The following is a 288,358-nucleotide window of genomic DNA, read 5'->3' on the forward strand; positions in this document are numbered from 1 at the left end:
TATTTTCATTTTGATGAAAGAGTTTTATAATACGTCGAAATGTATTTTGTATTAAAATTAAAAATCAGTTTCAAAACATTTTTATTCAACTCAAGATTTTTCTAAAAAAAGAAATAGAGAAAGATGGAATATCTACTTTCTCCCCTTAAGATTAAAACTGATTTTTTTTAAAAGTTATTATAGAATCTTATCGTCAAAACAAAAATTTCGATCACACGTAGAAAAATTCCAAGTCCTCGAACTCACCCTTTGGCAGTTTTAAAAACTTCTACAGATTTTTTCAAACCTATGCACAGAGCCATGCATGAACGTCACCATCGCGCGGAGATCTTTTTAACTATTACTAAAAAAGAAATAAGTAATCCACCTCTTCAAAGGAAGTTTATCTGTTTTGGAATTTGCGAGGAGAAAAAAGAGTCGTTTTTAAGCTTTCTCCTACCAAATGCGATTTAAGATTACATTCCATGATTTAAAAGCACGCATCGCGATTTCTATTTGCACGATTTAAGAAAGTGCATAGAGTTTCGCACTTTCACGATTTTATATTAATAATAGCGTTTCGTGTTCACGAGATTTAAAAACCACTACTATGAATCGTGTTCAAGTGACTTAGAAGTTATACATCGAAATACGTATTCACGCGATTTTAAAATAAAACATCGAGATTCGTATTAACGTGATTTTGAAATTAAACATTGAGATTCGTATTTACGTGATTTTAAAACTGTATGTCGAGATTCGTATTTGCGTGATTTAAGAATCACGCATTGAGATTCCCTTTCACACAATTTAAATAAATAAAAAAAAAAAATCTTGCATCGATATTTTTATTAAAACGTTGATAACATACTTTGGATAATGTTTCCTACATACACTTTTTTATTGCTTAAATTTCAGGTATCTTTTCAATTATTTAAAATAAAATTTTTATATTTATATTTTCATCTTTTTTTTATCAAATTCATTCGTGTGATATGGAGTTCAATAAAATTTAAACATTTTAATAAAAAATAAGAATCCCTGATTTTCAAACAAATTTGCTAAAACTTTGGATCAATATGGAGTTCTATAAAATTTAAACATTTTAATAAAAAATAAGAATCCCTGATTTTCAAACAAATTTGCTAAAACTTTGGATCAATATGGAGTTCTATAAAATTTAAACATTTTAATAAAAAATAAGAATCCCTGATTTTCAAACAAATTTGCTAAAACTTTGGATCAATATGGAGTTCAATAAAATTTAAACATTTTAATAAAAAATAAGAATCCCTGATTTTCAAACAAATTTGCTAAAACTTTGGATCAATATGGAGTTCTATAAAATTTAAACATTTTAATAAAAAATAAGAATCCCTGATTTTCAAACAAATTTGCTAAAACTTTGGATCAATATGGAGTTCTATAAAATTTAAACATTTTAATAAAAAATAAGAATCCCTGATTTTCAAACAAATTTGCTAAAACTTTGTTGGCGACGAAAAGGTTGAAACTAGTTACGACAGTTATTAAATGAGTGCAGAAAGTTTTTTAATGGAGATTTTGTGTTCGCGCAGAAAGCTTTTCATTTTATCTACATCTGTTTTTACAGAGAGCTTTTTCAGCATTAAAATTACGCAGTCAGAATTTTGTCACGGTAATTTGATACTGTACATTTTTCTTTATTAAGTTCTTCGCAAATTCGATTTTTTTTCCACTTAAGATGATATAAAAATAGTTTCAGATATGATAAATAAATAGTGATATTTTAGATCTTTACAATTTAAATATTATTTGTATTTAAAAGAAAATTAAGATAGTGTTCTTGGAACTAATCTTTTTTTATTTTAAAATAATTTATTCTTGCATTATATAAAAAGAAATTTAAATATGGATTCGGATTTCTCTTTAAAATTTCTTTTTTTTCTAATTCACTTTTTTTACTTATAATAGTTACACTCCTCGTTTCAATGGAATCTAACGTGACATCTAAGAAGTTCGCCACGGCAAGATGGCAGTAGAAAATGGAAAAATTTTCTCCCGGGTTTCCTGTCGGAGTTTAACATTTTCCTGATTTACGGTAATTATTTTAGTTTTCTTGTTAGTCCTTACACAGAACTACTGTATAAACAATATTAAAGAATATTTTTATCCGTAATATATTACGAAGAAAATTTTTTTAAAAATTAATTTCAAAAATCTTGGAATGAAATCTATAAATTCTATTAAGGCAGTTCATATAGTTCTGATATGTAAAAATTCTCAAATTCTAAAAGTGCATAAATTTATTAAAATTTCTCCTTGCACTGTATGGTAACAGTATAGGTTATTATAAATTAACTTGGTAACACACAAATAACCATGTAGGGATAATAGCACGGAATCAACGATCTTACTCACAAAATGCTAGCCGTTTTACCGGATTTTTGGAACAATTTACAAAATTCCCTGAATCTTCCTGAACAGTAAAACTCCCAACTTTTTTCTGAAAGTCCCGTCGCTTAAAAATTTGAATGCCTCTGCACAAAAACATTTATTGTACTGAAAAAAAGTATTTCAGTTATATAATTTCGCTGAAAAGGCGGATTTAAATGAAATAGTTATTTGCTTTTTATCAGAATTGACTTTATTCTAGCTTTACTTTAAGGTGACCATTTTAAGACAATTCAATTCATTACAACTAGTTTCTAAGCTGTCATTTTATTTCTAAGTTGTAATAGGAAACACATTTTTAAATTTTGAGAAAACAATGCGTTATCAACAAAATTCCCTAAATTTTCCCGATCAATAAAACTCCACGACTTTTCCTGGAACTCCCGACACCAGCCTGCCCAGGAATCTAAATGCCCCTGCACGCCACTTTTTTTTTTGTTTTTTACTACAATTTATTAAACTGCAAATACTTTTATTGTACTACAAAATGCATTTTAGTTATGTCACTGAAAAGACGCATTTGAATAAAAACTGTGTTTTTTTAATCAGAGTTGATTTCATTATATTTTAAGATTAACATTTTAAAATAATGTTTGGCTAAATTTATTCCAACTAGTTTCCAAGCAGTCACTTTTTTCTAAACATTATTGGAAAACAGATTTTTTTAATTGAGTTTTAACATTTTGAGAAAACGCCTTAACACTAGATTGCCCAAGGAAGTCATTTTGACTGTTTTTCATTTGCAAAACATGTACAAATAATAATGCATAGATTATTTTTTCCAAGTGTAGTAAATTTTTTTACTGTTAATATTTACTAATAACTTGTTATATAACTGTAAATAATATAAAAAATCAATTAAACAAATTGCTTTACACATTAGTTATCCTTTCAAAATGTAGTCTTTTTGACTGCTTTTGGGCAATGTAGGTATATACTAAGTTTCAGCCTTTCTAGAGTTAAAGAACCACAAAAACACCAATAAAGTTCATAACTAACAGTGCAAACTTTATTAAAACAAAGGAGCAAGATTACAATATCACAATAGGCTCTTTTTAAAAGTCTTATCAATATATTACATTAACATTCAATTCAAAAAGATCTCGAGAGAATAGTCAGTCGATGGCTTTAACTTCACAAGTCCCGAGTGCAAATTTGGGTCAAGTGCAAGAATTTATTCTCTGATCAATAATCCTGATTTGTGGGCGCATTATTTAAAAAGAAATAAAACCATTGAGATCAAATATCAAAATTACTAATGCATTAGAGCAAATCTACAACAAACAAGAATGCAAAAATAAATCTCGTAACAATTTCGTATGTTCCTCGAAATTTGTTTAAAGATAAAAATCGTTTTGCTTAATGATTTGATAATCAGGCGTCGTTACTTTCAAAAATATGGTGATTAGACGTGCAACTTAAAAATTACGGTGATATGCACGATGAACAATCTGTAACTGACTACAGTTATCAATCACTCTGTAAACTAGATTATTTATAATCTAGATTAGACATAATCACAATTATTTGAAATCCTAGTTCATTATTAGTTGTGATAATGATTACAATTATCCTCTTAAATTATGAGTGTTTATAGCTGAGATCAAGATTCTAATTTTCAATTGGTGATTTCTTGCAATCACTATTACACGTGGTTATTTTTAATCAGTAATATTTTGTGCAACTCTGATTTGCGTTATGATTTGCATTGCATCGAAATTAATAAAATAATGTCGATTTTAAATGCGTTGTTAACCTGAAAATTATACGTAACTCAAGCAAATAAACTGTAAAATCGCGTTTTAACGAATCACGATACGGAGCAGAAAAAAGATACCTAAACGCATGATTCATAAATCATGTGATTTATGAATTAGGTTAAAATACTGCTGAAAAATAATTTAATGGAATGATATAGCAAGCAGTTATTACTTAAGTACATAATTTAATTTTTAATTATTTTCATAGACGTTTTCACTGCTTTCTTTACCTTTATTCATCAAATATTTTGTTAAATTTAACTAAAATTTATTCATTAAGTATTATGTTAAATAATTTCAAATTTATTCGCAAAGTATCTTGTAAATTCAATTCAAATTTATGTATAGAGTATTTTGTCAAATCAAATTCAATCTCTATTATAGTTCCTATGCTAAGTGCAAACACACTTATCTCCATGCCACAAAATTGCCCTCAGGACGCGTGCAATGTTATAGCCATCGATGCTTGGGTTAAGTAGATGCTATGTAAATGCACGATACATCACAATATTGCAAGCTATGGATTGTTAAAAAATAATTCCTTTTGAAAATTTTACACAGTAAATGCAATTGTATGGAGCAAAGATTAAAAAACTTTAGCTTCTTCCAATGCCTATATTCACAAAACCTTTTTTTTACAACCAAACATTATTTAATATTGGATTATTAAGATTCAACATACCATGTCATCGGAACCAATAGTAACCACCTCTCCATATACAATATTTCGTTTATAAAAACCTAAACGTTTCGAAATTAAGTTCTGGTTAGTGTCAGTTTGAGAATCTTAAGTGATGCACGCTAAAAACTGTCACTAAATTTAAAATTGAGGTAAAGAAACATTCTAGTAAAACAATTAGAGACTAGTAAATTAGGCTAGTAAAAACATTAGAAACTCGTGGTCAGTTTCGATTCTTATAGGCAAATGATACTGCATAACAAGTGTTTAAAAATTTTCGAAGAAGCATTTTCGGAACTCTTAATTATGTTGAAAAATATATTTCCTCTTTTAAAAAACGATTTTTAACAGTAGAAAAAAAAGTATTTTACTAAATATTACTTTATTTCGTCTCACGCATTTAAATTTGGCATTTTAAAAACGATTAAAACTGGGAAAACCCGAGGAAATTTTTTTACCCTTAAATGCATAACGATATAGATGTGCATTGTATGTTTAACCCTTTCAGCCCCATAGGGACATATATGTCTTGTAGACGAAAACCCCTTTGGGACATATGTGTCCAGTCTAAAAAACTTAGTGGGACACATGTTCCAGACTTTCCTCTCCAAATAGTTAATTTTTTATTTTATTTTGTCAGATTGTTATTTTTAACTTATTTGATCTATTAAAGTAGCAATTTGTTTTTGTTTTTTTAATTGGAAAACAAATGAAAGGTCTTGAAAGAGTTAGGAACTCATATCTCAGAGTTAAAATTCATTGTAGCAACTTTTGCACGGTGTTTCTTTTTTTTAAAATTTTAATTTTACCAAAGCTATTTTATTGTTTACGATTGCAACTAGAGTCATTTGACTGTTTATTTCTTTATCTATGGCAATTTTCATTGTTGGGCGGCAATCTGAGTACGAGTTCGTTTTTTGACATTCGTTTCGGCTGGGGATACGAATTACAATTAAAAAATATAAAATTTCATTATGCTTGAAAACAATTATTTATATAAAAAAAAGTTTTAAATATATTATTGTACCCAGTTAATTTATATAATTCAAGCAGTTACTGTGATACTTCTCTGTTAGCCGGGAGCTAAGAAATTCAACCATTTTTTTAAATTTTTTTATTTTATTTAATATTTATGTGTTTGAAAATAGAAGTAATCGTTGGTGGATGTTTATATTTTTAGCTATTTTTCGCTTGCGCCCGGATAATACCAAGATACTTCTTGATGATAAATAGTCAATTACAAAAATGCTTTTTTTTTTGTTTTAAATTAAAAAAAAAATCTTATGTTTGTTTTTGTATTTTTTCCATTAACTACACCTATTTTCCAGTTATTATCAAATTTTATTTAATAAAAATAAAAATTCATGCATTTAAGGGATAGAAATTATGAATCTGAAAAGAGATTTGTTTGACCCAAAAATAATTCAATATTAAAACAGATTGGTTGTAAACATCTGAAGCAAGATTAAAAAAACATTATTCTCGCTAAATTCTCCTATGCACATGCTTTTTTTTACAATCCAGCATTATTCAATATTTACAAGGTTTATATTAGATTAAAATAATTGTATCCAATTTGACTTAAAGTGGAAAATATTTCTAATTGATAATGATTCTTCTTCTAAACTTCTAATGTTTTAAATGTAAAAATAGACTATAGTAAATTCATAAAATTTTATATTTCTGTAAACTAGGAATTAAGTTACAATTCTAAAAAAATTTCGACTTTCTATATTTTTAAGTAAATCCAATTTCTAGTCAGCTATAATAGTAAGCAAACATATTATTTTTCGATTTGTATTTACTATATTAAAAGTTGATAGAATGAAGTAAAATAAAATTTCTGCATATAAAATGAAACGCAACACTAATACTTTACCATCAATACAAACTAAATCATGCTATTTAATACACAAATAGTTAGGCATCAAAACAATGCTAGTTTACAATAATTTATTAGTGCATGCAATAATGCATAATTAAGTATACTCAAAGCATTGTTTTAAGTTATAAGAGAAAATTCAATTCCTGATATTAATCTTTGAAAATCAGTAAATATTCAACCAGAAATTTATTTATAAAATTGCTTTTAATAAAATGTGAGAACTCCTATTCCAATAAGTATAAATTCAATGGAAATAAAATAACGATTCTCTAAGCCGTTTTATTTTTAAAGCTCCAAAAATCAAAACTTTGTACATTTCCTAGCACCTTTTGCGCGAAAAGTAGCACACTTTGAATAGCTCTATAGAATTATTTTTTTATTAAAACCTTAAATTGCACTTTTTTAAAACCTAGCTAGAAATTAATCAGTAATTACATTCGTGATAGTTTCAGACTAATAGAAATAATTGCTATGATTGAGCAGAACTAATGAAATTCATTTTTCTATTTACGAAATTAAGTACATCTCAATTTTCAGAATTCACAGAAACAAAATTAAACAGGATTCATGGAAACATCATAGTTTTGTCAAAATCATAAAAACATGAAATTTTATCTGAATTTATAGAAATTTTTTTAAAATATGAATTCAAGAATTCGTCGAAACAATGATTAGTTCAAAACACTTAGCAATATGATGATTCAGTTAAAATTCATAGTAGAAACATGTCTTTTTCAAAATTCACGTAAACATATTTTGTTTTTTGCAACATAAGTCTTTACTTCTTATGCGTGAAATAGTAAACAATTAAAAACTGTGAGAGTTAAATTCCAGCTTAGTTTGTCAGAATTCATGGAAACAAAATAATTTTTCATAACTTATCGAAACAATAGTTTTGTCAGAATTCAATGAAACAAAAATTTTATTTGAATTTATAGAAACGAATTTTATTTGAATTCATGGAAATATGATTTCAAGAATTCTTTGTAACAGTGATTATTTCAAAACATAGTAATTTGATGATTCAGTCAAAATTTACACAAACATAATAATTTTATTAAAATTTACAGAAACATATTGATTTTTTTTAAAATTCACAGAAACATATTGAATTTTGTTCAAAATTCACAGAAGCATATTGTCTTCTTCAAAATTCATTAAAACATAATATTGTTTTTGCAACAGTCTTTACTTCTTGCACATGAAATAGTAAACTATAAAAAATCATTACACCAGGAAAGTTAAATGATTAGATTCACACTTTAAATCCAAAAAATATGTTCAACATATTTTTCATGACTAGAGAAAAAAAAAACAGTTCAAAAACTGTGCTACATCTTAAGTTATGTAGCTTTTGCAAGTGAGATTTAACATACATAGTATCGTTGTGAAAAACATAAAATAAATGTTTGATTTCTTAACCTTAAATATGTTGAATCAAAACATTTTAAACACATGCACATGCTGCTCAACATGCAAAAAGCGACGAAGTAGCATTAAAATGTATCAGGAAAAAAAAACATAATTTCTGAATAGCTTTTTCACCTAATATTGCAAAACAGAGAGAGAACATTATAAGTTTTTTTTAAATATACAATGCTGCCTGTTAACAGATGGCGTTACTGGTCAAACAAATTACGTAAGCAGGTGAAAGATCTACAATAATCTACAATATTTACAAGTAATCAAAACTGCATTTCAGAGAACTTTCAGCAAAAATTACATAACGCATTAATCTAAGTACATTTTAAAATTAAATGTTTTTGAAAAGTATCAATGCAGTATTATATATATTTATATAACATAAGCATGAAATCATATAAAATATAATCGATATTATTAAAAAAATACATACATATAAGAACATTTTTTGTGAAAAACATTTCATCTGATTAAAAAATATAAAAATTAATTGTAATAAATAAAATAAGCAGAAAGTAATTTAATACTTACTTATACTATTAAAGTTGTGCAACTATATTCTGTATTAAAATTAGTTATAATGAAAAATAAAATCTTTAAATCTCCAATAGTTATATTGTATAAGATAAAGCAAATAAAAATAAGTTGATTAAAATTAAGTGCTTTAATTTTTAAATACGCAAAATTCACATAAATTAAATAGCAGCATTTTGTGTAGCAGTTTAGAAAAAAAGGCATTAAATGTTTATTAAAAAAATAATAAACAACTTATTTCCAGAAAATAAATGATTTAAGCAAATAAATTATTAATATAAAGTGCTTTAATTTTTAAAACGCAAAATTTAGCATGAATTAATTAGCAGCAATTAAAAAATTTATCAAAAATAACGAATAACTTAATAAACTGTTATTTCCAGAAATAGTTATAAAATAAAAAATACATTTTTAAAAATGGTTAAATACATTTTTATACATCTTACGTATTAGTTTTCTCTTCAAAAAAAAAAAAATTTTTTTTTAACAATATGAAGAGCAGAAACTTTTCATAAAGTTTTTTTTTGCTTATTTTTTTTAAACATGATACACTCTAAAGTTATTTACTTGCAATAGATTGCAATTTATAATTAATCACAAAATACGTTGGAAAAGTAATATTGCTGAACTGCCCTCTGAATAAAGCATTATAATACAGCCTACTTAAATAACCCGTGCTGCAGTACAATCACTGAAGTTTTAAAACAGTTTCTTTTTTTGTTGTTGGAATGTTTGAGAATGCAGGTGAAAAATAACTATATTCAGTGGACGTGGGGAGGCTTTTTTCGCCTCGGTGGGGTGGACCAGCCGCCGCTTGACCAACTGTCGCAACGCTTCAGTGTTGAGGGTATTCCATGAAATGTTGCGATACGGTTTTGCTGCAAAAATAGCACATTTCAATAAGTCTTTAAAGAACAATTTATGTATTTATTTGTATTTACAATTCTATATGGTAAAAAAAATATTTTTTCGTATCGGTACCTGTATCGTCATCTGAGATTCTAAATGCTTTTTTTCAATGTGGAAAAATTTTAAAACGAAATGTCGGAGAAATGATTCCACTAGACTTTGTAAACAAAATAAGGTTCTAAATGGTTTTTTAATTCGGAAAAATTTTAAAACGAAACGTCGGAGCAATGATTCCACTAGACTTCGAAAACTAAATAAGGTTCTAAATGGTTTTTTTCAATGTGGAAAAATTTTAAAACGAAATGTCGGAGAAATGATTCCACTAGACTTTGTAAACAAAATAAGGTTCTAAATGGTTTTTTCATTCGGAAAAATTTTAAAACGAAACGTCGGAGCAATGATTCCACTAGACTTCGAAAACTAAATAAGGTTCTAAATGGTTTTCTTCAATGTGGAAAAATTTTAAAACCAAATATCGGAGAAATGATTCCACTAGACTTTGAAAACAAAATAAGGTTCTAAACGGTTTATTTCAATTTGAAAATTTTTTAAAACGAAATGACGGAGCAATGTTTCCACAAGACTTTGAAAATTGAATGCTTTCATAATTTTGGGTTCCCTTTAAACCTTAGACGCAGAATTTTTATTAAAACATATTTTTCATTATTTTGTATTAAATTAGGTCAAAGTAAATGAAAAATATAATACTTAGCATTTTAATAATTAATGGATATGAAATACAGCACCAGTGTCTTTTTCTGCGTTAAAAGTAAAATCTTCCAAACTCGGCTTACTTCCAAACGATAATTTTTCAAACTTGCACTTATTTGCAGTGAGTTATATCTAAGCGGAACAGTTTTTTATCATTGAAATTTCTTTAATTAACAAAATCAATTATTGGTAATTTTTTGAATATAAATGGAAAAATATAACTTTTTTTGGATTTTATATTTTAGTACAAATATAATCTAACAGATTTTTTTAATAGCGGTTAAGACTTTTTTTAAATTAAAAATACCAAAAAATATTTTTACGTGTAATTAGAGCGTTGGAAAACAGTATATAAAATGGACACCGGTATCCCCATCGGCTTCAAATATGGGTCTCTATATAAAATATGAATTTTTAATCATTTTTATGCGTCTTATAATATTCATAAATATTCATAATAATTCCCAACCCTTATTTATTTTAAACTGCAGATATCAGGTAAGTTCCTTAAAGTTTAAGAAAACCCGCATAAGAATCCAAGCATTAGATCAGAAGTTATTTATCCGGTTAGCATCCAGTGTCATATTTATAGGGCAGAACACATATTTTGGTAAGATAAAAAATAAAACATCGCTCACAAAAATTTCTATTTTTGTAGAACAATTATTTCAACACCTTATTTGTCTAGGAAAATCAAAAGATTCGCATCCGCCATAATTTATGAATGATATAGATGTTATCCATCAATAGATCTAGAATTATAAGGAACGGAGACTTATTGAAATATAATGGTGGCTAACAACAGACAATAGCCTGTCGATTTAATATCATTACCACTTTTTCATTAATGGCATTTTTTGTAGAACAATTATTTCAATATCTCATTTGTCTAGGAAAATCAAAAGACTAATGGCATTTTTTGTAGAACAATTATTTCAATATCTCATTTGTCTAGGAAAATCAAAAGATTGACATTCCGCTATAATTTATGAATGATATAGATATTATCTATCAATAGATCTAGAATTATAAGGAACGGAGACTTATTGAAATATAATGGTGGTGAACAATAGACAAAGACCTTTAAATTTAATATCATTACCACTTTTTCATTAATGGCATTTTCTGTATCACATCAATATAAAAAAAATCTGGATAAAATGAGTTAAAGTGTAATGTTTTTCTATTATTTTAAAGCACGGGGCTCAGAATAATGACTTTTGATAACATATAAAGTTTGTTCTTTAGACTTATTTAAATACAATTGTGAAATTACTTTAGATAAAGTTCTATTTTAAAAAAAATTTAAAAGCAAATTTATGTAATATACAAACCTTAATCCATTATGTACGAAGACTGCAAGTAAAAGAACAAATATTATTGTATTTAAACGAAATACATAGAACATTAAATAAATTGCAATTTAAAACTAAAAGATACCATTGCAAAATACTTTTTCCCTTACTATAGGGATTTTTCTTTTTATCCATTTACCTTATGTTGGATTTAACACAACTCAATTAACTTAGAAAATCAGATAGGGGCACATTGTAGGGAGGAAAAAATTTAAACATTTTCTTTTAGTGATTCTCTTGTTCGTATATTTTAAAGGGATTTGATAGCTGTTTTAAATGTAAAAGAAAAACTTTCCTAATTTAGATACGGTCGCCGTTAGAAAGGGAGAAAAAACTATTTTTTTTTTGCGATAAAATAAAACGTGGAATGAAGCACTTAGGAAATATGAGGGAAAATTTAAGCAGGAAGTTTTTTTCTAAGCTTTTTTAAAGACTGTAGATATATTTCTTATGTATTTAGTAAGTACCGAGACATATACAGTAATAAAATTTTTCACTGTAGAAAAAGTACACTAGAATATAAAACTATTTTTAATTTTACGTTAGATTAACAATAGACTTTTTACTTGATTAAAAAATATCATTCACTTCAAAAATATATAAATAAGAAATAACAGCGCTCAAAAACAAGGGCCCGTTTTCAAGACTTGTCAGACGTTAATGAGAAGAAACAGAAGTTGCCAACGAAACATGGAAAATAAATGTTCGACGAAGAGGCGCTTTTGGGTCTAATTAGTTTACCAAGAGCTGAATCAACTATTGGATGGTTAAATCCACTGTTAGCAGCAAGCGAACGGAGGAAGTTAAGTTCGGAGTTCGAAGAAGAAGAGTCAGAGCAAAGGTAAAGAGAGGAATGCATAAAATGCAGAAATTTTCTGACAATTGGGATGATTAGATTTAACATGAGAGAGAGCAAAGAGAGGGTAATATGTTTACGATAAATAAAGAAGGGAAATGATTAGGGTATTTAAGTTACAAGAACATCTAAAAAAAAGTTAAGTAAAATTAATTTTCGCTTCTAAAGTATATTGAATCGAGTAAAGTAATCCAATAAAACTATACTTTCTCTTGATGTTGCTTTTCTTTTCATTTATCTCCTCATTTCTAGTGCTATTTGATTGTTTAAAACAATGGCTGCAAGAATTTTCCTACTTTTTTACTGAAATTGAAGATATTATCTTCCTTGTCAATTGAACTGCTTTTCAATTTAATGGAAATTTCTTTAAACAAATTAAGGGTTTAGTCATAAGCAACGCCCAGTCTTTGTAACATATTTATGCATTAATTGGAAGAAAAAGTTTTTAAACTGTTCGAATTCTCGTGGTAGAAAAATATATGATGGCGATACAGATTTGTCCTTGTAGACAGTGATACTGATTTTAATGAGTTACTTTCTGTTGTCAACTCGGTTGATCCAGACATTCAATTTACTTTAGACACAGAAATTAGTTTTACTTTACTAGATGTTCTTGGGACTAAATACCCAGATCATTTTTCCACCTCTATTTATCGTAAAAATTTTGCCTTCTCTTTGCCCTCTCAAGTTAATTCGAATAACCCCAATTATCAGGAAGTTTCTGCACTTCAGACTTTCGATTTCCACACACTTGACCTTCACTCTGAATCTTCTTTAAACTCCCAACTTAGCTTCCATCGCTCGCTTGCTTCTAACTGTGGATTTAACTCTTCTATCATTGATTTAAAATCATATTTAAGTCTCATAAAGATCCGATTAGATTTGATAAAAGTTGGGGCATTTACCATACTTTGACAGTGCGATCTTGGCTACATCAGACTCACTAGACAAGTTTTGAAATTTAGACTTAAGGAACACGATAGATATGTCCGTTATCAAGAATATGAGAAATCATTTGCTGCACTGTGTTGGAATCTTGTATATAAATTCTATTTCGACCCCAGTCACATCAGCTCATCTTGATGCCCTGGAATCTTGTTTTATTCATATGACTACTGATTTCTTTGTCAGCGACATTAGTTCCTTACCACCTCTCCATAGCACGTGGAAATGCATTTTACTCTGATTTGCCTCCTTCGACCACTGTGGTTTTTCTTGTTTTGCTTTTCATCTTTTTTCTCTCTCGGACACTGTGGTTTTCTTGTTTTGTTTCTCGCCTTCATTTTTTGTATGTAACTTTATGTTTTTTTTATTTCAAATCACTTCTGTTTCCTTACATTCACGTTTGGAAAGTCTTGAAAATGGGTGCCGATTTTTGAAACGCTTGAAACATGTCAACTGTATTTCCTGTTTAAAACATAATTCGACTCAAAAGTTATAAACAGTTTCTTAATTTATTCTCACAATGTTTTAATATTACTTATAGAGGTTTGATAACTCCGTTACCTTGTAATTATGAGCACAAACCAGACGACAAGGAAACTCCTGGATCAAGAATTTGGACAAATTTACCTTCATGGAGGTGTTACTGATAGAACTAACCCGCATTTACGTTACATGGATAGGAAAACCACATAAACCGTGGGTTTCATTTTGATAACGGTTACTTATTTTTTATTTACTAGTGGAAGTTGTTCTAAAACGTCACCAAAACCGACAAAAAAATAAATATTTGGCTGGATTTTTGCTAAGCTACTCGTAAAGGGCAAATTTTTTTTTTATTGGAGGCGGGTCCCTTTATCCTCGAAAAGTTTCTAAAAAAGAGCACTAACAACAAACTGAAATAATAAATGAAAGTTCACATACTTTTTTGTAGGTGTCGCCTCTGAGGTCTTCTGCCTCATATATAGTGTCAGCCGCCATATTTTCGTAGGCTGCTGTCATTTTACTTTCCCACTCTCCCGAAGATCTGTCCAGATCTTCTTCATTCAATTTGTTGCCATACCTTCGGCGCATATGGTGACGACCATACATCTAAATATAGAGAAAAAAATTAATTATTAAGCAAGCATATGAGCATAGAAATCAAAACCATTTTTCAGATATAATCTCAAAATACACCTGATACAAAAAATATGGACGGTAAAAAAGCCAGCAGCGCTCCCTAGTTTAGAAAACACCCATCCATTTAAAATTGTTATAATTCGACTTTTGAAATTGAAGCTAAATTCTAGAGATTATTATTACGGAATGAATCTTCAGTACTATTTTCATAAATCTAAATTTGTCTGTGCACTCAACACAGTCAGTTAGACAATTTTTGTAAAATTTATACATAAAAACCTAATGATTTTGAAATTTATGAATTTTGTACAATCATCCTAAGAAATGGAACAAATAAATATATATTGTTAAATCTGAATAATCAACTAAAAAAAATTTTGTACTTTTCGTTCTTAGCGATGTTCTTTCAGTTCAGCTTTTTAATATTCATTCGAAACAAGTTTAGAGATAGAAAAACTCATTTTCTCCTATTTGTTTGTTTGCTTTTTAAAAATAAAAAAAAACTTAGATGAAAAACAATTTGCAGACGTTATGATAATAATGCAGAGCTCGCAGCTGCTTTGGAAGGTTTCTGTTACTGGGGGAGAAAATTAACATTTAATAATGTAAGTTTTGATCAATATTATTCTTACTAAGCATATTAAATAATTACACTCTTTTTAAACATATTTTCATTTATGTCTTTTTTTTTTCAATTTTACTCGAGCAGCGTTTAGATAAATGTTTAGTATGCAGCATACTACGGCACATTTCGCCAAAATAAATTGTATGGAACAACTCGTTAGTTTTATAAAACACATCGGCGATGAGCTTTTTAATTAAGACACAGCTCAAATTGCGTGTTACAGAAACTAGACGCGGCTCTAAATGCTTCTGAAAGAAAATGATCACAGCTCAAAGTGCGCGTAAAAGAAAAAGGGCATAAAAAATTTATTTCGTTTGTAAACTAACTTTATGAAAATTCTTCTTTTTCTGAACATTTTACTAATGAATCCAAATAAATTCGTAATGCAATGTCGCGTATTTTCCTACATCCCTTACCCTTAGTATATTTTCTAGAATAAGTTCTATTTTTAAAGACTTGATATGCAAGCAGTTTTTTTATTAGCTTGTCATGGATCCTATCAATTTATAATAGTGACATTAAATTAAGAGTGTACGAATTTGGATTTTAAAAACTGTTTTATCATCTAGAGTTACTACGAAGAGATCGCCTGAATAGTTTTATATAGAATCTGTAATACACCCAGTCACCCCGATCCTGAAGACCAGGATTTAGACCCATAATGAGTATGCTTCCTGATAAAAAAGTAAAGAAAAGTAAATACGAATTTCCTTGTTTAGTTTTTTTTCAATTTGGCTTGCGCATTGAAAAGGCTGTGTTAATTTTATTAAACACGCATTTTGAGCTGCATCCATTTTATTAAGCGCGCATTTTGAGCTGCACCCATTTTATTAAACGCGCATTTTGAGCTGCACCCATTTTATTAAACGCACATTTTCAGCTGTTCTCCAGAATAAAAATCTCCCAGACAAACTGCAGTTAGCAAAAATAACTGTAACAGAGCCTTTTCAATTTCTGAAATTTTAAAAATTATTATTATGTCTAAAGAACTAACCGTAACCGCTGCGAATAGAACGATAAAGATGAGGGAAGCTGCGCAAATGACGATGACAGCAATTGCCCATTGGGGTACTGGAGGCTCATACTGGTCTTCTGGAGAAGGTGTTGGTTGTCGCAATGGCTCTTCTTGTAGCACTGCAAAAAAATAAAAAATAAATTGAGAATATTTAGTTATGGATTACAATTTTTGAAAACAAAATTCCCTATAATGATGAGTGCGAAAATTGCCAACGTTATTCTGTATTGTGATAAGTAATTCTGAACAATGCACACCATAAGAAGACAATTAAAGGTCAAATAATGGTATGTGTGTACTACGAGTTCAAGACTGATATGAGTTTCCTTCCTAGTTTTCCATACAAAATCAAACAACAACGGAGATGTCCAAGGACGAGATTGAACTATATTACCAAATGGAATAAATCAATCAGTTGCCGTTTGCACCATTTCTATTTTTACTTTATTTTATAACCGGCATTGGAAAACAGACCCAATTCTGAGGTTATGATTATTAGCCCCATTTCTATTGAACGATTCATATTCACACCCAAATAGAAACTTTTCCTATAGGTTGCTATCTGTAACTGATCATTGTTTGACCTCTATAACATCTCAAAACAGCAGTTTAACGAGACTCATAGGCAAGCCTCAGTTTGGTCCCAGATTTTTCTCCGCTTTACATTTTGGATGTTGGAACCATCATTGCTACGTCCTGCCAAAATTGAAGGATGGTATTCAGAAAAGGGTATACCTGGCCTTCTCGTAATCTTTCTTTTGTTAGATGACTATGTTAATCTCGGATATGGTAAAGCAAAACCATAATGCAATTCTTAGTTGGGAGCGCCTTGATCATCCAGTTCTGATCTCGTACCTAGTGACTTGTATCGGTTTTGCGGCTTAAAAGAAGAATTTCGCACCCAGTGACTTGTATCGATTTTGCGGCTTAGAAGAAGAATCTCGCACCTAGTGACTTGTATCTGTTTTGCGACTTAGACGAAAAATCTCTGATGCAAATACTTTGGAAGCAATGAATCAAACAAGTCGTTCGACCTTATTGCAGAGAGCTGATTTTTTTTCCCTGAAAGCCGATAAAGAGGCATGGTAATTGCCTCAACGTACTTCGTAATTATGTGAAAAAATAAAGTTACGTCTTGGTTTTAGTACCTCGTTTTAATTTTGGTCTTTCATGTACAAAATCCACAGATGGCAGGGAAAAATTGTTTTCTGAAGAACAGGTTTAAAGAAGTTTATCATAGAAAGAAGAACAATGACGCCACTGCAATCAAATAAATTTTTCAAAGAGCAATAGACATAGCTGGTTTAGCTCAAATATAGTTTCAAAAAGGTTAGTTTATCTATTTACAGTTATTGAAAAATCCAAAAAAATAACTTGTTTGCTTGAATTTGTTAGACATACTTACTTGGAGTACATACTTACTTGGGCAGAATTAAACCTGCAAATAATCTAGCAATCCTCTGTTGTTTAATTAGACTATATAAACAGATGTTTAAATAAAAAAAAATTAGATTTTCTGCGGATTTGAAACAAATTATTTCAAAAGATAATTTTCAATGATTTGCTTGGTGATTTAAAGAAACTATTATTTAAATTCCAATGAAATGAATAAAAACATTCGAACTCTTTAGCAAAACAACATTAGACTCATTGATTTGAACCATGAATGCAAATAAAGTGATATCCAAAATAACAAAATAGAGTAGCGCTTATTCATTTGAATTATTTGAGACCATTGATTTGCATCTGTTTCAAACTAAAAACTGATTCAAAATAGAAATAGATTCAAATCACTTTTCTTAATTACTGACTATAATAGATCATTTACTTTAATTGAGTTAAAGTAATAGTTTAGAATAGCCAATTCAAATCAATAATTTTAAATTACGACTCGGCATTATTTTCTACCAGACACAACATTATTAATCGAAAATGTCTTAAAATTTAAATTAAAAAATACAAAAGGTGCATTTTAATTTTTTGTCTATACTCTATTAAGAACAACCTATTAAATACAACCGTTTAAACTTAATACAATAAGTATATTTTAAACATCAGTATTATGTTAAAATATACAACAAGTATAGCAGAATACCAAGCTAAAGTATGCTGAAAACTTTATCCGAAAGTTTAAAGTTTAAAATTTTTTTTAAAAAACCGTTAAAGTATAAATTCTTTTTCAATTCAGTTTTCTTAGTTTTTCTGTATATATTTATATAGTTTTCCAATTTTCCGTTCGTGAAAGAACTTATGATGTATCAGAAAATTGGAAACTCGTAACTGTAAAATGTAGAAAAATCCAGTAAAGGATTGACGTAAATCTACACGGATTAATGTTACTTTCCGAGACATTTTAAGGAAAACTTTTATTTCTTCTTTTAAGAAGCATGTTTTTTTAAAGTATAGAATTTAAAAGTTAAAAAAAAAGGTAAGTATTGAAAAAATATTTACTGACATGATGTCAAAAGTTAAAAAAAAAAATGGATGAATTTTGATATTTAAAAATAGAATTCCAGAAAAATTTAAGTAAAAGTTGCTTTCTTGATTAAATTTAAAAGCAGAGTTTACTTTAAAAGTATTTTTCAAACTTAGATCCATTTTCTGAAGTTGGTGTCTTTTATTTAATTATAGCTTTTAACGAAATTAAGACAGTTAACTTTTTTCTGTTGATGCAATACAATATGTTACGCTAAAAAATATTCAGATCAAATTTACTTTTAAGTTGATATTTCAGAGATGTTAACTGCTCGAGATTCGCAAAATATTTTAAAAAGCGGTAGAGAACTGAAATTTGCAGATTTTCGGTCAATTATGCCAATTTCTTAAACGCTCGACTAAACTGTTACAAAGTGGCACATCACATTAGCCATGGAATTATTTAGAAGCAATGGTGAGTAAAAATCCTATAAATCGAATTTACTAAACCAAGAAACGTATATTAAAAGACTACCACTGGAAAGTATTTATCCACAAACCGGAGCAAGTTGGCATCTCTGATATTTATGTATCCGAAACTACTACAGATATTACAATAAGTAATAAACGAAAATTGATAAAAAATATACTAAGTTTTCTTTTTAAAAACACAGCTATACTTTTTGTATATAATAGGCGTCCGAGGACTACGATATTTCCCCTATCTCCTCACTTTTCCCTTCTCCGTAACCATGGTTTCAGCAAAACTTGCAGATTGATTAAAATGGAATAAGGGAAAGGGAAAGGGCGTGACTTTGAGATGCCTATTCTATTCTCAAGAGTTTAATCTGCGATTAAATTCTTTTCACTCATTTTGTAGTTTCACACTGTCTATGCTCTTTGTAAAGCAGGCTGTAACGTATGAGTGCGAGGCAAAATTCCTGGCCCTAGATGGCGCCACTGGAAAGCAAGAAGAGCACCCCTTGTCTTAAAAATAGGCTTGTCAGTATTAACAAGTGGCATAAGACAACAACACGGCCAATGATTTCTAATGTTGTATAAAAGGCGATAAATTCTTACAGAACTGTTGGTATTGGTGGTGCAGAAGCAGTGCCTCAAACATAACCTCATATAGTGTAAGGTTGGTAACTTTATATGGTGTAAACATATGATGTAAGGTTGGAGGATAATACTGACTATGTAATAAAGAATTTGTATAAGCACAAAAAGACCAAGTACAAAATATGTGGAAGCAAGTTAATTACAGATCACATATCGAATATTTATAACTGTAAAAAAACACTTGGTATATTTTTCTTTATATTCATGCATTACTTATGGTAATATGTGTAGTTTCCTAAAATAAATATTTAAAAACCCGTTATTCATTTGTGCCTTGTGATGAGATAGAATAGAGTGAAATAAAATTTGGTTTCGCGAATTTATTAGCATTGTAAATTTATACTGATAAAATATATATATACAAGACTTTATGATAACAAAACACTATTTCATCCATAATTAAATGTTAAGCAACTGTTTAAAATTATACGCTATGACCTAAAACCTGCTATCTTAGAAATGTCACACAAAGTGTTCCGCAATCACTTATTTCAATAATAAATAACTGAAATCACTTAATCCGAAATAAAAACATTTGATTTGAAAAATGCCCAACCCAAATTAATTTATTCATCTAAATTTAGTGAAATCAGTGTTCAATTCAAGAAAATATTCAATTCATATGAATATATATTTCATAATCATATTTCAAGAAAATAGTCAATTCATATAAATATATATTTCATTATCATATTTCAAGAAAATAGTCAATTCATATAAATCAAAAAATTAAAAGAATTATTTTGAATCACTGCTTTGAATTTCCTCAGACTAATATATTTATGTAAATTAAGTTAAATCATAGTAAAATTTTATAAAAAAATCCTTTCACTAAATTCGAATCAAAAGATTTAAATATGTGATTAGTATCACAACTTAAAGAATTCTCAATATTTAAGTAAATTTAATTAAATCAGAGTAAAAATTTCATAAAAATTCAGAATCACTTCACTAAATTCTAATCAAAACACTCAAATAACTGATTAGAATTAGGACCCGAAGAATCTTCAAACAAATATATTTAAGTAAATTTAGTGAATTAGTGTGAAGAATTATTCGAATCATCGATTCAGTACTGTTGAATTTGCGGATAAAAGTTATAAATCTCAAAATATTGCCAGCTCAGGTTATCTGAGTCAAACACATTTGCTTTTTATAACTGTGAAAAAAAAATTTTTTGACACCTTGTAAAAAATATAGCCGAATAAACAGAAAAATAAGAAATACTGCTGACTCTAGAGAAAAGTCTTGGAAATCAATGATAATCTAATTTCGACCTTATAAAGAAAAGAAATCCCTATCCAATGAAACTTTTTCCCTAAAGACTTTCTAGAGGGAAAATTCTTGTATTTGATTGTGTTCCTTTCCTTCAATTTTATCTCCTTGTAGAAAAGTGAATTAGTTTAAAAGTTACTTTAGCTGAGAGTGTAAAGTTAAAGAAAACTAGAAGCTTTATAATTTACGTCACCGTAAAGTACTTTCAATACTCAAAACCATTTATTTAGAATGTAAAGTGCTTAGCTATAATTTTTTTTAACACACAAACATTTGAAAAAGACATTTTTATGGTGTAACGAGATATTGAGAAAATATTTTACTGGATTTAAATATGCTAAAGGAAATGCATTGAAAAGGAGATGACATTTTTTGTCTCCGCGCATGAATATTCCAAGGTATTTTAGGTTAAAAAAATGGTTAATTTTTTTTTTTGCTTACCACCTACGAGATCTAGACGTTTCAACAAACCACTTTTACAAGGTAAAAGTACCGCTATTGACTTTACTTTCACCAAAACTCTACAGATACCAAAATCAAATTTATGTCAAGACATAAGTTTTTTAGACCTAAAAATGTTCGAAGAAATACACTAGAATAAAGGTTACCAACATATTGCATGTTCGAAAGCCATAGATATTTTAACGTACAATTTTAGCTAAAAAAAACAGGTTTGTGAGATTTGTCCACGTACTATCTACAAGCTCAGGACGTTTTCACGTACCAGTTTGAGCTAAAAATATCAACCTATTGTTTTACAATGTAAAAGACATAGTTATTAACTTTCTTAAGACCAAAACAATGGAGACACCAAAATCAAGTTTATATCAAAATAATGTAAGCTTTTTCCGACGCATTAGAAACATGCTAAAAGAACTGCATTCGAACAGTGATTCCAAACTTTTTTTTTCAGGGTACCACCTACAAGCTCAGGACGTTTTCACGTACCATTTTGAGCTAAAAATATCAAACTATTGTTTTACAATGTAAAAGACATAGTTATTAACTTTCTTAAGACCAAAACAATGGAGACACCAAAATCAAGTTTATATCAAAATAATGTAAGCTTTTTCCGACGCATTAGAAACATGCTAAAAGAACTGCATTCGAACAGTGATTCCAAACTTTTTTTTTCAGCGTACCACCTACAAGCTCAGGACGTTTTCACGTACCATTTTGAGCTAAAAATATCAAACTATTGTTTTACAATGTAAAAGACATAGTTATTAACTTTCTTAAGACCAAAACAATGGAGACACCAAAATCAAGTTTATATCAAAATAATGTAAGCTTTTTCCGACGCATTAGAAACATGCTAAAAGAACTGCATTCGAACAGTGATTCCAAACTTTTTTTTTCAGCGTACCACCTACAAGCTCAGGACGTTTTCACGTACCATTTTGAGCTAAAAATATCAAACTATTGTTTTACAATGTAAAAGACATAGTTATTAACTTTCTTAAGACCAAAACAATGGAGACACCAAAATCAAGTTTATATCAAAATAATGTAAGCTTTTTCCGACGCATTAGAAACATGCTAAAAGAACTGCATTCGAACAGTGATTCCAAACTTTTTTTTTCAGGGTACCACCTACAAGCTCAGGACGTTTTCACGTACCATTTTGAGCTAAAAATATCAAACTATTGTTTTACAATGTAAAAGACATAGTTATTAACTTTCTTAAGACCAAAACAATGGAGACACCAAAATCAAGTTTATATCAAAATAATGTAAGCTTTTTCCGACGCATTAGAAACATGCTAAAAGAACTGCATTCAAACAGTGATTCCAAACTTTTTTTTTTCAGGGTACCACCTACAAGCTCAGGACGTTTTCACGTACCATTTTGAGCTAAAAATATCAAACTATTGTTTTACAATGTAAAAGACATAGTTATTAACTTTCTTAAGACCAAAACAATGGAGACACCAAAATCAAGTTTATATCAAAATAATGTAAGCTTTTTCCGACGCATTAGAAACATGCTAAAAAACTGCATTCGAACAGTGATTCCAAACTTTTTTTTTCAGGGTACCACCTACAAGCTCAGGACGTTTTCACGTACCATTTTGAGCTAAAAATATCAAACTGTTGTTTTACAATGTAAAAGACATAGTTATTAACTTTCTTAAGACCAAAACAATGGAGACACCAAAATCAAGTTTATATCAAAATAATGTAAGCTTTTTCCGACGCATTAGAAACATGCTAAAAGAACTGCATTCGAACAGTGATTCCAAACTTTTTTTTTCAGGGTACCACCTACAAGCTCAGGACGTTTTCACGTACCATTTTGAGCTCAAAATATCACACTTTTGTTTTACAATGTAAAAGACATAGTTATTAACTTTCTTAAGACCAAAACAATGGAGACACCAAAATCAAGTTTATATCAAAATAATGTAAGCTTTTTCCGACGCATTAGAAACATGCTAAAAGAACTGCATTCGAACAGTGATTCCAAACTTTTTTTTTCAGCGTACCACCTACAAGCTCAGGACGTTTTCACGTACCATTTTGAGCTAAAAATATCAAACTATTGTTTTACAATGTAAAAGACATAGTTATTAACTTTCTTAAGACCAAAACAATGGAGACACCAAAATCAAGTTTATATCAAAATAATGTAAGCTTTTTCCGACGCATTAGAAACATGCTAAAAGAACTGCATTCGAACAGTGATTCCAAACTTTTTTTTTCAGCGTACCACCTACAAGCTCAGGACGTTTTCACGTACCATTTTGAGCTAAAAATATCAAACTATTGTTTTACAATGTAAAAGACATAGTTATTAACTTTCTTAAGACCAAAACAATGGAGACACCAAAATCAAGTTTATATCAAAATAATGTAAGCTTTTTCCGACGCATTAGAAACATGCTAAAAGAACTGCATTCGAACAGTGATTCCAAACTTTTTTTTTCAGCGTACCACCTACAAGCTCAGGACGTTTTCACGTACCATTTTGAGCTAAAAATATCAAACTATTGTTTTACAATGTAAAAGACATAGTTATTAACTTTCTTAAGACCAAAACAATGGAGACACCAAAATCAAGTTTATATCAAAATAATGTAAGCTTTTTCCGACGCATTAGAAACATGCTAAAAGAACTGCATTCGAACAGTGATTCCAAACTTTTTTTTTCCAGCGCGTACCACCTACAAGCTCAGGACGTTTTCACGTACCATTTTGAGCTAAAAATATCAAACTATTGTTTTACAATGTAAAAGACATAGTTATTAACTTTCTTAAGACCAAAACAATGGAGACACCAAAATCAAGTTTATATCAAAATAATGTAAGCTTTTTCCGACGCATTAGAAACATGCTAAAAGAACTGCATTCGAACAGTGATTCCAAACTTTTTTTTTCCAGCGCGTACCACCTACAAGCTCAGGACGTTTTCACGTACCAGTTTGAGCTAAAAATATCAAACTATTGTTTTACAATGTAAAAGACATAGTTATTAACTTTCTTAAGACCAAAACAATGGAGACACCAAAATCAAGTTTATATCAAAATAATGTAAGCTTTTTCCGACGCATTAGAAACATGCTAAAAGAACTGCATTCGAACAGTGATTCCAAACTTTTTTTTTCAGCGTACCACCTACAAGCTCAGGACGTTTTCACGTACCATTTTGAGCTAAAAATATCAAACTATTGTTTTACAATGTAAAAGACATAGTTATTAACTTTCTTAAGACCAAAACAATGGAGACACCAAAATCAAGTTTATATCAAAATAATGTAAGCTTTTTCCGACGCATTAGAAACATGCTAAAAGAACTGCATTCGAACAGTGATTCCAAACTTTTTTTTTTCAGGGTACCACTTACAAGCTCAGGACGTTTTCACGTACCATTTTGAGCTAAAAATATCAAACTATTGTTTTACAATGTAAAAGACATAGTTATTAACTTTCTTAAGACCAAAACAATGGAGACACCAAAATCAAGTTTATATCAAAATAATGTAAGCTTTTTCCGACGCATTAGAAACATGCTAAAAGAACTGCATTCGAACAGTGATTCCAAACTTTTTTTTTCAGGGTACCACCTACAAGCTCAGGACGTTTTCACGTACCATTTTGAGCTAAAAATATCAAACTATTGTTTTACAATGTAAAAGACATAGTTATTAACTTTCTTAAGACCAAAACAATGGAGACACCAAAATCAAGTTTATATCAAAATAATGTAAGCTTTTTCCGACGCATTAGAAACATGCTAAAAGAACTGCATTCGAACAGTGATTCCAAACTTTTTTTTTCAGGGTACCACCTACAAGCTCAGGACGTTTTCACGTACCATTTTGAGCTAAAAATATCAAACTATTGTTTTACAATGTAAAAGACATAGTTATTAACTTTCTTAAGACCAAAACAATGGAGACACCAAAATCAAGTTTATATCAAAATAATGTAAGCTTTTTCCGACGCATTAGAAACATGCTAAAAGAACTGCATTCGAACAGTGATTCCAAACTTTTTTTTTCAGCGTACCACCTACAAGCTCAGGACGTTTTCACGTACCATTTTGAGCTAAAAATATCAAACTATTGTTTTACAATGTAAAAGACATAGTTATTAACTTTCTTAAGACCAAAACAATGGAGACACCAAAATCAAGTTTATATCAAAATAATGTAAGCTTTTTCCGACGCATTAGAAACATGCTAAAAGAACTGCATTCGAACAGTGATTCCAAACTTTTTTTTTCAGCGTACCACCTACAAGCTCAGGACGTTTTCACGTACCATTTTGAGCTAAAAATATCAAACTATTGTTTTACAATGTAAAAGACATAGTTATTAACTTTCTTAAGACCAAAACAATGGAGACACCAAAATCAAGTTTATATCAAAATAATGTAAGCTTTTTCCGACGCATTAGAAACATGCTAAAAGAACTGCATTCGAACAGTGATTCCAAACTTTTTTTTTCCAGCGCGTACCACCTACAAGCTCAGGACGTTTTCACGTACCATTTTGAGCTAAAATTATCAAACTATTGTTTTACAATGTAAAAGACATAGTTATTAACTTTCTTAAGACCAAAACAATGGAGACACCAAAATCAAGTTTATATCAAAATAATGTAAGCTTTTTCCGACGCATTAGAAACATGCTAAAAGAACTGCATTCGAACAGTGATTCCAAACTTTTTTTTTCCAGCGCGTACCACCTACAAGCTCAGGACGTTTTCACGTACCAGTTTGAGCTAAAAATATCAAACTATTGTCTTACAATGTAAAAGACATAGTTATTAACTTTCTTAAGACCAAAACAATGGAGACACCAAAATCAAGTTTATATCAAAATAATGTAAGCTTTTTCCGACGCATTAGAAACATGCTAAAAGAACTGCATTCGAACAGTGATTCCAAGCTTTTTTTTTCAGGGTACCACCTACAAGCTCAGGACGTTTTCACGTACCATTTTGAGCTAAAAATATCAAGCTATTGTTTTACAATGTAAAAGACATAGTTATTAACTTTCTTAAGACCAAAACAATGGAGACACCAAAATCAAGTTTATATCAAAATAATGTAAGCTTTTTCCGACGCATTAGAAACATGCTAAAAGAACTGCATTCGAACAGTGATTCCAAACTTTTTTTTTCAGGGTACCACCTACAAGCTCAGGACGTTTTCACGTACCATTTTGAGCTAAAGATATCAAACTATTGTTTTACAATGTAAAAGACATAGTTATTAACTTTCTTAAGACCAAAACAATGGAGACACCAAAATCAAGTTTATATCAAAATAATGTAAGCTTTTTCCGACGCATTAGAAACATGCTAAAAGAACTGCATTCGAACAGTGATTCCAAACTTTTTTTTTCAGGGTACCACCTACAAGCTCAGGACGTTTTCACGTACCATTTTGAGCTAAAAATATCAAACTATTGTTTTACAATGTAAAAGACATAGTTATTAACTTTCTTAAGACCAAAACAATGGAGACACCAAAATCAAGTTTATATCAAAATAATGTAAGCTTTTTCCGACGCATTAGAAACATGCTAAAAGAACTGCATTCGAACAGTGATTCCAAACTTTTTTTTTCAGGGTACCACCTACAAGCTCAGGACGTTTTCACGTACCATTTTGAGCTAAAAATATCAAACTATTGTTTTACAATGTAAAAGACATAGTTATTAACTTTCTTAAGACCAAAACAATGGAGACACCAAAATCAAGTTTATATCAAAATAATGTAAGCTTTTTCCGACGCATTAGAAACATGCTAAAAGAACTGCATTCGAACAGTGATTCCAAACTTTTTTTTTCAGCGTACCACCTACAAGCTCAGGACGTTTTCACGTACCATTTTGAGCTAAAAATATCAAACTATTGTTTTACAATGTAAAAGACATAGTTATTAACTTTCTTAAGACCAAAACAATGGAGACACCAAAATCAAGTTTATATCAAAATAATGTAAGCTTTTTCCGACGCATTAGAAACATGCTAAAAGAACTGCATTCGAACAGTGATTCCAAACTTTTTTTTTCAGCGTACCACCTACAAGCTCAGGACGTTTTCACGTACCATTTTGAGCTAAAAATATCAAACTATTGTTTTACAATGTAAAAGACATAGTTATTAACTTTCTTAAGACCAAAACAATGGAGACACCAAAATCAAGTTTATATCAAAATAATGTAAGCTTTTTCCGACGCATTAGAAACATGCTAAAAGAACTGCATTCGAACAGTGATTCCAAACTTTTTTTTTCAGCGTACCACCTACAAGCTCAGGACGTTTTCACGTACCATTTTGAGCTAAAAATATCAAACTATTGTTTTACAATGTAAAAGACATAGTTATTAACTTTCTTAAGACCAAAACAATGGAGACACCAAAATCAAGTTTATATCAAAATAATGTAAGCTTTTTCCGACGCATTAGAAACATGCTAAAAGAACTGCATTCGAACAGTGATTCCAAACTTTTTTTTTCAGCGTACCACCTACAAGCTCAGGACGTTTTCACGTACCATTTTGAGCTAAAAATATCAAACTATTGTTTTACAATGTAAAAGACATAGTTATTAACTTTCTTAAGACCAAAACAATGGAGACACCAAAATCAAGTTTATATCAAAATAATGTAAGCTTTTTCCGACGCATTAGAAACATGCTAAAAGAACTGCATTCGAACAGTGATTCCAAATTTTTTTTTTCCAGCGCGTACCACCTACAAGCTCAGGACGTTTTCACGTACCAGTTTGAGCTAAAAATATCAAACTATTGTTTTACAATGTAAAAGACATAGTTATTAACTTTCTTAAGACCAAAACAATGGAGACACCAAAATCAAGTTTATATCAAAATAATGTAAGCTTTTTCCGACGCATTAGAAACATGCTAAAAGAACTGCATTCGAACAGTGATTCCAAACTTTTTTTTTCCAGCGCGTACCACCTACAAGCTCAGGACGTTTTCACGTACCATTTTGAGCTAAAAATATCAAACTATTGTTTTACAATGTAAAAGACATAGTTATTAACTTTCTTAAGACCAAAACAATGGAGACACCAAAATCAAGTTTATATCAAAATAATGTAAGCTTTTTCCGACGCATTAGAAACATGCTAAAAGAACTGCATTCGAACAGTGATTCCAAACTTTTTTTTTCCAGCGCGTACCACCTACAAGCTCAGGACGTTTTCACGTACCATTTTGAGCTAAAAATTTCAAACTATTGTTTTACGATGTAAAATATATAGCTATTAATTTTCTTCATACTAAAACAATGGAGATACCAAAATCAAGTTTACATCAGGATAATGTAAGCTTTTTCAGACGTATTAGAAATATAGGTTAAAAGAAGTGCTTTCGAACAGTGATTCCAAACTTTTTTTCCAGCCTGTACCACCTACAAGTTCAGGACGTTTTCACGTACCATTTTGAGCTAAAAATTTCAAAACGTGACAAACTATTGTTTCACAATGTAAAATACATAGCTATTAACTTTCTTTATGCTAAAACAATGGAGAAACCAATATCAAGTTTATATCAAGATAATGTAAACTTTTTAGTCAAATTAAAAATACAGTGTTTACTAAGGGTTTGCTAGCTAATAGGTCATAAATTTGCAGATATGTTTAATAATCAAGCACTATAGTGGAGCAAAATTAACACTCAAAATTTCACCAAAACCTTTTAGTTCGATAGTTTGGTTTTTCAATCATATGGAGAGTAAAAAAAATTTTTTTTGCTTTAATATTTTTTGCCATAAGAACGTTGCGAAATCGAATTGAAGCGGTCAATGTTAAAAGGGGGTATGTTACAAATCTGAACTTTCGAGAGAGAAAAAAAGAGTTAATTGTGGAAAGATTGTTTTAATTGCTTCCAAATTGTTGGATTCTCTTAATTAGGCAGTCTGCAGTCTCTGGCCAAATTAGACGCACTATTAAATTCTAAGTAAAATCTTAACTATCAGGTGATACTATACAGCTTTATTGTTCTTACGCGACTGAAACCGGTTTGCACTTGCTTACGTTTGTATATCAATCGGTTAACATTGTAATGCAATACGTTAAAAATAAATACAAATAGGAAGTTTATAAAAAATTTGCTATATAAAAAACCATTACATGTATGTTTAAATATAAAAGTATTGCCTATAAACTCGTGCGAAACATGTAATTATTAAGAAACTACAGTACGTCTAATAATTTGGTTTAATTATTATAATATAATATTATAATATCTGATATAATAAATATTCTATATTTATATGATATATCGTCTAATTTATCCAATCGTTGAATTTATATTATACATCGCCTAATTTAACCAATTGATACTTGAACAAAAACAAGTGAAACCGATTTCAGTAGCGTAAAAGCTATAAAGCTGTATAGTATCATCTGATAATTAAGATTTTACATCGAATCTTATAGTGCGACTAATAATTTGGCCAGGGACTGTAGAAATTTACTCGGTATTTGATAATCGGTGATTAATGTTCCAGAACCAATAAAAAACTTATTTTTGTAAAAACTTTACACAATAATTTTTAATATTTACAATTATTCAAAATATGGTCGATGGTTGCAGGTCCTTGTAGCAAACGATATAATTTTAGTGAGTTTTTTCCTAAAGAGCATGGAAATACATCATTTCAACATGAAAACTAAGTAAAGTGCCGGAATTTGCTAGAAAAGCAATTTTTGTGCTACTCTATTTAGTGTTTTTTATACGCCTAAATTTTCTTAAAAATTACGTAGAAAGTATTTAAAACCAAAATTAAACGCATTTTTGTTCTTACCACAAAAAACCGAAATGATAGACAGTTGTCTAAAACGATATTTGTTTGCTAAAATAACAGTTTTTCAACAAAAGTTGCCCGAACTATATAACTAAACATAATATAAGTAAACTTTCCTTTTCTTTCAACTAAAACACTCAACCAGTATATATTTCTTGTTGTTGTAGAAAAGAGGAAACTTCTACCATTAATTCTCCCACAATGTTTTCGACATGATAGCTTTAAACAAACTAAATTAGTCTACCAAATACTGTAGATGGGGGTAAACTAGGTTAAAACTCGTCTGGCGTCCAGGCTAATAATTCGATATATCCCGAGGAGAGTTGTCACTGGGTAATAGGATATTGTTTGTTTGAATGCCGAGTGAACGTTGATATTTAGTGACGGGCAGTAGTTATTCGTCTTAGTGCTTGATTGCATTTGCGAGCAGGATATTGTTTTATACATTTCATTTCCAGTTGCTGTTCACTGGGGATTACGAATGTCTTCTAATTCCGAACGCAGAATTAAACCAACGATGCAAATCATTGTAATGATTACATATGGTTGGAGATTAAATTTACTGCACTGTAAAATTGTACGACAAAATGGGAATGCGAGAATGATTAGAATTTTTGATTTTCATCAAGGTTGGAAAAGTTTAAATGAAGCAAAAAAGACTGGAATAAATTAAATTCTGTAATGAGTGGTTTTTTATGACACACAAAATTTAAAATAATTCGTCGGTGAGTTTTTTTATTATTTTATATTTTATTATTATTATTTTAATTCTGGATACAGCTCGAAATGTGTGTTTAAGAAATTGGGCGTAGCCCTGAATGCGTGATAAAAAAATGGTCATAACTAGAAATGAGAGTTTAACAAAACGGACATAGTTCGAAAAGAGTGTTTAGGAAAATGGACACAGTTCTAAATGATACCTTAAGAAAATGGACAGGATTCAAAAATGGTCAGATTTCGAAAGGAGTGTTTAAAAAAATGGCGAAGCCTGAAATATGCATTTAAAAAAGTGGGCAACGTCAGAAATGAGTGTTTAAAAAGTGGATACAGCTGTAAATAAATTTGTAATGTGATATTGCACATTAAAAATTTGCCGTTCACACTTGTTTTTTAAAAATTTAATCCATTTTGAACAGATATTACGAGTCAGCTGTTCTTTTTACAAGCCTGTTACGGATCGTATAAATTTTTAATGGCGGTATTAAATTGGCGCAGTACGATTTAAAATTAAAAAAAAAGGCTTTTATCGCTTAGTGTTCTGAAAACGAAGGGAATCTCTCATCGCGATCGCAACGCTCGAGTACGCCCTCTAGCGGGAGCCTGTAAATATCATACATTAATTTATCACGTTTTCATTTAGTTCCATCAAAATCATCGGCAGAGTCAGACGCCATTTTCTTAGCAGCAAATAAAAATCAAAATTTCCCTAAGGAAAAGCCGAAGAACTTGAAAGAAATCTCCAGAATATTGAGGTATCTTTCAGACCCAGAACACGCCGAACATTTGAAGAAAAATTTCTCAATAATTTTAAACTTCTATTATCAACAAACTTGCAATTGATAACTTCCGATGTCGCTATCGCATACTGTTACAGATGTGTGTATTAAGGTAAAATGCATTTCTTCTGTCTTCAATTCATTAGAAATTAAAGTGAAGTCAACATTGCTTTCGTCATTCCAATAAATAAATGTGAATTCAGAACGTACAGAACTGTAATAGTTATAAAATATTTTTCTTTCTTATAGAATAGTATATATTTCTGTATCCATATAATTCGGAAAACAACAATAAAAAAATTATCCAAATTACTTGAAATAGTGCCATTTGTGCTGATTCTTAATTTTTATCGTTTTCTTGGTAAGTATTTTTTAGTTTTGAAAGAATAATTTCAACTGGAATTCAGCTATTCTGTTTTTAGCTACATATTCAAATTCATATCAATTATAAAATTTTGCTGTGTAGTATGTTATCTAAAAGTAATGAAGGGATAAACTATGTATCTATTACTTGATAATAAAGTTTTCAAACAAAGAACATATCATTTTGGAATTCTCCGGAATTATAAATCAGGTAAGTGTTATGAATTTTATAAAAAAAAATTTGCTTGTAAATATTTTTTTTTCTTATTTGATGGATAGTTCTCTACAGAATGCTTTTTTACGTCTGATTAAGAACTATAAGAATAAAAAGAGAAACAATATGGAAGTTTTTTTATTTAAATATGAGGAATTTTTAAAATCGTTTTTTTATCCTAAGAATTCTTTATTTTAACGTTTCTTAGTTTATAATTTTTTGATAAAAATTGTTGTTAAAATAATTGTTTTGAAAAATTAAATGGTATAACATTATGTGCTAATGTATACTTCTTGCATATTCTAATGTTTGAAGTAATATGATTCAAAAAAGTATGGAATAAAAATTCGGTACTTACGTAATAACGCCACCACAACTACAGATTTGGCGGTTTTTAAGTGCCACCAATCTACACCAAAATATTTGAGACAAATCATAAAATAAAACACTTTATTTAAAATCAAATTAGTTTATCGGATTTCGGTGGACAATGGGCAAAATATTTCGCTCCTGAAAAAATAAAATTGCATCTTGTTCTATTTTTGGCAAATCTCAAAGACGCATTTTCGTAGCACTAAAAAATGGTAACAAAAATCGAAGAACAAATCATTTTGGAAATCTTCTGATTTATAAAGAAGGTAAGTGTTAATTTTTATAAAACAAAAAATTTTACTTTTAAGTAATTTTTTTCTTATTTGATGATAGTTTTTTACAGAATGGTTTTCTGCGTCCGATTATGAATCAAAAAAGAAAGAACATGAAAGTTGTTTATTTTAATGTAAGGAATTTTTAGAATTGGTTTTTTCTTTTTTGCTTTGTATCGTAGGCATTCTTTATTTTACTTTTTTTAGTTTCTAAATAATGATTTTTATAAAAACTTAAAATTTTTTGATAAAAATTGTTGTCAAAGAACTTTTTTTACAAAATTAAATTATATAAAATTATGAAGTTTATGTATACTTTTTGCTTATTTTAATGTTTGAAATAATATGATTCTTAAAACTATGGAATGTAAAGTTTAAATAGGCCTTTCAGGTTATATCATTAAATTTAGTTAAACTATTTCTCAGGCATTAGGTTTAACTCTAATGAGAAGATACATATTTTTTTCTGTTTATTTACAAATATTTTTCCAACGTGTTTTGGATGTTCTTTCTTTAAAAAAAAGAGATACCATCTTGTTTTTGGTTGCATAAGAAAGGATATCAAACATTTTTCTTTTTTAAATTTAATAAGCCACGATAAAGAAGGAACGTTACAATGTTACACGCTACATTAAAGACGTCTCCAGAGTAACTGAATGACTCTTCATGTAGAAATCGCAGGTATTAGTCTCATACAACAACGCCCCCTATAGTTCGTTGCGATTGCGAATTAGTTACAAAGTTTGCTAACAGATGGCGCAACAAAAACTCTTAGATGTTTTCAAAATATCCACATATTGTGGCAACAACGCATTAACGTAGTCAGAAAGGACATCTATGCAAAAATTTCAGTTGGATGGAATGTTCCAACAAATCAGAAAATAGTGTTTAATAGTTTCTCCAACCGTCATCTGTTGACGATTTTTGTAACTAATATTGATATTTTAGAAGAAAAAATATTTTCCTTAACAGATGAAGATGCATTTTCCTTTTTATTTCAGTGTTTCTTCAATGAATTTTTCAAATCTTAAATCATTTTTTAACACATATTATTTTTCAGATGGAAAAGATTCAATGCATGCTTGAAAAAAATATATTTAAATATTTTTTAAGTAAAACTGCGAATTTGTTTTCCCCCACGGACTCTTCGATGACTAAAATTTGAAAAAAAAAACATTTATATAGCGGTGCATGGACAAAGATAATTAATATAAAATAATACAAATTATATTTCGGAAGAAAAAAAAAGCGTTCGTAATGTAAGATTACTCCTTTTCCTAAAATACTTTTATTTCCTACTTCTGTGACTCATATTTTAGGATTTCGACACGTTACCTTGGCAACGAGTTTTGGTCTAAATTAACAAACCAGGAATTCTTCATTTCTGAAGAAGAAAATCAATATATCCAGGAAGAAATTACTCTAATTTTATTTTCCCCAGGAAGAATAAAATGCAGAAAATAATTTTACTAAACAAACATTTTATAAAATCCTTTTTAGAGTAAAAATAAATTAAAGTTTGCTGAAACTGCGAATATATAAAAACCATCTCCGAAGCAAAGAAGGCAGAATTACGACAGGAGAAACAGTTATAAAATTCTTATTTATTTTACTTTTTATTTCTATTTCAGAGAAGTTTTTTAATAATATTTCTCGTATAAAATATGCATCATGTTAGGTTAGAACCAAAAAAAAGTAAGAATTTTCAAATAGCTGAATTCAGAAATAATTAATATAAGGCTGAAAAATTGGTTACTTGCACTTGAAGAAGATATAGCCACACATGTGATTTATGGCATCAACGCCAGCTAATCTTTAATAGCAAAATGGCGTACTAAAGTTGAGCTAAGTTACTCTACATAAGTTAGAAAGTTAGTTAACGATAAGTTAATTAAATATAGAGCCGTATCGCACATCGAAATAGTTGAAATATAATTATTTTTCTTATCTTAGATTTATTATTTGTTTATCTTCCATATGGCTTCATGCCTGCCTTTGTGTTAAGTCTCTGTGCAAATATATAGTAAAAAAAAAATGAAATCTCTGAGAAAGAATCTTTGTGAAAGAATTTAGAATGTGTCACTTAAAAGAATTGATACTTGACGGGCTTTACTCGAAATGGAAAGAACAGCTGCTAACGCAAACAAATGCCACGTTTCAACAACCAATCAGGATCAAGATACCTATACTACGTCACTTGCAGGTATCCCATTGTTTAAAAAAAGTGGTTTAACTCCAATAAGGATATCTAAATTTTACTCTTCTATACTAGATGTCAGTTTACAGCGATTCTGCTAGACTTTTAAAGTAACAGGTCTTTGGGAACCAAAACTTCCGAATTTCTGAGTTCTTATTTTTACTAAAAGCAGGTCCCTCCTAGAAAAGATACAAATCTCTATTTTGGAGATATACATACAAATAAATATTTCATGAGCAGGAAAAAATTTAATTGAATAATTATTCAGTTATAGTAATTCAAAGTAATTAAAACAGAAATTTCTCGATCGATTTAACTCAAAATTGTTTTCCTTTTCTTCTTCTGAAAAAATTCAAGTTTAATTAGATGAATAAATTTAATAATAAGATCTAGCCTAGTTTAATTAATATCTAGTTAACTAATCTAGTTTAATAAGAAGAAATTTTTTTCTCTTGTGATAAAGGAATGTAATTCCTCCGACGCTATATATCGCTATATATATCGACGCTATATATCGCTATATAAATTACGCGTATCCCTGGGATGCGAATAAAAAAGAAATTTGGCCACCCCCACGAGATTTTCGGTGCATTTGCCCCCAGGGGTCTGTCCAGACATTCTGAGAAGTGTCCGTTTTTGTAAAATTGTGAAAAAAATGACTCGTAATTTGTGAATATAAAATAAACGTTAAGTCACATTCTTTCAACCAGGGTCCGCTTTTGTGAAAATAGGGTCCGTTACAGCAAAAAAAAACTTTTTCAGGAAGTTTTTAAATTGTAAAGACATACAAGATTATGCTCAACACTGTAAAATTATAATTAAAAAAATTTAATTTTAAAAAATAAACAGCAATTGCAGCTACTAAATTAGCGATGCAACATAAATAATTGGTATTTAGCCTATACTGCTGAACGCAGAATATTCATTTCGGACGAATAATGGAAGAATCGTCTCCCGAAGACAAAATTTAGTTTGTTTACATCTGTCTTTCTCCCCCCCCCCATTCATTTATTCGATTAACAAAACAATAATGAAGATAAACAAATTTGTGAAGGGTCCGATTAAAAGAAAAATTATTTTGTGAAGGGTCCGTTTTTAAGTAAAAATATTTTGTGAAGGGTCCGTTTTTATGAAAAGATATTTTGTGAAGGGTCCCTTAACGGACCCAAATTTCTTCTAAACAGACCCCTGGCCCCTATATATAACTTCAATCCTATATATAAGCAAATCCTAACCCTATACATAAGCATATTCTAACCCTGTATATAAGCATATCCTAACCCAACATATAAGATAAATCACTGCATTTAGCTGTTATTTTGTAATCACTAGGGGGGGGGGAGTGGAGCCTTAAATATTGCTATTTAGACAAGAGAGGAAGTGTTTTCTATGTATTATTCATTTAAGTTGAATAGAATGAAACCAAAACCAATCCAACAGAAAAAGTTTAAAAACTGTAAAACATCTAAAATATGTATACAGTTGTTAAAACTAGAAAGACTTATTAACAGCAATAAAGAAGATAAATTTTGCGTCATTTCGATAAAATATTCTGAATTGGGTTTTAAACAGAGAATTGAAGAAAAAACACAATTATCTAAAGTAGAATAAATTGCCCAAGTTTAAAGTAAAGCTTAAAAACTATAGGTACAATATAGTAAAATTAAAAAAAAACAGCAATTTCTTTAAACTATTATATAGATTCGAAATAAATATAAACAATTTAATATATAAATATTCAAAAAATGATATTTTTAATCTCTATACGTTTAAGATAAATCTTATAAACAAAATGCTTTGTTAAAATATAAAAAATTTAGAGATTGTATGAACTATTATAAGTTTAAAACTTTCTTATTCACTAAATTAATTTGTAGTATATCAGACTCAGTAAAACAGCAAAAAGTAATTCAATCTTCAAAATGAGAAACGCTGTTGCAACTTTAATATGCTTAAGAACAATTTTACTTAATAAACTTTTTAATATGTTTCCACATTTGACATTTTATAAGAAAGGAAAGCTTCAGCAACATCAATCACTTATAAATTGATCGTTCATATCATACGAACCTTAATGTTAAAAAATTTAAAAATAAAACAAGAATACAAGTATCATAGTTAGAATGATTATTTTAAGCTCTAAATACAGCATATAAACTAGAGCTACTAACACTGAAATATTATTACAGAACTTAATAACTTCATCTCAAAATTAAAACTATTAAACTAACATTTTTTAACATAATTTTTATTAAAATAAAAAAAAATTGTTTCAGACACAATGCGTTTATATATTGTTTTAATCCCAATATTGTTTTAATTTATATTGTTTTAATCTCAATAAACATATAAACGAAATGCTAACTGCAAAATTAGAAAGACTGTTAGGACATTTATGCTTACTGGCGAAATCTAAAATTTAAAATAGTAATAGAGTATTAACAACCAGAAAACTATTTTTAAACAAAAGAATAATTTAAACATACAGCAAAAATATACATAAAATTATCAACAAATTAAGAGAGATTGCATTAATTTTATATGTTTAAATAAAATCTTAGAAATTGAACAAAATGCTTACAATATTAGCAGCAATAAAACATAGAAACGAAATGTAATCCTTAAAATTAAAAAGTATGTTACAACATTAATGCATTAACGAGCAATCTTGCATGCTAAATCGATAGTTTTAATTTATTAATGGAATATAAACAATCAGAAAGTTATTTTAAAGCTAAAAATTTAAACTTTCGCCAGAAAAGATGTATAAAATTATCAACAAATTTAGAGCGATTGTATCAATTTTAATATATTTAAACAAAATCTTAGAAAATGAACTAAATTTTAACAGCAATAGAATACAGAAACGAAATCCAATCTTTAAAATTAAAATGTCTGCGACGATATTAACTAACAATCTTGCATACCAATAACGTAGTTTTAAGATAGTAATAAAATATTAACAATTAAAAAAATATTTTTAATCAAAAGAATAATTTAAACAATCACAAAAAAGTATAAAAAGTTATAAACAAATTTAGAGCGATTGTAACAATTTTATATGTTTAAATAAAATCTTAGAAACTGAACTAAATGCAAACAATGCAAGTAGCAATAAAACGCTGAAACGAAATGCAATCTTTAAAATTAAGAAATCTGTTACATCATTAATGCATTAAGGAACTCTTACATCTTTAGTTTTAAAATAGCATTAGAATATAAATAACCAGAAAATATTTTTAAACTAAAAAGTAATTTAAACAAAAAAGGTGCAAAAATTATAAATTTAGAGCCATCGTAGCAATTTTAATATGTTTAAATAAAATCTTAGAAACTGAACTAAATACTAACAGTACAAGCTGTATTAAAACACAGAAACGGAATGCAATTTTTAAAAATAAAAAGTTTGTTAGGACGTAAATGCATAAACGAACTATCTGACATACTTAAGATACAGTTTAAAGACAGCAATAGAATATAAACAATCAGAAAAATATTTTTAAACAAAATAATTTAAACTCTCACCAAAAACAATACATACAACGCTTGCTAGTCATCAAGAGTAGATAACTAAATATCAAAAGATTTGTTAGTTTTTTTAACTACTTTTTTGAATGCTTTTTACGTAATTTATTTAATCCAATGTAGTCTATTGTTTGGAACAGCCATTTTTGCACTTTGTTGACAAGAGATAAGAAATATTGGTTGTCAAGGGTTGCTTTAATTTAAATTTATTTTCCTTTCCAGGTTACCATAAGGAATAAATTAAAACTAGCTTCCGAATTCTGCGTAGCTTAGAATTTATCCTTGAAAAAGAATTTAAGCACGAAAAGTGCATTTAAATATTTAAATTTGATTTTATTAACTGAAATATATAAAAGTGTAAACATTCATTAGAAAAACGACTCTAGGCATATTTTTTTTAAAAAATAAGATTTTTTTCAAATTGTAATTTTAAATATTACATAAAATATCACAGAATTTCATCCATTTCAAATAATATTTAGCTTGCAATTTACATAATAAATTATGATTTTATTTAATAAAAATCTGCGAAAAAGCTCTTTTGTTTTCTTGAAGTAAATATTTTTCCTTGATAACTTGATTTTAAACATCTTTAAAAAAATCTTTGCATTTTTTTGTTTTGCATTTGGAGTAAACTAGATGACGATTTTAAATACTTTTCTTACAAAAAATACTCGATTAGAGAAATTAAATTTTTTATTTATTTCACTTTGAAGTAAAAGATGTTAATTAATAAGCTCTTAATTGATGATTAAAATCGCAGATATGACTAAAACTTCATTTTGACAGTGATTTCAATCCTTTTGTCTTTAATTTTCAGATCCAAAGATAATTCAAATGATAGTTTCAAAATAAAATGAGAACTTGATTTAAATAAGTTGATGTCAATCAATTAGTCAAAGGAACTTATTTAAAAAATATCCTAACGAACATTTCATATTAATCGAATTAGCGATTCGCTGTTTAAAATGAATTAGTTGATAACTTCAATTAAATAAGTTGATGTTACTCCATTTAGTCTAATTAAATCATTAAAAAAACCGAATTTATTTATTTGAAAAAGTTGTTTTAAGTTAAGTGAGTGCGTTTAAGTAAGTTGATGTCAATCAGTTAGTAAAATGAATTTATTTAAAAAAAAGTCGAATCTATTTCTTTGACTGAGCTGTTTCAAATGAATTTGAATATTTAGATTCTCACAAGATTGTTGAAATCGTCCGATTTGAAGATGATCAAAGTTGTATTACTTTTTCAAAGATTCATTTCACTCTGAATAATAAAAGGCTGATAATCAGCTTAATGATCAGTGCTTTCAAATAATTGATTGGGATCACTAATTAAAATCCTAGTTACTAGAATCACTAAAATGGATTCATATTTTTATTCGAATCACCTTTAGATCAGATTCATTCTAGAACATAGATTAGCTATTCTAGATAGATAACTATTGATATCTAGGTGGTTACTCTAGATCAGCCCTTAGGCAAATTTATAACTTAGAAGCTTAATAAAATCATATATTAAGTTAAATTTTAGTCAATTCTATTAAATCAGTTGAGAAACCTTTAAAAGCTAATTTTTTTAAGAAAAAATTGTATTTTTTTTAAACTTTGTAACATTGGTTGGCCAAAATTTTCCGCTTCCAACTAAAGGTGTTTATAACCAAAGAGTCTCACCGTTTACAAAATATCACTTAAATAAGTTTTTTAATTAAATGAGAAAGTGGTGTCTAGAAACACTAAAATTCACACTTTTCGTTGAAAAATGAGCTCTATCAAATTCTGGAAGGATATTTCTATATTTCATTTGAATAGAACATGCTCTCAAATTCAAAATATTATATGTTCCTAAAATATGACGAAACATGCATGTCAACTAAGTTCTTCAAATAAATGGGGAAAATAGTTTGTTTATCCTAAAATATTCTCTATTATATTAATTTAGTAAAACATTATTTAAAATTAACATAATTAGTGAAAACACAAAATTACTTATTAATAAAAATAAAATATAATTGTGTGTTTGAACACATTTATATTTTATAGTGTGCAAACACACTATTATTGTATATTGTGTGCAAACACACAATTATATTTTATTTTTATTCATTTTTATTAATAAGTAATTTTGTGTTTTCAATATTTATGAGAAATTTGATTATAGCTGCACTGTGCTGGCTGTTTGGTTATAGCTGCACTGTGCGCTTTTCCAATTTGAATTTATGAAGTAAAATGTTCAGTGTTATTTTACCGTCCATTTTTCAATATTTATTAGAAATTTGAATTTGTGTTTGGCATATATAGTATGAGTCAGTTGATTTGAATTGCTGATTTAATTGGTCATAGAAATCACCAATTCTTAATTTGAATCACTTTATGATCTGGCATATTGTATAATATTCCGTTGTTTAAAGTATCTAGTTGATTGTTTTAGACATCTCGGCCGATTATTTTTATATTTCTAGTTGAATTTACTAGATATCCAGCCGATAATTCTATATATCCAGCTGATTACTCTGGAGATGCGGTTTCTAAATGTGTTCCGAAGATTCCGGGGGATTCTGAGATTTAGGACTTTGTTTTTTGATCTAGTTATATTTTTTTTATACTTGATTGAAATCTGCTTTTGAAACCTAGTAATAATCCATTATTTGTTTAACATTTCGGTTATTTTTAAAAAAGTATGCAAGTAAAATACTAGTTCCGTGGAACAAAACTTGGGAACCCTCTAGAGAAGTTGGTTAAAAATGTATAACTAAAAAGTGTAATGAAAGTTAATGGCATGTTATTTGAAGAACATGTTAAATGAACTATTAACAATTCCAAAATGCGTACGAACATCAGAAAGTTATTTACAAGACAAATTTCTTTTTAAAAAAAATTTCCCCTCCGTAATAGTTTGGCTGAATATTCTATTCATAAAGCAGGCCATTACATGTCTTCAAACTCAACATTTTGAGTGTTCCCAAAGATCTCATAACATGTTCTTCAACTAAGCTCTTCAATTAAATTCGAAAGTGAAGTTTACAAACGCTAAAATACCGTCACTGAATATCAAAGAACTTTATTTAAGAAACGCATTTGGATACCGAATAGTGAAAAAGATAAATACTTTAATATTTTATGACCAAGTTTTTAGGGGCAGACCATTAAAGAGGCTCGGAAGATAAATATTTGATTCTCGCATCTACTATAAAAATGTGACATGGAACTGCTATTTCAAATAAAAACTTTTTTTATTTCTTTCATCGTTGTTTTTTCCTCTTATCATAAGCCATAAATTCACAACAAGGAAGGTTTTACTGACACTAAATTTATGTTCTAAAACAGCTGACACAATAGGGAATATATGAAGATGTCTCCATATTTACAGCAAAAAAATTTAATAAATTTGAATTAACAATAGGATAACAAGTTTTATTGATATTAATTTTTTTTAAAAAAATGTTTTCAAACAGCTTAATAGTTATGCATACACGATTGAAAGTTTTTTATTAAATGTTTCTATTCGATGTTAACACCAACATTTTCAAAGCATTTCAAGAGTGAAATGTGAAACCACAAAAAATTGGCTCAGTGTGAACCACAAAAAAGTACTGTAGTATTCTAAAAGAGATATTTGCGCAAAGGTTTTGCATTGATGGCATTTTATTCATTAAATATTTTAAATTCGATGTTTATACCAACATTTTAAAAGCATGCACACTAATTTGAATGGCTCAGAGTGAAATGTGAAACCACGAAAAATGGCTCAGTGTGAACGACAAAAAAGCATTGTACTATTCTAAAAGAGACATTTACGCAAGGGTTTTGGGTGACCACTTGGATCAGTCTGCGTAGGGACCGAGGGTGTGCGGTATTGGTCCTCGCTAAACTGTTCTACCGTAAAGTGCTCGACTTAACCTGCAGGTCGGTAGGCTACCGAAGCTGGGGGAGCCATTCCCTCCACAGAGGATCAAAATTGTGATGCCATGTCTTCGGATCATCCTCAGGGATGCTTCCTAGACCGTCGTCAATAGCCCATTGTGCAGCTTTAGTGCGATGTAAATGAACTACAACAACAACAGAACAAAGGTTCTGAATTGATTGAATTTTTTTATTAAATGTTTTAAATTTGATGCTTAAACCAACATTTTAAAAGCATGCAAGTTAATTTGAATGGCTCAGTGTGAAACCACAAAAAGTACTGTAATATTCCAAAAGAGACATTTGCGCAAAGGCTTTGCATTTCCTTCTAAGAAAAGAACTAAATTGTGGAAATGAGATAAGTTACGGTTGAGCACATTACAGTCCATATCGTGAAAGTTCAAAAGTTTGTTTCTATCCTTTCTTCACTAAATTCTTTTCCCCTATACCTCCATTTTTTGGTTTCGCCAACGTGTTATAGGTATGGTTGTTGCTTAAAACATCAAGTAATACTTAAATCATACCTCGTATGTAGTCTTATATCGCACTGGTATGATATAAGAACTTATTAACTACCACACAGGTAATTTTTCAAGCCTTTTAAATTGTAGTACACAAGTTACTGTTGTAAAATTATCGAGAACTATTTCTTTACCAACTTTCACCCAAAGCCAAATTTCCCGTCCCGTGAGTGTGGTTGTTTGTTTTATAATGAGACTGAAACAACTGATAACACTCATACACGTCCTCCTACCATGACCTATCATCTAACCCCATTTTTAGGAATTTATTTCTTAACGGCCACGATAAGATTGCTACGTAAGTTCGACCCTGGTCAGTAGACGTGGACAGTGTTGGAGCTGGTACCCTTCTCTCCAAACTTCCACACCCCAGATAACTACTGATTTAACATGCACTTTGCTGTGTACATACACTGGTTGTTTAGTCGATTGCCAGAATCGAACCCACTACCCTGAGCTCTTCAACAAGCGGTGTGAGCGACGCCTTAACCGACTGCACCACCAAAGCGCGGCAACTGAGAACAAGTTAATTAAACTGACCTTTTTGTTGCAGAAAACTACAATGTAAACTAATAATTCAAAGATTTCATACAACATTTCTCATTATAAACTATTTTTTTTAATGGCGGGCACTTGGGGGTTGTCCCATTGGCCACAGGAATGCCAGAACTGCTACTCTCTTCTCGTTACCCAGTGGGCACCTGTGGCGAAGCCACGGCGGTGGAGCAGCGTCGCCCACATCACACAACCACAACCCGTTTATAGGGCGGGTCACATTCACACACAAAGGAGAAAGGAACACAGAGAGAGAGAAAGAAACATCCATGCCCTGAGCAGGATTCGAACCCGCGACCAGCGGCTCCGTAGTCAGGCACGCTAACCACTCGGTCACCAGGTCGGCTCATTATAAAACTATTAAACAATTGTTTCGATCTACCTATTCAATTTACACCATAAACATTCAATACTAGCCGCCTAAGGCGGCCAGCTGTCCGCCACGCTGAAGGTTTTCACAAATAAAGTTTTTTAAAACATAGCAGGAAATCTGAAGATTAGTGGACAATTAAAGTGTTCCTGTCCTGCAATTTTGTCTTCATATCCAGTTCTGCTGCAGATGTGTTATAGCTCTTGAGGATGTTTGAAATTATATAGCTACAACGCTTAAGAAGAAAAAAAAACTAAAATGCTAAATACATGAAAAGAACACGAAAACGAATAAATCAATCAATTTCTATTTCTATATAATTTTTTATGGTATCAAATTCTATTTCTATATCTGTTACGTCAAGCACTCAGGTATTATAATTTGATCTAGTTGTGCTTGCATAATTTTGATCTAGTTGCGCTTTCTACGTCATTTTGTTAACATCGTTTGGTTTGTTATTTAACATCGTTTGGTTTGTTATTTCTAAGTTAACTTTCAAAAAATTGGCTGGCATCAGCATTTTTATTCTTTAAGTTGTTTATTTTTTCTTTTGGAATTCGTTCCTTTTTAGCAAAATGTTTTTCAACCTAATCGAATTCTTTGCCGACTGTTCTCTGTATATATAAAGAAAATAAAGTAAATATTTTTAAAGTGTTGTGAAAAGAATTTTTAGTAGTACAAAGTACTACAATATCGCTACAAAAATTATCGTCTTCGCTTAAGAAAAAAAATAGAGCGTGGAAAGAAGAAGAAAAACTTATTATAACAATTATGAACAGCGACAAATATATCAAAGCGAAGCGTTCTATTTACGTATCGAATATGTTGCCACATTTTTAATACAAAAGTTAAACTTTTCTCCACTTTAATAAATGTAAACTAATGCGAACTTTACAATTAAATTATTAATTCCTTCGTATATTATTGGTTTAAGTTGTCGAAAATTAATATTTCAATTGTAAGGTTCGCATTAGCATGCATTTATAAGAGTGGGGAAAAGTATATGCATTTTTTAATAGTTTTTTGAATATGGCTCTTTGAAGACGAAAAAGCAGACGAAAAGCATAGACTTACAAAATGACTGATAACTAAATAACTAATCCAAATTTTTGAAAAAGAAAAAAAATACTTCTTCATTATGTCAAAACACAATTATGTGCCGAGTTTCGTGCCTGGGCGAGGCTTCTGGGGCGATATATTGTGATTACAGACACACACACACAGCCGCTTTTATTATTATGTATAGATTTTTGAGATTTAGGAAGCAGGTGATACAAATTAGGTCATTTGAAGACCTTGCAAAAATAATTCATTTGCAGTATTTACTGAACAAATATTACCAGGAAAATAATTTACAATCACTCAAGTTTTTATAATAATTACATGAGAAGGCACGATTTAGACACCTTTTCCGATATTTTTAGTTAATTGGTGATTAATTGTATGAGATATTTAATTGATTGTTTGATATTATTAACTAGACTCTTTTATGTCGAAAAATAAATAAATTCTATTAAACTAATTTCCTTAACTGTGATAATAATTTAAGCTAATTGATTCCTTGTATCTTTCAACTAAAGTGATTTAATTGATAAATGATTAATTCAATCAAAGAATTTGCTGATTGTTTGAAGGAATTAACTTGATTCTTTAAATATCGGTAAATAAGTGAAGAACGTTTAGCTTTATTTTAAGTGTACAGTAACGTGCTGTTGATCCAACAACGACATTATTTCCAATTTAACGAGAACTAGTGGTAGAAGCAACACCTTCTAGAAGAGGGAAGACCCTCGCACTGATCGCTTCAGAAATCCGAAAGAACGAATGAGCACTTGGGAAAAAACAAAAAAGATGTCACATCCTTGGAACAACTAAACTGCGCAAAAGAGGGAAACGAATGAGCATTTGGGAGAAAGAAATGTCACATCCTTGGAACTGCTAAACTGCACAAAAAAGGGAAACGAAGGGGCATTTGGGAAAAAGAGATGTCACATCCTTGGAACTACTAAACAGCGCAAAAGAGGGGAACGAATGGGCATTTGGGAAAAAACAAGTGATGTCACATGCTTGGAACTACTAAACTGCGCAAAAGAGGGAAACAAATGGGCATTTGGGAAAAAGAGATGTCACATCCTTGGAACTGCTAAACTGCACAAAAGAGGGAAACGAATGGGCATTCTGGAAAAAACAAGAGACGTCACATCCTTGAAACTACTGAACTGCGCAAAAGAGAGAAACGAATGGGCACTTGGGAAGAAGAAATGTCACATCCTTGGAACTACTAAACTTCACAAAAGAGGGAAACGAATGGGCAATAGGGAGAAAACAAAAAAGATGTCACATCCTTGGAACTACTAAACTGCACGAAAGAGGGAAACGAATGGGTAATGGGGAAAAAACAAAAAAGATGTCACATCCTTGGAACTACTAAACTGCGCAAAAGAGGGGAAATCAGAAAGTTGTTTCAACTTCCGGACTATTAAAGGATGGGATTTTTCGTTTACGGGTATCTGTGCGATGATCTTGCCTCTTCTAAGAGGTGTCAAATGTGTTAGCTATCTAGGCAATTCGCAAATTTTCTGAACAATTTTTAAATAGATATAACTTTTGGTACTTTAACGGAAAATATAACGTGAACATTACCTAGATATTCAGAAAAATTGATTCCTGTACTTTAGCGGTAACATGCACATGCATCGACAGTTTAAGAAAAAAGAAATAAGTTAAGGCACTTTAACGGATCACTCTAGCTAATGTGCACATTACTTCGATCAGCAGAATAATTAATTCCTTTGTTTTAGTTGTAAAATGCATATTGTAATTCCTCGAGAAATTACACCTTAGACTGAAATTTAATAGTAAAAAATAAGACGAAAAAGCTCCAGGAATGAAACAACTGCAAGCCATCTCACTTCCTAAAAAAAAATACTTAAACTAAAATTTATTTTCATAGTCATATTGTTAGCAGTAGAAAAAAATAAATAGAACAACTTTTAAGTTCCAAAAATTCCTGTGCCACTAAATAAAAACTCTGAGTAGCTTACGAATCTTGATCTTCGAAATAAGATCATGGACTTTTTCCATATCCTCTCTTAAAAATCGAAAACTAAAAAAAAAAGTTGTATAAAAATAAATATAAAAGCATAAAAAGAACTTACTTTCGAATGCTGTTCTGTTAGGATCCACCCTGTATCTAGCGAATGTATTGTTAGTGCTCAACTTTTCATGGAATACTCTTGCCAGATGTTCGACGGCGATCTTTTCGGGAGATTTTATAAGATAAAGAATGAAATCTACTTCGACAGAGCGGGAATTCTTCGTTCCACTGGAAAAGAAATTCGAATGAAATTTTAGAATGGTTTTTATAGCATACACTCTTCCGTGGTTTTGGTTATTAACATTGACTTTAGAGAAAAGAAAGGCTATCATGCGGGCTTAAAGTGTTTTTTGAAAGTTGGAAAAAATAGTTCGGCAAACGGTTGTTTCAATGGTCAAATCACATTTTTTAATAATGTTTGGTTCATTGCATTCTTGGTTCAGACATTTTTCAGTAGATTTCGTGATATTTAATATTTTGTATTGATATCGCGTCGTAGTACGATATTTAATATTTTGTATTAAATATAGTGAAATCAACTGAAAAAAGTCTAAGAAAATGTGTCTGAAGCCAGCAGACTTACACACCCCGTTTTACTTTTCCCTTGGTCACTTGGGGTTTTTCTCACAAGTATAAACAAAGAGTAGGACTTCTCGGCTATTGCCCGAGTAAATTTTAAATTGTATTAATTTTAAGTTGATCGAATTTTCTTCAGAAAGTCTTCTTGGAAGTTTATGGAATTGGCTCAAAGAGTTAGACTACTTGGGTATTAGAAACAACAACAAAAACATCACACCTAGAACACATATAATAGTCAATAAAATCGATCATCCTCACTGCTGGCACTCACTTCAACTAGATATGGCCACCTTTCAAACATTGGTGCAAACTTTCCCCCAAACGTGCGTTGGCTGTCAACGAGGCAAAAGTTGGATCATCACATTAGTATATGGTTCAGAACATTACGAGTCCATAACACTGGGTCTCTGGATAATTTTGGTCAGATAGTGTAGATACTGGAGGAAACTTCAAGATCTCTAGACCATTTGATACGTTTTTACATTTTCAAGTGTGTCTGTGTGCTTGTTACACACTTGAGTGCACAGCAAGCGCACACTTTAATAATTGTTTTTTTATGTTCAAGTTTCAACAAATGGATATCAGTTAATCCCTATAAAAGGGATTCTAAAAGACACAGTTTCCCTGTTTGGTAAAGAATTCGCGAGTTATTTATTTTTTCAAGCAGTAACATTTGGATATACAATTCATTGCTTATCCATTAATTGACCATTCATATGTAAGGTATAAAAAAAATATAACTTTTTGAAGTTATACTTCTTATGCGACCTCCAATAAGGTTGCGTTAAACGTTTATAACGCTACATTTTTAATGGCCGGGAAATCACGTGGTAGGATCCAGTTTTCCCTCATTGATTTCCATATTGTTTTGGTTCTCACTAGCATAAAAATAATAAAAGTATTGTTTTTCTATAAATATTTTTTTAGTTTGTTTTGATACACATATAATTTAATAGGGTAGTATTTTTTATTTTCAAATTTAGTGGATAACAATTGTAAAAAATGAATGAAAACAATTCCATGGACAATGCGACGGATTTAAGGTTATGTCAAGGTACGTCTCTTGTGAATATCAATTGATTGTTAGGTTTTCTCTTCTGAAATTTCATTATGACGCATTCACATACATTATTAATGCAGATAGATTTTCCAGGGCGAGACGATGAGGCAACCACAAGCACTTCCACTGGTTCAAGAGGTCCACGAGGAAAAATTGCACAATATTACCGTTATTACAGAGCACGGAAGCGAGCGGAGCAGGAAAAAGAGTCGTTGAATAGAACTAGTGATCCTTCTACGACTGCTGATTCTTACTGAATGCAAGATAATGATCTACGACGTTAATTCAGCGATAATTATAGACAACGATAAACGTGGAATATGAAAATGCGTCAGGTATTAACGATTTTGACAGTAATCCATTACGATATTGATGATAAATTTAACTCTGATAATAAAAATATTGATCAATGAAAAAAAAATGTAAATCTATTTATCTGCGATTAGAAAATATCGCAATAAATCGAGAAATATCAATATTTCTAGACTATATATCGTGATATTATAATTATTATAATCATATTATAATTATAATTATATTATAATTATAATTATTATAATAATAACCGTCGTTAAACAGCCGACCCAATTTTATGGGTTTACGACTACTAATGTTCAACTCCGTAGCCTTGTAGTTTTGAATCCAATCCAGAAGACAAAGGAACTCATAGATCGAGTATTGGTAGAAATTTGCCTTTGTGGAGGACTTTTTGAGGGAGCTAACCCGCATTTGCGTTACATGGAGAGTAAGACCACGAGAACCTTCCACGGTTAGCCTGACGGCAAGGGGACTCTAACCCATGATCTGTCTACCACTGAGGATATTTAATGTCAGCACTGTGGTCGGTGCAAGCCGGATGCGTAATTCGTATCGACTGGGATTCGAACCCGGTTTGCCTCATTGGAAGGCGAACGCTCTATCCCCTGAGCCATCGCGGATCAATATATCGTGATAGTAAAATTTCAACAGAGTCAGTACTAAAAGTAACTAGAGATATCGAATATATTTAATTTGGTGATAAGAAAAATTTAAATGTTCGCTAACAACATCATGGAAGAGAGCAGAAGCAATAAATTCAATTAAATCCGCCTTTCTAGAACATTCTAGATTTAAAAAAAAACGCTAAAAAATAAAGTAAAATTTAATGTTCGAAGTTCTCTTAAAACTAAGAAAAGTATCTAAGTAAACCTTAAGTTGAGTTTTAGAGCCAGCTAAATACTTTTTATCAATAATTACTGAAGGTTATGTTTCAGGAATTACGTGATTGGCTTACTTTTATCGAATCTCGCCAAATTTAGCAACAGAGATATATTAATGCGGATCTTTTTGGTGGACTTAAGAGGCGGGATTACACGATAACGAAAACAACTTATCTGTTAGCTGGCTGACAGCACAGCAAGTCCACAAAACATCCGGTTTCATGGCTGAAGACTTTTACGACGCAATTCTCTTGGTTACGACCAATACTTTATTTTGATACTAGCTGTAAACATTTGATGCCGCCGTATGCAGAGAATAACGATTCATTGGCGATTGGAAATGATGCCAACACGTGTTATAATAAAAATGGTACTATTGACTCGGGTCAAATCGTTAGTGGCAATTACTTTTTTTTCTATATTAGTCAACTAGAACGAATGAAGGAATACGGATTAAAGAAAAAAGTAATGGAATAAAAAATTAGCTACGCTTCTTTTAAGTGCGGTAAAGAAGTTTAAGTTTAACTTTCAGTTACAACGTTTATTATGTTTTCCATTAGTGATGAAGTAAAGCTGATTTTTGGTAGAAGTAAATTAAAAGATAAATAAAATTTAATCAGATATTTAGTATACAAAAAAAAGAGCAGTAATAACATTTAATCAATCAATTGTGTAACTTTTGACATAATGATATGTCAAAACTTTTGAAGTTTAAACAATAAAAGTACGTGTTTTACATTTAAACAATTTTGTCTACGTGAAAAAAATAAAATGCAAAAGGTCGGAACTAACAGAAATGGTCGGTTGTTGTGTTCTACTTAGGAAACTAAGAATTTTTAAAACCAAATTATTTCTCAAACTTCTCAATAATCGGCGCTGTCTGATTGCAAAAACTCGAAAACAAGGTTTTTAAACTAGAAAACAAGTTTTTCCGGTGTGCGTTAGACCAATCTAGCTAAAGTATTTCCACAGACGTCTGTTAGAATTGTCCGCATACTGCACCACATATTAAAGTAGTCTCAGTTTGAAAACAATTAAGTAGCGCCATCTGTTTGTGAGTTTCGTGACTAATTTTCAAATTTGTTATTAGTAATTCTGGCATTACAAGTAGAAGACAGCAAATCAATGAGCTCTTTCGTTTTCCGTTATTCCTTAAATAATTTAATCTTTGGTCCTTTTTAAAACACCTGTTATACTGCTAGATCGAAAATTTTAAATGAAATGGCAACACAGTTTTTAAAATTAAATAAAAGTTTCTAAATATTTAAAAAAAAATTATAAGCTCGTTTAGAAAAAGACGTTATTCCCCATTTAAACTATGGGAGAAGTACAATTGTGGAAATAGTTGTTTTGTATAAATATAGCTAAAGTGAAATAAAGGATAGTTTTTAATAGTTAGTGAATAAAACTTTAATACTAGTATAATAAGCAGAGTTCATTTTAAAAAGTAAAATAAAACGAAAACTACTTATTGGCTCAACTAATAAGATGAAAGAATGCAATATTAATAATTCAATGTCCATACAATGTGCCCTATTGTAATTAAAGGTTCTGTAATGGTAATTCTATTTTAAGAAAACGATAATTTTAGATAGTGAATAATTCATTCTAAGTACTTTTTCCATTTCGAATACTCTAATCCTTTTTAATATTTATTTGGAATAAACATTGAAAGGTAAATTGCTCAGTTAAGCCAATTTTCGTTTGAACTTTAAGCTGATTATCGTTAATGCAAAATTTCTGAGTCCCAGGAATTGCTTTTTTTAATTCCTAAATAATGAAAGAACAGTGAGCGGAATTTTCTGGAAAAATATGTTTTTAGAAAAATCTAGCGCTAGTTTTAATCTTGAAAAGTTAATTATTTTTGCAGATTTTCATTTTAAACGAGACAACTAAGGTCTAAAAATAGCTGCTTTTATGCTTAAAAACATTTGTCAAATTAACTATGCATTACAAAACGAGTTTGCGTTTTGCATAAATTTGTTTTGAGCGAAATCATGTCAATAAAAAAATATTAGCTTAATTAAAAGTAGAAAATGTTTTAAGAAAATGTGACAAAAATAGACACTTGCTAGAAAATAAAGAAGTTTTAAGCTGTGTAAGCTATTTTTCTCCAATTGAAATTTATACTAGAATTTAATTATTATAATAATATAAATAACTTTGCTATAGAAAAAAAAAATCAGATACATAAACTCGCGTTATATGACTAAGTATATCTTTTTTTATTTTCGATTGATTATTTTCCAGTGCTGTTGTTTATTTATTGAAAATTTATGAACGTAGTTTCTAAGGCGGTGGCGCTAGTCACAGATAAAGAAAAATTATCGCATAATTTCCGAAGTGTCAGTGATTCTGCTCAGTTGACATTTATAATGGGAATTTATTATTATAATCATATAAATAACTTGAGATAAAAAAAGCAGATATATAAACTTACTTTATATGAATAAATGTACCTTTTAGTTTTCTATGGATTCTTTTCCAGTGCTGCTTTTTATATATAGAAAATTTAAAAAAGGTGCTTTTAGCACGTAATACGGCGGCTCTAGGCAGAGATAAAATAAAGATTATAACAGAAATTTTTTAAAATGTGAGCGATTCTGTTAAACTGATTGTGCTTCAATGATAGCGGGAAGGAATGAGTCATAGTGGTCCAGGGGAGTAGAGGGCTCACCTTTCAAAGTGGTAACCCGAGTTCGAATCATATCAATTACTGGACGATCCGCTGATTCTAAAATATCCTCAGTGGTAGATGGGTCAATGGTCCGGCAGCAGGGATTTAGAATATTCTTGCTGTTGTCGGAGCAACTATATGAGGATTTCGTGGTTTTTCTATCTATGTAACAGTAATGAGGTTTAGTTCCCTTAAAGGCTAGTTCATCCCAATGTTTTATTCAATTGTTCCCTAGTCTTCTGGAATGGATTCTAAATTACAGTTCAGTGGAGTTAGATATTGAAAGTGGTAAACTCAAAATTATGCCGGCTGTTCAACACCAGAAGGGAATATGGGAAGGAAAAAGAAAACAAAGAGCTTTGTTTGCTGTATCTTACTATTTTTATCTCTGTCTAGCTTCGCCACTACTCCTACTAAAATAAAGTTGTAATCACTCTGTAATTTTAACACTATTTTATTAATGCTTGATCCAAAAAACTGGTCATTTGATTGAATTAAATTTTTTGTTTTGTCTTCAGGTAATAAGAAGTTAATTATATACAAAAAAAAATAGTGCGTGGAGTCCCTCCGCGTGGAAGAAGTTAAACTTCGCAACCTGCGACGTTAATTGTAGAAGAATCAGCAGTCGTAGAAGGATCACTAGTTCTATTCATCGACACTTTTTCCTGCTCCACTCGCTTCCGTGCTCTGTAATCACGGTAATATTGTGCATTTTTCCCTCTTGGACCTCTTGAACCAGTGGAAGTGCTTGTGGTTGCCTAATCGTCTCACCCTGGAAAATCTATTTGTATTAATAACGTATGTGAATGCGTCATAATGTAATTTCAGAAGAGAAAACCTAACAATCAATTGATATTCACAAGAGACGTACCTTGACATAACCTTAAATCCGTCGCATTGTCCGTGGGATTGTTTTCACTCATTTTTTTACAATTGTTATCCACTAAATTTGAAAATAAAAAATACTACCCTATTAAATTATATGTGTATCAAAACAAACTAAAAAAATATTTATAGAAAAACAATACTTTTATTATTTTTATGCTAGTGAGAACCAAAACAATATGGAAATGAATGAGGGAAAACTGGATCCTACCATGTGATTTCCCGGCCAATAAAAATGTAGCGTTAAACGTTTAACGCAACCTTGTTGGAAGTCGCATAAGAAGTATAACTTCAAAAATAAATTTATTAAATTTAAAACTTATTCTTGCTTTTTAAGGCCCATTACGAGTTGTCTTTAACTTTGCAAATTAGTTAAAATCGATGTAAGAGATGCTTCACATATTATAGACGTTAAATAAGGAAGGAACTCCACACAAGGAAGCGGCTGTTCTCTTTCAATATTTTAATCACACAGAAACCTGCATCTTTTCACCAAAATTAAAAATGGCAGCTTTTCCATACGCTGTTTTAAAAATTCAAAAATGCGAATTTCATTTTAACGCTTCAATGGGATTAACTGTCATGAAAATTTCAGAAGAAGAGCCCTCGAACGAAGAAGAAGCATCCATTCACAGCTCGCTATCACCATGGGTTATTCATTTTCCCTAAAGACTTCCCTTCGTTGGGGGATTTTATAATCTCATTCCTCTTTTCGGTGGATGATTTCAAGTATTTTCCGTTTTGACTAGAGACTTAGATATTCTTTTGGCGTTCTTTAATAAACTTTTAACGCCACGTGGGGGAGAAATATGCATAATGAATAACATTACTCACTTAAATCCATCGATCTGAATGCGCCAAAGGCGAGGAGCTATTGGCGATGACCTAAACAGATTCTCCAACTGCAATAAAAGAAAGAAAACGCATTAAAATATGATTTGCATATATTATCCACAAAAAAAATGAAAAAGAATTTCTATAAACAAACTTAATACTTTGTTTAGAATAGAGAGGTAAAATCAATTTCTGATTTTCATTTTAAGGGTTTCGGTGAAGAAAATAAGAAAGCACCGTTTTAAATATCTTAAAATCGGACTGATTCTTTAATTTTAATTTATATAAACTATTGTTTTGTATAGATTGTCTAGACTTTGGCACAAATAATTAAAATACTTAAGAATTTTTAAAATCGCCAATCTGGCGAAGTTTTTTTACCCAACTTGATGGATCATAACTGTTTCTTTTGTCTAAATTCTCTTTTTTTATTCATTATAGAACCAGAAGTAATCGAGCCTATCATAATTAGAATGTTATCCCTTGTAAATGCGTGTTCATTGTTACTTGTTATCTTTCTGTTTCAAAATCCCTGACGATGCGATCGTTTTCAGTGTGATTTTGTTGTTTTCGTTCTTAACCATAATTCATTCTTAACCATAGTGCTGAAGCAAAATATCCTCAGTGGTAGACGGATCATGGGTTGGTGTCCCCTTGCAGTCAGGCTAACCCTGGGAGGTATTCCTGGTTTTCCTCTCCATGCAACGCAAATGCGGATTAGTTCCATCAAATAGTCCTCCACCAAGGCAAATTTCTCTCATTACTTGATCCAGGAGTTCCCTCGTCTTCTGGATTGGGTTCAAAATTACAAGGGTACGGAGTTGAACGTTAGCAGCCGTAAACTCAAAAAATTGGGTTGGCTGTTCAACGACAGCTATAAAAAAAGTAACAACAACAGCAAAAGCTATCACTTAAAGTGTCATTGATTCCTGCATTTCATTTCGACAATAAATGTCACCATTATGATCTGTGAATCACGTTATTGTGAATGACACTTCCGCCTAGTAGTTCACTACAGACCTTTGGAATTAGGGCGTTATTTTCACAACGGATACAATTCTATAACAGATAAAAAATAACTGTTACTTACGTGAAGGTGTATCTGAGTGGCCTTTTCTTTGAATTCGGGTGAGTGCCTGTTGCTGAGCTGGTCACTCCACCTGAGTCCTCTTTCCAGTGTGATGCCGCCGCCTACTTTGACTAGCATGACGTCATCCTCTCTGGACAAGGTTGGTACAAATGTTGTGTCTGTGAAGGGCACTTCGGATATGGGCTCTTCTGTTGTGGTAGTCGGTGGTACAGTTATGGGCTCTGGCAACAAGGATGTTATGTTATATAAAGTTATTTAATTTATGTTATACATTATGTTAAATAAAGAGTAACACAATACGAAAATTGACGAATCTCCGGTTCCGTTCAAATATTAAGCATGCTTTTGAAAATTCTGGTACCCTTCACTTAGTTAGCGAAAGTAAGCAAATCACGCGATTATCTACTATTAAATTATTAAAAGTAGCGGTTTAACCCTTTAATGCAGATGGGACATCAATGTGCCTTATACATATTTTTTTCTGACTCTCTAATTAACAAAAAAGAAAATAGATTCTGTTGTTGTTTTTTAATTATATAAAGCAGTCTATTACAGATACTAAAAAATCTGTTAGATCATTGGAATTATATTTCTACTAAAATATAAAACCCAAGAAAAGGAGTTTTAATTTTGTCTTTCATTCACGTACAAAAATTTATCAATAATTGATATTGTAAATCGACGAAATTTCAGTAATGAATAACCGTTTCTCTTAGATCTAAATTACTTCAAATTTGAAAAGCAATTACTTGGAAGATTTTGCTTTTAACGCAGAAAAATACATTGATATTTCATGCTGTATTTCATAACCGTAAATTACTAAAAGAGTAAATATAATATTTTTATCTTATTTTGGCCTAAATTAATACAAAATATTGAAAAAAAATATGAAAAATATGTATAATAAAAATTCTGCGTCAAAGGGTTAAATCATGAAATACAAATCATCAAAAACAATGATTATAAAATTATGTTACAGATTTTTAAATAATTTATAAACTTAATAAATCATTTTACTTTCAAGATTTCGCATTTTTGACGGAAGTTTACTTGAGTAGTGATAATTTTATTTATTTATTTCTTGAATTTTACTTATTTATTTATCTTTATAAATTGTTTTGAATAACTAAGACACTTCACTCAACAACTCCAATAATTTCTTCTCATTCATCATTATTTTTTCTTAAACGTCAGTCTTTTCACAATTGGGTATAATATGAAAAAAACACAACTACTTCGATTTAGTAGGAACAACATATGACGCAATGCTAAACGAATGGAATTTAGTTGTTGTTTATTTAGTTATTGTTATTAGTAGTTGTTGTTATTTGTTTTAGTTGTTGTTGTTTATTTGGTTGTATTTAGTTTCCATAACTTTTCTTTATAATGCAATAAAATCTGGCGAGCAGCTATTTAAACGATCGAACACTTCGTTTGTTTATTTGTGGCTTGAAGTTAGGCTCGCAGAAAATGCCGTTCATGGGTTAAATTTAGTAGGAACAACACAACCTGTGACGTAGGCTATATTATACCCAATAGCGCAGAGCACTTTGCTTTCAAAATATGCAATTATTGTAGCTGTGTGTAAGGATATTTTGAAAATATGTTAATCGTAACGTCAAAAAGCGATTATCTAGATTTAAATAATAATCATCTGAACTTTAAAAAAAAAGTTTAACTTAAAGAATACAGATGTGACTCAATAACAAGAAATGCACGAAAAACAACTCGTTGACAAGTAAGGATATTTAAAACGATTCAAACACGGATATTTAAAACAATTCCAATATGTCTCTTCTTCAAGTTTTTTTTTAGTTTTAAAAATATCGATATAAATATTAAGTTTCATATCTGGCAAGTCATCTTTCTCTCTCTTTTTCTACTCGAGCGTGAGCTCATAAAATAAAGAAATCAAGATCTCGCAAGAGATTTTTTCCTTTCTACAACAATAAATAAATAGTCAATATTTAAACCAAAAACACTGAAAAAATCTTGAAAAGCACTTAAATTTAAATTAGCTTTCGAATAAATTGGAATTTCGAAAGAAAGTTCGCAAATAAAAATGGCTCTTTCAGCGCGAAAACTTTTTACTCCGTAATTGCATTTCTGCTGGTTATAGATAGACAAGACATAATATTTCCCTCTAAAAGTTTAACAATTAATAATTCTCGAATTAATTGTCGGATGTTAATTATTCTTATTCCATCGTACTCTCTGTACAATTTTCTGTAGCCGATCGTGATTTCAAAATTTTAAATCTCATAGTTTTTGCACATCAAAATGAACTGTAATGTAATGAATAAAAAGAGAACAAATTCGTGAACAAAGCACTTAAAATAGCATCAGCTTTGAAACAAATTTTATAATCGTCGTTGAACAGCCGACCCAATTTTTTGGGTTTACGACTACTAATGTTCAACTTCGTAGCCTTGTAATTTTGAACCCAATCTAGAAGACAAGGAAACTCCTGGATTGAGAAATGGGAGAAATTTGCTTCGCGGAGGACTTTTCGATGGAACTAACCCATATTTGCGTTACATGGAGACGAAGACCACGAATTCCTCCCACTGTTAGCCTGACGGCAAGGGGACTCTAACCCATGATCCGAATATCACTGAAGATATTTTACTTCAGCACTGTTGTCGGTGCTAGCCGGATGCGGGATTCGTATCGACCAGTCATCTCTGGGATTCGAGCCCGGTTCACCTCCCTGAAAAGCGAAAGCTCTATCTCTTGAGCCACCACGGCTCTTTGAAACAAATTTAAAAAAAAAGCTAGTGTTAATTTTATAAACATATCTGATCTTTTCAGAACATAATATTTCAATGATATTCTTTGACTTCAAGTTATAGTTCTCCATAAATCACGGAAGTCACAGGTGTCCAAATGTTAAAGGGGAAGAAATTGAAACAAGCGGTCATTATTGGGTCTCTAAATTTTACACATAGGAAAAAAAAATATTTCTTATATATCCTAAATATCTTCAATAAGATAAGTTATTTTTATCTCTTTCTTGTTATTAACTTCGGTAAATTTGACGATTCATGAAATTGTTTTTTTTATTTTTCTAAAATATTGAGGGAGACTTTTAGAGATTTCTAATTACTGAGGGAGACATAAATGCCCTCCTCCCCGTCAACGACGCCATTGTCTCGAACTAATTATAGAATATTTGTTTCCACATTTTTCTACGATCCATCTTATTTTCAAGTTTCTAGGTCTTGTAGTTTTTACGCAGCAAAAAAAAAAAAAAAAAAATGCAACGTTAAGTTGAATTTTCAAATCAACGTTGGCGGTCCTCATGATTTTTTTACCACACAGAGCTTCATTAATTTCAATGACTGAAGTTAAAAAAATAATGATTTAAATCTTAATTTATATTTCTCAAGAGACTTGGTTTGAGTGGTTAACAAATTTTATTTCATTTCTTTTTAATTAACTCATTAATATGAATGACTGATATAAGAAAATAATAATTAAAATGATTTTTCACATTTCTAAAGAGAGTTATAGCAGTGAAAAAAAAGAAAACAGCAGAATCCCTCCAAATTAATTTAAAAAAAAACATTACAGTTTCCTTGAAAATTCGCACGTTCAATATTTTCACTTAATAAAAAAAATTAGCCGATTTTTATAAGGTTGTTAACCAACAGACTCCAAAAACTCTTCGGGTTTAATTCCTGAATATCTACCACCATAATATATTTTTAAATTTATCCAATCCCCTTAAAATTATTCGATTTTTATAGCCAGGTTGGGCACACATCTTTGCGATCGATTTACCAAAAGATACCAAAAATTCCTCGAATTTCTTTCCTGGATATCTACCAGTATAATGAATCCTGAAATTTATCCGATTTTTATGCACAAATAAAGGGGATTAACTTGTCAACAGGCATTAAGAATTCTTCTGGTTTCAGTCATGATTATCTGCAAGTATAATATACTTTTAACATGGTTTTTCGAAACTCTTTCGCCAAGGGAAAAAAAGCCACAGCTTAAGTGCCCCACACTTGAAGCAAAGATATAATTTTAAACTATACCATCTTGTTACGAAGAATTATCTGGTTTTTAGAAAGGACAAATTACTTATATATTTTAAAAGTTATTAAACTTTATTTTTAAAAAAAAATCGCCAATTTGGCTACATTTTTCAAACTTTAAAAAAAAATCGCCAAATTGGCGACATTTTCCCACCTAGATAAGAATTATCAAAATCAATGCATTATTTTTAGTTTTCGCAAATTTTTATGAGCCCATATGATACAGCAATAAATAATTGGAGTAAATATTAAAATATTAAAAATTTAAACCACAAAAGGTTTTCCTTTTGAAAAAACTGGTTTTTCTCCATTTTGAAGTTTTGCGCCATTTTCAGAATAGCATAGAGAGCGATGGCTATAGGATGAGTAACTGTGCAAATTCACAGCAGTTATGAAGATAGCATATTATTCGCAAAAAAAATCATCTTTTTATATGAGGATGGAGCCTTCGAAAAATAACCTTAAAATAATGCCATCTGGTTTTTATGTCAATATCACTGGCATCAACTTACCAACAGACACTGAAAATTCTTCAGGTTTCATTCCTGGATATCTACTAGCATAATGGACCCTTATAGTAGAAAATTGTGGGAATGGTGTGGATGTTGTAGAGGAGGTTATGGAATTGGAGCGCGTTCTTTCCTTCTTAAATATTGAAACTGGTGGTCCCACGGAGCTCGAAGATTGAGGTTTGGGTGCCATAAAAGGTTTGCGAGTTCTCAAAGCAGGTCCATCTGTTCTTCCAGGTACTCTAATGCTCGGTCTCCTGATTTTAACTGAAGTTGTGGATGTACTTGGAACCAGGGTTGTGGGAACAGAGGTGGATTCTGATGAAAATCTACCTGAAATAACATTATAACAGATAGAATTATAACAGTGTTAGCCTTAATTATTCATCCAGTTTCAAGGATCGGTTTAAGGCTTTGGATAAAAAAATTATAATTGTGTTTAATTTTTTATAAACTTGCCTAAATATTTTTGAGATAAGGTTAAATATGCGAAAAGTAAAATTACTATTAAGGGTTCCAAACTTTGGACCACTCTTCAGTGCCAACTATTGGGAGCAACTTTCATAGATTGTGACCACCCCCAATTTTTTGAGGATCAGAAATTCAAATCAGTCTAAAAAAGGTATGTCTGATATCGTAACTTATCGTTTATCTAATAATAGTTAATATCGTGTGCACTAATTAATTAGCATATTTGAGGTCACCTCCTTGAACCATTATGATTGAGTCCTAGAACGTAAAGATCCGATTATTAGATTAAAACTTATTAGATCATAACTCATTAAGTTATTCACACTGATTCGAAACAAATCATTTGTGATTAAATAACATAAACCGATGTAAAAACAAAACAAATTTTTTTTCAAGTTTTCAAATTAGATACTAACCAATCTTTTCTAGTTAACAGACACAAATCACTGATTTACTGATTCATTACGAATCGAACGATTTATATCATTGATATATTGGTTTGATTGCTAACGCCGCTTCACTAAATGACAACTGAATAATGGTCTATTATTTATTTTTAGTGATAATATAAAATAAACTTATAGAGTATGCGCGCATTGCAATAACGCAAATAAGATGCTAGTAGTCAACACCCAATTATGTCGCTGCAGTTTTCTCCTTAACCACCAACATTGCTCGTGTCCTTTACAGTCTACTAGACCCTCTCAACGGTCTATGCGTCGAGAACTATTGTCTAACCATTTAAACATGATCACATTGTAATTCGACCATAAATATAATTTATCACTGGGAATAGAATCTCAGCTCAAACTATGGAAGTCGAAGATGCTGTCTACCATGCCGACTGAGTGGTATGTTAAACAGATGCTTAGAATAATAGAATTACACCAGAATAAAAAATGAATAAAAGTAGTTGGTACTTTATTTACATTCCACTAGAGCTGCACAATGGGCATTGGCGATGGTCTAGGAAACATCCCTGAGGATGATCTGAAGATATGCCATCGCAATTTTGATTCTCAGCAGAGGGGATATCTCCCCTGCTTTGATAGCATAATGACCTGCGCGTGAAGTCTAGCCCTTTACGGTAGAACAGTATAACGAGAACCGATACCAGCACCCCTACGCATACTGATCAAAGGGGTCACCCATTCGCTTACTGACCGCAACCACTGATGCTTGACTTCAGTGTTCTACTGGGAACTGTGTCTTTACAATAAGTCCACTGTAGGACAAGTTCCAACTAGACTTACCACTTTAAATTGTCCTAAATTACAAGAAGTTGAAAAGAGAAGTTATTAAAAATATGAAAGACTACTTACTCTCATTAAAAAGTGAAGTAGCAGAGGAATCTCCAGTTTTCAGATTAAAATCTGCATCGCTATTACTTGCATCTAGGCTCGAATTTTGCTTGATTGAAATTGGTAATGTAACTGAAACTGAAGTCTTAATTGCAAGACCTGCAATAGTAGAATTATTATCAGAAGACAGTGTTCCATTTTCATTATTGTCCAGTGGATGCAAACTTTTATTAAATAAAGAGTCAACAAGCTCTGGTTGTACAACCGCAGTTGAGATTTCAAGATTTCCAACCAATTTTTCGGTTGTGCTTGGGGCAGGATTAGGCAGGATTATTGGGCTTGATAAGTTTGTAGTAGCACTCTGAATCTCTTTGCTGTCGGTAATGTTCAACGGATTATTACCGATAGTAAATTCGGTTGGATGAGTAGAAGATGTTAGTGTGGTAACTTGTGTTGAAGTCGGTTCTTCCGATGGGCTTTTGATTTTGATTGGACGGAGTACAGACTGTTCGGTATTGTGGGCAATGTCCTCATTCATTTCTCTAAGTTCATTTGAATGGGAAGATAGCGTGGTTCCTGGTTTAGATTCAGTTGAATTCACCAAATGGGATAAAATTTCTTTTGGTGCAGTTTTGAACTCTAATTCGGGTTGAGCTGTAGCCTTATAAACATCTACAAATGAGCCGTTGTAAACACTGTTATCATCTTGTAACATTTCTTCTGAGCTATAGTGTATTGGTCTACCGAAAATCACAGCAGGAGGAACTAGTACATCACTGTGATTGGTTTCTTTAGGCTCATCGTTTGACGCATTTACAATCGTCAAATGTACGAATTCTGTTTCTGGTGCGTCATGTGGTAGATGTTCTGAGTTGAATGATTTTGTTGGTTCTTTCTCTCTTTCGGTAGCAATATTCGCTTCAGTAGACGATTGCTTTTTAATTTGTGGTGGAACAGAAAATATGATGGAATCCGGATCTTGAGAAAAATCATTTTTTAAACCATCTGGGTCGAAAGTCACTCCAGCAGGTTCCTCATCAGCAAACCCAGCATAAATTATATCATCGTTCTCGTGCTCAAAAACACCGTTGGGTTGTGTTTGGAGCTTTGGAGTCTTAGCCCCGTTTCCAAAAAGTAAGTCACCCAGGACATTGCTCTCAGTTCTGTCGTCATTGTCATTCAAGCTCACATTTGTCTCTAATTTATCATCAGTATATTCAGAAGTAGACAATGTCTTCATAGGAATACCATTAGAACTATTCGGTGAAACAGTCAAGCTTGGCGCATTTTCCAAACTATCTACTCGCTCACTAGCTTCAGACAGGTCACCAAAAGTTGTTTCAGCAGATTTCATAGTTGTCAAGTGAGTGACATCTTGACTGTTGTAGATCTCTATCGGCAATGGCGTTGGCAACTCTTCTATTTTTATTGTTGTATCAAAACCATCTACTTTTGAGCTAGGTGAAAAAAAAGATGCTGTAGTATCAGAACTGACTGGTGTAAAAGTAGCAGAACTTGCGAAACCGCGTACAGCGTCCGCCGTTGAATTTAAGCTTCTTTTAATAGTTGCGCTCTTTGGCGAGGCACTTACTCTTTGCTCATTGCTTACAGATGCGCTTTTTTCACCATCGGCAAAATCTACTGTCGCTAAACTAGCCTCAGCAATTGATTCATTTAGGTTAGTATCTGAACCAAAATCAATCACATTTACGGATGCGGTGTGTAGATTTTCAGACTGAGAATTTCCTTCTGCAACTTCAATTTCATTTGATTTCAAAGGAATGTACTCTTCATCCAGAGACTTTTGCAGCCCTGCTTTTTGCAACTCGCTTGTGGCAATTTCAGGTTTAGAATCATTCGTATTTGTGACAAAGTAGCCTCCGTAATCGATATCAGAAGGGCTGGTTCTTAAACTAGAACTAAACTTTGTTTCATGAGCTGTTGCAGTAGATGTATCACTTTCGGTACTTGGTGCTGTAGAAGTATGTTTTATTTCTTTTTCAGTGGCAAAACTAGATGGCGCCATAGGTTGTGAACTGCTGGCATTCTCACTAAAAACCTTGTCTATATTCCCTTTGTTCTGTTCGATATCTTTATGAGTTGTAGTGGACGATTCTAAGCCACTCGGCACGGTGGGCTCTGTCAGTGGGTTTTCTTTTAGAGTGGAGGAACTAATTTCTGGAATGTCAGTTGTTATTGAATCATCTGTACTACAAATAGCAATGCCTAGAAAATAAAAAAAAGTTTTTTTTTTAATTATGATACTTTCTGATTAAAATACTAACTGACAAAACACAATTAATTTTTCAAAGTTTTTTGAAATTTTTTTTATGTAAAAGAGGAAAATTATACACTTTTACAGTCACAAAGTAAACACTTAAACTTGCGTTTTTTAATCATATTTAAAAATATTTTATTTTACTTAACATTAAAATTAGGGATGAAGCGAATAGTTTAATCAAAATTCAACTGTGCCAAACTATTTTACTTTAACATATTATTCATATCATTACCATTTTATTGGAATAATGCAAAGCTTTTGGTTTGAAAATAAAGAAAAAAAGATTTGTCTAATGCTTAAATCAAATAAATATTTGAAGTGATTATAAGACCAAATACGATGAAACGATTTAACAAAGCTGAGAGCACACACCCACATAATAAAATAAATTTTATTTTCCTTGTGATAGCGAAGAAAAATTTAAAAGCATTTCCTATCTTCAAAAATTCAATTTTATACTCGCAGAAATTTGATTCCAGGATTCATTTCCTGTTACAAAAAAGAAAAAATAGGAAATACATAAACACTCTTTCAGTATTGAGTATTTTTCTTAGTCGAAGGTATTAAATTACAACTGTAGGCCTTTAGTCTCAAAAGAAAACTATTGAAATAAGAGCTAGCAAGTCTGGGTAAAATTTTAAGAGAAACATATTTTTGATTTCCTACAAAGGCTAACCATTATAGTTAGATTTTATAAACAAGTACTGGAATTTAATAGTTACAATAACTATTCCGGAATTTAATAGTTACAATAACTAAAAAATGTAATAGTTACAATAACTATTTAAAAAAATGAGTGCTGATTTGTTTCATTTTAAATCCACGATTTAATTTGTAGCCTGAAATTTATTAAGTAAACACAATTATAAAAATGCTTCTTTTTATTTAATCTTATATAAATTTAGATTTTGTTTGTTTTTTTACTTTTGATAACGCCCTTCAAAATTTTGCAAATTTTTTGACATAAAAACCAGTTTTAGACAAATTTATTCAAGTACATTTAATGTTGTTGTTGTTGTTGTTACTTTACGTCGCACTAGAGCTGCACAATGGGCTATTGGCGACGGTCTGGGAAACATACCGGAGGATGATCCGAAGACATGCCATCACAATTTTGATCCTCTGCGGAAGGGATGGCACCCCCCGCTTCGGTAGCCCGACGACCTGCGCGCGAAGTCGAGCACTTTACGGTAGCACAGTTTAACGAGGAAAGTACATTTAATATATAACGAGAGTTTCAGAAATGACAACAGTTTGAAAAAAATAAAAAGAAAATACGATCGAAATGTTTGGTGCGTTCTGTTTAAAAAACAATAATTTATTTAATAAATATTTTTTTAGCCAGATATCAAAATTAGTTACAAAGTTTGTCAACAGATGTCACTGCGAACTGCAAAAACTATATAAACTTTGTTTTCTGCTAAATGTCAAACTTTTTTCAATTGATACTTTTAAACAAACATTGTTAGAACATTGTTGCCTAAGTTGTACCCTGCTGCTGCGAATAATGTTTTTTTTTCTTTTTTTGAAAACGTTGTTTTATAGTTATTTGCGTTAGTAGCTCCTTCTTTTGTTGAATTTTGTAACCAATGTTAAAATTTGACGAGAAAAACTACTATATTTTTCTAAGCGGATTGCAGCAGATCGTACGTTTCTTGATCTTCTTTTACTTTCGTTGATTTATTTTTAAAACTGTTGTTATCTTTCGAGACTTCCAGTGCGAAATTTTAACTAAAAGTTAGTGTTAGTTAACTAAAAAGCATCAACTAACGTATTTGTTGAATCTGATCTTTTTAAATGTTCATATTAGAAAAGTTACTTTTTTCAACTACAAGTTTCAAAATGTTACAACTACAATATACCTCTTATTAGTGTTCAAAATTCTTAGAACTTATTGCTATTACAAGAACTGTAATTTTTAAAACCAGTGCTTCGTCTTCTAGACCATTAACATATGAACGGAAAAAATGTCAAATGAATGATTTAAATACCGTATATTTTGGTTTATCAACCAGAATTATTATTTTTTTTTTACGAAAAATGTTATTAGCATACAATTCGGTAATTTCACCTGAATTTTTTTCTGGTGTTTTTTCTCACTATTCACTTTTTATTTAGAATGCCTCGCAATATGGATAATTTATCTAATTTTTTTTTTCGTATAACAACTGTTCTTAATTTCAGAAGTTTTCTTTTTTCATTGTTGCATACAATTATACTGACGCCTTATAAGCCCTTGTAGGAATGAAAAATAGATTAGATTGCTTTTATTTGAGAAAGACATTAAAAATATATATTTAGTTTGATGTCAGGATTCGAACTTCCTACCTCCATGCAACAGGCCAGTGAGTCTTGTTAAATTGAGAAGATTGGTACCATGATTCAGTAACGATTTGCCTAGTTTCCTAGTTTTAGACGCCTAGACTGAATTTCCTATTTTTTGCGTCTATGCATGTTTAGCTTTAAGTATAGAACATTAATTTAATTTAGTTTTTTTTAAAGTTTACAGCGAAAAAAACTTGTTTTTGAACAACTTTTTTTGTGCATTTCAACGCTCAATTTTAATCTCATTTATAAACTATCACTAACTATTTTTTTCCACTAAGTATATAATAAGTATACTAAGTCAGGGTGCGTAGCCAAATTATTCAACAAAACATTAAGCACCTTTTAAGCACTTTTCAAGCACTCAAAAAATATTTTTAAGCAGTTTAAAAAAATATCATTAATTCGGCAGGGTAGGAAAGTTTTTGACAATTGACAGTTTTATCTTGTTTTAACCGTCATGTCAAAAAAAAAAACCTTTTGGCATTTTTCTTGACAATTGTCAAAAATCATGTAAAACGAATGGCGTTTTCATACGCTACGGACTGACAATACGCCGAAATAGATTGAGGTTTAATGAATTGTGAAAACTATGAACCGAACAATGTGAACTGTGCATTCTTAATTCGTAGCAAAAATCAACATGGTAAAGGAAAAATCTCATTTTGAAAAAGGGAAAATTAAGCACTTTTTAAAAACACTCAACGAAAAAAGCACCCTTAAGGGCTTTTAAAAAACGAAAATTGAAAATAAGCACCTTTAAGCGCTTTTCAAAACCGCTAAGCACCCTGTAAGTAATAAATTATTGAATACCTGTCCAAATTGGATTGTATGTTTAAAGCAAATTCGGGACCAAGACTAAAGTGATATTTATTTTCACGAAATATAACAAAATTATTCGTAATAAAAAAAGCTAAACAAGAATGACACAAAATCATTGTAATGTTATAAATCAATAGGTATTGAAAAAATGATAAAGCTACCGTTTGACATTATAAGAAATAAGCAAACAGCAAGCAATATTCAAATAAATATTTTTCCAAAGAATATTTCATCTCTGAGTCAATATTTTTTCATATGTTGGCATATTGTATTGTTCCTTCAAAAGGAAAGTAAACGTTTGAAGATTAATTTCTTCCCAGCAGAGAAATATATCTTCTTCGGTTGGTTCTTGGGTTAGGAAAAAGTATATTATATATATATATATATATATATATATATATATATATATATATATATATATATATATATATATATATATATATATATATATATATATATATATATATATATATATATATATATATATACATATACACACACATACATACATATACACACACATACATATACACACACATACATATATATATATATATATATATATATATATATATATATATATATGCGCAAATAGAGTCTTAAAAATTAGGTTGACATATTTTACAAAATCATTCAGAAATATTTTCTAAATGATGCGATAAGTATACAGCAATTTTGAGGGCAGATTGTTATGGACCAAAAAACATAAAATTCAGTCAGTTGTTGTTGTTCATTTACGTCGCACTAGAGCTGCACAATGGGCTATTGGCGATGATCTGGGAAACATCCCTGGAGGATGATCCGAAGACATGCCATCACAATTTTAATCCTCTGCAGAGGGGATGGCACCCCCTCTTCGGTAGCCCGACAACCTGCACGCGAAGTCGAGCACTTTACGGTAGAACAGTTTAACGAGGACCCATACCGCACACCCTCGGTCCCTACGCAGGCTGATCCAAGTGGTCTCCCACCCGCACACTGACCGTAGCTAGTGATGCTTGACTTCGGTGATCTGCTGGGAACCGTGTCTTAACGATCAGTCCACTGCGGGATTAAAAATTCAGTCAGAAAACGCAATTTGTTAATAATAATAATAAATAAATAAATAAGCAAATAAAATAAATCTTAATTTTTATATCCTAGCTTTAATTAAAATTTTTACATTTTCATGGCAAAGATTTTAACTAAATTACGTTAGACGCATATTCCACATCACAGCGTTTATTAAAGTTAATCTGGCGTTGAACAGCTGACCCAATTCAGATTTTATGACATCAATGTTAAACACCGTGTAATTTTGAACCCAGAAGACAAAGGAAATCCTGGATCAGGCATTGTGACCTTCGTGGAGGACTTTTTGTTGGAACTAACCCGTATTTGCGTTACATATAGAGAAAACTCACAAAACTCTTCCAAGTTCAGCCCGACGGATCAGGATTCTAACATCTGATCCGTCTACCGCTGAGGATATTTTTCGGCAACATCCGGTCAGTGCAAGTTTGGAACAGAATGTATACGAATCAGCAATCGCTGGGATTCGAACCATCACATCATTGGGAGGCGGAAGTTCTAGCCCAGTGGTTTCCAACTGGCGGCCCGCGAAGCCTTTTCTTGTGGCCCGCGAACCGAAATATATTAGTTGTCAATTTTTGGCGGACAATTTTCGTAAAAAATCTGTATGGTATTTAAATACTTTTAAGTATTATGCCTTAACAATTTGATATCTGTTGCACATTGTTTAATACGTAGGAGCACACACTAAAGTTATTGTAGCCAGAATTTTTAAATATGCAATTAAATACTTTTAAAAATCTACTTCTTATTTTAATATGTGATTCAATACTATTGTTTTGTACAACTTGATAAAAATTTGACAGTAATATTTAATGTTCCTTCAAGCATAAGGGAGTCCTACATAAAATTTTGACAAAGTTGCGGCCCGCCATTTGACTGGTGTTTTCAATTGCGGCCCCCGGCCTCATGTAAGTTGGAAACCCCTGTTCTGGCCCATGAGCCACCGCGTCTCTATTAAAGTAAAATGTAGTTAGCTCAGATGCAAAACTTTCTTTTAAACTTTATTTTTGTTTCAAAAAAGTTTGGTCATAGCAAGATATAACCCTTTCCCGGTCTAGTGTATTCGGCCGTACTGCCTTGGCTTTATTTGTAAGTTCTAGAATTAATTTTAGATTTGTAATTTGCCCATTGTGCAGCTCTAGTGCGACGTAAATTAACAACAACAACAGAAATTCTAGAATTTATTTAGTAAAACTACCAACAGATGGCGCTGCATGTCATCGAACGTTCAGTTCTTCCGCTAAACGTGAAAGAAAGTTGTCGCTCCGAATTTAGAGGTTTAAACCTTTTAGTCTATTACGCAACGCGTGCTTCTGGTGCTGGAATATCAGAGATTGAAATAAAGTTATACGGTTTTAATATCCCTTTAAGAACCCTGTACAGAGCACAGCGCCATCTTTTGACAACATTCGTAATTACATTCCAAAACTTCTGCATAAACAATTTACAACAGACATATCGTTTATTTCATTCTTCTTTCGCTCTTTGTTTTCGATCGTTTTAATTTTGAAATCAGTCAGTCATCTGCTACATATCCTGTAAATGTATTTGAATATAGAATAAAAACATGGTTGCGTAATTTCTTCGAACGCGTCATCAGCGGTTCAGAAACTCTACAACTTTGAAAATTTTCAAATTACAGCAAATGAGTTAGTTAAAACTAGCATTCCAACGGCTAAACTAAAATATTGAAATCAGTTTTTGAAATCACGATTAATATTTTTCAATTTTTAACTAGAGATCTTAGTCATATTGTGTGACTTAAATCATTAAATTTTGTCTATGTTATAAAACTTAGAATGATCTTTTTTTTCATACACCACCTTTAAAACTATTTTTGACGAATCGCAAATTTATACCTTAATCAGTTAATTTTGATTTTCCTTTTTTTACGTGTGCCCTATTTTTGACGGAATATTAAGTTGTTTTTGACGTATCATTTTATTCTCTACGCCTTGTCTGCATGCTACCAAATAACAAAGATTGCCTGATCGCTGGCAGATAACAAAGATTTCACGAATGCTTGCAAATAGCAAATGCTGCTTGATTGCTAGCAAATAACAAAGATTACCTGCATGCTCTCAAAAAACAAAGATTGCCTGCATGCTACCAAATAACAAAGATTGGCTGCTCGCTGGCAGATAACAAAGATTTCACGTATGCTTGCAAATAGCAAATGTTGCTTGATTGCTAGCAAATAACAAGAAATAACTGCATGCTCTCAAAAAACAAAGATTGCTTGCTTCTTTCGTTATTTTAATAATAAACTTGTAATTATTTTTGCATATTTAATATAAAATTAATACTCCAACTTAATTCCAAAAATAAATTAAATTAAAACTTTATACTATGTTTTGTTTTTTAAATGTACGAAAATTTAAATAACTAAATACTATTTCAACGCAGATATACAAATACATACATCTTTTGAAAAACATATATTAAAAAATAATACAGAAAGCAATCATAAGTTTTATAAAATAAAACATACGCGATTTCTTTTCAATTACTGTTTTATACTTTTTCAACTTTCCTGCCTGCAGAAAACGTTTCTTTTCTTCATGCTTATAAAAATCTGAGATTGAAATTTCAAGGCAACGTTCTATCTCTCACGATCTCCAAATTTCGAAGACTCAGTTTTCTCCGTTGCCGATCGTAAAACGGGAACTATGAAACAATTTAACAAGGCCGCGAATGCATAAAAATATATCCAGTTTTGTTTTCTTCGATCTGAAAGAATACAATTGAAAAACATTTCTTATCTCAAAAAATTCGATTTTATAAGCGACAGAAATTTGATTCGAAGATCTAGTTTCCTGTGTTCGTAAAAGAAAATTGGAAATATATAAACATTCGATTTTCTTTTCTAGAAAGTTTTGTTTTCAAGATATCTTTTCCCCCGGTCTTGAGTATGAATTCAATTGTTGCAGCGAACCCTTACCCTTTGACGAAAAAAAAAAGAAAAGATTTTTAGAACTTTTTATGAAAATTCTTTTATTCTGCATTTCCAGGCATTACTTCAAAATAAAAATAAGTTTGCTGCAAACATGTTTCACCAAAAGTTCTATTATCAAATTAAATTTTACCAAAATAGTATTATTTTCTTTCCTCCTAAATTTTTTATTTTTATTTATTTAATTGATTTGAAACACTTTCAATGACTAAAAAAATTTCTTTTAATTAAAAATAAACATATAATGTTTGTATAGAAGTTAAAATTTCCATTTAACTCATTAATTCTTGAAAATATTCGACCGGCTAGAATTTAAGGAGTTTCGAGAGTTTTTCTAAGAAAATGCTTTTTCTGGAAAAGAAAAAGGCTCAGTTTGAGATGATACTCAAAAAACATGCAGAGTTAGAGCAAAATACTTAAACCTACTAACTTAAAATAGAAAAAAAAATACACAGACTTCTAAACCGTGATCGTCTGCAAATTCAAGTATTATGTTTGAAGTTATTTATACTAAGTTTTCTATTTAAATTGATTTTTAATCAATTAAATGTTTTTTACCCGGTGCAAAAGATTACTTGATTTCTAATAAACCTATTTAGATAAAACTTCGAAAGATTCATTTTACATAAGCTTATTAATTAGTGCAAACGATAATTTACGCACAAAATCAGACAAAATAAAAAATTTTCTTTGAATAAGTTTTGATTTTTTTGACTGATTTGAGTTTTTAAAACAAAAAAGTATGTGTGTGTGGGGGGGGGGGTACTGCATGGCGCAAAATGGACTGGTCAGAAGATTGGTCGAAAATTTGGACCACTGAATTTTAATTTTTGCGTAGTTCTCCACACCTCTAGAACTTTCTAAAGGAATCGAAAAGTTTTTGTAAAGAATCATGAAATAAAGAATCATCTGTTTCCATGCAAAAATTATATTTTATATTTATATTTTACTTTTTTATTTACTAACAGTCGACAAATTTAACATTATCAAGTACACAAGAGTTTATTTGAATAAAAAGAAAACTTATACAAAAATTTATTTTTTTAAAGAATGCGATTTTATACGGTTAAATCGCACAGTCGATCGAATAGCTTCAAAATTATCAAAGTTTAAAAAAACGTCATACATTTTAAATTCGGTTTCTCTAGAAAAATATTCGAACAATTTCGAATCGAAACCCTCTAAGCTACTTAATATACTATAACATTTGACTAAACTCAACCAAATCATACTTAAAAAGTATTTTATTTATTTTCTCTATTGATATGGATATTGAGTCAAGTAAAAAATAAAACATTAATATTATGCAAAAACGCACCAATTAAATAAAAATGAAAACATTTCTTTCAGTTTTAAATTTTTTACACATCCATGTTTTAAAAAAATCTTAATTTGATCATTTTCGTCTCTTCCAGATTCCTGTTACTTAAGTTATAAAGCCTTAATTTCGAAGTACTATTTTTAACACTGGTATCATTCATGTTTATTACACACACGAATATTTTAAAAACAATCTTATTTGTTAATTTCTGAATTTTTACTAAAGTTAAAAAGCAAAGCTTTAAATTCAAAATTCTATTTTAAATATTAGTAAGATTTCTTTTAAGTTTTTTAAGAGCACGAATTTAAATAAATTTTTTTATTTAATCTTCACTGTTTCTACCTGTTCCCTTTTATTTTCACTTTTATTTAAGTTATAAGACAAAGACTTAAGTTCAAAGCACCGGTTTGAATTTACCACCTTACCGGCACCATAGCGGTCTTAAATTCATACCAGTATGATTTATGTTTTTTACGCGCACGAATTTTAAAAAAATATTATTTGATCGTTTCTGTTTCGTCCTGTTTCATTTTAATGAAGTTTAAAAAAAAGTGTAAAAATCCAAAGTATTTTTAATACCAACGTGTAAAATGCTACAGAATTTATTAATAACTGGTGAAAAACCCGGAAAAGCTTCTTTACATCCATAAAATTAATAATAATTTTTGACAAAACTGAATCCTCAAAAGATTTAAAACCCGATATCTCCATAGTAACTAAACAAACTCTAAAGGGAAGATGATCGCTCTTAAAAATCTTAAATATGCATCGATAAATAGTGATAAGAACATTGTAAATTTTAATATTTACAATGTATCTTTATATCGACAGATTTTCAAAATCATTAGGGCGGATGGTGATGACTCTTGAAATCCCTCTAGATAGCAATAGCAATTTCTGCTGATATTGTATTATGCATCTGAAAATAGATAGTTAACTATTCCAAGTCTATAGGGACCTAAACATTCGTTGGTGAAAGTTTACGAAAATAATCATTGTTTATCTGGTACAATAACATCAAAGGTGTAGAGGGATTTCTTATTTATTATTTATTTCTGCGAATAATTAATTATTTAATCTGCTATATAAGGAATTAAATTTGCTAAAGTACTACAGGGTGCGTAGCCAAATTATTCAACAAAAAATAAGCACCTTTTAAGCACTTTTCAAGCACTCAAATCATATTTTTTAAGCACTTTAAAAGAACATCAGAATTAGGCATGGTTGGAAAGTTTTTGACAATTGACGGTTTTATCTTGCTTTAACCGTCATGTAAAAAAAAAAACCTTTTGGCATTGTTTTTGACAATTGTCAAAAATCATGAAATTTTGAATCATGTAAAACGAATGGCGTTTTCATGCGCTACGAACTGACAATACGCCGAAATAGATTGGGGTTGAATTAATTGTGAAAACGTTGAATAGAACAATCTGAACTGTATCTTTTTGCATAATTCGAAGCGAAAATCAACATAGTAAAGGAAAAATCTCATTTTGAAAAAAGGGAAAATTAAGCACTTTTTAAAAATGCCCAATGAAAAAAAGCACCTTTAAGGGCTTTTAAAAAACGAAAATCAAAAATAAGCACCTTTAAGCACTTTTTAAAAACGCTACGCACCCTGTACTAAGTACATGAAGTATTGATTACATGGCTGAAAGGTAATAGCGTAATGATTATTTTTTAATTAACACTTTTTTTCTTTACAATAACATACATATACGAAATTGTGTGCTGACTTTTCAAGGAATAGCTTTCAAACCTAAGGCAAGGTATATAGAGTTGTACAACTTTATTTAAGTCACATTTGAGGTGTACAATGGACTATTGGGGGGAAGAAGGGATGGTTTTCCTGCTTTGGTAGCCCGATGACCTGCACGCGAAGTTGATCACATAACGGCAGAACAGTTTAAAGTTGGCAGATACCTCGCGCCCTCGATTCCTTCTAATCTGCCCAAGACAAAATTTTTGATGGGTTTCCATTGATGGACTAACACAGTCTTGATGGTAACCAACATAAGTAACAATCATCACAATGTAGGAATTCGGACTGATTTATGATGGTCTAACATAAGAAAACCATATTGTTTTGATGGTTTGTTCATGTTTCAACCATCACGAATTTCCATCATAGTATCTAAGAAATCTAATGTTGGAACGATCATGAACCATCATCATCCCAATGTAGGAATTTGGACTGATTTATGATGGTCTAACATAAGAAAACCATATTGTTTTGATGGTATATTGCTGAGAACCAACAAGAATTCCCCTTAATAAACCATCATGGAAATGTATAGTTGGAACCATCATAAACCTTCACGGATCATGACGCATTGTTGGTCCATGAGAGTTAAACTTCTCTTGATGGTTAACCATCATAGTAATAAAGTATCATTTTCCATCAAGGAATGATGGAAGTTTGTTGTCATATCAAAAATCATGAACAAGTAATGAAAAATATTGGATGATGGTGACCATCAAATGATGTTGGACCATCAAGAATCACACTGAAACCAACATAAACCATCAAAATTTTTTGATGATGGGACTAATCAAGAATTTTGACTTGGGTGATGAAAATGTGTCTATCTCCTATTCACTGACCGTGATACTTGGCTTCAGTGATCGACTGAGAACCGTGTCTTAGGATCAAGTGAACATAGAGCACAATTTAGGTAAAGACACATCCAGAGGTAAGGCAGGACTTGAACCCGTAACTCCTATGCTTCAGAACAATTAGCAGACGGTATCAGTCGGTAGCGGATGCTCTGTAAAGCAACATCATAAAAATAGCGTTTTTAACAAGAAATGAATAAATAATCTAAAGGTGATTGCTGTTATAACTTATATTACTTTTATATTATTCGTCTGCTATACATTAAAAAAAGCTTTAACAATATAGTGATAATAAAAAATCATTCAAAGGGTAAATTTTTACACAAACTGCTCCTTAGTATAGTTTAAAAATAGATACTTTAAATGTTTCCAGAATTCCCACGAGATGGCAGCATATTAGATAGAAGCATTTGATTTACGAGCTTTATTGGAATATTGCAATATTTTTTGTTGCTTTTTTAAAGCAACTTAATATTAGTATTATTATTAAATCAATCTAAAAATTATATATACTTTTATTAAACTTAAATGATGTTCGATATATTTGTATATGTCTATAGTTTACCTAAACTTGTTTTTTACGCTTTTTGAATAATTTGTTCTGCGTAATTGTGAGGAAATCTTTAAAATTCTAAATAACTCGGTATTTTTACAGGATTTTATTTAAAATGCCAAGAAAATTTATTAATGCCAACTCTTTAGAAACTAGACCCATATCATATATCACCTACTTTCTTAAATAATTCTTCCGAAAGTATTCTATCCCCTAGTTCTATTTTTCATTTTCTTCTTTGGAGAACATCCTTTTCAGACGAAAAAGAATATTCGAATCTCCATGGAAGGGTATGGTCGAATTCCTTTTTCCACTCTGGGGAGTAAGAAGTCGTCTGCTTGGCAGAATACCTTCTTTTTTTCCTACTTTGTTTGAATGCATCCATCATAATGAAGATAGAACCTTCTAGAACTGTAGTCCAGATTTTTATTCTTCCACCAACCCCTAATCTTTCGAAACCTCCGTGAGAACACATGAATAAATATTTTTATGGGAAATCAGAATAGGAAATGAGCCTTGTTGGGTTTCCTAAGGAAACGTCAAAAGAATTTCCTAAAGTTACAAAGAATGCTTTCTTCTCCCTAGGGATTGGGAAAGGTGCGTATGTGGATTATATGTTGATAGCATTTGCTTTTTCGGAATGTTCTAGAAGAATCAGAGTCGTCAACGCATTTCTATAGAAAGGTTTGCTTTCTCAAAACATTGATAATGGAAAAACTAGTGATGAAGCTAGTAGAGTTTATTTCTAAATAAGTAAAAGTTTTATTGTTTGCGACTGTTCTCACTGCATCCAGTAAACGCAACCGTACGGGCATGCGTGAGTAGTTTAACCTGCATGTGGTTCTCAGGCTTACGAATTGATGTAGGGAGAATTGTCGCATAAAAGAACAGAAAACTGCGTGCTTGTAATCTCTGTTGGGTGACATATGTTTGGTTTATATATTGTTCTGCAAAATATATCTTGTGGTAAGAGTTTCGTTAACGTCATGCTAAATGTAAAGCAGGTTTCTGTGGTTTTTCCTTCCACGCTACAGAGAGTGAATTTCTATCTTCTGCAGTAGGCTCAAAACAATAAAGCTGTTTATCTGAACCTGAACATAAAGAGAGTCAATTCCTTTGCATTAAAGCTTATCCCAACTGGTTTAGATTCAAAACTACAAGGCTGATTACCTGAATGTGAATTCTTTTGCATTAAAGCGTATCCCAACTGATTTTGATTCAAAACTATAATGCTGCATACCTGAATATGAATTCTTTTGCATTAAAGAGTATCCCAACTGGGTTTGATTTAAAACTACAAGGCTGCATATCTGAACGTAAATTTCTTTGCATAAAAGCGTATCCAACTAATTTTGTCTCAAAACTACAAGGCTGCATATCTAACCATCATTATGAGTCGCAATTTTTTTTAACATTAAAATGGATTTCAAAGAATTTCTGGTGTTCCTTAAGCTGTGTCATTGTAAGAAAATAGCTTCTGTTATTATTAAGAAATAATAGACTTGGAGGTTTATCATTAACGTAGTATATTGCTCTAACCCCCTCCTTCTCGCTAACGTGGAAATGACGGGGTGAGGTTTCGCCCTCTATTTCTAGCTCCCGTGATATTTCCAGGCTGGAGTGTTCAGTAGTAACGTGGCAATAAAAATAAAAATAAATTCAGTTCATTTGACCGGAAAACTTTTAATTCTCATTTTACACACCAGATGGCAGTACCAGGATATTTTTAAGGTAATTGTAGATAGTTTATTTCACACTAGATGCCAGCACTAATCAAACAGCACTAATAAAAATTGGCACTTTTATGACCGTTTTCTTGAAAATTAACCAATCGTTAAGGGGTTAAAAATCAGCTATACTTAATTTGAAGAAGAAAAACTAGATATTATATGCTTGCTTTATAATTGCTGCGACGTCAAAAGGACATAGACGGGCTGACAAGCTTGGAAAAAAAGAGAAAGAAAAATATTTGTTAACTTCAATAATTAAAAAAACTTAGTTAAAGATGCTCTACGTGATGGTTTAGTCATATTAGACATCTTTAAAAGTAATCAACAACACGAAGTTGACTAGTGGTTTGAAAAAAACAACATATTTTCTCATTAAATCGCCTCTTATTCAATGATCTGGCAAGGAAAAAAAAGCTCTATAGATACAGATGGAGATCACATGTTTTGAAACCAGAAATATCAGGCTTTCATCTATTATCGCTTCGTACCTTTTAACACCAAGCTCTAATCAACGACCTCAGGACAATATAATGACGAGTCATATTTCTGAAACTGTTATGGAGAGAGTGTTTTGCAAAGGATACCACGAATTCAATGTAGATATTTCTGTGTATTGTGCTGCCATCTAGTGATTCAGGAAAATTAAATAGTATACTTATCTGGACACCTTACAAGGAAGGGGTATTTAATGTTAAAATGTCACTTTGGGATTAATTATGGATTATTTTTACACTGCCGTAAGCGCTTCAATTGTAAATGGCCTGATTTTTTTTTTTCAATTTTTCTTTGATCGGTATCAGTATTTTTTGTTTGTTTGCTGCGTCAGAATGCTATGTCGAATCTCTTTTAACTCTAAGAACAGTTTATGCTAGTGAAAAACAAATTTTAGAACAAATATGGTAAAAAAAGTTTTTTTTAAATTTTAAACTTTTTAGTCTAAAACAGGGGTTTTCAACTTACATGAGGCTGGGGGCCACAATTAAACACACAAATCAAATGGCGGGCCTCAACTTTATCAAAATTTTTTGTAGGACTCTTTTACGTTTGAAGAAACATTAAATATTGCTGTCAGAGTTTTATCAAGTTGTACAAAACAAAAGTATTCAATTACAAATTAAAATAAGAAGTAGATTTTTAAAAATATTTAATTGTTATTAATAATAATTTTAAAGACATAAATAAATAATAAAAATTCGGGCTACAATAACTTTAATGTGCACCTATGTATTAAACAATTAATGTGCAACAGATATCTAATTGTTAAGGTATTAAAACTTACATAGTAGCACACAAAATATTCAATGAGAAAATTGAGGTTTGTCTGCTGCAACCAGAGAATCGATAGTTACATTTTAAATTTAAAATTTACAAATGTGTGTGTAAATATTTTCGTCCAAAATGAGTGGTTTCAAAAAGTTAAATCGGAAGACTTCTTCGAGAAAATTTTTGATACGCACATGCTAAATTATATTCACAAAATAAAAAAAAAATGAAATAAAAAAGAGCAACATACAAGATTATTTTTGTATTTGAATAAATATTTTCTTGGATGCAAAACCTGAAAAATAAATTTCTTTGCACCGTTGGTATGTTAAATTTCACAGAAACGAAGAAATTAGGTTTTTATTAACGAGAAAAGTATTTTAAACCCATATAGATTTTTTACAAAAATTGTCCATAAAAAAATGACAGCTAATATATTTTAGTTCGCGGGCCACAAAAAAAGACTTCGCGGGCCGGATGCGGCCACCAGTTGGAAACCCCTGGTCTAAAACATACATGTAAGTATAAACAAAAATTCGCATAATTTTCAATTAAATATTTCTTTAATCTACTTAGAGAATAAAAAATGTACAATTTTAGAAACATAGGTTACGAATTATATTTCGCTTCTATTTTTAAGCATTTTATAGCAGTTGAGAAGAAAGAAAAAAAATTAAATAAAATTAATGAAAAGGTTTTAAGAACTTTTCGATTGCAAGATGTTTTTAAATATCATTTTCCATCACAAACATAGGCTCTATTTCGAAATAGCAGATGATTAAACACGATATTTCTGGAATATTATACAACTTCCTTCTAAAAAACATATCTCTAATCATTCATTTGAAAAAAAATTTTCAGGCATTGTCATTCATTTTCCTCCTCGAAATTTCCATAACGTAATTTCATATGCTTTGTTGTTTTTTGTCTTGCGTTCACGAAAGGTCAGAAATCATGCTCACTATAAAACACAAACACGAGCATTAAGATAATCCTTGCTATCTTAATGCTCGTGTTTGTGCAGATGTGTTTGTGCTCGTGTTGTTCACAGGAAGAAATTTAAGAAACTAAGGGGCGATATTGGGACCTTTACAATTTATTTTATCATAAAACCCTTCACAAAATATTTTGTGGTGAAAACCGACCATTCATGACTTATTTTATCTTAAATTTAGATCCTTCCTCTTATTTTTTATCTTAAAATTAGATCCTTCCTCTTATTTTTTATCTTAAAATTAGATCCTTCCTCTTATTTTTTATCTTAAAAACTGACTCTTCACGAATTATTTTATCTTAAAATCGGACTCTTCACACCATTTTTATTTTATAAAAAACACAACTTCATTTCAGAATATTTTCAAACCCTTCGCTAATTTTAGATTCAAAATATTCTAAATAAAATGCATTTTTCTCATATTCACGGGAACATGACCATTTACAAGAAGACTGGATAGACTACAGTATTTTTTTTCTGTGATTTCTTTCAAAATCACACAAAAAGACTATTTTCACGAATTTATGACTAGATTTTTAAGAATATCTCAAAAACCGGACGTTTTATAAAAAATATGGATTTCACCCTGCGTATGGATGTTCCTGGTCCTAGGTTTACCTCAAAATATGACATGACACGGCCTCGATTAATGTCTGAATATATGTTGGAGGTTATTCACACCATGAATCCTGCATGGCAATCCCCAAATCCAAGAAAATGTAAGATGTACAGCTTTCTTAGTTAGATCAACCTAAGTATGCTCAATTGTGTTTATGTTCTTATGTTCAGCAGAAGTGTCTAGATCCAGAAGAGTGTCTTTGTATTGTCAAAAGAATGTCCTTGGGATATGGATTGCCTCTTATGGAGTTACTGAAATGCGACAGATTGCATAATGGTAAATAAACGCAGGCGATCGGCAGGATTGTTAAATATGTGCCACTTGTCAGCGTCATCGATAATAGCCTGTTCAGAGCCGTGGTAGCTCAGGAAATAGAGCGCTTGCCTTCCTATGAGGTGAACCGGGTTCGAATCCCAGCGATGGCTGGTCGATTCGAATCCCGTAACCAGCTTGCAATGACCACACTGCTGGCGTAAAATATCGTCAGTAGTAGACGGATCATGGGTTAGAGTACCCTTGCCATCAGGCTAACCATGTGAAGTTTTCGTGATTTTCCTCTCTATGTAACGCAAATGCGGGTTAGTTTCCTCAAAAAGTCCTCCATGAAGGCACAATTTCTCCCAATGCTTCACCCATGAGTTCCCTTGTCTTCTGGAGTAAGTTCAAAATCACAAGGCTACGAAGTTGTTCATTAGTAGTCGTAAACCCAAAATTCGGCTATTCAACTGGTGGTAACACCACGCTCAAACTCATTCGAATCTTGATCATCTAGCATTGTAGCAGTTCTTGAAGCATTTATTTCTCTTCACTGTAGAATCCCCTTTGGAAAATGCAACCGCGATATAGATTTGCAATTGTTTGCATGCCTGTGTTATTTGCTACATATGTTTATAGATTTTTTTAAACTTTTCAATGTATTATCCTCTGAGAAAATGCAAACATGATATAGAATTTTAATTGCTTGCATATCGGCGTTATTTGAATTACACGTCTAAAGCACTTTTTTTTTCTTGTCAATGTAAAATCCCCTTTGAAAATGAAAACGCGACATAGAATTTCATTCGGTTGTAGTTTAGAAACACATCAATTTGCAGACACATTACAATAAAGATTGATAAAACGCAAGAGGAAAATAAAAAAAAAGAGGAATTCACAAAATTTTTCATGAAATTGTGAATTGTCACGCAACAAATAAGGATTAGTTCTCTCTATAAAGAAGTACCTAATCCCTTTTCATATTTCTGCTTACGCTTAGCTTTTCTTACGTTTTATTCGCAAAAACAAAACTAATATCCTCCTAAAAGATCTCTGAGGTACAAGATTATACTAGTCCACTTAGACAATATCCAATCACAAAAGAGGAACGTATTCAACCCTCATTGGCTTTTGATTGTCGTAACACTTTGACTTTTATAACACTAACACAGAATAGCCTATAATAATACATTAGGCCACGCGAGCTTAATATCGATCAGCCACAAGAATTATTGATATCATACCAGAATCACCTTTTCGCATGATGAGTTGTCAAGAACATTTCGTCCAGGGGCGTGGCTTAAAGACGCCTGAACACGATGTTCTCTTATCATTGGTCATTTTTTTTTTTATTTCTCTGACGTCACTTATGTTTAGGAACTTGTCCAATAATTTAATGTCATCTGCCAGAGAAAACCAATCGAGATTTGGTACAGAGTTAGATGGTTAGAGTACAGCACAGGTGTCTGGGGTAATTATTCTATAGGGACATAAATGAAGAGAATAGAATATTTTTGTTTCGTTTTATGGCTGTCCTATATAAAATAATGTCATAAATCTTAAAAGCTTCGTGTAACAATATTTTAATTAATATTTGGAACAAAAAATACATTTCCGAGTTTGAGATATATACATTCAAATTACTGGGTTTAGAATATGTTAAGTTGTTCAAATAAAAACAGGGCAAACTTTAGGCTATATATTAAGTTAACATGACAAGTTACAAGTTAACTTAGGTACAAAGTTAACCTGAATCAAACACAAATGATGGCACAAATATGAGATAATATAATGGCACAATATATCGATTTCTGTGCCATTATTTGCGCCATATTCACGTTGTTTATCTTTATTCATGCTAAGTTATATTTAATGGTGAGAAAAATGCTCACACTTTTTGGATATAGAATTTAAGAGATAGTTCCAATAAAAAAATCACTGAAAACTCTGGAAGAAAATGTTAAGTGATTTTTGAAAAAGAGAACAACCATATTTCTACACTTAGAAATTATTAAATGGTATGTAAAATAAAATCACCCAAATATAAGGGTATAGAACTTGCTAATAATGTTCTAAGTCATACAATTATTGAAGAAAAAATAGAAAAAAATAGGTTATTATTTACGTACAGACAGAAAATAATATTAACAATTATAAATCACACAACTATTACGGTAGAAATGAAGAACCCAAATTACAATTTTTGTTATCAGAACAACGACACCCAAGTTAGAGAACTAATTTTTACTTTTCTTATAAAATATTCCAAATGAAAAAAAAAAACAGTCACGGAATCATTTACGTAATGAAGCATTAAAAAAATTATGGTCGTTGATTATCGTACAACAAACTATTCAAATATTCTGTTTATTTATTAAAAATATTCTGTTTATTTATTATACTAATCCAACGATTCACAGTTTAGTGAGTTACAATCGCTTAATTTCTTCGATTTTTTTCTTTATTTACTAGCTATGTAATGAACTATGTAAAGAATTATTAAGAGTAACGCTTGCCATAGAGACATGAACCCATAATAACGTATTATTTTATTTCTTTATTTACTAGCTATGTAATGAACTATGTAAAGAATTATTAAGAGTAACGCTTGCCATAGAGATATGAACCCATAATAATGTATTATTTTAAAATTTAAAATAAACAGCTTTCAGAATAGAAACGTATACAATTAACTTATTAAGTAATGAAATGAAAAAATTCTAAAAAAACAAGAGGTCGTCATAGTAATGAAAAATATTAAATTAAGCTTACTATTAAATGATGTTGGTTAAAGTCAAGATTTTTCTAAACTAATATAGGTTTATAAAGCATAGGTAATTTATTTAAGTGTTCAATGTCTATTGTATGAAAAATTGGTAATATATTTCGCTTCTAATTTATTCAAGAATTTTGCTATTATTTGATAGGAAAAACCTATCTTTGAGTTGATGTTCCAAAACAAGCAAAGGGTCATTATTCTGAATAGCCAACAAGGCAGTTTTAGACTTAATTCAATTTGCATAAATTTGGCAATTATTTCATAAACTACTAATGCATCTTAAACCTTGTATTTTACTACCGTTGCTTAAACAAAGTAGTTTCTGTTTATTCCGCCATTGTTCCATCAATGATAAATAACTTTCTGAAGAGCGTTTAGAAGATTACCCGAACGTTCCTTAATGGTCTTCGAAGATAATTTATTCAACCCGTTTTGTTCTCCTAGTTCAGAAACGAGAGATCGATTAAGAGCAATATTTACTTGAATACGAACGGTAATAGTTCTTGTCGCTTTTACTAAAATTTATAGTGGAAGAGAAATTAGCTATTGTCAAACAGACGAGAGTGACATCGACTATTGTTAAAATTTTTCGATTCAAATTTTTCGGTGGAAAACAATGGCATTATGGGCAATGAATGAAGTAGCTACCTATTCTTCAAAAGTCTTTATGGATTTATGTTAGGCAGTAATTAAAAATTAGTACTTTATCTTGAGTCAAAACACTTTATTCTAATGATTATACTTCGATATTTATTCGAATTCTTATGATCATTTTTAGAATTCCTTAGCGTATATTTAATGAAATTTTAGCGGATTAAAAAAAAATGAATGCAATTTTATATTGCACTTGCGCGCAAAAAATAATATCTGGAAGTCCAATCTTAATTGTTCAACAGTGTTTTTCGAAGCTCTTTCGTCAAGAAAAATAAGAAATCGAAGCTCTTTCGTCAAAATAAAATAAGAAATCAAAGCTCCTTTGTCACAAAAAAAAAAGAAAAGAAAAATCAAAGCTCGTTGTCAAGATTAAAAGAAAATCAAAGCTCTTTCGTCAAGAAAAATAAGAAACCGAAGCTCTTTCGTCAAGAAAAATAAGAAATCGAAGCTCTTTCGTCAAAATAAAATGAGAAATCAAAGCTCTTTTGTCCCCCCCCCCCAACAAAAAAAAAACGAAAAAAAAAATCAAAGCTCGTTTGTCAAGAATAAAAGAATATCAAAGCTCTTCCGTCAAGAAAATTAAGAAACCGAAGCTCTTTCGTCAAGAAAAATAAGAAATCAAAGCATTTTCTTCAAGAAAAATAAAAGCCACGCATTAAGTGTTTTACACTCGAGGCAAAGCTAAAACTTTAAATTGTATACACCATCATGACGTAAAGAATTATTTGGTCGGTAATTGTTTACAAACGGGCCTTTCTCATATTTGGCGATTTGCAAATTAACGAATATCTATGTAAAGAATTTACGAACCAATCACATAAAGGACAACAAAAGTTGCGGTAACCGGAAGGAGACGTCTTTGCAATCAAATACCTCAAAAAATATCATGATAACCATAAACGGGGTTTCAGTAAAACTGAACAAAAGTTATCGCCAAACTAATAACAATTTGTCATTAGAACACACAAATAACTTATATACTTTAAAAATTATTAAGTTTTTTTTTTTAAATTGCCAAATTGACTAGATGTTTCCACCTAGATGAAAATAATCAAAATCAATGAATAGTTTCTGCGAGATTTAATAACTAGCAAGTTTTAAGCCAAGATAATGCAGCTTTGAGGAACTTTTCAAATTAGATCACAAACGATTTTTATTTTCGCAAGACTGTGTCTCTTCTTTCATAATGACGTTTTGCGCCATTTTCAGAAATTAGGGTAGAGGTCGCTGGCTAAAGAAAAAGGCTAAACATAAGCAAACAATCATCAATAAATGTTGTGAACTCACGGCAGTTATCAAAATGGCATATTATTTGCAAAAGAGTCTTTATTTTGTAGAAAGAAACCTTTGAAACAGCCTTAAGCAGACTAATTACCGCAGTCAATGGATGTTTTAAGTTGCTAAATCAGACACGAAAAAGAACTTTTGCTGAATAAACAATGTTTTACACTCAATTTATTGGAGAGGAGGTTGAAGTAATCTGGAAAGTATGATCCGTAATATTTTAGTTAAAAGAGCTGCCACAATTTTAAGCCCCTTGAAAATTGTATCCTGTTAGTTATACTTTTTTGCATGCTAAATCATATCACTGAAAATTTTTGATCGAAACGAAAAATATCTGTTCCTTAAACTATATAACCCGTTTATACAAAGATAATTTTTCGTGAAACATATTTTTTTCTTATTATTAATTATTTTATGATGTTATTGCAATGTATATGCATTTTTTCACCTTATTTAAAACTTTGCAATTTTTAATAGAAAAGTCAAAACTCGTAAGAAATCATTCGAAAATTTTAGGAGTAATACATTTTAAAACAGTCGCATTTTTAAATGTTCATTTTTCAAAAAACTATTTGATCGATTCAAACCAAATTTTGAGTTATGCCTTACAACTCAGAATGTTTTTAATTCAAAAGAATAGAAAATTTTTTTTTGTTAAATTAAGTTTGAAATTTTTTTAAATAACAATTGCTAAAATCTTTTGGATAGCTTTGCATTTTCTATCTATATGGTTTCAAAATAAATAAAGATATAATGAAGAAACACGTTTCTAATTAATGCAAAATGTAATTCGTGCTTCTTATTGAAGCAGAATCTATTTTCTACATAAATAATTTTTTTTTTTTTTAAATTTATGTTTTCAAGAATATATTATAAAGAAAACCGTACCATTAAGTTTAAAAAAAAACGTGGAACTTAATAGAATGAATGCATTGTTGTTAAAAGTAATAAAACAATGTATGTAAACAGAATAAAAAATGATTCTAAACAAAACTCTAATCAATATTACCATTTGTTTTCACCATGAAACAAAACACATACTAAGAATCTTTGACAGTATTTTTAACTAGAAACTTCCAAACATTAAAGGACACAACAATAAAATTCTTCTATAAAATATCTTCGTGACAATTGAAAAAAAAAACTGTCGTTAAATTTATTCTTGTTTTGTAACCGCAAGTACTGTATAATAAGCATGTTTAAAATTCCAAGCGTGACGCTTGAAAAAATGGAAGAGAGAAAATAAGAAATGAATCCCACTTGGCAAGGTTGTTACTTATTACTGCTTTGTAGTGACCTAAATATTCACACACAAAAACGGTCAGTTTTGGTTAGAGCTGCTTTCACTTTCAAGGTTTCTTCCAGCAATAAAAAAAAAAGTACCAAAATATTCTTTTGATTTTTTTTCTTCTTTTGTAAATCGCACAATAAAGAGTTTTGTCGATTTGTGAATAAGAAATTTCAAAGCTGTTAGTTAACACATTGTATCTTTTTATTCGCACCTTAAGAGGACACCATACTACGAAAAAAATTTTCATCACAAATTCTCCTACATCTCCGTGACATATTTAAAAGAAAGAAAATTCGAGTTTTGGCAAACTTAGTTTAAACCACGAAGTTTCAATTGCTGAAATTTTTTTTTACAAAATATCAAAATGCAAATAAATAATGAGATGATAACTTAGAATTTCTTTTCACTATTTGTGACTTAATGGCGTACTTTAGGTTTTGTCTGAACTTCGTTTTTCTGTACTACAGTCAAACCCCGCTATAGTGCACGCGGCTTATAGTGAACGAAATGCTCGGTACCGTGCCTTGTTATACACGTATGTTATTTTTAGTGGATATAACGAACTTTTTTCTGTCTTCGACTGATTCCCCCCCCTTTTCTTTGTAATAATTTTGAAATTTCTACTTCAAAATAAATACATGCACCGATTTTTAAAACCCTCTATAGAAATTACTTTTATTTGCTCGAATGACAGGTTAGACAGGTTTAAAAAGCGGAATAACAGAAATTGAGGAAAAATTATCTGAGAGTCTGGAAGTGTTTCCATATGAGGATTGCTCATCAGCTAAAGATTACTAATTTTTATTTGTACGCAAGACGAAGACTGATGAAAAACAACACATTTTTTGCTACTACAAAATATTTTTCAGTCATTTATATGAATATAATGTAATAAAAGGGAGGAGTTTGGGAACCATTAGTGAAATTGCCTGTGTAACGGATACTCCCGGTTATAGTGAACTGAAATTTCGGTCCCTTGAAGGTCCACTATAGCGGGGTTTGACTGTAGTAACTTATGTTATTTATGGAGGGGAAAATGAATTTTGGACCAAAAGTTAAGGCCTGGTTTCTTAGGACAGGACGCCGTCAGCTGGAAATCAGCGCTAACCTCTGATTGGTCCATTTGGGAGTTTGATAGTATACGTCATCGAGTTCAAGATGAGCGTTCGATGACGTACACTATCAAACTCACAAATGGATCAATCAGAGGTTAGCGCTGATTTCCAGCTGACGGCGTCCTGTCCTAAGAAACCAGGCCTTTACTCCCGTGATATGACGTCACTCTTAAGAGGACGCTACACAGCGGAAGAAAATTTTCGTCACAAATTCTCTTTCTCCTTTATTACTAATTTAAAAGAAATAAAAAAGTAAATCCAGGCAAACCTAGAGTAAATCACGAAGTTTAAATTGCTGAAAAAAATTCTTCAAAATATTAAAATGGAAATAAATTATTAGTAGAGAACTTCTCCGTTGCCTGATCCTAAGTTATTTATCTCATAATTTATTTTCATTTGCATATTTTAAAATTTTCTTTTCAGTATTTAAAACTTCATGGCTTACTCTAGGTTTGTCTGAACTTACTTTTTCTATACTTTAAATTTTAATTTAGAAATGAAGGAAAAAGAGAATTTTAGAGGACAATTTTCTTCCGCGGTATGGTGTCCTCTTAAGAGGACGGGAAAAATTTTACATCGCAAATTTTCCTTTTTCTTAAAACATAAAAAAAATGAGTTCGGGCAAACCTAGAGTAAGTAATTAAGTTTCAAATATTGAAAAGACATGTTCTAAATATCAAAATGAAAAAAAGAAAAGTAAGTGAAGTTAAATTGATTACGGGATAACCTGGTCAGTAGAGCGCTGGGCTCATGTCCGAGAGTTCGTGGGTTCGAGCCCCACCTGCCGAAGACTCCTCGTGTAGTAAATGGTGACTGATGCACGTTAAATCTGTTGAGTCGCAAAGTCCTCCATGTTCCCATAACAAATCAATACCTAGTACGGGATTGGAGATCGAATTCAGGTCAAAATTACGATCTGTGGATGAATGAATGAATAGATGCAAACGGGTCCATAAATATCCCTTAGTAGTCCAAACGTAATGACATATTTTGTATTTTCAATCACTGCGCAGCTCAGTACCCCTAACGAAATGACATCTTTCTTATTTTTCGTCTACTGCGCAGTTAACTTCGTCACATCGGACTACTAATTTGATCCGTGCTGAGGCCTTTCTACTTCTAGGAGGTGTTGCCTATAGACGGGTGTGTCGAAGAAGTCGAATTCTTGGCCAAAGATGGCGCCACTGGAAAACAAGAACAATCGCACCCCTCTGCCTAAACAGGCATACGTCAACAGCAACAACTTGATTACGCAATTGAGAAGTTGTTCTTTTCCAATAATTTGTTTGCATTTTGATACTTAGAAATTTTTTCAGTGATTTCTAGGCTTATTCTATGTTTGCCTGAAACTCATTTTTTCTGTTTTTGTAAATTAGCTAGGGAGATTAAAGAGAATTTGCAACGAAAAGTTTTTCTCATGGAATGGCGTCCTCTTGAATTGTCTGCATTACAGGGGAGGAGCTATAGTGCACCTTTAACCTATAGTTTCTGGTATGAGAAAATATGGTTTTTCTTCTAACAAATGGTTGCTCCATTATAATAATTAAAAATATAAACTTCCTGACAAAAAATGGTAAAATATTTTTATATAGTCCTAAATTAATAGAACCGAGTTTTAAGTAATAATACATAAGGCGAATTTCATTTAAAAATATATGTAGCATAGAAAGTAAACTTATAATTGTGTTATAACGTTATTTCCAAAAATTTTTTATTAAACTTAATCTGCTTTTTTAGTTATTATTAATTTATACAAAAATTAATACAAATTAATTATTATAAAAAATACTAAATTTTAATTCTTAGAACTTTTTGTGTATTGTAGAAGAATTTTGTAGTGTATTTTTCCCCCACTTCGGTCAAGAAAAGAAATTCACTAGACGCAAATAATAATAAGCTACAAAAATGCCGAAAAGGCTACTTGAATTGAATTTTTTACTTTTCCAATACTTTTCATCGTAGCTAAAAACCCTGACAAAGGCGATTAAATACATTTAAGTACTTGCAACTCGAGAAGTTAAGCGATCATGCTTAACCATGTGATTTAAATCAGATTTAATTTGATTCCTGTAAAGAACGTCACGCGAGTGTCTCGAACCTGATTGGCTTCTGAAAAGATAAATGCCACCATTTACAAGCTATGACGTCACCTGCAGGTATACAACCATATTTTTAAGTAGACAATACTAGATTACAGTCATTTTGAGGTAATTTAAATAACCGTTTTCAAGTTCTATCGGTAAAAAAAAACAATGGATTGGTCTAGATCAGTGTTTCCCAAAGTGTGGTACGCGTACGCCCAGGGGTACGGGAACAGTATAGCGGGGGTTCACGTTCTTATGCGAAATATCTTGCAACAAACGAAAATTTCGAAAAAAATTTATTTAAAAACAAAGCTAGCCATGAAAATTTACGATTACGTATTTTTCTATTGGCTATTTTTTGCAGAGTTGACAGTTAATAATTAGTGGTGTCTACAGCCAGTTGTGATTTTTAACTTTTGTGCAATTTTTTTATTGTAAACAATACATTCATTTTTCTTATTAGTGGTACGCAGCGTTATGAAAAATTTAGAAAGGGTACACAAAAGTCATAAGTTTGGAAAACACTGGTCTAGATGAATTTATTCGCTGGCCGCCACGATCAACTAAAAACACATCACAGAAGAGGACTATTTGAGGGGAATATTACATACCCATAATCGGGCATATAAAAAAAAATTTTTTTTTTAATTTTTGCATCTACGAATATACCTTTTAGTGCCTTGGCGACTTTAGTTGGTGATACTAGTCCCAATAATAAAATTTAAAAATTCGAATATTCATTTACCCACATGAGTTGATACGTTAGCAAGAACGAGTAAAAAAAAAAAAAACATACTTCAATTAAAAAGTGAAAGACAACAGAAGGCAAAGAAAAGAAATAAAATGATTTATTACTTCAAGTTAGGGAAGTTGACAAGGAAGATGTTTTGCACAAGGAGGTCTTTAATAGGGGTAATTTGCATACATGCACATAAAGCAATTATTTCACTTAACCGCCAACATTCCTTTACAGAGGCGTATCTCGAAGCATATTAAAACTTGTTAACCGTGAAATGGAAGTTTTGAAAAATAGCTGTAGTTTGGCAACGATTGGCTTGCTTTAATTATGTGGCTGTTAGGAGAGTTAATAGGGGAAGCTTTATTTATTTAAGTTTAAAATATTTAAGCGTCGTAGTTTAGTCCCTTAGAATAAAAGCTAAAGACAGTAAAGTCATAGCGTTATTTTAATTGTTTTCTTTTCTAAGAAGAGAACCAGATATAAAATTCTTCTGAATTTTGGAATTTTGATATTAATTATTAAAAATAATAATATTTTTATTATAATTACAACTATGTTTTTACCTGTGAGAAGATTTAATAAAATGCTTTGACGTTCCCCGTCTGTGTCAGATTTTTGCACGATGGTTGCTTAGTAACAGAGTGAAGGGAATGTAAATTACTCATTAATTGAGCGGAATATTTCCTTTTAACATTGTCTTTCTTTTGCATTAAGTATTGTTGTTTTATTTTAATGTAAAATAAAACGATATAAATCAGAAATAGTAGAAACTTACTTCATGAAATTTTGAATACACATAGATTATGGACATTTGATTTCAATTCAATGAAAATAAAAAAAAAGATTTTCATTTATAATCTTTCTAATAATTAATAAAAAAGAAAAAAAAACATGTTGCCTAACTTAAATTTAGAAACTTCAAAAATATTGATTTTTGCATCTACGAAGACCTTTTAAAGTCTTGGAGACTATATTTGGCTATTCATATACTAAATACTATATCAATATTCATAATTACTATATCAATATTCGTCATTACTATATCAATATTCATTAATACTATATCAATATTCATAATTCAAATACTAAATACTATATCAATACTAAATGCAATAATTATTAATAAATATTAAATAATGATCTGGCCAATTTAAAATTTAAAAAAAAAATCAATAATAAATATTTCATGGCAAATTCGTGAACATTTTTATTTTTATTAGATGGTATTACAACGAAATAAATCATAAGAATACAAGAGTCAGATTGATTCTAAATAATGGACCGATTAATTTAAGCTGACTGAATTCACTGACTGATTGTGATTAATTTAACCAACTGGTCAAATTAATGGTTTGAAATAGTATTATTTATATTTTTAATATAACGTATTCATTTAGAAACATGGAAGCAATATCAAGTATATTGATTCATACCAACTGAATCAATTATTCTTTCAAATCTAAATGAAAGTAGTGATTTCAATAACTATTAACACGATCCATTCATGCACTATTACTAACATCAATTTCAACAAACTGATTCAATAATTGATTAAAAACATTACCGTAAACCGGGGCGAGTCTACCCATCCAGGGGCGAGTCTACCCATTTTAGTTTCAATTAATTTTCACTATTTTAAATTGCAAATAAAAAATTTTTTACCGACGGAGGACTTGGTTCAGACTCTAAGGAAGATGGCGCTGTAGTAGTTTGATCCGTTTTTATTTATTTGGTGTCTTTTTAACCGACCAGTTCAAACGTCTTTTGAGAGATTTGTATTGAAAATCAGCAAACTTTTAGTTGGTGCTCCGTAAGTATATTATTATTATTACTATTTTCACTTTGGTTAAGTGATAAACTTATCTTAGACTAAGATTACATTAATCTTATATGAAAAAAACCAAAAAGAATGTAAGTTTTGCTGTTGTAAACAAAAAGCCAGAATTTGCGGGGCGAGTCTACCCATTCGTATTTAGTTTTAATAAAGCATAATAATATAATTTAGAACTTTGTTTATATTAAAATTAAGTTATTTTAAATGAATTTGAGTATTTTATTTTAATTCTGCATTGATAAATTTATCATTAATAAGAAAATTTATAGGTTAAATATAAATGTAAATATAAAATATGTTTATTTTACCTATTTTTTCAATTTTTATATTACAAAAGTAACTTTTTTTATTTAATGCAAGTTAAATAAATTATTATTTATAAATTATTATTACCTCCCAAAAGAATGGGAAAAGGATTTTTCATGATTCCCAATGTTTGAATTTCGATTTTGTTAATAATCTTTAATTATTATTATTTATTAATTATTTAATTGTAAATTTATATTAATTTTAATTTATTTTTATCAACAATAATCAGAAAAATTTTTTATTTTATAATGTTAATGATTATAAAAACAAAACTGTGATCAAAATGTGATAATCGATCAAATACTCAATTTGTGTTATTTTATGAATAAAAAAATGGAATATACAATAAAGTTATGAATTTTACTTCATAAATATCCTATATAGTAACTAAAATAACAATTTAATAGTAAAATTTGATTATTTACAATGTTAACATTCATTTTAGTAGAATGGGTAGACTCGCCCCATACGAGATATTTGTCAGCAGTTCCATAAAAATATACAGTAACAGCGTAACTGTTAATATTTTCTAAAATCAATTTCACAGCTTTAAAGAGGGATAAATAGCGATTCCGAAACACCTATTAAAAGCCTTTTTTCTTTAATATTTACAAAAGTTTGACCACTTGAAAGTTGACAAACTAAAAAAATGGGTAGACTCGCCCCGGTTTACGTTATTAAAATGACGTTTATAATCAATAAATAGATACAAACAAGTCACGCACTAGATAAAATCAAAATGAGTCAACTTGATTTCATAATTTATTAAAATCATTATTAAAATGATGATTATAATCAATAAATTTACACTAATTATTACTATATACACTAAAATCGATTCAAACCAAATAATTAAATTACTGATTAAAATCAAAACTAAAATAAAGTTTAAACGGAAATGGAATTCTAATCAATATTTCATTGGCACCATGCTTTATCTGTAAAATCCATTGGTAAAACTGATTCAAATCAACGCAATAAAAAAATCCTTTTACGAATCATTTATTTGATTTTGAGTTGAATTTATTATTCGTTTCAACACCAAGTATAAGAACAATAGTTTTTATTTTTATTCAATGTAAAAAAAAAGATGCATTCAGAAAATTAATCGAAAACATACTTTCCCTGTGAACACACATCATTAAATTCTAAGAACAACAAAACAAAAGGGGAAACAATATAACCCCGTGACTGTAGTGGAAAAAAAATCATCCTTCATTTAGCATTTCTGATTGATGAGGAAGAGCAATGCTCACTTATGCATCAACCATCACCAGCATCCTCCCCCCCCCCCCATCTTCAGCATCCTTCGAAATAAAGATGAACGTTCTTCAGTAACAGCATCCTTTCAAAAAAGATCGATAAATAAAAAAAAGAAGAAAAAAAAGGAGGCTGGAAGTTGGGAAGATGTGCTTAGAGCTCTGTGTGCGTGTATAGTGAGAGATTTAAAATCACTTGTTTAAATCAAAATAAATTCACAGAAGGGAGAAAGGGCAATTGTTTTTCGTTCCCCAACTGAAGTGAAAAGAGGAAAAATCAGGTGCCTTAGAAAGTGTGAAGATGGTTTAGTTCTATTCAATCTTAGGACGCCATCTAATTTTGAAAATAAATCGAATAGAGTACTAGCCTAATGGATAATATCACGAAAATGAAAAGAAGAAAAAAAAAGTTTTCATGGGGTTCTGAACTTTTCTAAAAATGAACGGTTTTTGAGAGAGAGAGAGTGGTTTAAGTCCGAGTTTTTAAACTTCACTGTTTAGAAATTTCATCTGACAGGGAAATTTCGGTGCAAAATTGTCCCAATTGTTTAGGCAGGAAAGCAGTATATAGAAAGTTTAGATCCTTTAAATGTTAATCTAATTGGTAATTCGTTATGTCTCTATAACTTTTTAAGGAAATCGGAGAATTTTTGCTCAGAACGATAACATTCATTCAAAATTAATTCCATGTCATATTTAATTTTTAATGATTATTAATTGTATTTTTTAATAATTGTATTTTTTAATAATTATTAATTGTATTTTTTAATAATTGTATTTTTAGATAATTATTAATTATACTTTTTAATAATTGTATTTTTTAATAATTATTAATTATACTTTTTAATAATTATTAATTGTACTTTTTAATAATTATTAATTCTATTTTTTAATAACTATTAATTCTATTTTTTAAAAATTATTAATTGTATTTTTTAATAATTTAATAACAGTTAATACATTTTGAAATGTAAGGCATACAAGTTTTGACATCATTTTTAAGTATGCAATTTTGAATGACAGGATTTAAATGAAAATATCTAAATATCTGATTCTGGAATATCTAAATATCTAATTTTTAAATTTACGAATTTTTAAAAGTTGAATAAATTAGGAACTATTGGACTGAATGTCGTATTTCGTGTTTTAAAATTATTTGGGATTTTTAATCCTTAAATAGTGAAGACGATATTTTAAGCTACGTAAACGTTTCCCAGAAGAAATAAGGGGGTAGAGAATAAAAGGGGTAGCAAAATAAAGGGGTAGCTTCAAAACTAAAAAATATGGTCTCAGTGGTTTACACAGGGGAGCAGTATATAGAAAATTTAGATCCTTTTCCATTACTTCGAAAAATATTTGCTCACAACGATATCGTTTATCAAAATTTAATTCCATATAATATTTAATTTTTAAAAAAAAACACTTGTTTATTATTTTTTTAAATTATTAAAAATATCAAATTTATAAAACTCATAATTTACAATAATCATTAATTATTGTAAATTTTAATCATTATAATAAAATTATTTTACATTAAATCATATTAGGTGTATAATTATTGTATTATAAAAGTTACTGAAATATTTATTGTAAAAAATAATAATTGTTTGCAATTTTTTTAAATATTGTTACAGTATTCAACTGTAACTGAATATCTTTAACAACGAATAAGCAAATTTAAACCTTAAAAATTAAAGAAACAAGAATTTAGTACTTTTCTGGTTGAAACGGACATTTTCGAGAATAAAATGCATATCTATAGGGAAAAAAACAAGAAAAAAAAAACCGGATATGTTCTTCTGTAAAATTGAAACTTTTGAGAAAGGAGTAGATATTTTGAACGATTAAGCAAATACTTTTCAAATTCAAATGCATATTTTAGCAGTAAAATCACAGTAATGAACCCAAAATCCTAGGGTCTGGTATTCAATCATAACGATTAGAATGCAATACTTGCGCTTGCACATACGACACAATCTCACTTTAGTTGATTCTCAATCAACTTGTATTGTACTTGTTCAATCTCACTTGTATTGTAGCTATTTTTGTTTTCTATAGGCAAAGAAATTTTCTATTGTTTACTTTATAAAAATTTTCAGCTAAAAATAGTCGCGATTTGGAGCATAAATTAAAGAAGTGTAAGGTTTATTGCATTCTTCTAAAAAAATTGATGCATTTTGTTCTCATCTAGCTTCGAAATTAGTAATGTAGTGTTTACTACATGGCACTATATGTTCACCATATGACATCATGTGGCACTTAGAGCAAACATAAAGCAATTATTTCAAACTAAACACTATATGCAGCAACAACGTAGCGCAGTATTAAAACTAAACGAACGGAAATGGTCTAACACGATTACAAAACGTTGCCTCTACTGTATTACTTTTCTAAAGCGCCATCTACTTAAAAAATTTCTAACTAACCAGTTTTGAAATTTCATGAGAATATAGGTTTGCCCTGCTTAGCAGAAAGCAGTAAACCATATATATTTATCCCCAATCATTTTCATTAATTAATTTTTCAAATCGTCGATCATTTTTGTGACACCTGGTAATTTGGAGAATGTAGGCAAATTTTTTTTTACCTATATTTTATTTTATAAATGATTTCTAACAACCGACCTAAATCGGATTTTCCAACTATCGATGTTGAACTCCGTAACTTAATTTTGAATCCAACCGTGTAATTTTCAACCGTACACAGAAGACAAGGTAACTCCTAGATCAAGAATTGGTACACACTAGCCTTTATGGAGGACTCTTTGATAGAACTAACCCGCTGCATGGAAGGGAAAACAACGAAAACCTCCCACGATTAGCTTGACGTGTAAAAGGATTTTAACTCATGATCCGCCTACCTATGAAGATATTTTACGTCAGCACTGTGACCAATGTGAGCCAGTTGCCTTACTATTGTTTACTTTATAAGAAATTTTGGCTAAAATAGTCGTGATTTGGTACAAAAATTAATGAAGAAGTACAAGGTTTATTGCATTCTTCTAAAAAAAACTGTTGAACCCCGATACTCCAAAAATGATGCAGTGATCACTATGTTATTAATATAAAGCTATATAGCTATGCTAGCAATTGTGCCATCACTGATCTTTGTTTTTACAGTAAAAAACAGTTTTTGTTTACGTAGTAAACAATGGTGAAAAACTCTTTTCTGGGGTAAACACCAGTAAAATAGGCAACCCAATTTATCTAATTTTTAATAAACTAATAATAATTATCATATATTCAACTATTTATAGCTACCTGCAAAACCCAACCCCATACATCAAACTGTTTTAAAATAATCCATAAATCATGTTCGTTAAATAAAACTACCAATAATATCTCCCATAGCTGTAGGGAATATCGTTAAAGTGAATTAAATGACTAAAACAAGGAGCGAAATCGTCTATTTGATGGAAAGATTCGACGAAAATATTCTAACCTCATACCTAGAGGTCAAACAAAACGGTAACCATGGAAACCCTCCTGACAACAGGTCAATTTTCAGTCGACGCTTTGACTGGATCTCCTTTGAATTCAAAGCAACGCATGCGCCTCAAAACGCTTGCCGCTTCATTTTAAAGACACCCAATCAAGACTGTTCAACTGAAGGAGAAAAAACTCTTTTAAAATTCTCGATGTTAGTCTGAATTTCACTCTGTTTTCCCTGGGATCAGAGGGATAACGGATTTTTACATAATTGGTCTGTCCCGAAGTCCCTACTATTTGATCTAATTCTGTTTTCATGGCGAAGTGAACTCCTTTTGAATTCCAAATGAGTTCTTATTCGATTTTCACGAATGTTTTCCTTTCTTCTAAATTGCCTTGATTATAGTTTTTTTTATTTATTTATTTTTATTTTATTTTATTCTATCATTTTTTCTGTCTCTTAAGCGAATAAACGATCTTGGGTGAGTTATTATGGAACGAAAATTTGCAAATTTTTCCCTATCAAAAGATTTTTTTGGAATTAAATTTAAATTTTATTACAATAAATTTTTAGGAATGTCAAACCGCACTTTGTGGGATGCTATTTTTATATTTTCTGTGACGGTAATTGTATTTGTTTTCCTATGGCAACTTGGCAAATATCTCTCTAACAAGAAGCTAACAAACTTTCACTAGTCGATCGCGGTGATTTTTTTTAATATTCTAGAGTGATATAGAATAAAAATAGGAAACGAAGCATAGAATAAAATATTGTTAACTTACTTGTTAATATAAAACAATGATAAATGAAAAAGTAGTACAATATTTAGTACTAATTAGTTTAATTAGGGAAGAAAAATGATAAGTGATAAAGTAATGTAAAACGTTAAGCCGAGTTATTTGTAAGTAAAAAATACGCGAATAAATAGCATAAAATGTTAATTTTCTTGTTAATTTAGAATGAGAATAAGTAAATGATTAGTAAGGAATAATAAGTAAATAGGGGTAAAATAATAATATTAAATTACGCTGTCACTTAGAGTTTTAATATCGAAAAAGTGAAGGAGCTGCGTAGAATAATATTAAGGTAGTTTGTAAGTGAATAAGTAGTATAGAATATTGATAAGTAAATAAGTAGTACTGAGTAAAGTTAAGTTGCTTGTCAGTAAAGAATAATAATAAATAAAAAAATTCTACATATTTAAAAAATTTTTCTTAAACGAACAAGTTAAAAAAAATACTATAAGTATACTATAAAAATACTGTAAAAAAATACTATACTTATGAAAAATGTATACAAGGCTTTCCGAAACAATATTTTCTTTTATTGATCTTATATAAAATATTATAAAAATACAATAAAAATACTGTAAAAAAATACTATACTTATGAAAAATGTATACAAGGCTTTCCGAAACTACATTTTCTTTTATTGATCTTATAGTATATAAAATGCTATAAAAATACTGTAAAAAAATATTATACTAATGAAAAATGTATACAAGGCTTTCCGAAACTATATTTTCTTTTATTGATCTTGTAGTATATAAAATACTATAAAAATACAATAAAAATACTGCAAAAAATATTATACTCATGAAAAATGTATAAAAGGCTTTCCGAAACTATATTTTCTTTTATTGATCTTATAGTATATAAGACACTGTAAAAATACTATAAAAATATAATAAAAATACTGTAAAAAAATACTATACTTATGAAAAATGTATACAAGGCTTTCCGAAACTATATTTTCTTTTATTGATCTTATAGTACATAAAATACTATAAAAATACAATAAAAATACTATACTTATGAAAAATGTATACAAGGTTTTCCGAAACTATATTTTCTCTTATTGAGCTTATAGTATGTAAAAATACTATAAAAATACAATAAAAATACTGTAAAAAATACTATAGTCATGAAAAATGTATACAAGGATTTACGAAACTATATTTTCTTTTTATTGATCTTATAGTACATAAAATACTATAAAAATGCAATAAAAATACAATAAAAATACTGTAAAAAAATATTATACTTATGAAAAACGTATGCAAGGCTTTCCGAAACTATTACTATATAAACTAAACATATATTTTACCATAACAGAACTAGCCCCATTCTACAGTAAAAGTATGTTAGATTTATTATTTTTTTTTGGCTGTCAAAACTTCTGGCAACTTAAATTGTCCTCAAACAAGGTTAGTTTTTTTTTTTTTTTGGACCCATCCGTGTAAGAACTTAGAGGATAATCTGTAGAGCATTTTCTCAGTATCACCCACGTCCCTGAAATAAATGGAAACCATTACTTGAACGATGAGAAGATATAGAGGTATTTTTCTTATATGTTACTTGGCACCATTTACCTTGTCTTGTTTTTTGTTCCATTAAGCCTGATGGCTTTTCTTCCGCCAAATCAAGTAAACGATGAGCGCCAAGTAAGGTGTTGTCAGTTGTTTGTGGTATTTTCATAAAAAAGCTATGTACGTGTTAAAAATTATTTCTTTTATTGATCTTATGTATCTAAGATTGAAAAAAATTATTTATTTATATATATTTGAAACTATTTCAAACCTTTTAGTATCGAAGCTGACTATAATCTTGTAGATTTAAAAATAACTATACCTGACTCATTAAAACAAGATTAAAGTCAATTTCATAAAATGTTATAATCGCAATATTTCATACAGTAAAATGCTTCATTTGAATTATTTCTTAAAATGTGTACACTAATATTGTCCGCGCCCTCATTGGCGAGATTGTAATGCGCCAAGCGTAGCTTTCTAACATTCTTTTCTCTTTCAATAAAAAATTATCAAACGTTACAGTCCATTTGACTCTATTAGCTCCGACATCTTTGGTCCTAGCGACCTGGAGCAGAACTAGCCTCAATATGAGCACAATTAACTCAATAACAAATCTTAATCGCCAACGTGGGGCAATTAAAACAAAAATAAACAAAATCCAAAAATTTTTGGAAGAACATTCAACGCAGCAGGATGCAAGCGCCGCTGCCATCATTCTCAAAAAGAAACTGAAAGTAGCAATGGAACTACAAGCATCGATATCAGAACTGATAAAAGGATATACGCTACTTCCGGAGGAAATTGATCTGAAAGATAATCTAGATGTTGCTCAAGATATAGAAGATGAAATCGAAGAAATAGAGGTAAAGATTAATATTTTACTCTCTAAAATTGATATTAATAAACCTAATGAAACGGAATCAAATGCTTCATGTACCAATGTATATAAAATTCCGGATTTACCCCTACCTTTCTTTTCCGGAAAATATGAAGAATTTCAAAATTTTAAAATTCAATTTAATTCTATTATTGGAAATAATAAAGAGTTGAGCGACACACAACGACTGTGCTATCTTAAAAGTTGCCTCAAAGGTGAAGCAAAACGCCTTGAGTCAGCCCAAGATACATTTGAATCTTTATGGTCTTCACTTGAAGATAGATACGAGAACAAACGAGCAGTTATCGATTGCCATGTTAATAAATTATTAAATTTTTCAAGAGTCCCTGACGCTCCTAATCAGCTCATGCAATTAATCGATAACACTAAATGTAATTTACGAGCATTAAACTTGCTTGAATTTAAATCAAATGAGCTATCAGATACATTGATAATGCACATTTTATTCCAAAAACTCGATCCAGAAGTTAGAAAAAGTTTTGAAATGAAATTGTCGAAAAACGAAATACCCAAACTAGACAATTTTCTAAGTTTTTTGGAAGAACGTTCTAGAATTATGCAAGGTCTTAATATTAAAGAGGAAAGAAAGAAGCCCCATTTTAGTTCAAGGCCAAATACAGAGAAAATGTATTTAATTAAATCGAAAGTGAATAACCCATGTTTATTAGGTTGTAGGGAAAGTCATAAACTTTATAAATGCGATCAATTCAAACGAATGAGTGTCAAACAGCGAATTGAAATAGTAAAAACTCATAATTTGTGTTTTGCATGCTTAAATAAGCACTTTCCTAATCCTTGCATGTCTAAATACACTTGCTTTTGTAAAAGCAAAGATCATCATTCTTTACTTCATGAAAATATGAGAAATGAGTCATTTACATTTGATACAGCAGTAGAAGAGAAAAGGGAGACAGACATCTTGTCACCCCTCTCCCCTCCTTTCATTCCTTCGAACACTTTGTTTACGAATAAAAACGAAAATGCTAATTGCGTCATTTTAAATACGGCGGTTGTTTATATTAAAAATGGGCAGGGCATATTTAGACCATTAATAGCCACTTTAGATAGCTGTTCAAGTTCGAATTTAATAAGCAGTAGAGCTGCTAATTTATTGGGTTTAAAGAAACAAAAAACAAATGTTCCGATTTCTGGTGTTAATGACTCGTGCATTACAGCTAAATCATTTGTTCGTACCGAGTTAACAAATGAAGAAAATAATAAATCTTATTATTTAGACTTGTTAATAGTTCCAAAAATTGCGGTTCTTCCACCCACATTTGTAAACATATCGAATTTAAGTTTATCTGAAAGAATAAAACTTGCCGATAATAATTGGAATAAACCAAAACGAATTGATGCTCTTTTAGGAGCAGAATTATTCTTCGAACTATTGGGTACGAATAAAATTAAAATTAAAGATTCCAAATTAATATTAATTGAAACGTTTTTTGGTCATGTTGTATCGGGAGTTGCGAACAACTTTAATTCTAATTTAGAGAAAATTAACGATTCGTGTTTTTTACTTGCTGAAACCGAAAATCTTGATAAGGCGTTAACTTCCTTTTGGGAAATAGAACACGTAAGCGAAAATAAACCAATGGTTGATGACGAATTAAACTATTGTAATGAGCATTTTTTAAATACTCACTACCGAAAAACAGATGGTAGATACGTGGTTGAATTGCCGATTAAACAACAATATTCAGCTAATATTTCATTAGGTGATTCAAAACAAATTGCGTCTAAGAGATTAAAACAATTATGGAATCGCTTAGATCGTGATCCTAAATTAAAAGAATTGTACATTAGTTTTATTCGCGAGTACGAATCTTTAGGTCACATGGAAGAAATTTGCGATGATTCAATTCCGGATGAAGGATATTTTTTACCCCATCATGGTGTATTGCGACCGTCCAGCACTTCAACTAAATTAAGGGTTGTTTTTGATGGGAGTTGTAAAACTACGAATGGAATGTCCTTAAATGATTTTTTATGTAAAGGCGGAATCCTACAGGACGATCTTTTTACAATTATGGTTCGTTTTCGAAAGCATATTTTCGCATTTACGGCCGATATAAATAAAATGTTTCGGCAAATCAAAATAAATCCGTTGCAAACTAAATATCAAAAAATTTTGTGGAAAGAGGGGAGGGAGGAACCTCTCAAGGTGTACAATTTGAAAACCGTTACCTATGGTTGTACATCCAGTCCCTATCTTGCTACAAGAGTTCTACATCAAATTGCAACCGATGAAGAAAAGAATTTTCCTATTGCCTCTAAGGTTCTAATGGAGGATTTCTATATGGATGACTGCCTTTCGGGGTCAAGCAGTATTGAGGAATTTAATGAACTAAGACAACAACTAACTAAGCTCCTTCAAAAGGGACAAATGAAATTACATAAATGGCGTTGTAATGCCATTGATACTTCAACGGAATCATCTCAATCGTTTCCCTTCAAACAAGATTGTGCAGATACTACCATAAAAACTCTGGGAATACTGTGGAATAGTAGAAAGGATACTTTTCACTTCAATGTCACAACGGTTTTAAGCTCGAATTACACTAAGCGTGAAGTGCTAAGCCAAATTGCTAAAATCTTCGACCCATTGGGCCTACTTGGTCCTGTTATCTGCAGTGCTAAAATATTCATGCAGCAATTGTGGCTTTTAAAATGTGAATGGAACGAAATGATTCCACCTCACGTCTACCAAAAATGGGACAAATTTTTACGATCTCTTTCTTACATAGAAACTTTGCATATCCCAAGATGCATTATGATCCTGGAACTAACGATTATTCGACTTCATGGCTTTGCAGACGCCAGTGAAAGGGCCTACGGTGCCTGCATCTACATACAAACTGTTTCCAATTCCAATGTGCCTTCCAGTCAGCTAATTTGCAGCAAAAGCAGAGTGGCTCCTATTAAGACCATAAGTATCCCCAGACTTGAACTTTCAGCTTGCTTACTATTGTGTCAACTCATGCATCGAGTTATTTCATCTCTAAAATTTAAATTCGATCAAGTCATCTTGTACTCCGATTCCACGATCGCATTAGCTTGGATCAAGACCTCACCCCATCTTCTTAAGACTTTCGTCAGCAATCGAGTGGTACAGATACAAGAACTGTCCAAGGACTTTCTATGGAAACACATTGCATCAGAATTTAACCCGGCAGATGCCTTGTCCAGAGGTCAAGATGCCTTTGTTTTTTCTACCAATAAACTTTGGTGGAAAGGCCCTGTGTTCCTGAGTGAGAACATAATTAAAAACAATGAACCTGAACTAGATTTAATTCCTGATTGTGAACCTTTTCATAAAGAACTGAAACCAGTTCTGCTACTGACTTCAATCACCAACAATGACTTTATTGATGACTTTTTAAATCTCTCAAATAATTACATGAAACTAATAAGAATTTTAGCTTTTATTTTTAGGTTTCTTTCAAATTGTAGAAATGTGAATAAATTTAGGGGTCCTCTCAATGTAAAAGAATTAGATAAAGCCAGAAATGTTATTATAAAACAGGTGCAAGGTGAGTACTTTGTTGCAGATATCTCAGCCTTAAAAAAAGGTAAGCCTGTTCCTGTAAATAGTAAATTGAAATTTTTGAATCCATTTTTAGATCAGGATGGTTTGCTCAGAGTTGGTGGTCGATTGACCAATTCTAATTTGAATTATAATTCTGTTCATCAAATAATATTACCTCCTGGTCATAAACTTTCTAAGATTATTTTTTCTTATTTTCATTTTAGAGATTTGCATGTTGGTCCTCAAGGACTATTAAATACGGTAAGACAAATGTTTTGGCCAATTAGTGGCAGAAAATTAGCTCGTCAAGTTGTGCACGATTGTGTGCAGTGTTTTAAAATAAGGCCAACAGTCTCTTCTCAAATAATGGGTGATCTCCCTCCTGAGAGGGTGATTCCTAGCCCACCCTTCTCGAACGCAGGACTTGACCTGTGTGGTCCATTTTGGATTAAATATCGTAACCAGAGAAAGGGGTTATATAACAAAGTATATGTAGCTATTTTCATATGCATGGTCACTAAAGCTGTACATTTTGAATTATTGTCTGACTTAACAGCTAGTGCTTTGATAGCTACACTTAAACGGTTTTTTGCCCGCAGAGGTAAAAGTTGTACTATATCTTGTGACAATGCGTCCAATTTTGTTGGCGCTTCGGCGGAGATAAGCAAATTCTTAAAGTCTTTAAATGCTAAAAAAGATAATTTATCTGGTTTCCTTTCATCGGAGCAAGTACTGTGGAAATTTCTACCCCCTCGTTCACCAAATTTTGGCGGATTATGGGAGAGAGGAGTCGGACAATTCAAATATCACCTTAAAAGAACCATTGGTTCTACGAAATTAACAATTGAAGAATTTTTAACTATAACTATTCAAATAGAAGGTATTCTTAATTCCCGTCCTCTTTCTCCTATGTCATCTGATCCAGAAAATTATGAAATTTTAACTCCTGGACATTTTTTAATTGGAAGAGCAATTAATGCACTTCCTGAGCAAAATTTGATTGATTTTAAAGAAAATTTGCTTAACCGATGGCAGAAAACTCAAAAAATTGTTCAAACAATTTGGAAAAATTGGTGTAACTCTTATCTCAGTCATTTACAACAAAGATCAAAATGGTTGTTTCAAAAACAAAATGTAAAACCAGGTATGATGGTTCTGGTAAAAGAAAGCAATTTACCTATATGTAAATGGGTTATAGGACGAATTTCTGAAATTATCACCGGTAAGGATGATAATGTCCGTGTGGTTTTCGTACGCACACCTCATGGAATTTTCAAAAGAAGCATTTCAAATATTGCTGTATTACCAATTGTTAACAATACTTAAATTTATATGTTGAATTCAAAATGTGAAAAAATAATTGTATTAATATTGCTTAAATTTGTATTTTTATTATTATTTCTATTATTATTGTTATTTTTATGATTATTGAAACATTCAAATGTCAGAATATTTCAATGGGGGCCGGGATGTCCGCGCCCTCATTGGCGAGATTGTAATGCGCCAAGCGTAGCTTTCTAACATTCTTTTCTCTTTCAATAAAAAATTACCAAACGTTACAGTCCACTAGACTCTATTAGCTCTGACATCTTTGGTCCGTCGAGCCGGACTCTATTAGCTCCGACAAATATATTGTACAAAGTAGGGGAGAGTGGGGTCAATTGTAACAGGGTACGATTGTAACAGAGTAAAAATTTCGAGTGTCAGGTTCTAGATTTGGTTCCTAGGTGGCGCACAAGGTGTATTTAATAAATCTACATGTACACCCCTGCTGTCAACCATTTTTATGTACTTTTGAAAGAGTTACATCACAAAAGATATTTTCACGCTACGTAAGTACTTTTTTTGGTAATAGAATATTATATTGTAACAAAGTAATTTTGTTTAAACAAATAAAAATTATTAACCGAATATGTAAGTGGACACCTTAACTAACATTTCAATAAAAAAAAGTTGTTTTGTTAATTAACTAGCACTGTTTTTAACAAATGAAGCTGAAATGGCGTCTTGGGGACGATTGTAACAATAAGTAAAGGGACGATTGTAACAGCCGAAAATAAATAATCTTATGTTTACAAACCATTACTTAACTCTTTAAGAACCACCAATAGTTTCATATATCATTTATATTATGTTGCATGGGCATTATTTTATTTGTCACCTTTCACAGTATAAATTAAAATTTTTAGCCCCTCAAAGTTAAAAGTTTAACCCTTTAGGTCTCTGCTCATTATTATTTTTACTCCTAAAATATCACTACTATTTTTATCAATAAAAAAATATATCACAACTATGATAATATGTATAATTAACTATGTTTTAGTTAAACTTATGAACTGTTACAATTGACCCCGTAAGTGGGGACAATTGTAACAAGTGCACGACTGTCAAAAATTGTGAATAACAAATATAATAACATTTAAAATAAGGTATTGATTTTTTTTTCTAGTAGAGGATCGTCTACTTTACTCGTCTGCCAATTAATACTAATAATATATTGGATTTTTTGTTAGTTAAAAATAGTTAAGTAAAAAATGTTACAATTGACCCCACTCTCCCCTACTGTACAATTGTAATGTACAATTTTCATTCTCAAATTGCGGTAAAATAACCAGTTGTTTAACGCCATTCTTATAGTACATAAACAAATGGATAAAAATAAACGAATATTTTCCCATTTATAGATATGTTTAAGAAACATTTTAGAATTTAAAAAAAATGTTATTGATTCTAAGAGGTTTCGAGCTCCTTTATGCCGAATTGAAGTTTTCATTTATATATTTGCTCGATGTAAACATACACGAAAATGAGAAGTTGACAATTCTAATTTGAAGCAATATTTGAGCCGTGGTGGCTCAAACGATAGAGCACTCGCCTTCTAATGAAGTGAATCGAATTCCAGCGATGGCTGGTCGATACGAATTACGCACCTGTCTCGCACCGACCACAGAGTTGACATAAAGTATCTTCAGAGGTAGACGGATCATGGGTTAGAGTTCTCTTGCTGTCAGGCTAACCATGGCAGGTTTTCCTCTCCATGTAGCGCAAATACGGGTTTGTTCCCTCAAAAGTACTCCTCGAAGGAACATTTTTAGGGCGCTGGGCCCATGGACAAGAAGTCGTGGGTTCGATCCCCGCCTGCTGAAGACTCTCTATGTAGTAAATGGTGACTGATGCACGTTAAATCTGTCGAGTCTCAAAGTCCTCTATGTTCCCATAACAAATCATACCTCTGGGGGTACTGATCCAGGAGTTTCCTTGTCTTCTGGATTGCTCAAAATTACAAGGCTACGGAGTTGAGAATTAGTAGTCGTAAACCCAAAAATGGGTCAGCTGTTCAACGACGGATATAAAATAAAATAAAATACTTCATCCACGAATTCCCTTGTATTCTGCATTAGGTTCAAAATTATAAGGTTACAGAGTTGAACATTGGTTGCCTTAAAATCAAAATTGGGTCAGCTGTTCCACGTAGGTAATGAAAAAATAGTTTTAAAAAAAATTGAAGCAATTATCTTTCATACTCTAAATAAGGTCTTTGACATGGATTAAAGAGAAATTAAATTAAGCATATAAATAACATAAGTGCCTAGTAAAAGATACGTTTTTAAAAATTACGTGTCATAATCCTCGAGTTTTATGAAATAAAAAAAGCAGCAAATTTAAAAAAGATTCCACAGACAGGCGACAGTGAATAATTAACGTAATTTTAACACAGAACCCAGAAAATGTAAGTATAAATAAATATTTAAAAACATTTTTACCAATTAATGATTTGAAATTTATAATGTAACAGTAAAGTAAGTAGGACTTCCTTTAATTGTAAGGATTTCGGAAGCAAAATTCATTTTTAAGTTTGTGGTTTTGAAAATAACTGCGTCAATTTACTATGTACATAATTTTTACAGAAAACGTGAATTTAAAGTTTCCTTACATATGTTAACAGTTGAAAAGGAAACAACTTTCAAACATAAATAAACAACTTGTCTTTGTTAAATACCCGCCTTAATGATTAACTAAACGCATGACTAAGTTCTAATCACCCGTTACAAAGCCAATGCATCGCTTAACTAACCATGTTTAAGATATAAACACGAACTGATAAATTTATACTGCTATTTTAAATATTTATTTTTAATCGGATTTAAAAAGGCATAAAAATTTATGCCAGCTTAAATTGAACCCAAGTTAAGTGCACACAATGCGAGAATAATAAAAATAAACAAATCAAATTCGAAGATAAGTTTGAAAAAATACTCAGTATGAATTTATAAATCTCTTATTATTTACAGCACACAAGTTTGCTTGATAATTAGGTCTGAAACATTTTCCAAAATATTTATTAACAATCGAGTGCTTTAATCTATTTCATCTAAAAATTGGAAGTGATAAAATTTTAAATAAAAGTACGGTGGTACTTCTTAGGCTACTAGGGAGGGTGCCCTTTATTTCATTAAAAATGTTATTTATTAATTTTTGTGTGCAATAAGTGCATTGGGATTACATTTAAAGTTGGAAAGTAAAAATTTTCTTATATATAGGTAATCACTTAGATCAGTCATGTCAAAGATACGACCCGCGGGCCGCATCCGGCCCCCGGTTCGTATCAATACGGCCCGCGATCGCGATATGTCACAGAAAGAAGAATCGTGTTTTTTTTTGTGCTTTTAGACTTCACTCGATTCCTCTACGGAAGTTTTAAAATGTGCACACTACATTTATAAGTAATTTCAAGGGCAGCGCGTGCCTAGACAAGCGAGAGAGATAGACAGTAACGGCATTTCTTAGCAACAGGCGAAATCTTCGACTGGAATATACTTAGCAGCACAACTACGGATGGCGCTCCTGCCATGGCTGGCAATCATTCGGGCGTTGTAACTAAATTATAACAGAGAACATCAGGGAATTTTGTGGGATTTCCCTGTATAATTAATTCATCAGGAATCATTGGCATCCAAGCATTTAAAAATGGACCATGTCATGCTATCTATAATTAAAATAGTAAATTTTATAAGGAGCAGAGGACTAAATCACCGACAGTTCGGGCAGTTTTTACAAGATTTGGACGAATTTTTTTTTTTGATGTCCCTTATTTCCCTGAAGTTCGTTGGCTCAGTCGAGGAGTAGTTTTAGAAAGATTTTTTGCATTACGTGACTCTATTCAAGCTTTCATGTAAGAAAAAGGCAACCCAATTGATTATGACAATGACTGGTGGATTGATTGTGTCTTTTTGGTAGATATGAATTAACATTTGACTGATCTGAATGTAAAGTTACAGGGTAAAAATCTGATTGTCACTCAAATGTATTCAAGCCTTTGAAACAAAGTTGAGGCTGTGGGAAAATCAGGTAAAAAATCAAACTTTGGATCATTTCCCTCATTTAAAATCATTTGGCACAGTGAACCAAAAAAAATTGGATCAGTATTCTCAACTTCTGCAAAATCTGATCACGGAATTCAACAATCATTTTGAAGACTTCCACAAAATTAATGAAACGGAATTCCCAATTTTCAACAATCCATTCAATTTTGAAGCTTCACAGGCACCAGTTCATTTGCAAATGGAGTTGATAAATCTTCAATTGGACAGTATTTTGAAAGAAAAATTTAAAGAGGTTAACGCTCTTACATTTTATACACGATATTTCAAGAGTTTGGATAACTACCCGGAATTAAAAAAGCATGCAGCACGAAATCTGAGAACAAGAGAAGTCAGGTATCTGGATTCTCGAGCTCAAAATAATTACCATCTTTTATAACTTTGATATGATTTTTAACAACCGTATATTATATACCATATAATTAGATAAATAAAATGTTATAATAGTTCAGTACATTTTTTTTATTTGAATCTGGCCCGCCTATACATTCTAAATTTAATATATGGCCCTCCGCAAAATTGAGTTTGACACCTCTGACTTAGATGCACTTTAGTATAGTTTCTAGCGTCATTGGACAATTTAAGAATGCTTTAAAAAAATTTTGGACAGGAAATTACATTTAACCTATAAAAAAACCTGTTTAAAACTTCCAAAACTCAATCCAAATCTAGTTATTTCTAAACATTGTTTGAACGTAACTAATTGCATCTTTCCTTAACTGATGATAAACAGATAAAAATCATTCAAAGGAATAAAAATGAACCGAATTCCTCAAATTATACGGAAGTTACTCTTAAAAAAGAAATGTCAAATTTTTTTTTTACGAAATGACGTCATAGTCTAACTTTAAAGCGATAACTTTTAATCATCGTCTGCCTAAGAGATGATCTCTGAAATCTGTATTATTATGTTTGATGAATACAGTTGCAATTAGAAATGTTAATTGAAAAGTATAAATTATTATGAATATTATATGCAGCTTCGATAAAATGGTTGAAACAGAATGATTGTTCAGTTGAAATTTGTTACCGAAAAATAATCAATGTTTTATTCTGAGAAACAATGAAATTGTGATATCTTAATATAATAATATTCGGACTTAAAGAACCTTATTTAAATTCCTTAAAGGAGTGTTAAAATTAATGTAAAGTATAGAATAAAAGTTTTGCTTAAATGTTTAAAGATGTAACTAAAATATGATATATTCGTATCTTCAAACAAAAAAATATATTATTTTCACGAAATGACGGCATAATCTGCTTCAAAACAACAACATTTAATCATCGTCTGCCAAAGAGATGATAGATAATCTCCAAAATCTGTATCATTATATTTGATGAATACAGTTGCAGTTAGAAATGTTGATTGAAAAGCATTAGTTATTATGACTATTATATGCAGCTTCGATGAAACAGTTGAAAGCAGAATGATTGTTTAGTTAAAATGCGCTGTAATTGGTCTCCGAAAAGTAATCAATGCTTTATTCTTAAGAACAATGAAATTGTGATATCTATATAGAACAAACAGTATTTGGATTTTAAACAACCTTATTTAAATTCATTAAATAAATGTTACAATTAATTAATGTAAGATATGGAATAAAAGCTTTGTTTAAATATTTAAAGGAGTAGCTAAAATGTTTCATTTAGTATATTTAATCAAAATTTCGCTGCGTTTCATAAGAGCTTTAACTTTTCATTTTTTTATGCAAAAATAAAATTTAAACTAAAAATAAAACAAATCGAGAAACTAAACTGCTTAATAATAAAATGGTAAAATAAAATTTTAAAATATAGATAACAATGGAAAAGTTAAACTAAAAAATGAAAGAAATGGAGAAATTATCGATAAAATAATGAAAAAAACTGAGAAAGTAAACTATATCCTAATACAATAGAAAAATTAAACTGAAAAAAGTGAAAGAAATGAAGAAATTAAACGATAAAGTAATGGAAAAAAAAGAGAAATAAACTATAACCTAATACAATGGAGAAGTTAATCTAAAAATAATGAAAGAAAATGAATATATATATGTATATATACATAAGTTAAAGAAATTTAACAATTTTAAAAATGAAAACAACGGAAGAACTAAAATATGTAAGGAAAGAAATTATTAAATTAAATTAAGAATTAACAAAAAAATTTGAATTAAATAATGTTATGATAAAATTGAGTTAAATTATAAGGAAACAAAGAAGAAATTAAACATTATAATAATATAATGGAGAAGTTAAACAGCTAAAAAAATCGATAATAAAGTGACGACCGAAAATTCCTAAGTAACATTGTAAAGTGAAAACTTAGTTGGAATAGGATGAATAGTTTCTGAATTATTGATGGAGCCAGATTGTCAGTAGGTCAGCTCTCGACACGAGGCTTTTGGAGCCCGCTCAAAAACTGCTCTGACGATGCCGTTCGGAAACAAATTGAAAAGTTTAATCGGTTACCATCTTAAGAGAAGAGTGGAGTAAAATATTTTCCAACGCTACAACGACAATATTTTTCATCAAAATAAAAATTCATATAAAATATACATTTCGAAAATTTTATTGGTGCATTTAAAATAGAACGATCATCCACATTCAATAAAAATGCTTCCGAAGTGTGTAAAAAATCTTGAATTGTATTTTAGAATCCTTAAGACTTTTTTTTATGGTAGCTTTATTTTATGAAAGAAATATTTAAAAATATTGATAAATAATTCTTCTTAAATAAAGAAAAATGACGCTGCATAGTTAAACTTTTAACAACCGTTAAATGATAATCTTCTCAAAAGTTGAAGAAATTTGGAGCGGGCTCCATACACTCCATGGCGTGAAACAGACCCAATGTGATTGAAGTAGTATACGCAGCATTAATTAGTGTAAATCGATCATTTCAACACATTAAGGTTGTTCTTCGAAGTATCGTAATAATATGAAATGATGCTTTTTTTACGAAAAATATGCACTTTATGTAACTGCTGTGAGTTTGTAATGTTACTCATGACTAATTAAGTTTAGTCTATCTAAAGCTAGCACTATCTAACGCTTATCATGAAAATGGTGAAAAACATCAATATGGAGAAACGAAACAGTTTCATGAAAATGAAAAGCGTTTGTGGTTCAATTTTTTTAATATTTAAAAATTTACTCCAATGCTGCATTATTTTGGCACATAAAAATTTGCAAAAACTGAGAATAAGACAGTGATTTGATAATTTTCGCCAAGGTGGAAAAATATAGCCAAATTGGCGATTTGTTTTTATATAAAAAGTTGAATAATTTTTAAAATATTTAAGTAATCTGTCTGTTCTAAAGCCCAGATAATTATTCAATGCGATAATTTTAAATTATATATTTATATAATTTAAAATTATCGCATTGCTTCAAGTGTCAGGCTCTTAAACTATGACTTTTTTATTTTCCTTGTCGACAGAGCTTCAAAAAACAGCGTTAACTGATACGACTTTAGAAAATGCAAAACATTGTGAAATTTTTAAAGATTTTCTTTTTAACTAATAAACACCCAAATTCAAATAAATTAGAAAATTTTAATTATTTTATTAGAATTCAACAAAATATATTATGAAATCACTATGATTTTTTTATTTCAATTTTAAATGGTTCATTTCGATACGCAATATTTGTGGGCATGCAATTATGAGTTTATATGTGAAAGTAAAAACATCACCTTAATGTTTATCAGATAACAAGAAAGATGTTAAGCAAAAGCAGGAAGTATTACTTATTTCTTATTTTGCACAATCAAATAGAATGTTTCAACAGTCAAGCATACTTATAATTTTTATCCAATTTTATACGATCTTACTCATCAATGCGTAACAGAAATAGAGAAAGTAAAAGTGAAAATAACAGTGACCGGGCGGAACAAATGACAACACCTTTGTAGTTGCGCAATAAGCAAAACGTAAACCACGCTTTTGACATGCCCTAGTTACGAAGTTCGTAACCTTCCAAAGAATTCACCTTACTTCCTTTTGTTCCATAGCGCCTCAAACCGTAGCTTGTACACCGGTAATAGCCGAATGATGCAGACGATTTTTAAATGGAAGAATGATGCAGACGATATTCTAGTTGTGTTGGAAAATAGAAAGAGTTCCATTCCCTTCAGCCCATTCATCTTTTCTGTCGCTATTGTTTAAGTCACGTGACAAAGTCAAATTACTGTTGTCGCTTATTTGACTTTGCATACGAGGGGAATGAATTGTTTTATTCCAAAGCGAATAAGTTAGGCTGTTGGCCTCACATTCACAGAAATTCACATTTTCTGTTTGAATATAAAGTGCAAATATTTGTCTTTCATAAACTCAGCTTTCATATAACATACATATATAGTTTTAAATTAATAATGAAAAATTGTTCTATATCCCAGTTTAAAATATCGTTTGCTCAAACAAAAATCGTTTTTTTTTTCATCAAAAAAATTTAACAATTCTATATAATATAATAAAAATAGATCGAACATTTTATAAATGAACTATGGTGTATAAAATAATCATATGTTCACGATAGACAAGTTAAAAATTAAATTATTTTTCAATCGCATAAAGAATTTTAGTTTAACATTTAATTTTGAAATTTGATGTGAATTAAAAAAAAGTTTTTCAAAACAGAAATTTAATTCTATTAAAATGATTCGAATTGCAATTTATAAGTTATTAATTACTATGTTTCCTTTTATACTGAGTGAAACTTTTTTTACATGACAGTAAAAGATTAATAAAAAAAAACTTAAAATTTTAATAACTTCTGAATCATTTGATCTATTGATTGGAATTTCCAGTAATAACATGTAATCTTAAAGGTCTGAAGGGCTTACTTTAAATGGGCTGATGAATTGTGAACCTTCAATTCGGAAATAAGACACAAAAACTTACTTTATCTATCAACATACGTTTTTTCTTGACCCTTCACAAAAGAAAATTTTAGAAGCAATCTAGAATAATATGGTCACAATAGTTTATTCAGAGCAATCAAAAGTTATGTCCTTAATGTTTACTTCACTTATTGTGTTTGAGACTCGGTTACCATCCTGTTTTTATAGTATGAATATTAACGTCATACAAGCAGGAAAAGAATAATTTTTTAAAATTTTGAACAGTTATTATTAACTGTTCTTACATATTTTTATCAATTAAAATGACCCCTGATAAAATGAGTAATAATGCATTTGTTAAGACAATAAATGCATCTCTTAAAATGAAGGAAACTTTCGGATAAAAAATTCAGGCGAACTTTTATTTAAAATAATTCTCTTATCTAATATAATTCTTTTATTTAATATAATTCTTTAATTTAAAATAATTCTCTTATCTAATATAATTCTTTTATTTAATATAATTCTTTTATTCTTTTTAAATTAATTTAAAAATAATTAAAAAAATAACTTGTAGTAAGCTTTTTGCCGTAGCATGGCGCTATAACTGTTTGGGCCAGTGTTGCTATTTTGATGCGCATTTTTAAAAAAAGGAAAACAAAACGCGTCACTTTTTTATATGCTCTAACATTTGAGTGGAAACCATACATTTCTTTGTGATGTATACGTACTATTAATATAGATATTGTAAGAAATATTGGATTGACCAAAAAGAAAATCGTTCTTAACATTGTTTATGCAAAGAAACAATATTGTTCCTAAAACACTTCGTTCTGAAATCTATTTTTGAAAAAAATCACATTTTGCCTTTTAGTGTTTTTCGTTTTAAAATACGAAAGTGATCTTGTCAAATCGTAACAAAAATCACCAAATGTCAAAGAAGTTTGATGTGTATCATTATATTAAATCAAGCAGGGAAACTAGAACAGCGAAACTCTTGATATCGTCTGCGTTTCATCGATATCGAATTCAATTTCTGCGCGGTGATTTCAAGCGCGATAGAAAACAAGCTCTACCATTTCCCATTTCTTTATTTTTCCTTCCCCAAAACACGACTTCACTATCTGGTTCAGCGAAGCAATAAAATAGTTCACAAACTCTAGTCCTCATCCGAGTCTGTAATTGAATTTCTGCAAAGTGATTTTTAGAATCTTTTCCTTTTACTTTTCGAGGGAAAAAAAAATATTTATTTTGTTTCACGGAATAGAAGAAAATAATAAATTGATGTTTTGACTTGACTTAGATAATAAATATGTTTACCTACAACAATTACTTTCTTCGGAAAAGTAAAGATTAAAAATGTTTGAGTTTAAGTTAAAAAATGTATTTTAAGGATTATTGCTTTTGATTCTAATATATAAACAAAAGTGTAGAATTTTACGAAAAATGAGCAAAATAGAATAAATTGTGACGCCTAATATGCTTTCCAATGACGTTGCACCCGATTATTTTATTTTACGGCTAAAGTTCATTTTTGAAACTACTCGATATTCAGTGAATCCTAAGTGCACTGAATTTATAAAATAATATTTCGTTTATATTTCAAATTATTATTATAATTTATTAATGTAGCAGACACGTTTTAAAAGTTTTTCCAGCAATTTTTCTCCATTTTTACAGAAAATTCTAACCAAAGTGCATCATTAAACATAATATAATGATAGAATGCGTGCTTAATGATAATATAATTATTGTTTAGGTACATTTTAGTTTCATTTTCATTTTTCATAAGGGTATTTATTTGTTTTGATTCCTTTTTTCTTTAACCTTCTTAAACAGTATTTATAAACAAATAGTTTTTGTTTTTGTATACTGCAAATTTATTTTAGCTGTTTCTTAAAAAACAAGAAACAATATTTTTTCTATAAAATAGCAACTAATAATAAGAAATATAAACTAAAAAATAATAAAAACAATATTAATTTGTATTTTTATAAGAAAAAGTTTTACCAATCAATTCCACTTTCTAGATGAAAAAAGTTACGTATATAAGCAATTTAAGTATCAACAAAAATGTAAAAAAAAAAAATCTAAACTAATTTCCTTATTGAAAACAAAAACAAAGCATGATAAGTAATATTGATTCGAATTTAAATGCGAAAATAATTATTGATAAAAATAAAAACGATTATTCCTTTTCGTTATAATTACCAAAAATGTTAGAAATACACATTCTTTCCAAGTAATTCATTGAAAACAACTTAATAAACTTAACAAAAATTTTATTTTTTGAAGATAATCATTATAAAAATAACAGCTTAAAATATAGTAATAAACTACACACGTCATTTTTGACCTAGCATTTTTTATGTTCCTTTCAAAATCATAAAAAAAAAAGAAAATCGATATTTCGATTGTATAATGGGATTATACATTATAAATATGGAGGGGGACAACCTTCTTCAGAAGAGTGCCATTATTTGAAAAAAATTTTACGTTTCGCTTCCAACATACTAAAAAATATAAAGCTATAAAAAATATTTATAGGCTGATTATCACATTTCGACACATAGTCTAAGAGAGGAGATGAAAAAAATAATGTAATCAATAAAACAAAGTATAAATTTTAAGTTTTGTTGCTAAGAAACATTTTTATAAGTTCAATCAGTTAGACTATGCATGAAATAAAATTGAATGAGCTTAAGCATTTAATATTTAATAACAATCAAACAGCCAGTGCCTGATAAAGCGGCTTTGAAACCAGTAGCTTTTATACTAAGCCTTCTACGTTTGCAATTACAGAATTGCGACAAAATCTTTGAAAACTACATTATTATTACTATTATCATTTTCTATTTGAAAAAAGGTCTTTGCATGTAATTGTCATAAACTACCACTCCACCGTGACAACTTATGACACGCGTGCCTGCATTTGCCATCCATGGTCTAAAAATACACCCAAAGTTGGAAAAATGTACAAATAAACAATTCAAATTCTACAAAATAATTACTACGCAAATTTGCCACACAGCAAACACAGTTTATTTACATTTCGCCAGCAAAACTGAAAATGAAACCAGCAGCAAAAATGTTAACAAAGACGATATTTATGGAATATTTTGCCAGCAGCAAGAATGTAAACAAACTTTAACTATTCCCACCAAATTAGATCCTAGTTTAGAGAAAGTCATTTTCGAACATCGGAGATATATTATTTATTTTTCGAAACTTTAAGTATATTTTCGTTTGCAGAAAAGGCAAGAAATCCAATATGCTCGCTGCCGAACTTTTTCAACATGTTGACAAGACCGACGAAATATATACATCTGCCCAGGATGAGAGTCCTTTAAATATACTATTGGAAAAATTGACTTTTTTATTTTCATAGCTGCAGGCAACGACGCTAAAAGCCAGATGATCAAAATGCAAAATTTATTTTTTTTCCTCCTGCGATAGGGATATTGAAGAAACTCAAAACTCAGTAAAATGAATCCACGATATATATGTCTCGTGAAATGTTCTAGAACTTTTCAAAGAACAATAAAAATATCTGAAGCAGTAGATTAATCTTCGAAAAATCGATGAGAGCTAGAAGATAAATATTTAAAAACGCCAACAGCGCATCAAACGATTTTTATGGAAAGTTTTATTAGCAGATGTTGACATAGATCCGCGAAATTTTAATCAAAGGCAGCAGTGTAAAAATATTTGCCCGTGTTATAGATTTATTTAAAATTAAAAAAATAAGCACTTGAATAAAGCATTATCATTGTAATTAATGGCAGTTAATTAGATCTTTATTTTTGTTCTCTGAATAAATTTAAAAAAAAATTTAGGTATTTTGTAATTAATTTATGTTTATTTAAATTATGAAATTCACCGAGTTAGAAAATATTCAAATATGAACAGGGAAAAAATCTATTAAAACTATAATTCTTGCAAAACTATTTCTTTTCAAATTTCAAAACAGGAACAAATGATAACATGCAATGATAATGTGATGCCATCTATTTATTTAAGAGCAATACTAAGACACAACTGGGTATCAAATACTGAAACCGAGTAAAGAGAGATAAAAAAATTATAACAATTAAATTTTGCTTATCTGTTTTGATAATTATCATCTTCATTTGCACTTACGGATAAGGACCGGCATTATTTAAAGAAAAAACACCGCTTTTAAGTACCTATTAAGGCATCTCTAAAAACTTAAGTGTAGTAGATAATCAATAAGTAAATGAATTAATTAGAGCAGATCGATTCGCAAAGGCTGTTCCGCGGATCCTAGGGTTCTATGAATGGGTTTAGGAGAACCCTAGAGTAAGGATCTTTTTTTTTTTTTTTTTTTTTTTTTTTGACCGAGTAATCATCTTTGAAACCAGTAATTATATTTAGTTACAAAAAACTCTTCATTCAGTCAATGCTTCGATTACCGTGATGAAATAGTATAAAGTAAAATGCAAATGAAAAAGAAATGGCAAACAAATCGGATTGACAAATATTTTCTTTCCATTGCTATTAGTATGTTTAAATGGAATTTCAGAAAAATTGATAAAATAATACTTATCTTTAAAAAAATATTTTTTCGCAATAAGTAGCTCATTCAAAAATACTAAATATATAAAAACTCTAAATTTTTCACAATTTTTCGTCGCTTACGTTGATCTTCACGGAACTGTAGAATTATTATTTTTTTTACCAAAAATATTTTATTACGGTAATTTTTTACTAGAATTTTTTTCTGTGCAGAAGCATACTAAAGTATAGCTCCAGAAGCGCAAAATTAACTGCCTCCTATTAAACTTAATTTATGATTATTAATGATAAGACGATGGAATAATTCCATAACTTTATTAAATATTTTCAAAACAGTCTTTTATTGACAGTCTTTATTTTGTCGCTTAAGCAAAAAATTTATTAAATAATACTTATCTTTGAAAGAATACTTATTCAAAAATGCTAAATATATAAAAAGTCTAATTTTTTTATTTTTTGTCGGTTACGTTGATTCTTCACGGAACGGCAGAATTATTAATATTTTTTTATCGAAAATGTTTTATTTCCATACAGTACGATAATTTTACCACAATTTTTCTCTGTGCAGAAGCATACTTAAGTATAGCTCCAGAAGCACAAAATTAACTGCCTCCTATTAAACTTAATTTATGATTTTTATTGATAAAACGATGGAATAATTTTATTAAATACTTTTAAAACAGTCTTTTATTAATTAAAACGCTGCAATTTTCGTTTTATACTTTATACATATAAGATTATAAAGTAATATATATATAAAAGTATATAAGTTTATAAATAAATAATAAATGAAAGAAAGCTTTGGAATTTACGATTTCTGAATAACCCATCAGGTACCACATTTTTTTAAACTTTTTACTCGTAAACATATTTTTATGATAAAACATACAAAAATGCGATATTTACAATTCCAATAAACTGATTAGAGGAACAAAAAACTTAGAATACGTAAAAATTCTAATGCTTCTTTTAGGTTTAATTTAAAAAATTTGCATTCAAACGAGAGTAAAAAAAAAAAATAGTATTCTTAAATTTTAAACACAAAAACGAATGCAATATCCTGAGTTCGTCTCAGCGTCACCCAAAATTCACTTAGCAAACGATTTTTTTTTTCTTCCGTTTTGTTCGAACAATTTTAAAACAACAAAAATAGAACAATTGATTTTTCGCATTGTTTTCTTTGCCTAGCAATGGAGAAATAAAAACAAAATTCTATTTAATAAGATTAATAAAACATCTCGTTTTTCCAAAAGAAAAACATCGAATTCGAGCTCTAATTCATTTTGGGGATTAACTTTTTCATCTATGTAATAAGAAGTGATGTTTTCCCATTATTTCTTTTTGCTGGCGCAGACGAAAAATCCAATTAAAATTGCTTTTCTAAGCTAGTTCAATCTAATTAATAATTTAAATTCTGAGAATTAGTTCGAAAAATGAGGGTTTTTTTTTTCTTCGCTCTTAGTTTTATTTAAAACTCCCACGGATTTTCTAAGGTTCAAATTACACCGGAGCGGCGTTAGATACTTAATTAAAACTTACATCTTTTTCAATTTGAAGAAGGGTTTCGAAAATACTTTTTGGAAAAGCTTAATTAGTTATTTTTGTTATTAGAATTTTTGAAAATATATAGAAAAACATGTTTTGCAATATTTATTTAAAGATTTAAAAAGCAGACGTTATTTGTAATTAGATATTTATCTTTTTATAGATTGTATACATATTATACATCAACGTTATATACTGAATATGTATTATACTTTATTTATTTAATTATATTATTATAATTGAAATAATATAATTAAATAATATTATTTATAATATATTATTTCGAAAATACTTTTGTAAATGCTTAATTAAGTTTTGTTACTAGATTTTTTGAGAATATATGGAAAAGAATATTTTGCAATATTTACTAAAATATTATGAAATCAGACTTTATTTGTAATTAGATATTTATCTTTTTATAGATTATATAACAGCATTATATATTGAATGAGCGTTATACAATATTCATATAATTATATTATTATAATATAAGTAATATATTTATATAATTATATTATTCATATTAGTTATTATTTTGAAAATACTTCTTGCAAAAGCTTCATTAGTTAATTGCTCTTACTAGATCTTACTAGTTAATTGCTCATACTAGATTAGCCTTTCTAAACTAGATAGCCACGAGCAATGGCATCATGCCAAATGTTACTGTTAATCTTTATTTTAATGGGATGAACTTCTAAAAATGACTCTTGCTTAATCGCATAACGTAAAACCACTGGGAAAGGCAAAAAGCAACAATGAATAAAAAAACAAATCAGAAATTACTTTAGCTTCATTAATTGTGTTGGAAAATTCATTATTTACTCTTTAACCGAAAAGGTTATCTAACTAGTTTATTATTGAATTTAAATAACTATAAATATCTATAAAGTGGGCGAACTTTATTGAAAAGTACTATTGTTTTTGATGGATTGGTTTAATTTATGCAAAATTGAGCTGGATAATTGAGTGCGCTTGTTTTCTTCCGCAACCATGTCTATTCATACGCATGCGTTTAGTGTGTTTCCATTAGCGTGCCATATGTCTATTGTACTTTCCTTTCATTATACCGTATTCCACCATATTAATACTAACAAATCTCTATGGTTACTATATTCATATGGTGCTTTGCCATTTAAATTTTTATGGTTACAATGGACTTGGTAAGATGATCAAATTTCTATTGCTGCCATAGGTTAACATAGATGTGTCTATGGTAAATTTTCCTAAGGGAAGTGACCTTCAGGGAGAAAACATTTTTACTGCAGGGTCTTAACTATTACTACACCATCAACGTGACCGATAGTCAATGTATTAATTGGTTACAATCGAAACCTAAATCAACTTTTAATATTTAACATTAATTTTTACTGAATTTTTCTGGAGTTCAATTGAATTAAATAACACTAGTGGGCTGCCCCCCTGCTCGCTAACGCTCGCCAACCCCCGAAAATTGCTATGCAATCTTATATGGTTTGCTGCAAACCAAGTTCGCTTCGCGCGCTACTAACTTAGTTACATTGCAAATGCACAAAATTCTAAGAATTCAAAACAATCATTCAAATCCATATAAAAACTTTTTTTTTAAAAAAAAAGGCATCTTTTTAGTGAATACTAAGTCATTAAAATAAATTTGAATTCAAATAAATGACATGTAATTCGTTAAATCTATTAGAAATGTGCTATGGTATAATTCGTGATATAAATCAAAAATCGTCAAATAAATTCGTAATATATAAATTCGTGAAAAAAGCGCTTTCGACAAAATGCTAAAATAGAGATCTATCGACAAAGACTACTCACTTCTGCCTAGCTTAATAGTATGAGATTGCCGCAGCTGATGCTCTCTGGTTATTTCAGTTTCCGTTTTTAAAAGCGCTATATGTTGGGCCACCTCAGCTAGATTTGGCATGTGACATTTTTAGCGGCAATCATTGGTCGATTCGCCGTGTAAGAGAAATAGTAACGTAAACAAAACAAAGCAAACGTTGCCACCGGCGGAAAAGTAGAGCCAAAATTTGGGAGCCACGTAAGAGAATTATATATATTAGATATTGGAAAAAATAGAAATAAACACTATAGAGGTGAAAAAGAGGGAAGAAAAAAAAATATTTTAATAGTCATTAAAATATATAGACAAACATTGAACTTCTTTAGATGTAAAGACATAATTTATATTGGCAGGTTTTCAGAAAAAAGTTACAATCCATCGAGGAAATATTTTTCTTTGTAAAACATACAAAGCCGTAAGCACTAGATCGATTTGTCGGTTCAAGCATTTCCAAATACACTTTATAAAATTGCAGACGGTACATCTCATTTTTAAAAAAAGAAAAAAGAAAATGCTGTCTCAGCGATGAAAGTTTGTCGCTGATATTTTGTAATACTAAATAGAAAACGAAATCTGCTTTTCGAAAAGTGTTCAGTAACTTTGCAAAATTTGGATAATTTCAGTAAATAGAAGTTTTCCTAGACTAGTTTTAACTATTTGTTGACTATAATAACTATTTGCTTACTATGTTAAAGTATATAATTTTAAAATATATTCTAAAATGTATAAGAGATATATGTTAGTCCAAGTCTTGATAAATACACTTTCTAAAATTGTAGACAGTACATTTTTAGAATAATACACATCTATTCTTTTTATTAATCTGAATCTTTCATTTGAATGTATTAGGCAATTTTAAAATATGTAATCTGCATACGATTGTAATTATCTTTATAAAATTTTAAATACTGCAAATTGAAGTTCTAAAGGATAATAAATATTATAATAATAATGTAATAAAAAAAATCAGATTTAAATCAAAAAATTCTGATTTCAATCAAAATAATTAGAATTTTTTTAAAAAAATTTTTAAATTAAAAAATAATGACTCCTGATTAGCAGAGCTATTTGAAGACGATCTTTGCAAATTATTGTAAAATATAAAGAGGAACAATTTTTTTTAGTTTCCTAAACAGAAGGCAGTAAATTGTACATATATATCTCCTTCTGTTTTTTTTTCATTGATCTTTCAAATTGTTGTGTTTATTTGCGTCATCCCTTGGAAATAATTAAAACACAAATCAGCTTTTATATGCCTGTTAAGGCAGAGGGGTGCGATTGTTCTTGTTTTTCAGTGGCGCCATCTATGGCCAAGAATTCGACTTCCGCCACAACCATTACGTCACGCCCGTTTATAGGGAGGACCCATTCATACATCCATTCATTCATTCATCCACAGATCGTAATTTTGACCTGAATCAGAGAACGATCAATCTCCAATTCAGTACCCCCAGAGGTATTGATTTGCTATGGGAACATGGAGGACTTTGCGACTCGACAGATTTAACGTGCATCAGTCACCATTTTACAACACTGGGAGTCTTTGGACGGTGGGGTTCGAACCCACGAACTCTCGAACATGTGCCCAGCGCCCTAGCGACCAGGCTATCCCGGCCCAAACCAGTTTTTAATATTTAATATTAATTTTAATCGAACTTTGTTTCTACAGTTCGTTAAATTTATAACTGAAATAACGGAAGGAAAAATTGAAATATAAATTGACAAAAAATTTTTAATAGCCATCAAAGTGTATATACAAATAATGAACTTTCTTAGATGTGAAGAGAAAAATCTGTATTTTCAGGTTTTCAGAAAGATTCTGCAAGCTACCGAGGAAATATTTTTCTTTAGAAAAGCAAACAAAGCCGTAAGCACTTGATCGATTTGTTGGTTCAAGTCTTTGCAAATACACTTTATAAAATTGCAGGCAGTACCTCTCAATTTTAGGAAAAAAAAATGCTCCTTTCCATATTGGAAATTTGGCGGGGATATTTTGTGATACTAAAAATAGTAGGAAATCTGGTCTGAGAAAGTGTTTAGTAATTTCATAAAATTCTAACAATTTTAGTAAATTGAAGTACCTTTAGACGAGTTTTAACTATTTATTGAATATAAAAACTATTTGGGTACTATATATATTAAATTTATCATAGATTTTAAAATATTCTAAAGTGTACATGTGGTAATAAATAAAATTATGACTTATTCTAGCATCAATTTATGGGTGCAAAATAAATATTGTAAAAAAAAAATTTTTAGTATTACTTAAATAATTATTTTGATGTCGGATAGGGAAATTTTCTTTATTTCGAATATATCTTTCAATACATTAGTTACAAATAAATGTTAATTATAAATGTAGTTAGCATTTGTCGTACCATTGAATAATCGTAATCCAAAATTCAAATAATGATAATTCATATAATTATTATTATTTGAATTTTCGCGTACTGGAAAGTTTATGAACGAAACATGAAACAGAGACAATTATCTCTTCATTATAGGAAACAATCATCTCTTATTTTATATCTTGTTGTTAGGAAGAAATTATCCCATAATTTTCATAAACAGGCATATTTAAATTTTAATAAACAAGTATCTTTTAATTTTAATAAACAAGCATCTTTTAATTTTATAAGACGAGTATCTCCTACTTTTAAGAGACGAGTATACTTTAGAAAACAGATTTCTCCTACTATTGAGAGACGACTATCTTTTCATCTAAGAAGATGAGTATCTTCTGCTTTTAAGAGTCAAGTGTCTATTTATTTTAAAAGACGATTAGCTAATACTTTTAATTGACGAATATCTTCTTTAGAAACATATTTCATCAACTTTTAAGAGGCGAGTATCTATTTATTTTAGAAGACGAGTATCTTCTACTTTTTAGAGACGAGTATCTACTTTAGAAAACAGCTCCTACTTTTAAGAGTCGAGTATTTATTTATTTTAGAAGACGAGTATCTATTTATTTTAGAAGACGAGTGTCTATTTATTTTAGAAGACGAGTATCTTCTGCTTTTAAGAGACGAGTATCTATTTATTTTAGAAGACGAGTATCTTCTGCTTTTACGAGATGATTTTCTTTTACTTTTAGAAGTCATCTCCTACTTTTAAGACACGAATATCTACTTTAGAAATAAAATTTCCCCTACTTTTAAGAGACGAGTATCTATTTATTTTAAAAGATGAGCATCTTTTCTACTTTTAAGAATTGAGCATCTATTAATTTTAGAAGATAATTCATGTTCTATTTTTAAATGACAAGCATCTTTTAACTTAGAAGTCAAGTATCTTCTACTTTTAAGAGACGAGTATTTATTTATTTTAGAAAATAAATATCATCTACTTTTGAGAGTCGAGTATCTATTTATTTCAGAAAACGGTTATCTCCAACTTTTAAGAGATGATTATCTTTTACTTTTAGAAGTCAAGTATCTCCTACTTTTAAGACACGAATATCTACCTTAGTACTATTTCTAAAGTAGAGTTCTAAGTAAATTTCTAAGTATAGTAGTAGTAAATTTAGAAAAAAAAATTTAAGAGGCGAGTACCTATTTATTTTAAAAGATGATTATGTCCTATTTTTAAAAGATAAGCATCTTTTAATTTAGAAGATGGTAAATCTCCTACTTTTAAGAGAGGAGTATTTATTTTAGAAAACAGATTTCTCGTACCTTTAAGAGATGAGTATGAATTTTTTTTAGAATACGGTTATCTCCTATTTTTAAAAGTCCAGTATCTATTTATTTTAGAAGTCGATTAGCACCTACTTTTAATCGGCGAGTTACTATTTATTTCCGAAGGCATGTATCTTCTAATTTTAGGCCCCATGGATCTCTTAATCGTAGTAGAAAGCCTTCTCCCCTACTCTTTACTAAAGGGATTTCTTAGCATTAAAAAAGCCTACTTGTTAATTTAGTGTAAGCATTATGAGCATGTATTTTTACTTTTTAATATAATAAAACCGAATGGTTCTAGAGACTATGTCTAACACAAAATAACCCGTGTTTGCCTTAAAATTATTCCAAAATAGTGTAATTATACAAAATATAAATTATTTCATGTCATTAATTCATATCAAATTTTTTCTATATCGAAAAAAAAAATTAAATAATTTAACCGCACACCTTAAATAGTGGTTATGCACGATTGATGATTGATTCAAGTTAATTAATTATGTTCTAATAGTTTAATATTGGAAACTTCTTTTTTACATTCTTTTTTAATATTGAAAAAACTTATCACACAATTAAAAATGAAATCTTCATAATACTAGAGGGTAATTGGCCAAACTAATTGTCGTATGTGAAGTAAAAACAAGCTGAAGGTGTTTTAACGAGACACATTATTGCTAACAGTTTAAAATTACATAAGAAATATTTACACTTACTGAAAACAAAGAGTTCAATACAAGTAGATCAAAATAACTTTCACTTACCTAAAAAAGAAAAGAAAAATATAGTCTTATATAGTCATATTTTAGAGGCAACAAGTTACTTCCATTAATAATAATAATACTCGTAGAAAACAACATAAATAAACTAATATTTTTAATTAAATTAAAAGATTGGTATTAGTTACAATTTATTGGCGATTGCATGGATCAACAAATTATATTATCTTTAATAAAAGATTACAATGGGGAACAATTTTTTGTTTGTTTGCTGTGGCATGTGATTTTGAAACAAATCTTGAATATTTATACGTCACTGATATCAAATCTTCAATCGGCTTTTCTAAACAACGGCTTTTTTTATTTAATAAAATAACAGTTTTAGTCTACTTTTTGCCAAATTGAACAATTTTAAAACATTTTATGTAACAGGGGGTTGCTTAACTGCTGTGAAAAAAACTTCTAAGGGAGTTAGGACACATCATCAGGATAAAAATTGCATAGAAACCCATGGCCGAAAATTTCCTCATACGCTTATAGGTACGCTTCCTTATTATAAACATAAAAATGTAAAATCTGTAACTTTAGGAACAAAACCCTACACCCGAATCAGGCAATATGATTGAATGCAACAAAAACTTTGTTCCCCAGTGTTATTAATGATTATTAAACTTCTCCAGAATGTCATTATAGATGTGTTCGTGAATTTTCTAAAACTAAATATATATACGGAAAAAGAAAAACTTATATCGTCGTGTTCTACCTTAATTCCATATTAAAATCGGTATAAAATATGGATGTATATATAGTTAATGTAACTTTTGAGTACATAACAAATTATCAACAATATAGGAACAGGCTTCCCTTAAAAAGCAGATATATGTTTTCGCAAAAGAGGAAAATATTCAAACTGAATGCCACTTCTTTTATGTCATTTTCAAAAAAGGTTCTTTAAGCATCTATTAACCTTAAGAACACTTTTACAAGGAGAAAAAAAAATTCTGGTAGAATTACCGTACTATACAGTATTGACATTTCCGGTCAGAACCCCCCATAGAGCTAGAGCTCTATTTCTAGCTCTCCCATAGAGCTAGAAATACAGTAAATTTTACCATATTCTGGTAATTTTGATCTTACTTTTATCTCAGTGCATCTAATTATTTTAATGTAAAATGCTAACACTTTAAAAATTCAAGATTAAATTCCCTAATCAAATTAACTGCTTTCCTTAAAACAATTTAACTTGTACATAATTGTCAGAATATAATTTGTGGATAATGAAATTTATTCTAATGTAATTAGAAAGAACTTATTGCAAAGGCATTCGGGAATATTGAGTAATCTAATTGAATCATCCTAGATTGCCTTTAATTAAAGCACACATAATTTATATCTTGGCAATATAAAACAGAAAGCGTCGTAATTTGAACTCATTTAATGCCCTGAAAATAAATAAACAAAAATATAAGATAATCAAAACAATTAACTTTTAATTAAGATAAATATGTATGCAGAAATTGGAGAGCTTTCCAACAATTTAATCAAGAAATAAAATTTAACAGAAGTTCTTGCATTGATGATGAAATTCATCCTTTAACTAAGCCAGCAGCGCAATTTAGTTTAAAAGCGGGCACTAGAATTCTACCATCGAACTACTTCTCTATTTCATTGCAAACGATCTTGAATGCGCATTTGGTTGCCAGCTTTGGTCTCGATTGATATGATTTTAATCACACAATTTGCATCCCCTTTGCGTCGAACTTGAATTGCCAAAATGGAAACAAATGATGGTATGAAAAATAGTTAATATTTCATATTACAATTACAGATCCCTCTGCTATAAATTTCCAAACGATTATACAGATGACATGAAATTGTTCAAACCAGAATTTAAATGTCGTCTGGCATAATTGATGGAAATTATCTACTTGATTTATCGTTCTGTTTATTTCCTTCTTTAAAAATTTAATAGCGAGAACAAATAAATTCTAGAAAATTTGTCATAGGTTAAGCAAATTTTTAAAAAACTTAGATAAATGTTACAATTTTATTGATTAGGGGGTATGATATTGAAAGACTTTTTTCGTTATTAATAGCGGAATAATATTTTATAATATTTTTTTAATTTCAGAAAATTAGAATGTTATTTTATTAGTTAAAAAAGCAGGAAAATATATAATGAGTTTCCACTTTAATATTAGAACATATAAAATATAACGCGGTTTTTGATACACTTCAAAATGGCTAGAGTGGCTCAAGCGGTTTAGCGCCAATCTGCGGCAAAAAGCTTAACTATTATAGAGTTAATCGTTTTCGTTTATTATTTTTACTTGAAAGTTCCTTATAATCGTTTTGTTATAAGTTCTATTATAGTTCTACGAAAAGCTTCGATGTTAATTCATTAAAGCTGCCGTTTGTTAATAAAGACAAACCAAATATAATGTAATTGTTAATGAAGGCAAAGTAAACAACCGTTTATTTTAAATATTTCAATTTCTCACAATTTTTCAAGTTCTCAAATTTTAATTCAATATTGAATTAAAAATATATTTATATGAATAACATGCAACATGCACCATTACTCCTTTTAAGCTAAATAATAAATTGCGAAAAACGTCATTAATGTAGATTTTTCTTTTATTTTCTCTATTTATAGTAGAATTTATTATATGACAGATTGGAATGATCAACAGTAAATAAGAATACGACAGATGTACTTTTTTTTATGTGTTATAGAGATAAAATGTAAAATAAAAGATTTGAAGTTGATTAGAAAATTTTATCTTTCTACATATAAATTCACACTATATAAAAAAAAAAATCGAAACTCTAGCGTAAATTTACGCAATCCAATTTTAAATTAATATTTTTGATTCGATTGTAGCATAAAAACTCAGCTTTAAAAAAATAAATCACAAAAAATTATTATTCATTCCTTCATGTCATAAACATAATCGTGCAGAAATTAATAAAAACGGAGACACAACATAATATACCGTAGAGTGACAGTCATTCAGATCTACTACTCAACTACTAAATCAACTCATTGTGCAGCTCTAGTGCGACGTAAATGAAGTACCTACCAGTACCTAATAAATCAAGTAACAGTTTGCTTTAAATGTTTCTAGAGGGCGCTGTAGGCAGTTGTGCCAAGTCGTGACGACGTCAGAGTGGATCGTACTTAAGTATTATAATCCATGATTAAACAATAAAGAGAAACTGCTTAGAAATTGTTGATGCAATTTATGGTAAAATTAATATAAAACTGCTGAGAAATATTTGCTACTATAGGTCAGAAAATAATGACGAAATTTTTCAGATGAACTAGCCATTGCTTAGAAAAATACAACATACATTTCAAAACAGTTGCTACTGTTAGAAAATAACAGAACGGTAGCTGATGCTAGAAAAAATAATGATAAAGCAGTTTCTTAACAGTAGCTTCTATTGATCAGAAAATAATGATTTTTTTTTTTTTTTTTGAGGAACGAGGTTAGAACATAAAGAAATTTTTTTTATAAAACATCTGCTTCTGTTGTTCAGGAAATGAAGATTAAATGGTTTCAAAATGTTTGCTGCATTTATCTAGCAATTAATGCTGAAACAATTTTCGTAAAAGTTGATGAAATTAATTAGAAAATAATTTAAAAAAACTTCAGTTTTAGAACAATTGATGCTGTTTAGGAAATAACGTCAAAACCGTTTCGAACAACTTCAAGAAAAATAAATATTCATAAAAATTTCCTTTTTTTTATTTATAACAACTGTTATTTTATTTATTTATTTTTTTATCTCTTCGAAAATATGGAGCAATTTATATATATATATATAATATTAGTATATAAAGGGTGTTTCAAACTTTTTGCAAGATTTGAAGTAAATACAGTACAGAACCCGTTATCGGGAAATCAGAAAACCGGAAAACCAAATAACCGGAACAAAATTCGATAAATTTTCCCACCATTATAAAAAAATTTTTTTTTTTCCTTATAAAATTTTAGGATTTTTCGTTCTTTTTTGATAGATGTTTACCTTACCATCATTTTGGAAATAATCATTAGTGTATTGCTCCATCGTTTTTTTCTTCTTTTTAAGATTATTTCCAAAAAAAATTTTTTTTTAGTTGTGTTTAACAATAAAAAAACGGCTTTTTGTAGCGATTCAGAAAACCGGAAAAATCAGTTATCCGGAATAGCGATGGTCCCGATCGTTCCGGATAATCGGTTCCCTACTGTATAAAAATATTTTTCTTCCAATTATAGATTTTCTTTATTGAAACAAAAAGTACAGAGAACAGGGTAATGAATGGAATATCACATTGGGCAAATGAGTTCGAAGACTCTGCTGGAACGCAAGAACTCGTTTATCAAAATTCTTATTCGCATTTTGCATATATGCTGCTGAATTTTGTTAATACAGCGTTGAATCTCTTTCTTCAATGCATGGGTGGACGTGGGCTTGTTTGCATAGTCCTTTGACTTCAAATTTCCCTATAAAAAGAAACCCAATGATCTAGGTGCAGATTATAATCATTGGAACGAGAGAGCGTACGGCCAGGAAATGTAACATGAAGTAGTTGGATTGACACATGGGCTGTATGGCATGTCTCACAGTCTTGTTTAAACCACATTTTGTCCAATACACATGTAGAAACACATGCGTATAGGAACCCAATAGATCCAGACTCTTTATATTTTTTAAAAACTCTCATCACAGTTGACATATAAAATTAAATTAATATTCCAACATTTGCGAAATCTGTGAACTGTGACAGCCAAATTTTAATTATTTTTGAAACATTGTTGCGTTGCTCTTTCGAGTGGTTCTTTTGTTTCTTTAGAATTCCAATTCTGTCAATTATCAAACCTCATTCTTTTTTGTGTTGGCAACAATAAATGTTCTGTTTAATTCAAATTTTGAGTACATTTTGGAACACTCTTGATTTCAGCACAATTATGAAGCAGAGACAAAAATTAATTTTGAATTCAAAATTCTGGTTTTATTTTAAAACATCATTTCAAATTTCTTGGCTGGTGAGCTGTTCTTTAATGGAGTTCTGCAAATTGATGGCATTAGGAAATCCAAAATCGCTTTATCATATATATACTTAAATATATTTAATATATACTTAAAGATCTATGCTAACGTAATAAATCATTCTCTAATTTTTACAACTCACACAGTTTGAAATCAAAATAAAAGTTGTTCTAAATCAAACAGTTTAAAATTGAAAATAGAGAAAACGATTTCTGAGCTATGTTATTTTAGATCATAAAATCGTTTTTAAATAAATAGTGTTGTTCTTTAAGAATTACATCAGAAGAAAAGAAACCCGATAACAGAAATTTAAAAATGCATTTTTAATTTATTTTTCGAACTATCTTAAATTAGAAATTTCACCTTTCAAAATTAACTACAAATGCGAAGCAATCGGAAATAAAATTTACGCAATTAATTAGAATTGCGCAAATATCTTCTAATAACCAACATTTCATAATATAAGTGCTCTTTTTAAGCTGTGGTGGCATCACATCTTTCACTTTTAGTGCTTTAATGATCACGCCAAAACAGGAACAATTCACAAAAGCCCATTATATACCACAGAATAGCCGCGGCGAAAAAAGTCTCAATTAGAAATTTTAAAAAGAATATTAAGCCATTTAGCTCGCCAAGAGCAATTTTTTCCCTCGCCAAATGAATCATTAACTGAACCCTAATTAGCTACACGAGAGAAGAGTTGCTTCTTTCGGCGAATAGAATATTTTAGAGTTAATTATTTCCTCTCCTCTTACCATTCTTTCCTTTAACAATGCGGAGTCTACGGAGACTTCAAAATGCGTGGATCAGATGGTAGATTAATCATGATGGCTTTGTAATCAACTCCCATAAAAGTAGAAAAACAAAAGCATCAACTAACTGTTTTTGAATTCGATTTGGAAGTCAGAACTAGACTTTTAAAGCGGTGGATAAAATTCCGTAACTCACATTGGTATTTGCAAGTCAATGAGGGGTTTTGGGAGTTAAGTTGGAGAAAAATTTGGAAAAAGGTTCTCAGAGTTTTGTTAGGGAATTCAGAAATAAAATAAAGTTATTTCAGTGAAATTTTTGAATTTAGTTGCAGGCTTAAGTGAGGTTTTTACAGTTTAAATCAAATGAGTAAAATTAAAGGTTTAAATAACGGATTTCAACACTGGATTGTTTAAAAAAAATTAAACTATTTAGATAAAAATTAAGAAATAACAAGAGTAATTTTTCATCCTACATAGATATCAAGACAATAGAAGATGTTCTTCATATTGTATCTTATATATGTTTAGTTGGGTCATAGAACTTCAAGAAGAAGGAGACCTCTTATACCCACACCTGTGACCCATGACTAATCTTGGCGTATTGAAGTTGAAAAATGGCGTAATAAAGTTGAGCTAAGTTTCTCAACAAATGAGATTGAAATAGAATGAATAAATAGAAAGATTGAAATAGAATGATTGAAATATAATGATTGAAATAGAATGTCAGTTGCCGATAAGTTAATTAAATTCTGAGCCGTATCACACATCGAATTAGTTGAAATATAATTATTTCTCGTCTACTTTTGTTACTTAATTTAGATTTATTACTTGTTTATGTATTTTATTGTGACCGTGATATATTTTTGTTATGCGTACCTGGCAACTTCTATGCATAATTAGTTTGTTTATGTTCCAAATGGCTTCATTCCTGCCTTTGTGTTTTAAGTCTCTGTGTAAATATATAGTGAAATAATTGAAATCTTTGAGAAAGAATCTTTGTGAAAGAATTTAGAATGTGTCACTTAAGAGAATTGATGCTTGACGGGCTTGGCTTACTCGAAATAGAATGGAAAGAACAGTTGCTAACGTAAACAAATGTCACGTTTAAACAACCAATCAGGGTTGAGATACCCGCACTACATCACTTGCAGGTATCCCATTCTTAGGGCACCAATAGTTTATTATGAACTTCGGTTATAATAATTATTATTGAATTCATAACTATAGATAACCTTATTAAAAGTACACAACTTGATATAGGTTTGTTATTAAAAAAAACTTCAAAAAAACATTTAAACATTATCAGATTTAATATGTAATCTTAGAAATCCTGCAAACGTAATTATAATTAAAAATAATGCCCGTAAGTATTTGCAATTTAAAAAATGCAGTAGTAGTAGACAAACAGGAATTACTTCGTTTTTAGACACTTTAATACCAAAGCTCATTATTTATAAAAAAAATACATGCTTTATTGTAAAAAATATAGTATTTCATATAATATTTCATTAAATGAGAATTCTGAAATATAAATTTGAGATTATTCGTTATTAAGCTATTGCATTCAACATACTAATATTTATAGATTACTTTGGCTAAAGTACATACCTAAGCATTGCTTTGTTACATTAAAAACTATTTCAGCATTGCTACATTTAATATGTAATCTTAGAAATCAGACAAACGTATTTATAATTAACAATTTCCGTTCTTAAATAATTGCAATTTAAAAGATGCAGCTGTAACAGGCTATCAAAAATTTCCCAGTATTCAGATATCTCTATATTTTTGAGCATTATTCATAAAAAGTCCATATTTTACAGTAATAATACTGTATTTCATTGAATAATTATATTGTTATTAAATTATTTTTTAAAATAACATAGGTTATCAGTTTAGAAACAAATAACATGCTATCGTTAATAAATAAAATTTTATTTTCAAAATTTTTCGAATGTGAGTTTAGTAATCATAGGATGTGTTTTTATTTTGAACAAATATATGAAAATGTTTTATCTGCTGGTTTTAAAGATTTTTATTTTAATCAAAATGCCTCTCTTCCTGTAACCCCCTCCCCTCCTCCTCGTCGTCCCAAGTTGTCACGATTTCACAAACCACATCCCCCCTCTTATAAAATTTATATTCGGTCACAGTTAAAATAAAATAAAAGATAATCATTCTGTATAACAGACAAACATCTGGGGTACAATTATCACACACTTTAGCAAAAATTATAATATTTCAAATGGCGTGAATTATTTTATTGGTTCCTTCCCCAATAAAATCAGTAGTTCGAGATGAAAATTCATGGGAAAATCAGACGTCCAAGAGATATTTTCATAAAAATTGAAATTTCAAACAAATGTAGCGGTAAATTGAGCATTATTACACAATTATACTCCTTCATATTTTTCAGAAGTTAAGATATTTATTGTTCCTCTATTTTGTGCCACAAATTCTCACACAATTTAGATTTTAAAAAATTCCAGTGTAGGAAATACCGGGCAATAGACCTTGCACTTAAAAATACATCAATGTAAAGATTTCCGTTTAAGTGTAAAAAGAGAAACGGAATTTAAAAAAATAAAAATGCTTGGAATACCGGGCAATCCCCCTTAACATAAAATATCAGTTTAAGGAATATCGGACAAATGTATAACATGCAATGCGCGCGATAAGCATTCGCTAACTCGCCAAATGAGATAAAATCATAAATTTGGAGAAAGTATTGGCGAATGATTTTTTTCCTCTGGAAAGAAAAATATATATTTGACTCGATACTCAAAATTATGTCAAAATGAATTTTTCTAAACAAATCAGTATTTTTAATTAGATTACAGTAATTTTCGATAGATGCGCCTTTAACCAATTAGAATTGGGTTTAAATTATATGAGCCTGAAACTACCGTAAAATAATTTTCTACGGGGAAAAAATTAATCATAAAAAAATTAATATGATTATCATTTGGCGAAGAGGTTCAAAAATTTGCGAATATATTATATTTGGCTAATACAGTACATTTGGCTAATTTACTGGCTAATAACTTGAAATCCTTAGCGCGAGCCCTGCAATGGCATACAATACATATTAGTATAAGGTATTTTTTTTACCTATCTAAACCTGCAAGAGAAAAGGGTAATCCATTTCCCATAAGAAATCAGTTTGAAATTAAGTTGTCTAGGACTGCAAGCTTGTTGTTTTGCAATGTTGCATTCAAAAGAACAAGCTTCAACGAAGAAAAAAAAATCAGCCACTTTTTTATTTTGTTTTGCTTTAGAAAAATTAATTTTTTCAGTTCAATAAATTTCAGTAAAGAAATTTCTTTCAGAATTTTAATTTACTCTTTTGAGCTCAGCTTTTAATTTACTCTCATATTGACCGCTACCCCTTAATTAATTAATTTCTTCTGCTATAGAATAGCCGATCCCCTTTATAAACTTACTTAATAATTACTTAAACAACATCAGAAGATAAAAAGTTAAAATTAATAATTTTTAATAAAGATTTTCTTTAATTAAAATAAAACATTAAAAAGTCTTCAAGATATTAAACTACTTTTCGTTTCCTATTTCGAAATTTTTTTTTTATACAAACCCCCATCTTGTTTTATTCAACACTATTAATCAATTGCTAATATCACTTTTAACTAACTACATTGAAGGCAAATAAATAAAAAAATTCAAAAGAATATAAATTCTAATCATAAGCTAAAGAAATGAAAAATGTTGGTAATTAATAGTTCTGAAATGTGTGGTACTTGTAGATAGGGGTGAATTTTGTTTTGATTAATGAACACCTTTTTTACAAGCCTATGTACTGATAAAATAAGAAAAACTCCATTAATTAAATTTATTGAGTTAGAGTTCGCAAAGGTTAATTTTCTCTCTTTACTTACTTGAGAGAGCAATGAGCAAAGTTGAAGATTAATTAGGAATGTTTTGCAAAAAATGGCAACAACTGCATTATATTACCCGTTAATTGCGGTTTGCATATTGCGTTTAAAATAATAAAAAAATAAGTGATTTTTGTTAGTTTTGAATTATATAGTAGCATTTAAAGAGCTTAATGAGGCATTTCTATGTTCTAGGATATCTTTATTTTATTTCAATGATCAGTTCATTTTATATTATAACTGTCGTTGAACCAGTGGCGTACGCAAAATTTTTTCAAGGGGGGTGTTGTCAAGGGTGAAAATTTTTTCAAATTTTCTGAAGCTACTAAAAGAAATTCGAGGATAATAAAGCTCTATTATTTCCCTAATTTAGACAGCTAGACAGTTTTGACTTTTTATGTAGACAACATTGTTTAGTTATATTTTGATTTGATTTTTTAAGTTTAAGAATATAATGTAATATCTTCTCGCATGTAATATCTTCTGAAAAAAAACCAATGTCATATGGGTGGGAAAAAACACTTTGAGGAGCACTTTCACATTCATCAGATTTTGTTATACTAGAAACGTTTTCTTCAACGGAAGTATCACATTTCTGCACAACAGGAAAACTTACATTGTACTCCGTTCCCCCTTTTATATAATTTTTCACCGCATCTCCAAAATTCTCGAATTGTCTCAAAGACGACAGAACGTCTAAGATTCCAGAATCATCGCGTAAAGACCTCGCGAATGACAGCCAGTCTCGAAAACTATCGCGACTGGCAGAACAGAAAGGAACCAGTCCATAACAGTATCACGTGAATTTGGTTTCAAAAGTGCAACCCTATTATAGTAAATGTTTTTTTCAGTACTCTGAGAAATACCGTGAGATAAAAAGGTAGGCATAAGGCAAATAAAAATATATAGTCTTAAAAAATAATACCTGCATAATTTCTACTAAAATGTTTATTTTTGCCATTTTGTCTGAGCTCAAGGGGGGTGTTCAAACCCGTAAACCCCTCCCTTGCGTACGCCACTGCGTTGAACAACCGACTCAGTTTTGAGTTAATGACAACCACTGTTCAACTCCGTAGCCTTGTAATTTTGAAGTCAATCCAGAAGACAAGGGAACTCCTGGATCAAGTATTGGGAGAAATTTGAACTAGTCGAGGTCTTTTTGAGGGAATTAATCACGCATTTGCGTTACATTGAGAGGAATACCGCGAAATCCTTCTATGGTTAGCTTGACAGTAAGGGGACACTAACCCAAGATCTGCCTACCACTGAGGGTATTTTACGCCACCACTGTGGTCAGTGCGAATCTGGTGCAGGATTCGTATTGATCATGGCTCAAATTGTCCCGTAGTGGACTGATGTTCAGACATGGTTCCCAGCAGATCACCGAAGTCAAGCATCACTTGCCTGCGGTCAGTGTGCGAGTGGGTGGGTGACCCACTTGGATCAGTCTGCGTAGGGACCGAGGGTGTGCGGTATGGGTCCTCGTTAAACTGTGCTACAGTAAAGTGCTCGACTTCGCGTGCAGGTCGTTGGGCTACCGAAGCGGGGGTGCCATTCCCTCTGCAGAGGATCAAAATTGTGATGGCATGTCTTCGGATCATCCTCAGAGATGTTTCCCAGACCGTCGCCAATAGCCCATTGTGCAGCTCTAGTGCGACGTAAATTAACTACAACATAGCTCAAATTCGAATCCATCGCTAGAATTCAAACCCGGATCACCTCATTGGGAGGCAAGCGCTCTATCCCTTGAGCCACCATGCCACAAAGATCTTTCAAGATTTTTTTTCGCTTTTTTAAAAACTTTTCTCATAGGTTTTATGCAATAATCGCAGCTAAATCTTGTTTTTTCTGTTTTAAGAAGAAAAAAGTTCATTTTTTTCTAAATTTGGAATCAATCAACTGGGGAAAAAATTATAAATCAATGAATCTTATATACTTTTAATGATTCATGTTTGAACGATTGTAAACACGTGTACAGTGCGTCTAATGACGATATCGTTCTTAGTAACTTTTCTTCTATTGATCTGATATTCACGAACTAAGATAGATCACGAACGATAAGATCACGAACTAGAATCTTAGTGATTCTTAGGACTAACTTCGAAAATTTTATAATACTTATTGTTGGAGATATTTTAAGTTATAAAATTAGACACAGAAACGCACTTTCAATGGATTTGAATTCTTGACAGTCAAAATATAGGGGACTGCATCAAATTTGGAAATATGTTCCCAATACTTTAGGGAGGAGGGCGGTTTACTTTTTGCGTATTTGGTTATATATCCGGAATAGTTTAGGAATGGCAAATAATTCTTTCACACAGTTTTTAAACTCGTTTATTCAAAGTTAATCTCATGTAAAAAAATAAATATTTATTATTTTATAGTATTCATTTTAATTATAGTGAAAAGCATTTTGAGTTATAATATGTTTAACTATTTAAATTTAAGTGACAAAATCAAATTCATGCATAGAATTGGTCAAATAGTTCCTGAGAAATGAATATGTAAAATTACGACTTTTTTTTTTATACAATTCAGCATAAATAAAGTGGAAAAAAGTGACAGAACATCAAAAATTGTTTGATTGCCGGAAGAAATGAAAAGAAAAGTGTAAAGGTTATTATTAAAAACGCAATCACACTGGCTTCAATGCTTTTCATATCACCACTCTTCCTAACGATTCGTTAAATTTTGATAGCTTTTTTTTGTTTCTTCTTCACAAAAATATTAATTAGAGAACTCTACCGTCTATGATTTTGCACCTTACTTTTTTGATAAATGGCAATATATATTAAATGCAGTAGTTACAGAACACTTCACATGTAAGAAAATTAAAATTCATAGAACATGCGAATTTCACAGAGACAACCTAGTAATACAGGAATATAAATGATAAAATATTACATTTATGAAGTATGCTAGCGTATTCGATCTTTGAGAAGTGTAATAAATATTTTTCATCATAGTATGCTAATAAATAGTAGGGGCTTGTCAAAATATACACTGAAAAAACTAGAGATTTTTTTTTATAAAAACCAGAGAAAATTTTCAAATTTTGCGCAATCATTCATTCATTCAACCATTTTGCGCATTAAATTTTGGGCAATTTCATCTTCCATTACCTTTTAAATTTAAATAGCCTCTTTATCACCAGTTTAGTCATAAATTTTATAGTCAACTTTCTCAAAATGGCGCAATTACTGAAGCTATTGTTTAACTTCCTAGTGTTCCATAAAACATTTAGCCTTCTATATTTGTGGTCTAAGGAGTCGTTAAAAAAGAATACTTAAATTTATATTTATTTTGATCTTTTGAATATATTTCACAACAGAATAACGAATAGAATTATTGTTCGGTGAGTTAGAGATTTAAAGTATGGATGAAAAACTGACACACCATTAAAATAAGCTTCTCTAAAAATGGTGGAAGCCATTATTAGTCTATTGCAAACTAGAAAAGAACACTGATTTCTTTTATTTTTTGTATTGAAACTTAATTTTTGTGTGTGCTTCTTATAAAAATTTTACAGTAACATGAATTAAGACTTTTTTATTGCATGATTGCGTGCACTGAGCACTAAGCAAAAGTATGGTCAAAACTACCCGAATATGGTAAAAATTACCCTTTATCTGTTTCCACGGGGACATCAAGAAGCGAAAATTTTTAGAGAAGCGTTTTGGAAATGATATTTAGCAAAATTAGCAATAAAAAAACTGTTTATAATGTGTGATAAAATTTGGCAATTTTATCATGATACTAGAGAATATGATAAAAACCATTTATTCGCTTAAACATGTATGCATTAAAAAACTAGTATTACGAACGTATAAGAATTAAAAACTGGTTAACGTTACTTTTTTAGTTTTGTACTTTTACTAAATGTATGATAATAAGAAATATAATTTTAAGAACCAGAATTTCTGGTACACCGTTACCATATGAACGAAAACAATCACAAAACGAGGGTTTAAATACTGTATATTTTGTGTTTTACTAACCAGAATTGTGCTTTTTTTTACGATACAGTACCATACAGATACCATTACAATACAGTTCGGTAATTTCATAGTGTACCTCAAGCTACATTTTTAATTATTAAAAAAAAATTTGGTCACATAAGCGTTTAAAAAAAACAGTTTAATTACAGTTTACTAAAAAGTAAGTCAAAGCTTTATTTGTCATTCTAAGGAAAGAAAAAATATGTTGCTCAGTTATTTAAGAATAACTTGAATTTTTATTTTATAAAAACGATTGGAGAAAATTCTATTCAATGTTTTTAATAATTGCTTGCTATTAATAAAAATAATATAAATTGCTCATAATAGTTGTAAATATGTTTCTTATTTTTAACAAAATTCCTCACTAATGTATTTTATACAAAAAAATCTTAAAATTATTTTCTATTATAGCCGAGAAATATATAACGTTTCTTAGATAATATTTACACTATTCCATCAGTATTGAGATTAATTATTTTCAACTCACAAAATACTCCAAATGAAATTTAAAAAAAGCTAGGGCTTTCCTTCGTGAGAATGTAAATAACGATCGTTAGCACTTGAAGTATTGAAAAAGTAACGAAAAATAATAAGGCCATTATTAAAAAAAATATAACAATTAACCTTATACATTTCATTAAAAAATAGCATCGACAATTACTTTATTTACCAAACGCCAAAAAAAGAATTCTGTTTATATCTTTATTTATTCATAGATCTTCTGTTCATATCTTCATCAACTGTTGAATTAAATACCTATGTATTTCCTCTAAATAATAAATTATAAACTGCATTTCAATAAAATATATGAATGCATAGTAAATTATAAGCTGCATTGAATAAAAACATATCGTTAATTAAATCTAGATAGTCAAATTCACCAAAATATTTATTTCTAGAAGTAAAACTTGAACGCACATATATTTACTAGTATGAGGTGAACACATACAACATAAAGTCATGAAGTTAAGCAAACCAGAAAAAAAGATCAAAATGCAAAAATAAAAACGATTCACAAAACTATGTTTTTTTTTTTCTCAAATATGTAAGGAATAAATTGAAACAGATAAGACAAATCAGAATACATAAAAAAAAAAAATTAAAAAAAAATTCGTGGGGAAAACAGAACAATTTTCACCTTTTGCATTTTTTTTTGCTACACCTACGTAAATTTAAAGCAATTTTTTACAAAAGATATTAAGTATTTCTTTCTTTGAATGCATAGCAGAGAAGTAGAGCTTAAAAATATTATGTTTTTATAAATACATAATTTAAAATTTGTAGCAAAACTTGAAATATTATTTACATGGAGTGTTTAAAAATATTAAACTATTTAATAAAAAAATAAATATTGAAATATTGCAGTAATTATTTAATACAAGTTTTACAACAAAAAATAATTTTTATTATGCTGTAATTTTTAAATGTAAGTATTCAAAAATGAATAATAAATTACACAACGAAAAATAGTTAATAAAATGTAATAATTAGATGTAATATGTAATAATTAGATGCAAAATGTAAAAATTATGCAATAATTAGATGTAAATTAAATGATGGGATATAATAATTAATATACTTCAGTAAAATATTTTTGAATAAATATTTTAACAAATAATATGTGTGAAGATATTGGACTATTTATTGAACTGTACTATTTATTGAATATAAATTTTACTATGCAAAATAATTATTGTTAGGTAGTAATTATTGAATGCATTAAAGTAATACAAAAAATGATTATAATAATTATTAATGCACTGTGGTATAATAATAAATACACTGTAGTAAAAATTTACTTTATAAAATATGCAACAAATAATAAGTATAAGCCTATTGTACTAATAATTGGATTTATGTTACACAAAAACTATCAGAATATAAATAAATGGTAATTCAGGGCCAAAAAAGTGCAAAAATTCCCTTCTGTAAATAAATGGAGAAATTAAAAGTTTGGTTGTTACAGATAATAGCTCAATCTGCTTTGATTAATGAACTAGGATGATGATTTTTAACCCGCATGGATTTAAATGAAAATTGAATTGAAAAGAACGGAAGATAATCTCCTCTCTTCCGAATTTTTTATTGAATGCAAGTTTTACAACGCAAAACAATTATTATGTTGTAGTAATTTTTGAATGTAAAATATAGCAAAATGAAATATAAATATATCGTAGTAATTATTTTATCAAGCTATACTTCAAATAATAGTTATTCATATATTGTAATTTATTAAACGCAAAACGCGTGTTTTTATGTCAATTACAGAACAAAAAATAGTTAATATATTGTTGTAATAATAAATGATGTGTAAATAATAATTAATACACTGCAGTAAAAATTTACCTTATAACTTTTAACGAATAATACGTATTAACATATTTTTCTATTTATTGTATATAAGTTTAACAACAAAAAATAATTATCATTATATTATAGTAATTATTAAATGTAAGTAATATAAAAATAATTGTAGATCTGTCGCGGTAATTATTTAATACTTTTTGCTGTAAATAATAGTTATTCACACATTGTAAGTTATTAAAGGCATAACAATAGTTAACATAGCTACACAACAAAAAAAAGTTATTGAAATATTGTAGTAATAATTAGATGTTCAGTTAAATGATTGATGATAATAATTAGCACACTTTAGTAAAAATTTACTTTATAAATTGAACAACAAATCAAAAATATTAACATATTGTACTAATAATTGAATTTATTTTACACAATAACTATAAGAGTACAAATGAATGATTATTCATTGTTAACAAAGTGGTAAAAAAGAGTAAAACTTTTCATCTGTTAAATAAAAATAGAAATCAAAAGTTCGGCTGTTATAGATAAGGGCTCAATTTGTTTTGATTAATGAACTGGGGTGATAATTTTTAACGCGCATTGATTTCAGTTTAAAAAAAAAACACCATTAATTAATTTTAATGAATTGAAGGGAAGATAATTTCCTCTCTCCCTTTAAACGGAAAGTAAAGAAATAAATTTAAAGAATAAATAGGAAGCTTTTGTTTAAAGATGACTTCAGATGTGCCATACAATTCTAATGAATGGTTGTTTATCATGGGTTATAAAAAGGAAAAAATATATCTCATTTTTACAAGCGTCTTAAAGATAACAGCAATATGTAAACTGTAAAAAATACATTATTTTAAAAGTAACAATAAACAGTTAGCAACATTCATTTTAAACATGGACATAATTGGATAATAAGGTTAAGCAATTTTTAATATTCATAATGAATGTTTACTTTGGGATTTGTTTGTTCTTACAGTTAATTGAATTTTGCGTTCTGGAACTGTGAATAAAGTACACCTAGGTGCATTAATAATTTAATCATTCAAACATTTCGTTATAAGTTTAACAGTGCTTTTATAATTATTCGAAGTCCAGTTGTTTTTGGAAATAAATTTACTTTTCTGTTTTGGAATATTGCAATCAAAACTTCTAACCAGAGCACTGAAATCTCTACTATGACGCCATGCCTTATGACAAAGCAAGTTTCAAACGTTTCCTAATCGCAACAAGCAGAATTTATATGTTAATAATGTAGTAACTTTAACATTTTCTAATAACTACAAAAGAACTTTTATACATGTTCCACGTCGAATAGTATTTTACTGCATTTTTTATAATATTTAATTCTCTGTTTGTGAAGCTGGAATATTGCAATCAAAACTTCTAGCTTGAACAAATATAACTAAAATCTCTAATATAGCTCTGCTAATGATCACTACAAGCAGAATATTTATTGGCATTTTATCGCCACATTGAATTTATCACTAATAAAATTACTTCGATGCTTGTCCTACTAGATAGTGAGCCTTAATTATAACACGGGCTTTGTGATTATAATTAAAAATTTATTCTTTTATTTTACATTAACTAGCTGAATTTCCTGCTATATTGTCTACAAAGGAAATTTATCCTCAATAGTTCAACATTTGTCTGACTATCTATACTGCTTAAATTTTAATTTGTGCCTGCTAGTCATACAAGTTATAATTGTTTTCTTCATGATGACTATGAAATTTATCGTCACTTGAAATTTGACCCCATTTAAACTAACTGAAAGGGAACTTTTAAAAAAATATGAAAACTATAAAATTTTCAGACCAAAAGTTCGATTTCTTTTTTATATTTTTTTTTGTCGGACCTAAAATCAAATAAGACCGAGCATTTCACTTTCGAAAATCTCCGACCGACGTTTTACCTTTTAGTTCCGACAAAATAAAATTATCATTTTTTTAGTTCTTCCAAAGAACGTAGTTTTAAAGATTTTTATTGTTTATTACATAACGTAGTTTGCAATTAGCTAAATGCTAGACCCTTTTAACACGAATGTTGGAATATCTATAGTTAGTGAGATATTTTGCTATTTTTACAACATCAATTTACTTTAATACAGTATTTTATTAACTTATTCTACATTTTTATTTCTTAACCTTTTATTTATTCATTTCATTTTTGAATTTTATTTTACTTTAAAGTTCAAAAATAATGATAGAACATTGTAAACATGTCTGCAAGTTAGAGAATAATGCGAAACATTCTAATAATTTTGTTTAATAATTTCATTAACATCGATCACGCAACAAAAATTTGCAGTAATAGTAGAAAATTTGTTTAACAACCAATTCAAATAAAAATACTTGAAACACGTGCTCTTTAAGTTAAATTTAGATTTTAGAGTTTTCTAGAAGCCAACTTACGTGTCTCACTTACTACACGCAAACTTCATTATGAGTTTTTGATGTTATTTATACGTCACAGTTAATATTGGTTCAAAAAATTGATACCAACCAAGGTTAAGTTACCTTAAATACAGCACGTCATTTATTGTTCAATAAAGAGTAATCTACATTTCATCATTATTACTAAAGTCATTATAATAAATCATACTAAAACAAAGATGCCCATTAAGAACAGTTTTATTGAGAAATATGAATATACCGCTAAAGAATCATCTAACGATTTGAAAAAAAAATGTGACATTGGCATTGTAAAATACTTGAAACACGTGCTCTTTAAGTTAAATTTAGATTTTAGAGTTTTCTAGAAGCCAACTTACGTGTCTCACTTACTACACGCAAACTTCATTATGAGTTTTTGATGTTATTTATACGTCACAGTTAATATTGGTTCAAAAAATTGATACCAACCAAGGTTAAGTTACCTTAAATACAGCACGTCATTTATTGTTCAATAAAGAGTAATCTACATTTCATCATTATTACTAAAGTCATTATAATAAATCATACTAAAACAAAGATGCCCATTAAGAACAGTTTTATTGAGAAATATGAATATACCGCTAAAGAATCATCTAACGATTTGAAAAAAAAATGTGACATTGGCATTGTATATAGATAATGAACACTGTCACGAAATGGGGCAAGTGCGTTGCTAGTAGGCAATATTACTGATATAGAGGAATTGGGGAAAATCAAACTAAATTTAATCAAAAAGATTGTAATAAACCTTCAATATTTCGCTTCCATTTAAGTTAAACAGGGGTCTGTCCAGACATTTTGTGAAAAGTCCGGTTTTCGTGAAATTGTGAAAAAAATTATTCGCATTCTTTCAACCAGGTTCCTGTTTTTATGAACTTGTGCAAATAGGGTCCGTTATTGCAAAAAAATAACTTTTTCAAGGAGATTTTAAATTGTAAAGACATACAAATTGTAAAGACATACTCAACACTGTAAAATTATAATTAAAAAAATTAAATTTTAAAAAATAAACAACAATTGCTGCTTCTAAATTAGAGATGCAACATACAAATATTTGGTATTTAGCCTGTACTGGCTGCACTCAGAATATTCATTTCGGACGAATAATGGAAGAATCGTCTGCCGAAGACAAAACTTAATTCGTTTACATCCATCTTTCTTGTTTTCGACCCTGGGAAGGGTTTATTCAATTAACAAAACAGTAATGAAGATAAACAAATTTGTGAAGGGTCCGATTAAAAGAAAAATTATTTTGTGAAGGGTCCGTTATTAAATTAAAGTATTTTGTGAAGGGTCCAATTTTATGAAAAGATATTTTGTGAAGGGTCCGTTAACGGACCCAAATTTCTTCTAAACAGACCCCTGTTAAAAGACTTTTACGTAATGATACTTTAAAATTGTAATAATTTGTATTTTTTTTTAATAAGAATAACTCTTTAACAAATCCCAAATTCAAAACATAAAATGATTTTTTAATAATAATAACAATAAAAATTTTAATAATTTTGAACTTTTAAAATTGTTATAACAAATTTAGCAAATTGTCAAAACTTTTACTAAGTAAAATAGTACTTCAATAATTAAGAACTTTGCTCAAAAAACTCTATAAGTCTGATATTTCCCAACCATTAAAACTAAAATGACTTTTTCGTAATTCTATTGGATTTGTAATAACTTTTTAATTATGGTTAACTTTAACATTTTAACAATTCGTATCTTTAATAATTGTTTATTAATTGCATACTTTTTTTATTACATATTTCAAATATGCAAATATTTTAAACTTTAAATCTATAGATATTTTTTGAAAAAAAGTTTTTTTTTTCAATACAGAATTAGATCATAAAAGAGGTCATAAAATTGAAATTGAAGAATAAGCATATAAAAGCAAAATTTATCGTGATTAACTTATTATTTATTTCGTAAAGATCAAACGTATATATTGATCAAAGTATATGAAATGCTTACAAAATATTTATTAGAAAGGAAGCGTAATATTATAAATAAAGCTCGATGCAAAATCCTATCTCGCAATCTTTGCACAAATTTTGCGTTTCTTGGCGAATTTTTTTGTTGCTACCAGTTTCTGTTTTTTTAAGCAACAAACAGCTCACTGTCAACACACAAAATGCTGAAAAATGTGTGCAAAAGGCGACTAACATGCTTGCATAATTCTCAGAACTATGGACAACTATCATTATCTGTTTACCCAGATCTAAAGAAGGAATTAAACATCACAGAATAGCTAAAATGAAACCATAAACTGGAAAAGAGCGGATTGCGCAGTTAAATTGACGGGGAAAATGCATTTCCATCGACTATACTATGTACTATATGAAACTCTCAACATTTCGCTCATTTTAAGTTGCTAAGTTCATTCTAAGAAATGTCGGGATAAGCAGCGATATTGTCAAAAATGAATTAGTTTTAAAAATAGTATTTTTAATAATTCATAGCTTTTAAAATTTTTATAATTAGTTAGTAGATCGATATTTCTTCATTGCTTATTTAAAAAAGTAAAAAATGTAAACCACTGCCATTAAAATTATTCTTTTGTAATGATGGTTATAAATTGTAATAAATCTTTACATCATTTAAGACAGGTGAAAAGAGTAAAAAAGTGATTTTTCAGGCCTAACACCCTCCAAGTTTATACGCACTAAAAGAGGACGTATACGTACTAATTCCAAATTTAATACGAGAGTACCGTATTAAAATCTGGACGTTTGAAATTAGGGCAGCTAGAATCGGAGAAGCTTGTTATATATATCGTGAAATATGAAGGGATGATCGTGTAATCACCTGTATGTGATCCTTAACGTGTTAATAGTCAGTAACATGAAAAACTGTAGCAACAAAACTTTTAACGAATTCGTAATTATAAAACTCGCAATACCTCTTAAAGATGGAGCAATTTTTAAAAAAAATTATAATAACTTTTTATTAATTCTTACCTTTTAAAATTATGATAAATCTTAAGATAATCGCAAATACATTTAGTAATTATAATCAAGCTTGATAAATTTAAATAATTATAATAGCCCTTAAATAATTTTTAAAAGCTTTCAATAAATATATATATAGTGGATATAAGGTATAAAAACTAGATAAAGTCACTATTTTAGAATTTGATGTAATTAAAACCCAATTCTGTAAAGTTTTTTTTAACAATTTTCGATTGAAATTTTAAATAATTTATGATTTTCAACTGAAATGTTTAGTGATGCGCAAATCAATTTCAATACAAAGATAATAATAACACTTAAAAATTTCCGATAACGATATTTATAACATAATACGAATTAATGGAACAACACGGATTGTGTACTATTTCTTCACTATAGCAACCAGGGCACAAAACAAAATCAATCAATAGAATATTTATGTGACTATAGTACAAATGTCAACCATTTGAATGTCAATAGTTCGATGAGTTTTCGTTTCTTTTTTTTCTGTTTTTACCAAAACAACAATTGCAGGGAAAAGAAAATGCAAAATTGAAGGCCATGCAGTTACGTTCTTAATAAAAACAGCATTGCAATAATCTATGACTTCGAAAAAGAATTAGATTTTATTATATTGTATTTTTCACTCCAATGCATCAGCTCAATTTAATATTGCTGGAATAAAAAATGTCATTACTATTTATACTGTTATTTTTTTATATTTAAACATTTAAAATTATAGATTATTACAATAAGAATTAGATTTTATCAATTTGTATTTTATATGCCTGTGTATCAGTTTCAATTTCATATTTTCTGCTCAAACATTTCGTTGTAATTTATACTAATGTTTTTAATATAAAAACTATTCAGAGTACATATGAAAAATTAATTATAGAAGAATAGAAAAATTAATTAATGAAAAATCAAATAGACTAGAAATGTAATATATTGCTACAATGTATAAAGCAGCATAAATTATAGTGAAAACACAAAACAAACGTGTCAAAACAAGTATATTAAACCATTTTTATTCGCTGCTGTAGGCATGTAAATGAAAAATATTCATTAATCATTATTAAAAATGTCATTTTATATCTCTGAAATATCTCATTAACACAGAGAAAATGTTTCAGCTGGTTTTAATTGATATTATGTTAAAAAAAAATGAAGTGCTGACATCTATTAATAAGAGATCAAACAAAGCTGTTGTTAATTGTTGATTAAATAACGATAAAATATTTTCCTCTTATTCAATTTCATTAATTTTATTACTAATAATTTGATTACTAATTAAATACCATAGTGTTCTCTCTATTATATTCATTCCGGCTGTTAACATCTTTCAGAAAAAATCAAATATTTTAAAGGAAAATCCTGAAAATATTTTTTATTATATTAATATTTGACATCAAAGACGTATCGCGTTCTGAAAATATAGATAAATTCGACAAGGGAGGATTAATTCAATTTTTGAATTTTAAGCAAACAAGGGAAATGAAATGCTCCCACAATTTATACTTTTAAAAAATTTTTAACGAAATTAACCCGTTTTCGACCAAAGGATCATAAACGCAGCATTTCAATAAATACTTTTTTTATTTGCACAATGACTTATATCTTTATTTTTCAGCCATTTTTAAAGGTTCTGAAGACATTTATAAAATATTAATAATTCAATTGGACAAAACATCTAACAGGAAATGTTGATAGAAAATTTTCAAAATACGCTATTTTTTTTATAAAAAAAATGATATAAATATTAACAAACTCACCTTTTTGAGAATGCATAATTAGTTACTCCACTTTAGATTAATTATATATATTAAAGTTGCAAGTTCTGTACATAAAACAAATGTCTTTAGAAAAGTAATGCTCCACTAAATGTTTTTTCATTGATTTAGTCAATCGTGCGTATGCGCACCATTTTATTTCTTAAATAAAGTGTGAAGCGAAACTTTGTGTACGTAATTTAAGCATATTTCTATGAAAATAATCCCACATTTTATGCAATGTTTATGTTTTTTTGGACTAAAATGGGTTAATTAATAAACTTATTAATGTACGAATTAATGAATTCAGATGCCAAAACATGACAACCGCTTATGAAACTTAAATTAAGACTTTTTATGCTATGCGTGTATTTCAGTCAAAATCATATGTTTTGTAGTCGACTATTTAAAACAGCGATTCCTAATTTTTTTCGACTGCGGAACACTAAATAATCGACTTTTGTTCGGAGGAATACCGACTTTATAAATGAAGTTTATTAAGGTAATTGTGAACGTTGCAACCTATAAAAGACTATTTTTCAAAAACTTAATTATAAAAATGAAGATTTTTCATCGTTTTATAATTAATAATCTTAAATTAGGATTTATGTCCAGCAATTAAATTTGCAGTCCTTGTGCCATATTTAGTCTAGTTCGTTATTGGTGTACATACATAAGCTGGAAATGAACAAAATAAGCCTAATTATGGTTTGCTTTGAGATAAAATATTGAAAGAAGTGCTATAAACATTGAAAATGATTATTATGAAAACATACTTATTTATTGAAATTTTTAATTATTTTACTTTGATTTGAAAAGCGCGATGGGAAATACTAATGAAATATTTTATAAAAGCTCATTCTTTTCAATAATTTGTTCGATATACTGTTTTTAGAAACATATTTTCTTTTAAAAAATGCCATTTATTTCGCTGTCTTTTTACTTCAAACAATTTCATAAAGCCGACGGAGAGATTAAATAAATAGTGAATTATAGGTTTGGATCAGAGGTTTCAAAAGGTTAGGTTGGATATAATCAGAGGTTTCGAAACTAAGTACTAACTCTCGAAACCCTTTTAACACTTCCATAGAACCCTAGGGTTCCGCAGAACACCATTTCGGAACCGCTGATTAAGAGTATCTAGCTCAAATTATTAAGACCCATCTCCATTGATCCTCTTCGCTTTTCAATTTCGCTCTATTCAGTGCCAGTTTCAGGTGCGACTCAGGACATGATTGATTTAATATGGAAATTGACAGACCATAGTTTGCAGAAGATTGATGTTATTTACAATTACTCCCGCTCTTAAGTTATTGGTAACACCAAACTATAGTTTAATGTATACTCCAAATACGCTGAATTTGATGAAGTTTAATATTTATCTCATTATATAGACGAATAAAATTAAATTTGATTCTATATCTATATAACATACACAGTTTTCCATTACTGACGTTGGATTTTTAATGAATGGAAAATATCATGGTGGGATCCAGTTTTCCCTCATTGATTTCTACGTTTTGATTGTCATAAGCATAAAATTAATTTGCATTATAAAGGTATTATTTTCCTATACATATTTTTGTATCCCTAATTTAAAGATACTTAGCTGTACAGCTATTATTGAGTTTTTGATTGTGATTTTTTTCGAAATTAAGAGTTTAAAAGTAAGAGAATTGTTTTTTATATCATTATTATAACTTAATTCTACGCTACATTCTAAGATCGGCGTTTATAATCGGCGGCGTAACATAAAGTTATTTAAATCGGCGTTTAAATCTTGTTAACCGATTCATAATTATTATTTTTTTGTGAAAATTTCATTAATATCCTATTATAAATTATAATTTTAGATATTTGTTAAATGATATAGATTGTTAAATGATGCTTGTTAAATGATATATCAGTCTGCTTGATAAGGGAAAATATTAAATGACGGTTGTTAACCCACTAACTTTGTTATAACACTATATTTTAAATTTTCAATGTTATTTTAAAAAATGATAACTTAGAAAAATTTCTAACGTTTACTGATAGATCTTAATACTTATAATACTAATATACTAATATAATACTAATATTCGAACGTTGGAAGTGAGGGCACAGGTGTATACAAATCGAATTATTTTCAGTACTGTGGGACGATTGTTATCTACCTTAATTTCGATCATATACACTTTACCCAGTATATCCAACACTGCTGTATTTTTAGATTTCGAGGCAATTATCAGATTTTCCCTACATTGGTAAAGTTTAAGATGAAACTTCTACGCATGCGTATACGAGCAGGCTGCAGGACTTCATAGAAACGTTGCTTGAGAACGTTGATTAACTTTCATTTTATATTAGAATTTTTTTCAAGCGTATTTTTTCAAATTTTTTGTTGTTAATAGTTCTTAATTTTAAAATAAAGGACATTGTACCATACGCAATCATTGCTCATACTCCTCCCTTTGTCTGTAAAAATAAACAAATCACAAACTCCTTCTCCCCTTAGCTGCGTAAGAAATACTTTAACCTCTAATTACAAATCATTGCTATCAAATACTTTTTACCATAGATAATAATAAAAAAAAAATATTTTTCTGTTTTAAGATGCTATATTTAAAAAAAAAATTACTCATAAATTGAAGTAGAAGTTTTAATTAAATGCGATTTTTTATTTCGTTTAATGATTCGATAAAGAATTCTTTTAATAGATTCTCCACACACAAAAAATATTAGCAATTAAAAAAAAATTTCTCTCATTTTATTTACTCTTCTTTTAATCGGTCATATCTCATTAATTATAATTAAAGTCTTTTCTTAATTCCATTAAACACTACATCATAAAAATAAATAAAGAGATGAAATTCCTTTCCAAACTTTCGTTTAATTAACTTCAAAGAGAAAGTAAGAATTCTTCTTTCGTAACTGCTGTACAGGTTGCAAAAAAAAAAACCAGTCTAACACCCAAAAACCCTCAAGCCTCGTTAGACTGGTTCTCAAGGGAACGAGAGAAAAAACAAACAAGGAAAAAAATACAAAATAAAAACATTAAAACGGGTGCAAGCAGAAATAATATGAAGCTACTGTTAATGCTTGTCTTGCTTTCGCTATCAAAGAATAATCCTTTTTCTCAACTCACGGTTAAAGTCATTTTCTGTAGGATTTTGTAAGCAATTATCAGACGATTTCTTTTAGCCTATTTTTTAAATCGTTTTCTTGAACTACAGAGAATTTTGTTCCATATTTTGGAATTAAATGATTTGATAGAATTGTTTGAAGATGCGCCAGAAACTTAAATTTGTGAGAAAATTGTTGTTTATTTAATTAAAAATGGGGAAATAATGCGTGAACTGGAGCGAAATAATTACAGGTTTTAAACATGTAGTATTGAAATTCTCAGACGATTTTTCCCACTTTCAATTAATTTCGTTTTTTGTTGAATGTACAAGAAAAAAAAATTATATTCGCATTTCTAGATGTAAAAAAATTTTAGCTTCACGCACAGGTAAAAAAAACTAATTAAAAAAATTATTCGTATCATTAAGAACATTTTTACAGATATTATTTTATTGAAACGCATTCTAATTTTATAAATGGCAGATTATCAGAATTGTTATCGAATTTACGATTTTAATACTTTAATTCTGAATAGATAGGAATTTATAGAAATATTTGTAGGGTAACAAATTATTTTACAGTAACAATTAGCTGCACGACGCATTTTTTTAAAAAATCTAATTTTTTCACAACCGATATTTTGAAAAATAAAAACAACCGATTTTTTAAAAATTTAAATCAGATCTATATTTATTGGATATGATTAAATCTAGGTTAAACTGATATTCTTCCATTAAAAATACCATTTTTTAAAAAGTTAAACCAGATCGATGTTAATTTCACATGATCGAAACAATCTTTAGTTAAATTTGTGCTCATAAAAAAAAATAATAAATAAATTAAAAAAAAAACCGATTTACCCAAATCTAAATGACACCTATGTTAATGATTGAATCTATGTTAAAATGTATTTTTTCCTACAAATATCCAAATTTTAAAGTGTAAAACAGATCTATGATTATTGGAAAACATTAAATCAGAACTCCATTAATTCAATAAGATGGGAGTTATATTATTAAGATTTTTTTCTTACAAAATCCATTTTTTAAAAATTTTAATCAAACCTTTGTTAATTGGATGTGATCGAACTTATAAGAAACTTGATTTTATATTTTAAAAAAATCAAGTTTCTTATAATTTAAATCAGATTTTTTTAATTGTTTCCTAATTTAATTACTATTAAAAACATCAAGCTGCGAAGGTTGTAAAAGTTAAACAAAAAATAATTTTTCAATTTACCTACAAAATATTTCAAAACTCAATTTAACTCATAAAGCCATTCATGTATTATATTGTTGCATACACTGGTGCTCAAAATTAAGAGTATTTCAGGATTTGGATATATCTATTGGATATATTTTAATATTTATATACATTAATGAATACATTTAAATAAAATATATTTGAACATAGGCTTATATAATGCAATAAATAAATAAATAAATATTTAATAAATATAGGTGCGCATAATTCAGCGTAACACACATAGGCGTATGAAAATAGTAAAATGGTTAATAAGGGTATGTAAGGCCATCTTAAGAAACATAACACACACGGGCCTCACATCGTGGTTTTACACCTAAAATAAAGCAGTTAAAAGTTCATATGGTATAGGCCAGGGGTGGCGAACCTTTATACACCAACGTGCCATTTTTACTAAAAAATTGTTTAATGAGATCATAGACGTGCCGTCAAATAATTTTGACTTCGTGGTTATAGGAAAAATAATAATACTAAGCACTATCAACTCAAAATTTTTTATTTACATTGAAATAAAATACATTTTGCAATGTCTCAGTTATACAAGTAATTCAACTTAAAGTAACATCAGTGTGACTTCTGTTGTTGCAGATTAGATGACAAATAACTTATATTAGGTTGTAAGATATCAGTTTAAGCAGGATTGCAAGTTATTTATTGTTAGCTTGTTTTTTTTATGGTTATTAATTGTTTTTCAACATTAATTGTTAATTTTTTTATTAATAATTGCTTATTATTTTATTTGTATTTTGTGAATTTTAACTTAATTGTTACATATGCTTCCCAGTGTAATAACAATTCTGATAGGTGGCGTGCCCAAAATATTGTGTCGAGTGCCATAAATGGCACGCGTGCCATTGGTTCGCCATCCCTGGTATAGGCATTCGAGTGCTGCGAGCTGTAGTTACACTCTTTAAAGAGTTCCAGACCTACTCTACATGGTTAAGATTTGGCGAGCTGGCGGATCAATTCATCAGGCGAATACTTACTTACATTTCGTCAACATGCACGTCCGCGCGTTTTGATCTATCAAAATGAAATCAGAGCCGACTGGATCCGTTAAGAGAGTGAAGATTTGAGAACTATAGTTAGTCAGTGGATAGTAAGTGGTCGGTATTTCGATTAACAATTAATTCTCGGGGATAATTATCTGGCAATAAACTCTGTTTATAGCAGTCAATGATAAATAAAAATTTTAAGATTCAAGAGCGATTAGCGAACTCGAATTAGTGGAAAGTTTCCAGAATATCAACTGATGATTAAATAATGACAATACTGTGAATTCTGCTTTAAGTGACCATAAAACGACTGAAATATATTATGTCCTCTGGCACAGAGCTGCAACAAAGATAGGAGGGTTTCAGGTAATCGGAAAGTGATCTAACCTTCGTTTATTATTATGTCTTACCCTTTTACTCATCAAAATGAGTCAATAAAAACAAAGTAATGATCTCCCTTAATAAATTGTTATAAAATTCAACTATCGATAGCGTAACAAGATTCATTTTAATTCCTGCTCATAAGAAAGAAGAATGAAAAAAAAATCGATTAGCGATAATAAGGGGATTGAAACTTTCACCATCGGCTGGTGCAAAATTTCAATTAAAGATTTGATTGCTGTAAATTCTAGTCGAAATTTCGCCTATAAGATTTAAGTGAGCTTCTAAAAACGTAGTAAAAATGGCAAACATTGCTTAAATAAATTATAATAAAATTAGCCGCCTTTAGCCACCAACTTGGTCAAAGTTCAAAATTGTCTTGCGATGTACATAAACTTTAATGGCAACAGTGGCAGAATCCACAGCACAACAGTATTTTAATATTCTAGTTCTTCAACCCCTCCTCCAATCCTAATACATTAATTAGTTTAATATATTGAAAAAATTGTTTCCCCGTTTAGCTTTTGTCCGTGGCTTTGACCACGCTGAAGTACTTTGATTTTAATTTTAACGATTTTCAAAGGATGACCACGATATTGTCAGAGTCCTTTGTGCACTGACTTTGTGGCAGCTATTAAATCAAACAAACCATCGTAAGTATGAGTTCGGTACATTTCAGCATAGTAGGCAGCAGATGTATTAAAATTATTCCCATCTGTCTTTAGATAAAATAGAAAACTCATCCCAATGCTATATTGACGTAATGTACGGCTTCCTCACCTCTCGAACCATAATTTGAATTACATATATTTGTCACCAATAATTAGTATGATAGAATACGGCGCCGTATATAGTTAAAATTTTTACAGCCATTTTAGAAAGCATCAAAAATAAATCTACATAATTACTTCGTAAGTAACATTTTTATTTCTATAAAAACACAAAATTGTCCTAAAATAAATACTTAACGTGTAACTAACTATTCAACACTACTTAAATTATTAACTAAGACAACCAAAATGAAATGAATCTAAAATAAATTCTTAACGTATAACTAACTGTTCAACATTACTTAAAATAACCTAACAAATAGAATGTAAAAAAAATTCTTTAACGTACAACTAATTTTTTTAAACACTGCAAAATTAATAATAACAACAGTGTTGCCAATAAATAGAGAAATACCAGAGTTTATCGTGCCGCATAAGAGAAATATATATATATATTACACTATTCCACATTACTTAACTATTCCACATTACTTAAATAATTACTTAAAATAGCCAAACAAATAGAATGTAAAAAAAATTCTTTAATGTCTAACAAAATTTCTTAATACTGGAAAATTAATAATAACTACAGTGTTGCCAACAGATAGAGAAATACCAGAGTTTATGATGATTTAATAAGAGAAATATATATATATATATATATATATTCCACTATTCCACATTACCTAACTATTCCACATTACTTAAATTATTAATTAAAATAACCTAACAAACAGAATGGAAAAAAAAATTCTTTAATGTATAACTAATTTTTTAAAGCTGGAAAATTAATAATAACTGCAGCGTTGCCAATAGATAGAGAAATACCAGAGTTCATGATGCGGTATAAGAGAAATATATATATATTCCACTATTCCACATTACTTAACTATTCCACATTACTTAAATTATTACTTAAAATAACCAAACAAATAGAATGTAAAAAAAAAATTTCTTTAATGTCAAACAAATTTTTTTAACACTGGAAAATTGATAATAACTGCAGTGTTGCCAATAGATAGAGAAATACCAGAGTTCATGAAGCCGTATAATAGAAATATATATAGATTCCACTTCCGATTACTTAATAAGATTAATTTTAAATCCGACCCACAGGAAATATTCATCTGAAGAAGTAAAAAAATCGATCGATATAAATACAAGGAGGTCCATTATTCTCGCTTGTAACCTCCACCCATGACATAAATGTGAGTATTAATTAGAGATTGCCTTACGGCCAATGAATTTCCGATCATTAGAAAGTACGCCGGCGAATTAAGTTCAGGCGGTTTCCTCTTATAAGTACATGTGAGAGGGATTAGGAGACTATTGATTCTCGATGCGGAAATCATTGGAAAGTAAAGATAGAAAAAGAAAACAAAAATTGTTTGACAAACAGCTATTTTTAACTTAAATGTGTTTTGAGTTTTTCGGAACAAACTTCATGTGACCTGTTGCTTAAAGGATATTATTGATCAATAGTTGCGAAAATATTACATCATAAGAGAAAAAAACTCTCTTTCACCCACTGTGTGTTTTCTTATTAACGCTTTTGATACGTTTTATGTTAGCGTTATTGATAGCGTACTAAGAAAACACAAAAAAGTTTTCTTATTAACGTTATTGATAGCATAAGAAAACGTAAATATGTTTTCTTATTACCGTTACTGATACTACACTAACTATAAATAAATATGTTTTCTTATTAACTTTATTGACAGTATGCTAAGAAAACACGAACAAGTTTTCTTATTAACGTTATTGATATCATACTAAGAAAATATAAATACGCTTTCTTGTTATCGTTATTGATACTACGCTTACTACAAATAAATAGGTTTTCTTATTAACTTGATTGATTAGCATGCTAAGAAAATACAAACATGTTTCTTATTAGCGTTATTGATAGCATACTAAAAAAACACGAACATGTTTGCTTATTAACGCATACTTAGAAAACAAAAACATGTTTCCTTGCTAACGTTATTGATAGCATACTAAGAAAATATAAATATGTTTTCTTATTATCGTTACTGATACTACACTAACTATAAATACGTTTTCTTATTAATTTTATTGATTAGCATGTTAAGAAAATACAAATATGTTTCGTATTAACGTTTTTGACTGCATACTAAGAAAACACATACATGTTTTCTTATTAACGTTATTAATACTACACTAACCATAAATAAATATGATTTCTTATTAACTTCATTGATAGCATACTAAAAAAAAACACGAACATGTTTGCTTATTAGCGCATACTAAGAAAACACAAACATGTTTTCTTGCTAACGTTATCGATAGCATACTCAGAAAACATAAATATGTTTTCTTATGATCGTTACTGATATTACACTAACTATAAACAAATATGTTTTATTATTGCTATTGATAGCATACTAAGAAAAAACAAACATGCTTTCTTATTAACGTTATTGATACTACACTAGCTATAAATAAATATGTTTTTTTATTAACTTCATTGATAGCATACTAAAAAATCACGAACATGTTTGCTTATTAGCGCATACTAAGAAAAACAAACATGTTTTCTTGTTAACGTTATTGATAGCATATTAAGAAAACACAAACATGTTTTGTTATTAAAGTTATTGATACTACATTAACCATAAATAAATATGCTTTCTTATTAACTTCATTGATTAGCATGCTAAGAAAATACAAACATGTTTTCTTATTATTCCTATTGATAGCACACTAAGAAAACACAAACATGTTTTCTTATTAACATTATTGATGCTACACTAACCATAAATAAATATGTTTATTTATTGAGTTTATTGATAGCATACTAAAAATACACGAGCATGTTTGCTTATTAAAGCATAGTAAGAAAACACAAACATGTTTTCGTGTTAACGTTATAGATAGCATACTAAGGAAACACAAACATGTTTTGTTATTAACGTTATTCATACTACACTAACCATAAATAAATATGCTTTCTTATTAACTTCATTGATAGCATATTAAGAAAACACGAACATGTTTTCCTATTAATGCATAATAAGAAAACACAAACATTTTTTTCTGCTAACGTTATTTATAGCATACTACGAAAACACAAACATGTTTTCTTATGAACGTTATTGATAGCATACTGAAAAAACATAAATATGTTTTCTTATTAACGTTACTGACACAACACTAACTATAAACAAATATGTTTTCTTTTCTTATTATTATTGATAGCATACTAAGAAAACACGAACACGTTTTCTTATTAAAGCATACTAAAAAACACAAGCATGTTTTCCTGTTAACGTTATCGATAGCATACTAAGAAAACACAACCATGTTTTCCTGTTAACGTTACTGATAGCATGCTAGGAAAACACAAACATGTCTTATTATTAACGTTATTGATACTACACTGACCATAAATAAATATGCTTTCTTATTAACTTAATTGACAGCATATTAAGAAAACAGAATTATGTTTTCTCATTAACGTTATTGATAGCATACTAAGAAAACATAAGTATTGATTTCTTATTAGCAGTATATATATAAACGTTACATCGTATATTACTAATGACTATTTACATCCATCTATTAATGTATACAAACGAATGCCGCAATTTAAACATCCCTCAACATTCATATTTCATTTCTCAACCACCGAGATAATTATTTTTATAATTAAAACATAACAGCTCAAAACAGTAATCATAACTTATGATATAAATTTTAATTAATATCCCACTCCCATGCAGCAGCTAAATTAATGGATAGAAGGGAGACACTCAGCAACTCCACGAGTGTCAACAATCAAATAATTGAAGGTCGCCTCAAAGCGACCCTTAGATGAGAGAAACTCCAACAGCCCCAATAGAATAGTCACTTCTCCAAACTAAATTAACTTCAGTTTTAATCATTAAAAGGGTTTTCGTTCGTCTCACTCGAATAATAGGATGCTCTGCAATGTAGCAATTCACCTCTATTGGTTAAAAGTGAACGGTTAATTGCTCAATGAATGTTATATCTACGAAGTGGGTGTGCAGATATAATTAGGTACAAGCGGTAACGAATTTGACACTGCTTATTACAATTGGTCCCTAATAGATTGTTCATGAATGATGCAGATGTAGGAATCAATCACGGTATAGATGCGTGGTTAATTTATACACTAGTTCACTTGTTTATTTACTTGTAACTTTTAAATTGTTTTTGTCAATAGTTATTCTAGGTAAGATGTTATACAAAAGTGAGGTAAAGAAAAATATTAGTTCTTCAAATAACTGAATTTATTAAATTTTGCTTTCTCTGAGGAATAATAATAACAAAGTCAATATCCATTAAAATAAAGATTGAATTTTGTTTCTGTTTAGTAGAGTACGCAAAAAAGCCATAAGTATAATTGTTGATCGGATTTTCATGTATTAAGACTATATTTTAATCTATTTAGAAAATAACTTGAAATCTACTAATTAGTATGAGCAGGATATATTTCAATATCTAAATCAATCCCTGATTAAAATTAATATAGAATTTTGACTCTACTTAATACGAAAAAAAAACAAAAAAAGAACGGAAAAACGGAAACTATAATTATTGTTGATATGAAGATCTGATTTTCATGTATTAGGACTATGTTTTAATCTATTTAGAAAATAACTTGAAATCTACTAATTAGTATGAGCAGGATATATTTCAATATCTAAATCAATCCCTGATTAAAATTAATATAGAATTTTGACTCTACTTAATACGAAAAAAAAAAAAAAAAAAGAACGGAAAAACGGAAACTATAATTATTGTTGATATGAAGATCTGATTTTCATGTATTAGGACTATGTTTTAATCTATTTAGAAAATAACTTGAAATCTACTAATTAGTATGAGCAGGATATATTTCAATATCTAAATCAATCCCTGATTAAAATTAATATAGAATTTTGACTCTACTTAATACGAAAAAAAAAAAAAAAAAAGAACGGAAAAACGGAAACTATAATTATTGTTGATATGAAGATCTGATTTTCATGTATTAGGACTATGTTTTAATCTATTTAGAAAATAACTTGAAATCTACTAATTAGTATGAGCAGGATATATTTCAATATCTAAATCAATCCCTGATTAAAATTAATATAGAATTTTGACTCTACTTAATACGAAAAAAAAAAAAAAAAAAGAACGGAAAAACGGAAACTATAATTATTGTTGATATGAAGATCTGATTTTCATGTATTAGGACTATGTTTTAATCTATTTAGAAAATAACTTGAAATCTACTAATTAGTATGAGCAGGATATATTTCAATATCTAAATCAATCCCTGATTAAAATTAATATAGAATTTTGACTCTACTTAATACGAAAAAAAAACAAAAAAAGAACGGAAAAACGGAAACTATAATTATTGTTGATATGAAGATCTGATTTTCATGTATTAGGACTATATTTCAATCTATTTAGAAAATAACTTTAAATCTACTAATTAGTATGAGCAGGAGATATTTCAATATCTAAATCAATCCCTGATTAAAATTAATATAGAATTTTGACTCTACTTAATACGAAAAAAAAACAAAAAAAGAACGGAAAAACGGAAACTATAATTATTGTTGATATGAAGATCTGATTTTCATGTATTAGGACTATGTTTTAATCTATTTAGAAAATAACTTGAAATCTACTAATTAGTATGAGCAGGATATATTTCAATATCTAAATCAATCCCTGATTAAAATTAATATAGAATTTTGACTCTACTTAATACGAAAAAAAAAAAAAAAAAAGAACGGAAAAACGGAAACTATAATTATTGTTGATATGAAGATCTGATTTTCATGTATTAGGACTATGTTTTAATCTATTTAGAAAATAACTTGAAATCTACTAATTAGTATGAGCAGGATATATTTCAATATCTAAATCAATCCCTGATTAAAATTAATATAGAATTTTGACTCTACTTAATACGAAAAAAAAAAAAAAAAAAAGAACGGAAAAACGGAAACTATAATTATTGTTGATATGAAGATCTGATTTTCATGTATTAGGACTATGTTTTAATCTATTTAGAAAATAACTTGAAATCTACTAATTAGTATGAGCAGGATATATTTCAATATCTAAATCAATCCCTGATTAAAATTAATATAGAATTTTGACTCTACTTAATACGAAAAAAAAACAAAAAAAGAACGGAAAAACGGAAACTATAATTATTGTTGATATGAAGATCTGATTTTCATGTATTAGGACTATGTTTTAATCTATTTAGAAAATAACTTGAAATCTACTAATTAGTATGAGCAGGATATATTTCAATATCTAAATCAATCCCTGATTAAAATTAATATAGAATTTTGACTCTACTTAATACGAAAAAAAAACAAAAAAAGAACGGAAAAACGGAAACTATAATTATTGTTGATATGAAGATCTGATTTTCATGTATTAGGACTATGTTTTAATCTATTTAGAAAATAACTTGAAATCTACTAATTAGTATGAGCAGGATATATTTCAATATCTAAATCAATCCCTGATTAAAATTAATATAGAATTTTGACTCTACTTAATACGAAAAAAAAAAAAAAAAATGCGAAAAAACGGAAACCATAATTATTGTTGAGATGAAGATCTGATTTTCATGTATTAGGACTATATTTCAATCTATTTAGAAAATAACTTTAAATCTACTAATTAGTATGAGCAGGAGATATTTCGTTATCTAAATCAATCTCGAATAAAATTAATATAGAATTTTGACTCTACTTAGTACGCAAAAAAAGCGAAAAAAGGGAAACGTTGATATGAAGATCGGATTATCATGTATGAGGACTAAATTTCGATCGATATTTCGGGACCAACTTTAAATATGCTAAACAATTAATAAAGGAGATATTTCAATAGCTAAATTAAATTTCCATTAGAATTAATATAGAACTTTGACTCTACTTCAATAAAATACACAATAAAAGCGAAAACCATAATAATTGTTGACCTGATGATCAGAATTTCATGTATTTTGGAAATAAATTTTAATCGCTTTGGGAACTAACTTTAAATTTTCTTATTAATTTATACAAAAGATATTTTAATAGCTGAATCAATCTTCATTAAAATTAATATAGAACTTTGACTCTACTGTGGAATACGCAATAAAAGAGAAAACCAAAATAATTGTTGATCTGATGATCTGAATTTCATGTATTTTGGAAATAAATTTTAATCGATTTAGGAACTAACTTTAAATATGCTTATTAATTAATACAGAAGATATTTTAATAGCTAAGTCAATCGTCATCAAAATGAATATAGAACTTTGACTCTACTTTAGAATACGCAATAAAAGAGAAAACCATAATAATTGTTGATCTGATGATCTGAATTTCATGTATTTTGGAAATAAATTTTAATCGATTTAGGAACTAACTTTAAATATGCTTATTAATTAATACAGAAGATATTTTAATAGCTAAATCAATCTTCATCAAAATTAATATAGAACTTTGATTCTACTTTAGAATACGCAATAAAAGCGAAAACCATAATAATTGTTGATCTGATGATCTGAATTTCATGTATTTTGGAAATAAATTTTAATCTATTTAGGAACTAACTTTAAATATGCTTATTAATTAATACAGAAGATATTTTAATAACTAAATCAATCTACACTAAAATTAATATAGAACTTTGACTCTACTGTGGAATACGCAATAAAAGAGAAAACCAAAATAATTGTTGATCTGATGATCTGAATTTCATGTATTTTGGAAATAAATTTTAATCGATTAAGGAACTAACTTTAAATATGCTTATTAATTAATACAGAAGATATTTTAATAGCTAAGTCAATCGTCATCAAAATGAATATAGAACTTTGACTCTACTTTAGAATACGCAATAAAAGAGAAAACCATAATAATTGTTGATCTGATGATCTGAATTTCATGTATTTTGGAAATAAATTTTAATCGATTTAGGAACTAACTTTAAATATGCTTATTAATTAATACAGAAGATATTTTAATAGCTAAATCAATCTTCATCAAAATTAATATAGAACTTTGATTCTACTTTAGAATACGCAATAAAAGCGAAAACCATAATAATTGTTGATCTGATGATCTGAATTTCATGTATTTTGGAAATAAATTTTAATCGATTTAGGAACTAACTTTAAATATGCTTATTAATTAATGCAGAAGATATTTTAATAGCTAAATCAATCTACATTAAAATTAATATAGAACTTTGACTCTACTTTAGAATACGCAATAAAAGCGAAAACCATAATAATTGTTGATCTGATGATCTGAATTTCATGTATTTTGGAAATAAATTTTAATCGATTTTGGAACTAACTTTAAATTTGCTTATTAATTAATACAGAAGATATTTTAATAGCTAAATCAATCTACACTAAAATTAATATAGAACTTTGACTCTACTTTGGAATACGCAATAAAAGAGAAAACCATAATAATTGTTGATCTGGTGATCGGAATTTCATGTATCATATAATTTGTTTTTGTCAGATTTCTTCATCTTAAAAAATATCGTCTGCTCTAAATAATCAATATAAACGAATCGATATAATCGAATCAAATCGATATAATCAAATCGATATAATCGAATTCTGTACAGTATGCGTGATAACGTTCAGGTACGTTTGTTGAAACTTATGTACAAGTTAGATAGGTCCAATTTCGAACATTAGACATAAAAGCTATAAACGTTTTGCTTTTTTTGTGTATTTTACATTAATTTTCTTTATCATTTTGTTAAGCTAGGTTTGGGGTTAAAAACTACCGATGTTTACGAAAAAATAAAAAAAATATCAATGATACTTAATTTGCTAATTTTAAAAGTCCACTCACATACGAATTTTAGTACGAGCCCCTAAGCCTGTCAACAGAAAAAAAAGTAATTAAATTTTCTACAATATTATATTATTTGAAACGTAAAGGTGGTTTATCATTATATTGTCTAAAGCTCTGAAATTTTATAAAATGTAATTTAGTTAGTTTTATGCATTGGAAATTCATAGTATCGAGTAATTTGTGTGTTTGAAAAATTAATATGTTTTGACATTATACAGTTTTCTCTTTCTTTTTTTTTTACATAAGTGTCTTAGGGGCATTGCTGAAAATCAAAACTTTAGTACGAGCCACACTGAATTTATCAATAGAGAAAAAGAATTAAAATTTTTCATACTATATTGTTTGAAATCTAAAAAGTATGTAGATTTTATAATAAAAAACATAATTTTATATTCATAAAGCGAGAAAACTATTTTTAAAAAAAATCACATAATGCAAAGCAAGAAATTTCCGTAGGCGTATAAATTGCAACAAAATCTCCCTCATACGTTTTCTCTAAAAATATGAAAATATATAATATTATAACAAAAATATTGGGTAGCAGAATACTTTTTTTTCGTTTATTTTACTCAAAACTAGAGAAAATAGGGTATATTTTTATTTATATTATTTCCTAATATATATTTATTGCTCTGGGGAGATATATCGAACGTCGTTACAAAAAGTAGATAAAAATATGTTACTGTTTCTACCGACGAAGTTATCGAAAAAGTGCTTTTTTTTCTTCTACTTTATAAAATAAATTTTAATAACTGTTATTTATGAATTTCCTTGGGAATAATAACTGATAATAATATACAAACGTTTCGTTTATTATAATGTGAGAGCAGTGTTTTTAATTTGTAACTTATCGATAAAAAGTTTCATATACAGAATTTTTTAAAGAAACATGAAGAAAAATACACATTTTTAAAGGTTTGTTTTTAAAAAAAAAACCCAGAAGAAAATGTAGAATTTAATTTAAAAAAATTTTTTTTCATGAAGATGATTTAAAATTTTGAAGATGTCAGATAAAATATTCCAAATCTATATGGAATTTATACAGTGTATAAAATCAAATGTAAAATCTACAGAAAAAAAAGCTTTCTCATAAAAAAAACTGTTTAAAGAAAAATATAGTTTTTATTTTTGTTTTAACCGTGATCCATTAAATGTGAAAAATTGTTTTTTAAGGACTTTTTTTGTATATTTAACGGTTTAAAGCTGTTTTGTTGGAAAACGGTTTTTCTGTGTTTTTCACCCTATTCATAAACGAATTAAAACTGTCAGTTCAAATTCCAGTTTTTACCATTCAGTTTTACTTACCGTACAATAATTTAACTTTTTTTTTTCAAAAGAAAGATAAATCTAAGTTACTGTTTTTAACGTGAAGTTATCGACTAAAAAATAGGAAGCACTTTTTTAAATAAAAGAAAATAAACTCTATTTTAATAGCTGCTATTTATAAATAAATGCGAAATACTTGGGAATAATAACTGGTAATAAATACAAACGTATTTTTATTATAAGTTGAAAGGAGTGTATTTCTACTTGATTCAAAATAAAAATTTTATAATAAATTTTTTCGTGAACATAATAAAAATTTCCTTGAACAAAATTTTTTAAATATTCGCGCTTAAAAGAAGAAAAAAAATGACCCTAAGGAAAATGCAGAATTGAATTTAAAAAATATATTTTTTATGTTTGAAGAAATATCTAACATATTAAAAATTTTGAAGATATGAGATATTATTCTGTTGTTGTTGTTTCTAATGCGACTTGCCACACGGACAAATCTGCTTGATGAAACCGAGCAAATTTAAGGCAGATTGAGCGTTTCTTGTTTTTCAGGGGTGCCATCAATGGCCAAGAATTCAACTTCTGCCACACCATACGTCATACCCGTTTATAGGGCGGACCCATTCATACATCCATTCATTCATCCACAGATCGTAATTTTGACCTGAATCAGAAAACGATCGATCTCCAATCCAGTACCCCCAGAGGTATTGATTTGTTATGGGAACATATATAATTCTAACACTATAATGAATTTATACACTGTCAAAAAAATTTTAAATTATACGGAAAAAAAACTGTTTAAAAAAACTCAGATTTTTTTATTTATTTTTTAACCGTTATCCACAAAATGTAAAAAATTCCCAATTTTAAGGATTTTCACTGTATATTTTACGATTTAAAGCTGTTTTGTTAACAAAACGGTTTTTCTGTGTCATCGTAATCATAAACTGATTGAAACTGTTAGTTCAAATTTTAGTTTTTGCCGTTCAGTTTTAAATAACAGCAATTGTTTTGCAATAAACGTTTCATACTGGCACACCAGCTGACAGTTTTTTTTTTCTGCAGATTTTACAGTTTTATTCTAATCTGTCACACATACAATAACAATTAAGAATGTTGACAAAAGAAATCATTTCTAATGAAAAATTTACTCTTATAAAATGGACCATATATCGTCGTACTGTAACTTAAAAACAAAGATGCTTACATTTTTCAAAATACTAGCACCTTCCAGAAATAGGATTTTACCGGAATTCGTTAAAACCTCTCGCGTTTGTTCTTGAAGCTTAAGTTAAATTTATGCACGGGACGTATAAAATGTATTAAATTTTAATCAAATTGGCACACCTGCCAGAAATGTCGCCAAACGTAATTCCATTTACTAATGACTTTCCAGAACATAACTTCCAGAAAGTGAAATATGCATGGCCTAAACTAGATCCTATAATTACTCTCTGTCTTAAGCTCCTCCTCAGTTGCTTTAGCCCTTTTGGGAAAACAGCGCTGCAAATTTAAATAATACGACGACTTACAAGATACTTGCATTTAAACAAATATTTAATAATTTACTCGTACATTTCAGTTCGCTGCGTTAAGACTGTGGAAGCAGGTAATTGTTATAACAGTATTTAAAATACGAACGCTTTCAGAATAAACTGAGATCACGTCAAAGAGCCATTACGAACCTACCACTCAAAGGTTAGACTCTGTAATTGAGAGCGAAGATGTGAAAGTGTTTAGTGTTTTGAAAAGTAAATGTTCAAGATTGTGTCTCGGAAAAGTTCAGAAAGAATAAGTAGTTTCATTCGAAACAAAATGGTTGAAAGACACGAAATGGCGAAAAGTTGCTTTGAAGTGTAAACAAGTGTATAAAAGGAATGGTTTTTTTTTTAGCACAAACATAGAAAGTCTTTTAGAAAAGTTAGAAATGTAAAATTTGTAACAACAAAAAATGAACAAACTTCACTGTTAGAGATAGTTTTGTAAAAGTTTATCTTAAAATAACTAATGTTCTTTCCATTTTTCAAAATATTCTCGAGTATTTAATGCTACAAAAGTACAATACTTCAGTTTTTTTTCAAACTGAAATCTGTATCATTGATCTTCATAAACGTTTTTAGAAACGCGGCGAGGAGTATATAATTAAATTTTTTAATAAATACCTGTTTTTTTAAATCCCCCTTTAAATGCTTATTTTTTTATAATTCTCAATTTAAATTATGGGAAAAAGCTTTTAAGTTGTATATCAATTCATCATTTTTTCTTAGTTTATATTTTTTGAAAAAAATTTGGACACAATGATTGTCTTTTAGCTTGCTTTTAATTATTTTTTATAAATTACAAATTATTCTGTTATTTTGATTTAATAATAATACATTTGATTAACTACTTTTTGAAATACACTCATAAAATAGTATAAGAGGGTAATTTAAAATTGTTGAGGATCAAATTCAGTTATTACATCAAATTTCACATTTTGATAAATTTTAACGGTGTTAAGTGAGTGCTCTTTCAAAACTCAATGTACCCTTTTCTGCAAGGAAGCACCCTGCGTTTTCTTTTTATTCCTAGGCAGAACTCTGCTGTATTACTCAATAGCTTATAGTGTGACTCATCAAAAATATTCTTATTTTTCACATTTTCTTTATTTATTAGCTCCCTGCTCGTACCGCTCATCAACCCTCGTAGTTCTCATTTATTATTGTTTCCTTAAAAGTCGATAAAAGGATCTTTTCCTTTATAAAACATGTAGTTATGTAAGAACGTTTTGTTAATATGTTATTTAAAACGAAATGAATTCCTTTGTTTGAAAAATAATGAATTATATGTACTTGAAAAAATGTAAACCCAAGAATACTAAATGCACGGCATAATAAGAAACAAATGAGAAGTAATTTTACTTGTTAATAAAAACCTCAAGACATCAAGACGCTTTCACGACATCAAGACGCTTTTTTTGAAGTTTCTTAGGGCCATACGAGCTGTAGCACCCTCTAACAACACTTAAAAATAAAATAAATGCAAAGATTAATATACAAATGCTATATTGAAGCATTAGGCTATTATTTATAAAATAGTGTTAATTTATTTGAGCAAAGCAATCTACTGACATCTTTTGCATTCGTTTATCAAAAAACAAAAATCAAAATATTGTACAAATGTAATATTGACGTTTTAGGATACCGTATATTAATTATTTTTTTATTATTTTCCAACCGTCGTTGAAGCACCGACACAGTTTCGGGTTTACAATTTCAACTCCGTAGCTTTGTAATTTCAACCCAATCCAGATGACAAGAGAAATTTTGGATTATGTAATTTCTGGATCAAGTAAAAATTTGCCTTCGTGAAGGACTTTTAGATGGAACTAACCCGCATTTGCGTAACATGGACAGAAAAACCACGAAAATCTCTCACTGTTAGCTTGATGGCAAGGGGACTCTACCCCATGATCTGTCTACCACTAAGGATATTTAATGTCAGCACTGTGGTCGGTGCGAGCCGGGTGCGGAATCGGTAATGACCATTCATCGCTGGGATTCGGACCTGGTTCTTCTCATTACAGAAAAATGGCACGTTTTGCCTTCGTTCATTAAAAAAATTAATGAAATAAAAAATTGCACAAACCCTTATGTACTATATTGACGCTTTAGGCTATATACAAAATATTGAAACTTACTTAACCAATGCAATATAATGGCACCGATTGTACAAATGCTATATTGATGCTACCATTTATGTATTGAAACTTGTTTAACCAAAGCAATACAATGGCACCTCTTACATTCATTTATTAAGAAATAACAATTATTAAACAAATGCTTCATTAAAAATTTTAGCATTCGCTTAGAAAAAATTCAAATTTGTTGAACCTATGCATTACTGACATCCTTTGCATCAGTGTATTAAAAATTAAAATTCTAATTACTTTTGACGCTATTTTTATTAATTCATATTTGTTAATTCATTAACTCTTCAGACGCTATTCTTACTATTTCATTAGATATTAAAATTTATGAAGCTACGGCTACTTTGAATCAGTAATATTACTCAGGCTAGTTAATTTGAGAACACAAGTAGAAGAAGAAATGGTAATTTAACATAACATATTCCACATTTGTTCTGACAAAGGAAAAATAAAGCGATTATATTTCAAAGAGAACTTTAAAAAAAAGGTAAAAAAGAAAGCGAACACCATACTGCCAAGTTAAGAAAATAAATTTATGAATAGAGCAAAATAAAAATAAAAATCCTTTCTTAACTGGAGCCGTATAAGCCAAAAATAATTTACTTCTGAAACCTTTGGAAGCTTTTCAAAAATGAGAAAAAAATTTACAATGACATGAAAATTAACTTTTTTTATGGTTTTTTAATGCACCGAAAAATGCGCAGACGATAAACGATTTTCTAGAATTATACATTTTGATGCTATAATTATTTCCTCGGAAAAGTGTTTAGATGCAAGAAGACCTTTACTAAAAAAAAAAAAATATGTTAACCTTTTTTAAGCTTCTTTATTAAAGGATGAAAAGTTTTGAATTTGATTATGAAAATTCTAAAAAAAAAGCACTTTTAATGAAAGAGGAGTGGATATTAATACTTTCTAGCGTTTTCTATTTTGATGCAAAGTAACTCGAATCTAGTTTTTATATTATAAATTTTTGCGCCAACTAGGTAGGCAAAATATTCTGGAAAAAATCTTAAGTTGTGTAGGAAAATATTTCACACAAGGGATTAAGTAATGAACGCTCTTAATATAGAATTTTAAAAACCTCATCAAAGAAGTATACGTATGTTTATGAAGCAGGTAGGATGCAAACACCCAGAAAAAAATTTCGACATTTCCCTGTCTTTTCAAGATTAATTTTAATTGGTTTCCCGATTTTCCTGAACCGTTGACGTAAATTTAATTATTGATTTTTCAGATAAGCCTTATTCTGATATATAGAATAAATTTTAAAAAAACACACATGCATATAACACTTAATATAAGATTTGAAAATGAAGTTTAAAAAAATGCGAAAACAATTTTTAGAGGAAATAATGGGCTTTTAGGTAGCTTTACCTCAAACTAATTTTTTTCCGATTTCTTTGGGATATTTTAATTAAATTTTTTGACTTTTTCCAGGTTAGCAAAATCTAGCACTTCCGTGATTTTTCAAGATTTACTAGTCCGATTTTTCAAGATTTACTGATCGTTAAGACACGGTTCCCATCAGATCACCGAAGTCAAGCATCACTGACTGCGTTCAGTGTGCGGGTGGGTGACCACTTGGAACAGTCTGCGTAGGGACCGAGGGTGTGCGGTATTGGTCCTCGTTAAACTGTTTTACCGTAAAGTGCTCGACTTCACGTGCTGGTCGTCGGGCTACCGAAGTGGGGTGCCATCCCCTCTGCAGAGGATCAAAATTGTGATGGCATGTCTTCGGATCATCCTCAAGGATGTTTCCCAGACCGTCGCCAATAGCCCATTGCGCAGCTCTAGTGCGACGTAAATGAACAGATCAATCAATATTTACTAAATACCCTGACATTTCCTTGGTTTTACTACATTGATGAAAATTCCTGACATTTCCTTGATTTTAAAAAAATAGCCTAACATTCCTCTGATTTTTTCCAGATTGATAAAATTGTCGGACTTATCCATGTTCTCTTTGAATTTCCCATTCTTTATCCACCATAATGAAGTAAAAAAGAAAAAACAACAACACGGGGTCGCTTCACAATATTTGAGTCAAGAAAAAACAAAAACAATACCTAAGCCTGATAAATCACTAGTAAGGAAGATGGGACGGGTAAAGTCAGAACCTGTTTGATTGTTTGGTGAAACTAGGAGGCGTTTCTTATTGCTTTTTAACTTCTGTTTCCTTCTGCAACTTAATAGATTCACAGTACCTCCTTCGTCACACGTTACTCGTTTCATTTTTATAGGTTTCTTTGAATTAATTATTAACTGTCTATTCTAAATATATATTATAAATTTTGACTTGAAATTTTGCAAAAACTTTAAATATATATATTAGTTCATTATTCAACACCTGGTATAATTGCATTCTCTGGTATATAATAAAGAAAAGGTATATACACACAGGTATATACAAAGGTATATAAGAAAAGAAAATACACACTTTACAAGTATTTTTGAAAGTAATAAACTTTGATACAGATAAAAACAGCAAGAAAAAATAGAATGCTATCGTTATAGTTAAAGTAATTATTTATTCTAAGAATAAAGATAATTTTTCAGATTTATACATTTTGATGCGATAATTATTTCGAAGGAAAATGTATAAAAGTTAAAAAGAAATTTAATGAAACAAATACCATCATTAATTTTATTTAAGCTTCTTACTTTAAGACGAAAAGATTAAAACATTTGATTTTCATTATAAGAATTTCGAAAAAGCTGTTTTTATAAAACAACTTTTGCAAGGATGTTCGAATCACATTATCCAGCATTCTCTACTTAAAATTTTATGCAGATTTAGCAAGATTTTGTATTTAAAAATTTTCCCTCAGACAAAATTAATGGTAAAAGTGTCAATGTTATGTATAGAATCCTACCACTTTTTACATTTAAATTTTTATCAGTCTCAAATCACTGACAATAACATTCGAAATATATTAATTATAATACAGCTATTCAGCCTCATAAATAGTTTTTTTTAATAATCTTTGCGTACTAAAAATAAATAGTTTTCGCAAAGTCTGGATGTGATACTATTTAGAAAACCGGTTGCCTAATGCGTACCACCTGCTCCCTAAATCATACCTACCTGAAAAATATTGAGTATTTACGATTAAGTAAATAAGTAGAAATTGTGTAACCCAAAACAATTGTTTAATTGCATTATAAAAAGCGATATTAAAAGTTTTTAATTGTTACAAACAAAGTAACCATGTTAGCCTCTGAAATGTTGATGGAACATGATATTACTCAGGGGTCTGTGCAGACATTTTGTGAAAGGTCCGTTTTTCGTGAAATTGTGAAAAAATTACTCACTTTCTTTCAACCAGTGTTCGCTTTTATGAATTTGTGCAAATAGGGTCCGTTATTGCGAAAAAAAACTTTTTCAAGGAGTTTTTAAATTGTAAAGACATACAAGATTATTCTCATCGCTGTAAAATTATAATTAAAAAAATTAAATTTTAAAAAATAAACAACAATTGCTGCTTCTAAATTAGAGATGCAACATACAAATATTTGGTATTTAGCCTATACTGCTGAACGCAGAATATTAATTTCGGACGAATAATGGAAGAATCGTCTGCCGAAGACAAAACTTAATTTGTTTACATCCATCTTTCTTGTTTTCTGCCCTGGAAAGGGTTTATTCGATTAACAAAATAATAATGAAGATAAACAAATTTGTGAAGGGTCCGATTAAAAGAAAAATCATTTTGTGAAGGGTCCGTTTTTAAGTTAAAATATTTTGTGAAGGGTCCGTTTTTAAGTTAAAATATTTTGTGAAGGGTCCGTTTTTATGAAAAGATATTTTGTGAAGGGTCCGTTTTTAAGTTAAAATATTTTGTGAAGAGTCCGTTTTTATGAAAAGATATTTTGTGAAGGGTCCGTTAACTGACCCAAATTTCTTCTAAACAGACCCCTGTTACTTGTTACAACATTCAAACGTGTTTTTTTAAAAGCGTTTTTTGTTAAGACTGCATCTTCTTGAGATCTAAACACAAATTTCCTCTTACGTGCATTAGGAATGAGATAACTGGTCCGATTAAGGCTTTCAAATTAGAAGGCACTAGACCAAATCGGTCTATCTAATCACATAAAAAACTAAAAACTAAACTCAGTGGCGTGACAGCCCATAGAGGGCCAGGCCTACTGTGCCCATCTCAGTTTTCTTTACCTTGGACTCTAGGGTGCAGGAGCAGATGTTCCAGTCATGTGGTCAACCGAACGCGGAACCCCCAGTTCCCAAGCATGCTTGGTACTCATTTATTGACCCACTGAAGGGATGAAAGGCTGAGTCAACCTTGCCCGGCCCGAGGATCGAACCCAGGACCTGTGGCACGGGAGCGAGAAGTGCTATCACTCAGCCACCGGGAGTCATCAAATCACATACTTTAACCAAAAATAATTTGATCATTACTTGACTGACTAGAATGATCATAACTTGATTTTTTTTCATCACTTTTTCCTCCAATGAAAATAGTTAAATAATCCTCATTATATGGATATTAAATTATTGAATTTACTAAAATAGTTTCGACTGATTCCCGTAACAGATTGAGGATCTCTACTGACTGAAATTCAGCTTAATTAAAGAATATAACACAGGATTAATTAAATCCTTTTAAACAGATTCTCAATTATATATATTAGCATTGTTATCAGCTATTTTTTGGCAGTTTGGATGTAGTGCAGTTAAAAATCTACCTGTTCAGAAGTTGAAATTGATACGTTGCTCCTAAATAATAACGAAACGATTCAGGACAGCACATGATGTGCGATATAGGTGACTATACAACGTTTTAGACAAAGAGATATTCCAAGCTTCAAACATCAGTTGGCTGGAAACTAAACAAGTAGAATATTTATAAAAAAAATAAGTTGCTTAACAATTATACAATGTATTTGAAAATCTGCATTACTTTTCTGCTACATCCGCAAAGACACAGCGACTTGATTCTTTTTCATAAATATGTAAAAAATGCTTCCTAATGTATTCGGTTAAACGTTCTCAATAACAATGCTTCTTTAGAAAGTGGCTTCCTTAGTGGTGGTACGATTTGGGAGAGATACGCTTTAGGAAAAATTCCTCTAAGGGCATACTCAAATGTATAACTGCACAATAATAAATAAACAAAATGCATTTGTTTTAAGGCATTTTTTCTGAGGCTTTAAAAACACAAACTTAATATTTCTGAAGAACTAAATTTTATGAAGGAGTAATTCAAAGCAACGAAACAAAAAGGAACGTAGTTTGAATAGTCTTATAATAAGAGTTTTTTAAAGCAAGCAATAATGCATTTCAGATTAATAGAAAAGTTATATTCTTGAAACTTTTTAAAAATCACAAATACATATTAAAAATTTGTATTACAAAATGAATAATATAAATCGTATACTGTGTATAAATCATACATCGTATAATTATCATCAGACATTGAAACTAATAGTTTTTAAAACAAAAAAGTGCTTAAATTTAAATTACAAAATACAAAATATTACTAAATTATTGAAAGTATTATTAACTTACTAAAAGGAAAATTCGTTTTTGTAAACCAAAAGAGATTTCACTTACCTAAAAAGAAAAAAAAACATTATTGCATGGTTATTAAAGTAATTACAAAATTACTTTACAATAGAATTTTAAACTAAAACAATAAAAAATGCATGTAAAGGTACAAGTTGTAATGTGAATTACTTCTAAATACTGCACTGACAAAAAAATTCTGGTAAAAATACCACAATGTACGATAATAACATTTCTGGTAAACAAAAACCAATATTCTGGTAATGACATATGCATTATTTGGTAATTTTTCCGTTTGTATGGTAATGATTTGTGGGAAATTCTGGTTTCTAAAATCAAAGTTCTTATTACCACATATTTAGGAAAAATACAAAATTGAAAAGCAAATTTAACCGATTAAGTTATGTTTAAGCCATGCTCTACTCTAAGGTATAATGATACAACTATCAAATTTTACCACATTTACAAAATTTTATCATACGTTATAAAACCATAGCTTATTCTTCATTTTTTCAAAATCATTACCCAAGCGCTTTGGTAAAAATTACCGAGCTTTTGGTGTTTCGATAGAGCCAGAAATACGGTAAATTTTGCAATATTCTTTTAATTTTTACCAGTTTTGTTTTTTCCAGTGTAGATTTTTTAAAATATCAAAAAACAAACTCTTCATTAAAAATTTGAACAGATTACTAGCTTTTGTGACTTTTTACAGAATGATCAGGACCTTTTTATCACGAAATCACAAAACTGAGAATTTTTATGACATCACAAAAAGAATCTTCTACAAAATAGTCAGAACAAACCATTAGCTTTTTGTATTTTTCATAATATCATGACTATTTCCGTAGTATTACACAATTAAAAAAAACGAGCTTTTTACAATAGTCTAAAATAACCTCTCTGTTTATTTAAATATTTTAAATGTGTGACTAAAGCATTGAAAGTTTTCGACAATTATTTGCTATTACAAAATTTTAACGCTTACATAATTTTATGGTAAACGAAAATATAATATTTTTGAATGTTTAAAGCCAGCATTCTCCTGATTTCTTCATGTAAAATGAAAAAAGAACAAATTCCCTACTTTGCATTCTAGTTAAAAAAAATATGAAAAGATTTAGACTATTTTTGTGTTTCACATGAAAATGAAGTATAATGTTCAGATGTAAAATTAAGTACAATATTGGAAAAGCTGCAATAAAAGGCTAGATTTTTAACAAACATTTTTGTTTCCTCATAATTTACTTCAAAATAGATTCAGAACGATAAAAATCGATTTAGAGTAGATTTTAAAAAAAGTTTAAAACAGACAGGCGTACGGCACTAAATTACATATTTAAAATTAATTTCAATATTTTTTATAACAAAATCATTAGCTGTTAAAAATAGAAACTAAAAATTCACGAAGTATTGACGAAATCATTTATATTTTTCATCTGTCTTATCGAGAGCATTTTGAAAAAATTACCATCTTTAGACTTTTGAGGATAAATCAATGAACACTTATGGAATAATAGAAATACAACATTTAATGAAAATTGTGCAAGTAAATCAATACTTACTCAGGTCCCTGCTAAAAATTGAACCTTCGAAACCCTGTACCCTCCCAGTTTAATTCGAAATAATATATATATATATATATATATATATATATATATATATATATTATTCAACGTACTGATGTGACGCCACAAGTGAGGAAGATGTGTTGTCAAATATTCAAGATAAAAACTATAGATTTCCCAATTAAAGTGTTTTTCTGCAAAATCAAGAAACCTTGCATATATCTGCAAAGATTCTGCTGAAAATTACATCATTTTGTCAATTTACGTATTTTTATGCAAAATAAAGAAAACCAGCATGTAGATCACAAAATCTGCTGAAAACTATGTGATTTCGTCAATTTACCTGCTTGCAACAAAAGTAAAAAAAACTAGCATATAAACCGTTGAATCTTCTGAAAATTATGCGATTTCGTCAATTTATGTGTTTTTATCTAAAATAAAGAGACCCAGCATATATCGATCTCTCAATCTGCTATAAATTAACTTAATTTCGTCAATTTGCGTGTTTACATCAAAAATAAAGAAATCAGTACATAAATAGCAATAGTGGGTTTTATTTCTTAAAATGAAATAATTAAAACAAAAATGGTTAAATTTTTGAAAAATATCTTTTTTTTTGCATAGCTTTTTCTAAAAAAATATTTCCAAATCGGTTTCAATTTAAATAAAAATAATTTTTTAACAAAATAAAATTAGTTAATTGCTCAAAAAAACCATTCGAGATAATCATATCTCAAATAAGGAATTATTTTATAAAGTGGAAACTATTATAAATACTATTTTTATAAAGACTATGCGACTTAAAATTGTTTTAATTAATACTAATTCTTATAAAACTATTTTTATTAAGAGTATGTCGAATAAAGATATTTTAATTAAGACTAATTCATATAAATCAATTTTTATTATAAATTACCTAACCAAAACCACATTACCCATTACAGTTTGGATACAAGCACTATTTCTTTCAATTTAATGAAGAGAAATATTGTTCCTATCTTTTTTTAAATACATTGTGCTGTCAAAAATCAAAAGCATCAAGAAAATAAAAAAAAAAAATTTAATCAAAAATTTAAAATCGAGAGAGAAGGAGACTTTAAGGAAGTAGACTTAAATGCTTATCTATTAAGCCGGACATTGACATAAAAACAATAAAGTTTCATAAAGCTTAAGCTTATTCACACGAAAAGCGTTACCAATTATGTTCGAAAAGAATAGAACACAGAAGGATATAGCTGTCTTAATCATTAATAGCCTTCATGGCTATTTAATTCCAGAAGGTCTTTATTAGACTTGTTGTCTACAAACGGCTTTGAGCTTCTATTAAAAGATCCAAAGGGGTTTAGAATTAACTGCCTCATCCTTTTACTATTTGCTGTTAACATTTTAAAAGCTGGTTAAACAAGAGATGGTATAATTAATGCGAGAGCTAATGCAAAAACTATTTTAATTAGAACTACTTTATATAGTGCTGTTTTAATAAAGAAAACTATTTCAGATAATAAGACAAGGAATTGTTTTTATAAAAGTGGAAACTTTTATAAGAACTATTTTTATAATGACCATAACATATAAAACTGTTTTAATTAAAACTGATTCATATAAAGCTATTTCAATTAAGATTAATTGATATAAATCTTTGTTTATTGAGACTGCATCATATAAAGCTATTTTAAATAAGACTAATTCATATTAAACTATCTTTTCTTGAAAATCATTTTTACTGAAACTATTTTATTAAAATTATTTTTACTAAAACTTCTTTTATTAAAACTTATTCATATAAAACTATTTTAATTCAGATTAAGTCATATGAAGCTATTTTAATTAAGACTACGTCATATAAAGCTAGTTTATTTAAGACTAATTCATATCAAACTATTTTTATTAAAACTCTCATTCATATAAAGCTATTTCAACCAAGACTAATTCATATTAATTTGTCTTCGATTAAAAAAACTATTTCGTATACTTTAGTTTCATACAAAAAATGATTCAAAATTATTAATATAGAACAAGATCTATTTAAAATATAAACTATTGTAGTTAAGACTTGTTATGTGAAAATACTTATAAATAAGAAAACTATTTCAGATTTTCATGTTTTGGTCAAAGTATGGTTTTTATAAAATTGGTAATTTTTCGAAAAATCAAACTTTATTAAAGCTAATGAGCATAAAATTATTTTAGGAGTTGAAAACTATTTCGGATGATTGTGTTTCATACAAGAACCCATATTTTATAAAAGTGGATACTATTTCAAAAACTAATTTTATTAAGATTCGTTTACTCGTTTATATGAAAACTATTTCGGGTAATAATTTCTTTAATCATTATCATCGCAATAAAAGTGAAAATTATTCACAATTATCTTTTCAGCCAGAATTTTTTATAATTTATATTTAGTTTAGATAATTATTGTGAGCTAATAATGTTTCAGAAAAAAAATTATTTTATACATGCATTATACATTAATATTCTCATTAATATTTTCAGAAAGTTATACTAACCTCATTAAAGTCAAATTTACAGGACAACATTTAGGAAGAAAGTACTTCTAACTTAACATTCAAATTTTGCCTAATATAAAACTTTATGTCTTAAGATTTTTTTTTTTTTTTGGAAAGGATATTTTTTTTCACAAAAAAACATTTCAGTTGAATATACTTATTATATATACTTGTAAATTTATTCATTAGGAAAAAAGGATGTTATAAGTTGTAGTATAATTTTTAGTTGATAGATTATTAATGAGCCAGCACAAAACAAATATAAAAGACAAATTCGCATTGACAATTCCACTATGGAAATTATTCCGCTATATAAAGTAAAATAATTAAAACTAGTGATGCATTTGTTTTACTCATGTGTGCATCATATAGGTTTTAATTTGCTAAAATATCCATTTTCATGTTTAATAATTTTACATGATGGTGAATAACTTTTTGAGGCACTGCATTACTCGCGAGCACAAATTATTCTTTTAAAGCAGTAATCGAAACCGTTCTCGTAAATCATTACTGTAAAATTAACAGTTTTACAATGGAAATTATTTAATTTTGTACAGCTTTCATACAGTGCATACATACAGTTTTATACGATAACATCATATGAGATTTTTTTATTGCTAAAATATCTATTATCATATCAAATAAACTTATATTATGAAAATAACTATAGTTATCAATATTTTTTAAACATAATTTCATAATTATATAAATACTAGTAAAGCTACTGAATTAACAAATTATACACTAAATATTACTAACAAAAATATAGAATTCACAATTACAAATTGCATACTAATTTTTATAACCAAATATTCGTAATATTTTTGCGGCGATACATTATTTATGAGACAATTCAATGCTCCATGCCATTCAAAGCAAATAGAGAAGTTGAAACTGAAATGCAAATTATTTCTGCCAAGCTTACAATGGAAATTACTTCATTTTATAACGTAAAATATTTAAAATTAGTAATACAACTATTTTATATGTGTATTATATATGTTTTGTTATAATATCATTCATATACTCAATAAATTTATTTGATGTGAAATAATTTGAGGCACCGTATTATTTACGAGTAAAAATTCATCTTTCAAAGCGAACATAACTGAAACTGAAGTGCAAATAATTACCGCTCACAAAATATTTTCTCATTTCCTGGGCAACGTTTTTATTTTTACATAACTTGAAGCATCAACGATCAATAAAACATCCTTTGAATTTGTTCTTTTCACTCGTCTTTGTTCTTCCCGCCTACGATATTTTCTAAAAGAATTTACTCTTTTTTTCAGAAAGAATCATCCAGTAGTTTCGCAGGTTTGACGACAGTTTCACTGTAGGTGTTCACGCCTACAGTTCAAAGGATTCTACACCAAAAAGTAAAAGTCATACGTTTTCCTCACACAATCACTTTTCTTGGCCAAATTTTGAAAGCCATTGAAAAGATTCGAAAAGTAGATGAAACAATTGATTGATATTTATTTTTCGAATTTTATCATTTTCCGAAATGAATATCTAGTGAGATACTTGTGAGAAAATATAACACATTGTTTTCAAGATTTACTGTTCTTTTCGTTTCATTGTATTCTTATTCATTCTATTAAAAAATAAATCAAAATTCTTTGGATAATTTATAAAGCCCGATTTCAATTGTTTACGAAATACTTTCTTTTATATGTCTTTTGTTCCACGGGTAAATATAGATTCGGATCTTTCATGAAAAAAATGTATTTTAAAACCTATTTTCGTAGAATAACTTGAAAACCGAAAACAGTTTTTTTAAAAATAATATTTTAAAATAAAAAAATAGCATATTTCTTTAAGTAAACAATTTTATAAAAATGGCTTCCTTTTCAGAATCGTTCTTGATCTAGATTTAATTTTGGTTGTGGTTGTTGTAGTTCATTTACGCCGCACAAGAGCTGCACAATAAGCTATTTTATTTTATTTTTCAACCGTTGTTTAAAACCCGACCCAATTTTTGGGTTTACGACTGCTAATGTTTAACTACGCAGCCTTGTAATTTTAAACCCAATCCAGAAGACAAGGGAATTCCTGGATCAAGTATTGGGAGAAATTTGCCTTCGTGGAGGACTTTTTGATGGAACTAACCAGCATTTGCGTTGTATGGAGAGGAAGACCAGGAGAACCTCGTTCAGTTAGCTTGACAGAAAGGGGACTCTAACCCATGATCCGTCTACTACTGACAATATTTCACGTCAGCACTGTGGTTGGTGCAAGCCAGATGCGGAATTCGTATCGACCAGCTATCGCCGGGATTCGAACCCGGTTCACCTCATTGGAAGCGAACGCTCTATCCCCTGCCGACTGTCTGGGAAACATCCCTAAGTAGGATCTGAAGACACGTCATCATAATTTTGATCCTCTGCAGAGGGGATGGCTTCCCCGCTTCGGTAGCCCGACAACCTCAAGGCGAAGTCGAGCACTTTACGGTAGAACAGTTTAACGAGGACCAATACCGCGGACCCTACGAAGACTGATCCATGTGGTCACCCACCCGCATGCTTACCACAGCCAGAGATGCTTAACTTCGGTGTTCTGCTGGGAACCGTGTTTTAACAATCAGTTCACTGCGGTACCCTTAATTTTGGAATAAGATCATGCACACCAAGCCACTTTCTGAGTTTTACAAGCAATGCAAATAGAGAAATATTTCCAATGTTATAAGATACGATTTTTGATAAGAAAGTGCTGTTTTGATCAAGTGATTTATCAATTTATAATTACAATTTAGTTTAAGAGCATTAATTTTCAAATTATTTAAATACAGAAATTTTAAAATAGTGAAACTTCAAAAAGCAACAATAAAAACAACAATTGTAAAAAACTAATAAAAAAAATATATAATTAACAAACTTCTGATGAAACGAAAATAACCATAAGTTTTTAATATTTTATTTAATCTGATTTCATTATTATATAAATACTAGTAAAACCACTGAATTAGCAAATCATATACAAAATATTACTACACTACCCAAAAATGTAGAATTCGCAATTACAAAATAGCATACTAAATTTAGTAACCAAATATTCTTAAACATGAATTAACAAATTGACTCCTGATATTTTTAAATTTTGTCGAAAACTAAAATAAGATTTTAAGAAAATAGTTATTTCGATATTGATTATAAATAGATATCGATATATTTAATATCGATGTTAACACTCTCGCACTATGTTAAGTTTCATTTGTCTAAATTTAAACTATTCTTGCCATACTTATTGCTATGGTCGCTTTCAGTTTTTTTCCATTTTATCAGTTTTTTCCATTTTTTCCGTTTTTTCCATTTTATCTGGAAGGAAAAAAAACAGTTTCCGGAAAAAAAATTTTCATTTGTGACAAAAATACTAACATTTTTTAATTTACTTCATCTTCAAATAGCAATGCATTTATAAAAGTAAAATTAATAGTATAAGAATAAAACTATCATTTCCTTTAAAAATTATAGAATTCCTATAAACGAACATCAAATGAATGACGTAGCTGAAATAATTTCTCCTCAATATTAATTAAAGACTTCCGACCGGTTATTAAAAAAAAATGTGTGGTTATAGCGTGTAAAATTTCGAGTGCGAATATTAAATTAATTACTAAGACTCTACTTTCAACATTATCCTCATTAATTTCATTTGAAAATTATATCATCTTTCTATTCCAAGTCGTTCGTTTAATGATTGGAGGGTTCGTAAAATTCCCCTTAATTAATTTAATTACATTAGAAGCAGTTCTAGAAGGCATACATTTTCGAAGTTGCTATTATGTTAAAATTAAAATAAAAAAGTCAAAACAGTTTTTTTTTGATGTGCTTGATGAGTTGAAGGAAAATATAAGTTTTTAATTAGTGAAACGTTCGAAAAGCTGTTGGAAAATGTAAAAATTATAAAACGAATCAATTTCAAGAGTTATTTCGTGGATGGAAGAATTAATAAAATATGGTAACATTAGATTTTTTAATGGCTTGATAAATTAAAGCTTTTTCGATTAAAAGAAAAATGAGAAAACAATCGTTGAAGGTAAAAAAATCTGCCTTCCATTTCTTATTACACAAAATATTCGTATTCAACGTGAATTTATTCTTATTACACACAATATTCGTATTCAACGTGAATTTATTCTTATTACACAAAATATTCGTATTCAACGTGAATTTATTCTTATTACACAAAATATTCGTATTCAACGTGAATTTATTCTTATTACACAAAATATTCGTATTCAACGTGAATTTATTCTTATTACACAAAATATTCGTATTCAACGTGAATTTATTCTTATTACACAAAATATTCGTATTCAACGTGAATTTATTCTTATTACACAAAATATTCGTATTCAACGTGAATTTAATGTGTGAGGCATGATGAGAAAAAAGAGGCATGTTTTTATATTTTACTTTAGAATACCACTGATAAAACTTAAATTATAATTAGCAGTGCAAATTTTTATAGTTAAGAACTCTGTAAAAACTCTGTAAAGTAATCTGCCAATATTTTTATAATGTATGAGAATTATTCAACACTTTTATAACAATAACTGTTCTTAATTCAACAGGAATTTAACATATAAATCCTGAATTTTTTTCAATTCATTTAGAAATTCATTAGAAATTCATTAATTTATGAATTTGCAAAGAGTTTTAATTCATTTTTTACTTCACAAATTGCTCTTTATTCAACGCGAATTTAATTTAAAAGGCCTGATTAATCAATCAAAGTAGGTTCTATAATAGCTCAACAAATAAAAATTCATAAAGTTAAGACAACATATAATTTCAAGTAATTTGCTTACATATATATCAGGGGTTTTCAACTGGCTGCCCGGGGGCCGCATCCGGGAAGCCTTTTTTGTGGCCCGCGAATTAAAATATATTATTTGTCATTTTTTTGCGGACGATTTTCGTAAAAACTCCATATGGGTTTGAAATACATTTTTCGTTAATAAAAACCTAATTTCTTCGTTTCTGTGAAATTTAACACACCAGCGGTGCAAAGAAATTTATTTCTCAGGTTTTGCATACAAGAAAATATTTATTCGAAGAAATTCTCCGATTTAATTTTTTGAAACCACTCATTTTGGACGAAAACATTTACACACACATTTGTAAATTTTAAATTTAAAATGTAAATATCTATTCTCTGGTGGTTGCAGCAGACAATCCAGAATTTTCTCATTGAATATTTTGTGTGCTACTAGGTAAGTTTTAATGCCAACTTTTTTAAAGTTTTATATCATAAAAATTAGATATCTGTCGCATTAATTGTTTAATACATAGGTGCATATTAAAGTTATTGTAGCCCGAATTTTAATTATTTAATATTTTTAAAAATATTATTAATATGAAACTAAATATCTTTAAAAATCTACTTCTTATTTTAATTTTGAAATTCAGTACTTTTGTTTTGTACAACTTGGTAAAAATCTAACAGTAATATTTAATGTTCCTTCAAACATAAAAGACTTCTACATAAAATTATGATAAAGTTACGGCCCGCCATTTGGTTTGTGTTTTTAATTGTGGCCCCCGGCCTCATGCAAGTTGGAAACCCCTGTTATATATGTACGAGTTTAAGTTCATAATATTTTAATTGCAAAAATTGCCTTTAATTCAACGTGAATTTAATGTATAAGGCCTGGTTTAATCCAGCTGAGTAAGTCATTTTCACTTCTTTTTAATGCTGGCAATAAAAGTTAAAATTTAGCTTCCACTCTCTTTTGGAACGATAATTCCCTGCACGTTCTTTAAGAAAACAACCTTATCTTGTTCAGCTACTGATTGCCTATACGTGCAAATACTTAAAACCCCAAACGGACATTGCAAATCATGCTGGTCACGAAAATCTATTTCAAGAATCTGCTTTCTTGCCAACAGTCATCAACTACAAAAGATTATAGCCTTACATTTGGATGGAACAAAAGACAAAAACAAAATGGCGGACCCATCGTCTGAAAAGCTCATTACACCAAATCCTCCCATGGGATGCTATATTACTTCTCATAATGAACAAAGAAGGAATAGAAGAAAATTTCTATTGCTCATATAATTCTATTTCAACGTTGAGCAGTCTATAAGATCACCAACGGTCAGACAAAGTGGACAAAAGAATTTGGGAAGGAAGAAGGTCCATTTACTTGAGTTCTCTCATCAGAATCGGGGAATTCTTCAGGGAATTTTCTTTCTTTTGAAATTTTCTTTTCCAAGGCTTGCCTCGGGGTGAAATTTCACCGCAATGATGCTGCAGTAAGAAATGGAATGTAATAACTTAGCCGATGCAAAAACAGAAATGTTCGAATCATAAATAAAATAGCTTTCAGTTACTTTAAGATAACTTCTAAAACTATGCATACCGAAACCTAGCATCTAAATAAGTAACCTATTTTATTTTCTTATCAAAATTTGACAGTAGAACCTTGAGGTTATAATAAAGGCCTACGGTCAAGGCTACAATAATAGTTAGAAATAATTCCAGTTTATTTTATTCTTAAAATTAAAGAAAAGAACGAAAACATATTGGACGATAAAATGTAAATTGTTTCGTTATCATATTCCCCAATAAAAGTTTTAAAAACTCTAAATCTAATTATTTCCTAAAGTATAGAATACGCTCGTATGGAAATACATTAAAGATAATAACGATAAAATATAAATTGTTTCAATAATATATACGCCGATTAAATTTTCAAAACACAAAGAAATCGTTCACTTAATAGTAGAATATTCTCTTGTAGAATTACCAATGAAAATAATATAGATTAAAAATTGTTTCGATAATATAGTTCTTGATCAGATTTCAAAGATTTAATAAATCGTTTGCTAATAAATATCGCACTTTTATATGCAATTAGTCTAAAAATAATAGCGATAAAACGTAATTTGATTCAAAAATATATTCCCAATTGCGTACTTGCAACTCCAGAAGAATTTAATTATTCCTAATCACGTGATTGGATACCTGGTCGACTTCTGAATCGACAAATTCCACGATTACTTACGGTATCATCACTTGCCGGTATCCAATTCAAACTTTAAAAAAATACAATAAAATCGTCTGCCAAAGAGTAGAATAAGCTTGTATGAAATCTATAATGAAATAATATAAGTGAGCATTCCGTTATTATTATAAAATGAAAATGCTCATAATAATTATTATAAAACGAATGCTCCAAACGAATAAGGGAAAATATTTAGCCGAATACCAGAATCCATTTTTCGAAACTCTAAAAATAAAAATGAAATTCGATGATTTCGTGAACTTTCAAGAAATAAAGCGCTCAAATTGAATATTGATGTATTGACACTATTCATGTATGCTTCGAATAATCGTAAACGCAGTATTAAAAAACGTAAACGTAGATGTGCAAACGTCACCTAGCTAAATATGTTAAATTTCTTTTAATTAAGTTTTAGTTATTTCTTTAAATTTACAGAAGGAATTAAAACTATCATACTTTACAGTGTAAAAGTTGAATTATGTATCTACTATTAAGTAATTCATCTTATACATTACATGATATTAAGGATATATTTCAACTTATACACATAATTTATGGGATACCTTACTACACATAAGCTACGTAATTTATAGAGAAAATATTTTTTATACGAGTTCTTTATAATTAACATGATACATTTAAGATACAGAATGAGTAATAACGTATACAACATGAAACATATCGGATGAAAATATATATGCTTACTTGTTGATAGATCTATATTGTATTATATGCTTCACTGATTATATTATCACTGATACATTTTTAAATATATAATTCTCATTGCTTGTTATATGTTATGGAAACTATATAAATACTTATACATTGCATGTTTTATGTAATCAACTGACACATTATACCATTTATAGGATACCTACTTGTTAATTATTATTTAAACAATAGAGTGTATGACAGTTTATAAGAGGAGTAATTTCTAAAATGAATTATTCTTTTTGCATCAACTATTATAACTCTCAGAAGTAAAATTCTCATTTTTGACGATGCAGTAATCCTTGAGCTGTATTTCGTTAATTTTGAGAAACATTTTCGTCAAAAAAACGCGCGATTTGTGACAAAACGCAAACTTTGACAAAAATATTTCCTCAATTCGGAACCTCATTGCAGCGCATTGTGGGAGATATTTTTTAACTAGAAGGAAGACTAGGCGATCGAAAATAAAGTGACGAAACAAGCCAGCTGGACTGTATGGTGGTAAAGGAGTTTTTCCTCTTACCAGGAAGATCCCGGCTTCGAATCTGGCTTCTGGCATGTGTGTAATATCTCTCTCTTTTCTATGTGTCCTTTTTGTGTTAACTAAGTGAGATTGCTCCACCTATATATTTCAATTTGACGAAATTTATTCTTCTCGAAAAAGTGGCGATAGTTATTTCGTCACTTAGACGAAATATTTACTCGGAGCATATACCAGGAAACGGTTTCGTCAAAAACAAAGAAAGTTTCGTGAAATTTGAGCGTCCATTTTTTTTTTACAGTGTACTAGTTACACTTTATAAATTTTATTTTATTTTATAACCGCCGTTGAACAGCCGACCCAAATTTGGGTTTACGACTACTAATGTTCAATTTTCTAGCCTTGCAATTTTGAACCCAATCCAGAAGACAAGGGAACTCCTGGATCAAGTATTGGGAGAAATCTGCCTTCATGGAGAATTTTTTGATGAAACTAGCCGGCATTTGCGTTACATGGAGAGGAAGATCACGAGAACCTCCCCTGGTTAGCCAGACGGCAAAGGGACTCCAACCCATGATCCGTCTACCACTGAGGATATTTCATGTCAGCACTGTGGTCAGTGCAAGCCGGATGCGGAATTCGTATCGACCAGCCATCGCTGGGATTTGAACCCGGTTCACCTCATTGGAAGGCGGACACTTTATCCTCTGGGCTCACACTTTATAAATTATAGAATGTATGATAATTTCTCAAACATGTAACTACTTATACCATGTGTTATTCTTGAAATAATGAATTTTTTTTTACTCGCATAATATAAAATTTATAGATCACATACTAACTACGCTTTAAAAAAATTACAGGTTTCATGGGTATTTATATATTGTTTGATTTCTAAAATATGTTACTAATTATATGTTATGCAACTAATAGAAGTCAGTGCTAGTTTTCCATCAGGTTATTTAAATTATCTTTCTTTAATTGTCCATGAAACAACCTCTTTAAACATAAATTACAGTTGAATTTAATCTTTAAATGTTCTTACTTTGACTACGATATTCGCAAATTTGTTTTCAAGATGAGCATGATCTAAATAGCGGTTTTTTTTTCTTTACGAAATAAACAGATCGATAACCAAATAATGACTTAAAAAAAGAATTTATTCTCCTATCTTTTAGAGTTAATTATCCGTTAAAGTTGAGACGGGCGAAGTGATGCGGTAATTTAGATGTCGTCAGCTTTCAGGCTGGCGACGTCAGATCGTTCTAGAAGTGTCTGGAAAATTCTGCGTAGCGTGTCGAAATTGACCGCATGACAGGCAATTTATGTCGTATCAACATTTCACGGGTTCAGATTACTGGAAGGAGCGAATTAAGGACTTGTTTGATTGGAAAGTTTCAACCAGAAACTTATTAATAATATAAGATTGTCCAGCATTAGATAAGGCTGATTCTTTCAGTTATAGGGGCAGTGAGAGAAAAAAAAGTATGGTCAAAGCTACCAGAATACGGTCAAATGTACCGTGTTTCTGGTTGTATTATTATAACACCAAAAAGCTCGGTAATTTTTATTGAAGTAATTTAGCTATGATTTTGGTAAAATTAAGAATAATTTTATAATATGTTAAATAAAATTTGATAATTTTATAACGAAACTTTTGAGCATGGCGATTATTCGGTTAAATTTACTTTTTAATTTTGCATTCCTAGTAGTTCTGAGGTAATAAGATTTTTGTGGTGATGATTGGTATGATTGTGTGGTATGATTTCGAGAATGAAATTGTTTGAATTAGATACTTAAAGCATCTGATCCAAAGGTTTTTCAAAGCACCTGATCCAAGTTTTCATTCAAATAATATTCTTAAGTTCAAAAAAGATCAACGAACGAACGGTTCCATAAAAATACCGTGATTTTGGGTTTTTTTTTTTTCTTTTTGATCTGGAATAAAACTATTTCCTACAAGACACGTTTTGTGCCTTGCTTAATGATGTAAATTTGCAATGTCCTTATGGTATAATTTCTTAAATGAAATTGTTGTTTGGATTAGATACTTAAAAAAGCAGCTTGTGAAGGGTCCAATTAAAAGATAAATTATTTTGTGAAGGGTCCGTTTTTATGAAAAGATATTTTGTGAAGAACGGACCCAAATTTCTTCTAAACAGACCCCTGGTAATAATAACGATAATAATCTTATAATATTGTTACTGCTTTTGCAAAAGTTAGTTACGCGGTGATTGTCGGTAACATTAATATAATAGGGGCCAATCGTAAAATATCTTTATTTCAAAAAACCGATAACGCTATTTAAAAATCGAGAACAGTCATATGGCAATAATTATCATCAACTAAATTTATCGGAAATAATAGTATCGCTGCAAACTATCACAAAAGTCAATATCGTGGTGATTATCGACAACGATATAATCATAAAACTTGATTATCTTAAATGTTTAGTCACTTACCTAATTTATTACTATATATTTTTAGAGTTAATCCCTAATTTTATAAATTTTGAATAATAAAAATGAGTTAGAGAATATATAAATAAATATTTTTCCCTCAATTAGTCAGACGAAAATAATTGCAGATATAAAAATAATGTATGTTATTAAAAGAAAAAAAAAATAATGTATTATATCGGAAAATTTAGGTAGTTTATGGCGATGTATATCATGTAATTAAAATTTCAATATTGATTATATTATAAACAGGTGAGAGAAAATGCTTATTTTTAATAAGCATCGACCATATTCCTGTAAAATATTTACCGATAGATTATTTTTCTTAGCGATGAATGCGGTTAATTAACTGGCTCACCTTGGCACAAAAAGTTTTTCTAAAACAAACGCCAAAAGGAAAAACCGGGCTTTTTCTTGAATTAGAGAAATTCGCCAACAACAAATTTGGAGAATGAACGAATTACTCGAGGATATAGCACAATGGGTCGGAGATCATGCTTTATTGAACTATGATCTCGTATGTCAAGTTATTTCATATTCTTATCATTAAAAAGGCACATATTCCAAGGGAAAAATCTAGGGTAATATCGCCATTTTGTAAAAATCAAGTTTTTGTTTTAGGTTTCGAGCACAAGTTTCGCGTCTTTTTTCATTAACTGATTTTATTTTCTACGAGATTTTTAATTTAGTTAAAAAAATAAAAGTATGAGTTTGAAATATAAAACTTAAATGCTACTTTGAGTGGGTTATGTAGATTGTTTGATAGTTGTTTAGGTTACACTGTTTTATTGAAAATAGAAAGAAAAGTTAAAAAAAAATGAAATAAAAAACCAAGTAATAATGTCGTAACGATTGTTCATTTTTTTCGTTAACCATGTTTAACATTTTTAAATGCATTGAAGATAATTGAAAAGATTTGAAATATATAACCTAAGAACAACGTTGTGACGGTTATGTAGATTTTTTGATAATTGTTTAGGTTACAATGTTTTATTGAAATTGGAAAGAAAAGTAAAAAAAAAAAATTAAAATAAGAAACTAAGTAATAACGGTGTAACTATTGTTCATTATTTTCGTTAGCCATATTTAACATTTTTAAATGCATTGAAGATAATTGAAAAGATTTTAAATATATAACCTAAGAACAACGTTGTGACGGTTATGTAGATTTTTTGATAATTGTTTAGTTTACAATGTTTTATTGAAAATGGAAAGAAAATTAAAAAAAAAAATTAAAATAGGAAACTAAGTAATAACGGTGTAACTATTGTTCATTATTTTCGTTAGCCATATTTAACATTTTTAAATGCATTGAAGATAATTGAAAAGATTTGAAATATATAACCTAAGAACAACGTTGTGACGGTTATGTAGATTTTTTGATAATTGTTTAGTTTACAATGTTTTATTGAAAATGGAAAGAAAAGTAAAAAAAAAAAATTTAAAATAAGAAACTAAGTAATAACGGTGTAACTATTGTTCATTATTTTCGTTAGCCATATTTAACATTTTTAAATGCATTGAAGATAATTGAAAAGATTTTAAATATATAACCTAAGAACAACGTTGTGACGGTTATGTAGATTTTTTGATAATTGTTTAGTTTACAATGTTTTATTGAAAATGGAAAGAAAAGTTTAAAAAAAAATTTAAAATAAGAAACTAAGTAATAACGGTGTAACTATTGTTCATTATTTTCGTTAGCCATATTTAACATTTTTAAATGCATTGAAGATAATTGAAAAGATTTGAAATATATAACCTAAGAACAACGTTGTGACGGTCATAAAGTATTTATTTTTCGGTAACAGTTTTTGACAGTGTTTTATTGAAAATAGAAAACAAATTTAAATATTTGAAAAAATAAAACCAAACAACGTTGTGACGTTCATTAATTGTTTTTAACAGTGTTTAATGTGTTTTATTGAAAATAGAAATAAATATAAAGATTTGAATTATGTAACCTAAGAGCAACGTTGAGACGGTCATAAAGTGTTTTTCGTTAACTGTCTTTTTTAACAATGTTTAATATTTTATTGAAAATAAAAAATGAAAGTAAACATTGAAATATGAAACTAAGTAACTGTAAGTAACAAAGAATAATGATTGTTCATTATTCTTTGTTAACTATGTTAAACAGCTTTTAAAGCATAGATGCTTTTAAATTGAGATAAAAAATTGAAATCTTAAACTAAGGAAAAACATCGAAACTATCTTACATATTTAATTGTGTTTAGCAGTTTTTAATGCATAAATAATTTGGAGAAAAATATTAAATTGATAAGAGCATTGTGACGCTTGTCACTTATATTTTGTCAACTGTGTTTAACAGTTGTTGATGCATTAGGTATTTTTCAGTGTAAATAAAAGTTAAAACTTGAAGTATAAAAATAATCGTTTTCGCCTACGTTAAATTATTTTCGTAGAATTAAATATTTTTATGCTGAATACGATTAATTTATTTTCATAATTCGTAACGTATTAATTAGAGTTTTAAATTTGGAAATAAAAGTAAAGCTTGGATATATAAAGTTAAACATCAACATTGTGAGATCATTAACTGTTTAAGTTAACAGTTTTCATAGAAAAAAAAATGTAAACAATTAAAATATGAAACTAAAGAACATTGTTAAAAACCTTGCTAGTTATTTTACATAAAATAACACCCTGTCCCTTTTCTACATTTTTTTTCCGACTCTCTAATTACAAGAAAAAATACTTTTTGGTATTTTTTAATTATAAATGAAAAATTAATAGTTACTAAAATAATCTTCCGCATTATCGGAATTATATTTGTGCTAAAATGTAAAATTATAAAAAAGTAGTTTGAGAAATATTTTTTTTTCATATATATTCAAGAATTTGTCAATAATTGATTTTGTTAACTAAAGAAATTTCAATAATGAATAGCTATTTCTCTTAGATCTGCAAATTTGTTAAGTTATTGCTTGCAAAATGAGCGCGTTTTTGCCTTTATTAGTTTTGCGTGATTTTTCCTTTATTGCTGTGTTTATTCATGCTGTATTTTATCTAATATGTATAATTCTCTTACGTGGCTCCCAAATTTTGCCTGTATTTCTTTTCCGCCGATGGCAACGTTTGCTTTGTTTTGTTTACGTTACTACTTCTCTTACACGACGAATCGACCAATGATTACCACTAAAAATGTCACATGCCAAATCTAGCTGAGGTGGCTCAACATATAGTGCTTTTAAAAACGGAAGCTGAAATAACAAGAGAGCATCAGCTGCGGCAATCTCATACTATTAAGCTAGGCAGTAGAGAGTAGTCTTTGTCGATAGATCTCTATTTTAGTATTTTGTCGAAAGCGCTTTTTTTCGCGAATTTATATATTACGAATTTATTTGACGATTTTTGATTTATATCACGAATTATACTATAGCACATTTCTAATAGGTTTAACGAATTACATGTCATTTATTTGAATTCAAAATTATTTTAATGACTTAGTATTTATCAAATTTATTTTAATGACTTAGTATTTACTAAAAAGACGTAATTTTTTCTTTTTTTAAAGTTTTTATATGGATTTGAATGATTGTTTTAAATTCTTAGAATTTTGTGCATTTGCAATGTACCTAAGTTAGTAGCGAGCAGGAGCGCAGCCCACTAGTAATAATAAATTATATTAAAATGCCAAATATAATATTTTCCACTTATTTAGACCTAAATGACTACAAAACATTGAAAAAAGTATGAAAAGCACGTTTCATGGAAATTCTGCGCCGAAAGGTTTAAACAGATTAAAAATTTTAAGATTTTTCATCCTCTTTACCATACCTTTATTCTGAAACATTTCAAGATTAAGAAAAAGATGAAATAAGATTAAAAATATATATGTATATATTTTTTAAAAAAAAACTTTATTTAATTCATTTCTTTAAAGGGTACATAACGTTCCTTAGACAATGATTAAAAGCAAGCATTGCTATAGAATAAAATATTTTTCAATTTTAAGGAGCGTAATAAAAGTTTCAGATCGATAGAGATTTAAATAAAAGTACTTAAGTATTTCTTTTAATGTATCTTTAAATACAAGCGCAATAAGATCTGAACAGTGAAGAAGAATTTAAAGCCTTATTTCTAGAAGATTCTATACAAGAATAAGAAAATCCATTAAGAAAGAGGAACATTAAGGTATTCAACAGCTTAGATCTTAATACCCTCAGGAATTGCATAGATATACATATCAATGATTTACTTTTTTTTTTATCTCTTTAAAGATAAATACTTTTAGATGTAATCAGTGACGTTAACAGCAAAGATAAATTTTATTAATTATTTCATTAATGTTTCAGTAAATTTTTAAAGACACCGTGAACAATGACTTTCATGATACTCATTTTCAAACCCTTTTACGAGTAGCTAAAGCACTTAAATCTCTTACGAAGCTCTGGTATGTGCCTGGTAACGATATAAGTTTCAATCTTCAGCTGCCAGCTCAAGATGAAACTGTCGTCATTTTGCCGACAATCATCAATCAAATTTCAAACTAACTAGTGGGCTCAAATCTCTTCAGGAGCTTTATATATATATATATGTTGAACAGCTTACAGAATATTACAGAATATTTTGCTGCCAGCTCAAGAAGAAACTGTCGTCATTTTGCCGACAATCAATCAAATTTCAAACTAACTAGTGGGCTCAAATCTCTTCAGGAGCTTTATATATATATATACGTTGAACAGCTTACAGAATTTCAAGTTTACTACTACCAATGCTCAACTCAGTAGTTTCGTAATTTGTAATCTAATTCAGAAGACAAGAGAACTCCTGGATCAAGTTCTGACAATTTAGCATTCGTGGAAGACTTTTTAGCGAAACTACAGAGATGCTAACTGCTTCGGTCCATCAAATATAATTAAAAAACCGGTAAATAACTACAAAGCAAATTTTGCAAATATCTGACCATTTTTGTTTGCTTTTTAAAATTTATAGTATGACATAAGCACGATAAAGTGGTGAATTGTATAAGCCTCTGAATTATTTAGAAGTAGTGGTGGATAAAAATCAACTAAATTGAATTTATTAAACCAAGAATCACAATTGATAAACTACCACTTTAAAATATATATTTGCTGTCCGGAGCAAGTTGGCATCTCTGGAACTAACCCGCATTTGCATTACATGGAAAAGAAAACCACGGAAACCTCCTATGGTTGGCCTGACGGCAAGGGGACTTTCTACCACTAAGCATATTTCATGCCAGCATTTTCGTAGTTGGTCTGAGCCGGGTGCGGAAGTCATGTTGACCAGCCATCTCTGGGATTCGAACCCGGGCAACATCAATGGGCGACGAGTTGTCTATCCTGAGCCACTACGACTCTCATCAGGAGCTTTTGTAATTTTGCAGCAAATCCAGAAGACAAGGGAACTCGTGGATCAAGTATAGGGAGAAATTTTTCTTCGCAAAGGACTTTTTGACGGAACCAACCAGCATTTGCATTACATGGAGAGTAAAACCACGAAAACCTCCTAAGGTTCCTATCGTTTTAAACAGCTACAAACGTAATTTCAATCGCCATACTTCTGAAAGGGAATTCATAGCCAATTAAAATTGTGATCATTATAGGGCCTCTCCGATATTACGTAAACATGTTATTGACTATTTTGGACTACCCTTAAAAGTTAGAAAATCACAAACCCTTTCTACGCTTACGTAATAAAATCGTACCCCCTTGCCTGGTTTTAAAATCTATTTTATATAATTTAGTGAAGAATGTTTTCGAGAATTTTTTGTGTTTTTCTACATTTGTCAAAACTCTTGTCCTCTGAAATTCTATAAATTTCCTTCCCAAATTGAAGTTATATTTTAAAAATGGAATTTTAGCCAAGAGTAATTTGTTTTCAATTATCTATCTCACGTAAGCATTGCTCACATCCCTCCTCCGCAAATCACAACCTCCTCACTTAACTGCTTACGTAATAAAACAGTCTCTTTCCGACATGTTAGTATATTCAAGTTGGCTTCAGCTTAGTACTAAATGTTTAATCGCTTACTGACCGCTACAATCAGAATTTATTGCCAATATTAACACCAAAGGTTATTTATCCTTAATTAATATTTCGATTATTTTAATTGAAGAGCTTAAACCTCAAGTGGAGCTCAGTGTCAAATTGCGACAGATATTTTCAATCTTAACCAGATCGCACAAGCAGGAGTATCGCCGTAGGGGAACTTACCTAAAATGAAAGTTGCTACTTCGCGATGGAAACAAAGGAACAGAAAAAATTTAAATCTATGTTTAGCAAAGCTTCTAAAAATATTAAAAAAATTAGTTTAACATTTGTCTGGCCTGAAACAAAACTCCTAGGTGATTATACTGAAGAAAAACATTTCTATCGTATATTAACTTTCTTTAAATAACAACTGCGATCGATTCGCAGTGGATTTTGCATTTTACCTAATTTAAGATTAAAGGGTACCAGATAAGTAAAGGCGGCTTATGTGCAATGCTTTATTTTATTTTATAACCATCGTCGAACAGAGGACCCAATTTTTGGGTACGGGAAAAATATACTTGAGGGTGCCCCTTGGCGAAATTGGCGACTTATGTTTGGCGTTATTCCTGTTTGTGCGGAACACCGTGGTAACAGGAATTACGGCCAAAACATAGTGATATTTCAATAAAACATTGGAAAATTTCAACGAAACATCGGATAAAACTTGCAATGAACCCAATATAAGCAAAATTAATAAATCCAATAAAAAGGATTTTGAATCGAAGTAAAAATTAATGGAGTAGGCGCAGAAAGAAAAGGAAGAAAAACAGCTCACTTCTTCATTAGTCTTAAATATTCTCAGATTTAGGTGCTCAGAATTATCTAATAACAGTTAGATACTGTCTAAATTTATCATGAATAGAATCTGTGTACCTCCATCGCCACATAAATTCGACGAAATACGAATCGAAAATGGCGTCTGTAATACCGGACTAGCGGTGACATTTTTTTCTTAAATCCCTTTTTATGACTGCCCACATACCTTCGATCTTATTGACCAGATTCAAAAGTAACCTTACCAGCCGGTATCCAACGTAGAACTAACGGACCTCTGAAATTACAACCGTTGAACATTTAAAAATACCCCTAAAATCTAAACCAATCAGAATCACAATTGGGTTTCAACAACGCCCAGCTTGGCAATCAACCGCGATCACAACGTGGCGATAATCAAGGGGCACCCTCAAATATAGTCTACCCACGACTGCTAATGTTCAACTCCGTGGCCTTGTAATTTTGAGCCAGATCCAGAAGACAAGGGAACTCCTGGATCAAGTATTGGGAGAAGTTTGCCTTTGTGGAGGACTTTCTTGATGGAACTAACCCTCATTTAGAGAGGAAGATCACGAGAACCTCCCACAGTTAACCTGACGGCAAAGGGACTCAAACCCATGATCCGTCTACTACTGAGGATATTTCACGTCAGCATTGTGGTATGTGCAAGCCGGATGCGGATTCGTATCGACCAGCCATCGCTGGGATTCGAACCCAGTTTACCTCATTGGAAAGCAAACGCTCTATCCCCTGAGCCATCGCGGCTCTGTGTGCAATATTGTCCACAATACCCTAATCATTCCATCGTTTATGAAATTGTGGAACCTTGACTTGATTATGGGCCAGGGGCATTGGCCCACAACAGGCTGTGGCGAGAAAGCTTTACTTTTTTACATTTGAAAGTTATGCGCATTACGTTTTTCCTTTGATGTGAAACAAAAAATAAAATTATATTCTCTTCTTTACTCGAAAAGCGTAGTTATTCAATTCTCTCATTTTTATTTTTAAAACAAAAAATTGGACAAATATTAAAAAAAAAAACTAGCGTAGATTTGACGAAGTAAAAATAAACAGAAAACCCAAGTGATAGCTTAAACATAGTATTTAGCACTGTAGAATCTGTAGTAGTACTTAGCACTGTAGAATCGATAAATGCAAATAATCATTCATCGTAAAAATAATTGATTTTTAACAATATCAGGGTAGAATCCTTTCTTAAAGTCCTATTTTTTAAATATTTAAAGGTAAGTTACTGGAAAAATAAAATTATTAAAACTAAAATGTAATAAAATAAATCTTTTTTTTAAAGATGTATACTATTTATCAGTAATTGGGAAATAAAAAAACCAATATCCCAAAAAATGAAATATTTTCTGAAGTAAAGTTTTTTTTCAATCTTTACAAAATCCTTTTTTTCTAAAAAAATGTATTAAAAAATAAGCTAAAATAATAAAAAAAAATTTAAAAACTATTTTTAGGAGGATCTGAAAAGGAAAAGCTCGTTTAAAATCAAAAACATTAGGGTATTTACCAGCTTGCTTAGAAAATACCTTTAGGAATTGAATCTATCATTGACTTTTTTTAATACTCTTTTAAAAAGAAATAGCTTTCAATGGAATCTGACTCAAATATGAAACATAAAATAATAAAAAAATGAGATAAACCCTTTTAATTACAACATACAGAAGGCAAAATAAAAAAAGAGAATAACTTGATCTAAAATAATTGATTTCCTCGATTGATTCGTTGCAACAAACTAACAGTTATAGATGGGGGGGGGGAATGTCAATACTTAGTAAGTAGTAGTTTGTCTTAAGTAGTATTTAATATGTAAATGATATATTGGATTTAATTTTGCAGCCAAGCTGACTAGTATCAAATATAAAAATACCATCTCGCAAATGATTGTTTTCAACTACCGTTTGCGCAAAATTGGAAGATTTTTTAAACACCATCTTGTAGTGATAGTTTGTCTTAAGTAGTATTTAATATGTAAATGATATATTGGATTTAATTTTGTAGCCAAGCTGACTAGTATGATCAAATATAAAAAGACCATCTCGCAAACGATAGTTTTCAACTAGCGTTTGCGTAAAAGTGGGAGATTTTTTAAAATACCATCTTGCAAGCGACCATTTTCTTTCCAAACGCCTGAAAAGAAACAATTTACGACCACCGCCTGAACTACACTGTAAAAAATTTCGGATAAAATTACGATATAACGTACTGGCACTTAGGGTGCATTATCTGCAAAATCCATTTTACTGTAAAGCTCTTTTTTACCTTAAAATATTATACAGTAGTTTGTACAATAATATTTATTTAATTAGAGTGATTACGTGAATCCATACCCTCCAACTGCTACGGAATTTCCGTAGTTTCAGAAATCTTCTTTTCAGACGGTAGCAAAATTAATGTCTTAATATTTAAAACAAAATAATTTTAGCGTAACTTGTCCACTATTACTTATAAAAGTGCAGGCCATATGGCTAGATTCTTAAGTTCTGATAAAAGTCTTATGAGAGATCCATTTGCTTAAAAAATTTCTACTTTGGTTCGCTACCACTAGAAACAATTATTTTCAAAATCCTCACAAGTTGGAGGGTATGTGAATAGTACAGTAATTACTACTGTAACAGCGTAATTATTACTGTAGGAGTAAAATGTATTACTATGTACCATAGCATGTTCCGGTAGAAATAAATGTACCGGCATACCGGTACTTTCAACCAGAATTTTTTAAAGCATAAAGAATGCCTGTATAGAGGCATCCCATTCTCTTTAGAAAGGTTTTTAAAGCCGTGTACTGCTCTTGAGTTAAAAATTAAAAAACCTACTATTTTTAAATAAAATATTTTCAACATTAAAAAAAGTATTTTTAGATAGGTAGAGAATAAAAAAGTACTAAAAATACAAAAGCGATACGAATCAAGAGAGAGACTTTAAGAAATGAATGTAAAGTGTTATTTTTAGATGAATCTTCAAAGCAGAAATAAAAGAGAAAAGATTTAATAAAAAAGATGAAAAAAAACCATTAAGAAACAGAGACTTAAACATATTCAATAGCTCGGAGCATAATACCTAGAGGAACTGAATATATATCAATGATTTTCTTTCTTTAATTCTTTTAACAAAAAAGAAAAAGATTTTCAAAGAGGAGAAAAAAAAGAACTATTAATAAAAATCAGTGAACGGAAAATACGCAGAAAGAAAACCCTTATTAATTATTTCAGTTGAGTTAAACTTTTTAAAAACGGCAAGTCACCAACTACTTTTTAAAAACGACAAGTCATCAACATTCATTGTTATTTTTTCGCAATTAGTCTAAATATTCAATTAAAATACAGTTAAATAACGAATCTATTTTCATAAAATAATATTATAATGAATAATAAATTAATATTATAACTAGGAGGCTTCGCCCCCTGCTCGCTGGTGCTCGCCAACCCCCGGAACTGCTTTCGCAATTCATTTCGGATGGCTTCGCAATCCGATGCTCGCTTTACTCGCTCATTCGATACGTTCTTAACGTCTAGCTTTTGTATACTTTTTTGAACACTGAAGTTCCGAAAACTTTTCACTGTAGAAAATTCTAAACCTGTACATTTCAATATTAGTTTGAAATTGCAAACAGTTCACATATTTTTCTTAATCACACTATTCTAAATTTCAGTTGTTGAGAAAAGTAACTGTTGTAAGTTTTGTTTTAAAGTCTTTCCCACAAAAGGGCTAAAGCCATGTGTTGTAAAACAATATGAAATAGTAGTCTGCCACTGAATGCCGGATGTAAAGCATCGGCTTCGCTAAAGATAATTTTGTATTTTTAATTCTCTGAATGGCGCCACCCTAATATGGAATTTGTAAAATAAATGTATATATTTTTGATTGTTGATGAAGCCCATCATTTTGCGTTTTCATCAGTGTTCAGAAGCAGAACAACTATAAGTTCTTTATTTTATCACAAAAATATAAAATGTCTAAAAAACAAAGAGTAAGAAAATGAGTATAGTCATAGAAAAAGTTAAAATTATAATATAGTATTTATTAGTTAAAATAAAACCTTTTGTTTAAGTCATTGTTAACAATTCAAATTTCTCCGAAGCAATTCTAAACCTTAATTTTGCTCACTACGTACTCTTGCGCGCCGAAGCCTATCAATTAAAACGTATTAACGTTTTATATAACATACATGGATTAGCCATATGATGCTCACTACGTGCTCTTGCGCGCCGAATCCAATCAATTAAAAATGAAAACTGTTGCTAGCGAGAGAAAAGAAATATCATCGGTTTTATTGATAAATACATACATACGTACGTATTAGCGTTTTATATAATTTAGATAGATAGATGATATTAGAGTAAGTAGCTTCGGCACATAAAATGGCCCCTTGGAATTTTTAAACTCTGAATGACTGTTCTTTGTGGGCAATGACGCCATAAGAAATAAATATTTTAACGAATAATATGCTTTTTATAACTGTTATAAGTTTATAACTTACTTAAATTTAAGATTTGTCACTCGTGTTCTATCTGATTATGAAAACTGTGCAATATGTCAATACCAAGAAAAAACAAAATTTTCTAAAAAACAGAAAGTATCAGATTTTTACATATTTAAAGAATTTTTCTCCTCTAGGCTTATAAAACGAAACGTTCGAAAAACATTAGGGCAGTTTTTCGAAGCTACTGCATGAAAATCGCAAATAATATGCTATTTTCATAGCTACCATGAGTTTGTAACAGTTACTCGGGACTGTTAAGTTAAATTCAGCCAGTTTTATAGCCAACACTTTCTATGCTTTTTCTGAAAATGGCGCAATCTGGAGAAAAGCCATAGATTTGTGAAAATGGAAAGCATTTTTGATCTAATTTCTTAATATTTAAAAATGCCCTCCAATGCTGTTTTATCTGGGCTCATAAGATCTTGCAAGAACTGAGAATAAGTCATGTGATTTAGATCGTTTTCATCTAGACGGGAAAATGTCGCCAAATCGGCAATTTTTAAGGAAGTTTAATAGCTTCTAAAATATTTAAAATATTTGTCAATTCTAAACCCAGATAATTCTTCAAAGTAAGATGGTATACATAGTTTAAAATTACAAATTTGTTTCAAGAGTACGGCACTTAAACTGTGGCTTTTTTATTTTCTAGGCGAAAGAGTTTCGAAAAATCATGCTAAGTGCATACCTGCCAACTTTCCCGGATTTTGCGGGAGATTTTATTTTCATATTTAAAGTGGTACTAAATATATACTATTTTTTCTTTTATAAATTTAATTTTTAAATGATTTTGATCACCACTATTCTTACAAAAATTAAGCTTATATATTAATATGCGTTACTATCATGGTTGTCAACTTAATTTTTTTTCAAATACAACGCATTTGTTTGCTTAAAATTGAAGTTTTAATTCCATTTTAATACCACTGGGAAAAATGATAATGGAAGGGATTAAAAGTTGGCAGGTCTGTGATTTCAATAATTTTAATTTAGGAGAAAAAATCTCGCCAAGATGGCGAAAATAATAATTTTTTAAAGAAAATATTTTTAATTTTTCCTCGTTATAGAGTATTTATATTATGGTATAAAATTAAAAATAGCTTCGGCAAAGACACTAAATGAAATAATTATATGTAATGACGAATAATTGCAAATGAAACAAATTGTTGTCGCATTATTGCGATCACTGTTTAATTTTTTTTCTGGCTAGACTTTTATTATCGTCTCAACATTTCATATCATGGGTTGCAAAAACTGCCTTAATTTTTGTTTGTCCTCTTGTCTTCCAATTGGCTGGCTTGATTTTCAATTCCAGCTAATATACGTTTTGTTAGACGTTACGAAATTCCTTTCCTTTGTCTGTATTTATATTTATATTAAAATCGCCGCCAACATAGTAATTATAAATAAGTTAAATATTAAAAGAACGTAAAAATATTTTATTACTAAGTAGAAGCATTAAAATTCAGGCTGGGGAAGACAGAAATAAGAAAAAAACTCAGTCTGGAAAATAATCAACACAAAGTTTAAAAATTACGGTTTGCTTTTTTTTAATTTGATCTTGTTGCGTTACTTTACGTTAGTCTGGTTTTTTATGACTCTTACGACTCATATGATTATGGCAGTGATTCCCAAAGTGTGGTACGCGTACCCCCCAGGGGTTCGCGTTCTTATTTGATATATCTTGCAACAAACGAAAAATTTTTATTTGAAAACAAAATTTACGATTACGTATTTTTTCTATTGTCTATTTTTTGCAGAGTTAACAGTTAATAATTAGTGGTGTTAACAGCCAGTTGTGATTTTTAACTTTTGTGCAATTTTTTATAGTAAAAAATACATTCATTTTTTTGATAGTGGTACACAGCGTTACGAAAAATTTAGAAAGGGAACACAAAAGTCATAAGTTTGAGAAACACTGGATTATGGTATTGAAGTTGATATAGTCGGAAAGTGTGCAGACATGAAAAACCTATAACATAACCCAATTTAGTTCCCTTTGCCGTCAGGCTAACCGTGTGAGGTTCTCGTTGTCTTCCTCTCCATGTAACGCAAATGCGGGTTAGCTCTAACAAAAAATCCTCCGCGAAGACAAATTTCTTCTAATACTCGATCCAGGAGTTCCCTTGTCTTCTGGAATGGGTTTAAAATTACAAGGCCACGGAGTTGAACATTAGCAGTCGTAAACCCAAGAATTGGGTCGGCTGTTCAACGTCGGTTATATAATAAAAGAACAACACCCATTTTCCCAATAGAAAATATAAAAAATTTGAAAAAAAAAAAGTTTTAAAAAAAAATTCTTGATTTTTTGAATACCATTCGTATTACTGAATTACTACTCGAAAAGTATTAATCTTCTTACGAATTCGAACCTTTCAAATAAATAAATAAAAAATTTAAAAAATCTCAGAAAAAAATTGCAAGTTTTGGTAGCATCTATTTATAAAGCAACGTTCTAAAGTCTAAAACCCCATAAAATACCGAACATTCCTCTTTCTTTTTTTCCTTTTCCCCATCTTTCGCAATAAATACATATTCCAAAAGATCTGCAATCTACAGCGAGATCACGCAAGGGAAAAAACTCAGACAGGCAAGTAAATTGGCCAGAGTAATATACGCCAAAAATAAAAAGATGGTTATGCCAACTTTTTGTTACATCGCCAATCCAACCAAACGCTATTTCCCAACAAAAAGTACATTTTTCGGTTTTTCAGCACTTTCCCCGTAATCGAAGCGGAACTTATCTGATACACCTGCTCTGATCTATGGTCGAATAACACGAGAAAGAAAATAAGAGACAAAACTTCCGCCAAGGCACTGCCAAATACGAGTCAATGCAAAAAGGATATACGAGTTTCACTTGTTTTTCTCTCTGTTTATTCAGAAGGAATCTTTTTCCTGGTTTTGATTTTTATTTACATTGTGATGTGAGTTTTTATTCTATTTTTTCCGACACTCGGGATTAATTAAGCGTAACCACAATGTATTTGTGTCTTTTATTTGAAAACAATTAGTAACATGTAAGTAATATTCAGAAATTGTTAAGTACTGCTTCTTCGCATCGGAATTTAATCATAATTCCATGCATACAGAATTCAATATTATTTCAATGAATAGTAAAAAGATTTTGACCTCTATAATTAAATTTCAATTTGTTAAAAAATCAAATTCTAAAATTGTTATTTCAATTCACCAAATTCCAGAATTGTAATTATTATTACAAATATTAATTTCAACTATGAGAGGGTGATAATTTTACTAACCGCACGTATATGCCTTGAAATAATTAATTAAAAATATACTATTATTTCAATAATTTGGAATCGCCGAAATGTAAATATCGTTCTCGTAGATCACGATTTAATCATGATTGCATACTTGCAACTTATCGCATGGTTGCGGCGAATCACGTGATTGCGCGTAGCGTATTATCGTTATAGTTTTAAGGTTTAAGCTCATCATCACTTCGAATGAATTATCGTATCAGATTCATTTGGATTCCTGCAAGCAACGTCACGCGTGTGCGTCGAACCTGATTGGCTGACAAACGCGCAAGCATCCAATTTTATGCTTTCAGAATTCAATATTATTTCAATAAATCTAAAAAACTCACAATTTTGATTCATTGGAATTAAAAAAAATAATAGTTATTATTTCGCTTCATGAAAATTTCAGAATTACAATTATAATGACTACTATTTTTTTTTTAATTATAAAGAGGAATAAATTTTATAATTCGTAAGTATATGCGTTTTTGGTTTGGAAACAGTTAGTGAAGAATTTCTACTAAAATTCGAGAATTATTATTTCGATCCGTTGAAATTCCAAAATTAAAAGTCATCGGAATTTCCGATAACAGAATGTATTCTTTCTGATTAAAAAAACTAGTCAAACGTTATGCAAAGAATAAGATGGAGTTAATAAAAAACTCAGAATAAATGAGAAGAAAATCCCTTTAAATCTCATTTTCAAAAGTTTTAATTTCATCATAAACAAAGCCTTTTTAATGAATAATAAATATGCTAAACAGTAGTAAGTTCAAAAATAGTTACCCATGTCAGATAAACCTCTCACTACACCACCGCCATCTTTGATAATTAACAAAATGGTGTGCAAAACTTAATCGGAAGAAAGTCGCATTTTTAGAAAACGTAAAATCTTTGAGTTCTGTTTTTTAACGCTATAATTTTTACTCTAACACTGCATTGGTTTAATTATATATTTAAGTATTATTCATTGAATAATTATCATCTAAGTAAAAAAAAATCTGCATATTAGCAATTACTTGAAACATTTAATAAATTTTAAACATTTAAGCTACTTTCTCGGTTTTAAAGTCTAGTACTTAAATTGTTTTTTCGTAGTCTCTGGATTAGGAATAAATAAATAAAATTTCGGATTACTGATAAATAGTTTATGTACTGGTTAAATGCTCTTACCGTTTTAAAGACCAGTATGTAAAATGTTTATCCCTATTTTCTGGATTACGAAAAGAAAGATTAAATACTAGATTACGGATAAACAGTTTAAGCAATGGTTAAATTCAGTTACTGTTTTGAAATCCAGTATTTAAATTGCTTATCCTTTTATTCTTACCCTTTTCACCAATTTGAAGATACAATACATAAATTAAAATTAGACATTAATATCGTTCGATTTTTTCGTTATTTTCCTTGGCGAGGGAATTTTACTATTGAAACTAAAAAACAGAATCAAAACTGATATTTGGCAACAAATTAAGTATACGCATAGTTCATTTAAAATTGAAATTGAATTCGAACAAAGTTGAGTTCAAATAGATTGAATAGAAATTGGAAGACAAAATGTTGCTACAAACTTACATTTCGGAAGCCTTTTGATCCGTTTTATTGTTTCGATAAAACTCAGTCGGGTTATTAATTTTCTTTTGGCACGAATATATAAATCATGGCTCGCCAAAAACGAAATAAATTATCGGCACTAAATGGACGGTAGATACTTCCGACTGAAAAGCAGTGAAATCTTCTTTAATGGTTTTCGCAAAACATCCGTCAAGAGTTTGGGCAATTCAAGTTACTCGGAAATTGCCGTAACTTATACCTAGGAAGTGCTCGTTTCTCGTCAAACATCGTAATTTATCTACTTCTCTTTTATAAAAACTCAATCTACACAAAAAATGCAAGTGGCACATCTCAAGTGTCAGAAGCGTTCTTTAAAAATAAAATAACAATAGTGGTATTATTTATCCGGACTTATGTTCAGAACATGCTGACTTAAACAATAATTGGTTTTAATAATAATAATAAAAAATAATTTGCAGGTGCGACAAATATTTTTAACGAAAAAGAAGTTGTTCAAGTACCGTAAATGAATTTAAAATTAATATAAATGGAATAGGTCTATATAAAAGTAATTATTTCAATAAAAAATATTATTGGTATTAGTTTAATTATTTTCAATTAAAAAGCAAATAATTTGCAAAAGTAAAATGAATGCTTTACACTATAGGACGGATACTTTACCGCACAAAACAACTATTTTATATTATAAAATGAAAATTTTTGATCAGATATTTTGCAATGTCTAACGACACTGCACTGTAAGACGAACGTTTTGAACTACAAATGGATACTTAGTATACTTTACACTACAAAATGGTTATTTTGCGCTATAGAATGTGTTCTTTATGTGAAATAGAATGGATATTTTGTACCATAAAGCAAATATATTGAACTTTAAAATGGGTATTTTGCACTATAAATGAAATATAAAATAGTACTAAGTGCTAAAAAAAGATACTTTGAATAATAAAATAGATACATTGTTTTCTAAGACAAATAATTTGTCTTACAGAACAAGCTCCCGTTTTTTGAGCAAGAAAGTGGGTACATAGAACTAAAAACAGAGACTTTGGATTTTATACAATGGAAAATATTTTGCACCATAAAACAAATACTTTGAACTATAAAATGGATATTTTGCACTATAAACGAATGATAAAAATGGTACTTAGCATTATAAAAAGGATACTCTAATCTAAATTATTAAATAGATGTATGGCACTTTTAAAGAAATGATTTAAAATAAGGAACGAATACTTTGAATAGTGGGCACATTGAACTATAAGCGGATCATTTGCACTATCAATAGGATAATTTGCATTGAAAAAATACTTTGCACTATACGTAAAAAATGTGAAAAAAAATTATGGCAGCAAATAAAGTCGATACCGCATTTAGTTCGGTACAGGAATTATATATCATTTAGCTGTTGTTAAAAATTAATACTTAAAAATCACCTTAATTGTTTCATTGTTTCGATACATGTTTGGCGTTTCTTTGCACACAATATATAAAAATTTTCTCGAAAAAAAAATACATGAATCATGCATTAAATGGACAATAGTCACACTTGAGTGAAAAACAGTGAAAGCTTCTTTAATGGCATCTGTCAAGAGTTAGAACAATTCTAGGAATTGCACTAAGCCATTTCGAAAATCGCATTTTATACCTAGGAAAAGTAATTTTCTTACCATACATCACAATTTAACTACTTTTTTCCCATAACAATCAATCTATACAAAACTGCAACAGTTATAAATGAGATGGATTTCAAAAGTTTTAAATGTTACCATAAGAATTTGTGAAAAACTTTGAAAAACTTTATGAAAATAAATACTAAAAATTATATCGCTGTGATGATACTTATTTGTACTTACGTTTAAATTATACTGATTAATATCAATTATAAAATAATCTGTATTTAAAAATAATAATTTTTTAACATTAAAAAATACATTTTAAAAAATTTTATATTTTTTAATGTAATAAATCTTTTAAACTATAAAATTAATACTTCGCATGATACAACAGACACTTTTCACTATATAACGGATACTTAGTAATATAAAAAGGCTATGTTGCACCAAAAATTGTACTGTAAAACTTATACTTAGTATAATAGAACAAATGTTTTGTGCTATAAAACGGATACCCTGCCCTTTAAAATGGATACGTAAGAATACAAAAAAAAAGATATTTTTTGACTGTAAAACAAATACTTTGCGCTATATAAGATAAGATATTTTTCACTATATAACGGAAACTTTGCACTATGAAAACTAATACTTTTCACAATAAAGCAAATTCTTTATACTATGAAAGAAATTTTTTGCACAAATAGGAAAAAAATTAATTCAATACTTTGTATCATAGAATATATATTTTTCTACATTAATCGGAAACTTTGCACTATGAAAATTCATACCTTTCACAATAAAACGAATAATTTGCACTATAAAAGTAATATCTTGCACAAATGGAATAAAGTATTACATCGTAAGACAAATAATTTGAATTATAAGATGAATTACTTGCTTTTTATGAACTTAAAACCAATTCCACTGGTTGTTTTTATTCATAATGGTTACAGGTGAAACTGAATGCACGGATAAATAGTTCAATTACCAGCAAATTTTTATTGTAAAGTTTATTTTCATTTTTAGAGCATTAAAAGAAACAGTAATTGTTTTATTTGCCAACTTAGATAAGACAGAACATGAGTGTAAATGCAATCATCAAAAAATTCCTTTAAACTTTATCTTCTATGTTGGTTTTATTTCAAAAGCTAATGTCAAATAATACTGAAAACAAATTAAGGAATGGACAAATTCAGTAAAAATAAATTAAAAACTGTTTGATTCAAAATGGCTGGTTTATTGTTGCGTCAGCCATTCAAAGGGGTAGGGGTTGATGATTTGCTTATTTTTGCTGACAAGAAGCATGGAGAAGCCTGAGCAATGCTTACGTTTGAGACCCTAAAACCTCCTCATTTTTATTTTTTTTATTTTCTAAAAGATTCAGCGAAAAAACTTGTAAAAAACTACACTTAAAAATTTTCGAATTTGAAATTAAAATGATGGAAAAAATTTCGAGTTGCAAAATTTAATGATAAAAATGTAAATTTCGTTTCAGGCAAAGCGGCATTCATTTTTTAATTTTTTTTTAAACGTGATTATTATAGTAAAAGTCAAAGGGTTGGCGACTTGTTAAATAGGTTTGACAAAGAGGAGCTTGGATTTTCTTGCGTAAGCATGGGAGGTAGTTTGCAATTTGCTTATTTTTTCTGACAACGGGTGAGAAATATTTTTCAGACTACATAATTTCCAAAACTTTGCTTGCGTCATATTTGAGTGACCCAAAACATATTTTTCAATTATAATAAAAATAGAAAGTACATACTTTAAAAAAATATTTTAAAAATTTCTCACATAAGATTTGTCAATATTTTCTGTAATAATACTAAATTATGCGACATCACAAATAAAATTTAAAAAATGAGCAATTTTTTTGAAAAAGTTTCAAAAACATGATCTGTTATTTATTTAATATAGTGAGTCATTAGTTTCACAACGTCTTTCTTTGCCTAATTTATGTCAAAACAAAGAATATGTCACCGTATCATTACCGAGCATGAAGCACAAAATGTAAAACCAAGAACGAGAAACGAGATTGTGATTCGCTGGGGGAGGTCGTGTTTTTATATCGGTTTCCAATAATTACGATTCTAGCTTCCCATCCCAAGCTTTCTTGTTTCCTTCCTTAAGTTATAAATCGATTTATGTTTGGAAGTTCAGTGCTAAATTCTGAGTGCAAATAAAGTTTTAGTTGTTGCTTATGTGTCTAGGATCTTCAATTTTACTTAAGGAGGATTGAGAAAATTTTCATCATTTTTCTGTTTTATAATTTTATTTATTCACTATAATTTTATAAGCAGAGATCTGTCCAGACATTTTGTGAAAGGTCCATTTTTGCAAAATTGGGAAAAAATGACTTGTAATTTGTGAATATAAATTAAACGATAAGTCACATTCTTTCAAACAGGGTCCTGCTTTTATGAATTTGTGCAAATAGGGTCCGGTTATTGCAAAAAAACTTTTTCAATGAGTTTCTAAATTATAAATAGATACAAGATTATGCTCAGCACTGTAAAATTACAATAAAAAAATTAAATTTTCACAGCAATTGCTGCTTCTAAATTAGAGATGCAACATACAAATATTTGGTATTTAGCCTATAGTGCTGAACGCAGATTATTCATTTCGGACGAATAATGAATGGAAGAAGCGTCTGCCGAAGACTAACTTAATTCGTTTACATCCATCTAGCTTGTTTTCCCCCCTAGGAAGGCTTTATTCGATTAACAAATTATTCTAATTAACGATTATTCAGTTCCGTTTTTAAGTTAAAATATTTTGTGAAGGTTCCGTTTTTAAGAAAAGATATTTTGTGAAGGGTCCGTTAACGGACTCTTAATTTCTTCTAAACAGATCCCTGATAAGACTATGAAAATTTCGAAAAAAGGATATAGATTTACATGTCCCCATTCAATAATATTATTATACTATTATATTAACTTGCAATATTATTTTATTATAAATTTATATAGACCTACGTGAATTATTAGAAAAAGATTCGAACGTATATCAATTTTCTATAATATTATAAAAGCTTTCCCAATACAGTCCGTTTTGGTCTAGGGGGTCAAAGTTAAAACTCCACAATTTCGTGACCAACAGCATGATTGTGGAAATGTGATCACTACTGCGCACATGCCATCTTTACCCAAACAAGCTGGTACCCATTGTGACACTGGGTGGGATTCAACCCATTGGGGATCGAACCCCAATTCTTTGCAAAGGTAGTTCAGTGCCGTTACCACTTGACACAGATGGGACACAATCTTCCCTTTTATATATTTTTTCTGGCGCCCTAATTACTAGCAAAAATATAATTTTATATCTTTTGTATATATTTTTTGGAATATATATTTTGGTAGTTGGTTGCAAGTTAGTACTTTACATCTGACACTTATTGTAGTGTTAAGTACTAAAAATTATTAACACCATTTATAATCAAATAATACAACAAAGTAGGCAAATTTAGAGTGCAAAAAATAGTTGGAATTATGAAAACATATTGAAATCAAATAAAATAATAAGGTGTCAGATTTACAGTGCAAGCTATTTTGAATTAGTAAAACAGTTTGCATTTTAACCACACTAAAAAGAGCCGTAATTTTAGTGCAATTATTTAAAAAGTCCTGCCCCGAGAAACATACAGCGTGACCCGCCTGTAAACCATTTTTAGAAATATCAATCAACGAAACAAACATACAAATTAAAAAAAAAAACAGGAATTTAGATGCGAAAAAAAGCTATTGGTTTACAGGTATGGAATAAATTTCATGGAATTATGGTAATACCATTCATTTTAAAGAAAATAATTAGTAGGCTGAAAAGTTACAAATAAAAAATTATGGCAACGAAAATTAATCTACATTATTTAGGATCCCAAGCTCAGGACAAAGTCAAAAATAAAATATGAAATATCTTTGCATCAGATTTATGGAATAAAGTATTTAAATCGATTACAATGAAACAATATAATAAAATGACTAATTTATAGTGCAAATTATTCTAAATTATTAAAATCAATTGAAATCAAACAATAACAATAAAGTGTCAGATTTATAATCAAATTGTTTTAAATCATTAAATTAATTGTAATCAAACAATGTAATAAAGTGTCAGATTAATAGTGAAAATTATATTCTAAATTATTAAAAATGATTGTAAACAAACAATACAATAAAGTATCAGATTTATTGTGAGATTTTTTTTAACTTTCTAAAATCGATTTCAAACAAACAATACGATTGTCGGATTTATAGCACAAATTGTTATAAATTATTAAAATTGATTGCAACCAAACAATACGATTAAGTGTCAGATTTTCAATATATATTCTGAATTATTAAAATAGATTGCAACCAAACAATATAATAAAGTGACAGATTTGTAGTGCAAATTATTAAAATCAATTGCAATTTAACAATACAATAAAGTGTCAGATTTATAACTCAAATTATTTTAAATCATTAAATTAGTTGTAATCAAGCAATGCAATAAAGCGTCAGATTTACAGTGAAAATTATTCTAAATTATTAAAAATGATTGTAATCAAACAATACAGTACCAGAATAAACCATAATAAAGTACCAGATTTATTGTGAAATTTTTTTTAACTTTATGAAATCAATGTCAACCAAACAATACGAATTGTCGGATTTATAGCACAAATTATAAATTATTAATATCGATTGCAACCAAACAATACGATTAAGTGTCAGATTTTCAATATAAATTATTCCAAAATATTAAAATCGATTGCAACCAAACAATACGATCAAATGTCAGATTTTCAATATAAATTACTCTAAATTATTAAAATCGATTGCAACCAGACAATACGATCAAATGTCAGATTTTCAATATAAATTACTCTAAATTATTAAAATCGATTGCAACCAGACAATACGATAAATTGTCAGATTTATAGCACAATTTTAAATTATTAAAACTTGCTGTATTTAAACAATACAGCAAGCAACGATAACGTTTTCTAATTTATGAAAAAAATTGAATATAATGAGAAACTCAAAATCGAAGAAATAAGTGAAGTGCAATTATTATGCTTTGAAACATATAGACAAAAGTAACTAAATATTTTCAAAAGAAATAACGGGAAAATGAAAACATTGAGAGTGAATATGTTTTCTTTTCCATTTCGCAATTTGTCATACGATGTCATAAAACGGCATACTTCACACGGTCGTATTTTTTCACTTTTCTTGAGAAAATAGTTTTCTCTAAAAGGAAAAAAAAGGGAATAAATAAAAAAAAAAAAAATGGCGATAAAGAATTTCTTTCCTTTTGCATCCAATGCAACGATGACATACAAGTTGAAAGGCAGGAGATTTGGGGAACTTTCAAATATTCAATTTTTTTTCTTCAAAAGTGAGAAACTCTAATGGAGCACTGTCAGCTACTGACAGTTTTCATGTTTTGTTGATGAAGTCACCAACAGAATTGAACTTTTGAGAATTGCCTATTTTGCTCAAAAGCGAGAGAAAACGTTAAATTTCTCGAATAGACTGTAAAGTATTGCAAGAATTCGGCTTAAAGGTGAAATATTAATGCAAAACCTTCAAACAATCGGTATTCTCAGGTTTCCGAATTTCACAGTAAATATTCACAATCCAGAATATTTTCCTAATAGATGCTACTTCTAAAATTCATCAATAACTTAGAATACTTCTCTGCATAAATCTTCGTAACTTAATACACTGAATTAATTTAACTTAAGCTATGCAGATTATTAACTTAATAATCTGAATATAATCTGAATAATCTAATTCTTATAAAATTATCTATTCCTTAATTCAATAGCATGCGCATATTCCCAATAGTGTGCGATATTAACCCATAATTCTATAGTATGCACAATCGAGAACTTTTTCCTAACAGCATAAAAAAAAAAAAATCCAAAATTCCTCAATCAGCACATTCGAACATTTTTCTAATAAAAACACGTGACCTCAAATTCATTATTCAACATACATATAATTGAAAATATTTTGTTCTCATATTAACCTCATAATTCATCTGTTATGCGCAATTCGAGTAAATTTTCCAAAGAGAATTTCCTCACTCAACTGTATGCAAAGTTGAGAAAAATTGCCCATCAATTGCAGAAGACGTCAATTCACATATACAGAGCTGGAATAAAGTATGAAGCCGAGCAAAAACTCGCCAAATATGCAACATCGCTGTTGTGGCTGAATATGCAAACTTACTTTTCTACTTTTAAATGCAGAGCCTAATTGCTTTGCATGACAATTTGATTTTTATTCAGCATGATATTTAAATTCTGGAAAAATTGACAAAATCAATGAAAAGCAACTTGTAAAGAAGTATGCAGTCGACAGTAATTACGTCATGAAACATGCGAGAAAGCGTTTAGCTCCAGAAAAAGAAGCAAACCCGAGTTATTTAAAAGCAGATTTTTGTAGTTTGCATAGACAAGGGGAGCTCATTTAACGGAGGGCAAACGATGTAGAATTTTAGCTTTTAAAGAAACGGACTTGGGTGGCTTTCAAATTGCCAGAAAAATAGGAAAGTCCAAGGCAGCAGAGACAGGTTACCTCAGGAATCTTGAAAGCTATGGCAGTAAAAGGCGTATTGGAAAGCAAAAAAAAAATTTTTTTTTTCATCAGGGCAAGAAGACTAATTTGGAAGCTTGCATGTCACGTTAATGTCTTCTACACAAATTAAAAATTAAATCCAGTTACACTGCAGCAGCACAGTTAGAAATTATTTAAGTAATCCAACCATTTAATTTAAGAAAATAAAAAGGATAATCTCCGCTTGCTAAATTATACAAAGATGGTCGCTTAGCATTTGCAAATAAACATATTAAGAAAGGCAGTGATGTGGTCTTTTCTAATGATAAAAAGTTCAATTTGGGTGGACCAGATACTTGTTGTTATATTTTGCACGACTTAGAACCACACTTTTTTTCTAAACGGCAAGTTAGTGGTGGGTCCGTTATGCTTTTGACAGCTTCTGCTGCAGGTGGTACAACTCCGTTTAAATTTATACAAACTAAATTATTTCAATTATGTATCAGGACATATTAGGAAATAATTTATTGCCTGTTACTCCTCTTATAACATCTGGATTCTGGAACTTCCCACAGAACAATGCGACTGTACCATATACTTCATATTCAACTAAATCCTGGATGAAAGCAAACGAGGATAAATCCCCTGAGTGGCCATCTCATAGCCCAAGTCTGAATCCGGTAGAAAGCCTTTGGGGGCATATTAGTAAGAGACGTTAGCAGATCTGGTCGCTAATTCAAGGGCAAGTCGGATTTGATTGATGCAATCAAGATGTTTTGGAACAATATTGATGCAGCATTCTACGAACTCTATCTGGGCACATGAATACGAGATAGTTTTAAATGTAATAAAAAACGAAGGTGTTCAAGGTGTTACTGACGTAATAATTGTACCGACTTTATACTTTTTTCCAACTTACTTAGTGTTGAAATCTTATTATGACAAATAAAGTAATGTGTAATGTTTTGCTATTTATTTCATTTTGCCCTTGACTCTTGATTTCTTTGCTCTTGATTGTATTGCGTCATAATCTATGGCTATATCACAAAATAAAACCATATAAGTTCTTTCATCGTACGTTTCATCCTTTAATTCGGTAACTTCATACTTTTTTCCAGCACTGTATGAACAATCAAGAACAATTTTCCCAATAGCATAAGATGTCAACTCCATAATTCATCGGAATATATTATCAAGAGAATTTATTTTCTTAACAGCATAAAATGTAATTCTTTAATTCAACAGTTTGCCCAATCGAAAAGAGCACAAAACATCAAATCTGTTATTCAACATTATAAAGAGTCGAAACCATTTGTTTACTGATGTTTGACTTCATAATGCTTCTGAATAAACACTCATGAGAATTTATTTTTCTAATAGCATACAGCGTAATTCTTAGATTCAATAGTTAGCACAGTAGAGAATAATACGATAAAATCTATTATTCAACATATATGCAAAATCGATAGAACTTTCCTAACAGCATAAGACGTAATTCCATAATTCACCAGCATTCGCAATCAAAATTTTTTTCAAATCAAAATTAGTGTAAAATGTCATTTTAAAAATTCATCAGCACGCAATTGTGAGCATTTTCAATAGTATAAAATATTAACTCAATATTTTATCAAATTGCACAAATAAAAAAAATTTTCGGATAGAATAAGACGACACCTCTAAAATTCTGAGGGTCCCAAGATTCGAGAGCTTTCTCTTAATAGTATAAGATATATATTTGATCGATAGCTAAACCGCATACATATTTGATAACAATTTCTTAATAGTGTAAGACGTCAATTCTATAATTCAATAATCTGCACAATCGGGAACATTATCCTAATGGTGAAAGGTGTTACATTCCATTATGCAACAGCATGCACAATCAAGAACATTTTCTGACTAGTGCATAGGACAGGGATGGCGAACCAATGGCACGCGTGTCATTTATGGCACGAGACACAATATTTTGGGCACGCCACCGATCACAATTGTAATTACAGTATGAATTATTACACAAATGTTATTACACTATGAAGCATATGTAACAATTAAATTAAAATTCACAAAAGCAAAGCAAAATAATAAATAATTATTAATAAAAAAAATTAACAATTAATGCTAAAAAAACAATAACCATAAAAAACAAGCTAACAATAAATAACTAGTAAAAAAATTAACAGTCCTGCTTAAACTAACATCTTACAAACTAATATAAGTTATTTGTCATCTAATCTGCAACAACAGAAGTCACACTGATGTTACTTTACGCGTATAACTGAGACATGGCACAATGTATTTACTTTCAACGTAAATAAAGAGTTTTGAGGTGATAGTATTTAATATTATTATTTTCCCAATAATCACGGAGTCAAAATTATTTGACGGCACGTCTATGACCTCATTAAACAATTCTTTAGAAAAAATGGCACGTTGGTGTATAAAGGTTCGCCACCCCTGGCATAGGAGGTTTAAATCCACAATTTAAAATTATTCATTTCGTAATGACAAAAATTTATAGAATAAAACGTCCATAAACTTTAAACATTGCCAAATATTCTTTTTTTCCCCAACATTATATTCATGATATATTCCACAATTTGCTGTTGTGACTAATGCCGCTTACCAATATCAGAAAGCCTGTTATGGGAATCCAAGCAAATTTTAAAGGCAGAGATTGCGTTTATTTGCTTTTAAGTGGCACCATCTATGTCCAAGAATACGACTTCAACCACACACACGTCACGACCCGTTATACAAGAAGGACCCATTCACTGATCCACAGAAAGTAATTTTGACTTGAACCAGAGAATGATCTATCTCCAATTCAGTACCCCCAGATGTATTGATTTGTTATGGTAACATGGAAGAACCAGTCACCATTTAATACACGGTGATTCCGCGGACGGCAGATTTCGAGCTCACGCTACCCGAAAACGAGCCCAACATCCTACCTACTTGGCTATTCAGGCTATTCCACAATTCAAAATGGTTTTAGTAATGATTACAAATGTAAAGAACAAAACGTCTTAAAACTTTGACGTCTTTTCATTCAATAAAATTTTTATCGTAACTGATTAAAAATTAAGAAGCGTCTGCATCACTAATGTAAATTTAAATAGCCGAGATTGTTAGTGAAAGAACTCTCGCTTTGCAAAGATCAACCCAGGTTCAAATCCCAATGCTGGCTGGTTGACTCGCATTTTTTCCCTATTAGCACCAATCACACAGCTAAACTAAAGTATCTGTATTGGTAGACGAATCTTAATGGTTTGAGTCCCGTTAACGCATTTTGCAATTATTCCATAACCTGGAAAGTTTTACATGTTTAAAGTTTATGTTTACACGGAAACAAACTTTTTATTACATGTTTAAAGTTTTAAATGCAAAACAAACATAGGTTAGTTATCAGGAGTCATTTAAGGAAAAAATTGAGTCTGTTTACGGACTCTTCACAAATGGTTTTTCTTTAAACAAATATTAACCATCACAAATTTTTCTTCAAAAAAACGAAGCTTATAACATCTTAGATCATTTTTTAAATTATAACTTCTTGAAAGACATGATTTTTGTGTGAATGTGTGTGCTTCTTATTTGTTTTATTCATTTGTAAACTTTTATTTGCTTTATTTGTAAACTTTTTACAAAACAAGGACAATGTTCGCGTATTCACGTGGGAGATTTTCGTGGTCTTTCTCTCCATGTAAAGCAAATGCGGGTTTGCTCCATCAGAAAGTCCTCCAAGAAGGAAAATTGCTCCCAATACTCGATCCAGGAGCTCCCTTGTCTTCTGGATTGGGTTCAAAATTACAAGGCTACGGAGTTGAACATTAGTTGTCGTAAGCCCATAAAATTGGTCGGTTGTTCAACTACGGTTATAAAAAAATATTAAAAAAAGTCAAGACCCACGCCGGGATAGCCTGGTTGGTAGGGCACTGGGCCCATGTCCAAGAGTTCGTGAGTTCGATCCCCGCCGACCAAAGACGTGTAGTAAAAGGTGACTGATGCACGTAAAGCAAATGGCGATTGACGACTAGCAAAGTCCTCCATGCTCCCATAACAAATCAATACCTCTGGGAGTACTGATCCAGGAGTTTCCTTGTCTTCTGGATTGGTTCAAAATTACAAGGCTGCGGAGTTGAACATTAGTAGTCGTAAACCCAAAATTGAGTCGGCTGTTCAACGACGGATATAAAAAAGTCTTGAATGAGTGGATTTTTGCTAAAATGAATAGATTTTTACTAAAACGGACCTTTTGCAAAAAAAATCTGGGATAAGTCGCAACAATTTCAGACTTTTTGTTTTTAGTCGAATAAAAGAGTTTTCCTATAGAATCTTGGCAGAAAAACTCGCTTGTCTTTTTGGTTAGATTCAAAATTTAAAAAGTTATGCTATGTTATAACTAAAAAAAAAGGTAATATCATATTGAATATTTGCGAAGTTATTTGTCAAATTTGAAAACGTTCAATAGAAATGCTTTATTGTTATTAATTGAAGCATGATAATTATCTAAGTTAATTAAAAATGTCAAATAACATACGCGTTTATAAAGCTGCTTTTCTAGGAAATTTTTAAGGAGGAATTAAAAAAACTAAATGCCTGTAGTTTGTAAAAATACAATATGCTTATGTGTGAAGCATGCATCATTGATGTTTTCTCCATTCAATATGGCGTTCAGTTTTTATGTTTGAATTTATGGAGGTACACACCTCAAATACAGTAAAAGGACCACAAATTTTTTCAGATACTCGTTTGTTTTAGTTTTGCCTCTTCCTACATTCGCCTAGAGTAAGTGCATTCGCCTAAACTGAAAAGGAAAGTAATATAAGGAAGCTGTCAGACGGCAGATGGTACTATAAACTGAATCTGTCGCAGGAAAACCTTTTATGCTATCCCAGCCCCACATACTCAGAACATTTTGTTGGTTAGTTAATCAAAAATTTCGGATCCACAATTATTCCGAATGCATTACGTCACCTCTTGCACATAATTTTTATTTGTCATATTTTAGGAATGTTTCCGTATCTGTTCATGCCAACTACGATTGCCAAGACGCCAAAAGGTTTTTAAACTTCCAAAATATAGAATTTGAGGGTCTGCTAGGGGGTGGCTATGAATTATACCCTTCGAGTTGGCCCCCTTCTGTGATGGTTCATTTAGTTTCTGACTTGAAGTCGACAAATCTGGACGATTAATTTGAAGCAGGTACCGATATAGAAATCTTCATCGTATTTTTTTTATACCAGATGCGCTTTTCGAAATTATTTCCCTGTTACTTGCACAGTATGTGTTATGCATAAAATGATGCAATGATTAATTATGTAAAATCAATTTTGCAAGTACTCTAAGACTTTCGTTTCAGACAGCATGCAAATTTTTTTTTACCCTTTTTTCACGAACAATGTTTGATATTGAAATGAATTTTAGTTTATCAAGCAACAGCTATAAAGGAAAAAATAGAGTAATGAGCTGTTGATTATATCGTTATCAATTTTATAATTTAGACAAAACAATTCACGTAATACTACAGACACTTAATTTGAAAATAAAAGTAACAATGAACAAAAGAAAAATTCTAATATATCGATTTTTAAGATAAAAATTCATTATTAGCATTTTTTTATTTAAATATTTCATTTATAAAATAACGTATCTGACTAAATCAAACTCATGAAAAAAGTACTCGTCAGCTCAAGAGAAAATCATCTTCTAATTTAAAAGAATAACCCTAGATATTTTGGATCCATATTTACTATGGTACATCAAACAATTTTATTTGGAGCAAGAATATCTTCCAGAATTTTAAGATTGAGGAGCTAGCTAGAAAACAAAATTTAACCACTTAAGGGATCTGGATCTTAGCGATATTAAGGGAGAAAAATTGCAGACGATATTTTGACGTTCTAAAAAATAAAACTTCAGCGGCAAAAATTTTAAAAGAAAAAAACATAGCTAAAATAAACTCTGCTAGAATCTAGGTATGACGCAATTTTAAAGACAAAAAACTTAGAAAGAATATGTAAAATATTTAAAAGCATATGTCAACACCAAATTAATAATTCATATAAAACAATTATTATTTTACTTCAAATGCTCAGCTTAAAAAGTAAATAGAAAATGACCATTAAAAAATTCTATAATTTAAACTGATTATTAAAATTTAATAATTTATATATTTTCTGAGTATTTTTCTGATGATTTGTGATATAATATTAAATCAAATTAAATTAAATAGAAAAAATGTACTCACCACTCCAAGCGAAAATCAGCCAAAACTTCAGAAGAATAATCCTAGTCATTTTGAATTGAGAATCACTATAGTACACCCAACAGTATTTATTCCGAATAAAAATATTCCTTCGAATCAACGAACTCGCTACAGAATTAAATCTATCCACAGAGTTTTTGCGATCACACGAAAAAAAAAATCGCAAACGATATCTTCACGTTCGAAAAATATAGATTTAGCGGCAAAAATTAAAAGTCACGAGTTTTCGAACAAATACGAAAACTATTCTAACGAGAAAGGCGCCTCATGTGCTACTTTCCCAGCACACTTTGTTGTTTGGAATGAAGGCACTTCAGCAGCACAGCTCTATTTTGCTGTGAAAGCACATGGAGGCCTTTCTACTGCGACAGGGTTGCTCGGTTCTCTGAAAGCGAAACTATCGCCAAAATTGGCGACGGTCTCGTTTTGTTGACAGTGTCACGAAACTTGAGTTACAAAACACTTTTTTTGGTGAAAGTGGTATTATTTCTTCCTTCTTTTTTTAATAATTCCTGGAAAAGCGGCTGGATGGTGAAAAAATACCCTTGTTCTTTTTTTTTTATAATCACACATGAGTTTCATTTACTTTTTTGTTAAAAAAAAGGGAGAGAAGGAACGCAATCCTTTTGAGAAAAAATAAACAGTGGTATTTTTTACACAAATAACTGCAAAATTCGGGAAAAAAAGCCACGTTACTGAACTTTGTGTGGATTTCTTTAGATAATTGGATTTTCAGTTAACTGAAAATTAAAAGTTACGTTATACTACATTTTTTAAACTGTAATTAAATTGCAAAAGCAGCTCAATTTTTTAAAATTAACATTCGGAATTCCCTTAAAAGAAAATAATTCATTAGTTTTGCAATAAAATATTTATTATTTCAGGAGTATTAAACCTTAAATATAAGAGTATCTTTAACAAAGGTAATTTCTGTTTATCAGTTACGAGGACATGTTTTAATTATAATTATTTTTAGCATTACTTTTTTAACTGTTTTTATTACTAGTTAAATATCCAGAGTGAGAATATTATCATTAATAAAAAATCCTGCGCAAAACTAAACATATTTGGTAATTACACTTGATGCAAAAAAGTACCATTATCGGAGTATTTCCAAAAAAGAGGGCTAGAAGATATTTGCTGAATCAAATGAAAATTATGGAAAAAAAATGCATTTTTATTTATGATGTTACGTATAAATATATTAAACTTTTCCTGAGAATCTTTTAATGTCACTTACTGATTATGGGTGCAAAAAAGGGTTCAATAGCTCTTCTTGGAAATCTAATAAATTAAAAATTATGTTTTACCTTTGGTAATCATTTTTAATTTTCATTAATTTATTTTATTTTAAATTACTATAAATAGTTAAATGCCATGAAATCTTCGATTCATAAATTGAGTCTAGTGTTGCATTTTGAAATGTAATGCTAAAAATAAGTGATATTCTTTTGTTAATTAGAAGATATTACAATAAAAAATACTTTAAAAGTGAAGTAAAGTACTTTTTTTAAATTTAATGCTACAAATAACTGATAAAAATTTGCTAATTAGATGCTATAAGAACAAAAAAGAAAATATTTAAAATTTGAAGTGAAATACTTTTTTGAAATTTAATGCTTCAAACAACTAATATATTTTTCTTAATTAGAAGATATAACAACAAAATAATCTAAAAGTGAAATAATTACTTGAAATTTAATGCTATAAATAACTAATATATATTTGTTAATTTGATGATATAACAACAAAATTCTTTAAAAGTTAAATGAAGTACTTTTTAGAAATTTAATATTGTAAATAACTAATATATTTTTTCCATTAAAAGACAAAATACCAAGAAAAATACTTAAAAATTTAATTAAATTTGAATAGAATTCGTTGTTTTTCCCCTTTGTGCCAGTGAGGTGTATAAAGAACGATACAGAAGAATCAGTAATTAAAATAAAGAATGATACATATTAATTTCAATGTTAATCAGACATTTCGCATAAAAATTCTTAGAAAACATGCGAAATATCTTCATTTTCATCTGGCGTAAATTGTAAGTAACATTTTGTATATTTTACGGACATTTTTTTCTCAATTTTGATTTTATGACTACTCCCCTCAATAGCATCATTGGGGTCGACAGTTTTGAAATGCCTTAAACACATTCCATGAGCATTTTTTGAATCTCTCTAGTAATATTTACAAAAATATATAAATACATATGTTAAAATTTTATTATACATGATTACTTTTTAGAAACATTTCTTTTCATTTTTTGAAAAACTGTAGTTTCAGCGAAAATAATAATTTTTATTATTATAATAATTCAGAGCAGATAAATGCTGATTTTAAAGCTGTTGAATATCGGCACAGTAACAGCATTTTAATTACTCTGTTCTGCCAAGTTTCTAAGACACTAAGAAGTAGATGCACTGTTGTAGAAGTGAATGTACTAGGAAGTACTGTTTTAGAAGTGGATGTACTAGGAAGTACTGTTTTAGAAGTGGATGTACTAGGAAGTACTGTTGTAGAAGTGGATGTACTAGGAAGTACTGTTGTAGAAGTGGATGTACTAGGAAGTACTGTTGTAGAAGTGGATGTACTAGGAAGTACTGTTGTAGAAGTGGATGTACTAGGAAGTACTGTTGTAGAAGTGGATGTACTAGGAAGTACTGTTGTAGAAGTGGATGTACTAGGAAGTACTGTTGTAGAAGTGGATGTACTAGGAAGTACTGTTGTAGAAGTGGATGTACTAGGAAGTACTGTTGTAGAAGTGGATGTACTAGGAAGTACTGTTGTAGAAGTGGATGTACTAGGAAGTACTGTTGTAGAAGTGGATGTACTAGGAAGTACTGTTGTAGAAGTGGATGTACTAGGAAGTACTGTTGTAGAAGTGGATGTACTAGGAAGTACTGTTGTAGAAGTGGATGTACTAGGAAGTACTGTTGTAGAAGTGGATGTACTAAGAAGTACTGTTACAGAAGTGGATGTACTAAGGAGTACTGTAGTAGAAGTAGATGTACTAAGAAGTAGTATTGTAGAAATGGATGTACAAAGTACTGTTATATTAAAATCCATTATGTATTATCCAATATAAATAGCCATTGTAATTAAAGTGCCTTTTTTAAAAACTTCAGCAGATCAAAGCTCACAAGTCAAAACTGCGGATAAAGTTAATATCGATGTTTGTCCCGCATTTATATCAGCAGAAGTTCCGGCTAAGAGAAAGAAAAAAAATACATGCCGAGTTTAATTTCTAGGAAGTTCTCTGAACAGAACGATATCAGAGACTGTTTGATCAAATAGTGAACCAAATACCCAACGTGAAGAAATATTTGCTGAAAACACTGGTCAGCTGTCTTTATCAGACCATCAAAGATGAAGAAGAAAGTTGTAAGTATAGAGAAAGATTAGTTACGACAGCATGAAATGGACAGCGCTTAGAAGACGCTTCCGTGCAAAATAAAATAGATCCAAACAAAAGTTTGAAGTACAAGAGCGAGCTTATTTCTGTGTTTCTCAGTTTTCATACAAGAAAAATAAATGCACATCAGACTAAGTCTGGATTTATGTCGAGGTATATTCACTGTTAATAAGTAGTGCTATGGAATGGCTCAAAGCAAGCGTTGCGGAGAGATTTAAAAAGAAAATGTTCTGTCTTGTATTGAAAGGGGTCAGGGAAGTGACTTTGAATCGAAAAGATTCTGGGTTCGAATCTCGGGTGAAGTATGGATGTTCTTACATTCTCTGTACTGTTTGTCCTTACTGTGGTAGCATCGTTGGCCCACCAAATAGTGTGCCAAGAAAGAGTGGCCAAGAAATCTGCTCTGTAAAATGCCTGAATAGACGAAATGTTAACACAGGTGGGCATTGGAAATTTAAAAAAAATTTGTGTCTTGTTGAGACGAATAGTAAGAATTCGGATAGGATGTAAATATGGAACTAAACTAACTGATTTTAATTTAATATTTTGCTCAAATTCTAAAACGATCTAATTCAAAATTGGGACGTTATACTCTTGTATCTCCATGAAAGAAAAGAATTGTAAAGTCAAACTTTTCTTTAAATTCTTTAAGACGCATGTCTTCACAGAAACATAGAGCAATTTGAAACAGTTATTATCAAAATTATTTCAAACTGTTTTAACAAATATTTTTTTATCAAAATTTTATTTAAAATTCTGTGACAGTTTTAAATTTTGAATTTATTCTATAGGAAATTATTACCAAAATTTAGTCACATTTCAGGCAATATTATACATCACTTATAAATATTTTAAATCTGCAATCAGAACAGATTTAGGTATTTCTTTACCAATGCACTAAGGGCCATGTAGGTAGCAAAATTTTTAAAATAGCAACAAAATAATTGACGACCTTTAAACTCAAAACTTAATTATTTTTTTAATCAGCACAATCTTGGATTTTTTTAAGGAATAAGATTTTGTTAAGACTGTTTGAAATTGCTACTTGTGTGTTTCCATAATTATAATTTAAATTCCTCCAAAAATTCTATTACTTGTCTGAACGAGGCACATTAGAACGGAGAAAAAAAAGATGTACCCATGTGTCTTAATGAAGAATGAATTGGATTTTCTGAGCATTGGCTTCATATGCAAGGAAATCTATATATATATTTCTCTTACACGGCGATAAAAAAAAGCCTCATTACAACTCCCCGAATGGCAACGCTTGAAAATTGACCTATCATTGCGGCTAAGAATGTCACATGGTGAGGTGGCTCAACATATAGCGCTTTTAAAAACGGAAACGGAAATAACCAGAGTGTAAAATATTATGTGCTTATGCGCATCGTATTTTGTGTTAAATAATTTATTTATTATATATCAGTTTATAGATGGTAACGAGAAGAGTTTTGTGGTTGCTATGGTGACTATTTAGAATGTAATTTTTTTTTTTTTTTTTGAGTGAGTGTGATATTTTTTTGGAACTGCGATGCTGTAATTTTATTGTTTAGTTAATAAATCTTCCTTTTGTATTATACGTGATAGTAGTTTCCTTAATTATTTGATTCGAAGTCCTTTGAGTTTTATTTGAGGTCAGTTTATTTTGTATTTTTTGACAAGAGAGCATTCTCACCAAATGTGATTTCTTCCGAAATTCAATGTTTTGTTTATGCAGGTTTTTCCATTGCAATTCACTTATTTCAATTTTTAATAGACTTAATTATAGCCAAAATTTTAACCTTTTTAAAGAGATATCAGTTTTAGAAATTTTATCTTAAGATTTTATACTATAGCACATTTCTAATTGGTTTAACGAATTACATGTCATTTATTTGAATTCAAATTTTTTTAATGACTTAGTATTTACTAAAAAGCTGTAATTTTTTTTAAAAAAAAAGTTGTTATATGGTTTTAAATGATTGTTTTGAATTTTTAGAATTTTGTGAATTTGCAATGTATCTAAGTTAGAAGCGAGCTTGGTTTGCGAAGCAAACCATATAAGATTGCGTAGCAAGCAGGGGGCGCAGCCCACTAGTTTTAAATGATTGATGTTGCCAACACGCATAAAAAATGCCATATAATAACTACTAAATAAATGTTAATAAAAATTATATTTTTCTTCTCTTTACGAGTGATTGGAGTAAGCTTAATTTAAAAATACATTTTATATTGCAGCACTACTGTTGAAGAAACAAATTTTAAAATATATATATATATACTTGTACAAAATATTTAAACTGTGCAGAAAAGATTTATATATCAATATAGCATATTCTCATTCACACATATACATAAACGTCTTATGACGAAGAAATATAAATATAATGAATATTCATGAACTTGGAAATTATTAGAAATGTTACATATTGTTACGTTGGCATATTTTTTATTGACTTAGCTAAATGAATTTGATTTTGGAATTTATAAAGTAAAATATAACTCATTATTAATTAAATTATTAATATCGATTTTAAAATAATTTTAAAAAATTTCTGTGCTCTTTCTCAATAATTAAGTTAAACATAAGCTCGAAAACGTTCAAACGTGGTTAATTAAGTTTGCGATGAGTTATAATTTATAGATAACTATTATAATATTCTTATTTACATAATTATAAATATTTGTCTACATAATTTCGTATATCATCAAAAATATTTTTTTTACAAAAATATTTTTTTCAAAAATATTTTATTTCTCTAATTACAAGCAAAAATATATTTTGGTACTTTTTAATTATGAATAACAGTCTAATAATTGCTAAGGAACTCTGTTAGATCATCGGAATTAGGTTTGCCCTAAAATATAAAATTAAAAAAAAGTAGTTTGAAATTTTTCTTCCATTCATATTCAAAAATTTATCGATAATTGATTTTGAAAAACTGTTTTTCTTAGATGTAAATAACTGAAAATAAGTGAAAATTTAAAAAAATATTGTTTGGAAGTGAGCAATGTTTGAAAGATTTAAACTCTAAAGTTGAAAAAGATACCGTTGTTCCAAGCTGTATTTTGTAATTATAAATTATTAAAATGCAAAATGCAATATTTTTCACTTGTTTTGCCTTAAATTAGTACAAAATCATGAAAAAACTTTGAAAAACATTTTTAATGAAAATTTGCTTTAAAGGGTTAACTTGCAGATTAAAGTATTCCCCCTACCGCTCGCTGTGAGACAGGGGGTTGTGGAGGTTCACAATTTCACTCCACAATTTCGAGACTTGCGCCATGCGTGTGGCAATGTAGTCAGCATTGCGCACAGCTCGTCTTAACTCCCCAGACAAGTTGGTGCCCATCGATTTGATAAGCTGGGTGGGCTCTACGCAGCAAATGGGGATTGAACCCTTGTTCTTCACAATCATAGTTCAGAGCTTTAACCACTGAGTCATCGAAACTTCTAATAAACCAGAAACTGAGAATCGTGGTGTCTCAGGAGCTAGAGCGCTTACCTCCCAATGAGGTATAAGAGGTTCGAGTAGCGACAACGGCCTACCGATACGAATTCTGCACCAAGCTCACACCGCACTCTGCGGACGTAAACAACCTCAGTAGACGGATCATAGGTTAGAGTCCTCTTACCGCCAGGATAACTGAGGGGGAATGTATCATGGTTTTCCTCTCCATGTAACTCAAATACAGTTCAGTTCGACGAAAAAGAGTCCGGCAAAGTCAAACTTTCTCCAGAGAACTTGATCCGGTAGTTCCCTTGTCTTTTGGATTGGGTTTAAAATTAAAAGGATAGGGAGTTGAACATTGGTTGTCGTAAACTCAAAAATTGGGTCTGTAATAAAATAAAATGAAAATAGTGACCGGAGCCTGAGTCGAATAAATTTTTCTGACTCCTACACCCCTCGACTCCAGCTCCACAGGCCTGCTTTTATGAATGAAAGCGCTGTCAAAGTCATTTAACTTTCATATTTAAAATCGATAAACAGGCTTGATTAAAGTCGCCATAGAAATTAAGATGATTAATTAACCTCTCCGTACAATACTTCAGTATCTTCAGTGCTCAACAGTGGTGGGATTAATTTAGTCCAACTTTATGTAAAGGAAAATTATGATGGCTTTGTTGCGTAAAATTATCAACCAACAAAATATTTAAAATTTCATTTATCTGATAATCTTATTTTTTTCAATTATGTAATTTAAATACTTAAAAAAAGGGGGGGTTGAAGAAAAAGGGTTGATTGAGTTAAATTAATCGATACTTACAAATAAGGATAGCAAAAAAAAAAATGTGTAATAAAAGATATTTACGTAATAGATCAGGATTAGGATGTTGATAGCTTAAAAGTGCCCGAAATGCCTTAAAAAACTACGAAAAATGTCCGTAAACCAAAAAATAATACTCTTAATTATGTGACATGTTTACATATTTTTTTAATTATAAATATTAACGTGTATTTGTAAAAATAACAAAAATTGGACGATAAAATTTAATAGTAAGATTTAATAATATGTATTAATTGATTGATAATTAATTGATTGATAACTATTTGATTAATAATTAATTGATTCATAATTAATTGATTCATAATTAATTGATTCATAATTAATTGATTCATAATTAATTGATTAATAATTAATTGATTAATAATTAATTGATTAATAATTAATTGATTAATAATTAATTGATTAATAATTAATTGATTAATAATTAATTGATTACTAATTAATTGATTAATAATTAATTGATTACTAATTAATTGATTAAGATGTAATACTTAATTTATAAATAAAATATAATATATATAAATGAATACCTGATAAAGAAAATCAAGAATTTAGATTTAGTTACAATCTTCAAAAACAACAGAACAGCATTTTTTAATGTTCAAAAGTGTCATTAGCTGCTTGATCAAATGCTTTTTTTTAATGTTCAAATATATGAGCAACTGTTTTATCAAATGCTTTTTCTTAATATTCAAATATATCAGCAGCTGTTTGATCAAATGCTTTTTTTTAATATTCAAATATATCAGTAGTTGCTTAATCAAATATTTTTAAAATTGAAATATTGTCTATTGTTCAAAGGAAATTCAAATATCTAGAAAAATAAACCGTTCGACACCAACACTTATTATTGGAGGATATTTAAAAACCCAAAATTCAATGCAAAATTTACACTAATTTATAAAGAAAAGATTAATTCACTAACAAAATGCTCTTAAAATGAAATATATCATTAAAAATTCATAAAAAAATATAATTAAGAAAGGAAAAAAAAAGTCAAAATTTAAAAATGTAGAAAAAAACTATAGAAAATAACCGATAAAGAAAAAAATATCAGGGATGAAAAAAAAAAATGCATTTATCAACAGCAGCCTAGTAATGGTAATAACATAAACAACCGTATTGGTTTTAAGAAATTTATGATCAGGGAATGTGTGTAAATTATTTAATTCAGGTATTGAAATAAGTAATCCCAATAACGTATACTTCTCAATGGTATACCTTCATTAGCTTCGAAATTGAAGGTAGAAAAAGTCGATATATTTCGAGCTCTTAAAACGTATACAGTATGAAATATGTAGGATAAAAATATGGAATATATAGGATAAAAATATGGAATATATAAAATGAAAATAAGGAATATATAGGATGAAAATATGGAATATATAGGATGAAAATGAGCTTCATTCTCTCTCTCTCTCTCTTATTCTCTCTATTTCCAGCGCTAAATATGTACACGAATAAAAACTTCATTCCATGAAATTTTTACTGAGGTTCCCATTTTTAAGTGGACACATCAGTGGAATTTATTGTGCTTGGCAAAAAGTAAACAAAAAATTTAAAAAAGAGATTTTAAAATCTGACATAAACTAATAAGAACTAGATTAATTTAAAAAAATATTGGACACTCATTCTCAAGAGTTTCTTTCTTTGAAAAAAAAATTCTTTTTTCCCCTTTTTCAGTTCTTTAATGGCTTTCAAAAGGAAAAAAAGCACACTTTCTGGCACGATTTTGCTATTTACCAAATGGTAACCATGGTTTCGGAATGGCAGGTGTATTTTTGTGTTTGTCTTTAACTTTGCTTGTATTAGTCAGAATTTTTACCGAAGCTATTTCTTAAGTTTTCAAGTTTAGTCAAACTTAATTTGCATGATAAAGATTCTGAGGATAAAAAATGGAATAAATTCAATGGGTACTGAATAATATTTTCACGAACTAATGATAGGATATTTTTGTTTGGGACCTACATTAATTTCATTTTTTATTCCATTTTTTGTAATGTACGAGCAGAAGGTTTATTTTGAGTTTATTGAATGAAATAATATTCTTTGTTGCTATTTGATTAAATACTGTAATGAATTAATACTTAACTTGCATTGTCAAAAACAAGCTTAATTATATTGATATAAAGCTCCATTGTATGGTAAATAAAAACTCCAGATGGTTGGTTAAAATTTCATTAAGCGAGACCACTTTTTATAATTCAGAACAAATTGACTTTTTTATGGACGGAATTTTTTCCCTGAATCATCTATTCAGATGAAGCAGAAAATCAATTCTAATAAATCAGAAAATCAATTTTGATGGGGCCAGGGTAGCCCAATTGGTAGGCGTTCGGCCCATGTCCAAGAGGTTGCAAGCTCTATCCCCGCCTGCTGAAGTAAATGGTCCATAACAAATCAATACCTCTGGGGGTACTGAATTGGAGATTGACAGTTCTCTGGTTCATGTCAAATAATATGATATGAATAGAATGAAAGGATAAATAAATTGTTCTGCCCTTTCAAATGGGCTGTGACGTGTCTGCGTGGCTTAAATTATATTCTTGACCATAGATGGCGCCACTGAAAAACAAGAAACTGGATTTTTGGAAACAAGAGCTGGATTTTTGAGGATATTCAAAAGGATTTTCCAGATTAAGCTCTTCGACGCAGGTGGGACAATTTTTATCTCTTTTATGTATTTTTTTCTGACTCCTTAAATACGAGCGAAATTATATTTTGATATTTTATAATCATACAAAAGTCTATTAGTCTCTAAGAAACTTCTGCTAGATTATCGGAATTATATTTATACTGCAATACAAAAACCAAAAAAAGTAGTTTGAAAAACTTTTTTTCATTCATAACGCAGAAAAATACGCCGGTTTTTCATGCTGTATTTCGTAAACCAAAATCATTAAAATGAAAAATATAATAATTATTTACTTATAATGACCTAAATGTATCTAGTATTTTCTTAAACTTATTATGAATCAATGCTTTTTATATAATGCCCAAAATTGATACAAAATAATAAAAAGAAGTATCAAAAATATGTTTAATAAAAATTTTGCTTCAAAAGGATAAAAAAAAAATAAAGGTGGTAAAAAAAAAAAGAAAAATGTAAAACTACAAAAATAAATTTTTTTAAAAACCGTGAAGGTGCTGATTATGTTTTGAAAGGTTTTATCGTCAAAGAAGTGATAAATATTCATTAATTTCTCAATGTATGTTTTAAAACTTAGTAACTTAGCTATATAAAAATTGCATGAATATTATCAATTATCTTTTGAAATTTATTAAAAAGCAATTTAGTTCGTTTTGGGGGGATTGAATCTCGCACGTAGTCTTTGTTTTCACCCACTTTTTAATACAAACAGCAGACTACATAACACTTTATATACAACTAGGAGGCTTCGCCCCCTGCTCGCCAACCCCCGGAACTGCTTTCGCAGTTCATTTCGGTTTGTTTCGCAATCCGATGCTCGCTTTACTCGCTCATTGGATACGTTCTTAACGTCTAGCTTTTGTATACTTTTTTGAACACTGAAGTTCCGAAAACTTTTCACTGTAGAAAATTGTAAACCTGTACATTTCAGTATTAATTTGAAATTGCAAACAGTTCACATATTTTTCTTAATCACACTATTCTAAATTTCAGTTGTTGAGAAAAGTAACTGTTGTAAGTTTTGTTTTAAAGTCTTTCCCACAAAAGGGCTAAAGCCATGTGTTGTAAAACAATATGAAATAGTCTGCCACTGAACGCCGGATGTAAAGATAATATAACAAAACGTGGAATAGTAAAGCGCTCAATTCAAAATAATTCAAAATAAAATAGCAATAGCATAACACTTCTCATTTCTGCCAATGAAAAGGAACTATTTCAGTACTCATAACCAACCAACCGTTTTTTTCTGGGTGACAATCGGAGATAGATAGACATATGATGCTCACTACGTGCTCTTGCGCGCCGAATCCAATCAATTAAAAATGAAAACTGTTGCCAGCGCGAGAAAAGAAATATCATCGGTTTTATTGATACATACGTACTTATTAGCGTTTTATATAATATAGATGACTAAATAAAGAATCATTCATGGTAACAGTCACCATAGAATATTAGCAATACGATGACTAATAATAAAGAATCAATAATACGAATAAAGAATCAATACTTTTTATACAATGGCTAAGTAAGGAATCACTCATGGTAACGGTCACCATAGCAATTCAATGACTAAATGAAGAATCATAGCTTTTTATATAATGACTAAATAAAGAATCATTCATGGTAACGGTCACCATAGCAATATTCAATTCATTTGAAAATTAAAGTATCAGCGCCATTAAAGAAAGATTATCTCTACCATCAGTTAATGGATTTAAAAAATAACAATAATTTCCTCGTTTTTAAAAATATGAAATAAAATGGGAGATTTGGAATTTTGAGAAAACTGTGCACTTAATCTTTCTATTTATGTCTTTCAAAGGAAAGTTTATTCTTATTTAGTTTTTAATAGCTTTTAGAGAAGAAAATAAATATGCATTTCCTGGCACGCTACAAAATGGTTGTCATGGTAACGGAAAATGAAGATGCGCTTTTATGCTTGTCTTGAAAATGCTCATAATAGTTTTATTTATTTTATTTTATTTGTTTGTCGAACCTATTTCTTCAGCTTTCTTGTTTAGCCGAACTTAATTTGCATGAAAGAGAATAAGAAAAAATAATAATAAAAATATCGAACGCTGAAGAAATCAAATGCAGTTAGAAATATTAGGAAAGAGATATTGAAATGTCTTTTTTTAAATTCTGTAGATATTAGAAAATAAATTCTCAGTCGTTTGAAGAATTTCCTAAAAATATTTATTTATCATAAAATCGTTAGGGTCAAAATAATGAAACCGGCTATTATTAATAACAGATTTTCTTATTAATTACGACACCTTTTAGTAAATGTAATAAAAAATACGCATTTTGCAAATTAACCGGTCATTGTTAGTACTTAAAAAGTCAGGTTTGTATATAATTATGATTGATTAATATGCTAAATATTACTTGCTGCAAATTATTAACTTTTATACTGACTTATTTGTTTACTATTAATAATGCTCGGTAATTATAAACGAATATTCACGTTTCCATTTAGTTCCCTAATGACATTTCCAGAAAATACTGCCCTCTTGTGACGTGTTTACGTATAAATCCTTTGGTCTTAAAAAGGCCAAAACGGAAGGAATACCAGACAATGACTTTTAACCTTAAAACATTATTGGGAATGTGAGGTTAATGGCCCTGAACCTCAAAAAACGCATTATAGGAAATACCAGTCAGTAACTCTTAACCACAAAAAAATATTGTAAACAATACCTAACAATGGCTCTTAACCTTAAAGAAAACATTTTTACGTATAAATCCTTTGGTCTTAAAAAGGCCAAAACGGAAGGAATACCAGACAATGACTTTTAACCTTAAAACATTATTGGGAATGTGAGGTTAATGGCCCTGAACCTCAAAAAACGCATTATAGGAAATACCAGTCAGTAACTCTTAACCACAAAAAAATATTGTAAACAATACCTAACAATGGCTCTTAACCTTAAAGAAAACATTTTTACGTATAAATCCTTTGGTCTTAAAAAGGCCAAAACGGAAGGAATACCAGACAATGACTTTTAACCTTAAAACATTATTGGGAATGTGAGGTTAATGGCCCTGAACCTCAAAAAACGCATTATAGGAAATACCAGTCAGTAACTCTTAACCACAAAAAAATATTGTAAACAATACCTAACAATGGCTCTTAACCTTAAAGAAAACATTTTTACGTATAAATCCTTTGGTCTTAAAAAGGCCAAAACGGAAGGAATACCAGACAATGACTTTTAACCTTAAAACATTATTGGGAATGTGAGGTTAATGGCCCTGAACCTCAAAAAACGCATTATAGGAAATACCAGTCAGTAACTCTTAACCACAAAAAAATATTGTAAACAATACCTAACAATGGCTCTTAACCTTAAAGAAAACATTTTTACGTATAAATCCTTTGGTCTTAAAAAGGCCAAAACGGAAGGAATACCAGACAATGACTTTTAACCTTAAAACATTATTGGGAATGTGAGGTTAATGGCCCTGAACCTCAAAAAACGCATTATAGGAAATACCAGTCAGTAACTCTTAACCACAAAAAAATATTGTAAACAATACCTAACAATGGCTCTTAACCTTAAAGAAAACATTTTTACGTATAAATCCTTTGGTCTTAAAAAGGCCAAAACGGAAGGAATACCAGACAATGACTTTTAACCTTAAAACATTATTGGGAATGTGAGGTTAATGGCCCTGAACCTCAAAAAACGCATTATAGGAAATACCAGTCAGTAACTCTTAACCACAAAAAAATATTGTAAACAATACCTAACAATGGCTCTTAACCTTAAAGAAAACATTTTTACGTATAAATCCTTTGGTCTTAAAAAGGCCAAAACGGAAGGAATACCAGACAATGACTTTTAACCTTAAAACATTATTGGGAATGTGAGGTTAATGGCCCTGAACCTCAAAAAACGCATTATAGGAAATACCAGTCAGTAACTCTTAACCACAAAAAAATATTGTAAACAATACCTAACAATGGCTCTTAACCTTAAAGAAAACATTTTTACGTATAAATCCTTTGGTCTTAAAAAGGCCAAAACGGAAGGAATACCAGACAATGACTTTTAACCTTAAAACATTATTGGGAATGTGAGGTTAATGGCCCTGAACTTCAAAAAACGCATTATAGGAAATACCAGTCAGTAACTCTTAACCACAAAAAAAATATTGTAAACAATACCTAACAATGGCTCTTAACCTTAAAGAAAACATTTTTACGTATAAATCCTTTGGTCTTAAAAAGGCCAAAACGGAAGGAATACCAGACAATGACTTTTAACCTTAAAACATTATTGGGAATGTGAGGTTAATGGCCCTGAACCTCAAAAAACGCATTATAGGAAATACCAGTCAGTGACTCTTAACCACAAAAAAATATTGTAAACAATACCTAACAATGGCTCTTAACCTTAAAAAAAGCATTTTAGGGAATACCAGGCAATGGCTCTTAAAGTTAAAAAAAAAACGTAGAGAATAACAGGCAAGTGTCTACTGGCTATAGTCCTGATTTTCATATTGTTTGTTGTTTCTAGCCCCTAATTGTTAGCAAAGCTACAAAAGACCAAGGCAGTCTAGGATATGGTCAGGTGTAGCCTGCCAAGAACGTGTTGGGAAAACCTTTACTTTGTTTTTGTATGTCATGGATTTCAGATGACCACTGCGAAAACGAGAAACGACAGTCTGCTGCACTGGAGGGACTGGGAACCACCAGATTACTCTGATACCAGTTGGAGGGACAGTGGAATCGCGTAAATTGATAAAGAGGGAATACACTTCTGAAAAAATTAATGCTTGAGATACAGGATGCTTGAGAAAACAAGTGCAGAGCTGCTCCACTCTTAGCAAGGGATTCTGCAGACTTATTGTCAACCATGTCGACAGGGGAAAGCATTGACTACAAGTGAATCTCACTAGACATGGAAAGACTTTTCAGCTTGATCAGAATAGCTATGTGGCAGGGCTCGAAAAAACTCATAAATTTTACCCGTCCCCGAGGACGGCTTGTCCAACAATGTACCCGTCCTCCTTTGAAACTAACCCGTCGCTTCTAAATAAATAAAAATATAATTTTCTCTCATTTATTACAAACATTTATATAAATTGTACAATGAATTAGTAGTTACTAGGATTACATTATACATTAATAAAAGAAATACTAGGTTACTAATAGTAAAACCCAGTATTTCTATTATGAAACAACTTATTTCTTTGATGAAATAATTTAAATAACAAAGGTTAAGTTATCTGTCAATTATCATGTCAATTTATCGGATGGTACTGCGTTTTTTAAATGAATCAAATATGACGTTTGCCAGTTCCACAATCAAGTCAATGATTTACAGAGGTTTCTGCACAGAAATCTGAAAGAGGTTTTGCATTTAGGTAGATGTTCATAAATGCGTTTAACACTTATTGTTTAAGATCAGTAAGTAATGTGTTTTTTTAGAAGTTCATTGCTGAAAAGCCCCTTTCAACCGCTGCAGTACTCCCAGACAGAGAAAACATCAATTCCACCATGCGCAATATGTTGCTGTATTTGGAGATTAGAGGATCATTTTAGAAGTGAGGCGCTAGACTCTTGTTAGATAACAAAAATTGAAAATGTATCACGAACATTAACAGGAAAATGGCCGTCCGCGCGGACGCTGGATTCGAGAAATTTGTTGTCCGCGGGGAATTTTTGACAGCCGAGGACGGGCGGACGGGCGGTTTTTCGAGCCCTGCTATGTGGACATTGTTCCCCACGTCATGCCAATCTGAAAGATGTTTCACGGTACTTCAGCTATTACTCATAATCCAATTTTCTCTCAAACTAGGAAGTGTAAGTATTCTACTGAGTTCAGTTTCTACTTCAATTAATCCACTGCGAAAGACGGGAATTTTTTTTTTAAATCTTGGCCCATTTTAAATAAATATTTTGGTTGAAATACTAGATCATTTTTATAGCTTTCACACAGTTAAACTCCCTCAGACCATTCTAATCACAAAGAACTTGAAGAGCTTCAGCTGGTTTACAGTCATAGGTGAAAGCGAGACGGAAAAAAAAGGTGGTAGTAAAACAATTTCATTTTTAACTTGTTTTCGGCAGGAGTAAATCTATTCTACTCTTTAAACAATAGTCAACAATATCTACTTTTTCTCAGGAAAAAAGCAGTGCTATATATATGCTGTAATTATTAAAAAAAAATCTCGGTAGTTACAGAAATTGACTATTTCTCGGGGGGGGGGGACTGCTAGAATGAAAAGCATTTTGTACCAGTTTTTGCTCTTTTCCATCTTAGTATATATAGGCTTTCAGTTCTGTTTACAGTTGAAAGAGAAATACAGGGTGTTTAAAAAATTCTATTTTTATTAGTTTATGTTTTTGCAGGCATTTTTTCATGGATTTTTTCTTCTTCTTCTCCTCCTCATTGGCACGACAGCCCAGGATGGGCCTTGGCCTTCTCAACAAGCCTATGCCAAGACATTCTTCCCTTAGCCAAGGTTCTCCCGTTAATTATCTTTAAAATTTGTAGGTCCTTTTCAAGGCAGTCTAAAAATCTTAGGTTTGGTCGTCCTCTTTTTCTTGTACCTGTTGGCCTGGCACAGAAAACTTTTTTGGTTGTCCTGCTATCCTCCATTCTTATAATGTGGCCTGCCCATTTAATCCTTTGAATTTTGATAAATTTAATGACATCAGGTTCTTTATATGCTTTGTAGAGTTCCGTATTTGATCTTCTAAACCAGGTACCGTTTTTACTTATTCCACCAAAAATGCTTCGCAGTATTTTTCTCTCAAAACTAGCTATCATATTTTCATCTCCACGGGTCATTGTCCAGGTCTCACATGCGTATGTAAGCACTGATCGTATCAGACATTTATAGAGTAACACTTTTGTTTTTCTTTTTATTAGGCTTGACTTAAGATATTTTCTTAGGCCATAAAAATACTTATTGGCCATCGTGATTCTCGTGTGTATTTCTTGTGTAGTGTCATTTTTGTTGTTAATCTTAGACCCCAAATAGGTGAAGCTATCAACGGCTTCGAATTTGTATGCTCCAATTTCAAACTGTGTTTCTTTATAGCCAGCTTTCATGAATTTTTTAGGCCATCAAAATATGGACTCAATTTATGACACGCTTAGTTAAAAGATTGAAAGCAACTATGAAGGTAAAGGCAAGTTCTTAAATGAAGCATTTGAGCAAACTCGTCTCCGTGGTGCTCTTTTTGAGCAATACAAGATCACTTTTGCTTTGCATGGAGAGGAAAGCCACGGAATGCTCCCTCGGTTAGAGGACTCTTATTCGTGATCTGTTGGTATTGTGCTACTAAGTACCTAGCCATCTCCAAGTTTCGAATCTGGGCCCTTTTATTAAGAAGCAAAATTATGGTGTGCAAAAAAATTTAATAAATAATTTAACATTCAATAATTAATACGAGAGTTATTAACTATTAAACAGTCACTAATATCCTGCAAGCATTTTTCGTTGTAGTTGCATTTTTCAAATTCCTATTTGTTCAAAAAATATCGCAAATTTAAATGCTTATTCCGCGAAGTTTCAATCCATTGTTGACTATGTATTTATTTTTATTAAAAAAAACTAAACTCAGAGGCGCAACAGCCCGTGGAGGGCCAAGGCCTACTGTGTCCATCTCAGTTTTTTCTGACCTTGGGCTCTGGGGTGCAGAAGCAGATGTTCCGGTCAGGTGGTCAACCGAACGTGGAATATTTATTGTTATAGAAAATTAATATTCTCGGTGGAGATTTTAAGTTTAAATACTCGCGTTTCAGTTGAAATCGAAAATAAGAAAAAATATATTTTGCTTTCGTTTTAATTATTTTAATCTTTAAATGCAAAATTCTATAGTTAATATGAGTTTTTATACACTGTATATATTTTATTATTGACGACTATAAGCTAAAAAATAAAATGGATTGTGGAATTGTTAGTTTTAAACTGGAATTTCTTTTTTGTCTTATTTAACATATATTTGAAATTAAACTGTAAAAAAGTATTAAATAATATAAATGTAGTTTTTACCTGCAATGGGTGTATGGTGGTTTTAATTTAGAATTTGTACCATTTTTAAAATTATGCGTTTTGAGCAGTTTTATACACTTTTGGAAACTTTAAGAGTGTAAATACCGTTTGTGTATCCTGTTTTGTGCTGATAAAACAACAACTAGAGGAAATATCTTAATAATGATCGATCAGCGCAGATGAGATTTATCTATTTATTTTTCTACTAGTATTTTAAACTAGTATTTTGTACTAGTATTCTCGGGAGGAATACAATTTGATGTACTCGTTCGAAATTCGATAATCATTAAGATCAATAAAATATTTTTACTTTAACATTAAGTACGCAAAAGCTTGTCTCGATTTTTCCTAAGAAAAAATGAGCGTTCGTAATGTTTGTTAAAAAAAGGCAGATAATACTCTTAAATCTCAACCATCATTTCTTCTATCGATTGGAGGGGAAAAAACGCTCCCAAACTATAGCTGCTCTCTTCTCTTGGCTCCACTCCGATTTCGAGATGAGGCTTCGCGATTGATTGGTCAAGGCTGTCACGTGACATGATAGTCCTTGAGAAGAGGAATCAATGGTGTGCTCATTTTTAAAAGTGAGAAAAACTTTCTGAAAAACGTAATTTATGGTTAATTTTACACCCCATGCTATTTTTTAGTTCAAAAAAGGAAAGATCACGCCATTGACACAATTACACATTAATGTATAAGCGAACTATTCTAAAAATGTAGGCCCATCAGTAAAGTGCCCCATATGAATTAGATGATTATTAAATTTAAAAATACGTTACACCGCTATTCTTTTTAATCTGCATAAGTAATAGTATAAGAAAGTGAGTTAACGTAAATTTAGAAAAACTCAATATATCAAAGTGTGTTTGGAACTTTTACATTGTAAAGAAAACATGGAAAAAAATTACAGAACAATGAAAAGAACAAAAATTATTAAAATAAAATGAAATAAAATAGCATTTTAAAAAAATTATGAAAAATGTATATAAATAAAAATCTGAAGGAAAAAGATATAATCTTTTCATCAGCTCAGATGATTATACCCGGAAAAAGTAGTGCTTTCTAATATTGCATCAATATAACCAAAGCAAAATATATCGATACAATAGTGTGAGGAGCACAGAAAATTTTTTTGAAACAAAATAGAACACATTAAGTCATAAATATCACGTAAAACACAGAAAATAAAATGTAAAGAAAAAACAGAACAAGACACAGAACGAAATCTAAAGCGAGTAGCGAACTAAAATTTGAATAAAAAAAATTTGAAACTACAAAGGGGTGTAGTAAAACTGTTCAGGAAGTACAATGGAATAATAATAATAAAAAGCCCGCCTTTCCGCATAAAAGAACATTTTATAAATTCAGAAATTTTTTGAAATTTCTAGTAACAATCTATATGGAATTATATAGTATATATGGCTAATATTTTCATAGCCTAGGAATAAATTTTAATTTGTATTATCTTTCATCACAGAGCCCTAGCTAAAATGTAGGTACTCTAGCTGGTCACAAAATGAAAGGAATATTGATTTACAATGAATTCTGCCTACAGCATTCAAAGACATTAAATATTGCATTGCTTTCTAGCATGCAATATTAGCTCAAATGTGAGTATTCCAGCTAGTCAGAAAAAAAAGTCAAAATTATGATTAAGGAGAAATTAGTATTAAAGATAAATTATTCTTCTTGCTGTCAGAAAACAATTGAAACTTGAATTGGTTTCCATCACAAAGGTTTAGTTTAAATTTGATCATTCTAGCTTGTCGGACAGTATTCGAACTTCCTTTATGCAGATAACTACTGCTTTTAACGATTAAAAAAACCCTTAGAACTTGACATCATAATCTAACACATAATTCCAATTAAAATTTGAAAGCTCTAGCTCAGGGGTTTCCAACTGGCAGCCCGGGGGCCGCATCTGGCCCTCGAAGCCTTTTTTTGTGGCCCGCGAACTAAAATATACTAGTAGTAATTTTTTGTGGACAATTTTCGCAAAAAATCTACATGGGTTAAAAATACTTTTCTCGTTAATAGAAATCTAATTTCTTCGTTTCTGTGAAATTTAACATACCAACGGTGCAAAAAAATTTATTTCTCGGGTTTTGCACCCAAGAAAATATTTATCCAAATACAAAAATAATCGTGTATGTTGCTCTTTTTAATTTAATTTTTTATTTTCAGAATCTATTTCAGCGCGTGTGTATCAGAAATTTTCTCGCAGAAATTCAGCGATTTAACTTCTCGAAACCACTCATTTTGGACGAAAATATTTACACACACATTTGTAAATTTTAAATTTAAAATGTAAATATCTATTCTCTGGTAGTTGCAGCAGACAAACCTCAATTTTCTCATTGAACATTTTGTGTGGTACTATGTAAGTTTTAATACCAACCTTTTTAAAGTTTTATATCTTAACAATTAGATATCTGTTGCACATTAATTGTTTAATACATCGGGGCACATTAAAGTTATTGTAGCCCGAATTTTCATTTAATATTTTTAAAAATATTATTAGTAACTAAGTATTTGAGTTACTAAGTAACTAAGTATTAGTAGTTAAGTAGTTTTAAAAATCTACTTCCTATTTTAATTTGCAATTCTATACTTTTGCTTTGTACAACTTAGTAAAAATCTGACAGTAATATTTAATGTTCCTTCAAACAAAAAAGAGTACAAAATTAATTTTTGATAAAGTTGCGGCCCCCGGCCTCATGTAAGTTGGAAACCCCTGCTCTAGCTAATCGGAATTCCACTGAGGATAAATTTCTTTTGGTGATATTGCCATAAATTTTGATGTAGCGATAAGGACCTGATTAAAACTTGTATTTTCATTAAGCATAAAGTTCAGTTGAGATTTGAGTGCTCTAGCTCGTACTGAAATGCTAGATTCCGCACATTATAACAAGTTGGTAAAAATGTATTCAAAATTAAGGTAGGTAGGTACTTTATTTATATCGCACTAGATGGGCTATTGGCGACGGTCTGGAAAACATCCCTGAGGATAATCCGAAGACATGCCATCGCAATTTTGATTCTCGACAGAAGGGATGGCCCCTCTGCCTTGGTCGCTCGACGACCTGCACTCGAAGTCGAGCACTTTAGGGTAGAACAGCTTAACGAGCACCAACACCTCACACCCTCAATCCCTACGCAGGCTGATTATAGTGGTCACCCACCCACTTACTGACCACAGTCATTGCTTCACTTCGGTGTTCTACTGGGAATGGTGTCTTTACGATCAGTCCACTTCGGGACTCGTAAAAATTTATAAAAAATAAAATAAAGACTTCTATCATAATTTTTTTTTTAAATTTCACATTTTAAAATCTAAGTCCACTTTTCTAAAAAAAAACAATTGAGCATAGACATAAAAGAATGAAATGAGAAAATGTAAATAAAAAAAAATATTTTTAAATAACGTGGACTGCATTATCCTTGATATTAGGGAATGAGATCGCATAAAAGCAGAAGTCCCTCTAATATTTTACTTGCATTTGCAATTCTCTTGTTCCGCTTTCATATGCAAATTACATTTTGCTGCTCTTGATCCAAAAATACTTTTTTTTTTAAGTCACGGAACAGATTATTTTCGTTTTCAATTGCAAAACATGCCATCTCTTCTGACACTGATTAAACTTCTAAAATACGAATGAAAAATAAGTTTTTCTAATGTAGATTTTTCTAAATTGATGTTTTCTATGTCGATATCAAAAACTTACTTATAAATATTTTAGTTTACAAGGTTTTATTCGTAAATACAAATGACAATTGGTAATTAAGCAAAATATAAGCGACTTTATAAATGAAAGTTTACTACATTTAAATTTGTAATCATAAAAATTTAAAAATCATAACGTGTAGACATTGTCAAAAAATCCCTATTTCTAAGCATATGCATAATTAATAGATGTATTCTCGATATCGGGGTTTGTTTATATTTTATTTTATAATCGTCGTGAAATAGCAGACACAATTTTTTAGGCATACGACTACTAATGTTCAACTCCGTAGCCTTGTAATTTTGAACCCAATCCAGAAGACAAGGAAACTCCTGGATCAAGTATTGGAAGAAAGTTTCCTTCGTGGAGGACTTTTGATGGAACTAACCCGCATTTGCGTTACATGGCGAGGAAAACCACGAAAATCTCCCAAGACTACTCTAACCCATGATTCGTCTACCACTGAGGATATTTTGCGTCATCACTGTGGTCAGGAATTCGTATCGATTAGCCATCGTTGGGATTCAAACCCGGTTCACCTCATTTGCAAGAAAATAGCTTTATCCCCTGAGTCACCGCACCTTTTATGAGTTGTTAAGTTTATACGATACAGATATCCAGTGATAAACACTGTAAACAACGTTCCGTTTAAGTTTCGTGTGAATGCGGCAAAGCCTAATACTTTTTAAAGTTCACTAATGTCATTAATCCACACACAAATGTTTCCTCAATAACGAAAACATTAAAAGTCTAATTTTAACAAATTAAAAAAAAGATAACCTAAGAGTAATTATACTTTATAATTTTTAGAAATTTAATTGTATAGATACATGAAACTATTTCTTTATAATCTCATAGACAATAGATATGTATTCTCATAGGCAACTGAGTCTAATATCTAGCAAAATGTTTAATGTTATTACAGTAAAAATAAAATTTTTCGTTTATCAAATTCAAAAATATATCAATAAATAAAATTTACTGGCTATAAAATGCTTATTTACGTAAGCTGAGTATGTAAATAAAAACTAAACTTAATAAATTACTTTGAGTGAAACGATTGAACATGTAAATACAAATTTTATTTATGCCTAATTATTATTTCAATTAGATGTCTAAAATCATAATTTGTAGATAGTTAGTCGCTTTATTATTATGATATTTACTATAAAATAAATTTCAAGAGAATTTATAACTTAGTTTTGCTTGAAAAAAAATTTTCCGAGTAAAACTCTGTTACCAACAATTTTACTCTAAATAAAAAAAGGAAGGAAACATTGATTTAAAGTGTAAATAATATTTAAAGATGTATTTTAAAATTGTATTACCTGCATGGGACTTAAAATCTCAATTGTTACGACATATCAGGAAATAAATTCACAAATTTATAGAGCGAAATTTTTTTTTTATTTTTCAGAAAATAAATATTTCTTATCAGTATTCATTTCTTAAATGTCGTCATACATTGTATCGGAGATTTAATTTCTTTTTTCAAATGTGAAGGTCAAAAATTAAACTCTTTTATACTAAAGAATTTTTATCATTAATATTACTAGAGGCAGCAAAGAAATAAATTTCACAAATTATCAAATTAACCCTCTGCAAGCCCATTTTGTTGACCGTTGAATCATTTCCAAAATTGCCTTTTTTTTTTGCATATTTTAAATCTATATACAGGGTGCGTGGCCAAATCTCTCAACAAAAAATAAGCACCTTTTAAGTACTTTTAAAGCTCTCAAAAAACATTTTTAAGCACTATATACATTAACAAAATGCAGAATAATTTTCACTGCCCGGCCCGAGGCAGAGAGTTACACATGGGCAGAGAGTTACACATAAGAGTGCAATAATCTCACCGAACCCAGATCATAATCCGTGGTGAAAATCGACACGGTAAAGAAAAAAATCTCATTTTCGAAAAGGCAAAATTAAGCACTTTTTAAAGATACCCAATGAAAAAAAAAGCACCTCTAAGGGCTTTTAAAAAACGAAAATAAGCACCTTTAAGCACTTTTTAAAACGCTACGCAGCATGTACATATGTATGGGAAAATTAAAATATTTATTCCTTCTAGTAAAGATTTTTTATATAGATTTTCATCATGAGAAACTAAGCTGTCAGAAAAACCAAATTCAGATGTTATCTCAGAAAAGAAAAAAAAACTTATTTAAAATTACTTTTATATCAATTTTGCACCACTGCCTAAAACCTTGCAAGTTCATTGAATCATGATCAGATTCATCGTCATCTGGGAAGCAGTCAAAAAATATATATCACTATCTAAAATCACTTTCAGAATCTGATAAATACTCGGGAATATATACTCTGTCAATCGCTGGCCATTTCTGATTAGAAAAAGGCGGCATTCATAGTGAAGTTCAAGAGATAAATACCAAGTAAATTCAAATGCCGCAATTTAGTGAACGACTAACGACATCGGTTGGTCAAAATCTAAATTAAACGTCTAATACTGAATATAATTTATTTCACTGGTTAAACGATGAAAAGGTGGGATGCCGTTCCTCAATAAAGGAAGAAAAACACCAATATTTTAAAATTTTGGTTTATAATTTATTAGTACCAACGAGTGTTTATCATCTCTAAAATTGACACACTTTTCATTAGAGATATACGTTTTTCCAAAATCTTCCAGATACAACAAGGTTTTTCCAACTTTTTCAATTATAGAACATTTCAGAAAATAGTCAATCAAAATTGCACCGCTTAACTATTTATCGGATTAATTGTTATTTATCGAACAAAACTATTTTTTTCCATTAGTGTTCATCTTTTTATTCGAGTCTTAACATTTTTCATGCACTTTTAAAAAAATTCGCAAATTTACACCGCAACACCAAAGATGGTATTGCGACCTTTGATACATAAATTGAAAATGTAAATCCAATATTTAAATTTTGGATATATTAATACTTTAACTCAAAATTTATTTCAGCATTAGTTTCATGCTTTTTTCATTTTATATTTCAGCATTCTTTTTTTTCCTCCAATAAATATGTAGTAAAATTTTTTAAGTGTGCCGATTCTGAAATGATATTAATTCCATCACAGTCTAAAAATATAAATCATTGTAAACTTGCACGTAATATAAAATATGACTAACAGTTTTAAAATGTTTACAGCGATTTCATAATTTAAATTTTTAGCTTAACAGACCATAACTATCTAGACCCATATTATAATGAATAACTCTAAGATCGTTTAAAAGAAGAAAAAACTGACTCAATTGATTTTTAAAAGCTTTTTAACTCTCCTTAGTTGATGGAATCTTCACACCATGTGTCAAAATATTCTCTTTTGGTAAATCATAATTTATGCATTTGTGAAAAAAACTAAATGCGTGGAAAATATTTCTACTATTTCAAATTTAAATGTTCTTTAGCACTACAATAAAACTAAATGATTTTTAAACAAAAACTTACCTTTAAACTGAAACTTTTCAATTGGTAGTGAGGTTTTCAGGAAATGAGAAGAGGTATTCTCTAGTGAACAAGAAAATATATTTGGGGGGAAATTTGAATTCGCTTGTGGGAATCGTAGTAACAAGTATCCACATTTGTAAGTTTGTGCAATTATCACTTACCTCGTTTTCCTCCATAAAATAGAAGAAATCCAGTCCCGCAGTGGATAGATCATTAAGACACGGTTCCCAGCAGACTACCGAAGTCAAGCATCACTGGTTGCGGTCACAGTGTGTGGTGGGTGACCACTTTGATCAACCTGCACAAGAACCGAGGGTGTGCGGTATTGGTCCTCGTTAAACTGTTCTACCGTAAAGCGCTCGACATCGTGCGCAGGTCGCTACTGAAGTGGAGATGCCATTCCCTCTGCAGAGGATCAAAATTGTGATTGCATGTCTTCTGATCATCCTTAGAGATGTTTCCCATACCGTCGCCAATAGCCCATTGTGCAGCTCTAGTGCGACGTTAATGAACTACAACATTAGCAAAAGAAATCATTTGAATGTCCTCAGTCTGCTACTTTAACTATACTTATTTAACAATTCGAAAAAATAAATATTTATGCATCTCATCATCCAAACCAAAGGGCCTGTTTGGCCGAGCGGTCTCGCTGTTGTGAGAACGTAGCGGGTTCGAATCTCGCCATAACTGTGGCTGCATTATATACAGTATTAGACGTTTAGGAGCCCTTCTCTATAGCATGAGCTATTTGTTCTTCCATTTAATAAGGGATTATAATTAATCGTGCCTCGTAATAAACACACAATCCTTCATATGTATGTATAGTAATAAATAAATGAATGAAGAATTAATCTTCAACCATGAAAAAGCGGCCAGCTTTTTTTCAGCGCTCTATCTTTTAACGGTCACTCGAAAAAATCCCAGTCCCGCAGTGGAGTGATCGTTAAGACACGGTTCCCAGCAGATCACCGAGGTCAAGCTTCACTGACTGCGGTCAGTGTGCGGGTGGGTGACCACTAGGATCAGCCTGCGTAGGTACCGAGGGTGTGCGGTATTGATCCTCGTTAAACTGTTCTACCGTAAATGAACAACAACAACAACAAAAAATCCCACGTAATTATGACTCTGGCCAAATGACACGGACAGCACCCGAGCTTAACTACCACACTACAAGTCAGAGTAATTTATCTACGTCGCACTAGAGCTGCGCAATGGGCTATTGGCGACGGTCTGGGAAACATCCCTGAGGATGATCCGAAAACATGCCATCACAATTTTGATCCTCTGCAGAGGGGGTGGCACTCCTGCTTCGGTAGCCCAACGACCTGCACGCGAAGTCGAGCACTTTACGGTAGAACAGTTTAACGATGACCCATGCCGCACACTCTCGGTTCCTACGCAGACTGATCCAAGTGGTCACCCACCCGCACACTGACCGCAGCCAGTGATGCTTGACTTCGGTGATCTGCTGGGAACCGTGCCTTAACGATCACTCCACTGCGGGACTACTAGTGAAGGAGAACGAGAATTTGCGACGAAAATTTTCTTCCGCTGTATGGCGTCCTCTTAACCGTCTGATTCGCCGGAACTTTATAAAAGTACGCGGAGTACATAAAATAATGCACGATGTACAAAGCGTAATGAAAAAAAAAATGCGTACAATACACAAAAAAAAGAAAACGAAACATCCTGGATAACTTTTAATCTAAAGATCAGATTTTCGCGTACAAGGACTCAATCCTAAAGATTCGGGGTTGACAATCAATATGCTTGTTAGTTAGTTTAAACGATATTTTCAGTTACTAAAACAACTTTTTCAGAATAGCATACCCTTTTTTAAGGAAGATTATGATTTCCGACTCCCAAAATATAGGGGGTTGCCATAATGTGGGAAATACAATCCTAATAGTTTGATCAGGACAGCTGTCGCATATTTCGCCCTATCTTGAGAACTTTTTAAGCAAATTAAAAAAAAGTTTGGGCACAGTTAAAAATTTCGTTAATTCAAAGAAAATTGCACCAAAAAAAAATTATTTTTCATTAATTATTTAAAAATTTCGAAATGTAAGGTACATAAATATTTACATAATTTTAGAGAATGTTATTATATATGGCAAAAAAAAAAAACATAAATAAACGAAGTCGGTCCAATAGCTCCTGAAAAATTCAATTTTGAAAAATATTCTATTTAAAATTTGATGACTCAAAAACTGCTTTCCCGATTTCGTTTTTATGCCATAAAAAATAACATTGTTTAAAATGGTGTAAGAATGCGTTACCTTTCAATTGAAATTTATTCTACTATTATCAAATAAAATTAATTAAAATTTATTTTTAGTGTAGAATTATCCTTAGATAAACGAATTCCATTATTGTCTGGCAGTATTTTTATCTCGAAATATGAGGAATTAGGGAAAAGTAAAATTAACATTAAAGGTGTTTTAAATTTTAACAACTATCCAGACCAACTCTAGGGCCATTTCCGAGATTGCTGCTACCCCCCAAAATTATTAAGATAAAGAAATCGGTCAAAAAAATTCTTCATAGAAAGTACTTTTTAATGACTGATTTCGTAGCTTAAAATAACGTGTGCAGTAACTAATTAGAGTATTTCATTTAACCCCTCAATTTATTAAAATAAAATCTTAGTATGTGAAGATACGATCACTAAATCAAAAGTTATTTAAGGTGCTCAGATTATTTTCTCACTAAACATGCAATATGTTTCTTTTCTTTGATTAATATAAAAAAAAAATAGCATCTAAAGTCATTGATTATAAAAATTTAACAAGTCATACACAGTAAACAATAAGTAGAAAATAAGAAAGCCAATCATATTGCACCACATTTTTCAATAACATTAATAAATAACGCTTCTTATTAATAAAAAAGTTATTTATTGTTCCAGTTAACAAATAGGTAATATAATCGTGTATCACACATACCTCAAAATTTTCCCATATCATGGACCATATAAATTGACCAATTTGCCACATAAATTATAAGCAAATTGAAACTGTAAGTAAATTGAACCTCTGAAATAAATTGAAACTCTGCTGAACATAAAAGCAATTTTTTTTTTTTTTTTTTTTTTTTTACATTCTCAGTGCATCATGTGTTACAGGATCTTAACAGCTCACATTATTTAAAGAGTACCCTGTAAATTGAAAAACCACAGGGAAAAAAAAACTTACCGTTTGCAAATCTTTCAATAACAAACATTTTACTTTATTTTATAATCGTCGTTGAACAGTCGACCCATTTTTTGGGTTTGCGACTACTAATGTTCAACTCCCTAGCCTTGTAATTTTGAACCCAATCCAGAAGACAAAAGGAACACCTGGATCTAGTACTAGGAGAAATTTGCCTTCGTGGAGGACTTTTTGATGGAGCTAACCGCATTCGCGTTACATGGAAAGGAAGATCACGAGAACTTACCATGGTTAGCCTGACGGCAAGGGGACTCTAACCCATGATCCGACTACCACTAAGGATATTTCACGCCAGCACTGTGGGCGGTGCAAGCTGGGTGCGGAATTCGCATCGACTGGGATTCGAACCCGGTTCGCCGCATTGGAAGACGAACGCTCTATCGTCTGAGCCATTGCGGCTGCAATAACAAACATTATACTTTTTAACAATGGAGCATAATTTAAAACACGGGTAGCCTACAAGAGTACCATAAGTGCTACATATAGCTTTTTTTATGTTCAGCGCAACACTCAATTAAAATTAAAATAATAATAAATCGTTCCCCTTTTTTTTATTTATCTCTTTACAATTAAAATGAGCAGTGTAAAAAGGAGATACTTTGGGGCACTTTTTGAGAACTTACATTTAAATTGTAAATAGAGCTCTGATTATTTCGCGCAACTCTTTTTTAGTGTGGTAAGTAAAACTTTACTCTAAATGGTAAGAAATTAAAAAAATTTTTTTTTTCTTTCTGTTACAAAATTATTACTTTCAGTGAGGTACAATCAAAGAAATTTCTAGTCAGCAGTTGTATCTCGCAATGAAAGCTACACAGTGTTTGACATGCATACTACTAATGGTGAAATACTAAAACATTTGTTGTAAAATTAAGAACAATTATTAACTTTGCTTCAGGCTACTACTCTTTCCAATTATAAGTTGCCATGTAATTCTCAATATTTATGACGTTGCTCATTGCAACGTAAAGTTTGATGCAACATTTTTGAGAAAAACAACTACTCAACGAAACGTTTTGATTAGAATTTTTTCAAAAAAATACTTCAAAATATGAATTTTAAAATGTTTGTTAAAATACACTTAAGTAAATCAATTCCTTAATTGCTTAGATTTTTTTTTTTTTTTGCACGGCAATGTTGAAGTAAATTTTATTTTGTAATTTCTTACAAAATATGAACATATAAGTCAATTTGTTAAAATAATTCTTCATTCTTCAACAGAATTTGCTTTTAAATCATTGCAAAAAATACATCAATGTCATGTTTTCATAAACAAGCACCTTTCACCAGGCTCATCTTAGTGAGAAATACAGCACATCTTAGAAATAAATAACGAATATTTAAAAGATACCACAACTAAAAATAAAACTATTTACGCTGAAAAACCTAGTTAAGAAAACTTAACCTCAAAAGCCTCAGTTTAATTGGCAAAAATTCCTAGTTTCATAAAAATATACCCCTATAAAGCCACATTACAAAATTCAACTTGTCTGCAACTGAGTTTAATCATTATCAATGCATGGATTTAAAATTCATATTTTTAGTTTTTATAAGTACAAGTATGAACATTATATGATAGCTCTTTTACACAACTATGGTTTCTATTCAAGATCCTGAGAAATATAGTATAGAGTAGAGAAATTATTAAAAATAAAAAGTGAAAAACTGAGGATTTCAGATAAAACCTTTTTACAATGCAAGATTGGGAAATTTTGTTATCGGGCAGTAGTTAAAAAAGTCTACTTTTGAAAACATTTGGCCAATTTTCCAAAAATTTAAACTGTTAAAAAACATTTATTATAAAAAAAAGAAAATTTATTATTAATGTGAAGCAATTCTCAAAATAAGATAAACACATTCATTTTAAAAATGAAGAAAAACTTTACTGATCTCTCCAAACAGATTTATGTTAAATTTACTTCATAAAATAATGTCAATTAATAAAAGGTTTGAGTTTATGAATCAATAATGCAACATAAAATTTATGAGTGCAAACAAACATACAATTTATTAGCTTCAAATCAGATCCGAAATAATTGTACACATAATGATGGAATTATATTACTTGGTTTACTTTTAAATTTTATTATACATAAATTAAGAAAAAAAAAAGGAATAAGAACTTAACTTGAAATCAACTCAAAATTTTGATGAAATCAGTCTTTCTGAAATTTTGAATCAGAGTAAAATTGTCTGAATATTCCAGGGATGATTACAGCTTTTCTGAGTAGTAAATAAGTTTCAAGTACAAATTTTGGCATTCTTTAAGTTGCATCTTTGGCAAAAAATGTAGTGATCAAGAGGCAATTAGTAAAAAAAATTTCTAATGTGGTCGCTCTGTGTAGTGAATGTTAATTTTGTCTACATTTATATATATGAAAATTATAAAATAGAAGCTCTTTAGTGGTGTTATTTTTCAATATTATCAGAAATATATCAAAAATCTGAGACAAGATTGAGAAGAAAAAAAAAAAAAAAGAATGATAAAAAAGTGGAAAACTGAGGATCTGAGGGGGAAAAAAAGTAATGTTCATTTCATAAATTAAGATTGTTTCATATACTAATTATCTATAATTAGAAACAATAAACTATGTGTAGAAAACATTTAATGGTTTTATTTACATTTCACAAGTTCTCTCAGTCATAATTCAAAAAAGATATGCTTTTAAATTTATATAATACAAAACAAGCATCTTCATTAGGTCACACCTGCATTAGAACTCAGAAATTGACTTGCAAAACAATTTGTATAAAAGTGAGTTGCAGTTCATAAAGTATGAAACAAACACCACCAGTTCACACTTTCACAACTAAAGTCAGCACAAATTGTAGAAAGTAAGTTGTAATTCATACAGTACAGAACAAACACTTTCTTCTTAGTTCACAACTAAATTTAGCACTCTAAGTATTTATTATACAGAAGCGTATTTCACTTCATCGAAGGCTTTGCGAGCTTTCTTGAGCTCTTCATTCATAGTGAGCAGATCTTTCACACGGGCATACCTTCTCGGATCCTTACGCACTAGAAAAACTATATCTTCCACCTGAACTCGACCAGTTCTGCCTATCTCCATCGCTTTATGCGTCTGAAAATGTTTTGAAAACCGTATTAATAAATGCAAAATATCAACAGTGATTGTAATAAATATTTTATAATTATCCAATAATGCTTAACTTTAAATGTGTGAATTTTTATATTTTAATAATATGGATTTGTGTTTGGAAGCAAAAACAAATAGTATAAGAGTTTACCAAGACTAGGAAAAGAAGAAAAAAAAGGGGGGAGGTTTTGTGGCAGAGGAACTCATATTTTATTAAAGAATACCTTTGAGGATAAATACTAACCTCATAAAAATATTGAGTCATAAATGGTTTCATAAATATATTATTGAGTCATAAATGATTTAATAAAAACATTATTGAGTCATAAATGATTTCATAAATATATTATTGAGTCATAAGTGATTTAATAAATACATTATTATTCATTATAAAATATTTTATACAACAGAACTATAAATAAGATCGTTCTTTTAATAATAAAACTATCATAAAAAAATTGGCAAATTCTTAAAGATTGTGTGTAACTTTTCAACTTAAGGGCAGTCATTGATTGCCATCACTGCCTTTAGTTGCAAAATCCCAAGAAAAAAACAGAGTGAAAAGTGATACTCAGTATTGCTTTGCAGTACAGGAAAGAAAATTATCTAAAATCCTTTTTAAGTATTTAATTCTGGGTGCAAAAAAAAAATCAATAGAATGGAAAGAAAAAAAAACACATGCTATGTGCAGTAAATATTTTCAATATAATACGAATTTCATTTAAAAAATTAGCAACATTCTTTTATATCATAATGCTACATAACACAAACATTAGATAGCAAAAAAGAAGAAAAAATATGTGAAATAAATATATTAAAGAAATGAATTTGAAAATATTTAAGATTATTTTTCATGCAGCATTAATTAACAATATTATTATTTTATTTAATGCTGTTTTATTGGGTTCAATTTATTAAATGTAATACTGAAGTAATTTATGTTCTTAGCAATATAATATTATATAGCATTTTAAATAGGAAAAATGCTATATTTTCTGTCTGAATTGATTGTCTAAAATTGATAAAATAATTGCCCTTCAAAAACTCATAGCAGTAAAAGTGGAATGTGAGGAACAAAATTTCAATGATATAAAATTAAATTTCTTTTCGTAAATATATATACAGGGATAATAAGAACGAAGGCCCCAATTTGATCTGCACCATATGTAATAAATGTATTTCGTAAAAATGTACATACAATAAAAGGTAAAATAAGCAACTTTTAAAAAAATTGTCAAAAGATGGGATCGGATGCCCAATCGTTATCAGCGTTAGCAGTAACAACTAAAATTTAGTGCCACCTCAATAACACCTTATAAAATGGTAGATTGATCTCACCTCTGCCGTAAAAAAATGCAGTCTTGCCTTGGCTACCATGAACCCAAGACTTTCCCTTATGGAGGTTCGTAAAAGTTAGGTCTCCACGTATAATGACCATGACAGATTTGAAAGTCAATATCATAGCTGCTATCACTATTATTGATACAGACAGCCTTCACAAAAATTACATCTCAGACTCAATATATGCTGTATAACAATATGAGCATATATGGAATATTTGTGAGGAGTGTGTTTAAAATTTGTTCTATGAAATTGGGATCCATAAAAAACTTACCCACTCCATATTAATTAAATATGAAATACAGTAAATCTGTAAAATCATGGTACGTTTTTTATTAGTCAATGAACACTATGACTTTGACAGTTTAAGAAGAGTGTGTCCAAAGGACATGTTAAAGTACATTGTACTTGAATTGACAAAACTTAATTAGTAAATTATCTCAATAAGCCACTTTGTAAACTGTAACTTGTTAGCATCTGACTTAAATCTTTAAAAAGTTAAATCTAAGATTAATTTCATTATTTTAAAATAGTATAAAACATTTGTAATAAGAACAATTTTCAGTCAGGTTATTTTTAAACACACAGGGTACCTGCTACATTTTAGATTTCCAAATTCATGACTAATTCCATGAATTTTCTATGACCTTATAAAGTTATTATTTTCTCAAAAAAAAAAAAAAAAAAAAAAAACTCAACAATAAATTTAAAAAAGCATTGTAATACCAGTAATTGAAATGATAGGTATAACTAAAACTTTTATACTCTGCATCTTCATATTTATAGATTTCAAATTTAAAAAACAGAGTAAAGAAAGAGCTGAAGCAATAAAATAGCTGAAAAAAGTACAAAAGCAAATAATTTCTAGCTGCAGAATTATATTCTAAATATATTTTTCTTGTTCATCCGAAAGGAAAGAAATAACCCCTAATTTTTCTGTTCTCATTTCGAAATAAAAAAAATTCGACAATTACTGGCATGCTTCAGCTAGAATTTTAAATTGATAAAACAAAAAATTAATAAATAATAACAAAAATTCTGAAATCACAGAAGTTTAAAAGATAATTTGCTCTATAAATTTCATTTTTTCTTTCATTTTTTGAAAGAACACCATAATTTTTAAAGAACATGATAAAAACATTTTATATTTTAATAAAATATGACTGTGAGCGTGGATTTTGTTACTAATCCAGATATTCGGTTCACCATGAAATTAAGGGGGGGGGAGTAAATTCCATTTTGAAAATTAGACTTCTGGACGACCTAAATCCGTGAATTTCCATGAAATTTTTTTTTTTTTTTAAAATAGTTAAAATCATGACAAATTTTGAAAATGATGAATGAGGCCATGACAAATTTTGTTCAATACCGAAATTCATGACTTTCCAGGTGCACAGATGCCCTGTACATAGAAGAAAATAAAACATAAAATCCTAATAAAAAAATTAGAAAAAGAAAATGATAAAAAGAAAAAAAATTGAACCCAAAGAAGAATCAATTGCCTAATAGCATTCTAAAGATAAATTTTTAAAAATTTTCTTTCAAAAATAGTGAAAACAATTAAAAAGTGTGTGAAATTATTAGAATCACCTCATGAAATTTAATTTTAAAAAAATATAGCATTTGAAGCAAAATATTATAAAGAACATAAACCATTTTCGTATAAATTATGTTGATGCGAAATACTACAAGAAAATCATACTTTATATTATGATCCCATTTTCCTTTATTTTCTTTTTTAGCATGTTGTTTAAATAAAAGAATAAAATATGTTTAACACTTTTAAAAGACACAAAAAACTTATAAGTCAAAATATTAATTCTCCAAATTAAAATAACCTAAGAAAAGTAAAACTGCAATACAAAATTTTAATAAGTATTATTTTATAGTTTGAAATGATAGTTGAGAGTGAAAAGATAAGAATTCAATGAAACAAACAATTTGATGATAATAAACAACAATTGATGATAATAAAAATTCTAAAAGAAATGCATCTCGTTAACAATAAACTGATACATAATCTCAAAGATTTAAATAAATCAATTAAATATACTATTTAGAATAAAAAAAATATTAATCTCATTCCGGATCAATCTTCAATTTTTTATTTCTAGATTTCTCGATAGTTGACATCCCTAAACTGCGTTAATGACAAAGAGTTGAAAATCAGGAAAAGTTACTAGTTCAAAGGATCAATAACTTAAGTTTGTATTCATTTTTACTTCTTTTGTGACCCAATTGGATTTTGTTAAAAAATACTTATTTATAAAACAAAATAAATTTTACAACTAAAGAGAATTAAAATGTTATCATTACATATTAATAAACAAGTTCAATGTAACATATATATTAAACATAGATCATTATATTGATTATTGAGAGTAAAATTAAATCATCAAAGTGAAGTTAAATTACAAGTATGTGTAACATTAAAAATTATGATAAAAAGAAACAATTGTTTTGAATGAAATCCTAACCAAAACATGAAAAGCAAAATCCGTAAACTATTATTCAATTTACAAATTAGTTGATCAAGGAAACTACTGATGGTAGTTTGAGACAAATTTGAGAATTCTCTGATCAACAGACCACCTTTAATTTTGAATGCTGCAATCAATTATTTTATTAATTATTCTTTTATTAATATATTTAGAAGAAAAATCTTACAAAATTTAGAACTTTGCTTTTACACAGGGTTCATAGTAGTTCATTTTTAGTGAAAAAATTATTTTACTTCGTTCTCTGTTTATTCTACTTTATTATTTTTTTTTTCATTGCTATACTTATAGATATTTTGTGGAATAATAAAAATATATGCAGCTGCAAACACTCTTCAAAGTCAGTTATAAAAAAAAAAATTCTTCTAAGAAAATATAAATAGACAATAAAAGTTGGCGTGCGGTAGTTGACTTAGAATTAGTTTAACACTATGTCAATAAAATAAGTTTGTATCTACTATAAGCACATATGTTACAACACTTTTGAGAAAAAAGTTAAATCTAAACTAAACTAAAAAATAAACATTCAGTTATTTCATTTTCAGCTATACAATTCTTTTGTTAGTTATTTCAAGATGTCATTACTTTGAACTCATCAAATTGAAACAATCCATACTAAGAGAATATTGAAGATTTCATATTCTGTTTATAAAATTGTATTTTGATAAACATTTGTCTTAAATCAGAACTTACTTCATAAATAAAGTGTTTCACTAACCCCAAATGCAACTTGACATTTTTTAAGAAAATTTCTCCCTTTAACAAGTTTACCTTATTAAAAATTGTGTGATTAATGAATTGTTAATTGGATTAAAATCATTTGATTTGAATAGATTGAAAGATCAATTCAAATTTTTTGGATTCTGTGGATTTGTGCAACAGTGGTGTCTCAAGCCCTCATGGTAAAACCAGATATTGCTGCAAGGGCAGAAGAAAATAATAACTTTTTTTCTTAAAACTTTAAAGTTTAAATGAAACTCAAGATGCAGCTTACCTCAATTCACTGTCATTCTCTTTCATCACTATTTTAATTCATATAAATCATGAATCATTTCATTTTGTAGTTTACCTTGTAGTTGTTTTGTAGTTTTTCATTTTGTTGTTTCACCTTGTAGTTTAGAAACAATAAATGTTTTATACAGATTTAAAAAAGGTGGCCCATAATGAAAGGTAAGTGGAAACCTTCCATTACTTTTAACTTATATTGAAAAACAAGAATTAATTAGATTGAACAAGTGGCATGCCTGTTTAATTGAAAAATCATGTCTCAATTAAATTGATGTGGGTCACATATTGATTTATCACAACATCTTTATCATCATACAGCAAACAAAATTGTCTGTAGTATTTAAATAAATAAAAGCCTGGTTTATTATGCTCCTCAGTTAGTCATTTACATTGGCTAAAAGACACAGGGTTCCCACTCTTTTAACAAAGCATAAATTAAGTACTTTTAAGGACTTCCTTAAAAAAAATTAAGGACTTTTTTTTGAAAAATTGAGGACCTTAAAAACAGTATGATCGTTAATCATCGAATATACATATACCACCAGTGACAGTGCCAATTATTTACCTTTCTTAAAAAAAGAAACAATCATGTAAAATTATGTTTGAAAAGATTTGTAATTTTCAAACTAATGTGTTTTTTATAAGTTCTAGGTGAAACATATAAATAAAAAGGCCTAAAACAATTTTTAAAAGGTATTAACACGCTGAAAAATGATAAGGTTCCAGAAAATTGATAAGGTTGTTTATTTAACAAATACTGATAAATTATTTATTTTTTCATCATTTATTGATATTTACTTGTAATATTTCTTCATCATCATCTATCATTCTTATTGTTATTCTCTACTATAATTATGATTTGATATTTTTTTCTATCAAAACTGAAAGTGGTAATCTTTCATTATAAAAAAAAATCTTGTAATATCACCTTATCAGGAAAGGTTTTGTAAAAAAATATTGAATAATTTTATGAAAAATACATTGAAAACAGTATATAACTTAACCCCATTTTCAAATTATTACTAAACAGCAAATGTGTTATAGTTACTTTTATGATGAGCTTTACATAAAATTTTTTCCAGCTAAAACTGCTATTAGGAATTAACTTAACACAATATTACTACACAAAAAAACAAAAAAAAAAAGAACTAATTTCAAAGCAGCCAAAAATTGAATAAATAACAACAAAAAAAAAAGTTTATTAAGTTGCAATGTTAACTGAATAAAATGATTATTAAAATTTAAGCCTGAATTTTATTCCAATGGACATTAATAACAAAAAGTTTGGAATCCTTTAATTCAGTAGATTTAAGTTTTCATGTAACAACCAGCTGATCCTAAAGAAATAAAAATAATAGTTGAAAATCTAAAGTTTAAAAATTTTTTTTACATTGCAACAAAACAAGTTATAAATATTTAACTTTCTTATTAGAAGCAAATTTTTTGAATCCTGTTTAATTTTTAGCACAATCATGAATTTAAAAAAAAATTTACTACTTTATATAAATTTAAAGTAACTTATTACGCACTGAAATATACAAATTTATTTAATTCTTCAAGATTTTTGGAAATAGTTTCCGTTATGGATTCCAGTTCAAAAATTGCTTCTGATACTTCTTTTCTCAGGGTTTTACTTCATTCCTGCCAGATGTGTTATCAGTAGAACTAAATTTCTTGAATTCTATCGATATTGAAGGTCAGTGTGAATCTTCTACTTAGGTACTTTAGAACTGCCCCCCCCCCCCCGAAAAAAAAGCACTATCTCTTCCACCTCCTCCATACTCTATTCTTTTGTTTTAGAATGCTTCATTCTCCTCATTCTAGGCAAAAGGCAGATTATATTACTGAAAGGACATGCTTTATTCCTATTGCCTGTAGCCTACACACACATCTCTTCTTGTCTCTCTAAAATGCTCTACCCTCAATGCTTAAATTATTTTTTTGTTTTAAAAAAGTGAATTGAAAAAGTACACCTAGCAACTACAGTCATGCTAAAAAACAAAGGACATTTAAAAACCTTGTACCAAAATTAAGCACTTTTAAGGGCACTTATTTTCCAAAACAAAAATTAAGCAGTTTTAAAGCACTTTAAGGACTGTGGGAACCCTGTAATAATCCTAAATAATTGCTCTTAGCATTATCAATTTAAAATGATTACGATTGAAAGAATAAAATTATACTCATATTAAAGTATCAGAACAGTACTAAGATTTTAGAAAACGAAGTAAAATAATGAAATAAAATAAATGAAGTATAATAAATAGAATTTTTAAGAAATATTTTGTGTATGAAATAACTATTAATAATAAATTGGTATCGGAATTTCAAAAATTATTCATGTCATACTAACGCATCAAAATTAACATAACCAACAATCAAAATTATCATAACACAATACTATTAGTATCAAAATAATGTCTTAACAAGCTTGCATATTGCATTAACTATATAGACACCATAAAAATTATTATATTATTATATAATGAGCAAAACATTACAATAAAATGAAGGCACTATCAACTGTAAAATAATGCTTCTTACTGTTATTTAAAACTGCAAATGTACAAAAAGTAACAATCAAATAAGGGAATTTCACAAAATATACAAATATAAAAAATACATAGACACCATAAAAAATGATTATATAATTTCTTAATTAGCATAACAGTACTATGAAATCCAGGAATTATGATCAATAAAGTAACACTCAATGTTATTATTGAAAACTTTATGTACAAAATGTAATACTCAAATATGCATACACTTTGACTTTAAACCCTGAACAACAGTGAACAATGAAAGTGAAACAATGACAGTGAACAACCCTGAACAATGAAAGTATTTTCACTACCCATCCGGAAAATTTATAAAATTTAATTATAATTATAAAATTTAATAATAGATATTAAAAAAAATAAGAGTGTGCAAAATAATGAAAAAATATTTGCCTGCATATACACATTATTTAATACAGAAAGTAAAAGCACCAAACAGCATTGGTTCTTTCAGGGTTATGACATAGAATTCCTGAATAACTAGAAACTAAAAAATAAAAGCTATAATAAAGCTCACATCTCCCAAAACCTAAATTACAGAAGAAAATGGGTAAAATAAGTTTATACCTAAATTTTAGTACCCAAATTTCCAGATTTTATCAGATGTTTATTGAAAATTTGACCATAGTTTTAGATGATATATAGCATCAGAAAAATACAGTTTTCTTTTTTTTTAAATTTGTCTTGCCAAATTGTGGATTTAAAAAAAAAAAAAAATTTGTCTTGCCAAACTGTGGATTAAAAAAAATAAAAATATTGCAGGCCTACAAAATTTTCAAAAGAAGAAAATTAAAATAAATAAAAAATTTTCCTGATATTCAGAACTAAAGTCACTCTAAAAAAAATAATAAACCGACATATAAAGGGGTATAAGACTCTGCCGACATAGTCATTTTGTTGAACAACAACATCCTAATATTGTATTTGTTGTAGCTGATGCTATAGATAAATAAGAAATATTTATTAAAGCCAAAATTGAAAATAGTGTGAAGATAATTATTATTATAATTATTGACCAAATAAAATTTCTTTAATTATTCACATGAATAAAATCTGTTTCGATGATTAATTACAACTGTTTATTAATATTCAATGGTATTGGTATTCACATACATTACACTTACAATTTTTCATAAACTTAATAAATTCAACAAATAATTAAAAAAAAAAAATTTTATACTTACGATTTCAGTAATGAATTCTATAACTAAATCTTCCAAAAGATCAACAGACTCTGTATAGGGATTTTGGTCATCTCCAAATCCATACATCATGCAACGCACTAAAATATAAATGTTTGTAAAATATAAATGTTTGCTTAAAAAAGGAAACTTTTAATAATTGTAAAAATAAGAAAATAAAATGCACACATTTTTAAAAGTTATTTTTGCAAATTTCCTAAAAAATAAAATTTTATCAAACCAACAAGGTATTTAAAAAAAAAGAAAAAAAAATAGATTGAGCACACATGGTGTAATTCATAACTTATCTAAAAGAATAAAAATCACATATATTTAAAATTAAATGTATAGAATATACAAAATTTTTCCCGTAACATTATTTTAAAGAGAGGAAAAAATTTAAGTTTCTTATGTTTTATGAAGTAAAAACACGATATTTTTAAAACATTGCAGCATACTTTATTAATTTAAAATAATCACTATCAGTACAAAAATAATATTTTTTTCACAATTTTATTTCTGTGTTCCTATAAAAAGCATTGAAGTAGATTTTAAAAATTGAAAAAAAAAGTGGAACATTTTTAAAAAAAAGCCAATTTTCATAAAAGATAAAAAATATTTTTGTCAAGGCTGTTTTTGTTAGACTGTTTATTGTTTTATGAAATGCTTTTATGTGAATAAGATACTATTTTTAAAACTACTGTGAGCTTGCAGCAGTATTTGGAAATTGGCCTAAAACGCAAATATGGAGAAAAGCCACCGTTTAGAGAAAATGAAAAGCATTAGTGGTCTAATTTTTCAACGTTTACAAAATTAATGCAATGCTGCATTATTTGAGCTCATTAAATTAGAAAAAAGATTAAAATAAGGCATTGATTTTTAAATTCTTCCTGAAGGTAGGAAAATGTCACCCAAATAGACTATTTTTAAAACAGTTTAATAACTTATAAAATATTTAAGTTATTTGTCCATTCTAAAGCCCAGATAATTCTTCACAGCAAGATGACATATATAGTTGCTTTTTTATTTTCCATGCTGACAGAGTTTTGAAAAATCATGTAAACTGCATTGAATAACAGTTAAGAAAGATTGCTTGCAATTTATATATTATACAACCTATTTAAACTAATTGGGAAACCAATGAATCTGAAAAATTACGTAAAAAAAATTTCAAGTTTATTACAATTAAATAACATTTAATTTCAACTATCATGACATAGTTTCTTTTGAAAATGAAAATTTTTATTTTAATTTAATTTCTAATTATTTTTTGATTAGCAGATAAAGGTTAGAGGCTACAGACCACTATTTACAAGTTTATATGCAGATTTTTACATGCAATCTATGCTACTTATGAGACTCCTAATAATTTCAAACACTAACTCCAATAGATTAAAGATTCCCAAAAAATGTTCACTACTTCTACAAACAAAATATTTTGAAATAAACTGTACAACAAACTATGACTAATGCAGCATTTTACACAGAACTTTTAAAACATACAGATTTAAGTAACATTAAATACACTAACACATCACACTAGCATTTTTTAAAAACAAAAATTTTGAGTACTAAAGTTGAGATACAAATAATTAAGCATGCATAATTTATTAAACAAAATAAGACATTACAACAGCATTTTTTAAAAGCAAAAATGTTGAGACATATAAAATATTTAAAGTTTAAATAAAATCAAACTTACATTCTTTTGAAAATAAACGTTTCTTCTTATCACCAGTCTGTGGTTCCTGACTCTCTTGTAAATCATCTTCAAACTATTAAAGAGTTTATAAATTTGTATTACGCATTCAATGCACAAAACCATATAACTATTATTTTTAAGATAATTAACAGAGATAACATTTCACATAGAATATAAGATTCAAAAATGAAAATATTATAAAAAAAGCGAACGTTTTCTTCCCCTCTATAGTTATTTGTCTCTTAGATCAGGGCTGTCTAACTGCAAAGAGCCCACCGGCCAGAATTCGGGTCACTGATCACCTGGCGGGCTGCAGTTTGAAAAAGTTGAACAACAACCTCTCAGTGTTTTCACTACAGCGCAAGAATCTCGAATATTATTTTCTTTTCTCGCTATAAAAAGTTATTAAAGCGAGAAGATCGCGCACTCTATTAATCAATTTCAAAATGCGAAAATTTTGGAAAAAATTTCGTATTTTGCCATTTTGAATAAAATCCTTTCACTTTTCTTCCTTGATCTTTCATTATTTTGAACATCGTTCCTTGTTATCTAGCTTCCCTATTTACCAGTATTGTTCAGAACTGGTGCAAACAGCAAAACAACACTCCCCCGAACCACGGAACCCCTTTCAGAACACATTTCTCTGCAACCACGTGCTCACCATAGGTAAGGTTTCTTCATGTAAGACGTTTACATTTCTTGTGCATGAATGTAAGATGGACAAATACCTTGTTAAGGCGACATCTTCTACTCCGTAACGGACAAATGAAAATGAAGCAAATGTTGGTAGAAATGGTTAAAACGAAACAAATACGGAAATATAATAGCTGATGAAAAAGTAGATATAGAACATTTTACATATGATGATGCAACAAAAATATTCAATTAGAAGATGTTAAAAATGTATTATAATTAAAGAAATAATTTTTTTCCAAGTCTATTCGTGTTTTTTTCAATTTTAAGACATCTCACTTAACTTTTTGAAATCTCACCCTGTTTTTGAAGAAGGGTGAGAAATTCTCTCCCATTTTTTATCTGTAATGAAAACACTGCCTCTTATACAATAACAATTAATAGTTGAACTATTAATTATAAAACAATGGAACAGAAGGATTATAAAACAATTTGCTTACATTTTAATGGGAAAACAGAGGCTGATCAGCCTGAATAAGAAGTTGGCGGGCCGCCAGTTGGACAGCCCTGTCTAAGATAATATAAATCGGAAACTGAGACATATTAGAGAAAACAAACCACTCACTCCAAAAAAGTTCTAAAAAGCAAATGAGCCATTTTTACTAGTCACCCAAGTGGACACTTGCAGGGGTCTGTTTAGGTTTTTCTGAAAGGTACCTATTTTGTGAAAATTTTGGCATAATTTGTGAAAAATTAAAAATTATATTAAAAAGTCAGCACAAAAACATGGTAAAAATATAGATTTATCGTTTTTTAAGGGATACAAAAATAAAATTTTAAGAAAAAGTATTTTGTGAAACTACCGTTTTTCCAAAGTTGAATTTGTGAAACTACCGTTTTACCTAAAATTGAATTTGTGAAGGTACCGCTAAACGGTAGTAAATTCGGCCTGGACAGATCCCTGACTTGGGGACTAGTAGTAGGAGCTGGTTGGGTTTTCGAAGAAGTTTCTTATTCTTAACATATCAATTAAAAAGATTTATACAGCTGGATTTCTTCATTTGAAAAATAATTTAATACCTGAGCTGAGCACTTTAAGATACATATTACAAATAGTATGCTTTTTCTAAAAGTAAAATTTGTTATACTTTATTCAGACACTAAAAGAATTAAAAGATAGTAAAAATCAGAAGTCATGGGTTCAATTAGAAGTCATGGGTTTGATTCCTAGCGGTGACACATGTATAATTATTTTGCACTATCTTTTGAAGCATGTTGTAAACTTATATAAATCAAATACTAAACATTTATTTTACAGTTATTTGTTAATTTATATTTTTTCATTTCAAATTTATAGTTATATATTTGAATAAATAGTTTAAATTTTAATTTTCATAAAAATAAATTAAATTAAACAATTTTATGCTTTTATTAATTAGGAACTATGATATATTTTAACTTCAAACTGTCGTGACTTTTAATGAAATGATAAAAATTTGTATTCTAGATTTCTTTCCATTATAAATGATTTAAAACTCGGAACAATTTTAATTCTTCTCATATGCCATGATTAACTTAATTAAACTTCTTTATTGAGCTAAAATTTAAACTTTACTAAAATTCAGAAATTTAAAAAAAAATTCAATTTTGGAAAAAAATCTATCCTAATCAAATGAAGAAAAAAGAACAGTGTTTTCACTATAGCGCGAGAATCTCGCATATTTTTTCTTTTCTCGCATTAAAAAATTATTACCGCGAGAAATTCGCGCATTCTATAAACCAATTTCAAAATTCGCGAATTTCTCGCATTTTGAAAAAAATTTCTCATTGCGCCATTTAGAATAAAATCTGTTTCACTTTTCTTCCTGGATCTTTCATTATTTTCAGCATCTGCCCCATTATCTAGCTTCCCTGTTTACCAGTATTGTTCAGAATCTTTAAGAACTACAGAACACCATCCCTCCGAACCTCTTTCAGAATGCATTTCTCTGCAACCACGTGTTTACTGTAGGTAAGGTTTCTTCATGTAAGACGTTCAAATTTTTTGCTCATTAATGTAAGATGGACAAATACCTTGTAAAGCCAATATCTTCTACTCCGAAATGGACAAATGAAAATAAAACAAATGTGGGTAGAAACGATCAAAACGAAACAAATACGCATTTGAGCAACCTAATGAGAATAGCTGATGAAAAAGTAGATGTAGAACATTTTCCATATGATCATGCAGCAAAAATATTCAATGCTTTAAAAATTAGAAGATGTTAGAAATGCATTATAATTAAAGAAATGATTTTTTTTCTCAAGTGTCTGTTTTTTTTTTTTAATTTTTGAAATCTCACTTAACTTTTTGAAATCTCACCCTGTTTTTGAGAAAGGGTGAGAAATTCTCATCCATTTTTTTTCTGAGATGAAAACACTGGAACTATGATATATTTTAACTTCAAACTGTCGTGACTTTTAATAAAGTGATAAAAATTTGTATTCCAGATTTCTTTTCATTATAAATGATTTAAAACAACTCGGAACAATTTTAATTCTTCTCATATGCTATGATTAACTTAATTAAACTTCTTTATCGAGCTAAAATTTAAACTTTACTAAAATTCTGAAATTTCAAAAAAAATTCAATTTCGGAAAAAAATCTATCCCAATCAAATGAAGAAAAAATATCTATCTGTTAATTTATTATTACTAGGAAAGTTTCAGCTATTTAGCTAGCTGTAATCATTCCAAGTTAAAAATAGAATTATTAAAATTGAAATTACTTTTTATACTTAAAATTACTAAAAAACTATAATATTTTATGTTTCACAATTGCCACTAGATAGCATCATCACTATGAGGAAGCTTTTTCTTCCCATACCCCTCTTATGTTTGAAATAAAATTTGGTACACATAAACAATAATCCGAAGTATCTAAGAGAAGCTTTCTTTTACCTAACTCAATTATAATTGTTGTAAATAAATTCTTCAATAACTAGTTAAAATCTTGTAGTTAACCTACAAATGCTTTAAAATATAATGCTTAAAACAGAAGTTCAAAATATTATGTCTCAAATTGATATACAACAACATTAAAAAAAACTGCTAAGCTAAAACTTAAACGATACTACCTGATCGAAATCTTCATTCCCTGCCATGATCAAATCGGAAAAAAAGTATTCTTAAATTAACTATAGATAAATATTAAATAAAATGTCCTAAAATATTAAATTACGCTAAATCTTCCCAATTTGAACTTTTCTGTTTACTTTTCCTTTACAATAAATAAGCTGAACTAGATCAGTAACTTAACGGTTACAGTCAATTAGAACAAGGGCAGCAAGATGATAGCATTACCTATGGCTTGTTTTTACTGCATATGAGCTACACATATGACTTGTTCTTACTGAATGCGATGATTGCCGTCTATAGAGAAGATTGATAGGTGTAATTTTCACGGAAGATTATATTTCCTCGGAGCTCCTAACAATCGAAGGAATAGGGATATGAAAATTACCTCTTTTTAACTTCACATTTCTACACAAAGGGAAAGCCTGTAAACTTGCACTTTCGACCCAATTTTGTTATTTTCGATCACAACGCTTGAATACGCCATCTGGGGAGAAGACTAGTTACGTGTTTTGCCCCCCTTTCCTTCTCCTCTTTTTAGTAGCATAGAAACGTACTACAGTATTGTCCCCTTTCTTAGTATTTTTCGTATTTAATTGTCAGAAATATGTTTTAGAATTTCCAAGATGCTTTTTTTTTAGAACTATGTTCAATGCAGTTTTGAGTTCCATATAATTTCCCAACATATAAGTTTTTAATCTATTTGAAAATCAAGACTCAAACTAAAGTACTTCCCCTACTATTACTTTCAACACTAATAGTGAAAGCATGCGAAGTATTGCGCATTTATAGAGATTTTTGCTCTACGCCCCTTGATCGATAACCTATCCGATTGCGATTTATACTTCCCTCCCAGCAATCGGATGTCATTGACCTGAAAGTGTAGTGCTCTAATTAGGGCAACTCACCGAAACTCAGCTGGTTTACTGTCTTTTACTTCAGTAAAACTTGCAGGCATATTTTTTTTTTCATCTGAAGAAAAAACCTAAATTACATAAACACTACGCTTGAACAAAAACTAAAAAAAAAAAATTCCCTCCTAATTTTAATGTCACTTCGTCGTGACAGTTAAATAAGCAGCAATAACAGCATTTATCATCAAGAATGCAATGATCATTGAACTAACGCCCCCGATCCAATGGTCATTGGACAAGCGACATTTAACTTTTGCACTGCAAAATGAAAAATATATACTTCCTATATGACGTAAGCTAAGAGGATTAGATGCTAAGGAATTATTCTATAGGAGTTGAAATTTACAGGTTTCTTACATTTCTTTACAAATTTTGTAATATTGCTGTCCTCAGTTCTAGAATTGTTTTCAAGGAATTCTTTGCCATCTTAACTATTCACTGCGAATTCTTTTTTGTGTTTGTTGAAAAATTATAAATTAATACTTTGGGCATCAGATAGCCCATAATTTATAAAATTCAGTCACTAAATTATAAGTAACACGCATTTTTACAGCGCAAGGCATAGAATAAAACGAATAATAATAAGAAATGTTCCAAAACAATTTGTCGATGTTTTTTTGTCACTTTCACTCCACGCGATATACTGTATTTGCCTACGCTAATGCATAACTAATGGGGGAGCTTAACAATTTAAAACATGTTGTGTGCTAAAGTGTATTATTTATATTTATGTCGATTGTTTATTTATGTATTACTTGCTCTCGTGCGAAAGAATAATCTGTGATACAACCTTACATTATGTTGTAATATTGTCATTGCGTTAGTAAAAACAAACGAATGTTTTTAATTTTCTTATTTCTGAAAGCTTTTACATATTGCACAATATTCAACATTTAAAAAAATATTTACATTGAAATAACGTTAATTTCTTATAAAGGTCAAATTGAACCCAAATAGCGGTTTTAGGTAAGTTCAAAGTCCTGTTATTTTAATGTTAATACAATAAAGCAATTCTGCAATAAAAAAAAGAAAAAATATAGCTAAAAATTTACCTTTTTGTTTACATAAATTCTACGAAAGATCATGGTCGGGATAGCCTGGTTGGTAGGACGTTGTGCTGATGTTCGTGAAAACGTGAGTTCGAATCCCATCGGTTTGAATTCCCGTGTATTAAATGGTGACTGGTGAATGCTAAATCTGCAGAGTTCATAAAGTCCTCCAAGTTCCAATAGCAAAGCATTACCTCTGGTGATCTGAATAGGAGATTAATCGTTCTCTCGTTCAGGTCAAAATTACGATTTGTGGATTAATGAATGAAGTATGTTTGAGTCCTCCCTGTAAAAAGGGGTGTGAAGTCGTATTCTTGGCCATAGATGGGTGCCATTGAAAAAAAACTCACCATCTTGCCTAAAAAAATGCTGGTATTACTTTGTCGCGTATGTGACAACAACAACGAGAGATCATTCTGGGTTTCAAACCCGCACCTTGGGATCAGAAGTTTTGCTCTTACCATGAGATCGTATTCCTGGATTATTTCTCTGGGTTTGCATGGGTGTACGAACGACTGCATTATGTCTCATTTTATGTGGCCCTAATTCGTCTATATTTTTCTAGCTTGAAGTGGTAGTTAGGTACTTTATAACTAAATATCTGGAGCATCAGTATATCAGTATACTAAATATCTGGAGACTTATGGAGTATCAGTCACCATTTACTACATGGGAGTCTTCGGCCGGCTGGGATTGAACCCACGAACTCTTTCGACATGGGCCCAGCGCTTTACCAACCAGATTATCCCGGCCTGTAGAGACACGTTGAAAAATGTACGACAATATCTTGTGTTCTTCGCATATATATGGCTTATATTTTGTTTTTATAATAACCTAATTTTCAAACTTGTCCCCATGTATAATAGGTGATTTTAATAGGCCAAAGTAGGAAAAAATTGCAGAGGCAGGTGTCGCCTGGTAAGTAAGGAGTCGGGCCAAAGTTCAAGAGGTCATGAGTTTGATCCCCTTCGACCAAAGACTCTCCTTGAAAGAAACGGTGACTGGTGCACGTGAAATCAGTCAGGGTCCCAAAGTCCTCCAATTTCCCGGACCAAATCTCTGGGGATACTGAATAAGATATTGATCGTGCTCTGGTTCAGATCAAAATTGTGATCTGCAGGTGGATAGATGGAGTGTCAATGAGTCCTCCCTGTAAAACGCGCTGTGACTTATGTGTGAGGCAGAAGTAGAATTCTTGACCATAGATGGCGCCACTGGAAAACAAGAGAAGCGCAACCCTTTGCCTTAAAATATGCTTGTCAGTATTGACAAGCGGCAATTAAAACAACTATACGAACAAATTACAGAAGAATTAGTTGGGTTAAACGTTATCAAAAAGCATCAAATATTGTCCCATTCCCCTTTATTCGCAAAAATTAAGTAAATCATAAGTCCCTCCCATGACTACGCAGAAAACTTTCACCCCCTTACGTTTTCTTTTAACTGTAGAAATATAATCTTAGAATTTAATTCAAACAAAAGATGCAATTTTGCATGAAGCAAAATTCACGTTTCAATTCATTTAATAAAATTTTGAGTAGAATATTCTTTAAAAAGTCTTAGGTATTTTCCCTCTGGGTTCAAACTTCTTGATCTCTAAAATTCTTCTAATACATTTTTTACCCCACTGATACAACATTTGTTCCAAATTTAAAATTTTTCCGTGCGTAATGTTTTCGTCACATTTATTTCATGGAATTTTGAGAAAAATAGAGAGATTTTAATATCTTGCTCATACCCCTTCTCTCCTTGCAAGCAAAAATAAGCAAATCACAAATCCTATCTTCTCATTAAGAGGACACCATACTGGGGAAGAAAATTTTCGTCCCGAATTCTCTTTCTCCTTCATTACAAATTTAAAATTTGAAATGTAGAAAAATTAAGTGCAGACAAACCTTGAGTAAGCCATGATGCTTAAAATATAGAAAAGAAAATTTCAAAATATACAAATGAAAATAAATTATGAGATAACTTAGGGTTACGCAGCGGAGAAGTTCTCTTCTAATAATTTATAAGTATTTTAATATTTTGAAGTACTTTTTTCAGCAATTGAAACTTTATGACTTACTCTAGATTTGCCAGGACTTGCTTTTTCTTTATTTTAAATTAGTAATTAGAAAGAGAATTTGCGACGAAAATTTTCTTTCCCGGAATGGCATCCTCTTAAGGTGTTTATATATTATATATAATATTCATTTTGTCTACGGATTTTCTTGTTTACTTTTATGGAAAAACTTGTCCTTGATTGGTAAAACACCGTTGTAACTGCATATTTTCTTTGTAACCTTTTCGGGAAAAACTTGTTCTGTTATATGGCCAAAAGCTGTTGAAGGTACGGATTTCTTTCATAATTTTTACGTCAAATACTAGTTTTTGTTTGGGTTAATACCGTTGTGACTACGGATTTACTTTGTAACTTTTACGGAAAAAACTTGCACGCATATGGGAAAAAGCTGTTGAAGTTACGGATTTGCTTCGTGAATTTTACGGAAAAAACTTGTAACCATATGGTAAAAAGTGGTTGAAGTTGCAGATTTACTTCATGAATTTTACGGAAGAAACTTGTACCCATATGGTAAAGCGCCGTTGAAGTTACAGGTTTACTTCGTGAATTTTACGGAAAAAACTTGTACCCATATGGTTAAAACATGTTGAAGTTTCGGATTTACTTCATGAATTTTACGATAAAAACTTGTACCCATATGGTAAAAGGCCGTTGAAGTTACGGATTAACTTTGTGAATTTTAGTCCCGCAGTGGACTGATCGTTAAGACACGGTTCCCAGCAGATCACCGAAGTCAAGCATCACTGGTTGGGGTCAGTGTGCGGGTGGGTGACCACTTGGATCAGTCTGCGTAGGGACCGAGGGTGTGCGGTATTGGTCCTCGTCAAACTGTTCTACCGTAAAGTGCTCGACTTCGCGTGCAGGTCGTTGAGCTACCGAAGCAGGGGAGCCATCCCCTATGCGGAGAATCAAAATTATGACTGCATGTCTTCGGATCATCCTCAGGGATGTTTCCCAGACCGTCGCCAATAGCCCATTGTGCAGATCTAGTGCGACGTAAATGAACAAATCAACAAATCAAATCGTGAATTTTACGGTTTTCCACAACCAACCCAGCTGCCGGTTTAAAACCGTAAATTTTACGGAATATTTTATACAGTGTATAATATCAGGACAACCCCTAACGACAGAGAGATTTCGAAGAACAATCTTAAAATAAAATATAAAAAATTGCCCATTCTTTTTTTGAAGAATTTATTTTTTAAAGATGAGGACTTAAGTTATTCTAGATAAAAGCATTTACGGAAAATCATTATGCGTCGCCAAATACGAGCAACTAAAGGAAAAGCACAACTAAACTAAATCGTCTGAGATGGAACCGTTTAGAATCTTAATATCTCTCTACTTCTGTGGAAGACGTTATTCCCAAAAGCATTTCCCTTCCAACAATCAAGGATAAATTATAAAACAACAACAACCAGAAAACAGATTCAGGTACTCCGCTTATTTGTTTGTAGGAACGCTGGATAAGAATCGTTATTAAATATTTAAAGTAAGTACTACAAGACAAATATCGTTAAAAATACTCTCGAGAATTGATTCGCATTGCTGGCGCATTCTGTAATATTGTATATTTAATTACGTTTTAAAATAAAACTTTTAATACTAGCTTTGAAACAAACTCAGTTTTGTAAGAATTACCATTATGCATGCTTCTAATGATTAAAAATTGCACTTGTTCAGCATTTTTTCGTGAATATTAAATTTAATGCTGTTTTATTTTCATGTTTGGGATATTTTCTAAAAAGGGAATATGAAAATTAGCTTTTAATTTCCCCATTGAATATAGCTTGTTGAAGAAAAATTTTCATCTTTATCTTTTTAATTTAATTTATAGCTACTTTCTTAAATATGTAAACGACAATACTTTTTGAAATAAAAGTGCTATAAGGAATGGCTTTTAAAAATTTTTTAAGACAGTTTTCCGAAAAACAAATTATTTATTAGGAAATATTTGAAAAGAAAAATCTATTACTATTTAATTGGAAGTTTGAGTGAAAGATGGAATTATTTGAAATTGTTACAAAAATGGCGAAATAAACTATCGTTAAAAATATTAGTAAAAATTATTGCAGATATAATTATTTGTTTTATTGCAAATTTGATTATGTTTGAACATAAAACTTTAAATACTGTTTTTTTGAAAACGAATAATTTTTGTAAGAATTAATATTATGTATGTTTTTAGTGATTAAAGTATACATTCTTTCTGTGTTATTTGAAATTTACTTTTTCGGGATTATTATATTCAATGCTGTTTTCTTTTAACATTGGGACATGTGATATTTTCTTTTAAGGAATGTAAAAATTAGTGTTTAATTTTCTCATTGAATATTACTTGTAAACAAACTCTTATCTTTATCTTCTACTATTTCTTACTTAAACTACTTTTTTAAAATGAGAAAAAGATAATAGATTTTTGAAATAAAAATATTATACAGCGTGAATTTTATATTTTTAATAGGATTGACTTTCAGCGTAATAAATTATTTATTAAGAAATATTTAAAGGAAAAATCTATTACTATTCACTTGGAAGTTAGTGGTAAAATAGTCAATTATTAAAATAATTAATTAGTAAAAAACAATAAATCAAGTAATTATTTAAGTGTGTTAGTAAAATAACCAATTATTCAAAACGTCTGAACATGAAGAACAATTAACCATTCGGTAATGCTAGGAAATGAATAGCGTTTGTTCATCTACTGGATTATATGTATACTTAGCAATTTTATTCGCATAGTTTAGAAGAATTCTAAATGCTTTTTCCCTATGTTATTTTGATGACTAAAACATTCATTATAAAAAGATAATGAAAGTGATAACCAATGCGCATGATATGTTGAACGTCATATTACTGTTTAGTTGGCTTGTTTAGTATTATTTAGTTAGCATATGATATTATTATTTATCCGTATCGAAGGAGTGGGAAATTTTTTTCTTGTGTAAATGGGTTAAATATGGAAATAAAAGTAGTAAATTTTTGGGGAAAAATAGGGATAATATTATTAATTACCCTTATAGAAGGAGTGGGAAATATTTTTTTTCTCGTGTAAGTGAATTAAATCAGGAAATAAAAGTATTAAATTTTGGTTAAAATAGAGATAATATTATTATTTAGCCGTCTTGAAGGAATGTGGAATATTTTTTTCTTGTAGAGTGGGTTAAATAAGGAAATAAATATAGTAAATTTTTGTGGACATATAGGGATAATAATATTAATTACCCGTATCAAAGGAGTGGGAATTATTTTATCCGCGTGTACGTGGATTAAATAGAGAAAGTAAAAGTAGTTAATTTTTGAAGAGAAATAGGGATAATATTATTACTTACGCGTCTCGAAGGAGTGGGAAATATTTTTGTCTTGACCAAGTGGGTTAAATAAGGACATAAACGTAACATCAGATGCTATTATTTATCTTTATGAACAAATTTTGCTCCTGTACAATGAAACACAATTTAATAGTAGATATTTTTGTTCAATTTTAAATAATATGACATGATTGTGCATATTTGCGAACTAAATTTTTTTTCCTCAATTTTCTTAATTTTACATTTCTGTTTCGAACATTTCTTACACCGCATAAACTGTCGTGTAATATCTCTCCTAACAGGAGGTTGAACGACTCAGGAAAATTGTGTGAAGAAGCACTTTATTCCGGATTAACACCAAATCGAGTGATCATATGCGACTTAGAGAATGCAATTTAAATCTAAACACTGAAAATTGAATAATCTTGAGCCAAAATTTCCCGTTTACACACCATGAAATAACTATTTTCACTTCAAAAAACAACGTCCTTTGAATATCAAAACTCAAGAAATGCCAAGTAGAATTTTGCGAGTATTTCGTGTGTAACTATCTGGAATGAACTGGAAAGAGTTTGATGTTATTTTCAACGCTATTATATTTTAATTTTTAAATCTCTAAAAATTGTATTAACTGAGTTTATGATGTATAATTTCTATAATGTATTCGTCATAAGATTCGATCTGCTCTTGTTCAGTTAAGCCTAGTTCGAATTCATCATAAGATTCCATTTGGTTCTGTTCTGTTAAGACTAGTTCGTACTCATCATAAGATTCCATATGATTCTGTTCTGTTAAGCCTAGTTCGAATTCATCATAAGATTCTATCTGCTTCTGTTCTGTTAAGCCTAGTTCAAATTCATCATAAGATTCTATCTGCCCTACACGCATGCCTTATTTCCAAACTAATTTTATTATTATATTATGGTTATACTTAGATACAATCTATAATTCATTATTTATTTAATCTTTCGGTAGCCAATGAAATTAGTTCAAGTAATAGCAACATATTGAACAAATTATGAAAAGAATAAGCATTTATAAAATATTGCATCAGTGTATGCTATCACGCTTTTCAAATTAAAAGAAAGTACTTAAATAATTTAATGAGGAAATATGTTTCCCTAATAACCTTTTTCAGCGTTTATAGCAGTTCTTTTAAGTTTTTATATCGAAGTAAAACCATAATTATTCTTATTTTGTTCATTTTTAGCTTATGTCTATACACCAATAACAAATTCATATCTAGACTAGATATAGCACAAAGATTGCAAATTTAACAGTCGGACATAAAACCAAATTCACGAGTATTAATGTTATCACGATAAAAAGTTTTCCTCCAATTAAATTTTTTAAAAATAGCTTTTGATTGGTTATAACGTTCACAATTTCCTTAATAAATTTTATTCATAAAGTCGGGGTTGCGCCGAAAAAAGGTTGATTATTTAGAGTTCTATTTTATTAATCTGTTCTGTTAATCGTTGGAAATTGTAAAAGTAGTAACTCTATATCAACTTTAACGCTTTTAGTTACACTATTAACACTGATCGATCACTAGCAACAACAACACTATTAACTTAACTTTGCTAAGACTATTAAGAGCTTAACAATAGTAGGGTTAAACAAAACTAATTAAATATTTTATGCATAGTATATTTCATCTTTTAACCGTCGTTGAACAGCCAACCCAATTTTAAGTTTACGACTACCAATGTTCAACTCCGTAGCCTTATAAATTTGAACACAATCCAGAAGTCAAGGAAATTCCTGGATCAAGTATTGGGAAAATTTTCGCCTTCGTGCAGGACTTTTTGAAGGAACTAACCCGCATTTGTTTTACGTGGAGATGAAAACCTCAAAAACCTCCCACGGTTATCCTGACAGCAAGAGGACTCTAACCCATGATCCGTCTACCTCTGAGGATATTTTACGTCAGCACTGTGACCGGTGCGAGCCGTTTGCGGAACTCGAATTGACCAGCTATCACTGGGTTTCGAACCCTGTTCACCTCGTCGGAAGGCGAATGCTCTATCCCCTGAGCCATCGTGCTCTTATATTTTATATAGAACTCTTATACACCGCTGCTCTTACATATATTATAGAATTCTTATAAATCGCTCCTCTACACAGCTGCTCTTACATATATTATAGAATTCTTATAAATCGCTCCTCTTATGTAAATTAAAGAACTCTTATACACCGCTGCACTTATATATATTATAGAATTCTTATAAATCGCTCCTCTTATGTAAATTAAAGAACTCTTATACACCGCTGCACTTATATATATTACAGAATTCTTATAAATCGCTCCTCTTATGTAAATTAAAGAACTCTTATACACCGCTGCTCTTACATATTATAGAATTCTTATAAATCGCTCCTCTTATGTAAATTAAAGAACTCTTATACACCGCTGCTCTTACATATTATAGAATTCTTATAAATCGCTCCTCGTATGTAAATTAAAGAACTCTTATACACCGCTGCACTTATATATATTATAGAACTTTTATATATATTATAGAACTTCTATATTTATAAACATAAAAGAAAGATACGTACTTATTTAATTTTAAAGAAAAAAAAATATAATAGAATTAATAAAAAATCTAATAAATTTTATCTCGCTGATTTCAAAAGCCAATAAGAAGAAAAAAAAATGGTTAAAGAGTTAACAATAAAGGAAGATTAAAAGGATGGGAAATCTATAAAAGTGAAAGAAATTTCCTTTTAAATTAAACGTGGATGTAAACGTTAAGATATACTGTCGCTCCGACGTTTTAAAATTAATGGATGTGTTGAACTAGTTGCTTCACCGAACACTCTTTTCTTGAATTTCGGAAAAAAATGAGGATAAAAGAAATATATCAGCGTACATAGTTTATGAAATGTAAAAAAAAAGAAAGAAGTAAAATCCAGCAGCAGTGATATATAGCCTTTGTTAAACGTGGCGTTATATACTTTCTCTTTTCAGTTTCAAGCTACTGCCACCGATTTTATTTAAATTTCTCATATTTGTATCGTCTGAAATTTTTTTCTCGAGATTTAAGAATTGTAAATAGATTATGTGATGGAAAATTCTGTTAACACAAAATTTGGGAATTAATTTTTAAAACTTCTTTTAAGAAAAATTCCAGCGGATTTGTACATTTTATTGATAATTAATGAATTGAATTGTGATGAATTTAGGGGAATAATTTTTATCATTAAATTAATAGTTTTAATATTGACTTAGAAAATTTAAGGAAACTAATAATTTTAAATTTAATTTGAAATGCAATCTGTCTTGCGTTACACAACGGTGTATAGTTTAATAAGAAAAAAAATCATGATAACCTTTGTAATTTGTTAATTTTTGAATACAATTGTTACATAATGAACTCCACTAGGAATAGTATGACACAGGAGATATAAATCAGCCACAAGCTACCTGAGGGATTCCATTAGATTATTCTGTAATTACGTGCAAGACATGATAATATGCTTATATAATTTGAGTATTTACTTGTATGATATGACGATATGCTTATATGGTAGGAGGATGTACTAATGTGACATGATGGATTATATACTTATATAGCATGACAATGTGCTTATATGATATGGAGATATACTTAAATGTTGTCATGATTTATCTGTAGGATAGGATAATGTACGTGCAGTGAGCAAAAAAAATAAACGGACGACATAAATAACTTTTGATCTAATGATCGGATCTTCATGTCCTCGGACTCAATCTTAACGGTTTATTGAGGGGGTGACCTCAAATATACTAATTAATTAGTGCTGACGATATTTTAAGCGACAAAATCAGACAAAAACTATACTTTCTCTGAATAAACGTACCTTTTTTTGTCGATGGATTCTGATTTCTGACACCTACAACATAGGCTGTAGATACAATCTGGGAAATGCGATCACAATAGTGTGGTTAGGTGAGCGGGCCAAATATTGGACCCCTTAATTTTACTTTTTAACCTTTTGAAGAAATTTTATAATTTCGTAGACTTACTCGAATCCTAGACTTTGCGTCGTATTTCGATAAATTGGGAGAATATTCATTTTTGGAAAAAAACAAACAAACTATATGACGTTGCAAGAGTACTGAATTTGATTGGACCACTAAAATGAGTGTTTCTTATGCTGACATGTTCTTAACAAATTAAATGCAAGATAAAGGATATTTACGTTTGTTTCGCTGCGGAAGATAATCGTCTGGAAGAAACAATATTAATTATTACTAATGGGCTGCTCCCCCTGCTCGGTAATGCTCGCCAACCCCCGAAAATTGCTACGCAATCTTATATGGTTTGCTTCGTAAACGAAGCTCGCTTCGCTCACTACTAACTTAGGTTCTTTGCAAATGCACAAAATTCTAAGAATTCAAAACAATAATTCAAATCCATATAAAAACTTTTTTAAAAAAAAATTACATCTTTTTAGAAAATACTAAGTCATTAAAATAAATTTGAATTCAAATAAATGACATGTAATTCGTTAAACCTATTAGAAATGTGCTATAGTATAATTCGTAATATAAATCAAAAATCGTCAAATAAATTCGTAATATATAAATTCGTGAAAAAAAGCGCTTTCGACAAAATACTAAAATAGAGATCTATCGACAAAGACTACTCACTTCTGCCTAGCTTAATAGTATGAGATTGCAGCAGCTGATGCTCTCAGGTTATTTCAGTTTCCGTTTTTAAAAGCGCTATATGTTGAGCCACATCAACTAGATTTGGCATGTGACATTTTTAGCGGCAATCATTGGTCGATTCGCCGTGTAAGAGAAATAGTAACGTAAACAAAACAAAGCAAACGTTGCCACCGGCAGAAAAGAAATACAGCCAAAATTTGGAAGCCACGTAAGAGAATTCTCTATATAAGATTCTTTTCAACAGTTTCCTTAAATGCGCACAAAAAGACAGATAATTGTTACGATTAATAGGTGTCAGTTTTATTAATTATTATTACTTGTTGATTGATTATTGTGGTTAATAAGATTGCAAGCAAAAAGAACTCTGTTCAACGTCACTTCAAAAGTCAGTGCTGTATGTTGATATACGTTCGCGTTGTGAGCTTGGCATCCATTTGGCGTGCACTTAGGCGCAAAGAGGACAATTGTTTTTCTTAACTTGATGAGTATAGTTTTGATATCGCTATTCATTTGATATTTCCGTATTCGATATACCAGTCAGCTGGCCGAGTGGTTAGCGTGCCTGACTGTGAAGCCAATGGCTGCATGTTCGAATCCCCTTCAGAGCAGGGATGCTTCTGTGTGTTGTCCTTTGTTGTATGCGATGTGTGAATGTGGCTCACCTTATCAACAAGTATCTGTGGCAGTATGGCGTGGGTAATGTTGCTCGCTTTCGTAATTTTGTTCATAGGTGTTCACCAGGCAACGCAAAATGGGCAACACATCCGGCACCTTCCACAGCAAAAATGAATAAGTTCTGCCCCTGCCGTTAAAAAAAGTATTTGATATAGAGATGGAAGTAATATACATTTATCTTAAGATTTGCGGTTGATTGGTATTTATTGTCTTAATTCACATAGCTTCAATTGCTACTATAATAAAAAAAAGCTTTTGCAATTTTTATTGTTGTGAGTACTTAATTTTTGAAACATATCCTATGTAATATAGAGACCTTATTTATCTTTATTTTTAGATCAAATACAATATATTGGCACATACATTTGTTTGAAGCATAAATATTTGTCTTACATTGAAATATAAACAGTAGATTAACTGCAAACAACAGCTGTTCTTCATATTTTTTTACATATCAGGTTATTCCCTCAAAGAAGCAATTTTCGTATAACCTGAAAAAAAAAAGAATATTGTTTATTCAGGAATACATAGGTTTGTTTGTCTGCTAAATTTCGCTTTTTTTTTTACCTCCAAGCAATTTTTTTATCCACACAAGCTGCTATCATAGTAAAGAAAAAAAATAGTATGTAGCTAATGTTCTTTACTTGCTACTTGATGATACCGCTTAAAGTGCCCCCTGGTTGATTGCTGATTAATTAGTGTTTTTACCTCAAACGCAGTATTAGGTAATTAGGAAAAAGAGCAAATAACTAAATCGGTAATAACCAAGCCTAAGTATTGTCGATTTCTTGCGTTTTCACACTTACTTTACATTAATGTAATGTTAATACATTAAATTCTCACTTATTTGTTCGTAATTTTCGCAATGGTGATTTTTTCACAAAAAACCAAGTCTTTTCAGAAAAAAAACCAAGTCTTTTCAGAAAAAGCTCAACTCATGTGGGTTTCTTATAAGAAAAACAACGTGGTCTTTTTAAAATTATTTTATGAAAAGATTATTTTGCCTGAAAATAAGTCAGCTTTTTCACGTATGTTCTACATGCATTCGTATATATGCTAAATATAGACTTAAGATATGATGTCTATATTTAGTATATATAAATATAGCATATATTAGGGGGACCGGAAAGTAATGTAGTTTCGGTGCATTAAATATTCGTTAATCTTAAAAACCAATCCATTTTTTTTCAATCGTTTCGATTAATTTTCGATCCAGCATTGAAAGGTTGTTGCTAACGAGGGTGCATACATTTTTGATTAAAAATAAAATCTTGTAAACAAATATCAAATGCGCCGAAACGACAATACTTTCCGGTCCCCCTAATACATGATGACATTTTGTATAAAGAGTTACTAAGTTAAACTTATAAAACAGTTAGTTGATAATTTCAAAAAAAAATTTCGTTTGATAATTGGAAAGAAAATTTATTGGAAATAATTTTTTTTTTAATTTTTTTTAATGGTGGGCACTTGGAGCTATTGTCCATTGGCCACAGAAAGTGCCAGAACTGCTAATTCTCTTTTCGTTACCCAGTGGGCACCTGTGGCGAAGCCACGGTGGTGGAACAGCGTCGCCCACGTCACACTACCACAGCCCGTTTATAGGGCGGGTCACATTCACACACAAAGGAGAAAGGACATAGAACACAGATAGAGGGAAAGAAACATCCATGCCTTGCCCGGGATTCGAACCCAGAACCTTTCTGATGCAAGGACAGTTCCCTGCCCCCTACACAGACTTGTCGGCTGATTGGAAATAATAAAGCATGAAAAAACCCACTTTGTGGATAAAAAGATGGGGTTTTTCAAATATGCCGAATCCAAATAAATTCCACTGTATATTTCTGGGTTGAGGCCCTCCTTGCGAACCCTTATTTGTGAGCACTTTTTACAATGGCTAACAGGTGAAAGGCACTGAGCAGTCAGCGTGGCCATCTGGTGTTGGAATCTCAGTATTATATTGAAGTTTCAGATTCTTGAGTACCAGCTTGTCTGGGAACGTGGCATTGCATTGCGCATTAAAAATAAATACTCTGAATCTAAGGATTTATACATATCTTTTATTGAGTCTATTGAATAATAAGTAAATATTTAATTTTTTTAATGCAGTATTCCTTAATTGTAAGTCCGCGAAATGTTTAAAAATATTATAAGCATGTGCGACTGAGAGCATAGTAAGGTTTATATTTTTGGGTCACCAGCAATCAAAACTTGCTCCTTAAATTAGACCAGAAGTGGATGCGTAATATGACCAGAAATTGGATTATATAATGAATCATACGCGCGTTATTAATACAGTTAAAAAATACGAAGTGCTCAACCCATTGTTGGAATGACAAAATAACACAGATTAAACACAGTTTTAATTATTTTTAGTAACAATTAAAGAGCTATAAACGTTTCTTGCATATTTATGATTTGTTTAGATTGTAAAATTAGGAGAAAAATGAAGAAAAAAAAATCTAATCTTAACGGTACCGAAGGTGAATTAACTCCAGCTTAATATGGCGATTTTTAAACTTCATACCAAACGCTGAAACTTCTGCTGTCAATAGCTACAAAATAATGAAGAAGGCACAATGAAGGAGTCGGGTCGGTAAGAACAATCATCCTTTATGTCCACCAAATGTGTTTTTAATACTAAATCGATGATGCTAAACTTTTGTAATTCATTTCCCCTCTGTGGTGAGCTAATAGTGGCGAGCTACACCTTGTGCAAGAAAACGACTCACTTTGCAATCCTGAACTATTAGACACATAAAGATATCTGAATAATCCTATTGCAATCACACTCACGGTCAAGACATTGTAAAGGAGAGTAAGTAATAAAGAGAATTCAACTAGACTTCATATCAAAGCTTTTATTTCGGAATCAACAAACTGGGAGGCCATTATCAACTACTTGAAAAAAAAAACTTTTTATGTCAGATTTTGACACATATTGAAGATGACTTACTTTTAAGATTTTCTCAATTACAGTGAAAAATATTTTTAAAGATTGTGGTTAAAAAATTAAAAAGGAAAAATTCAAAATCTTTTCATTATTTCAATTTTCAGGTTTGAATACTAAATAAATATTTTAAATATATATTTTTAAGACTGTGTTTAAAAAATAAAATAGGAAAAAGTCAATTTTTCTTCTTCATTATTTCAATTTTCATTATAAAATTTGAATACTTAATAAATACTTTTCCCTGTCATAAAAATTAAAATAAAATAATCATATTTTTCTATTTTGCGATTCATTACTAAAATTTAAACTATTGGACGAAGGGGAAGTAGGAAAAAATAAAGAGTAGTTGTTTAGATAAGGAGAGGTTTAGCGCTCAATGATTTAAACCTGTTCTCTCCGAATCCCGGGCAACAGACTGGTACCGGCTTGTGGATCAAATGCAGGGACTAATATAGACAATAATGCAGGGACTAATATATCTATGATCAAATGCTACCAGGTTGCCCAAATAATTTTAAATTATTTCCATTTTATTTACAGAGGTGTATTACTCTTGAGTTTGTCTATCTTTCGTTGACGGGAGGTTAACCAGTACTGATATACGTCAACTAAAGCAGCACCAATACCCCACATGTAATTGTACATTGCTTGAAGGCATGTTCAAATACAACTAAATTAAATTTATTCAATTAAAACTATCTAAAATAAAAATAAAAATTAATGCCTCTTCCTTCCCCTCAGCGGGCCGAGATAAAATTATTCAACTTTGAACGGACCGCGGCGATAAAATGATTGGGGAGCACTTGATTAAATCATCGTGGCATTAAGTTTGCATTATAAAAACTTGATAACTCGATATGATCAAAATTGCAAAAGAGCTCCAGTTTTATTTTGCGCAGTGTGCACATTTAAAAATTTTTTAGAGAGTTGCGCTGCGTACTCATCGGTAACATTTAGGAAACATCGAAAAAATATAAAAAAAGAGTAAATTTAGACAGAAATAAAATTAGAAATCAAAAAGAATATAGAAACAGAAAGAAATCAGATGAGAAAATCAGCATTCTGGGTCAATTTTAGTTTTTGATTACAATATTTAGTTGAGTTTTAATAAACGTGTTAAATTGCTTACAGTCTTTTATTTTTCGTATTATTAGGTAGTATATATTACATTTTTCGTTTTATCTTTAATAAGAATTATTTATATCCTGATAATGCTTCTTTTCATCTTGATTAATATTACCTATACTCCGATAAAATATTGCATTTCTTAATAAAACAAATTATTTATTTTTAACTAAGAAATTTTTGTACAATTAATAAAGTATTTCGCACTTGATGAAGTTTTTTTTATAACTATTAAGTAATAATGCTAAAAGTTAGTGACTTCTAAAAGTGTTTACTTTCTTTCTATAAAAAAACTCTTTATTGCCTGCACTGTAAAAAAAATTCCTGTTCAAATCGCGATAAAAAGTACTGGAATCCTGAGTGCAGCATTCGTAACATCCATTTTACTGAGGAATATATTATTATCTTAAAATTTTATACCGTAATTTTTTCAATAGTATTTATGTGAATACAGCAATTTAGTGATTTCGAAGTAAATATTACTTGGAAAATTTCGGTATACCAGACTTTTTATTTCGTAAAATTTTATGAAAAATTGCGAAAATTTTGCGATGAAAAAAAACTGGCACCTTGAGCATCACCTCCTAGAAAAAAAAGGCCTCTACCATAATGCGTTACCATAATACGAGAAATCCGATCCTTTAGTAGTCTGAACGTAGTGATATCTTTCGTATTTTTTCTTCACTGCGCAGTTAATTGCTCAAACGTAATGACATATTTCGTATTTCTCCTCACTGCGCAGTTTATGTTCGTTACATTGGACTACTAAGTTAATCGATGCTGAGGCATTCTCTCTTCTGAGAGGTGTTGCCCTTAGTGCCGGAACATTTTACCGGAATGGGATCCAAATTTTTTACTGCATGATAATATTGTTTTTTTTTTTTTACCATTTTAAAGAAAATAATTTATTTCTTGATTAAATATAAATCATAAACCTCTCAAAATCATTTACCTCTCAAAATACATCTTCGACATTTTAATGTTCCACTGTTTTGAAAAATAGGAAGTCTTATTGTCAGGTGTCTGTTGCGTTCAGTCCTTGTTCCAAGCAACATACTTTGTTTATCAGTTCTCGTTCTTTTTCTCTTTGGATCACTAGAATATTTAAAATAAACGAAATTAGTTAAAATAAAATAATAATCACTTTCAAAAAGTATATTTTATCATTATTATTATTTGCATTTTTCTCGAAAGTACTAATACTACTTTTGAATGAAAGTTTCGAAGCCATCGATGAAATTAATATCGAGGCAATCGGACTAATAGTTTAGAAGTTATAAGGGTTTTCAACATAATAAATGCAATTCAAAAATAGTACTTCTTATTCAAAAAAAAAAAAATGTTTGCTGTTTTCCTTATTTTTACGAACTCAAACAATATAGCTTTTAAGCTACCTCTCACACATAAAAAATTAGATGCGAAAAGGTTTTCATTTTGAGAAAACTGATTCCATTTTTCATACTCAAATTTTGCGTAATTTTCATGGTTTGCACAAAAAATGTTGTTTAAAGAAAGAACTACAATAATTGGTACAAATTTACAACATTGATGAAAATGATTATTATAGAATAGATTCCGCCCGGTGGCTGAGTGGTAGCACTTCGCTCTGTCGTATCACAGGTCATTGGTTCGATCCTTGGGCCGGGCAAGGTTGACTGAACCTCTCATCCTTTCAGTGGGTCGATAAAACGAGTACCAAGCATGCTTGGGAACTAAACCCTGGGGGTTCCTCGTTGGGCTGAACACCCAACCGGAACATCTGATTTGGCAAAAAAAAAAAAAAAAAAAAAAAAAAAAAACTGATGGGCACAGTAGGCTTTGGCCCTCTATGGGCTGTCACGTCTCTTGAGTTATAGATTATTATTCGATAAAAAAGCATTATTTCCTATCAGGATAGATTAATTAGGCAAATATTCCTTAAGCAAATGTTTTCCTGACTTTATTATTAATTATTTTATTTTTAAAGATGGAATTTAGGTTATTTAAGACGAATTCGCTTATGGAAAATTAAGTTTTTAAATAATGGACTCACTGAAGAAAAACACAAGTCACTAAAATGACTGTAATAATACCGTAATATCTTATTTATTTTCGGTGGAAGATGTTAAAATATTAATTCCTAAAGTCCTTCCTGTAATTAAGGATAAATGATTAAACAACAACCAGAAAACAACTTGAGGTAATGCACCAGCTTGTTTGAACTAACTCTTGTTCAGAATCTCTATTAAATATTAAAAGTAAGTACTACAGCACAAAATATCGTTAAAAATACAAACGAAGAATGTTTCTCAATTCTGACTCGCTCTGAAATATTACATATTTAATTATTTTTCAACATTAAGCATTTAACACCGTCTTGAAAAATATCCATTTTTGTAAGAAATATTGTTATGTATGTTTTCAATGTTTAAACATTTTTTTTCGGCATTATTTCGTGAATATTTAATTTAATACTGTTTTCTTTTAATATTAAGGTAAATCATATTTTCTGAAAGAATTGTAAAGTTTAGTTTTTAGTATTCGCTTTGAGGAAAGTTTATTTCCTAAAAAATCATATTTTAATCATCATGCTTATATTTAAAAGTATTTCTTTAAAATTCGGAATTTTTTTTTCTTCATAAATTAACCATTTTATACAGAATAACTTTTTAAAATGTAATCATTAAATTCGGAAGTATTTGTAAGAAAAAACTATTGTTTATCATTAGAAAATATTTTAATATTTGTAAGAAAAAACTTTTATTTGTCATTAGGAAATATTTGAATATTCGTAAGAAAAAACTATTATTTATCATTCGAATATATCTGAATATTTTTAAGAAAAAACTCTTATTTGTTATAAGAAAATATTTGAATATTTGTAAGAAAAAAACTAATCTTTATCATTAGAAAATATTTGAATATTTGTAAGAAAAAACTATTATTTGTCATTAGAATATATTTGAATATTTGTAAGAAAAAACTCTGATTTGTTATAAGAAAATATTTGAATATTTGTAATAAAAAAACTAATTTTTATCATTAGAAAATATTTGAATATTTGTAAGATAAAACTATTATTTGTCATTAGAAAATATTTAAAAGAAAAAAAATAATTGGAAGTTTGTTTATCGTTTGAAATCGTTTGATTTATGTAATTTTTTCTCCATGAAAATTGATTTTTAAGGAACTTAAAAATAAATTAATTCACACAATATTATAATTATTATAAACTAAAATTTTCTCCCGATATTAAAATTCTTTTACACCCAGAAAAAAAAATTGGAATTGAGAACTCCTTTACAAAGGAAGAAAATACTATGTTTATCAATTAGTTAAAAATAAGTACAGAAATCTGTTATTAAAATAGTTAATAAAGTAGATTAAAAAATATTCCTTTTTAAAAAAATGGGTGAATAATGACACTATGAAAATTAGTGAAATAAAATAATAAAAAAAAATTATAATAAATTAATGAAAAAGTTTGTAGTAATATATTTAACCCAATAATTTATAAAATCTCTGAAATTTCTGAATATGAATTATACCGGGGAATAAGTTTTTTGCTGCATTTATAAAAATACTTGAACTTGCTTAATTTGGGTGAGAGTATTTGGTTGGTTGGTGTCGTATCCTCTATTGAATCATATTTCAAGGTGTGCTTTAATAGTTTTTGTTATTTCTATGGCATTAAATGAATACAAATCCTCTTCTGTGGGGTAGTTTAAGAGGTGAAGGCCTGCAGCGACTGCGGGCAGTTAAAAACATGATATGGTGTCAGTTCCACTTTAAGACAGTTGCCACAGTTTTGATATTTCGTAGTATTTCAAATGAGAGTATTTCAAAACTAAATTTAATTTTGCTTCTAAAGCCACAATTTTGAAAATGACATTTTCAGTCTATTTTTATCGAAATGTATAAGTTTAAAAAATGTTATACAGGGGATATAACAGAACAAACTATAAAGGTAGTTAGGACTCATCACTGGGTTTAAAATGTCATCGGAATCCATGACCGAAAATGTCGTTGCACGAGGAAGCTTCTTTATTCTGACCTGTTCAGAAACACAGGAAAAAACAGCACCCCTAGCGGCGTACGTTGACATTTCTGGTCATTGGTTCCTATACATTTTTAATTCTGATGATTTACCCTAACTCCCCTAACCATTTGTTGTAACTTTTTTGGCCCTTGTTATACATAACACTTCTAAACGTGTATTTTTTGATAAAGATTAGATTACAAATTTCATTTAAAAATACCATAGCTAGCGAGAGAAATCAACTGCGGATTTGAAATCAGCGATACGAAAGTATCTAACATTTATTTAAAAAAGTTTATTAATGTTAATACCAGAAAAAATATACAAAAAAAAACTGTTTAAAATGCCTAGTCGTTTAAAAAAGTTGTAAAATTGGTAAAAAATTAACGAAATAATCAAATACAGTCAAACCCCGCTATAGTGAACCTTCAAGGGGCTGAAATTTCGGTTCACTATAACCGAGAGTTCACTATATCCGTTACGCGACAATTTGACTAATGGTTCCCAAACTCCTAACTTTTATCATACATTATTCAAATAAATGACTGAAAAATATTATGCAGTAGCAAAAAATGTGTTAATTTTTATTACTCCTCGTCTTGAGTGCAAAAAGAAATTCGTAACCTTTAGCTGATGAGTAATCCTCATCATCAGATTTGGAAACACTTCCCGATTCTCAGATAATTTTCCTGAATTTCTGTTATTCCGCTT

General features: G+C 29.6%; 3 protein-coding genes across 4 annotated transcripts in view; all 3 read right to left on the reverse strand.

Moving 5' to 3' along the window:
• Positions 1-7,482: 7,482 nt before the first annotated feature.
• On the reverse strand, positions 7,483-221,392 carry LOC107456559 (uncharacterized). Of its 2 annotated transcripts, XM_043044187.3 has the most exons (10): positions 221,006-221,392; positions 61,881-64,085; positions 60,091-60,420; positions 55,536-55,756; positions 54,446-54,513; positions 47,273-47,439; positions 16,207-16,346; positions 14,390-14,557; positions 11,647-11,668; positions 7,483-9,570 (listed from the first exon to the last, which is right to left on the reverse strand). In XM_043044187.3, exons 1-9 carry the CDS (start codon positions 221,052-221,054, stop codon positions 11,648-11,650), a joined length of 3,369 nt encoding a protein of 1,122 aa, XP_042900121.2. In that variant the 5' UTR covers positions 221,055-221,392; the 3' UTR covers positions 7,483-9,570; position 11,647. The 2 variants fall into 2 exon arrangements, with proteins under 2 accessions (XP_042900121.2, XP_042900120.2); XM_043044186.3 differs by lacking the exon at positions 11,647-11,668 and having other exon boundaries at positions 221,006-221,389.
• A 30,941-nt stretch (positions 221,393-252,333) lies between these two features.
• Positions 252,334-267,056, reverse strand: Taf13 (TATA-box binding protein associated factor 13). Its single transcript, XM_016074458.4, has 4 exons — positions 266,880-267,056; positions 263,131-263,203; positions 261,432-261,529; positions 252,334-252,830 (listed from the first exon to the last, which is right to left on the reverse strand). The coding sequence occupies exons 1-4, from the start codon at positions 266,904-266,906 to the stop codon at positions 252,657-252,659; spliced, it is 372 nt and encodes a 123-aa protein (XP_015929944.1). The 5' UTR covers positions 266,907-267,056; the 3' UTR covers positions 252,334-252,656.
• A 12,804-nt stretch (positions 267,057-279,860) lies between these two features.
• Positions 279,861-288,358, reverse strand: part of LOC107456560 (uncharacterized) — a 78,472-nt gene continuing 69,974 nt past the window's right edge. The window contains exons 2-3 of the mRNA XM_016074456.4: positions 284,582-284,724; positions 279,861-280,042 (exon numbers count right to left, since the gene is read on the reverse strand). Of these exons, the coding sequence (XP_015929942.3) occupies positions 284,645-284,724 (80 nt within the window). The 3' untranslated portion in view covers positions 279,861-280,042; positions 284,582-284,644. The remainder of the gene's footprint in view (positions 280,043-284,581; positions 284,725-288,358) is intronic.

Source organism: Parasteatoda tepidariorum, chromosome 5, assembly GCF_982258835.1.
Source record: "Parasteatoda tepidariorum strain Cologne lab strain chromosome 5, Ptep-v5.0, whole genome shotgun sequence".
Lineage (NCBI taxonomy): Eukaryota > Metazoa > Arthropoda > Arachnida > Araneae > Theridiidae > Parasteatoda > Parasteatoda tepidariorum.

Coding starts and splice junctions, on each gene's coding strand:
- LOC107456559 (XM_043044186.3), bottom strand. CDS start 221,054: ATGACTAGGATTATTCTTCTGAAGTTTTGGCTGATTTTCGCTTGGAGT. Junction 55,757..60,090: donor AGAATTTTCAGTGTCTGTTG/GTAAGTTGATGC, acceptor CCTTGTTGCCAG/AGCCCATAACTGTACCACCG. Junction 9,571..14,389: donor GAGGCGACACCTACAAAAAA/GTATGTGAACTT, acceptor CTATTTTTGCAG/CAAAACCGTATCGCAACATT.
- Taf13 (XM_016074458.4), bottom strand. CDS start 266,906: ATGGCAGGGAATGAAGATTTCGATCAG. Junction 263,204..266,879: donor GGAATGAAGATTTCGATCAG/GTAGTATCGTTT, acceptor ACTCTTTAATAG/TTTGAAGATGATTTACAAGA. Junction 261,530..263,130: donor ACGTTTATTTTCAAAAGAAT/GTAAGTTTGATT, acceptor TTTATATTTTAG/TGCGTTGCATGATGTATGGA.